The following is a 243,793-nucleotide window of genomic DNA, read 5'->3' as shown; positions in this document are numbered from 1 at the left end:
GGGCCTACAGGAGTGGGGGAGGGCACTGTCTACTTACATGCCACTTGCCACCACCAATGAAAAGAGGCAGTAAGCTGGCAGCGACTTTTTGAGTTCCTCCATATTTGCGACCTGTGCAACCGCACTGCTTACACAGTCTTTGGTGTGGTGCTGCCTGATAAGACCATGTGACCTACATTGGTCACTGCTGGGAAAAAGGGCGGTGGTCTAGATAGACCTTTGCCTCCACCAAGTATGACAAGTCATGTTTTCTCATGTTCTTAAATACACTCTTCTGCAAATGGATATAGTTTGATTCCTGTAGACTTTCCCTCTGGGGTGATTTTATATACAGGTTTCACTCAGTGCATGTTATTTCTGTCTCTGAGGTAGGAATGGTGCACTTTAGGGAGTGGCGTGTCCCTTAGCAGTGCAGATTCTTTCTGTGGGATGGGCACTGCAAGTCATCAGTCACCATGTACCAAGAAAGGATAGACGGGTGCAGCTTTTCAACGCAGTTCTAAAAGTATTTGAACTCCACCTTGTGCGGGTCTCAGTCTGTCCTCTACATCTGCACTTCATCAGTATCAGTTCCAGTATTTCCACATCTAAAGCCTGCTCAGAAGGGGAGGGTCGCTGAGAGTAACATTGCGACGTCTCAATCACTCACTGGAATGGGGAATTTTAGGAAGAAGACACTGGAAACAGTTCTGTTGTTGCCAAAGAGGAGTTGACTCCAAACTGGCAGCATTTGGTACCGGATTAAGAATAAAGCATATTTGCCATTCCGTAACAGAAAACGCCTACCACTGAATCACTCCTACTCAGGATCAGTGAGAGTCCAGATATCAAATACATACGCAAGTAGTACTGTTTAATCTCTTCCAAAGTGTGGGATGGGTGTAGGGAACCAGTGAAGCTATTAAGGGAGCGACCATAAAGGAAACAGTGACCATGACCAGTACAGAAAACAATGCAAAACTATAAGCCAGTTTTTATGTTAAATGCAGAAACTCTGAGCACTGGAAACAGCAGTGTTGGGAAGCTGCCCAGTTTCTACTTAAAGGAAATTAAATCAGACCCTCTCTGACATTTTATTCTAAAGTAGTTCTCATCCCAGAGCCTATGGTGGAATGACCTTCAATTTGCCACCAAGGTTATGGAATCCTTTCCGGGACTAGACACTGGAAGACAGCAGGACATTCACAGGCCTCACATGGATGAACGTCATGTCCAGAGACCTCCTGTTGTATGCAGCTGAGACGGGTCCTCTTGAAGACTCCCCTGAACCACCTGCTAGCTTGAAATCCTCCTCCCCAGTCCCACCAGTAGCCCTACCAAAATAGTGTTTGATTGCCTCAGGGAATATAGGTGGCATACCCTCCTGACCACCCCACTCAGCTGTGATGTACAACATTTGCACATGTGGGAGAGGACATACACGTATCTTTTCATCGCTGTGAAAGCCCAGAGGCATGAAGAGTGTGGTGCAGTGATTAAAGCTGCAGACTCAGCACCCTGACACTGTGAGTTCATAAGACCATAAGAATTGCCAGTGGTCCATCGTGCCCAGCAGTCCGCTCCCATGGCGGCCCTTAGGTCAAAGACCAGTACCCTAACTGAGACTAACCTTACCTGCATACGTTCTGGTTCAGCAGGAACTTGTCTAACTTTGTCTTGAATCCCTGGAGGGTGTTTTCCCCTATAACAGACTCCGGAAGAGCGTTCCAGTTTTCCACCACTCTCTGGGTGAAGAACTTCCTTACATTTGTACGGAATCTATCCCCTTTCAACTTTAGAGAGTGCCCTCTCGTTCTCTCCCCACTGCTCCTTGTGACCCTGGGCAAGTCACTTAATCCCCCCCATTGTCCCAGGTACATTCGATAGATTGTGAGCCCACTGAGACAGACAGGGAAAAATGCTTGAGTACCTGAATAAATTCATGTCAACTGTCCTGAGCTCCCTTGGGAGAACAGCATAGAAAATTGAATAAATAAATGAAGAGAAATATGAAATGGATTCAGGAGACAATTCCTGTAGAGCAGGGGTAGGGAACTCCGGTCCTCGAGAGCCGTATTCCAGTCGGGTTTTCAGGATTTCCCCCAATGAATATGCATTGAAAGCAGTGTATGCAAATAGATCTCATGCGTATTCATTGGGGAAATCCTGAAAACCAGACTGGAAGACCGGAGTTCCCCACCCCTGCGTAGAGTCTGGTCCCAGAAAATACTGGTAACAAATAGAAATAAAACAGAAAAGAAAATAAGATGATTATTGGATTAACAGTACATTTTTTGGATTGGCTTTCAAAGGCAAAACCTTCTTTCAATCAGAAATGAGATATTTGCTTTTTTACAAAACCGTGGCCTGCCCTCAAAACTGCTTTTGTGGTTTTGTAAAAGGGGGAGGGGGAAGTTAGCTTTGCTTTATTTCTATGGATCGCCTTGAAAATGGACTAACACAGCCACCACACCACATTACAGAAAATGCTGAGAAGGAAATTTATGTTGTGAATAAAGGATAAAAAACTAAAAAATGAAAGAACCTCCCTCACCCCAAGAAGTCTACAAAGATTAGGGAAAAGAGATGAAGTCCAACTCCAAACCGAGCAAAAATGAAAAATAATTCTATAATTTAAAGGTATTAACCGGACAAGTCCTCAGTCACACAGCAACCTCTGGAAACTCCAGGGAAAAGCTGTCGCGGATTTACACCCAGAAAGGTGTTAACTGCGAAACATCCCCGGGCTTGCTCCGGATAATATTTATAGTGCTTAACTAGTGCAAAATGTGCACTGTGTGAAAAAACTCAAATGAAAAAAACACACATTATCAAAATAAAGAATACCTTTAAATTATAGAATTATTTTTCATTTTTGCTCGGTTTGGAGTTGGACTTCATCTCTTTTCCCTAATCTTTGTAGACTTCTTGGGGTGAGGGAGGTTCTTTCATTTTTTAGCTTGTTGTTGTACCTCCTCCATTTAGGGTTCTATTTTTTGTCTTGTGAATAAAGGATGACATGACTTTGACTCGGCTGGAGATATGATTTCACACTGCTAGAGTAATCTGTTTCTCCTAGGACAAACAGGATGAGCCAGCCACATATGGGTTGTGTGGCTGACTATCCTGCTGTCCACGGAGAACCTACGTTACAGGTAAGTAACTACACTTTACAGGATCTCGTGTCTAATAGACAGTTTTAAGAGAAGACTGGATAATCTCCTGAACCTCTAGGGAAGTAACTGAGGGAGAGGCTCACACCCTGAATAGTTTTTCCCGTTGTGCGTCACTTTTACAAAACCGCGGAAGCCGTTTTTTAGCACAGGCCAGAGTGCTGAATGCTCTACGTCAGCGTTTCTCATCTTGGTCTTTCATGCATATTCATTGTGGATATATTGAAAACTTGACTGGCAAGGGTGGGTACTCCGGGGCCGAGTTGAAAAACACTGATCCATGCAGCTCCCGACAGCTTCGGGAGCAGAACAGAGCATTCAGCGTGTCAGTCTGCGCTAAAAACTGCTTTCACAGTTTTGTAAAAAAAAAAAAAAAAAAAAGGTGGGGGGTAAGCCATTTCTCCATACTGGCAGACCATTATTCAAACTCAACCACTTTGATTGATTTCCTCCTAATTTTTATCTTTCCGTAGGCTCTCCTAATGTTGCCTTCTCCACTCTCCAAAAACATTCACCTGTAATATTACTCGTTCTCTGTCCGATTGCAGAGGCAGGTAAGGAAGATCTCCCAGGGGCACTGAGGTAGCACCAGTTTAGCAGTTCTGCCCTTGCAGTGGGAGTGTTGAACTCAGTCTCTAGCCAGGGCCATGCCAACCCTCCAGCTAGGGGGGGTGTGGAGGAGGCTGAGCTCCTCCCCAGGGCTATGCAACCTTCTCACTTTCAACAGGTTCTCACTCTACCCTGAGCCCTTAAAGTACTCGCATACTGCTCAGCTCAGAGCCATGGATCTCCCGCTGATTTTTGGACTTTTAATTCCAGGTATCATCTGTGAAACCTATACTACAGGTAAGGACACTGCTCAGGCTGGCTCTTCTCAGTGAGAAAAACTTTCTTGGTCCAGTCTGTTCTCTATACTCTCTCACTCGACACACCTCAAAGTGTTTTAGAAGAAAAAGAAAGACAGAAATCGGAGGGGGTGTAGGGGGACAGTATCTTGAGGAATCATAGCTACAGAATTCGAACAAATTGGTTGGACCAGACTTCTATATTTAAAAAAGAGCTGAAAATATCTTTTGGGGTTAGTGAACAAGCTAGTGTTACTGGAGTGGTTTGGTTTTATGATATTTTAGATTGTGACTGTTTTATAGAAATCTGCCCAGGTATTAGATGAACTAGAAATAGAGAAACAACAAATAAGCAAGAGGGAACATTTGAACACATAGATATATTTATTTAATAATTTATATTCTGCCTAATCCTACAATTCTGTGCGGATTACAACTTATTCAGGTACTCCAGCATTTTTCCATAACTGGCTCCCATTCTATCTAATGTACCTGGGGCAAGGGGGATTAAGTGACTTGCCCAGGGTCCCAAGGATTTGAACCCACAACCTCAGGATGCCGAGGCTGTAGCTCCACACTCTCCCAATAATTACTTCACTATGAATAAAGCTTTGGAACAAAGACTCCAGGAATCTGCCTGGATACCTGATTGTAGGCTAGAGTTACTAAAAATGCACATGCTAATTCCATTAACATACATTATTAATAAACAGGTTCTTTTGCACAAAATGGGACCTATGTCAAATAACAGGTCCAGCACCTCCTTTACCACCCCCACCCCCCTCCATAGTGCGGCTGGTGCTACAAACCACGCTATGGTTTTGTAAAGGGGGGGGGGTAATGCGGAATGCATTGAATCTGGAGGATCTGGCTTTTACCCAGCGTACTCGAGACAAATTCTCTGGATCTCTTGGAAGCTGCAGGTTTGGCAGCATTGGTGTGTGTGTGGGGGGGGGGGGGGGGGAGCGAGCTCATTTAAGTTGGAATGCATCAGATCCAGCTAATCTGGGGGGATACAGAGGATCTAGCTGGAAGTAGCAGCACAGATCAAAGGTAGTTCTTGATGGTTGCATGCTTCGCTGTGGCTACAAGCATTGCATTATGTCCTAAGAATCCCCAGACTCAATGAAGGATCAGTAGGTGCTTTGATCTGCAGGGAGGGAGGAAGGACAGTTTTCAAATAACTTTTGCGACTGCCCTTGCTATGTATGGGCCCAATATTTAAAGGATTTCTGCTTCTTTGAGAGTTACGCTTATAAATTGACCCCTTTGAAAAATTTCTAGGGCTCAGAACATACATTTTTATTCAAAATTTCACTAAACTCTTAAATTTAGTAGCATTAAAAAGTAGATGCCAATGGGTGTGGATTTAGAGCACTACTTTCCATCATTAAGCTCATAAATGTTAGGCAAGCCTAAATTTATAAACACAATTTTTAAACTTTTAAATTAAGGTGACTCAAGCTAAAAAATTGTGCTTCTAAGTTTGGCTGAAAATAGGGCACAAATTTAGGAGCCTAACTTTGGAACATTGGGCCTTATATATAAGGAAAATAAAGTTAATATTTCAAACTATGATGTCTCATTATGCAATTTTACTAGATGATACTGGGAGGCAGTTGCGTAGTAAGAGGGGGCGGGGACTAAGCACCCTGGGCATTTCTCTTCTCTGCTCCCCCTGGCGATGGAGGGGTGTCTCTTAAATGCACTCCCACCTACATACCGCTTCAAGTCATCTAGTCTTCGCCAGCAGTGAGCAAGAACTCCTCCTGATAGATTATCAGCATTATTCTAAGGCACATAACGCCTGGCGTGGTCATTCTCTCTTAGATCAAGAGTGATGGAGCCTAGCAGCGAGTTCTTTCACTCCTCACACTGGCTTCAGCCATTCCTCTGACATCACTTCCTGCTCACAGCACCAGGATGTGAAAGCTCAGCTCGCTGCTGGCAAAGACTAGAAGACATACAGGGGAATGGAGAGGAAGCGTGCATCTAAGAGACCCTCCCACTGCAGGGGACCAGTGTGCACGGTGGAATGATGTTAGGTGCCTCTGCCCCGAGCGCAAACTTCCCTCTCTACAACACTGATGGGAGGGTTGGTCATAATTGTAGAGTTTAATTCTCAGAACCTCAGGGAAAGGGTGAAGGTTAACTCGAAAGAGAGGCAGAAGGCTGAAGGTTTACCTTTGCAATGGTTTTGTCCACCTAAAATCAGAGATGGGACTTCAAAGCAGAACAGCTGACGGAGGAGAAGAAAAGACAAGAATATGAGGTAGTCGTGCCAGCAGCCCTACGCTCTGGTTGTACCTGGGTATTTGACTGGTCTGTGGTATCTAGACGAAAATGTTTCTGGGGATAGTGTGGCGCAGTGGTTAAAAGCTACATCCTTGGCACCTTGAGGCTGTGGGTTCAAACCCACGCTGCTCGTTGAGACCCTGGGCAAGTCACTTGATCCCCCCCCCCCCCCCCCCCATTGTCCCAGGTACATTAGATCGATTGTGAGCCCATTGGGACAGACAGAGAAAAATGCTTGAGTATCTGAATAAATTAACATAAACCATCCTGAGCTCCCTTGGGATAACAGTATAGAAAACTGAATAAATAATAGTGTGAAAAGTTTTCAGTCTCTGACAACCAGAGCTGAGATTGTGACATCATAATGCCTCATTCCACCAATAAGAGCCAACCTCATCAGTGATGTCACAAAGGCTTGATTGTCTCATACTTGGCTCATTTTTACTACGTTCTGATTTCTAGAGTGGCGCAGTGGTTAAAGATTGTGGGTTCGAACTCACACTGCTCCATATGACCCTGGGCAAGTCACTTAACCCCCCCCCTTGTCCCAGGTACATTAGATCAGTGGTTCCCAACCCTGTCCTGGAGGAACACCAGGCCAATTGGGTTTTCAGGCTAGCCCTAATGAATATGCATGAAGCAAATTTGCATGCCTATCACTTCCATCATATGCAAATCTCTCTCATGCATATTCATTAGGGCTAGCCTGAAAACCCGATTGGCCTGGTGTTCCTCCAGGACAGGGTTGGGAATGACTGCATTAGATAGATTGTGAGCCCACCAGGACAGGCAGGGAAAAATGCTCCAGTACATAATGGAATGAATAAATAAATGTACTTTTTCTGCCTATTCTGAGTTAATATACTGAACATTGATTCTTTTCCTGCTGAAAGAGTAATCACTAAATCTGTGTTGTTTTTCTTCCTTCCTTCCTTCCTAGTTGTATCTGGGGTCTTTCAGGTGACCGATGTTAATGCGACCTATGCGAACGCCCCGGAGATATGTGACTGTTACAACGCAACTCTGGCAACCGCAGACCAACTGGAAACGGCTGTAGCTAAAAAGTTCCAAACCTGCAAGTAAGATCAGGGGGAATTATCTGTATTATTTAAACCTAATTTCAGGCCAGTTTAGAAGCAAAATGATTAGGATGGTCGTGCGAGCTGAGTACAGGCAATCGTGTACTTCCCAAATTCTACTACTATCATTTCTATAGCGCTGAAAGGCATAAGCAGTGCTGTACATTTAACATTCAATAGAGGGTCCCTGCTCAGAAGCGCTTACAATCTAATTTGGACAGACAGAACATCTCGGGTATGGGGGAGTTTCTAGCAGAAGGAATTATATGATGGGTGAGTGGGAGTTATGAGTTGGAAGCAGCTTCAAGAAAGGGGGCTTTTAGCTTGGGTTTGAAGACTGCTAGAGACGGAGGTATTGACTCTGGCAGCCTGTTCCAGGCGTATACACAGCAAGAAAGAAGGGACGGAGTCTGGAGTTGGTGATGGAGGAGAAGGGTTTCAGATAAGAGGGACTTACCCGATGAACAGAGTTCACGGGGAGGAGCATAGGGGGAGATAAGTGAAGAGAGATACTGGGGGACTAGAGTGAATGCACTTGGAAGTCAGTAAGAGGAGTTTGAACTGTATTTGGAAACGGACAGGGAGCCAATGAAATGACTTGAGGAGAGGAGTAATGTGAGAATAGCGGCTCTCGCGGAATATGAGTCATGCATGAGATTGAAGGCATGAGAGATGGATGAGCGGGAGACCTGAGAGAAGTACGTTGCAGTAGTCTATATGTGAGGTGATGAGAGCATGGATAAGGATTTTGATAGTGTCCCTGGAGAGGAGAGGTCAGATTTTGGTAATATTATATAGGAGGAAGCGACAGGCTTTAGCAGTCTGTTGGATCTGATTGGAGAAGGAGAGAGAGGAATCAAAGATCACCCCAAGGTTGTGAGCTCACGAGATGGGGAGGAGGAGAGTGTTATCCACTGAAATAGAGAACGGCAGGAGGAGGGAGGTGAGTTTAGGTGGAAAGATAAGGAGTTTGGTTTTAGCTATATTCAGTTTGAGATGGCGGTGAGATATCCAAGTGGCAATGTTGGACAGGCAGTCTGAGATTTGGGCCTGAATTCCTGTACAGATATCTGGTGTGGAGAGGTAGATCTGGGAGTCATCGGCATAGAGGTAATATTGTAAACCATGGGAGGAGATCAGTGTATTGAGAGAGCGGGTATATATGGAAAAGAGGAGAGGGCCCAAGACAGAGCCTTCAGGCAGTGGGATAGCAGCAAAGGAAGATCCACTGTAACATTCACTGAAAGTACGATGGGAAAGATAGGAAGAAAACCAGGAGAGAACAAGAACCCTGGAATCCCAGCGAGGACAGCGTGTCAAGGTGGGGGTGTCAGCACCTCTTCTCCTCTCTGACTCCTTGCCACGCACATGTCTTCCCTTCCCTCTGACACCCCAGACACCAAGCGTCCCCCTCGCCTTCCAATCTCCCCAATCCCTCCCACAAAATTCTGGTGGTCTAGTGGACTGGGAGGGTTCAGATCAGGCCCCCCCCAGCTCGAGAGCCCTCCACCTCCAACACTGGCCCTGTGCCTTTCATTGAAAATCAGGCAAAAGGGATGCCCACTCCCTCCTGCCTTGAAGGGCGGCCTCTTCATAATGGTGGTCCTCCCCTCCCCCCCCCACCTCCTAGTGCATACTGGAAGGGGCCTAAGGTCCTGATTGGCTCAGACACCTAAGGCCCCTCCAGTCAGGACCTTAGGCTCCCCCAGTGCATGCTGGGGAGAGGCCTTAGGCGCCTGAGCCAATCAGGACCTTAGGCCCCTTTTCAGTGCATCCAGGATGCACTGGGAAGGGGAAGGACTGCCATTTTGAAGAGGCGGCCCTTCAAGGCAGGAGGGAGTGGACATCCTTCCTGCCTGATTTTTGACAAAAGGTACAGGGGGGGGACAGTTTTGGGGGTGGAGGGTTCTCGAGTTGGGGGGTTCTGATTCGAACCCCCCCCCCCCAAGCCTACAAGATCTCCAGGATTTTGTGGGCTGGGAGGAGGGGTGATCATAAGGCGGGGGTGCTTGATGTCAGGGGTTTAGGCGGTGGGAGAGGAGGTGCATGCGTGCGGTGGGGAGAGAGTAAAGAAACCCAATTCTGTAGCTGCTCAGCAAATTCCAAGCTGACTCCTATGATTCCTCCCTCAGGCCACTTTTTAACCCTGCTGCCTTGCTGTAGTCCTTTTAACCAGTTTTGTGGTTGGTTTATCCTGTACTGCTGGCTTGTGTATAGATTAACCTTTCTTCTTTTCTGTTAGGTGGGGATGGGTCCAGGAAAAGCAGCTTATGATGGTCCGTGCTTTTGGTGATGAAGCTTGTGCACAGAATACAACAGGGGTTCTGAAAAGGTACATTGAAGCAGAAGGCGTGTTCTGCTACAAACGCAATGGTGAGTTATAGCAATGATGAAAATATTCTATTCATGACTGAGAGAGTGAGAGAAAAAAATCTCACAATAGGAGGGCACAGCTAAAGGTAAACATTCCATGCAAAAGGCTCTTCAGTCAGTATGCTTGCATGCTTTAAATAAAAGCACATCTTTTAACCATGGATTTAATATCTTGCAACATCATGGAAGTCTGCCAACTAACTCAGTTTCAGGATTAGGTCCTGATTTTGCTGTGCTGTGTACAGGGAAATACTTTTAAAACCAATAGGAGGAAGTTTTTTTTTCACTCAGAGAATAGTTAAGCTCTGGAACACGTAACAGCAGATAGCATAGCTGGTTTTAAGAAAGGTTTGGACAAGTTCCTGGAGGAAAAGTCCATAGTCTGTTATTGAGAAAGACATGGGGGAAGCCACTGCTTGCCCTGGATCGGTAGCATGGAATGTTGCTACTCTTTGGGGTTCCGGAATCTTTTGTTACTCGTTGGGATTCCAGAATCTTGCTATTCTTTAGGATTCTGAATGGAATGTTGCTACTCCTTAGGTTTTGGCCAAGTACTAGTGACCTGGATTGGCCACCTTGAGAACCGGCTACTGGGCTTGATGGACCATTGGCCTGACCCAGTAAGGCTATTCTTATGTTCTTATGAAAAGTCAGATTACAAGTGGGAATCAACACAGGGACTGGATGAATGGAGCCTGGAGCCAGCTGGCAGCCGTGACTTCAGAATAAAGAATGACAAGGGAATACATTTTGTCCCTGTCCCTGCCCCACCCCTGCAAGCTCTGTCCTCATTTGCACAAGCCTCAAACACTTTAAAATCATAAGTGTTCGAGGCTTGTGCAGATGAGGGCAGAGCTTGAAGGGGTGAGACAGGGACAGAACTCACAGGGACAGGATAGGGATGGAGAGGAATTTGTCCTGTATCCTGCACCACTCTAGAAATCCAAATGTAGGACAATGAAGCCATTGTGACATCACTGATGAGGTTGGCTCTTATTGGTGGAATGAGGCATTATGACATCACAATCTCAGCTCCGGTTACCAGAGACAGAAACTTTTTCACATTATTTATTTATTCAATTTTCTCTACTGTTCTCCCAAGTAGAGAATGACACAGGGACAGATTTTTTCCTGTCCCCGCGGGAACTCATTTTCCCGTCCCATCTCCAGGAGTTCTTTTCCTGGCCCTGCCCCATTCCTGCAAGCTCTGTCCTTATCTGCACAAGTCTCAAACACTTTAAGTGCTTGAGGCACTGCATAACTTCTTTGGCTCAAGATTAATTGTTTTACTGAGTTTATTTTAGTCACTATAAAACTAAACAGGATGTCAAAGCAAATATACAAACACTACAATAGCAGGAACCTGTGATTAAATGCTGCACAAATCTGCAGCACGATTTAAATGCTATATAAATATGTAGCCTTAAAAAAATAACTTGAAAGCTGTGTCCTGAGGAAGGTCAAATCTTTTTAATCCATTATTTATAGTCACAGGGGGCTGTATGCAAAGTTACTGCAAGTGTGTCCTGAACGCAGCCCGATTCTATAAAATATGCCTGATCTAGGCACCTTAATTTTTTAATTGGTTCATTGAACAGCACCATTACATTACATTAGTGATTTTTATTCCGCTTGTGCCTTGCGGTTCAAAGCGGATTACATAAGAAGAGAGCTGGACATTTCCAGGAGGGTACATGACATTGGAGAATACAGATTGAGGGTATAGACTAATGACAGAGAGAGTGTGTAGACATAATAACAATGGAAGATAAATCAGGTTACATTACTATACATATCAAATATTCTGTTTCCATACGTTGGTAGGCAATCGGTTTCGGTAGGGTGAATTGGTTCCAGGTAAATTTTTTTTTTATTTTTTTTATTTTTATTATTTTTTTTTTTTTTTATATGTGTATTTTTTGTCGATTGATGGTATGGTGCCAGGGAGTGATCAAACCTGGTTGGTGGAAGAGGAGAGGGAGATTAGGTAGATTGTAAATACTTTTTGAAGAGCAGCGTTTTGATTTCTTTACGGAATGCTTTGAAGTCAGATGTTGAGGTTAACAATCTAGTGATGGAGGGTTCGAGTTTTGCTGCATGCGTTGCTATGAGGTTATCATAAAGCTTTTTACGATGAGTGCCATTGAGTGGTGGGTATGAGAATGGTGTCAGTGTTCTTCTTATTAAAAAAACAACTTAAAAAGTTAATTTTTGAACAGGCGCCATGTAGATGTCTACATGGGTGCCTATTCGAGAATTAGGTGTACTTACAGGGTTTGGGCGTGGATTGCATTAGGTGCTAGTATTTTAGGCCAAGAAATATATCGACACCTGTCTTTGATGCCTACTGGTGCGATTCTATAAATGGCATTTAAATGGCCTTTTCCCTGGGCGCCTACCAATTCAGGCACCGTTTATAGAATCAGACCAATAGTGCTTCAGACAAAACAGGTCCATAACATTTTAATCCAAACTTTAAAATAAAAAAAAAAAAACCCCAAGACATGTATGAGAATATCAAGAACATTAGTAAGGTTGTGTAGACCAGTGATTCCCAACCCTGTCCTGGAGGAACACCAGGCCAATCGGGTTTTCAGGCTAGCCCTAATGAATATGCATGAGAGAGATTTGCATAGGATGGAAGTGAGAGGCATGCAAATTTGCTTCATGCATATTCATTAGGGCTAGCCTGAAAACCCAATTGGCCTGGTGTTCCTCCAGGACAGGGTTGGGAACCACTGGTGTAGACAGTCAAGCAAAGAGGATAAAGTTTGGTGATTTTATATTAAAAAAGATATGGTCCTGGTACTGGACAGCAGACAGATATGATCGAGACATTCAAGTACCTCACGGGTCGCATCGAGGTGGAAGAGGATATCTTCTTTTTCAAGGGTCCCGCGGCAACAAGGGGACATCCGTGGAAAATCAGGGGCGGGAAACTGCACGGTGACACTAGGAAGTTCTTCTTCACCGAAAGGGTGATTGATCGCTGGAACAGTCTTCCACTTCAGGTTATTGAGGCCAGCAGCGTGCCAGATTTTAAGGCCAAATGGGACAAACATGTGGGATCTATCCGCAAAGATAGATAGGGAGGGTCATTGGAGTGGGCAGACTTGATGGGCCGTGGCCCTTATCTGCCGTCTATTTCTATGTTTCTATGAGGCTTGTGCAGTTAAGGCAGAGCTTACAGGAATGGGACAACAACAAAACTCATGGGGACAGGATGGGGAAATTGAGTTCCTATAGGGACAGCTCAGTGACATAGGTTGAAGAACAAGCATGTACCGTATATGACTAAGGTACTGAGTCCAACATCTGTACCAGACAGCTGACCTAGGGTTCCTTTTACTAAACAGCGCTAGAGATTTATAGTTCATATGTTAGTCAATTATAGTGCTATATTGTAATTATCATTATAATTCATTTTTAAGCACTTGTTGTTTGATTTGAAAATGAATAAAGATTTTATTTAAAAAAAAAAAAAAAATTTGTCATATGCTTTTCCGCAAGCTCATAAACATTGCACATAAACACCTTTTTTCAGTGCTGAAAGGAGTTTTTCAAGTCAGTATCGCAGAAAAGTACAACCTGATGCTGGAAGACGGGGAAAAAGTATGTCAAGGCCTGAATGCGACATTTGCAACTGAAGTGCAGCTCACCGACGCTTTCGAAGCTGGCTATGAGACCTGCAGGTAAAGGATCGGGGAATGCAATCATGTCTTTGCTTTTCCGAAGGCACTCTCTAAAGTTAAAAGGGGACAGATTCCGTACAAACGTAAGGAAGTTCTTCTTCACCCAGAGAGTGGTGGAAAACTGGAACGCTCTTCCAGAGGCTGTCATAGGGGAAAACACCCTCCAGGGACTCAAGACAAAGTAGATAAAGACAGGTTGTTCACCCTCTCCAAGGTAGAGAGAACGAGAAGGCACTCTCTAAAACTAAAAGGGGATAGATTCTGTACAAACGTAAGGAAGTTCTTCTTCACCCAGAGAGTGGTAGAAAACTGGAACGCTCTTCCGGAGTCTGTCTTAGGGGAAAACACCCTCCAGGGATTCAAGACAAAGTAGATAAAGACAGGTTGTTCACCCTCTCCAAGGTAGGGAGAACGAGAGGGCACTCTCTAAAGTTAAAAGGGGATAGATTTTGTACAAACGTATGAAAGTTCTTCTTCACCCAGAGAGTGGTAGAAAACTGGAACGCTCTTCCGGAGGCTTTCATAGGGGAAAACACTCTCCAGGGATTCAAGACAAAGTTAGATAAGTTCCTGCTGAACCAGAACATACGCAGGTAAGGCTAGTCTCAGTTAGGGCGCTGGTCTTTGACCAGAGGGCTGCCGCGGGAGCGGACTGATGGGCACGATGGACCACTGGTCTGACCCAGCAGTGGTAGTTCTTATGTTCTTAGGTGTCTTATGCGCACTTGTTGAAAGCCAAGGCTTTCACCTCCCCTTCGTCCCCTTCCAATAGCACTGGCACACTTATGATTGACACAACCATCACATGTGCATATATTGCACACCAACCAATTAGGTTCTCTTATTACAGCAATGGAAATACAGTTTATTAACACTGGAAGGAAAATAATCTCAGAAACCCGCTCAGAATCCGACACAAGGTAAAGAGTCTGAGACTTATCGGTTCCAGCTCTCGATCATAGGTCCTGAAAAACCTTCCCGTTTTTTTACTATACCAATACTGTGAAATTCTATAGGAGGTGGGTAATTTTCCAACCTGATAACCTCTACTATGTTCCGAGGGCCTCTAGGGAGGAGGGAGCGGAAGGGGAAACTGATAAATTAGTCTCTCCAGAGAGTTTAGATCTTTCCCAGTTTTTAGAATCATCTAAAGACACAATGACAAAACGTGCTACACTTTTGGTAGTTTTCAAGACAGTGTTGGAGAAACAAACTATTTTGAAACTATATTTTACTGAAAGACAGGCTCTGTTTTGTGGCCAAAGGATTCTTATTTTTCCTGATGTCTCTAAGCAGACTCCAATGAAGAGGAAGCAGTTCCCAACGCTTAGGCTTAAGGCAGCAAGTGATAAGAATGTCTTTTTAGATCCAGTCCAGTTAGAAGGTTTTCTGAAGGATAAACCGGTTCAAACAACAGCCTAGATTTATTTGGTTATTTTTAAATAGGGAGGATAATTGAAGGAATGTATAGAAATAAATGCCACATTCTGCCAACTTAGTTGTCTTTCTTTACTAAATTTATGTTGCTATATAGAAAGTACAGCCGGCAAGTTAATGTGGGCTAGACCGTTGAACGATTTTATTTCCCTTTTTGTAAATGTTTAAGATGATACTTGTAGATTTTCCTGAGTTTGTTATATATATAATTTGTAATAAATGAATAAAAATAATTTAAAAAAAAAAAAACCTTGAACAAATAAACCTGCATCAGGAACATCTCTTTCCATGGTCTCTTTTGTTTTGGCCTCAAATATTTGATCTGTTTCTGGCTATATTTGACCTGCTGATTCTAAAAATGGAATCGGTTTTCTCCTATCAGCTCTAGTTTTTGAGATACAGAATCTGTGCCATATACCATTCTTCACTCTGCTCGCCCATTAAAAAATCAGGATATTTTAATGTAGTGTTTAAATTAATATCTTTTAAGCATGAAGGAAACATATTAAAAACTAAAAGAAAAGTGCACAACATAAAAATCTACTTATTTCATACCAAAAGCACAAGTTTATGATACAAACTTTCCAGTCATTCGACACACAAGAAGCTCCTTTAGTAAGACTTCCGAGAGTGGGATCTGCCAGGACAATCCCGCATAAGATTCCAACAACAGTCTGCCATCATGTGTGCATCCCATCTTCCTTGGTGTCTGGCTTCCATTGTTTTTAGGTCTTGGTGAAATCTTTCACCTTGCTCTTCGCTTAAGTCACCAAGGCTCTCTGGAAAGCGATCTAAGCGACTTCAACACTCATGTTACAGCCAAGGCTGTTGAAATGAAAGAGCAAATCCTCTACTAATTGTGTGTAGTTGTCGGCCTTCTTGTTGCCAAGAAACTTTTTCACAACAAGAACAAATGAAGACCAGGCACATGATTCAATTTCATTCATTGATGCTATGAGTTGTCTGATCTGTGGACCATCGCAATTTCCTGCCTTCAGTTTTTCCATGTTAAGTCCAGGTAACATATGCACGAACCATCTTTATTCAAAGCCTTTCCAAATTGTTTCATAAAGTGGTGGCAGTAGGATTCTATCTTGTGCTACCAAAGGTTCATTGATTACATTTTGTCCTCCAACCAACATATATTCCCTCGGAGGCCAATCTTTTCTTTACCCAATGTTCATGCTTGACTCTAATATCCCAAAGGCATAAAAAAGCAAGGATACTTTGTGTAGCCACCATATCTAAGAAACTAGAGCTGATGCGGTCTATCCAATGCAATTTTCTGAATCAATGCCCCAAATAACCCCAGGAACAGGTCAAAAACCCAAGGCACCATGAAAATATTTTTTATTTGTTGGCCTGTGTAATTTTCTGGGTTTCTTATTGCTGTTCCAGGACTGGCTGGGTGAAAGAAGGGAAGAACCTCCTCCCTCGGCGTACAAGTAATCCCAAATGTGCCAATGGAAAAATTGGAATCGTAGCAGTTAAAGCCATGGATGGTTTCTCTGATGTCTTCTGCTTCAGGAATGAGTGTATGTTTATTTCGTATGATACGGTCTCTGGCTCTTTAGACAATATACAGCACTGCTGGCTGATACCCAGACGTTATGCATGAGTAGATTTCTCTGGACATGTCCAGCAATTAGTCCGGGTTTTGAAAAGCTGGTGAGATCAGGGCTGGGGCCGAGATTGGGGATGGAACAGGGCGGGGCTGGGGGAAGAGCGCGGTAGACCCTGGGGAGCGGAATGGGGCAAGCCTGGGGGCAGAACAGGACATAAAAGCAAATTTGATCATTATATGCCATACAAAATTGAATTTAAAATTCTAACACTTACCCACAAGTCATTATATTCTACGCCTCGAGTAGCCCCTTCCCATTCAGGTTTTCAGGATATCCACAATGAATTTGCATGAAAGAAATTTGCATTTGATGGAGGCAGTGTATGCAAATCAAGTATATGCACATTCATTGTAGATATCCTCAAAACCTGACTGGCAAGGGGGTGCTCTAGGACTGAGTTCAGAAATACTGTTCTACGCAGCCTAGTTATTTGAACTATCTGACTATTCCTTATGGTGTCAGGTCAAAAGCGCGCCGGGACAAAGGCGCGAGCAGACAATTGAGCGCAGCGCGGAGGCGCGCGCCGAAGAAAATTACTGTTTTTAGGGCTCCGACGGGGGGGTCATGGGGGGGGGGAACCCCACCACTTTACTTAATACAAATCGCACCGCGTTGTGGGGGCATTGTGGGGGGTTTGGGGGGTTGTAACCCCCCAATTTTACTGAAAACTTCACTTTTTCCCTGTTTTTAGGGAAAAAGTTAAGTTTACAGTAAAATGTGGGGGGTTACAACCCCCCAAACCCCCCACAACGCCGGCGCGATTTGTAGTAAGTAAACTGGGGGTGCTCCCCAACAAAAACCCCCGTCGGAGCCCCTAAAAACAGTAATTTTCTTCGGCGCGCGCCTCCGTCTTGCGCTCAGTTGTCGGCGCGCACCTTTGTCTTCCGCGTTGTTGTCTCTTAGATCTTTACAAGTAGGGTTACCAGATTTTCCTTCAGGAAAATCCGGACCCATGGCCACGCCCCCCAAGACTGCCTAGTTCCGCCTCTTTCCCGCCATGTTCTGCCCCAGCCCCGCCCCCCAGCCGGCATCCGCGCATACACGGATATGACACAATATGTCACGTGCATGCGTGTGTGTGTGATGTCATTGTGTTGCATCTACGCGCGCGTAGTTGCCTCTTCCCGAGGTGATTGTGTCAGGAAGCTTGTCAAAACTTGGACAAAGTATCGGGTTATGAAAAGCCATCGGGACCCTCGGACATGTCCTCAAAAGGAGGACATGTCATGAGGAAATCCAGACGTTGGGTAACCCTACTTACAAGACAATATTTTGGTATTACCTTCAACTTATAGGACTAAATGAGAATCTACATGATCAGTCCCTTTTTTCTATTTAGTCACATATGTTTGGAGTCTAATTTAACCTAGTAAATGAAAGCAGATAAATACCTGAATGGTCCATCCAGTCTGCCCATTAGTTACATCATGCATTATAAATTCATGATTAAATTAAATTCTCCTTTTTTCTTTGATATTTCTGGGCCATACCCTGTAAAGTCCATCCGGTACTATCCTTCGGCTCCAACTATTGGAGTTGACGTTGAAGCTAGTTCCAGCCCAGCCAACTATCTCATCGTTTGTGGATATCTACCATCCTATATCGAATTGCCATATACGAGACATAGACCGTGCAAGTCTGCCCAGTATCGGCCTTAGTTCTTCAATATATACCATTCACTTTCTAATTAGAGATCTTCTGTGTTTATCCCACACTTTTTTGAATTCTGTCACCGTTTTTCTTTCCTCGGGAGGACATTCCAGGCCTCCATCGCCCTCTACATGTAAAAGAATTCCCTAACATTACTTCTAAGTCTCGAACTCTTCTGAAAACCTACTTTTCCCAATTAACTTTTGGTGAGGGCAAAACCCAAAATGATCCTATCTATTGACATCCAACAGGAGATTACAGTTGATCCTCCTTCCATGTGTGATTGTCTTAGGTCTGTCCTATATTTTTATGAAGTTCCCTTTTTATTTATTTATTAATTGTAAACTGCTGAGAACTGTCATAAGCATATATATAACCGCTAAAGATGCCCATTATATTCTATGGGTGTCTTTAGCTGTCAACGCATGCTTAGCACATTATGTTGACTTAAAATTTTAGGAAGAACAACCGATGTCTTGTGAAATGTACAGAATAATATTTGGGAATAAAACAGGGGAAACAAATCCACAAACTCAAATACATAAAATAAAGAGTGGAATTGTCAGAACAATCAGACTGATGACCACAACCTATTGTAAAAAAATGTCCTTTTACTCATCCAAGGTTCAAATCACTTTAGTCATTGAGATATTGGATGAATAAAGTGATTTGAACCTTGGACGAGTAAAAGGACATTTTTTACAATAGGTTGTGGTCATCAGTCTGATTGTTAGGACAATTGCACTCTTTATTTTATGTTACAGAATAATATTTGAACATACCTTTATGAATGTCTACTTCAACTCTTTTGCAGTGATAAACAGTACTATATATTCAGCTTTTCCTGCACTTAAAACTAAGATCAACTACACAGAAGCCACCGACCTGTGTTCGTCCTTCAGGGATCTTTTAGCCGTCAGGGAACAAATACAAGCAGAAAACATATTTGCCTCAGTACCGAGAGGCAGGTAAGTAACCCAGAGGTTGGCATTAGAGAAGGACACGAGGACAAATATTTCCTGTCCCTGCCCCATTCCTGCATGCTGTCAGTTCCTGTTCAGCTTGTGAAGTGAGAGGTCCTGGTTTGGATTGTTCCCACTGGTGTGTGGCACACATATATATTGTATAATGAATAAGAAGAACTAAGATTCATTACTGAAGTCGAGATCAGCCTGTAGCCCCTCACGACGCCGACAGGCGAAACGCAGATTTGTGGTGGGCATTTCTGCTCAGTTTATGATGAACAGTGGTACAAGGAATATGAAGAGAAAATCCATTGGAATAACATCACTTAAGTTTGCACAATATCAAGAACTTTTTTGGCCAGTACTGCAATTGAGTAGTTTTGAAATGAACTTTTAGTGGGTTGATTGGGTAGGTTGTTAAGGTTTTAGTAAGTTATTTATGTGTATTTTTATATGATATGAAGTATTAACACATGTGTGGGGTGAAAATTTTTTTTTAAAAAAGAAGTGATTAATGAATATGTGGGAATTTTGGTTTATAAATTTGTAAACAAATATAGCTCTTTGTGTTTATAAAATGCGTATTCATTGGGGAAATCCTGAAAACCTGACTGGATTGCGACCCTCGAGAAGGGACTTTGACACCCCTGGTGTAAAGGAAGCATCAGAGATGAAAACAATGACGGGATTCCAAAAAGTGTGGGATAAGAACATAAGACTAGGCTTACTGGGTCAGACCAATGGTCCATCTAGCCCAGTCTCCCAAGTCAAGTCACAACAAGTACCTGGCAAAAACCCAAAGTGTAGCAGCAGTCCATGCCACCGATCCAGGGCTTCCCCCATGTCTGTTTCAACAGCAGTTTATGGACTTTTCCTCCAGGAACTTGTCCAAACTTTTCTGAAAACCAGCTATACGAGCAGCTTATACCACATCCTCTTGCAAACACGTTCCAGAGCTTATTACTCTGTAACCTCATCGAGTGAATCCCCCTAGTCTTTGTAAACCTTGATGCAGTAAAAAAAAATCGATCCACTTGTACCCGTTCTATACCACTCAGAATTTTGTAGATTTCAATCCTATCTCCCCTCAGCCGTCTCTTTTCCAAGCTGAAGAGCCCTAACCTTTTTAGTCTCTCCTCATACAAGAGGAGTTCAATCCCCTTTATCATCTTGGTCACTCTTCTTTGAATCTTTTCTAGTGCCATTATGTCTGTTTTTTGAGATAAGGAGACAATACTCCATTGAGCGATACAGAGGCATTATAACATTCTTAGTCTTGTTTACCATCCGTTTTCTTATAATTCCAAGTATCTTGTTTGCTTTCTTGGCCGTCGCCACACATTGGGCGGAGGGTTTCAGCGTATTGTCCACAATGACACCCAGATCCTTTTCTCGAGCGCTGACTAATATCCTGCAAATTTCCAATGAAATGCTTTGTGACATGGATAGAAGTTGGCTATTGTTGATTCATCTCGTGGTCTGCTTTATAGCATTCTAACTGTTTGACTCCTCATCTTCCTTCTCCAGCACCACTATTTGGTACCAGAACGGCATTGCAGCGATCAAAGACCAGACACTGGATCTGCAACCACGTCTGAATGATGTGAATATCACTGCACCCGTGTACTGTTATGATCCTCTGGGTAAGGAAACATTTTTGGATGCCGAGGCACATTTTTGGATGCTCGAGTCGACCTATCAGTCTGTCTGTTTCCAGATTCCATTTTTTTAAGCTCTTTCCCATTAACAAGTAAATCCCACACAGAGAGTAGCATAGATTTATGTGGATTTGGTCAAGCCTGTGTTTATATTTAAATTACGGTAGTCTTGCTATACCACCTTCATAACGAAATACCAAACTGGTTTACAATGAAAAGTTGAAATAAGGAAGGAAAAGGAAAAAAAAAAACAGAACTTTAATTTGTTAACAGAAAAGCAGGTACGAAAAGTCATGCAAAGCTAGAGGCCCAGCAGATAGATGGCCAAAAGCACACTGGGCTCTGAGAAGACGGCAGGCACGAGAGATTAGATTGTAAGTTCACTTGAGCAGGGACTGTCTCCTTTGTGACTCTGTACAGCGCTGCGTATGTCTGGTAGCGCTCTAGAAATAATTAGGAGTAGTAGACCAGTCCCACCAGACCGCATAGAGATTTTGAGATCCACTCTGAACTGAGGGCTACAGTCTCAAAAATTTGAGTTAAAAACCAATGGGCTGCTGTCGCAGCCGTTATTGTAGCAATTTTAAAAAAGCGAGTCATTTTCAAAAGGACGCTCATGCAAATGAGGTTGGCGGAGCGTAATGAAGGTTCGCTAAATTTGCATGTTCCTATCACTGGTGACAGTGATGGGCACATGCACAGAATAAATGCAACCCCCCCCAACAAAAAACAAATCGAGTTGCTGAAGTCAAGCAACCCCCATCTGACACTCCCCCGGCAATGGGAGAGAAGCCCACGCTCTCCTGCCGTCAAGCAATGCAGCCCCAGACATCCCCCCCCCCCCGCAGCAGGAGAAATGCCCACTCCTTCCCACCGCCGACGTCAAGCGACCCTCCCCATCCGACACCCCCCCAGAAGTGGGAGAGATGCCCACCCCCTTCCGCCACCGCACAACCCCCCTGTGCCTCCGTCGACACCCCCCTGCCCCCTTACCTTGCTTAGGATGGCTGGCCAGAGGGATACCTACTCCCTCCGGCCAGCAGGCCCGCATCTTCAAAATGGTGGGTCTTTCCCTCCCTGGTGCATCCTGGGATGCACCGGGGAGGGACCTAAGCCTCTGATTGGCCCAGGTTGTTTTAATGCCTCTCCTATGGGTGGTGGGGTGGGAGGGGGGTTGTCAGAGACACGGGGGAGTTGTGTGGTGGCGGGACAGAGTGGGCATCTCTCCTGCTGCCAGGGGGGGGGGGGGGGAATTTTGCCTGATGTCAGTGGCTGGAGAGAGTGGGCATCTCTCCCACTGCCAGGGGAGAGGTGTGTCGGGGAGACATTGCTTGGTGCAGCGTAAGGGAGTAGGCTTCTCTCCCATAGCAGTGTTGGGTGATTGTGTGACATGGCAGGAGAGAGTAGTCATCTCTCCTGCCGATCTTCAATTTGGGTTTGTTTTTTTTTTAATTATTTTAATTGGGGGGGGGGGGTGTCTGAGCTGTCAAACCTTACTTTCCTGTCAGTGCCTGAGCCAATCAGCGTTCAGACACTAATCAGAAAATAAGGCAACGACAGCTCAGACCTGTCAGTACATGTGGACCAACGAGGTTACAGAACCATTTGGCGATTATAGAGAATTGCTCGGCGTGCTCATTGCAATATTTATGACCTTGTTGTACTACATTTGCATGGCAGTGTCCGAGACTGCTAGAATACTCAGAAAAGACCGCGGTAAGCCGATTTGATAAGCTGCCGCTAAAATACATGCGTGCTAAACCAACTGGAACCAGTTTAGCGAGCACGTTCAAGGGAGATTTTAGTTTGGAGAATCCGCCCCTATGTGTTTTTTTAAATCACATTCTACATGTGTTTATTTTTCCCACAGCTCGAGATTATATCCCATACATAAAGGAAAAGATAGGTAAGTATCTTCTTGTATTATTGGCGCTCTTTTCATCCTATCAAAGTGTGTGCAGGAAGTCCTTGTCTGTGTTTTGTAAAGGCATCACCACAAAAAAAAAACAAAAAAACAACCCAAGCCAGATGCAATAGGAAGGGGCCGTTGGAAAGTTCTCAGCCCAGCCAACAAAGCTGGGGCAGTCTCCATCGAGGGCTTTACACTTAGGCCCTCTTTAACTCATCGATTTAGCGCATTCTAAACGCCAATGCATGCATGTTAGTCTATGGGTGCGTTAGCGTTTAGAGCATGCTAATCGGTTAACGCACCTTAGTAAAAGAGGGGGTTAGTCCGGCGATTTTTCCACTTTTTTTCATTCCGTATTTTTTCCACCAGAACAAAAAAAAAAAACGGACCGTCGCTGGACTAAGTGTATAGACCTCGATGGACACTATCCCAACTTTGTTGCTTAGGCTGAGAAATTTTCAGCGGCACCTTGTAATTATTAACAGCGCAGGGAGGAAAAGCTTGCAATGTCTTCCTACATAGGGTTACCAGATGTTACTGGCGTACATATCATTTAACAGTAGCACACATCAGTGGAATAGCGAATGAGGTTGGTGCACGGGGCAGGGACGCCAGGCATCACTGTGCCGTGTGCCCCCCCCCCCCACTTTCCCCCGCCACTTGAGCACCCCTGCCCTCGCGCACCTCTTGAAATTTTCGCTGGCGTGAGCAACGTCTTCCATGTACTGCTCACACCGGCCTCGGCTCCCTTCTGACGTCATGCCCCACAACCAGGAAGTGACATAAGAAGGGAGCCAAGGCAGCAACTGGAAGATGCTGCTCGCACCAGCGAGCATTTAAAGAGATACACGGGAATGGAGAGTTAGGGTTGCCAGATTGTCCAATCGGAAAATCCAGACTCCCCCTAGACCCGCCCCCCAGGCCTGTCCAGTTCCGCCCATCCCTGCCTTGTAATGCCCTAATCCCTGCCCGATGTGATTTGAGGCTTTTCAAAACCCGGACAATCAAGCCATTGTGCCAACACTGATGAGATTGACTCTTAGGCATTGGTGGAATGAGGCATTATTACATCAAAATCTCAGCTCTGGAATGTTGCTACTCTTTGGGTTTCTCCCAGGTACTTGGAGACAGGATATTGGGCTAGATGGACCCAGTATGGCTATTCTTATGTTCATAAGATCCTCACCTTAGTGTTCTGTCCAGCATTAAAGATCACTGGCCCAATAAAAAGATTATATAATATAATCTTTAATGCTGGACAGAACAATAAGGCGAGGATCTTATGAACATAAGAATAGCCATACTGGGACAGACCGAAGGTCCATCAAGACAAGTATCTTGTTTCCATCAGTGGTCAATCCAGGTCACAAGTACCTGTCAAAAAACCCAAAGAGTAACACCATTCTTAGCTGTGATACAATTTTGTAATCCATTGGGATCATCAGTAATTAATCTCAGTGGATTTTGTTCCTTCCTAGTTGCTTCCGGCGTGTATCAGGTAGAAGATACTCTTGTGAATTACAGAAATGCAGACGGCATCTGCAGGAGAAGAAATGCAACACTGGCAAACTTGGCACAAGTTAAAGCGGCTTATGATAATAAGTACCAGACCTGCAAGTAAGAGCCTCAGGCTGTCGGACTACCCGACACCTCCACATTGTCCCTAGGGTTCTATTTGACCCATCGGTTTCCTCCTCCTCTTGGACGTCCAGTTCAATCAGAACTAGCTTCCTTTGGGCTGCTGCTGCTGCTATAAACTTTTATTTGCCCCCACCTATTTGTGAATTTGCATCCCAGTTCAGCCACCAGAGACCACGAGACGTAGCTCCTTCAAATGTCCAGCTAATGTAGACCCAAGTTCAGTTCCGAGGTGTCGCCTTTCTATGACGAGCAGGGTTTCTTCTCCTCAGAGTCCAGAAGTAGAGCTTCTGCGGCATCCGGCCCCGGCTAGTCATGGGAATGGAAGCTAATAACAGGAACTCGGGTCCATCAACATGGCAGCTCACAGCCCTGCCACGGAACCACCACATTTTATTCTTTTGAACATTTCTCTTGGCCAAGAGGTCCTTTGAAGTGCACGCGTGACGCGGTTAAACCGCACCTCACAGTCTGAAAATGACTTGTGCATAACATTCTTCTAGAATGAGATCTTGGCATCTGGGAAAGGGGTAGATGGGCCGACTGCTGCCAACAAGACTCGGCAGGGACAAGCGCTTGATGTTGAATGGGCATGAAATATTTAGAGCAAGGGGGGGGGGGGGTCAACACCTTCTGCCAACATTTCAAGAACAAGCCAGGCATGAATATTCTGAGCCAGCATCAGTCGCTGGGGCTATATATGTAACTAACTGTGGGGTGCTGTGAAATGCTAAGGACATTGTTTTCCCTTATATAGTAGAACCTAAGAATAGCCTTACTGGGTCAGACCAATGATCTGATCAAGCCCAGTAGCCCATTCTCAGGGTGGCCAATCCAGGTGGCCATAACCCAAGGAGTAGCAACATTCCAGAATCTCAAAGATTAGCAACATTCCAGAATCTCAAAGATTAACAAGATTTCGGAACCCCATATAGGAGCAACATTCCATGCAGAATCCCCAAAGAGTAGCAAGATTCCGGAATCCCCAGAGTAGCAACATTCCATGCTACTGATCCAGGGCAAGCAGTGGCTTCCACCATGTCTTTCTCAATAACAGACTATGGACTTTTCCTCCAGGAACTTGTCCAAACCTTTCTTAAAACCAGCTACATTATCCGCTCTTACCACATCCTCTGGCAACGCGTTCCAGAGTTTTTATTTGATATACTGCATGTCACAATGCACCTATGTGGTTTACAGAGGATCTATAAAAACCTGATAGTTAAAGAGAGAGCTGGAAGGAAGACCAAACTGCAATGGTTGATAGTAGGGTTACTAGACTTTCCTACGGGAAAGATAGAAAACCCAAAGCAGTCAGACATAAGTTACTGCGAGATCCTGGGGCCCCATAGGTGTGAAGATCATCCTAGATTTGGGGTGAAAAAAGATAATGCTCCCAGTAGGATCAGTGCAATGGATATGTGAATACATCTCATGCATATTAATTGCATTAATCGGATTGGCTAGATGTGCCTATAGGAGAGGGTTGAGAAGCACCGAGTTAAGTCATACTGGCTGGTACTTAAACCAGTGATATTCACTCCCAGTCCTTGAAGGCTGCAAACGGGTCAGGTTTTCAGGATATCCCTAATGAATATGCATAAGAGAATTACACGAATATAGTGGCATAGGAAGGGGGGTGGCGGGGAATATGGACCGACCCAGGCGCTGTCTGGGGAAATCCGGATGTCTGGTAACCCTACCTATTTTTAATTTATCATAGCAGGGTCCTTTCCAGAGTTGCCCCCGGTTAGCTGACCATGCTAAGGAATAACCTCTGTTCTTGTCTGCCAGGTGGAGTTGGGTGCAGAACGAAACCCTTGTGATGGTCCGGTTGTACTCCGATGAACTATGCGGGAATTTCCAATTGGGTGTTTTGCAGCTGCCACCCTGTGACAATTTTAAGGAAACCAGAGCGATATGTATCGACCGCAACGGTGAGGCTGTAATTCTCAAGCCTTGATTTCTTTTATAATAGTTTCTCACCAGAAGGGTGAAAACTATATATATATTTTTTAAGCACTGGCACTGAAATCCGGAGGGAGGATAGGAGCAGGCTGTACTGTTTCATCGGGGGTGTCGGCGTCCCTCCTCGAGGGCCGCAATCCAGTCGGGTTTTCAGGATTTCCCCAATGACTATGCAAGAGATCTATTAGCATACCATGAAAGCAGTGCATGCAAATAGATATTGTGCATAGTCATTGGGGAAATCCTGAAAACCCGACTGGATTGCGGCCCTCGAGGAGGGACTTTGACACCCCTGTGTTTCACAGACCGAACCCACTGGTGAAGCCGGATTGCCAGGCACTGAATTCCCAAGTGTAATTTAGCTGACAGTGGTCAATCTCTAAAGAAAAGCCAATTGCCACTGGTAGAACATTGTTCTTTGTAATTTATGTGATTTGTGATTGTATTGCCAACATCCAGCCTTCACGCTAGTCCAGTGTTCTCAAACTCAAACCCTTTGCAGGGCTACATTTTGGATTTGTAGGTACTTGGAGGGCTACAGAAAAAAATAGTTAATGTCTTATTAAAGAAATGACAACTTTGCATGAGGTAAAACTCGTGCAAAGTTCTCATATAGTTGTAACATGTTGGATATGGATTTAACGAGATAAGGATAGTGGTTTGGTGGCGATTTAAGTGGTATAAGATTTCTGTGGAATGGTGGTTTCAGAACCCAGTTTGGTTAGGGTATAGGGAATTGATTTTATCCAACAGATCCGAGTTAAAAATAATTATATTAATTAGTTTGCTACTTTCTCTTTTGCCTCTGTTGCAGCTAAGAACGTGAACCTTTACATCATTTATCATCCAAATCAAACTGATATCACACATACAGAAGCCAGCGACATCTGCTTAAATCATGGTTACAGCATAGCTAGCAAGGCGGAAATTGAAAGCCATTGGTTGCCACAGGGCACGTAAGTAATACAGTCTCTCTCCTCTATCAAATACGATCACATACTAGTCTTGTATCTCTCTGTGTCTTTACTAGATTGTAAGTTATTTGGCGAAAGGACTTTCTTTTATGCAACTTTATAGAACTGTTGGAACGGTAAAAGCAAAAGTGTTGCACTCATTGCCATTCCATAGAGGTACATAAGAATAGCCTCACTGGGTCAGACCAATGGTCCATCAAGCCCAGAAGCCTGTTCTCATGGTGGCCAATCCAGGTCACGCGTACCTGATCAAAACCCAAGGAGTAGCAATATTCCATGCTACTGATCCAGGGCAAGCAGTGGCTTCCCCCATGTCTTTCTCACTAACAGACTATGGACTTTTCCTCCAGGAACTTGTCCAAACTTTTCTTAAAACCAGCTACTTTATTTGATATCCTGAAAACCCGACTGGCAAGGGGGTACTCCAGGACTGAGGAATAAGCAGTGGATTTCCCCAAGCCATCTCAATAATGGCCTATAGACTTCTCTTTTGGGAAGTTATCCAAACCTTTTTTAAACCCTACTAAGCTAACTGCTTTCACCACATTCTCTGGCAACAAATTCCAGAGTTTAATTACACGTTGTGTGAAGAACTATTTTTTCCAGTTTGTTTTAAATCTACTACTTCATAGCTTCAATACATGCCCCCTGGTCCCATTTTAAGCTGTGGCAAGCACACAGTAATGCCTATTGCAGCTTAGTAAAAGGGTCACTTACTATCTGAGAAAAAATACTGTGGGGGTGGGAAGAGGGGTGACATGTAACAATACCTCCAAGGAAATGTAAGGCAATTGGTCAAGTGCAAAGGCAAAAAAATAAAATGAAACAACAGAGATTTCAACCAAACTTGGTATACATATGACTTACCGTACTTTTTGGACCATAAGACGCACTTTTTCCACCCCCAAAAATGGGGTGGAAAAGGGGGTGCATCTTATGGACCGAATACACTACGCGTCCCCCATACCTTTTTAAAGAAGCGGTGGTCCAGTGCGGTCTCCTGCTGGACAGCTGCCTCTGTAGAGCGACTCGACATACAATGCAGGAGCGCGATCTTTGCACTTCCTGCCTGGTCCCATGCTGCTCTGTGATTGGCTGCAGTCAATTACCAGATACCAGGGGGGCCTTGCTTCGGGGAGGCCATTCTTTGGACGGCTTCGGGGGGGGGACCTTTCTTCGGGTGGCTTTGGGGAGGCCATTTGTCAGGCGGCTTTGGGGAGGCCTTTCTTCGGGCGGCTTCGGGCTGCAGGCTGCTTCTTCGGGCTGTTTCGGGCTTCCCAGCGCCAGACGCACCAGCTCACCAGACACACCTATGTGTAGAGGAGGAAAAATTATCTGGGAACAAAATACTGTGGGGGTGGGAAGGGGGAGACACGATTCCTTTCCTGTCCAATAGAAGATTGGGATAAATAAATATCCGGGCAACACCGGGTGATCAGCTAGTTGATTATAAAAGAATAGCATGAGTCTAATTGCCCCTTTCTTATGAAGAATGGCTGAGCAGATCTGGGTTTTACTAAACTGCGGAAGAGCTTCTTACTTTGGGCTGGCAAGGTACATGCACCTATGCTCATAGGAATTGAATGAGTGTCGGAGCATTTACCTCGCCAGTCTGCAGTAAGAAGCTCTTCTGCGGTTTAGTACATGGAGCCCTTAATTTTATTAATTGGCTTAATAAGCACTGATAAATGAAAGTGCTATTAAAAGACAATTAAAAATGTATTTGCTGATAGGTGCCTACCGGTTTGAGGTAGACGTCTACCAGCAAGTAGGTGTGGTTAAGCTCCAGTAGGCACCTACCAAGAAAACCCTGGCCTAAATGGCAATACGCCTAAGCCTAGTCTAGTCTAATCTTCGGTTTATATACCGGGTCATCTCGTGGTAGAGCTCGACTCGGTTCACAAATAATTAAAATCAGGTAACGCCCACCAGCACCTAAGAATCCTTAGGCATCGCTAGACATTATTCTACAAACGGTGCCTGGCGGTTCATTGACAACTACGTCGAATGCCACCGAGGCGTTAAGACGCCATTTACAGAATCGGGGTCAATATGCTTTTACGTTCCACCGCCAAAGGTTGCAGATATTGTGTCGCCCTGCCAGTTTCAGTCTTAACGCAGCTCCTTGAATTAGGGGAGCATTCCGATTTGGAACTGGGGTTCCTGGGCACCGACTCTCTGTCTTCATTTTTCACAGGAAAGGATGGTGCCAGGAAGGCATTGCGCAGACCAGGAATAAAACGACGGACCTGCTATGTGTTAATTATATGAACTTTACAGCACCTGTTTACTGCTATGATCCTCAGGGTAAGGAATTATTTATTTATTGTATGATATTAAAGTAGAATTTTAACCAACTGAACTGCCACAGACACTTCAAGTGAAAATATATCTCAGAGTCAATATAAAATAATATATCTGGAGGGGCATTTTCAATTGGACGTGTAAGTCAAATTTGGACGTTTTGGGAAAAAAATGTCCAGAAATCCAGTACAGAAAATGTCCATTTCCAAAACAAACACACACAGAACTTCTACTATTATTGAATTAGTAATACATAACAAAACATTTTCAAAACAGCCAGACGCCTATCTTTTATTTTTTTAAGTGATCTATGTAGACGTTTTGGTCCTTAGGACGTCTATCTTTTTTGGTCATTTTTAAATAGAAATATGACCACATCAAAAATGCATAAAAACAAGTTTTGTAGGCATATCCAACTACCTTGTGTTATTGCGGTAGGGGAATCCTGATCAGCTGATCCAGTTTTAGCGAGTCCTGCTGGCTCAGCTGATGGGGGATTCCCCTGCCAGGATCAGCTCAACCGACAGGGAGATCTGATTTCTCTTTCACCTCCCTCACACTCACTGATCCCGCAGCCCCCTACACAGCCCCCTACCCTGTACCCTTCCCCCAACATCCCCCCACCCCCTGCATCTTTCCTCAGCACAATCGGCAAGAGGGATGCCCACTCCTTCCTGCCGCCGGGCCCCATCGATCCCCAATACCCCACTCCAAACCGCAGCACTCCACAATCACCTGATAACCCACCCTGACACTCCATGAACTCTTGGCACCCCACCCCAACACTCCCCCAAACTCTAGTCACCTCACCCTGACATCTATCCCATACCTTGAATGACAATCGGGCGGGAGGGATACCCACTCCCCCCCCACCAGCAGGCCCATCTTCATAATGGCGGCCTTCCCCTTCCCGGTGCATCCCGTACCCCCATCGTAGCTGACATCTTTTGGGGGGCTATGTCCCCCCCCAAATCCCCTCAGAAGAAAGAGCACACCCTGCATCCCCCAAGGTAGGAGCAACCCCCTTGGCCCACATACCTGTAAAAAGGTTTGCTGGCATGAATAGCATTTTCAAATATCTGCTCGCACTGGCCTTGTCTCCCCTCTGACATCACGTCTTGGTCCTGAAACTAGGAAGTGACTTCAGAAGGGAGCCAAGGCTGGCCAAGCAGGGGGTGGAAGATGTGCTGGTGAACCTTAGAAGAGGTATGTGGGAGGGGGGGTTGAGAGAGGAGGAAAGGCACCGGCAGGGGGGTAGGTGCAGAAAAGGAAAGGCCTGGGGAGGAGAAAGGGGGGGGGGGGGTTGAGAGGAGGAGAGGAGAAGAGGCATCAGTGGGGGGTGGGGCAGAGAAGAGGAGAGGCACCGGGGTGATTCAGGGTGATTCATTGGTTCATTACAGAGACGACGATTCATGGCGGCCATGTTGAAACGTCCTGTGATGAAACGGCCGCAATGAATCATCCCATTCCACCAGATGTTGCATTTCAACTTGATGCCTCATCCATATTCAGTGCTCAGTGGTGATTTCCTGCCAGGTCACCGACCTGGACCTTTTGTTGGTGACCCAGTAGCTTCTGGAACTTGCTTCCTTTTGCTCACTGAAGCTGAAGCTAGTCCTGATTCCAAACAGTGGATGGACAGTTGGATGGCTGGAAGGACAGATGGATGGACGAACAGATGGATGGATGAACGGATGGATGGATGGATGGATGGACCTGGTGGTACCTTTCTTTTTTTTTCACAAAATTACCAGTCATTATGGGTGTGCTGAAACACTTGCTTGAGCGGATCGCTAAGATCAGAGTTGAAATGACACTGCACCAATGTTGGTGTTGGTAAACATGAAGTTATATTATGTTCATTTTTGTATTCACAGTTCCAGATCAATTTAGAACAGAGTATAAAGAAGATACAAGTAAGTCTCCCACATCAACTCTTGGCCTGGAATTGTTTCTGCTAGAAACAGAGCAAACTTGTCTTTATTTATCATCATCTAATACTGAGTTAAAGGAGTATAAACTCCCCAAAGTTAGCCAAATACAAAGTTTGTTTTTATTTTTATTTTAATTCTGAGTTTGATTGTCTTAAGTTCTGTAGTGGATAGTTTTATCGATCTTATCTTTATGATTATATTCATTTTTAATTTAAATGTTATATGTTATTAGAGATTCCTAGCCAGAGGATCTCTAATTAGAAAACAAAGGATGTAAATTAAAGAACTAAGGCTGGTATTGGACAGACTTCCACGGTCTGTGTTCCATATGTGGTGATTCAGTGTAGGATGGGCTGGGGAGGGCATCAATGGGAACTCCACTAACTTGGAACATGAGGACGTTACTGTCCAGACTGTACGGTAGATCAAAAATGGGAGGAATCAAAATGTTATAAGGAAGATAGAGAGAGGGAGAAACCTGAAACAAAGAGGCAGAAGAGAGGGGGGCAGATGTTGGACTTAGGAATGTATAGAGGGAAGAGAGAGAGAGAGAGAGAGAGAGACTGCAGAGAGGTGGAAAAATTCTGGACCAGGGAGGGAGGAAGGAAGAGAGAGAGAGGTAGAGAAAGGAGAACAAATGCTAGACATGGGGGGGGGGGGGTTGTAAGCAAAAGAAAGACAGAGAGAGGTAGGCCTGGACCAAAGGGGAAAGACAGGAGGCAGATGCTGGACTATGGGAGGTGAGGACAGAAGAGACAGAGGGAGAGAGACCCTGAGGAAGAACAGAGAGATGCAAGATCATAATAGAGGAGGGAGAGAGACAGGAAGAAAAGTTGGACTCATGGAGGGACAGAGAGAGATGTTGGTTGGGGGAAGGGAATGCACAGTCAGAAGGAATTCCTCCCAGAAACTAATTAAATCACCAGACAACAGAGGTAGGAAAAATGATTTTATTTTCAATTTAGTGATCAAAATGTGTCAGTTTTGAGAATTTATAATCTGCTGTCTATTCTTCTATAGTTGCCTTGACCTCTTTGAAAAATAAAACAAATATAAATGATAATTAACATTTTCTCTGCATACAGTGTGCTTTGTGGGGGGGGGGTTATTTTGTAGTTACCATTATGAATTAGTAAGATTATATTGTGTGTACATGAAAAATTAATGGAAGAAATTGCATTACAAGCACTATTATAATGGGGGTGGAGTCAGAGATGGAGCTTGGGCTGGGGTACTCATTTGGTATTTGTTAGACTTTGGGGGTACTTGGCTTGAAGAAGTTGAGAAACCTTGGTCTCTAGATGACTATGGAGTTCACTCAGTAAGGGCCCCTTTTACAAAGCTATAGTAGCCATTCTCCCATGGCAAATGCACCAAAGTCCATCCAATTCCTATGGGTTTCAGTGCATTTGCTGTGGCAGAATTGCTATCGCAGCTTTGTATAAGGAGCCGTAAGGCAGGAACTACTGTCTCTGTGCATTAGATTCAACATGAGTTTGAAGTTGGTTGAATACCACTCTCAAGTACGGTAGTTTTGAAAGAAATGGAAGGTTTGATACCAGCCAGTAGTTATTTGGAATAAGAGGATCTGCATTACTTTTTTTCAAGGGTGGCTTAAATGCTACTGGGACACTGCCTAAGTGTCAAACCTTAAAGGAAGTCATATTGAGCATTGGAAAATAATAATAATTAATTAATTAAAATAGTGCACATTTCATTTTCCCCACCACCAAATTTCCCCATCCCACCCGGCTACTTTTTCGTGCCACCCGGCTGGAAAAAATTTCTGGGGAGAACACTGTATTTCTATGTTATTTTATTATGCATGTTGGATTGTTACCCGCTTAGAATTGCTGGATATGCTGGCTACACATTTTTAAATAAATAAGTTTACAGAATTTTGCACAATACTTTGCATGGCGATATGTTAATATGATTTTTTTTTCCCTGTATGCAGCATGGAGGAAAATCACCATGTGTTGTATCTTGGCTGGAATATTTGTTATATTGCTGTGTGCTGCTCTTTTTATGAAAGGGTAAGCTACTGAAATACTTTCTTGCTACTCTTTAAAATTGTTTTTCAGTTTTCCACCGAATGTTCCATATTTATTTAGATGTATCTGTACAGCACTTATTAATCACACTTTTTAACTTGCTCTCATTTTGTGCAAATTGTTTCTGTTCTTGTGAGGTTAATCCTTGGTATTGCATACTTAGAGATAATTCCAGCTTTTGAACACAAGGAGGCAGTATAATAGCTTTTTTTAAATTGTTTTAATTTGGCCAGGAAAATTCCTTCATTATATAGTCCTTGATGTCTTAACCTGACAAGTCAGTGATGAAGATTTCCTGACTAGTAATAGTTGCAAAAGGTGGTTCTGAGATTTCAGAATTGTAGGCATTGCATGTTTGCACAGGTTAAAAAAAAAAAAAAATGCACCAGAGCGCATAATTCAGCTGCATGCAATCCATGTTCTCTTTTCAGAGGACTGTCTGGGCGGCTTTCTAAAACCCACCACTTTGTCCCGAGTTTTGAAAAGCTGGTGAGATCAGGGCTGAGTCTGGCGTGCATCTGTGTATGCACGGAGGCGATGCAGTGACATCACACGCACGTGTGTATGCATGCGATGTCGTCGCGTCGCGTCCAGACCCGGCCCGAAGACATGAGGTTTGTGTGGGTCGGGGGTTGGGAGGTGGAATGGGACAGGGCCACGCGTCCTCCTTTGCCAGATGCAAAATCTGTTAACCCTAGCTTTTTATAAAGAACAGACACTTATGTCTTCGTAACCTGCTATAGAAGGTAAAACCGATAAAACCCAGATATGTTCACTTTTCAGAGAACTGGTCCAGGTGCCCAGATGGATTTTCAAAACCCGGTAGTTTGTCTGGATTTTGGAAGGCCCCCGAGCTCGGTGCCGCATCTGAAGGACCTCCGAGCATACGCAGATATGACGTGATGAGATTGCATGCTCAGGAGGCCCTCCAGACGTGGCCTGGACTCAGGGAACAAGAGACGAGGTTTGTGTGTGGGCGGGGCTGGAGTCAAATGGGGCGGGGCCCAGGTGTCCTCTTTTTTCATGAGGAAATCTGGTAACCCTAGGTAAAACTATATATTGACATCTAGTACTTGCTGGCACTGGCGAAGATTGGAAAGAGGAACTAGGGGTGGGGAAGGGAGGGCATGTTTTCAGCACGTCTGTCCCCTCTCTCCTTTCTATGCAGGTTCTTCCCCCTTTCCCCTCCTGCATAAAGCTACCCCCCTCCCACCCGACACCCCAGCCGCCGCTGCTTCTTCTCCAGACTAATGGCAGCGGCAGCGGCAAAATAAAGATAAAACCAGTGTGGGTACGCTCCATCTGTGCTCCTGGCTGCCGGACCCACCTCCCTCTGACATCACATCCAGTTCTGAGGCAGAGCCGGCACCCCCTCCCCCCCCCACGATGGCTTTTACTGCCCTTAGTCTAGAGCAGTGGTTCCCAACCCTGTCCTGGAGGAACACCAGGCCAATTGGGTTTTCAGGCTAGCCCTAATGAATATGCATGAAGCAAATTTGCATGCCTATCACTTCCATCATATGCAAATCTCTCTCATGCATATTCATTAGGGCTAGCCTGAAAACCCGATTGGCCTGGTGTTCCTCCAGGACAGGGTTGGGAATCACTGGTCTAGAGAAAGAGCAGCAGTGGCGGCCGGGTGTGGGTGAACGCAGAAATCTTCATTAGAGTTCCCTGATTTTACGTCAAAACCTGGACAAAAGGAGGAACATCTGATAACCCTAATATTCATGTGCCTGGCTTTGATTTTTTGTGGGTGCCATGGCTCCCCCTCCCAGTTACTTTGTTGAATTACATCCCAAACATCTGTCTGAATAGGTATGTGCAACACACAAATGAAAGATTAGATTAGACAGACTGGATGGACCATTCGGGTCTTTATCTGCCGTCATCTACTATGTTACTTTGCTCTGTTACACACCGCATTAAAAAAAATGAATGGTTCTGTGTCTGTCCAATAGGTGGCGATAGTGAGTGGACACCGGCTGAGCATCATTTTTTATTCTTATATTTTAGGAACCAGTTTAAATGCTGCCACGACGACAAACATTCCACATCTAATGAAACGGTACAAAGTAATACGAGCTACATCCTCCCGACCCCGACATGGAATACGACAGGTTCTTACCAACCTATGAAAGAGGTCCTGGACCCCAAATATCATAACCTTTATCGGAGTTCCATTAAAAATCGACTGCCTGTCATTCAACCAGCAACGCTGGACGACAAATCTCGTGGTTATGACAATTTGAGCTACATCACGGCAGACGAGGAATAAAGACATTTGATTGTTATTTTGTATTTATGGTGGACATTAAGCAGTTCCTATTATCTTCAGTTGACCTTAAAGGTCAACAAAACCTCGTAGGTGGACGCCCGTTTCTACATTTCCAAATGGGCTAACACAGTGGATGGACCGTTCAGGTCTTCATCTGTCATCATTTACTTTGTTACAGTGACTGGCTTTCTTCGGTGTCTTGGTGAACATGAGTAGCTAATAAAGTTTTTCAAGAAACCAGAAGGGGGAAAAGAAGACAGCCCGTTCCGAAAGAGACAATGTAACCGTGCTACAGTAAAACTAGTGATCTGTTTCAGGGCCTGGGACCATGGGGGTGGGGGGTGAGGGGGGGGAGTGGTGGTGAGGGAAAGGGATTGGGACTCGTATACCACCTTTTGTAGTTTTACAACTAGGGATACCAGAAGTCCAGATTTACCCAGACACGTCATGGCGTCCGGATGGCTTTTCAAAACCCGGCACTTTGTCCAGGTTTTAAAAAGTTTCCAGCTGTGGCGCCGAGCCCGAGAACAGGGATGGAGTGGGTGTTGAGGAAGGTAGGGAAATGGAGAGAGAGAGAAAAGGATCCCAGAGATAAAAGAGGAAAAGGAAGGACAGAGTGGAGAATGGGCGAAAGAGACAGAAGGAGGTTTAGAAAAGAGGGGAAGACTTATATTCCAGGAGAGCCTCTATACTCACATTAACCCTCTCCTAAAGTTGCTTCATTGGCTTCCCATCCGTTTCCGAATCCAATCCAAACTCCTCTTATACAAATGCATTCACTCAGCTGCCCCTCACTAGCTCTCTTCATTTATCTCCTCAGCTGGTAATTTCATCCTATCTGTGCCCTTCTCCTCCACTGCCAACTCCATCCCTTATAACTTGCTGCGCTTTATCCTTGGAACAAGCTGCCCGAACCCCTACGGCAGGCTCCGTCTCTGGCAGTGTTCAAGGCCCAGTTAAAAGCCCACCTCTTGGAGAGTGCTTTCGACTCCTAACTCCTTTTGTCTTGGGTTCTGCATCCCCAACCCTATATGTCATGTGTTTCCAAGTTAGATTGTAAGCTCTTCTGAGCAGGGACCGTCTATAAATGTCAGCTCACCTTTTTCGAGAGTGCTTTCGACTCCTAACTCCTCTCACCTTGGGTTCTGCATCCCCACCCTATATGTCATGTGTGTCCAAGTTAAATTGTAAGCTCTTCTGAGCAGGGACTGTCTATAAATGTCAACCCACCTCTTTGAGAGTGCTTTCGACTCCTAACTCCTCTCACCTTGGGTTCTGCATCCCCAACCCTATATGTCATGTCTGTCAGTCCAAGTTAGATTGTAAGCTCTTCCAATTCGAGCAGGGACCGTCTATTAAATGTCAAAATGAACAGTACAGCGTATGCCTTTCAGCGCTATAAAAGTGATAAATAGTAATAGCACAGATGTGTAGACACAGCATATCACTAGGAATGAATAACAACATTGCTTTATAAAAATCACCTAAAAGGGGTCAACTAAAATATAATATAATGCAAACAGAGAAATCAGAAAGCTCATTTTACATAAAATACAACCCCCCCCCCCACCCCAACAACCTTAATATCCAAATACAAATTAAAACAAGGGAAAATGAAATTTAAAGCTCACCAGTGGGCACCAGTGAATGGAACGTGTACACAAACATAAGAACGTTGAACCCTGCAGGGGGCGGGGCCACTGGAGTCTTTGCCCTCTTTCCCCATTCAACTTACTGTGGGAGGCAGCAGGGCGGGGGGGGGGGGGAGGGGGGAGCTAGCTAGAGCATCTTCAGACGGCCCCTCCCATTGGGCGGCCTTGCCAGCTAAATCCATGGTGACCACGCCCTGCTGGGAGTGGCTTTCCCCGGATCCCGCCCCCAGCCCTTCTGTCTGCTTTTCATCCTAACGTGAGACGCAGGAGCTCCGAGAGCAGCCGGGTAAGATGAGGGGGATCCGGGGAGGGGGAGCTCGGGTTCTCCTGCCACCGATCGGCCTTTGGCCTCTGTCTGTCCCGTTCCCCGCAGCCGGCCCTAGTCCCTTCCTGCCGTTCTCCCGTTCGCCGGTGGGGGGTGGGCTGTGGTTCTGTTGCCCCCGACCCTGCATTAGATTTCATGCTGCAGTAACTTGTTGGAATAATAGCAATTCAGTGCATTACTTTTTTTTTTTTTGTGAGGGGGGGGGGTAAAAGCGAGCCCTGGGATCCGCCAGATCCTCGTTTTACACCCCCCCCTCCCCTTCAAATCGAGCCAATCCAGCAATTGGGGATTTTAAACTTTGCTGGATCGATCCTGGCTGTAAAGATTTAGCTGCAGTTACTGGGCTTCATTCACTCTGATGTGGGTTGTTTGGGGGGTTTTTTTGTTTTTTTTTTAACCATATATGTTCTGAGGATTTTTCCTATTCAAGATGAAATTCCATCCTGTGGGATGAGGATCTTACATCTGTCAGGGTTTTGGATTCTTTCTCCAAAGAGACCACATAAATATCGGACAGCTTTATGATTAATAAAGCCACATAGCCACCTGATCCTTCAAAGGCTGCATAAATCTATCCAAATGTAAAGGGAACAGGCTCAGGCTTTGTGATATGTTGCAGCTGATACTCCCTTAATGCCATAGGATGCTCTTGAACCAATAGACCCCACCCAGAAAGGAATGAAGAGATCAGGTGATCATTTGACCGCGAAGCTACCAATTTCTGGAAAACGGAAAGTGCTTACAAAGATACATATTGAATCCAAATTAAATGTGCCTTTGGTTGGGAGTTATTCAGTAAGTTCATTTGTTTTTATTGGGGTTCAAATTAGAGAGTTGCGCGGGGACAGAAATCCCACCCGTCCCCACTCATTCCCACAAGGAATTACCTCCATCCCCGCCCGTCCCCATAAAAAGCAGCAATTACTTCTGACAGGATCATCAATTCCACAGTTTCTTTTGTGTTTGCGCTGCTGTTTTCCTTGTGGAATCTCTTTGGTGGAACCCTCTCTTTTACTAAGGCTGACGTGTCCATCTAATATAATAAAACGCTAGCTGCGCATGCGCACTCCCACTGCGTGCGCCTGTTTTCCGTGAGCTGTAGGGACCCGCAGGTAGGAGTGCGCATGCACGTGAAGCTCTCTCTCTCTCTCCCTCCCCCCCCCCGAGGCGGATGTCGGCCACCGTGGCTGTTGGCGGCCCAAGGCGGATGTCAGCCGCGGCGGCTGTCGGCGGTTGCAGGCTGCGGCGACCGAGCCAGGATGGCATTTTTTTAAAAAACAGGCAAGTTTTTAAAGTCCTGAAAAGCCGTCGGCCGTGAAGTATGCAGGCGGCATACTTCACAGCCGATGGCTTTTCAAACCCCACCACCACCACCGCCGCCGCTGTACCTTTTAAAACCCTCCACCCCCCCCCCAAAGCTTTGTGGTTAAGGCCTGGCTTCTTCAGGCAGCAGCAGCGTTTAAAATTTGCTGCTGTTGCCGGCTTCAGGCCTAACTCTCTAGCGGGTCCTGCCTACTTCATGTTTTCATGAAGACAGGACCCACCAGAGAGGAAGACCTGAAGCCGGAAACAGCAATTAATCCACTCAATGTTTTCCCTCTGTATCTCTTTCCCTAGCCTACCACATGTTCAGTATCTCTTCTTTGTGTCTCTATCTTACTCTGTCCAGCATTCCCCTCTGTGCCACTATTCCTCCCTTTGTGTCCAGTATTGCCTCTTTGTGTCCCTATTTCTATGCTCCCTCCTTCCTGAACCTTCCCAAGTTCACTTTCTCTTCTATCTCTTCCTTTCCTCATGCAACCACCACCCCTGAAACCCCCCCCCCCCTCTATAGTCCAGCATCTCTTTTCTTTCCTTCGCTCCCTTCATGATCCAGGGTCTCTCTCTCTCCCCTTGGTCTAGGATTTCTCTCTTCCTACCTTCTTACTTCAAGGAATCTCTCTGTCCCCCCTCCTTGGTCCAATGTATATGTATCTCTCCCTCCTTGGTCTAGCATCTGTCTGTTTTTCCCTCCCTCCTTCCTTGGTCCAGGATGTCTCTCTCTCCCCCCTCCCCTCCTTTGCTTCCATGGTCCAGGGTGTCTCTTTCTTTTCCCCCTTACCTTCTTAGTCAAAGGGAAGTGGGGTGGGAGGGAAATGCTGCAGTACAGGGAAATGGAGGGGCAGAAAAAGGAACAGAGGCATACTGCTGGGCAGGGGGAGCAGGAAAAAGGGGTTGATGGACAGGGGGTGCAGAAAAATGAAGGCAGGCCTACTGCTGGACAGGGGGAGCAAGAAGGAGGTGATGATGGACAGGGGGAAGGTAAAACAAAGGGAGAAGGGCTGCTGCTGGATAAGGTGAGCAGTGATGGGGTGATGGAGGACACAGGGGAGGTAAAAGGAAGGGAGAATGGACAGGGGGAGCAGGCAAGGGGTGGTGGTGGACAGCCAAGGAAAAAAAAATAAAGAAAGAAAGAAAGACAGAAATACAGAAAGCGGCTAAGAGAGATAAAAAAATAAAGACAGACACATACACAAATATTCTAGACTAGTTATATTATATGGACGAACCCTGCTTCCAAAGCTTTCCATCCCCGTGGGAGTCCCGTGGGCCGGAGGGGGGTCCCCATGGGAGTCCCGTGGCTTAGGGAAGGATTCCCACGGGACCCCCGCAGGACCCGCGGGATTCCCGCGATCCCCATTCCCGTGCAGACCTCTAGTTCAAATTAGGCTCTAATCATGCCTAAACTGTGCTGAAATGCAAACCGTCATTGTCCTTGGTGATGAAACCCGTCCTGAGGGACCCCCAGACAGTCAAAATTTCAGGATATTCCTTTTTTTATTATTATTATTTATTTATTAATTTTTAACTGAAGTACCAAGTGTTACCACTAGTCTGGCCAATAACATAACATCGTACTTCTAAACCGCATAACCGTGAGTTCAACGCGGTTAACAAAAGTTTAAAAATGACATCCTCTATAATAAAACACTTACAAGGGTGCCTCAAGTAAAAGGTGACCCCCCAAAGATATGACCCCTGGTTTTAGAAGAAATTCACGTTGACGCCTTTGCGTCTCTCGTGAAAGGTCAGGAAACATCTGTTTTTCAAGACCTAAATATTCTTTCAACTGATTTTTAAAGAAAAGTCTCAGAATCCAAACTTTGTCTATTGAAAGAGCTACTGTGAGGCGTTAACAACCTCCTTAATCTGACGTCGCCAATAACTTTGAGACATTCAATGCTTCTTGGAACCCAAGCACAGTACCGGGAAAAGCTTTGGATTCTCGCCCAGAAATAGCTAAGAAGAAAAAAAAAAAAAAAAAAAAAAATTTAAATTGAATCAGGTTGGGCAGACTGGATGGACCATTCGGGTCTTTATCTGCCGTCATCTACTATGTTACTATGTTACTATGTTGATCAATAGATTCATGTTGTTGAGTTTGATTTCTATAAGGAAGATAATATATTTGTGAGAATGGAGGTAAATTTTCCTCTGGAACTTCCAATATCTTTTTAACATTTCCCTAGGGGTTACCATGGCAATCCTAGGGAATTTGATCAATCTCAGATTGTTATTACGAGCCTTGTCCTCAAGTAATTCTATTTTCCTTCTGAGATTCATGTTGGCCTTTATCAAAGTCTGTTAGACCTTTTGGAAAAACTTAATTATTGCTCAAGCTTCTGTACTGAAGATTTGGAGACAGTCATGTCCTTTTTTAAATTGTTTAGCTCTTTTGCATGTTCAATCAGTTTCCCCTCTACATATTGGAAGTTAGGACTTATGGACTTCCCTAAGTTAGCCACAAGATCCCAAAAATTTCAGGATATTCCTAACCGGTATGCATGAGCCAGATTTGCATGCCTCCCACCTCTGTTATATGCAAAGCTCTCTCATGCATATTCATGAAGAATATCTTGAAAACCCAACTAGTTGGGGGTCAGGTTTGAAAACCAACATCTTAGGAGGTTCTTGTTTGTGTGTAATTTCATATACAGGCAGACGACTTGTACTTAAGAACGCAGTCAGGGCTTCATTTTGATTTCACTGAGTAGTATTTCCAGTGGCATAGACTCCTATACTTCTACACAGATTCAGGAATGACGCTTGGCCACATTAAGAGCAGTGTGTGGTTGTGCATGCTGTACCTTAGAGGGAACACTGGTAGGGACAGTTGGCCCTTTTGTCAGCTGGGAGCAGAGGGAAGCAGCAAGAATCTGAAAATCTACAAGTTCTGAGTTACATACAAATCCGTTCTTAACCCGGGGACTGCCTGTATTTTATTGGTGACCTTCAGAAGGCTTACTTAAACAGGAAGAACAAGCTGAACATTTTACCATGACAGATAGCTGGGTTTCTGCTTTTTGATGATCAGTTCCTAGACTTGCTTACTGATATCTCAAGACTGCTTAATACTATGTATAACAAGTAAAACAATACTGAAAGTGGAAGTTAAGAACATAAGACTAGTCTTAGTGGGTCAGACCAATGGTCCATCAAGCCCAGAAGCCCGTTCTCACGGTGGCCAATCCAGGTCACTAGTACCTGGCCAAAACCCAAAGAGTAGCAACCGATCCAGGGCAAGCAGTGGCTTCCCCCATGTCTTTCTCAATAACAGACTATAGACTTTTCCTCCAGGAACTTGTCCAAACCTTTCAGAACACCAGCTATGCTATCCGCTCTTACCACAACCTCTGTTCATATGGTACACAGTTCATGACCACATGTGCTACAGATCATAAACCGCTTTGAACTTATGGTATAGCGGTATATAAGAAATAAAATTATTATTATTATTAATAACCTTTACCTCTCTCTGGTGGTTTGGCTTAAAATTGTGACCTTCTTTTGTCAGACTCTTTGAACTTCAGGAGGACAGCTTCCTCTCTTCTTACAGGTTACTACAAATTACGGAGAACAGCTATGTCCTGTCCATGCAAAGGTCTCCCCACCATAACTTCAAGTTTCACAAACCTCCTTTTTCTTTTCTCAAGAGCACTGAACGTTGTCTGTAACCAGGCAAAGAATTACTGCTCTGTTTGTAACAGTGTTTGGGTTTGTGCTTTCTGTATGTGGTTCTTTCCAAAGGTATTTTGCTGGATGTCACAGGACATAGTTCAGCAATATTCTAAACATAGTAGACAGAGTTTCATTCAGCTCCATTTTTTTCTGTAGCCTCGGCTTGGGCCATGGTTCCATGAGTTAAATGCATGTTGCATTATAACCAAGCTCACTGCCTAATCCTTGGAAGCCAGTCACAATTTGGTAATAACTAGAAAAGGTTCTAATACAGCTTTTATTACATCAATTATAACCCGCTTAGTCTGCCCTGAGCATGCATTGAAGAGTAAACAGATCTGTTCCAGATTTATGCTTGTCAATCAAAGGATGACTTAACCAGTTGGGCTGTACACACTTTTGGCAGTAACTACTGGATATGGTACCAATTCATTTTGCCCTTGAACCAAACTCCGACTCCTCTAGTGTTCAGCTGTCTGACTCCATCTCCTTCCTCATATTAGGCTTAAAATTTTTTTTGTTCTGGATCTAAAATACTGGTAAATGTATACCTTACATTTTTTAAAAAATAAATAAATATGCATAAACCCCTGCAAATTCGCAGTTCGCAAATTGCAGACTCAGTAATTTGCGATATTTTCCGACCGCTTCTTCCTGGCACTAAAGTCATGGTTACACCAATCGGGAGCTGCTTTGACACGCTATCTGGCGCATCAAAGCAACTCCTGATTGGTGTAACCATGACTTCAGTACCAGGAAGAGGCGGTCGGAAAATGTGCCCGGCTTCATCAGCTGAAAAACTGTATTCGCGGTTTTTCTAAATTTGTGGGCGTTCCAGGAATGGAACCCCTGCATATTTTGGGGGGGGGATTCTTCAAAAGGTTTCCACACTTTCATATTTGGGTGGGAGCAGTGGTAAGAAGGCGTGTCTTAGCTGTCCTCCTCTCCGGCCCCCTTGCTCCTTCCTCGCCCACCCTCACTACCGTATGCGCGTGCCGCTTCCCTCCCCTCGGATGTCGTGGCGTGAGCAGCAACTCCAAGCTGCTGCTGGTGCTAGCGTCGGCTCTTCCTCCGACATCACTTCCTGGACCAGGAAGTGACTTAAGAGGAAGAGATGCTTTTGAGAGATTTTTTTTATATACAATTAAATAAAGGCCAGAAACATTTTGAAGATCCCTTGTGTGTGAGTGTGTGTGTGTATGTGAGGGTGCAAGCATGGTGTTGGGGGGTGGCAGGGAGGTGCCTGTGCCCCACCAAGATAAAGCTTGACTCCCCCCCCCTCCCCATTACTGGTTATATCACATTTGTTCTGGATTAGTCTGGTATGATGAGGAAGGACAAATTTTGTTATGCCTGATAATTTTCTTTCCTTTAATCCTACCGGAACAGTCCAGATCCCCTCCCTCGTTGGATTTCTTTCGGTAAGGCGGCTTAGAGAATAACAATAAAGTTCTAATAAAGGTAAATAAGTTCCAAGGAATCTTGGAACGTCAGAGGTGACACTCTTTGGACCAGAGTAGGTAGTGAGTGGATTTCCACCATTTCTCTTCACTAGTTCCGTTTCCGTCATTCTTTTTCACTTATTTTTTCCAAAGTGCAGAAAAGTGTTAATAAAGTGCCCAAAAAAATTGCACAATTTCCACCGTAAAGTATGAATTGGAGTTAAAACTTTATATCCCAAAAAGTTTTTGTATCAATGACTTAGCTTTTAGTCGCATCGGGAAGATAATGCTGCCGACACGATCATGAGGCTGATTCAAGGCGCACTCCCCCTATAAATATGCAACAGATTAGTGCAAATGGATATATTTAAATCACTGTATAACTTAATTTTAAGATCCAAACCGTCAGTCAATAGACTCACCAAGTATATATCACAGCTTGTAGAAGGCTATAGGGACAAAGTTGTCCCCATCCTGTCCCTGCCCTATTCCTGTAAGCTCTGCCTGAACTTGTGATTTAAAAGCATTTGAGGCTTGTGCAGATGAGGACAATGTATGAGGATAATTTATAAAATGACAACTTTTAATGTTCTTTATTTTAGAGCTGGAGTTGGTACACTTTTACTAACTCTGACTGCATCCAAAATTGCTGTTGATACCAACTGTGACACCACAGCCTTGCCTTAAACTCTTACATGCCCATACACTGAATACCTTCAGCCCCCCTTCCCTCATAAGTAGAGAATGACATGGGGACAAATCTTTCCCTGTCCCAGCGGGAACTCATTTTTCTGTCCCGTACTTGCAAATTCTTTTCCTGTCCCTGCCCCATCCCTGCAAGCTCCATCCTCTTCCGCACAAGCCTCAAACGCTTTAAAATCCTAAGTGGCAACATTCTAGAGCTCAGATTGTGATGTCATAATGCCTCATTCCACCAATGCCTAAGCTCCGTCCTCAGCTGCATAAGCCTCAAACGCTTTAAAATCCTAAGTGGCAACATTCTAGAGCTCAGACTGTGATGTCATAATGCCTCATTCCACCAGTGCCTAAGCTCCGTCCTCAGCTGCACAAGCCTCAAACGCTTTGAAATCATAAGTGTTCAAGGCTTGTGTGGTTAAGGCAGAGCTTACAGGAATGGGGACGGGGAAATTAGTTCCTGCAGGGAGAGGGACAAATTTGTGCCCGTGTCATTCTCTACTCACAAGTTCAACTACAGTTGGCACTAGGATCAGGTTTGTAAGTATCAGTTTGAAGCTACTAGGATTTCTTGAAAAACAGGCCCTCCAGGGATTCGAGTCATAAACATGCAACCACATAATTAAATTAGACCTGATGGGAATTCTCTGCTACTTTTTGTTTTTCTGTCATGTAGATCGAAAACAAAAACACAGTAGAGAAGATGATGTCCAAGATGCAGGCTTTATTGAAAATACAGTCAATTAATCCACATGACGAGATACCTAGGACCCAAATGATTGGGGACTATGGACCCAACACGGTCCGTGTTTCGACAAACCTGTCTTCCTCAGAGGTCCCTGAAGGTCCTAATGCAAAAACTCATGGATCCAAAGCTAAAAAACAATCCTGGCCAAAAATTCTGCCTTCTGGTTCTGTGGAGTTTCAAGAGTCAATTTTTTTGGCTTGTGCTCTGTCATGTAGATAACAGCAATCAGGTTGGAGTGCTTAAGAGGTTTTTTAAAGGCTAGGTCACCCTTTGGCTTTGCCAGTAATCACAACTGGCCTTTATCTAGCCCGCAGGTGTCAAACTCAAGGCCCGCAGGGCAAATCCGACCCGCCAGAACAAGTTTTCAACTTGGACGAGACAGGCTTGTTTTGGAAGAAGATGCATCATGATGGATGAAGCCAAAGCTCCAGGGTTTAAGGCACAGAAGGACAGAGTGATGCTCATTATGTGTGGCAATGCTGCTGGCTACATGATGAAACCAGGACTCATCTACAAATCAACGAACCCTAGAGCCCTCAAAAAGAAAAATAAAAATCTGCTGCCAGTCCACTAGATGCACACAACCCAAAATCCTAGCTTCAAACTGGTTTCACCAGTGCTTCATCCCTCAAGCCAAGGATTACCTCCACGACTTAGGCATGGACTTCCAAGTGTTGCTCATTATGGATAATGCTGGTGAACACCCTTTGGATTTGTATTATGAGGGAGTTCCTCCCTGCCAACACCACCTCCCTAATCTTGGAACGGAACCCTCGTGAATTTCGGGAGAGTACTGTATATTGTGTGTGTATATATGAAAAATGAATGGAAAAAATGGTGTTATAATTAGTATTATTATGGGGGCGGGGTCTGGGGCAGAGATTGGGCTGAGTCTGGCTCGCGACTTAGTCTGTGTTTTGGATTTTGGCCTCTTAATGTTATTGAGTTTGACACCCCTTAAGACTTCATATTTTCTGTGGTGTTCTAGTAACAACTATGTGTACACCTAAAACTACCATATGTTGCTTGAAAAAAGGAGGATGCATGGCCCCACCCTTTCTGCCCCCTGCCCTGCCCCATTCCGCTGCGCAGATGATGTCAGGGGGCGTGGCCGGGGCGAGCAGAACCGAGGCGGAACTGGGCAGTCTTGGGGGTGTGGCCATGTGTCTGGATTTTCCCGAAGGAAAGTCTTTGAGGACAGGTCTGGGTGCCCAGATGGCTTTTCAAAACCTGACGCTTTGTCCGGGTTTTGAAAAGCGTTCAGCGGGGAGCAGCGTGCATGCATGAGACGTCATCGCATCATACTTGCACCTGCGCAGATGCCCTCCCGACGCCGCTCTGAACAAGTGAACAGGTTAAGGGGGGGGTGGGACTTGGGCAGAATGGGGCATGGCCAGGGGTCCGGATTTTACTTCTGTAAAATCTGGTAACCCCAAGCGAGACCAGGAAAACAGCAATAATCAGGGATGTGGGCGGGTTTTTTCAGGTCAAAAATATGCTAACCCTAACACTACCTTAGGTATTACTTTAATATAGAACAAATACAAAAAAACAACAACAAACCCTTCTTGTTACTATAACAGGCTATAAGAACCATTTAGAAATGCTATTAGTACATTATAGAATTTTTAAAAAGTGCTCATAAGTTCTCCAGAGGCGCCACAACAGCGATATGTCTTCGCTGACCCCAAAACATGTCACCTTTGAAAGGAGTTGATATGGCTATATAAGATGAAAAAAGTGCCACTTATCTGACGAGATGTTTACATGGCTTTCAAAACAGTGTGTGTTTCGCTGTGGCTGCATCAGGAAGCCGGAAGGAGCAATCATTTTGGAGTTTTTCAATGGCTGTGCCTCCGTACTTTGACGAAAGCGCTCCTGGTTGAAAAGACGCCCCGTGCAATGAATGAAAATCCCCTGCTCTTTTGGGATAGGTTTTACTTTGGCAACTTAACTTTATTGGCAAGACCATTTACCTCTGAATCTGTCAGTGTCAGTCTGCTGCAGCTGCTAGGCTACAGCAACTCCCTCCTTCCCTGCAGTCTACTGGACTGACACAAGGGGGAGGCGGGAGCAGTAGCTAGGATACAGAGAGACTTCCTTCTTGCATTTCCTGTATCTCTGCAGCATGGGACTTGCTCCCCTAGATCTACAGACTTAACAGGGGAAATGAAAGCGGTAACTTTCTTTCTTTTCCTGTAGGTCATTCAGGAAGGAAACCATGAGTGGCAGTAAGTGGAACTGTGTCCTGCTGAGTCTCTCCGTCCTTTTGCTGGTGTTTTGCAGCTCTGGTGAGTATCCCGAGGAAGATCCTTGAATTAATATTTCATCTGCTTTGGAAGTTTTAGAAATTAGTCAACTCAAGAGATGCTCATGGGGCTTATATTGGTGTCCAGAAGGAGAGGATATTTTGATTTCATCTTGTAAGTCAACCAGGACTAGGGTTACCAGGTTTTACAATTGTAAAATCCGGACACTCCCAGGTCCAACCATCTCCGCCCCCCCCGCTGCCTGCTTTGGTCGGGCAGGAGGCAATCCGCACACGCGATGACAGTCATGCGCAGATTGCCTCCTGCCCTGACGCGATTGAGAGGAGGCTTTTCAAAACACGGACAAAGTGCCGGGTTTTGAAAAGCCGTCCGGACCCCAGGACACATGTCCGGGGAAATCCGGACGTCTGGTAACCCTAACCATGACCACTTAGCTGCTAGATTTTCAATTTGAATTGGCCAAAGACAATTTGCTCAAATAAGGTGGAATTTCTAAGGGAGATGGTATGGAGGGGTAGACCGGTAGGTCATATGGGACCCCTTATACAAAGCTCTGGTAGTGATTCCCAGCACAGTAATTGCAACAAAGCCCATAGGAAATAAATGGGCTGTGCGGGAATCGCTACCACAGCTTTCTTAAAGGGGCCTATAGTCTATATGTGCCTTCAGTTTTTCTATGTGGTTTTAAAAAAACATAAGTTTATAAATAAACCCAACACGTGAAGGGGCATAATCAAAACAAACGTCTAAGTCCATTTTAGGCCTAGGGTGCTTGTTGCCCCAAGTTGGCGGTGTCCAAAGTCTATTCTCTCAAAATACATCCAAATTTTTTTTGAAAATCTACTTGTATCAAGCCGCTTGATCGTCCAGACCGCTAGTATGTCTATCTATATACTACGTTTTTGTCCAAAAAAATCATTCAAGTCCCAAACGCCTAGAACAGGGGTAGGGAACTCCGGTCCTCGAGAGCCGTATTCCAGTCGGGTTTTCAGGATTTCCCCAATGAATATGCATGAGATCTATTTGCATGCACTGCTTTCAATGCATATTCATTGGGGAAATCCTGAAAACCCGACTGGAGTACGGCTCTTGAGGACCGGAGTTCTCTACCCCTGGCCTAGAACAAGATCTTGTGGATATGGGAGGGGCCAGCAAAGTGATGGACTGGCCACCCAGACATGGCAAGAGTAGTGGAGCACCTTACAAGGCACTGTTGTGAACTTCACAAAAAGGGTGCCACATAAACATCTCACCACAACTCCCTTGCAGGTCATGCCCCCAAACCTACTATACCCATCTGTCTACAACCCCAATAGCCTTCATGGCTGCAGGCGCCACCTATATGGCACTAGAGTAGGGTTTTGGGGGATTTGGTGGATTCACATTTTTCACCATGGTTCGATTAGCTTATGGGCCTGGGTCCTCATCTCTATGGTTCACTAGCCCACCCCCAGACTACTTAAGCTACCTCTGTGCAACTCTGTTAGGCTTTCCTATACCAGGTGCTGATGTTCTGGAGGCAGGAATGTATGTTTTTATTTAGATTTATATGGTGGGGAGGGGGGAGGTCAGTGATCATTGGGGGAGTGTGTTGGGGTCTATACTTTGTGTTTGCAGTGGTTATCTAGTCACTTGGGATACCTTCTGGGCACTTAGACCTGTTTTTAGATCGCCTAAGTCACAACATATAAGTTCCATCTACAACGTATAAGTTCTGTCTAGGCAGTCTCATCAAACTTTAGATTATCCCTGCAGTACGACGAAGTTTAGGTCGGCCCAAATCCCCCCCTAACCACTCCTTCAGAAATGCCCCTTTCAGCTCTGGGTGCACAGCAGGATTCAGAGGCCTAAAAAGTCTTTGGCTACTTCTAAAAACCCGTTTCGATTATCGGCACTTGGGCGATCTGTCTTATAGGTCATCTTAAGTGCCGATTTGGGTGGATTTTTAGACATATATCTGTTTTGATTATGAGCCCCATGGAATTAAGATTCAACAGGTGCAGGTTACTGGAAAGGAAAGTGAGATTTTCAGGTCTCAGTGGAGAAAAAACAAACAAACTAGAAGCTATCCTTACAAAATCATAAAACACAGAGCAAGGAAAGATTATGCTAAACAGATTGTTTGATTGCAACTGTTAACTTGTTTCCTGAAACAAACCTTTATCTTTCTGCTAATATGATTGTTGCTGTTTTCCTGGCCTCGCTGTGTCTGGATAGGTAGAACTGATGTTTCAGCCATCATGCTGTGGCTTTCTTCAGGGTACGCTGTGAGGTCTACTGTTTTGTCTTTCTATAGTGGATTGAGAACAGGGAAACCTGTTGGTCATGGATTTGAACTTTCCTGCTAAAATTCAAATAGCCACGTGCCCTGCCTGGCTCTGCACCCTGTCTCACCTTCTCAATGCCTTGCAGGCCTCCAACGGGCCTGCGGTAAGACCTAGTCGTCCAGTGGTGGGCTGGGACAGGAGGGATCCCTCCCACCCCGTCTGCCTGTGACAACTTTTACCTTCCTCCCGCTTCCCTGCATAGCCTCCAATTCCCTGATGATCAGTGGTGAGCCGGGGCAGGAGCAATCTTCCTGCTCTCCTGCCCCGTGGCAGAGCCACTAGCTGATTGGCTGCTGCGGGTTCTCATGACAGCCAATCAGCTAGCGGCTTGGGGGGGGGGGGAGGGGGAAGAGAGAGAGAGAGAGAGAGAGAGAGAGAGAGAGAGAGTGCTGACCCGAATATAAGCCGAGACACCCCCCCTTTTGTGGCCATTTTTTTATCCCCAAAATCTCTGCATATATTTGAGTACTTATGATAACCAGATCTGGCGGGCTGTGTTGTGGCTGCTGTCGACTAGTATTGCTAGCCAGTAGTAGAGTGTTGTACTTAATCCACAAAGTGAATGCTTTATGGTATTTGGAGCTAGGCTGCCTTAGCTGGGATTTGAACCCGTGTCTTAGAGGCGAAAAGCTTTGTCATGCCTTGACCGCTCTCTGAGCCATCCAGTCTTTGTCTTACACTAGTAAACTGAGACAAGTGAGCTTTATTTTTCATTACATAATGTCTGAGACTTTCACTTGTCCATATAAATACAAGTCGCATGTTTGGGCAGATGGCTCTGGTCTGGGCCATCAGGTGCAGCAGGGTAAAGTTAATCCGTACATTCTCTTTTTCACTATAGGGTATGCACTGAAATGCCTTAACTGTGCTGAAACCAAACAGGTCTGTACTGCCAACCAAACATGCCCACAAGGGGAATACTCTTGCCTCCTGGTCAATGAGGGTACGTATATTTATGTAATCTGAATCAGACCCCACCCTAGGGTTATCCTCCTTTTGAAAAGCTTCCCATCAAAATTGTGCATGAGCTGATGCAACGTGGTGACATTGTGTCGTGTCCATGCATGTGCAGATAATGCTGGGCTGGAGGTGGGGGTGGAACGGGACATGTCACAGGCAGAATAGGGAATTGGGAAAATCTGGCAACCCTACCCCACCCCCTGTGCTCAGTCTTCCTTAGAATATTCTGTTTCAGGTCAGTCTATTTACATTGTCTGCCAGCAACAGAGCATAGAAGCTGACCACTGTTCTACAAAATTATGGGATGGCCTTCAGGTGTTCTACAAGAAGTTGCCAGAAAGAAAATGCTCTAGATCAGTGTTCAACCTTTTGCCACGTATGGACCGGCGGAAATAAAATAACTAATTTGCGGACCGGCAGTTGAAGAACACTGGGCTAAGTCATGCCCATCTCCACCCCCATAATAGTACTAATTGTAACACCATTTTTTCCATTCATTCTTCATATATATATATATATATACATACACACACACACACACAATATAATTGTATTAACAACACATAATGGTTAACCACAAAATTAAAATACACAAAGCACACGGTATGCTTTTCAACATTCATTCCTACCAGAAAACAGATAACCCCATGCAAATGCAGGACCAAAAACTAAAAGTACTAATATTTACAAACAACCCCTAAGATGCAAGACTCTGCAAGCAGAACAACCCCACAGGAAAAGAAACAAATGCATTTCTTCCTGAACAGCCAAATCAATCACTAAATAAAAAATAAAAGCATTCCCCCCTACAGTTGTTGTCTCTCTCCCTCCATGCTGTGCCTTGCCTTCTGGCCTACCCCCCGGTGTTATCTTCGGGTCGGTCCAGGGTGCGATCAATGCGGCGTCTTTGGGCTGGCTCACTGAGTGCTGCAGTGCGCCTCATCTGGAAGCCTTCCCTCTGATGTTGCGACATCAGAGAGAAGGCTTCCGGTTCAGGCACAGGACACGTGTAGGAGCATTTTCCCACGGCTTTGTGCACTGCAGCACTCGGGGAGCCGGCTCGAAAATGCCACGTTGATCGCACCGCGGACTGGCGGTTGAACACTGCTCTAGATTTTCTTCCCGAAAGAGCCCAGAGGGAAAATCAAGAGACCCTCGTGGGCTCTTTTTGTTTCATTAAGGTTAGACATCGCCCTAGTGGGAAGGGTTAGATGTGCTGGTTATCACTCTGATGTTAGTATGAACACACCCTTATCCCTAGTAGAGATTTGTGAAACTGCTAAAGTCCTGCTGCTACTGGATATAAATAAGGTGATGATTCTGTTAATGCTACGACTATAAATTGCTTGTTTTTCTTTTACTCTTCCAATTTAGCTACAACGAAAACTTATCGGTGTGAATTACATAGCAACTGCAAATTGGAAGTACTCCAGAAAAAATTCAAAAGCCCGTTTACTTTCTCCTGCTGCCAAGGCAAAGACCTGTGTAACGTAGCCTCCAGTGTGCCTGTCCACAAGACGCTATTTGGCCTGGTCACCTTGATAGCTGCCCTTTGGTTAGTTTGCTTCTAAGCTGGAGAAATAGAAAGCATTGAAAAAAAGACACATGAATCCGATAGGGGTTGTCTTCAAGCAATTATAGATCTATAGTGTTTCTAATTATCATATTTTATCATGCTATTTTTCCTTTACATGCATGTTTAGTAGAATGAGGCAGGGATACACTATAATTTTGTCCTGGAAAGCTGTATTTTAGTTCTTCATGGCTCTGTGAAAGACTTGATAGTTTGGATATGCCGTCTTGTACACCTTCCAAATACTAGCATGCAATAAGGTTTGGAAGTGCTGAGCATAGAACCTGCCCGCTTGCTCAATTCATAGGCTTGTTAAGGTCGGTTAAATCCTTGTATCTCTTAGCATGACTCAGTGGCTGACATAAGCAGGACATTTAGGTAGTAACGATTATTCTTTTTCTGTTTAACAGTTAAATCAGAATATACTGAAATTGTGTTTCCATGACAAATGTTGCCGGTCAGGAATGCATTTCCTGCTAGTATTTTTGTGTTTGAGCTTCCCACAGCAAAGGGGGCTTCTAGGTTTAATAAATATTTTGAACATTTCAGATCTCCAACATCAATCAAAACCTTGGTGAATCAGCATTTTTCATAAATTTCTGTATTTGGTACCAGTCATAGTTTCCCTTCCACCAGTGGTTCTTACCATGTAGCGAGTTCACAAGAGCCCCCCCCCCCCCCAATGTGGAGAAGACCAGGAAAAATTGAGGCAACTGAAGGTTTCTTGGGGCTTATCCCCTAAAATTGAAGAAATAAGAATTTCAGTTTGTAGGTTCCTAAATGTATTCTGAAAATAATAATTAAAAAAATCATCCAAATTTTACTGAGTTTTCCTTTAGCCTTCATTTGGTTAACTGTATATAGGTGTCCGTTTTCAAAATGTACAGCGCTGTAGTGTAGAGAATGACACGGTGACAAAATTCATCACCGTTCCCGTCCCCGCGGGAAACCATCTTCATGTCATTCTTTAATTAAAGAGGGAAGAATCAGAGTATGAATGGCCACAACCACTGACCCACAAGCTTTGCTTTGAAGAATGCTGGTGTAGAAGGACTGAGGTTGAAACAGACACTACAAAATGACAGTCTCTGGTATCCAGAGCAGATATTGTGATGTCATAATGCCTCATTCCACCAGTGCCTAAGAGCCAATCACATCAGTGATGTCACAATGGCTTCATTATCCTTGGCTCACATAAGAATCAGAGTATGAATGGCCACAACCACTGACCCGCAAGCTTTGCTTTGAAGAATGCTGAGATTGAGCAGCAACATTCCAGAGCAGAGATTGTGATGTCATAATGCCTCATTCCACCAGTGCCTAAGAGCCAATCACATCAGTGATGTCACAATGGCTTCATTATCCTTGGCTCACATAAGAATCAGAGTATGAATGGCCACAACCACTGACCCGCAAGCTTTGCTTTGAAGAATGCTGAGATTGAGCAGCAACATTCCAGAGCCGATATTGTGATGTCATAATGCCTCATTCCACCAGTGCCTAAGAGCCAATCACATCAGTGATGTCACAATGGCTTCATTATCCTTGGCTCACATAAGAATCAGAGTATGAATGGCCACAACCACTGACCCGCAAGCTTTGCTTTGAAGAATGCTGGTGTAGAAGGACCGAGGTTGAAATAGACACTAAAAAATGACATGGGATTATTTCCCGCGGTTATCCGCGGGGATGGGAACGGTGTTGAATTTTGTCACCGTGTCATTCTCTAGTAGTAAGTTCATTGTAAAGGTGGATGGGGGGGGGGGGGCAGGAAGCTTGCCTAGCACAGATTATTTAGCTAGCAGCCCTAAATCTGGCTCCCCATCTCATTAGATATAAACGGCATGGGATAGGAGTCAAACAGCCTCCCACCTTTCGGGAAGAGAGCTTAAAGTGCCCCTCCCTCATCCACCCTATATATTTTTATTTTGTTTGGAGGATGGAGCACATGCTCCATATGCCAGGGATGATATGGGTTTAACAGTTCCTGACATTCTGTCCCTTGGTGCATACTTTGAAACCACAGGGAGAGGATTGCAGATTTGTTTGCCTTTCCAAATACAAGCTCATTAAGTTGGTGATCTATAACCTATTGTTAAAATCATCTTGTAATGCCTGTTTTTAAAAAGGGTTCCAGGGGTGAGCTGGGAAACTATAGACCGGTGAAGCCCGACTTCAGTTCTGAGCAAGATAGTGGAAACTATTGTATTATAAAGAATAAAATTACGGCACACAGACATGGTTTAATGGATTCATTTCTTCGAAGTTGTGGAGAAAGGTGAGCTAGTTGGGAGAGGGGCATTTTTGAAATAAAGTTTGGAACCTCCAAACATCCATTTTCAAAACCCAAACAGCTAGACGTCCAAAGTTATATCCTCAATAATTAACCCTTTATTTTCAGCTTTCTGTTCATCCAAACACTTATCTGATTAACTACATTAAAAGAACTGCTGGAGCTCTGCCTGTCCCTGAAGCAGGAATCAAAACGAGGCTCTCTTGTCGGACGGAACAGAATCCACCCTTCAGATAAAGGTTTGGATGAATTGAAAGCTGAAATGAAGTGTTAAGTGAAGTTCAGTCAAGCAGGCGATTATAGACATCAGTTCTTTCACGTTGGGTGGGACGGGACAATGTACTTTCCACAAACAGAGCCAATGGGATAATATGAAACTGTTTATTAATGTCCAATCATAAAAGGTCAAGATCCGACACAGTACTGTGTTTCGGTGTCAAGATGCGCCTGCATCAGGGGTCACACATACTGTGAGATGAGCATAGATGAATAAAATAGCACTTTAAAAACAGGCATGATATAACTCGAGCAAAATATTCAAGCCTCTGAAGCACATAAGGAGACTGCACAAATGGCTTTGCACCTAAACAGCCTCACAAAAACTGCTTGCACTTAAATTTATGTAAAGCTCGTATTTAGATGCCGATGTGTGCCGGCACTTGGTTTTCTTTTGAACATGGGCACAACTCATGCTTGCTGGCAAACCTCTCTGTAAATCCATCGGGCACGCCCCTACCTCCATTAGCTGCAACTTTTCTGTGTATAAAATTAGAATGCATTTAGGTTTTCTGCATGGCTCAGTATTACGCTCATAGTAGAAGCCAGACCCTCACACCTGTGCATGGCTCTGCTTCAACCTTTTCTGTATCAGCCCCACAGCAGCTTGGATTAGCAGCAGATCCAACTTGTATGTATCAGACCTCTGTGGTCTGCGTTCCGGATATGGCAAAACAGTTTAGGATGGGTTGGAGAGGGTTTCAACACCAACTCCATGAAGACAGAGCCAGGCAGCCTCTTATATCGCATTCATTATTGGTTTAATCATGAATATGACTGTTGGGCAGAGCGGATGGACTGTTTATGTCTTTATTTGCTTTATATTACTATTTATGTGGGAGAAGGTTATATCCCACATCCTTGTATATATCTTTTGTAGTCAAATAAAAATAAATGAAATCTGAACAAACTCATTCACAACCATTTATTAAAGGTCATACACCATAATAAATAAAAAGATAAAATGATGAATTCTATAACTTCCAATTACAGCACAGAGGAGAAAGAGAGGCTTGATAGAAATATTTTAGCTGAAGTAGGAACAGAACATTTTAAAAATTCCAAAAGATTTATGAAACCCCCACCCCCCACAAGTGCAAAGCAGGTTTTAAATCAGCACACTGACCCCAGACGGTGGTCACGTGCAGTCAAAAATTTGTTTCCAATACATTCAAAAAATAAACTCTGCCAGCCTTTAAAGATCAGATCCACCAACATTTAAGACATATTTGAAAAAAATATACTCTGTAAACATTAGCACCGTCAGCAATATGCCAGGATTCCACTCACCCCCACTACCGAGGTGAGTCCGATTAAGTTCCAATTTTACACATGATTTACATTTTTCTGTAACTGTCTGCCAAATCCAGTGCAATGGAAGTTTGAGCCATGTCAGGCGCCTGGTATTGAGTGCAGATGCATCAGGTCACCTCCTAGTACAACGATATAACATATCGCGTGTGGCCATATCCACCTTCTGGAGATAGTCACTTAACTTCTCTTGCAGCTCCTGGTATACCTGGAAGGGAATGTTAACTGTGAGATCTCCTTCACGCTTTACTTGGTTCCCTAAAATTCAAGCCTACAACAAAAGACAATGTTCAACTTACCCCCCACTTCCCACAGGAAGCGAAATAAGAGCGTTTCCCCCCACTCCTCCTCACCTCTCAAAGGGTTCAGTTCAGCGTTAGGTAACTTGCTATGTTTATTATTCCCATTTGGAGTGGCCTAGTGAGAGTTGACAACCAGGTAAAATCAGGGCTGAAATCCTGCTTTTCCCAGTGACCCTGGGCAAACTACGTCATCCTCAGGTACCAGCTTAAGCTGCCTGTTCAGTGGGGCAAGGAAATATCTCCTGTACCTGACTAACTTCTTGAGCTATCAAAGAAAAGGCCTGAGTTTAACCAAAATATCCAAGTCCTCGGCACTTTCTTGTGTTAGCTGGTTAATAGAAACCTACCCATTGCAAGCTGCTGGTTTAACGATAGAAAAAAAAGGCAGACAAAGATGTTTGAAGAACCTGAAGAAATACTTACTGCTGAGTTATGTTGGTTTGCAGGGTTTTCTGCTAATACCCAAAGTAGATGGTCGATGGCAGAGTAAGGGAGCCACACCATAGGAGAGGTAGCAGAAAGTGGACGCTGAAAGAAAAGTTACAGCCAACTATTCAAGATCACATCTACAAATTTAAAACAAGACTGCTCTTTTTTCCAGCATTTGTTCAGTATTAATGTCTTCCATTTCAGTTCTACCTGAAGTTTCAGCATAAAATAGTTAAATAATTGGCACACATTAAAGGAAGCTCATCGGGTACATCAAGAGCATCTGCCAGGAACTTGTGACGGGCCACTGTTGGAAACAAGATACTTATCTTGCTGGACCTTCGGTTTGTCCCAGTATGACAATTCGTATGTTCTTATGTGAGCTGAGTATAGGCCCATTGAGCCATTGTGACATCACAATCTCAGCTCTGGAATTTTGCTTCTCTTTGGGTTTCTGCCAGGTACTTGGGACCTGGGTTGGCCACTGTTGGAAACAGGACTTGGCTGACCTATTATGGCTATTCTTATGACACACTACAATGTCTTTTGCATGATTATGTTTCTGTTAAGGACCTGGAATAATAGGCCATTCACAGTTCTGCCATTCTACATAAAAGGAAAGCTTTCAGGCCCAATGCCACTCAGGTTTTCAGGATATCCACAATCAATTCACATACAAAGGATGCAGTGCATGCAGATCTCTCATATGCATAGTCATTGTGAATATCTGAAAAACCAACTAGGTGTGTCCCAAGCACCCATCGACCTATGCAAGCCTTTAGGTGTGCCATATTCGTCACCCATTCCCTCATCACCTTACCTGAATTGCCTTCAGAACAAAACCTGCATAGAGCAGGAAGGAAACCACAGCAGTGGGCCTTTCAGCATCCATACAGACACCTGCCTTAAAAGGCCAACGCGGTGCTGCACCTTACCTAGTGATGGGTGGCCCACCAAAGCAAGACTCACCTCAATACCAAAATACTGGTGTCCTTTTCCCAGCAACGCATCAACGTACTCTAAAACTAGATCAGATGCTTCTGCCAAAAGGTCATAGTTCAAATAGAGGCGCAAGAGCTCTGCAGCATCCACTGCCTGTAAAGTAAGATGTCTGTTCAGTATCATATGGCCGGGCTATTTTATTATTTGACAGTCTTGTTAGTTAACCATTAAAGAAGAAAGAACAAGGATGATCACACAGGTAATGGACCCAATTTAAAGCTGACTGTGAATTTCATTGAATCAATCTTAATTGATCGCTTGTTCCTGGGTTTTATAACTACCTAGAGTATATTTTAAGTAATCAGTTGGTAACAAGAATATATTAGATCACCGATTAGGAAGGATGGTAATCAGAGAACAAGTGAGTGCAATAATAGTTCTCTATACACTCGCGGTCTAAAAATCTGCAGATGTGACGTGTTATGGGCGCACTGAGCACTTCATAAAATAATTTATGTTTACATTTATAAATATATTTATGAGAAATTACACATCTACACATGGATTTTCATGATAAGTTGTACAATTGCAAGAAAATTTAGCAAACTGAATTAAAAATAAAATAAAAAACTACAAGTCTCCTCTTTTTGCCAGCCAGACTCTTTTAAGTACAGAAATGTGAACATTAAGACAAGAGTTACTATTTCAAACATTTCTAAGTGCCTGCTGGACCATGGTCAGCAGTATGCGGTGGGATTTCCTCCTTGTGCTGACCTTATAACTGTTAACAAGCCAGTTGGGTAAAGGTACACCATGAGAGAGCAGCTGGTTGATGATGCAGCGGTGATACTGATTATTCTGGGACTTGTATTTAGTCAGATACGTGGATAAGAGCCGCCAAGCCTCGTCTGTTGCACTAGATAAAATCAGAAAAAAAAAAGTGAATATCTGATTCAGAGCTAAGGAGGAAATCATGCCAGCACCATCCACATCTGGATTACAGCTGTGCATATTCCAGTACAATTACTCAAACATGTTTACCCTTTGTAATGCTCGTTAAGATAGTTTTGGAAGCATTTCTTCAGGCTTTAGGGTCGACCATTTTGTTTCCTATATACCCAGAAACTCACAATGAGCTCATCAGTTAGGACTTTAAAACTACCTTCCAATAGATATTCGCTCTGAATCATCTCAAGTCCAAAAATCTTCTCAAAAACCTGTTTCACTATGCCTTTCCCATCTCAGCCTCTTAGTCAATTATACTCATATTATTCCTAATGACTATATGGACATTTACACAACACATGTGTCTGCAATTAAAAACGTTATGGTTTGTATTGTTGTGCGCGATACCTTCTCCCCCTCCTCAACTGGACTGTCAATTGTGCTTTATTCGTTGGCCATTTGTAATGTATGTCTAAAGGCAGTACTGCCAGTACTATTTTTATTTGTATGACTGCCATGTTGGTAGTTTCAAGTTTTATTAACATTTGTTATACCACCTATAGTAACTTCTAGGCGGTTTCTAATAATAAAATTATAAAAAAATGGAAAACGAACATCAAGACTTACAGGACGAACAAACAGAGAACGTGTTGTATACATTTGATTACAAGGGGTTAGAGCGTAGAAAACCAATTTGGAATAGGAGAGGAAATACACTAGGGAAGGGAAGGTCACGTTTGTGTTGAAGAGAAGGAGATAGTATGATGCTTAGAAATCGAACGCATCCTTGAATAGAAAGGTCTTCCGATGCAATTTAAATCTGTCCATTGAGCTTTAAATAAATAAGAAAAACAAAACACCCAGTACCAGGTGGCATTTAGTCAAAGCACTTAAACAGCCGACATCTCCATTCATCTACAGGAGTTTGTTGCAGTTTGTTTTGTTGTGAAGATTATGTGATAGATTCTGTGTTTGTTTTATTGTAATCCGCCTAGGTTGTAGGCGGAAAAATAAATCTTCAGAATAAAATAAATAGTGTGGGGTCAGTAGAGGGCCCAATGTTGTGGATTGATTTGCCTGATATGGCATGGAGTATTTCCTCATTGCCTATGTTTAAAGGCCAGTTAAAAGCTTTCCCAGATTTGGTCATGAATTAATTTCTGGGTTATCTAAGAACTGGGAACCAGGCAGGACACAAATTTTCTTTTACTATTTTATTATGGCGTTCTTTGCTATCTTTTAATTTTGTCTTGTACTCTGCTCATATGGATTGTTTATCTTTTAAGCGGTTAAGCAAATTTAATAAAAACCTTAAGTGGAAAATATACCTGGACTCCTTGGTAGTGATGACAGTGGAGAGCTGATTTGCTGCCAGCCAATCCCAGGCTTCGGCCTGCACGGCTTCCCCCCCAGACTGCAGTTTGATACACCTGGAGACAATGTGCAGTTGTCAGATATTGTGTACCTTGCATGAGCACACTGAAAGCTAACTGCAAACTCAGAGCCACTGTGGTAACTTGCAATAATGTGAGACAACGGTTCCAAAGATTAGAGCAAGTGACATGTCTTTAATGACTTTGCACCTGCATTCATTCGTTTGCAAGTAATGCTGTTTCCCTTCATAGTCTTTCAATGTAATAAGTCAGTTTGGGGGCCAAAGGAAGTGACATTGCATTAGTTCACTGTCCTCCTGATACTGTCCACCTTTGAGCTGTGTGCCCGAATTTGTTGCTCATTCGCCCCTTTAATGCACTGCAACTCTTGAGTCTCTCCACACTCAAAATCCATCCAGAAATGACCTGAAGATGCTCCATGTCACATCATAAAGACATCCTCTCAGGTGGTAGGGTTTGCTCCATGACAAACAACAATTAAGGACAGTATCAAAAATAGTACTAGGTTTTTCCGAATCAATGAGCTGAATTGCCCTCAGAGTGGATCGACTTTTCACTCTTGTCAAAAATTACAAAGACTAGGGGACACTCGATGAAGTTACAGGGAAACACTTTTAAAACCAATAGGAGGAAATTTTTTTGCACTCAGAGAACAGTTAAGCTCTGGAAGTGTTGCCAGAGGATGTGGTAAGAGCAGATGGCATAGCTGGTTTTAAGAAAGATTTGGACAATTTTATGGAGGAAAAGTCCATAGTCTGTTATTGAGAAAGTCATGGGGGAAGCCACTGCTTGCCCTGGATCAGTAGCATGGAATGTTGCTACTGTTTGGGGGTTCCGGAATTTTGCTATTCTTTAGGATTCTGAATGGAATATTGCTACTTCTTGGGTTTGGGCCAGGTACTAGGGACCTGGATTGGCCACCATGAAAACAGGCTTGATGGACCATTGGTATGATCCAGTAAGGCTATTCTTATGTTCTTAAGAGTCGGTATTCCTTTCCTCTGCTTGCGACTCAATTCCAAGCCATTTTTGGACGGCTTTGTTGTCATAGTCCTGCTTGTTGTGCTCAGTATCATTGCTAGTTTTTCATAAATTTAGTAGTTTATCATCATAGTTTGCCTTGAAAGTCAGAAAATTCCTCATTTTTTGACTCTTCCCCCAAAAAACATTCTCTTGGGCAAAGGCTCTTTGCATTTTATTACTCAATTTTAAACACCTTGGTTGGTGATTTTTATCCTACCTCTAGCCTGGCTTTTCAATCTGTCTTGAACTTTTCACGTCTGTCAATCAGCTGGCCACTATTTAAAGATAGTCAGTAAGAAAGGCTCTAGTCTTTCCTTCTATGGACATTCCTTATTGTTTCCATCTCATGTTTTCCTGCAGCTTCCCACCACATTGGTCCTCTCCATCTATTTGATTCCACAACCTCAAATCTTTATCAAGTATATTTAGTCAATAAACAATCTCTGAATTCCCAGTGAAAGAGGAAGAATTCAGTCAACCATGTGCATACATAACCCTTGCAAAGTATACAAACTGTAGATTTACAAGTTGGTGATATGTAATCACTGAGGTATTCGATCTCTGGTTTATTTGTAACTATATATATGACAAGAAATCAAAACATCATGCAGTGATTACATACTACAGACTTGTACATATTACCCAATATAGCTTAAATGATAAGTTTTTTCTGCAAAAGAACTAAAATTTGTTTTGTACTTACTTGAAAGCAAGTCCCTCAAAGACTGGTGTGAAAGCAAGTTTAAAAGTCTGACACAGTGAGATGGCAGTGTCAAAAAGGCCAGCTGAGACCAAAAGAGCAACCATTTCTTCTGCTGCAGAGCTACCTACAAAAAAAACAAAAACATAAAAGTTACTGTATACACCCGAATATAAACTGAGATTTTGGGGCCCAAAAATAGCCCAAAAATGAGGTAGGTGTGTGTATCTCGGTTTAAATTTGGGTCAGTGCTGACCCACCCCTTCTCGAACCTGTTAAAGGCCTCTGTCGGGCCTGCCGTGAGACCTGGTGGTTTAGCGGTGGCCAAGACAGTAGGGATCCCTCCTGCCCCAGACGATTCTAAGAATTTATACTTCCATCCCCTGTATGTACCTTTAGTATCCCTGGTGGTCCAGCAGTGAACTGCAGCAGAAGTGACCTTCCTTTGCTCCTGCCGTGCAGAGCTGCTAGCTGATTGGATGCTGTGAACTTGCAACAGCCAAACAGCTAGCAGCTCTGTACAAGTTCTCGCGGCATCCAATCAGCTAGTGGCTCTGGGTAGGCAGGAGCAAAGGAAGATCGCTCCTACCATGGTTCACCATTGGACCACCAGAGATACTAAAGGTAGGCGGGGGAGGCAGGAAGAGGGAAAAATTCTTAGAATTGGCTGTGACAGGAGGGATTATTTCCCACGGTTATCCGCGGGGACGGGAATGGTGATGAATTTTGTCACCGTGTCATTCTCTACTGGCTAGTTTGGAAAAAAATGCAATAGTAATTTTCTGTTACAGCATTAGCCTGTTTTTACAAACCCATGATAGCGGTTTTTTGTGAAGGCCAGCGCACTGGATATGTGCTGCACCCAACACTCAGTTCCTATGAGCGTCGGGAGCAGTGCAGAGTATTCAGTGCACCGGCCTGCGCTAAAAACAGCCATCATGGTTTTGTAAAAAAAAAAAAAAAAAAGAGGGGGGTGTAGATGAATAAAGTCGCACGTGATAATCTCTAGCTAAGAGATAACCCTGCAACTAAAAAGGGGACAGCAACTGGTAGACAATTTTTTTTTTGTAAGGAAAGCTTTTCTGTAGTTTTTCATAGTTCCTTATAACCCACTCCCCCCAATTCCTCTTAGAAAGAGGCAAAAAAAACCAACAACCAACTAGTCAACACTACAGGGCAAGTTCAAACCTCATTTATCTGGTGCAATATGATTTTTGCCATGGGAACTTCACCTGCAATAGCAGCTGTTGATGGATCATGTTGAGCCAGGGTCAGCCGTGTACGAGCAAGAATATATTCCTTCTCCAAATCCTTCAGCTCCAGGATCTCAATCTGCCGACTTGCTATGGGCAAGAGAGAAAAATATAGTCTGGATATCTGTTCACCCTGGAAACAGTGCCAGAGAAAAGAACTTCCCCTCTTAAACCAGCAACAGCAGAGTTCTAGGATTGCAATGTGTGTGTTATTTAAGACTGCAAAGGCCTTTTAGTAGAATTCTTTATACATTGCGATTTATGCAACTTTAAGGACATGATTGTAAGTTACACACACACGATGGACATCTGCACATACATGTCCTTGATTTTTACATACCAAATCTGAAGCAAGACCTAATCAGATACACAAACTAGGCAGTTTTATTTATATATGCTTTTCCTATTTCACCTTGTTCATCTTGGAAAGTCCCCTGGGGAAAGTGGAAATAGGTTTGCTTATAAACAATGTAGCCATTGCTTCCTAGTATAGATTCAGACCCACAGAATGCGTAAACAAGAAAAGGCCTTGCTTACTTGGGATAGTTGTGCATTCTCCATCATGGCTCCGCTTTGGGGATGTACCAGGACGTTCATACTACAAGAAAAATTTAATCTTTTACATAATATTTTTTTAAAAAAGATTTCTTGTATTCTAGTGCACACTAGTGTTGCCCAATTCACCCAATTCACCTCAGTAAATCGATTCGAATTGATTCACTTTTTAAAAAAAATTTTTATTCATTTTTTCATCTTACAAGTGCGTCAGAAAATAAGTTAAACTTATACAATATCACTTGAGCATCTAACAATATTAATTTTACAGTTAAAAAAATATAAATAAATCCATCCTTCCCAACCCTATTATTACACATGTGATTGCATATAAATCTTACTCTCTATTAATCCAACCCATCAAAATATAAATTAAACTTCCTCCCACCCCCCTTCCCCCATCCCTGTACAATTATACCAACTGGGGAAAAATTATATTTTATTCATTACAATATTCTATTAATGGTCTCCAAACCTCCTGAAAATTATTAAAATTTCCTTTCTGCAATACTAACATTCTTTCCATCTTATACATATGACATAGTGAAGTCCACCATAAACTATAATTTAATCTATTCTAGTTTTTTCAGCTATATGTAATCTGCTGAATGGCAACTCCTGTCATAATAAGTAGTAACTTATTATTATTTGCAGAAATTTGATTTTTCTTCCTCATTGACATTCCAAATAAAATAGTATCATAGGTTAAAGTTACAGGATTTTCTAATAAACAATTTATTTGGCCCCAAATCGATCTCCAAAAAGCCAAAATGAATGGACAGTGGAATAATAAATGATCTAAAGTCTTTACTTCAAGATGACAATGCCAACATTTATTTGACTTAAGAGGTATCTAACTTTTGTAAACGAACCAGGGTCCAGAAAGCTCGGTGCAACAAAAAAAAACAAGTTTGTCTCATAGATGCTGACATTGTACAACTCATCCTCCAAGACCAAATTCGTGGCCATTGAGACGCAGTAATCTCAATGCTCCAAATGAGCGTTTGAAAAAACAAAGAAATGCCCTATTGGGGATGATTTTGGGAAGACGTAAAGCACTACAAATGTTCAAAATGCAAGTGCAAGACTTATTTGTGGAGGGAGCAGATTTCATCATGTGATGCCATTATTGAAAAAGCTCCCTTGGCTCCCAGTCAAATACCAGATCATGTATAAAGTTTTGGTGCTGATCTTTAAAAGTCTTACACGATCTGCCTCTTTTACGAAGCCGCGCTAGCAACGGCCCCCGAAGCCCTTTAAATCTCTATGGGCTTCAGGGCCGCTAGCGCGCCTTCATAAAAGAGCCCCTATGCGATACCGGTGCTCAAAGTGTACCAACCGTGTAGATTTTTAAGGTCCGAGGGGACACTAAGACTGGTTAGTGATGCTCTTAGTAATAATAATAATAACAAGTTTATATACCGCAATACCATTAAGTTCTATGCGGTTTACAATAGATTAAGCGAGGTACAAATTGATTGAATTTAAGAGGGGGGAAGAGAAGATTTTAATAGGACCGGAAATACGTTGTTGAGGAGAAAGAGATTAACAGGACAGAGGAAACACTATGGAGGAGAAAGAAGATGAGTGGGTCAGTTGAGTTCACTATGCAAAAATAAGGACTTTGATGATTTCTGTGGCAGGAGTACTTCTTTGGATCGCTTAGAGTACTTTCTGATATTAAGAAATTCAAGAGCGTGTTAAAACAATTTTATTTACAGAAGCTTTTTTATGAAATCTTTTGTATTATACTTTTATTCAAAGATTATTTAGGTGAATGTTAATTATTTCTGTATTATGTGAATTGCTTAGGTTTAAGCTATGTACAAGTTTTTAAATAAAATAAGAAAAGTGAAATTGAAAAGTCAATTTTTCCCCTGAATTGGGCAACACTAGTTTACACCTGCCTAATCTAATTCAACATCTGTGAAAATCCTAAGTTTTATACATGGGTGATTTACATTTCCTTACCACTGCACCCGACGCTGGCTGCACTATCCAGGCATATTCTGGACGGATCAGACGCAAGCAATTGAGAGCAGCAAGATAAGAGTTCACTTGTTTCTGGAGACCACGGAGAGTTCTAACTTCTCTACCAAGACGCATTCCATACTCAAACATCACAGTGCCAGCTAAGGGGGGAGGGGGAGAGAGAGGGGAAAAACACAACCCACACATACTGAATACAACAGACCATGATTTCTATAAAAGGTCAGCCAGAAACCCTATGATCACTTCTTCCAGAGATATTCAAAGTTCTAAGATAAGCTCAAGAGATACTTTTGTGTACTAAAGATAAGATCCTTCCACCCTACAGATCACTAAACAAGATTTTTAAAATTCATTCATTTCACATTACTCCTCTATATGGTACAGCCTGCAAAAGGCAATAAACTCAGAATAATTGCATACTCACAAAGCAATCTTTTTTAAATACACTGATTATACTAGAAGACAAAATCCTTATAGCAATCTAAGCGTCCAATATGATCCTCCAAGTGCATTGAGAAAATAAGCATGCATGCAGAAAAATAGCCTCTTCCCATGACAAATGTAGCCTGCCCCCCCAAAAAAACAAAACAAAACATGTATTGATCCAAAGGACAAGTACCTTTAGAACACAAGCTTGGTTCTTACCTTTTCGATAGTTATGTCTGTAGATATGGAAAGAATACAGCAACTCATAGTAATTGTGCGTCATCAGATCCACAGCTCGAGCACGAGATTCAATAATTCCAACCACCTGAAAAAAATAGGAACAGGCGCTCAAACAGGGTAACTAACCTAGTTCTCATCTTTCATTGTGCCACTCGTAACCAAATTACTGTACCTCATTATGTAGGTTCACATAGGGAAACTCCACCAGATCCTGCAACTGTGAGCGCTCACAAAGAATGACCACCAACTGTCGCAAGCAATCCAGCTGCCTATCAGGAGAATATCGATTAATGCACAAAGCTGACGCTTGTAAAAGGTGACAGACAGACACTAGCAACATAGGACCTCCAATATTAATTTGTAAAACAGGTAGATATTCTTTAGATTGCATCACTATTGCATAATCTCTTCCATATCCCTGCCTCCTTCCTACTAGAAGAGAGACTTGACATCTTATGTAGCCCAACTAGCCAATCTTGGCATGCTCTACCAGTTGCAATAGTGGTAGCCAAAGTACACAGATAAGGGAAAGAGGATGCAATTTGATCTACTACCTTTTTGTGGTTACAATCATGTACTTATTTTGTTCCTGGGCAATGAAAGGTTAGGCGACTCGCCCAGAGTCACAAGGAGCTGCAGTGAGCATCAAATCCAGTCCCCATGGTTCTTAGGACATTGCACGATTAGTCTATTCTTTCACTCACCTGCTAGAATCTGAAATCTGGGTCAAGGCCTCATAAGCTTGGCTGTTATGTCCCAAATCCAAATGGTGTTTGAAGATACGTGTTCGCAATGCAGCCTGAAAACACAAAAACGTATGTGTAAGCAGTCAAAATTATACTGCAGTAAGAATCAGCAATGCAAAAAAAACAAACAGGCATTACCTGGTTTCTCCAGTCATCATCAGCTTCTGTTATTGCCAAAGTAGCCAACTGAATCACCAGCTCAGGTAAGCCTACATCTTCCAGCAAACGCAGAACCTAACGAGAAAAATTATGAGACAAGAATAGCCCTATCAGCAATATGGGGGTTCATTTATTAGTTCCCCTAAGTTAGGGGTTTCAACTCATTTCAACAATGGGATGCAGTGGATACAATAAAAACTGTTAGCAAGTTGACCTAAGTTGAGAGGAAGGAATGAGAAGACAGATCCTCTGATGTTAGTAAACCAGGGGAAGGTCACAGTTGTCCACATATGCACACATTCTCGGATTTCATTTGTATTAGTCTTTTCTCACATTTCTTAAGGGGAGGGCAAATGGTACTAGAGAGAGAAGCAGTATAAGACAAGAATCTACATAGGAGAAAGGGTCTATAAATAGTTGTAAAGAAAATATTATAGTTTTACTCTTCTTGGTGGGTGGGTGTGGTGTGTTACGATACCACCAGCATTGTGTGTATCAGAATGCACAGCAGTGATCCTGAGCAAGAAGCCCACCATTTTTTTTAACAAAAATCTTAGACGCTACAGGGCTGATAGAAGAATCCAACATCAGGGAAGCAGCGAGAGCCATTCTTCATACTTCCTATTGCTATGTGTGGCTGACGTGGTGGTGGTGGACAACAGCTCTATGAATCTGGAAGTGACATTGAGTAGTCATACCAAAATAAGCAATTAGGGAAGGTTGCCTAGCTCTTGCTGCTTTTATTAAGCTCCAAAGGGATTTAAAGACTAGTGGAAAACCTGGAAGTACTAGGCTATAATACCTTCCGTAAGAGCATGTCCCTGGGATATGACACATAGCAAGGGTCAGACAGCTTGCTGGGCTAGAAACAGCCTGCAGGCTATATGTTTGACATCCCCACCTTAAGTATTTTATGGATGTGTTGTAATTTGGGGGGGGGGGGGAGTTCCCCCCTTTGATCCTGTTGGTATATTGCACACACACACACACACACACACACACAGGGGGAGGGAGGGTGGGAGAGAGATATTTATGTCATGGTTTTATTCTCTTGCAAGGTATTGGTTGAGTGGGGTGGGGGGTTATCACGCTATGGGGATTTTGACTGATTATAAATGCATATATGAATGCTGCTGTTTGTGTAAATACTGTACTGCATTTTTGTTAACTTTGAAAAATTAATAAAAGATTTAAACAAAGTATTTGATATGAAGAATCCAATGAGTTACCCATGAGGCAGGGGTAGAGAGAACTTTAATAGTCTTGGTATTTAACAAGTATGACATCCAAACTGATGTTCTAGCAGCAGAATTAAAGTCAGGATGTACCTTATTGTAATACTGCAAACGGGGAGTGGAAGCTGCCTCCCCATCCTCTACTCGGATCAGTCTATCTAAAAAATCCTCCTGTCGAACTTCAGAGGCAGCTTGGGAGAAACATTCCAGAGCCTGCAAGGAAATGAAGGAACAAGAAAAGCTTTGTGTATACGTGGAAAGATGCAACCGCCATCATTGCTTCTGGCAGTCTTGGAGGCAACAGAATAATGAAGTCACAGTGAATGATGACATGCATCAAAGATTGCCAGAAACAGCGATGAAATCAAAATATTTGCCAAGATCTGAAATGCACCAACTTATGAAACCCTAACTGGAATGTGGACTTTTGATCGTTTAGTAAATGAAGGAGAAATTAGCTTCTTACCTGCTAATTTTCTTTTTAGTCCCTCCAGACTGGCACAGAAACTGACGGGGTTACAATGCACCTCGATCAGCAGATGGAGACTGAGACACAAACTTTTGGCTGTAGTATAAGTGGGCTTTGCAATCCCAAATACAATCAAGTCTGACGAACAGGAAAGAAGCGCGAAGGGGGCCCACGTCACACGCGGAACACCACTTGGTGGTAAGGCTTACAGCTGAGTAAAAAAATTCAGAGGAGGTGGGGGAGAGACTTGACCAGTCGAGTGTGGCACCCCCGAGGACAGATGGACCCCCGAAAGGGTCCTTCAAGCTCAATCTGGCACCATAACCAAGGACAAGAAGGCCAAATTAAACATCCACCAGAGAAAGACTACACAGGCTTACCACCTCCACCTGCTGGAGACTGAGAACAGACTGATTGTACTTGGACTGCACAGCCCACTTATACTACAGCCAAAAGTTTGTGTCTCAGTCGAGGTGCATTATAACCCATCAGTTTCTGTGTAGGTCTGGAGGGACGATAAATAATTTAAAAAAATATATTCTTTTTACCTTATGTCCCTCTCCAGTGACAAGGTAGCACTGTCCCAACATAAAGCGGCAGGAACCCACGTTCACCTGACACCAAGACTGCAGCAGACGCACATACTCCTAAGAGGAATGGCAGACACCTCTGATCAGAATCAGGAACAATGGATTAAATCATGAACACAAGATTCTTCCAGCGTGTAAAGACATTTCAAAGACTAAGAGATTTATTAATATTTGTCCCAATGAGTTTGCTTGGAAAACAAAGACAGCTGAGCATTAGTTTTCTTAAGTTACAATAGTCAATTAGAACAAAACTAAACCCAACTCTCACCCTTACATGCTTTGGGTAAATTATTTCATGTATTCATTCATGTCCCCAGATGGTTCATTTTATTTTGACTTGGCAGTTTCTTCTGCTTTGTTCTGGGCTTCCAAATGAAGAACTAGGGCTAGGATTAGACACCATTATCTTCCATTCACATTTTAGATTTTGAAATGCTCAGTTTAGAGCTTAAGTAGATCTTTATACCAATGTTTGCTCAAAATGAAGAACCCCCCAAAGGGAAGAACTATTTCTGAACTCCCCTTTCTTTAGTAATCGTGGTTCAATTATAACCACATATAGCACACATTTCACAGCTGGAACAAATATTTTACACTTCTTTTGTTTAGCTTACCTGTAACTGTATATACTGGCAACTTCCCATCAAGCACTCTGGGAACAGAAAGCCAGGATTATTGGGCCATCCGAGTCAGAAGTTAAGGAACATAGAACAGCCAGGACCTAAGCATCAATATAATTCAATGTAATGGCTTCCTGTCCTTGAAGGATTCGCTCTCAATCAGAGTCTATAGAGGATGTGCCACCAACTTGTGTTTTTTACTAATTACAAATTTTATTAATTAAAAATTTATAGTTGGGTACGGCTCTGGTAGCTTTTAAAGGATACATCTGCTGTATGAGATAGCTGGCAATTGCTGCAACCAGCTGAGGCCAGTTCAGAGCTGTCTGGCTAAGAGGAGTGTCTGGCTGGGAGAAAAGATGAGCAATGATTTGCTTTCTAGACATATCCTGAAAGAATAGCTCAATCACAGTCTGTGGGCTGGACACTGAAAAGATGATACAAATGAGAGGTTGAGTTAGAAGGTGGCAAACCCCCCTTCTGTTCAGGGAGTACATTTTCAGTTAAATAGAGTCAGACATAATATTGTTAGAATTAATGAGAATCAGTATATGCAAGTCACAAAGTTTCAAGTTGATTAAAAATTTGTTGTACACGCAATGTCAGATACTTCAATGCGTATGACAGTTTCAAATTAGGAGACAAACAAGAAAACAAATTTATACAAATAAACATACAGTGTATACGTACAAATATTTACCAGTACAAAAGGGAAGGAGGAAGAACTGCAATCTTTAAAGAAAATTGAGATACATTTAGAGAAAAAAAAACAACTGGAGGGTAATAAAAAAATCTTGAAAGCATGGCTAAGCCTGGAGAAGGTAAAGAAGATTGCGATCTATACGTAAACTCTGATTAAAATTAGGTACTGGAGCATCCTTATACAAGTAACTTTTTAAAGAGCTTTTCAGTTTTTCTAGGAGGATTCACCACGTAAGTAAATTGGTAAGTTGTTCCAAATCTGGGGTGCTATAACTGAAAAAATAGTAGATCTCCTAGTACCTATTACTTGTAAAGAGGGGATAGTCAGCAGATGCTGTTCGGTATTGATTGTATTCATACCCTCAACTCAAGATGACTCCTTACTTTTTGAATATTTAAATTGTAGAGTACTCTGTACAGAGCAGTTCAAAAAGCTTCTTTTATTGCACATTGTAAGTTTTAAAAATGAATAAAGAATTACAAAAAAAAGTTTCTAATTGAATGCATTTTGAATTGTATATTTTTAGACAGCAGAACGTGAAAAATCTGAAACTCTTCACACCCTTTCCCAAGGCACTAAAATACTGCATTTAGTAATATTACATAAAAGGATTTGAGGTTACAATGCAGTAATAAATGGGAAAATATTTCCAAATAAATTTTATAACCGTCTACAAACTAAACTGTTTTAACCTAAAGAGAGAAGAAATACTGTGATGCATTTCCATGGATAATTTCTAGTAAAGTCATAGCACTCTTCTATCATGGCATGATCTGCAGCAATGGGAACAGAAACCAATCCCTGCCCTGATCATAAAGCCCAGGGAGAGAGAAATAGGAAATATCAAGAGACATCTTACCCGACTTGTGTGCTGGTGCTAAGGCTGGGGAATCGGAAAGCTCCAGAACTGATAAATGCTGTAGATTGGATTCCCTGCAGAAAGGAAATAAGCAAGAAATTGCATTAAATAAACAGCTATAAAATGCAAACAAGGCTCTCCACCGCCAAATACACATCTGGACTAGAAACTCACCGACTTCTAACCCCACCCCTTCCACAAAAATGCACAATGTTCAGAGAACCAACTTACAGCATATCAACAGGAACTGCTGAAGCCAAGCACTGGCTACACCATCTTATCACATAATAAGAGGAAAGAAGTTGAGATGTGCGAGGCATTAGATCCTGTTGGGCCTGTAGAAGTTGCCCCCCTCCAAAAACCATCTGCAAGAAAACCCAAAATTAGAGAAAAAGAGAAATTACATTCTGCTAATTTTCATTCTTTTAGTCCCTCCAGACTGGCACAGAAATGGATGGGTTAACGTTCCTCTGCCAGCAGGTGGAGACAGACACTGACTTTTGGTTGTAGTATAAGTGGGCTGTGCAGTTCCAAGTACAATCAGTCTGATGAACAGCCAAGCAGAACTAAGAAATTAATAACTGAACTATAAACAGCAATATCACTCTCAAAAGGTGAATAGCAACTAGCACGCCCCCCCAAAAAGGATAGGAAAAGGGTTGGATATTGATTAGAATAAGAACATTCCATAAATGTCCCCACTGCTTGCCAGCTACACCAGATGAACCAAATGCCGCTGCTCTTATAAACTCCCCTAACAACCCAGACCAAAAAGATACCACAGTAAAAAACAAAACAAAACTGTATTCTTCCACAAAAATTACTGAATAAAAACAACAGGACAGGGTCTGTGCCGGTCTTGGAGGGACTAAAAGAAAGAAAATTAGCAGGCAAGAACCTAATTTCTCCTTATTGTTCCTCCAGGGCAGTATGAACAAAAATCAAGCAAACATCAACAGGCGACGTCACCCCGCAAAACCTGGTGAGGACGGTCCTCAGGTAATCGGGGCACCTTAGAGTCACTCAAGGCCTGAACCAACTTATGCAACTCCTCCCCATACAGGAAGGAGCCCCAAAAAGGAAATTTACTGAGTTTAGCCTTAGACGCCACATCTGCCGACCAACCCTGAAGCCACAGGGTACGATGAGAAGCCACTCCGAGAGCCATGGACTTGGCCGAAGCCTGCAACTGATCATACATGGCATCTGAGAGATAAGAAGTGCCGAGCTCAATCTTAGCCACCGCCTGATTCACCAAGACAGCTACGTGAAAACTCTGCTTAAGAGGAGACTCCAACTTAGGATCTTGAAAATCCCTAAAGGCCGAACTGCCTTCAACTGGAACTGTATGCCTACATACAACAGTCAAGACCACTACATCATGCACAGGAGACTTAAATGGTATCCCTATCCCCATCAGGAATAGAATAAATCCAGGACATGAACCGCGCCAAGCAAAAAGGCACGTCTAGTGTCTTTCCACTGCACGTGCACTACATTCCATTCCAAATATTCTGATGCACAGGAAAAGAAACAGAAAAATTCAGCTGGGGAAAAAGTGTTCTACTTTGAAAAGGCAAAAATTTCCATCCAATGCTCTGCTTTTAATGCTTCCCACCTTCAGTTCCCCTTTTTATACTCACATCTCCCAGTCTAAGCATCTCCTGCTGCAGAACCAACAAGTCTCGGCAAATCAGGAATCGGGTTGAGGCGATATGGTACACTGCCTGGCATACTATGTTGGCTGCAGTGTCACTGCCATAGAGCTGGGACACGTTCATACGCACATTCAATGGCTGACCTAAAATGAGAGTTACAACGGGTGGATACTTTGCAATATGACAGATCGTCATTACAGAAATGCAGACAAATGTACACAATGCCTCTAATACTTACCTGCATCAAATCCTCGCTCCATCTCCATTTCGGTTTCATAGTCCATTTCACGAATAATCCATTTAATAGCCTGAACAGGATTTCTGATATCATGCAATTTACTGTGGATATCATTCATCACATGTTCCCTAGAAGTGTCAGAGAAACGACAGCTTGATAAATCTTAACCAATTGTTAGTGTAGTCCTTATTCACTTCTCTCTAAATCACTAACTATTCTCTGTACTCTTTTTAAATCTCTAATATTGTAAAGCTATATGGTGCGGCCCCATATACACTGTAAAGAGATTATTGGTCTAATACTAACATATACTTCATAATATATGTATATATAAATTAATTCTTTTATTTTTTCATTTGTATGGACCTTCGGATATCAACTGGACCATGAATAATGTCCAGCAATCTCTTGTCTTCATCAGTTCACTTTATTGTTTATTTACTCAAAACTCTAAAATTCATTTTGGTTCATACTTATTCTTAATTCCATAACTATTTCTTCATTGTATTTCATTTTAGTTTCCTTCATTTCCTTACTTAATGTCTTTTTCTTCTAATTTAATCTTATTACTTAGCTACTTAGCTTTGAGGTTAGCTCTCAAATTGAGAGCTAACCTCGAAGCTAAGTAATAAGATTAAATTGGAAGAAAAAGACATTAAGGAAGGAAACTAAAATGAAATACAATGAAGAAATAGTTATGGAATTAAGAATAAGTATGAACCAAAATGAATTTTAGAGTTTTGAGTAAATAAACAATAAAGTGGACTGATGAAGACAAGAGATTGCTGGACATTATTCATGGTCCAGTTGATATCCAAAGGTCCATACAAATGAAAAAATAAAAGAATTAATTTATATATACATATATTATGAAGTATATGTTAGTATTAGACCAATAATCTCTTTACAGTGTATATGGGGCCGCAATATATAAACATATATAGCTTTACAATATTAGAGATTTAAAAAAGAGTACAGAGAATAGTTAGAGAAACAACAGCAGCATCTCGGCTGGGATGGGCAGTACATGTCCAAATATCTAAGAGACAGCATGCAGAATGTCAGGGAGATATTTTGGCCAATTTGGTTTTCTTACATATCGTTCGATATCAGGTCTTGAAGAATCTGTCCTGCAGCCGCTTCTGGCGACTGAAGGTGGAAGCAAGCCATCTCCATGACACATGCCATGTCTACAGAAATGGATTCTCTGATGAGCTTGAGACACTGAAAAAGGCAAGTTACATCATGAGCAGAATCCGGATCTGCAAGAGATAAAACCAGAGAGTTCTGTCATTTTAAGTGAACTGAATTAACAGCCACTTCCTTGTTCTGGACTACTGCAATAGAGCAAATTTGGAATGTACTTAAGTGAACCTGAAGAGACTTGAATAGCAGTATTTTGTAAGGATTAATCTGTGTCACACACGGAGTATCAACCATGTTTCTGCCTTGTTGCAGAAGTACTGCTAACTCCCAGTAGAACAAGTATAATCTTTAAACTTCTTTTTTAGAATAGGTCTTCCCCCATATTTGGAAATGCCTACCATCCCTTATTTACTAAATCTGCCTGCTCTGTTCCATCAACGAGTATCGGTTAGTTCTCCCCGACCTAAAGCCTGCTCAACTTGAATCTAGATACTGTGCCTTGTCTTTAAACAGGTTCTCTCCCTGAGCTAGGACTGCTGCTGCTAAATTTGCCACTGGTTCTTTCCCTGATCTCCCTTTCTTTTTCTCCCTGTTTTCCTCTACCTTCTGTACTTTCTACTGGGTTGTGTGGGTACCAAGACCCCTTTCCTCTGAAGCATAGCTGCCACTACCACTTTCATCAGTGGACAAGTGCAGTGCAATATTTAGCTTAGGGCCCTATACACTATGTAGGATAGCATTGCATAGGGTTATAAACTGCATAGTTTCACAGGTAGACATAGTGAGATGGCCATTGTTTTTGCTAACTCGACTATCTGTAGGTCTGCTGAAACTTTTTCCCGTGCTTGTTAAGAGTTCACGCCTCAGCAAACCCTATCAGTGAGGCTAATACATCTGTTTAGACTGAATTGATTGGCTAGAATTTTTACAAACTGATTTGACCTGTTTTTCCTCTCTCTGAGCAGATGGCTTGTTTTGACTTCACAGTTGTAAAAAAAACATGTATCAGTTTCATATCTTGAGAACATGCACCATCTTGTGCTTTGTGTGTGCATAAAGCAATCCTCTCAACTTGGCTGGCTTGAAGTTCACCTGTGGAGTACGTGCACCACTGCCCAGGAAGCCCTCCCCTGAACTCTTCCAGCCAAACCATTGTTAGAGGGCTTCTTGGTCTTTGTTTTTAGAAGCTAGAAGATGCAGCCAATTTTGTCACGGTGATGAATTGTTTCTTTCCTTTGTAAATACTCTGCTATTTCTTTCTTTTGCCAATCTTTTACTATTTAGTTGCAAGAAATAGCTAGTGTGGATTATTCTCTTTTACCATAAAACGTCAGTGGGCTATAAAACTGTGTTGCCCTGGCCTGTTGCCCCCTATATAGCCAGGTGGAATACCTAGCTTGTTGCCCCCCAGTCTGAATGAAAGAGCTCAAAACTGAAAATAGTGCCTCAGGACTGCAAAAGTGAAGGCATCGTTGGTGCTCTGGCTGATATCTTTCTTGTCAGATTTGGTATTGCTCTCTCTCTTGTACTTACATTGTAAACCGCCTGGATCTGCTATTTAAAATTTACTATACCACCTGGACTAGCAGACTATAAACTATACTGAGGGGTAAAATTTATAACTACATTCATAAAGTAATGCTTGCATACTTTTCTCTGTCTGAGCTTTAGTGAATTTTCAAGAGTATGTGTATACTTCCACTTAAGTTCAAATGATTTAATTGATGATAATACAATCTTAAACAAACCAAACATATCAAAGTCGAGTAAGATACAATGGAACAGCTTCAACAGCAGAGAGAACAGTCCATCAGGTTTTATATACATAATGCAAAATCACCTAACCAACTATTCCCCACTAACAGACCTAGGTCCAGGAGCAAAAACAAAGCACACCAAGGCCCTGGAGCAGACCATCCATCTTCCTCCCCCCCACTCCGACCGGGAAACTGTTATATCAGAGGCATAAGGAATATATATTTAAAAAAAAATAAATAACGTCCCCCCCAAAGTCTCATAGCCAAATGCCAATGGACCATCATCCCCCCAAAACCAACCCCCCACCCCCACCAGGTACTCTCTAAACATCCTCCCATGTATGCTCCACACAGTCAACTGCAAACAGCCCAAATTAGGACAACCACATTAGTATTGCACTACAGCCTCTTGGGTGCAAGGACTGCAAATAGGGTTCCCAGATGCTCAGTAACAAAAGCTTCCGCTTCCGTGACCCCCTGGCATCCCTTGCCTCCCAGGTAGCCAACTGATGCAAGTGGTTCCGCCAATGCCAGAACGTCGGTGGGTCCTGGACCTTCCAATATTGTAGGATACATTGACTGGCTAACAGGCTCATTTTCTTACAAATAGTCAGGTTGCCCCAGGGCAAATGGCCATAATCTTCCACTTAAAAAAAATAAGTTTATCTTAGGGATTATCTGTGCTACATTTTACACGTGCTCTTTGGCATGTAAACCTTTCTCAAAATGTTAGAAACAGGATGGCAGATGGCCCATCCAGTCTGCCCATCCGCAGTAACCATTATCTCTTTCTCTCTCTGAGAGATCCCATGTGCCTATCCCAGGTCCTCTTGAATTCAGACACAGACTGTTTCCACCACCTCTTCCGGGAGACTGTTCCAGGCATCTACCACCCTTTCTGTAAAAAAGTATTTCCTCAGATTATTCCAGAGCCTATCACCTCTTAACTTCATCCTATGCCCTCTCATTGCAGAGTTTCCTTTCAAATGAAAGAGCCTCGACTCATGCGCATTTATATTATGAAGGTATTTAAACATCCGATATCTCCCCTCTCCCAACTTTCATTAACTTTGAAAATTGGAACAAAGTTTGCAGATTAAGAGGGGGGAAAAAAAAACAAAAAACTTGCAGACTTTGCACCTATGCATGCAGAATGAAAAACTGATCTTCAGATTCCTATCCCTTTACACTGACTTGTCACTGCTCAATGGTTTTAAGAGAAAGAATCCTAACTTCATGGGGATAAATACTGGTTATAATTATAGACATGAAAATGTTGGTTTGGTAAGGACTACAAGATGATGTCTGAACCCTAATCTACAAATTATGTGAGCATGACATTATCAGATAGTAGATGACAGCAATGTGAGCGATTGTGATGCACATTAACAGCTAAAATTAATATAGCCCCTCTCCACCTTTCCAATTACCTTCAGATATTGCACTCTCATCCTCTGTCAAGAAATAATCATCAAACAAGAGGTACAGGTGATCCGCCAAAGAGCATGGAACAAGGAAAGATAAAAACCCCTGCAATGGTTAAAAATACAAAAAAAAAAAAGGTCTTGGTCATGTTTCAAAACTCAAATGTGTTTTAAGTAAAATCAAATGACTTTGCAGATTATTTAAATGTCCAAAAGGATAGGTATTCAAAATATGCTGCAGTAATTTGCCAATTTTACACACGGATGGGAGTCTAAACAGCAAGAGACCTGTCGGACGGGAAGGTACTCGCGCATGCGCAATAGCGGGCAGTCTAAAAGCTTTTGACTTCTTAAAGTGCCGGTGCACTTTTCACTGTCCGTACCGGGCTCCGTGGATGACGTCGCCCACATGCGAGAATATGCTGCCTGCTTGTCCTATGATAACTGGGACATAATGATAAGCCAAAGCTAACCACTTTAAACTTGTAACTATGTATTTCTAACTATGATCTAAGTGCATTAATAACTATACTAGCAACTGTGTCAAAACTGTCCATTGTGGCTTCCTGGGTAACTGACCCAACCTCCTGTAATGTAATCTGACCTTGAACTGAATAGGTAAAGGCGGAATAGAAAAAAAAAAAAAAAAAAAAAATTAGCTGCCAGTCAAATTCTTAGGAGCCTGGAGAAAGATTAATTTTCTTGCTCATTTTTTTTCCCCATTTTGCTCCCTTGGTTCTCTTCCACCCAGCATCTCTCTTCCCCCTGCCCCTATCGTCCTTTGTGGTTCAGCAGCTCTGAAAACAAAAACAAAAATTGTGGATACAGATGTTCTGAAGATAATTTATTAAACACCGACATATAAAACCAAGAAAATTCAATTTAAAAAAAACACAATGATAAAAAAATACTGTGATAAAAATCCAACCAGACTCTACACGGTCCGTGTTTTGGCGAACACGCCTTCCTCAGGGGTCCAGTGGTTTGCAAACTCACATATAAAGAATTGGACTGAAAACAGTCTATTGTCTTTAGCACATTTTTTTTGCTACTTCAAAGACAATTATCTCCAGAACATCTGTATCCACAGTTTTTGTTTTCAGTGTGGATCATTGGGTCTCCCCATTTTTCTTTGTTGGTCAGCAGCTCTGAATGGCATTAGCATCGTTCATATGAATACGAGTTGCAAAATAGATCCATCAAACCAGTCACAAGTACATGGCAAGATTCCAAAGAGTAAAACGGATTTCCCCAAGTCCAGGCCCCAAATTTTAGTCACCTGGACCATCCAGCATCATGGTGACAGGTTAGGTTTATGGTATCCTTTACCCATTACTACTTTTTCATGCCTTCAAATGCTCTCACCTTTTTCAGCAAGCACACCATATTAGTATGTGGATTTATGTGCAGGGCAAGAGGGCGTGAAAGTGCTTCTTGGTACTGAAGACAACAAGCATAGAACTTGGACCAAAATTCAACCTGTAGCTGTCGGAACTCCTCCTGGGATAATTCATATTCCGTGATGCTGCTATGGAGCTGTACAGAAAGAAGAATGGAATTCAGGTTACCCAAACAGATCTATAAATCATCACGCTGCTGCAGTACAGCTAAGCCGCAAGATTATGCTGGTATTCATTTCTCTATCTATTCTTTTAAGAACAATTTCTGGAGAACTAAATTATGCTTAACTCTAGTCACCCCAGATACTGAACAAAATTTTACATGTCTTCAAGCTGCATTGCAAAAATAATAGCTAGAGATAGAAAGAGTAAAGGCAGAAACATGTTAATTGAAGATTACTAGGAGACTCTCCTCACTTTTGTCAGATTAGAGATCCCAACCATGAGATTCAGAATGAAAAAGTTTTACCTCAATTTACCTTAAGGGCAAAGATTCAACATTTCCAATTAAGCTGTAGATAACGGTGTTGTTGCTGTGTTTTAAAGCAGACTAGCTTTCGAAGGCTAGAACCTTCTTTCTCAAGTCAATACAGCACAGCATAAGCAAAAGACGACAGTGTCAGAAAACTTCAAAAGCTACTCAAAAATCTGTCACGTTACTATTCAAGTATCTTTTTTTTTTATAAGTTCTTTATTCTTTTTCAAACTTACATCAAATACACAAAAAGAACAACATGAAAAACCATCATACAACACTTGAATATCATACATTATATTATAAGTATATAAATTAGTTACAATCCCTCCCCCCACCCTCCTTTCTATACTTTCATTAAATATATCACATTTCTTTAAAACATTCATTTTTACTTCAACTTTTCATCTGATCCCCCCTCCCCCCTATATATATTACCAGAGAAAAATGATGCCTATTCATTACAAAATTCAACCATCGGCCTCCAAATCTTTAAAAAATTTTTATAACTGCCTTTCTGTAATGCAATTGCTCTTTCCATCTTGTAAATATGACACAAGGACTATTCAAGTATCTTAAGTTTTCTTTTCTTGTTTTCTTCCTATTAAGCCTTACAACTGTATTGAAAATTACAGAGGCAGGGAGCCATTAGATTAAAATTATTTGTCAGATTCTCATCACCACTTATTCCGTTTTTATTGTCCCAAAGGTTTCCTTTAAGCTTTCAGCTCAGTTGAAAATCGATTTTACTGGGCTATTGGTCTATAAGCCTTCATTCATAACTATACAACGCAGTGTAGTGCAGTTTATAGCGCTTGCCGCTCATAGAGTTCCTATGAGCATAGGAGCTGTTATTGCTGCGGCAGGTGCTAAAAATTGTTGCATGATGACCAATTTTTTCCATGGGATATGAACTCAAGTCTCCAGTGCATTCCTAGCACTAGCTGATCTGGTAACTGATCCTCCCCATCACCACCTGGTCTGAACATCTTCTTACAAAGCAAAGACATAACCCCAACACAAATCAACTTTACCTCCGTTTCCACAGCTAAAGTAACCTCCTTCTTCAACTCTTCCCAGGAAAGTTCCAAGATTCTCCCAACTCCTCGACGATAGATCTAATTGGGATGGGAAGAAACCCCTCATACAGTTTAAAGGAAATTCCTTTTGAAAAAAAGCATCATCAAAGATCACAAAGAAACACCAGGGTCTTGCAGGTATATCAAAGGATATTTGATCACTTACAACTTAGAATCTTCTACTTTGTGAGTTCAATTTTCATAACATTATATCCACATAGACAAGATTTGAGGAAGAGAAATTAGGTCTTATCTGCTAATTTTCTTTTTAGTTGAATCAGACCCCTCCAGGAACTTGTGGGTCATATGTCCATTATCAGCAGGTGTAGATAAAGCACAGCACAATTCTATACTCTATTAGGAACCCATATTTAGATGTGAAAACAGTAAAAAAAGAAAGAAAAAAGCCAACTCCTCCCCTCCAAAGAGAACAATAAACTTCCTTTTCTGCCAAATGTAACTCTGAAAAAAATATATATTTGTTTGATATAGAACTCAGAACATTGATTAATGTGTTGGAAAATAAACCATAAAACACAGGGCAAAGATTTTTACATATGGCATATATATGGCGGGAAGCTGATATGATCTAGTGTGACTAAAGGAAAGAAAATCAGCAGTTAACACCAGACCAGTTCAGGAACTGGTGAGATGCAACAAGGCAGTCCCCAAAATGGGAGGGAAACACATGGTCCTCTTCCGATAACTGAAGCTTTCTATTTAGCGGAAACATCTAACGCAGAAATGTTACATAAAAGGTATGGAGAGGACCAAGTTGCTGCCTTATAAATTTCCAAAGGAAAAACTGCACTGCGCTACGCTCCACCTCTCACAGAATTAGCTATCGAGACTTTTAGAAGATGCTTCTCTGTCAAAAGAGAGCAGAATAAATCATTTCTTTCAACCACTACACAATATTGGCTTTAGAAGTTGCTTCTTTTTGGCCTTAGTGAAGACAAACTATCAGATTTCTGGAACTCATCTGCAGCCTTTAGGTACCACATAAGCTCTCTATTTAAAAATTGTAGCCTATACAATCTATAATTGTCAGTAGAGGATATGCAATACATACAGTGTATAAAAACCACAGACATAGCCAAACATCATTTAATCAGATCTTTAAATGCTTGCTGAAACAAAAAAGGTCTTCAAAAGACTTCTTGAAAATGATCCATACTTTTATGCTCATGTAAATGTTCCAAATCACATAAATATCCAAAAAAATCCACTGAACATAGACCAGTGTTACCAACGTCCCATGCATGCAGTTTTTATTATTATCCTATATATACACATCTCATATTTTTTTATCTTTAATTTTTCTATTAACCTAACTAGGTGGGAAAAAAGCCTCAAGACACGGAGCTTAGCACCATCTGGTGTCAGAATGTGATCTAATCAATGGCAAAAAACCACCCACCTCTTCTATAGTTACTAAAATTTCTCTATTTCTTTTTCAATACTTTTTTTTTTTTTTTAAAAGAGGCCCTCCTTTCTTGGGAACCACCAAATAAATTGAATATCTTCCTAGGCTTATCTATTCATTGGGTAGAGTAACTGCTGCTCCTATATTCCTGAGACAGATTCAAAGAAACACATCTGCAACTGGGCGGAAAAATTCCAATTTGCACTCCTTTGTGATGATATCCAGATGCATTGATCTGATATTATCCAGGTCTACTCTAGAAGGAAAGATGACTTCCTATCACAACAACCTTGAAGTGGATGTGGCCCACATCACTGGTTGGACCGAGAGGCATTTTTAAGTCAAGAGGCTTGTAATTCCAACCATTTATGTTCTCAAAAGAAGGACTTCTTCAGTTAGAAGCTGGGATCTTGAATGACCCCGATGTAGAGCACTTGACATCCCCAAACTCTGGCCTGTTGATTTAAGCCTTAGGACTACAAAAACTTTACGAGTCTTTACTTCTTTCAAACCTTTAAATATTTTATCAAGATCCTCTCAAAAGAGAAATTTACAGAGGTGAGATTTAGAAGCCACATCAACTGACCAGTTTCTCAACCAGCAAGCAGTAACAAAAAGGAGCTACGGATCTCAAAAGGACTTCAAATCAGAGAGCATCAGTAAAATATTCCAAACCAATCTCCAAATGAGGAAGAGAATCTTGAGTAGCAGATTCTTGAATTTGGTCATTATCCGACGGTTGCTGATCCCAATAGATAGGCTCACTTCACATAAGGCACTTATGGAACTGTGAAGATCCAGGGATCTATTTCAGGGCACTGTTTCCACTTTCCTGTCTTGTAAATTATTCAGGGAATACCATCTTTCACAGGAATAGTATTCCTTTTAGTGACAGCTGTACCACATTATCCATTTTACATTGTCAAACCTCTCTATCAGATGGAAACAAAAAGATAGGGAAAAGACATCTCTATCCCAACTGAGACCTTAATATGGAAGATCTAATCTAGTATTTCTTCGAGCTATACCTAAACAGGTTCAAAGTGACTTACAATACAAGATCTCAATCAGTATAACCAAGTCCAGAATATTCTCACGAATGGGAAAGGATTTAGATGTGTTACAGACTAAGGTGGAGCAACAGAAATACTAAATACTTCTAAAGACTTTTTAAATATGAAAGCTCTTCTTTCCTTTAGTATGGATGCAATCCTTAGCTCTACTGGAACCAGTTATCAACCAGTCCAAGAGCCCATCTGGATATCTAGAGCTGGAGCTGCTGAGTCAGCCTCTACCAGTAAATTATTAAGAGTTGCAGAGGTTCCTAATAAGGTACAGAACAACTTTATCTCCACCTACTGGTTGATGAACACACAACCCACAAGTTTCTAGACTAGTCTGATGTAGATACCAAGGAAACTACATTTGATGCACCACAAGATTTCAGGAATAAGATTTTCAAGTTTATTTAGGACTTGATATACCGCTTTTATAAGCAAAGCGGTTTCCAATTTATACAAAGTATTAAAAAACGTTAAAAAATATAAAATAGTGGGGAACAAATTCACAGTTACAGTACAGACATAATATGATACATAAGGGCAAATGGGGAAGATACATTGCTTAAAATAACAGAAAGGGGAGGCAAAATACAAGAGGAGTAAAGGGAATCTTTAATGTAAGGCCTGATGTCTGAGATTTTTGAATAAGGAGAGCTAAGTATAGATCTCAAAAACTTCTCTGAAAAGAAATGTTTTGAGATTAGATTTAAAGTTGTTGAGATTCTTTTCTTGTCTCAGGATCAGTAGTAGGACATTCCACAATGTGGGTGTGGTTACTGAAAAGATTGTTTCACGTGTTGTATTGTAAAACAACTGCTGAACTGAAGGAACCACAAGGAGATATTGCTGGGAAGAACATAGTGCCCTATGCAAATCATAAGGGATCAGCAATCTGTCTATGAATGAGGGAATATGATTGGATTGGACTTTGAAGGCAAGAAGCAGTGTTTTAAAAGTAGTCCTATGGGAAACAGGTAACAAGTGAGCTTTTCTGAGGAGAAATCCTCTTCTGTAATCCGCCTTGAACCGCAAAGTAATGGCGGAATAAAAATCACTAATGTAATGTAATGATCAAATTTCTTAGCATTCAAGATGACTTTTATGACAGTATTTTAAATGACTTGTAATCTGATCTCAAGCTGTCTAAATTTTTTTTCAAGACTAAAAACTTACTACGCACCTGTAGGGCTTTGAGTAAAGCAGCACCAGTGAACTGCCCTGGAGTGAACAGAGCTTCCAAATATGTTTCCTGTTAAAAATCCAATTTAAAATTATCAAAATAGAGGGGGGGAGGGGAAAGAAACATTTTATAGAAACATTACTGTTGCAAAAAGCTCTTTTTGCTCCTAAACTGATACCTAACAATTTGGCTTTATCAAATAAGAAGTCCAATGATTCTGAATAGCATTATAAAAAAATCCGTACACAATGAGCATCAAGTGTGTGTATGTGACAAGTAGAATTACTGTGAGATGTATTTTATTATTCTTTCACACAGCACTTTGAAAAGTCTTTTTTGAACTCAATACTCTATAGTGCAAGGTTTTGGTGTGTAGTTTGTAAATTTGGTATAAATGAAAAAAAAAAAGTGTATTATTAATGTAGTTCTTGACAACTAAACACAAGCAGTACAAATTAAAGTACGAATGCACTGTGAAGCAATAAAATAAACACTGGAAAGAAGGACAAATTTATTCCTATTCTGCCTACATACTAGGCAGATCACAATAAAACATCCATAAAAAATATTGTATATAGACTACAATAAAATTTGACATAACAGGCAAGAATGAGCTGATAAGCTGTCCCACCTCACACCTACACTCCAGTTATGCCAAAGGATTGCCAATACAGACCCCCGAGATACCACCTGGGCTGGAAGAAAGCTCCTATAAGTCTAAATCACAGGTTTCAAAGTCGGTCCTCGAGGGCCAGAATCCAGTCGGGTTTTCAGGATTTCCCCAATGAATCTGCATGAGATCTATTTGCATGCACTGCTCTCAATGCATATTCATTGGGGAAATCCTGAAAACCCGACTGGATTCCGGCCCTCGAGGAGGGACTTTGACACCCCTGGTCTAAATGGAGAGGTTCTCATCTTTATCTGCTGGTAATGAGCAAACCCACAGGTTCTGAACTGGAATTTGCTTTATATTCTACATACGAGTTACAATTTTTAGCCCAGCAGATTCCTCTTATTTCTTTGAGCTCTAATTTGACTGACTGGAATGGGACTAAACTAAGGCTATAAATTTCATAGTTTTTTTCATAGTTCCTGGTGAATCCTCATCCCCGAGACATTGCAGAGACAATGCTTAGCACTGAGCCATAGATAGTAACTCTCTTGGGAATCTAGTACAAGGGCAACCTAAATCACATATGAAATCATTGTTATTGTGTGATGGCTATGTTAGGAGCCATGAATGCTGCCTCCACAGCACTCCTCACCTTTCCTAGCCTGAAAAGCACAAGACTCCAGTCTCCTATTTTATATACTAAGTGGCATTCAGCTTTCAGCTACACAGGAAACAGCTAAATACTTACCCTGGGATCTTGGTTACCGTTAATGCTCACGTCTTCTTCTGGCAGTGGCTGTACAAACACTGGGTTCCACTGGGCAGCTAGATTACTTAAAAAAAAAAAAAAATATATATATATATATATATATATAGCAACACAAGTGGATTGATTTCTTACACCATTAAAAATTTCAAAGATTAGGGGACACTCAAGAGTTACAGGGAAATACTTTTAAAGTCAATAGGAGGAAATATTTTGTCAGAGAATAATTACGGTAAGCTCTGGAACGCATTTCCAGAGGATGTGGTAAGAGCGATTAATGTAACTGGTTTAAAAAAAATGTTCAGACAAGTTCCTGGAGGAAAAGTCCATAGTCTGCTGTTTGAGGAAGACCTGGTGGAAGCCACTGCTTGCTCTGGATCGGTAGCATGGAATGTGATTATTTTGGTTTTTCCCAGATATTTATTACCTGGTGATTGGCCACAGTGAAGAAATTCAGAAGTTTAAGAAAATGTTCAAAACTACACTTTTTATAGAAGCATTCCAATGAAAGATGTTTTTCTTACTAATTCTGGTTTCAGGATTAGTGTATTGTGAAGAACTGTGAACATGAAACGATCTGTAATCTTTGATGTTTGTACAAGGCTTGTTTGCTTTATTTTATGTATGTTACCGTTTGTAAAGCCGCCTAGGAATAGGCAGTCGAGACATTTTTTAAATAAATAAGATACTTGTCTAGATGGACCGCTGGTCTGACCCTGTAAGGCTATTCTTATGTTATTATGTTAAAGGGAAAGGGGCCTTGTATACCACCTTTTTGTTGATTTGACAATTCAAAGCAGTGGGTACTGGAGGATTAAGTGACTTGCCCAGGATCACAAGGAGCAGCACTGGGATTTGATCTCACAACCTCTAGCTACAGAGGCGGCAGCTCAACCAGTGAGCCACAGGAAAGTTTTGGTCTTACCTGCAAATGTTCTTTCCTGGATTGGATTGTTGTAATGATTAGCCATTAGAGACCAATAAGCTATGAACTATGTCTATTAAAAGACTGTACAGCTGAAGCTCGTCAGTATTTCAGCATCAGAGTCAATGTGGACCAACAAAATAAAAAATGATCAACCTAAACAAGAGAGAATTTGGGGAAAAATATAAAAGAAAATTTGCAGGGTAGTACCATAGCTTCCGGACAGAGCCATCAGTGAAAAGGGAGAGTCCCTGGAGTGATTCAATTGGATTCAAGAAAAGAAAATTAGCTGGTAAACCAATTTTACTCTTCTGTCTTTCTGGAGTTACAAATTATATACAGGTCCTTATTTTGTACCTGGACTTGCCCAGAGTCACACGCAGCTGCAGTTCCCCTGGTTCTCAGGTCACTGGGTCCATTTAACCCAGTATCCTGTTTCTAGCAGTGGCCAGTCCAGCTCACAAGTACCTGACGAGTCCAAAAAGTGGCAATAGCTTTCCCCAGGTCTACCTTAATAAGAGGCTATTGACTTTTCCTCCAGGAATTTGTCTAAACCCATCCCTTTAACTGCTTTTACTACTTGGTCCGGTGAAGAGTTCCAGAGCTCAACTATACACCAAGTGAAAAAAATATTTCCTCCTATTTGTTTTAAATGTGCCACTATAACTTCATGGATTGTCCCCGAGTTTTGTTACTTTCTGAAAGATTAACCAATTTTTTTAATTTTATTTTTATTACAATTTATATTTCCAGCATAAGCATCATGAACAGAAAACAAAGGAAATGAAGTAGATCAAATCAATTAATGGTAGCAGTTAAGGAAAATATAATACTCTCAAATTAAATAGGAAACTTATCCCCACCCACCTTTTACAAAGCGCAGAAGAGGTTTTTAGCTCCAGATGGCACAAAGAATGCTCTGTGTTGCTCCGATGGTCATTGAGTTCCTATGAGCGTTGAAGCAGTGCAGAGCATTCAGCGCGCTGACCGGTGATAAAAACCTCTTCTGCGCTTTTGTAAAAGGGAGGGTTAGTCAAAACATAACATTAAGCAATGGGCACTCCTGAATAACTATTTACAGCTCTATATGGCATTCATTCTTTCCAGCGAGCTGGTCACAATCCTCCTACTAATGAATGCAGAATTGGGAGGGACTTATTCATTTACGTTTACAAGGGTATTTTAGGGGGGGGGGGAGTCCTCCTAATTGGAGAACCCCAGGTTTAAGCAGCAAAAAATACCCTTTTCCTTCTCTTGTCTCTTGGACTAACTCAGGAAAAATCCTAATTAAAACTACCCATAAAGGAAGTCTCCTTTTTTTTAACAGGAAAAGGCAAAAGAATTTAGTCCCTCTCTCATGGTAATGCTAAAGTTACTATCAAAGTAGGCTGTTCTTCCACCGACTATTAACATCCATTAGGCTTAAAACCTTCCTGTTGCTTGATAAGTTTCTCTTGTTAGGGATGGCAAATAGTATAGCCGAGTTCTCCTCAGGACCTGTAATACTTCAGTTAAATAATGTTTGAACATACCTCTTGGGGTAAACAAAGAACTTTAAGAAAATTTATAACACGGAGATTAGAATGCCTTGCTAAATTTTCCAAATTTCTCCACCTTTCTTCATAAGTCAGTGTTATCCTTTGCAAGAGAAGATTAACCACTTGAAGATTAATTTGACCAGAATGTTCCTGCAAATTCAAATTTCAGCCCTGCTGTGGTAGAGATGGAGGAGTATGCTGAGCCAGAGTCTGACAAGGCACCAGCTGACCCATGTTAACAGGAGGCAGAGGACTCTCCTGAACCACAAAGGAATCCATCAGTCCAAAGGTATCTGTAGATGGTACTTGTGAGGGCCCTGAGAGGCATCCCCTCACTTTCCCTTTCTTTTTCACCATAAGGAAATCGGCAGAGAGAACACACCATCAAAGTGTTGCCGCCCACTTCCCAAAACAGTAAACAATTGACTCATGTTTACACATTTAGTGAGCCCCAAATCTTAAGAGGCATTCTTCAGTTGTTCCACCTGCTGCAAATAAAAAGGTATAACAGAATGCCAATAGAACAACTATATCGACCCAAGCTCAATAAAAATTTGCCATTAGTTGCAAATGGACAGAAAAGCGACTCACTGCTCAAAATTGATGTGTTTCACAATGGTTTGGCTCTCCTCATCTTGCCAAAGTGCCCAAACATCAGTAGATGTCAACGTGAAATCAACAAGCGTTTCCTAGGGGAAAAAAGGGATTTTGTTCAGGAAGCTCAGTTAAAACTCAAGTTCTATACTCAAAGATCAGCTCAATAAGAAAACAATGTCAAAAAATATACTTGCTTACTTGAAGGACACATGGAATGTTCCTATTTGTTGTCCTGCTATACTTGCAATAGTTCTAACCTCTTTTTTATTCCTCTTAGCCTATTCTTAAAGGGAGATCTTATTTCCAGTTTTAAAAAAAAAACAACTTAAGCTACACACCTGGTTTGTGAATAATGATGAAATATGGTCAAGACTGTATCGGTTATTCTCTGTGCTCACCAACTGGAAAACACAGAACTGCAAAAATGGAAACAAAAAACATCAAGAAACAGAAAAAAAATTACTTCTAGAAGTGTAATATAATGAGCAGTTGCTTACATGTATATATGCCCATAAAACTAAAAGACTACAGACAAAATTGGTCTTTGCAAGACAGATGACGACCACTAGCAATGGTTATGGAAAAGTTGTACCTGTCCTCGTCTAGGTGCGTGCATGTATACTCCAAGGTAAAGTCCCAGGGAAGGCGAGAATGCCAGCCGTAATTTGTGCCCAGTTCCAGCTGTCTGTCGCATGTCCTTGTTTACAGGCACAAACTCCAGCATGTCAGCCACCATCAAGCACATCTGGTCCTATCCAAAAACACACAAAATTAATTTCCTGAGAAGTCCTACAAATGATTTACAAGCTGCTCATCAACGATAAATACTTTCCTTTTAAGGTTCATTACCGATGCCTTTTGCCAGAATAGAGATTTATAAAAGTAGGTATCCAGTACTAGAAATCTGGCCTCATCTCACATATTTTACTAATTAAATTCCAGGTTTTTCTTTTCAAATTCTTTGCAGCAGAAAAAGTTTTGTTTCTGTTCCCATGTGTAGTTTACAGCATATCCTTACTGCAGTCTTGCACACTACATACTATGTACTAGGGCCTGGAATGCAATTCCACTACTTAATATATTTTTTTTGACTGCAGAGAAGCAAGGGCATTCTACTCTAGTCCCTCTCTTCCAAGCAGCCTGCTGAAAAGAGGAAGGTAGGTTATGAGCCTGGAGCAAAGCAGTTACTGTAACTCCCAATCTATCCCCTCTTCTCCTGTTGCTCCTGGCCAACCTGAGTTTTTCCCGACTCCACAGTCTCACTTCCTTTTTATTTGCAAATTAAGTTCAGCATACAACCATATATAGTTTACTCATTTGGATCATGTCTTCTACAAGGCAATGTCCCTAGGACCATGACTAGGTCTTAATTTTTTATTTATTTTTAACATTTCTATACCATTTAAAACTAAATTGGTGGTTTACTCTTAACTCTGGGAAGATATGCGGTTTTCTTTCTGGTTAGACCAGGGGTTCCCAAACCTGTTGTCCTGGAGATTCTCCAGCCAGTCAAGTTTTTAGGATAACCCCAATGAATATGTACAAGATAGCATCATCGGTATGCAAATCCAATTCATGCATATTCATTGGGGATATCCTGAAAACTTGACTGGCTGGGATTCCCTCAGGACAGGTTAGATTGATTCAATAGTCTTCCTATATGCTACCAAGTTGCCACTCAACCATATTATTTAACGCAGAAGCGCACTGTATTCCTGAGGAAAAATGAGCACAGAAGACAGTAAATATAACAAAGCACAGTGCTCCTGGTCTTAAAACCCAAATCACCTATGCTCTGCACTCAAATGTTATGAGCTTTTATTTGCAGCAAACAAACTAAAATGAGAAACCAAAGCACACTAAACATAACAAAACTCATGGAGCTACAGGATGCAGCCCACAGGTTTCTTCAGCATGTCATATTTCTATTGTGCTGTAATTCAGCGGAATCAACCTCCTGAGAGTAAGACCAGCTCTTAAGTACTCCTATCCTCTACCAGTGCAAGAAGCAGAATTCATGTCATTGCGCCTACGTACCATTTCCAGGGAACACCTTTTAGCTCTTACCTTGTAGGACCACATTCGAAGCTTATGATCTTGGCACAGTGCAAAGAGAAGGGCATCATTTTCAAGGCAATGAACCAAGAGGCTAATTGGAAGATCAGATGGGCCTTGATCCCCTCTAAAAAAGGACACAATCAACAAATTTTTGTTTTGCTACACACACTATGGATCAGTCCAAAAGCAAGATGTGGCAAACCATAAGAGAACAGTTATGACTATCTATACAGCTATGGTTATTGTTCATTGTCATTGATGATCTTAAGATGGCCAAACAGGTAAAAAAGGCAACGACAAAAGCTAGAAGGATGCTTGGGTGCATAGGGAGAAAGATGGCCAGTAGGAAAAGAGGTATTGATGCCCCTGTATAAGGCTCTGGTAAAACCTCATTTAGAATATTTTATACAATTCTGGAGACTGCACCTTCAAAAAGATATAAACAAGATGAGTCGAACCAGAGGAAGGCTACTAAAATGGTCAGTGGTCTTCATAAAAGTATACGAGGTGAGACAAAGATCTCAAATATGTATATTTAGGAGGAAAGGTGCGATATGATAAAAGACATTTAAATACCTATATAAATGCTCATGAGAAGAGTCTCTTTCAATTGAAAAGAAGTTCTAGAATGAGGGGATATAGCATGAAGATGAACTGGAAAAGACTAAAAAGTAACTTCAGAGGATACTTTTTCATGGAAAGGGTAGTGAATGCGTGGAATGGCCTCCAGGTGGAGGTGGTGGAAATGAAAAATGTATCTGAATTCATGAAAGTTTGGGATAAGTACACTGGATCTCTAAGGGAGAGGAAGGGATAGTAGGCAGACTATAGAAACACAGAAAAATGACAGTAGGTAGACTATATGGTCTATGTTTCTATGTTGAACAAAATCTTTTTACACCATATGCTGCTTAAATTTCAACTAAATCAGAGAATTTATCAAATAATGCTACTCACCTGATGGCAGTTGGCATCCAGCCTGTAAGTATTCGCTGTACCACTGAACTCTGTTTTAACTCCAAAACAGACACAATCCCTTAAAAAAACCAGAAGAGAGGAAGTGATCTACTATTGTCACAGTAGAAGTACAAATACATATTTCAAGGAACGGTATCTTATGACATATTTACAAGGATACCTAAGAAAAAATAAACCCCCTATTTGAGTCACTCCTGGTTTTAACATTAAGAATTCCCTTCTTCTCTTCTGAGTCTCTCTCGAGACATCAGGAAATATCTGGATATGAAAACCCAAAAAGTCCTTGGTCCTATTTTTAAAGAAAAGTTTAAGAATCCAATCCTTGTCTGGGGCCAAAGCCACAGTCAATAAGAGAGTGGCTGGAGTAGCCAGTTCTCTATCTGATTGCTCTAACAAAGTGGAAACGTCCAAGGGTTCTTTCTGTGGTATTCCTTCATCTTCTTTCTTTTGAGGATCCTGATTTCTTATAGGTAAATAGTAAACCTTTGTAAGAGGTGGTAAGGCATTTTCAGGTATTTTAAGAATTTCCAGAAAGTATCGCTTTATCATATCTCGTGGAGAAATTGATAATACTTTAGGAAAGTTAATTAAACGCAAATCCGAATATTGTTATCTAAAGCTTCCAATTTTCTCTTCATAATCGTATTATCTTTAACAAATAAATCTTGGTTACTCTTAATTGATTTAAAAATTCTTCTTTTCTTCTTGGATATCTAATTTCAGTGATACAGTCTCTTCCTTTAAAGTTTTTATCTCTTCTTTCTGGATTTGTATTTCTTTGTCCAAATTTTTTACCTGTAAGTTGAGGGCATTTCCAAAATTGGACACTAAAGTCCCAGAGAGAGTCTAGAGTGACTTCAGAAGGTCTAACAGGAGAAACAAAAATTGCTCGTGTCATTAATAAATGTTCACTCGGCTGTTTTACCTCTCCGGAGCCTTGATCCCCTTTAGCTGGAGTTGTTCCTACCGCCGGTTTTTCTAAAAGGAGTAATTCACTTTCAGCTGTCTTCAATTGCAAGCCCTCCGACATGATGGCCTCTCGAGAAGAAAACACTTCCTCCTCCGGCGTGCTCTCCTCTCGCGGTGAGCTTGCTCCCAGCGGCAACGGCTGCAGGGGCGGTGACCTTACGTCGGGGCTCAGAGAGACTTCTAGCCCAAGGGAGTTCGCCGCGGCACTACTCTCTGCCGGCGCTCCCAGCGGGCGATTCCCCGACGAAACCTGCTCACTCAAAAGACGCCTAAAAATGGCATCCACTGCAGGCAGAGGGGTCTCCGAGCGTCGGGAGGCACCACCGACGCTTCTTCCCCTTCTCTTAGGCATTTTTCCGAAGGTAAGCAAGACACTCGTAAGCGTCCACTCAGCAGCAGCAAGCGGCAGCCATCTTGGATCCCCAGAAAACTCACTGCTTCTTGAGTTCAAAACTCTTAAGACAAAAGTCCCCAATCAAGTAAAAGAAAGGCCACAATACAAAGTAAAACACAAACAAACCCACAAAACTGTACCAGCTGAATGCTGTAGATACAAGATCAGTGAAAACAAGTTGCTTCTTGAGATTTGAGGTATATGAAATTAGGTGCTACCTGCAAGCAGTACCTTCACACCTGACCTAAATCTAACTCTGTGGCCTGGTTACTAAGAGAAAACATAAAAGGTGCAGCTTTCACAGTTGGATTCAAGCTCCATGCTTACCAGACACATCAATTGGAGGCATCTTGAGAATGAGAATTCCCCCCGAGGCAGATGGAAGTGCAAAGACTGTCTCACCATCACTACTTAGCCAAGCTGCAGAGGCAGTAGAACTGGGTGCCAGTCCAGGGATTGAAGGAATCACATAATAGTTTGAGGGGTCCCTAAAGTTATATTTTCCAATATCTGTAAATACTGATTGAATATGACTCTCTGTTATGAGTTCCTACAAAGGAAAAAGTGAAAAAAAGAGAACACGAATTAAGAATATGGAATGCTTCTAATTTTTATAGAGATTTAAAATTAAACATGAACAGCGGTTTTATTTCTAGTAAAAATCCAAACCTAAACAGAAGCATGATGAACCTGAACACTAAAATGTTTGAATGGCTACTTCTTTGGAAAACCCAGTGGCAAACATCCCATTTGATCCTGTGTATGTCAAAACTTTGTAACAGATTTCCATTTGTCCCTATTTTACATTCTATCACTAATTTTATGGCCTTACTGTTCCTTAAGTTCGACGAGGAGAGAAATTTCACCCATTCCCCAAAGGAATCTAATCGATACCCCACCCGTACCTGCTAAGATCCATTCCATCTCCACATGAATCAACGCTATTATTTACTTGCTCGCATCCCTCCATTTTCTCCCATCCCCAACAGCCTCCTGTGGGGCTTTTTGGGATGGTATTCCCTACTCAACCAATGAGTGTTCCGAGCTTGTGTCTGGTGTTCCAGCTGATTTTCTGGGCATTCAAAGCCTCATTTTGGAATCAGAGTTTTTGACAGGATTCCCACAATTCCCATGCAGCTCTTTATACCTTAAGGACAGATCATTAATGGGAGGTGTCTGGGACAGTGGTACCCCCATCCCTTCACTTCCACCATACCTCTTAACTTCTCTGGCGCCCACGCCAACCTCGGCTCTCTCTCTGATATCACTTCCTCTAACCTGATCTCCAAAGGCCCATTCCCAAAAAGTATTTCCCCTCATTTATCGTCTCTCAAAAAGTCACTCTGCATGAATGTCAAGCTCTATGGTGTAAATTTACTTTATTTGGATTTTTTCATTGATGGCATTACACAAGCTACATTTCAGTACAGTAGACTCCCAGATGGTTTGCAGTCTAAAGCCCTCTTTTACTAAGCCAATTACAATGGTGGCCTGCAGTAATTACACTGAAGCCCATTGGAAATTAATGAGCTCTGGCTTTGTAAAGGGGGTGGGAGTAAAAGTTTATATCTGAGGCAATGGAGAATGAACTGACTGCTTAACGTCACAAAGAGTATTGGTGGGATTTGAACTTTGGCTTCCCATAATGCTGCTACTATTCTAACAGGGTGATCAAGGCTTTTGCCATAATAGAATTTTCTTAAAATAATTTTGAAATTGTAAAAATGCTCATAAACCAAACTGATAGCAGCTTAGATCCCAAGATTTGTACGGACAGTTTTCAGACTCCCCAAATTTAAGTCAAGCTGGAATGAAAACACAAATGATACAGCCATGTCATCTGAGTTTATTTAGAATCAAATGCGACACTATTTCAATGTAGAAGAAAAAGATAACAGATAATGAGCAGGTTATAAAAAGTTTTAGCAATGTGTGGTTTTTTTTTTAATTTTGTGGTTTTCAGGGGGAAAAAAAAGTGGTTCCTGCTCTTTGTACTACAGGTACAAGATCCTTTATCTGAAATTCTTGGGACCAGGCATATTTCAGTTTTATTTCAAAATAAGGCAAACATTACACACTTCAAGCATTTCAAACAAAAACAGATTCCAAACTATGGAACTGCTTCTCAATCTGCCGTTTTTCCAAATTTTGGATAAAGGATCTTGCATCTGTACTAACATCACACAAATTGTTATGGTAAAAAAAATAAAAAAATAAATAAAAAAAAAGAAGTGTTGTCTGCTAATGGACTTTGCTTTCTAAATGATATCTGCAAACTCTGCAAGAGCTAGCCTGCAAAGAAAAAGATTGGATTCAATGGTTCTCTGGCTGAATGTTAACCTAATCAACTATACAAACCTCTAATGTTGCTAGCTTCTATAACAGAATTTTGTGGCATTTATAAAACCAAATCTCTTTACAGAAGAGAAAGTCTACCAGATAAATAAATTAAAAGCAAAATAGTTAGGACCATCATTAGGACTGTCACAGAGATGAAGAAAAACCACATCAATTCTCAGTTACTTACACTTCTGTACATACGAGAAGGATGAGGCAGCACAACTCTATGAACCGTCTGATTGGTTAATATCATGATGATCACATGACTTTGGGTTTCACAGACATGAACCCCTCCTGGTAAAATATTACAGTTCACAATTTTAAGGCGAACAGCATTATTTAAGAGATTAATATCCAGAGATTCCTCCACAAGCTCCAAGGTATCACCTGAAGAGATCCTTAAAAAAAACAAACAAGAGAGATAGTTTCAGGGACTTTATTACCATTAGTGCGCAAGCTTATTTTTCTTCCACTGCTGTTTTAGGATAGTACAATATAGTGAATGCTGCAATTATTTCATTTTCATGGCTTTTATTTAAAAAAACTCTACAACTTATTGCTGCACATTCCCATACAAAGGAGGCAATGATTGAGTTTTTCCACAAAGGGCCATGGTGGATTTCATTCTTTGGCTAGACCTAAGCAAGGAAGAGAACCCTTCCAATGTACTATCCAGTTGAAAAGGACAGTGTAGTATAGTTTGTAGGTTCTCTTCCTTGCTTAGGTCTAGCCAAAGAATGAAATCCACCATGGCCCTTTGTGGAAAAACTCAATCATTGCCTCCTTTGTATGGGAATGTGCAGCAATAAGTTGTAGAGTTTTTTTAAATAAAAGAAGATCTTTATTTTCCAGTTATGAGCTTGTTAAAGCTCATTATTGAATCCAATTTACTAATTAAGTTAAGCACCATCGACTCGATGAATTGCGGATCTAAAAAGAAATTGGTTTTGTGCTAGCCTGGAAAGGTCTTCCAGCGTCATCCCCATGGTTGTTTTCAACGTGTTCAACCATCTGATAGCAGGTCCCCCTCTTCGCCTAGTTCCTTCGATCTTTCCAAACATGATCTCCTTTTCCAGTGATCTCTCTTCTGATGCTGCGACCAAAATAAGACAGTCGTAACTTTTGGGCAGTTTGATCTCTTCCAGAATCAATTTATTAGTTCTTCTGGCGGTCCACAGCATGCCTAAAATCCTTCTCCAGCACCAAAGCTTAAATGAGTCAATCTTCTTTCTTTCTTATTTCCGTAGTGTCCAGCTTTTGCATCCATTAACTGACCACTGAGAAAAAGAGTGCATGGACAAGCCTGATCTTCATTTGGAGTATTACCTCCTTGCCTTTGAATATTTTGTCGAGAGCCTTCATTGAAGAGCGACTTTGCTGTTGGCGATGAGCGTTGTATCATCTGCTTAGCGCAGGTTGTTTATATTTCGGCCACCAACTTTGAAACAGACACTCTTCTTCCAAATTTGCTTTTCTGAAGATTGTTTCACCGTACACGTTGAACAGGCAACTTTAGGCACCTATTTATTTGGGTGCCTAAAATAATTTTCCCCTTATTATTTAGGACAGAAGTAACCCAATCAATACATAAGCCAACATATTGCCAACTTACCAATGCATGAATCTGTTTCTAGTAATGGAAAGCAACTTGCTGCTTTCGGCATAATAAAATCCTCCAGCACTCTCACTGTATTTTACACCTCCAGAAACTGGGCTTACACCTGTGGAGGATTAAAGTGAAAGAAAATGTATTACACATACTATGTCTTGCCTTGGACGTAAATTTATCAAAATGTGTTTGAAAATCACCAAGAAATAGGATAGCTTTTAATATGAATAATCTTTTGCTTTTTCTTTTCTCAACATTTATTTTTAACATTATAGACACTACATTTACAAATGACCTATTTTTAGGTTATATTCTCTAAGCTTTTTTGGAGACACATTATATAGCTTCAGACATTTCCTGACTCGTTTTCAATAATTTTTCTGGCATGAGTTTAGACATGCTTGCATCCCCTTTCAGAATGCACAGTTCATTTGAATTCTTGAGTATCTTACTGGATAACTAGTTGCTAAAAACTGGTATTATCTGAATCAATTCAATTTGAATCTTATCTCCCACAATTCATTTCATTACAGTACTTTTATGACTTACTAATACTTAATACTCGCTTCCCAACTTTCACACCCATACTACAGTCATTTATCCAAAACAGGATATTGGTTAGTTCATGAGTGATTTTCATGTGCAACTCTCAGTTTGAAGCCTCTCTGACTAGATGATCATGGACTAATGAACTCATGAATTAACCAAGATCCAGTTTTGGATAAATGACTGTAGTATGGGTGTGAAAGTTGGGAAGTGAGTGCGAGTGATGGGGATTAGGTTCACTGACTAAATTATTCTGATATTTATTAATAAATTAAGTATTGGTAAGTTGTAAAAGTACTGTAATTAAATGTATTGTAATCTGTATACATAAGTTTATTATTTTTTTAATTTAATTATTGTATGTACATTACCAAAAACTTTTATTTACCTGTACATCGCCTTGAATTTTGAATAGGCGATTAATCAAAATATTTAATAAACTTGGAAACTTGGAACTGTGGAAGATAAGATTAAAATTGAATTGATTCAGATAATACTTGTTTGTATTAAATATTTAAGAATTTGAGTTATCCAATAGGCAGCTATTTAACTAACTAGGGAACTCCCCCCCACCCAAGCTTAGGCTTTAGGTTAGTTGCTAAAAATTGGGTATAAGCTTTGACACCAAATATGGCTAGTGCTTTTAAAATCAGTTTAAAACTGGAAGAGAAATAAATCTTAATCTGGTGGAGGGCCATAATTAAAAAAATACATGCAAGTCCAATTTGGACGGAGGGTGCTAGTCATCCAAAGTCAGCAGCGGCAAAATGTCCATTCTCGAAAAGTACGTCTAAAATATGGTTTTTATCGAAAATTGTCTATCTGTACGTCCAGGCGTTTGATCGCCCAGACCGTCATTACATCTATCTTTATACTACCCCATCAACCAAAATTTTGTCCAAGTCCCAAACACCCAGAACAAGGCCATTTGGATGTGGGAGGGGCCAGCATTGTGATGGATTGGCCACCCAGACATGGCAATAGAGCAGTGGGCACCTTACACGACACTGCTATGAACTTTACAAAAAGGGTGCCAGATAAACATCTCACTAGAACTCCCTTATAGGTTACAGTGAGCCCACCAAAACAACCCCAAAACCCACCTGTCTACAACCCCAATAGCCCTTATGGCTGCAGGTGCCACCTATATGCCCGTAGAATGGGGTTTTGGTGGGCTCACATTTTCCACCATAAATTTATTGGTTAGAGTGGCTTATGGGCTTGGGTCCTCCTCTCTATGGTTCACTAGCCCACCCCCCAAATTACTTAAGCCACCTCTCTGCAGCTCTACTAGGCTTTCCTATGCCAGGTGCTGATGTTATGGAGGCAAGCATCTATGTTTTTATTCTGAATTGTGTGTGTGTGGGGGGGGGGGGGATCAGTGAACACAGGAAGAGTGTGTGTGGGTTTTTACTTTGTCTCTGCAGTAGTTATTTGGTCACTTTGGATACCTTTTGACCACTTATCTTTACATCATCCATTCACAACATAAAAGTTTCGTCTAGGCAGTCTCGTCAAACATTCAATTAGCCCGCCCTAACCACTCCTTTCAACTCTGGGCACACAGCGGGATTCAGAGGCCTAAAATATCCCTGGATATGTCCAAAAATCAATTTTGATTATCGGCACTTGGACAACCTGCCTTTTAGGATAAGCAAGTGCCAATTTGGGCAGGTTTATAGACATATTTAAATTTTGATTATGAGCCTCATACTCTTCATTTCTTGCTGCATGCTTTTAAACTTTGCCTTGCATTTTGAATGTCCCATATCATGACCCTTATTTCTAGATACACTTATTCCCTTTGCTCATCACAAATTCCCAAGCAGTCATATAAAAAAAAAACACAGACTCATGTCATTTTGTCCTTATAGTTACATTAGAAAACCAACCAGTAGAATATGATCTTAGCTGGTAGTAAATTGCCATGCATTCGTTGCACATTGTTTTCAATCCATGACAATGCAACATCTTACAACGGTTCATAGACAGTAACGCTGAAGACAAAGGCGCGCGCCGACAACTGAGCGCAAGATGGAGGCGCGCGCCGAAGAAAAAGACTGTTTTTAGGGGCTGTGACGGGGGTTTTTGTTGGGGAGCCCCCCCACTTTACTTAATACAGATCGCGCCGGCATTGTGGGGGGCTTGGGGGGTTGTAACCCCCACATTTTAGTGAAAACATAACTTTTTCCTAAAAACAGGGAAAAAATTTAGTTTTTAGTAAAATGTGGGGGGTTACAACCCCCCAAACCCCCCACAACGCAGCGCGATCTGTATAAAGTAAAGTGGAGGGTTCCCCCCCACCCACCCCCGTCGTAGCCCCTAAAAACAGTCTTTTTCTTTGGCGCGCGCCTCCGCGCTGCGCTCAGTTGTCTGTTCGCGCCTTTGTCCCGGCGCGCTTTTGACCCGACACCTCTTACAACTGTTTGAATGAACAGAGTACATCAAAGTTATGAAACTTTTGTTGATATATGTTTGTTAATGATGGGCCATGTACATATTTTGCATGTGATTTTATGATCCGCCTTGTGCAAAGGCAGACTATAAATAATGAACTATAGAATGAAAAAAGATAGTGTGGAATATAAATTATGTAAATAAACAGCAAACCATCTAACTTTTCCTTTAGTTCCAAGATCAAAGCTTACTTTTAAACACCAAAGGTTGCTACATGCACAAGGTAAACAGCATTGTTAAATTAAGCATTTGCAATACCCAGAAAATGGACAGATCTTCTAAACTTGCAAACAATTCCCCTAGATCAGTGGTCTCAAATCCGCGGCCCTGGCAGGTACTATTTTGAGACCCTCGGTATGTTTATCATAATCACATAAGTCAAATAAAACAGTTTCTTGAACATATGCCTCTTTACCTATAAATGACAATATTATTATTAAGACTTAGCTAAAAAGAAAGATTTATAAAGAGTTTTATCTCATGCAAAATTGTCATTTCTTTAATAAGACATTCACTATTTTTTTCTGAGGCCCTCCAAATGCAAAATGTGGCCCTACCCTAGATGTAGCCAGAAATATTTTAAATGTACAATTCGGTCACTCAGCTTGCTGGAAAGCATCATATTACGAAAGCGCCTATTTCTAAACTGTCCAATGCAACTCAAGGGACCTAACGGTGAGCAACATCTGTGTTTGCAACAATAACTTAACTGCATCGATCTAGGTCCGTAATACGACCTTGAGCCGAATAGGCAAAGGCGGAAATCTAACTACGACTGTTCACGCCGTACGCAGCGCTGTACAGAAGCAGAGCAGAAGAGCTGATGGAGCGAGGCCTCCAACGGCTCGCGACCGGGGCCTCGGGCTACCGCACCTGAGCCGACGCTGAAGTCCCGGAAGCGGCGGCGCGCCTCGCGCTTGCCCGCGTTCAGCTCCACGAAGCTGCGCTCCATCGCCGCGGCCGCCGCGGCCGCCATGCTTTGCCGCCCCCGCAGTGCCTGCTGGGAAGGGAGCGACCCGACCACCCGCGACTCCACCTTCCCGCCAAACCCCGTTCAAAACCCCTCTCCGCGCCCGGCGCTAGGCACGCACGCCCCGGAAGGGGCGGGTCTCCTCAGCGTGCGTTGCGTCACCCTTTGACGTTCTCCTCCAACACCTGACTCAACATGGCCGCCGGCTGAGCCTCCCTCTCCCACCCCGGTGAGGAAAGCAGCCCGAGCCCGGCCGGGGGAGGGGGGAAGGAGCTAGAAACCCCGGCGGCGAAGAAGCGGCGGGAGGGAGGACGGGGGGGCCGCTCAGGTGAGCGCGAGACGGCGCTCGAGGCCGGCCCTGACGGCGTCTCGCGCTCCCTTCCTGGACGAAGGAAAAGCTGTGTTTGAGCTCTCTTATGTCTCTCTCTCTTGTTGCCTGCAAAGAAACCTTAGACATGGCAGGAAGGGCAGCGTTCCAGGTTTCCATTTAGGTGCTGCCCGGCTGAATAATTTGTTCTTGATTTTCGTGACAACCGGGTCGATTTACTGACGTCCCCCGTTCTTTGCTACTGCAGAATAGGGTTCATACGGTCGATCAGACACTGGGTATGTTTATAATAAACTTGTTTATGTTTTGGACGCATCTGAATTCAAGAAAGTCTGAGGCAGATCAAATCTAAGGCAGAAGAAAAGATTGTAGAACTTGGTGGATGGGCAAACTGGATAGACCAGTGGTTCCCAACCCTGTCCTGGAGGAACACCAGGCCAATTGGGTTTTCAGGCTAGCCCTAATGAATATGCATGAAGCAAATTTGCATGCCTATCACTTCCATCCTATGCAAATCTCTCTCATGCATATTCATTAGGGCAGTGGTTCCCAACCCTGTCCTGGAGGAACACCAGGCCAATTGGGTTTTCAGGCTAGCCCGAATGAATATGCATGAAGCAAATTTGCATGCCTATCACTTCCATCCTATGCAAATCTCTCTCATGCATATTCATTAGGGCAGTGGTTCCCAACCCTGTCCGGAGGAACACCAGGCCAATTGGGTTTTCAGGCTAGCCCCAATGAATATGCATGAAGCAAATTTGCATGCCTATCACTTCCATCCTATGCAAATCTCTCTCATGCATATTCATTAGGGCTAGCCTGAAAACTTGATTGGCCTGGTGTTCCTCCAGGACAGGGATGGGAATCACTGGGATAGACTATATGGTCATAATTTCCATTGTCTATATGTCTGTGATTAAAGGTAGTAATTTGCTTAAGTTTTCCCAAGCTATTGTTATTACAAATATTATAGTTTTTCCTAGCCTTCCTCCCCCAGACCTGGTTCACCAACCATTTTTATGTTTTGTTTCTTTATTGATTGATTGCTATACTGCTCTTCAACAAGATATCAGAAGAGTGTACACCCAAACTTTAAACAACAGGAAAAGGATTACAAGTGAGGACTTGCCTCACCCATTTGCTTGACTTCTTTAAAGGTATGAATAAACATGTGGATAAGAGGAGAATGTGGTGTAGTGGTTCAAATCCCATACTGCTTCTTATGACTTAATCCTCCACTGCCCCAGGTATATTAGATAGATCATGAGCTTGCTGGGACAGATAGGGAAAATGCTTGAGTACCTGGTTTGTAATCCATTCTGAGCTCCTTTGGGAGGATGGGCTAAAAAATAAAATATGTAAAGGAGAGCTGGTTGATGTGTACCCCCTTTTATTAAACTTCGCTAGCAGTTTTTAGCACTGAATGCCCTGCACTGCTCCCGACGCTCATAGAGTTCCTATGAGCGTCAGGAGCAGTGCAGGCATTCAGCGCAGCTGCCAGTGCAGTTTAATAAAAGGAGGCTGTAGTGTATCTAGATTTCCAGAAAGCTTTTGACAAGCTTCCTCATGAGAGGCTCCTGAGAAAATTAAAGAGTTGTGGGATAGGATTGGGAATTGGTTATTGGACAGAAAAAAGAGGGTAGGGTTAAATGCCTATTTTTCTCAGTGGAGGAGGATAAATAGTGGCATGGTCATGACAACAGGGTCATGTTGTGACACAGAAGGAAGGGAAGGAGCACAAACTTCGGACAAAGGATGGAAGGAAGAAAAGAGGGAGGGAGCATGAACTTGGGACACAGGATGGAAGAATGGAGAGATTGAGAGAAAGAGATGCCGGGATGAGGGACAGCTACATATTAGCAGGCTTTTGATAAGATATGTGTGAAAATTAGGTAGGAAATTTTTACTTGTCTCAGAACAGTCAGTTTAAAAGGAAAAGTATGCAGATAGTTTCCTTTTAAACATGGTGTAACTTGTGCATACTACTATCTAAAATAGGTGGCCTAGTCAGTTGTTTCTTGGTCCTGGAGTACCCCCTTTCCAGTCAGGTTTTCAGGATATCAACAATGAATACACATAAACTTGATTTAAAATCACTCCCTCTATTATATGCAAAATTATTTCATGCATATTTATGTGACTATCCTGAAAACCTGACTGGCAAGGGGGTACTCCAGGACCAAGTTGAGGAAACTGGCCTAGTCTATCATTGCCCTTAGTCCATTTATGCAACAAATGCAAAATAAATTCAGAAAACTTTTATTTAGAAGAATCTGGCTTAATGTTCAAGCCATTTTACTCAGTCATGATAATAGCACGACATTTTCTCAGTTGTGGCCCTACAACTTTGGAATACCCTACCAGCTCCCGTAAGGGAGGAGACTATCCTTTCAAAGGCCTACTCAAGAGTCATTTATTCAAAGAAGTTTTCAACATTTGATTTAATTGTTTTATAGTATCTTTCTAATTCCCTCAAGGAACTAAGGGCTCCTTTTATCAAGGTGCGCTAGCGGGTTAGCGCGTCAGACATTTAATCACATGCTAACCCCTGCGGCAAGCCAAAAAACTAACGTCTCGTCAATGGAGGCGTTAGCGACTAGCGCGTTAAACTCCTACCACGCCTTGATAAAAGGACCCCTAAGTAGCAATGTTCTCTTTCCCTTTGTTTTTTTTTCCTTATTTGGCTTTCGTTCCTATCCAATTTGTTGTTCTAACCCAATTTCCTCTTGTCTCTCATTTGTCCCCTTTTAATATGCCATGTACTAGTTGATGTTTCTTTTAAATTATACTTCCTCTGTTTATGTTAATGGCATTGGTTTTATTTTTTATTATGTTTTTTTGTTTTCCTTTTTATATTTTACATTGTAAACTCGCTTAGAAATTGGATAAGCGATCAAATCAAATTTTAATAAAAATTTGAAAACTTGCTTGTTCACTCATTTTCTCAGTGGTGGATCTCAAGAATAAAAAATTTCTGACCCATATAATTAACTAAATAACTGTGCACGTTGGTCTGTCCTGCTTTTCACTCATATTGTAACTTGCATCGGTTAGTTAGGAGAATACTTGCTTTCATAAAACCATAGAGTATGATGGCAGATAGGTTTTGAAATCTCTTTCTGCCCATTTTTGATGCATTATCACAGAGCCTAATCAATACCAGGCTTTACTCTTGCATCTAAGGATATTCCAGTCTTACTATTTTGGTTTCTACCACCTCCACTGGGAAGTTAATCTTTGTGAAATATTTTGTTATACCTGAATCATTCTGTTTCCTTTGAGAAACATGCCATGATTTCTAGGAGTTCCTTTCCACGGATGCTTACTTGCTTGTGCTCTGTCTATATTGCCTTTAATGTATTTGATATCCCTCTTTAAGGGTATACATATGTAGGTCCTCCTATATCATTTCATAGGTTTTATGGCAAGGTGCTACACCATATTGGTAGTCCTTGTCTGAACGGCCTCTGATTTCTCTAGATTATTTCAGAGGTGTCTGCCAGATCTAGAATTTTAAATGTATTCAGATTTTGCAGGGACCATAAATAGCCTGGGGCAAGTCTCTTTCATTTGAAAGGAAGCTCCAGAATGAGAGGGCATGAGATAAAGTTAAGAGGTGATAGGCTTAGGAGTAATCTAAGGATGTTCTTTTTCACAGAAAGGGTGGTAGAGACAAAGAATGTCTGAATTCAAGAAAACATGGGACAAGCATGTGTGATCTCTTATGGAGAGGAGGAGATAATGGATGCCAGGGATGGGCAGACTGGATGGGCCATTTGGCCTTTATCTGCTGTATGTTTATATGTATCTTAGAGAACTTCCTTTGATATGTATCTTAGAGAACTTCCTTTGAACAGAAGTCTTGCATTCCTATTGGATTTGCTTAGTTGAAGCCTATAATACATAGAACATTGGGCCATCTACTGAGCTGCAGAGCATTAGAATATTTTAGATCTTATTTTTACATCTATATGCAATATATTTTGGTAAAATGATGGTTGTGGATATGGGAATAAATGAGTTGATGGAGTTGGATTTAATATTGTAAATGTTTGGTTAATTGTAACTTGTTTCAAATATTAATGATGAAGCAATATCAATAAGATATTTTTGGCTCAGTACTATAATTCATAGTTATTTAATTGCATTTTATAGAGTTTATTCTAATTAGAAATCTATTATGAAGTTTATACTAATTAGTTGAAACATCGATATTGGAGGAGAGGGGCTGGTGTGATAAAACATAATCATAGCCTTTTTCATTTTGAATTTTTATTTATTCCCAAAGGGAATGAATCCTTTAAAGTATGTAAAATCTCCTTCTACTGACCCACTCTCATTTGTTTTTGTAAATAAAAATTTAATTTGCTTGATTGGAATTCGGGTTGTTGCTTTACTGAATGTTCTTAAAACATTTGGGAAGCATCATACTGGTAGGTATAAAGGAGAGGCCTTAGAAAAGTGAGCCTTAAAAAATGTTTAAAAATAGAAAACATAGCTTGAGGATTGAGCAACTTCTATTCCTTCAAATAAGAAATACAGGGCATAAAAGAAAGGCGAGCTAGAAAGAACAACATTTAAAGTAATAGAATCAAGAAACTGACAGCCTCTTTTACAAAGCCGAGCAGCAACAGCCCTGAAGCCCTTTAAATCTCTATGGGCTTCGGGGCCGTTAGCACGGCTTTGTAAAAGAGGCCTTGAATGTTGATATTTTGAGCAATGTTTGCTCTAATAATCCAAAAAAAAAAAAAGATGACATCTATCACATTGCATAATAATGGGGGTTTATTTGTTTGTCTTATTCCCTAGTCATTGTACCACCATGTGGAAATGGTATTCTGGTGATGAGTCTTCCTCTGGAGCAGGTGTAAGTACTTACCAGTACTCAATATATTGCACAATGAATCTTGGATGCTTTGTTTTTACATCTTTTTCATATAGAAGAAAGATGATCTATTTTTTTTCTATCGACAATAGGATTGAATCAGGCACATAGGTGGGTGATGTCATCTGACAGCACCAGGATGGAGCTGCTCTTCCAGAGTTCAGAATTTATTGAAAAGTTCTGAGTATGCATGGCCCTTCCTCATCTCTTCAGTTGTGTTTCGTTTTTTTCCACTGTGCCAAACAGATGTAACACAAAGCTTTCCTGTAAAATGTTTGACACTTTTTTCCATGAGCAAAGAAATATGACCACATCACCCCATTACTCCGTGAAGCTTGCTGGTTACCGATATCGCTTTGAACAACATACAAGATACTCCTACTCGTTTTCAAAATCAAACTCACCCACTCCCCAGCCTTCTTAGATAAATATCTTATCCCTTATATAGAATTGCCCTTCATACATATTTATTTTATTTAAAAATTTATATCCTACAACATCCAATAATTCTGTGTGGGTAACAACAGTACATACATAATAAAAATAAACAAATAAAAATAACATATTATGTCATTAAAAAAACCCTCCACAATTCAATGCGAGTCTCAACAGTTCATACAAAATAAAAATAGCAAATGGACCAAATAAAATAACATACACTGTTTCAGTTAAGAGAACACATGCTCAAATATATAAGGCGCCTTTTATCAAGCCGCGCTAGCGGGGTTAGCGCGTCAGACATTTCATCACGCGCTAACCCCTGCGGCCGGCTAAAAAACTAACACCTGCTCAATGCAGGCGTTAGCGGCTAGCACGGCAGGCGGTTTAACACGCGGTATTTTGTGCGTTAAACCCCTAACGCAGCTTGATAAAAGGACCCCATAGTTTTCACCATTTTCCTGAACTGTAAAACACTCGATGCCTTTTTTAAAATCTCAATAGACAGTGCATTCCATAATATAGGCCCTTGTACAGTCAACATGGCTTGATGGAAACCTGAGAGTCTAACCATATTCATGGTCGGTATATATACTAAATAAACTGAGGAGATATTAATATTTTGAAGAATCTAGTTAGCATAGCTACATTAACATGGATGCTCAGACTTTAGAATGTTCTGATTATTTTTAAGCAATTGTTACGTATAATTGGTTGAAACCAGATTTTGGAGATGGTTTTTCTGAAACAATGTAGCACTGTCTGCATTCTTGTTGTTCAGGAGACACTATTTTTAGAATCTAATGTTGTAGGTTCCTGGAACGCAAGATGGAGGAAACACTATGTCAGTGGGTGATATGGTTGAACAGCTGGCACAGACTGAACAGCTGGTGTTGCAACTCAAGGAGCTTATCCGAGAGAAAGATAATGAACTCCGAAATAAAGATCAGAAGTTAAAGGTACAGAAATTTAGGTCTGAATGTCAGAAGAAGAAATTAGTTGTGATCTCAGTCATGTGTTTATTGTTGTATAATCAGTCGTTTGGGATTTAATTTACGTGTTACTTAATGTAGCACATGTGCAATAAGCCACAAGAAAAAAATCCAACCAAATCCGCAGTGAAGACACCAACAGGAAAAACAAAACAAAAACTGCAGACTATGTACAAGATACAGGCAAAATTTATTGTACCAAAGTTAAAATGCAGTAATATGAAACCTTTTTACCAACCAAGGGACTCTCACTACTGAGGTTCTGACATTCTGATACTTTTCTTTTTGTCCAAATAATCTCTGGAACACCATACACTCGCTATCAGAAGTACTTCATGTTTAGGTGCGAATTTAACCTCCACTAGACTTATGACTCTCTTGAGAATTTTAGAAGAACACTATTCTTTGATTGTCCAAAATAAGTAAAATACTATTTTTGAAAGTGGCTTGGGATATATTTATCTTATCTCATTTGCCGTTTGTGCTTTATAGCATTAACATAGTTCACTAATTTTTGTTTGCAACAATAAAAAGCTGGTAGGTGGGCACTTAAATCCTCTTAATCAGAATGGTTGCACAAGCCCCCAATTGATACTTTCCATCTGTATTTAGTTTTTTATAAGGTTATCATGGGTCGCTTGCCTACTGAATTAATGATAGAATATTATTCCTGAGTTGGAAACCAGTCTTTAAAGATCATTACACTAGTTAAGAGATGTCACTTTAACCCTTATTTATAGAACATGTATATTACAGATTCAAGAAGGGACACTAATGGAGATCATCTCTCGTTCTACATTCATGGCATCTAAGCAATACAAATTTTAACGGCCATATGGGTAAGGGTGGAAATGCAAGCTAATCTGACCACTGGCTTTCATTCCTAACTTCACTTATCATCTATTCCCATTAGCTAAATCCGCCTTTATCACTACAGCAAACCAAGGTGGAGCATACGTGTAATTTATAGGATAGTGGATAAGTAAATTCCTAACACTACTACTTCTTTTGTGTCACAGAGAAAACATTATTGGTGCATTCAAAGTCATTATGGATTATGTGCCATGGACAGATTACTAATATTTTTTTATGTGCTTGTTAATGCAAGTGTTAATATTTTTTTTACATACTTGTTATGCAAATGTTAATATTTTTTGACCTGCAGGAAGAAAAGGAAGCTTCGGAAGTCAAAGTTTCAAAAGCTAAACTTCAGAACAAAGCCAAGATTGCATCACTGTCCTCTCAACTAGAAGAACTTAAGAAGCAACTTGCATCTGGACCACGGGAGATAAAAGAGAGCAAAAAGGTGCTTTATTTGAAAGGATGGAATTATGCTGTATTTGTTGCCTAGTGAAACAGTTCATATGTGATTCGACTGTTTGAATAAAAGTGACATGTAACATATTCACTAGCGAAATGTTATATAAAAAAACTATATATTGGCATATGCAAAAGTTATATAAGCTGTCTTTATTTTCTTTCAGACACCTGGTGATGGTGATCAGGAAAATGCTGCTGCAAACCGAGGGAAAATTTTAATGTTGAGAAGAAAAGTGGAAGAATTAGAATCCCAAATTTCCCAGAAGAATGAAGAACTACACAAAAAGGTGTGAGATGAAAGGGTTTGTTTTTTGCCTTGTGTCTATAAGGAGTGCTTAATGCTCCAACACTCATAGAATTCCTATGAGCGTCAGAGCATTGTCCCAGGACAAGCAGGCATCATAGTCTCACAGGGCTAAAGTGTACTGTCACTTTAAGCTTTAGAAAGCTTTGAGACTGCCAGTACCATGCATGTGCAAATGCCTTCCTGCCCGATGCCAGCTCGCAAGGTCATCAGTTTTTTGTTTTCCACAGAGTGAAGAAGATGTATCTGGACTTCGTCCAGTCAAATTTGCCTTCCTGCTTCATTTTTCATTCTTTTCTTCGTCTTAGTTGTTTTATTCTTTTAAACCTTTTTATTCCTAACAATTTATTTATGTTCACTATTGGAGCCTTTAGGCAATTTTAAAGTCTTTGCCCCTACTGATGGTGTCGGCGAGTTTTCGGCCTACTTTTTACTCAGCCAATGGTCTTCTGTGTTTTTTCGTTTCCGACTGGATCTGTTCCCAATCTTCCAGGGCTAAAAAAACCCCCAAACAAACAAAACCTAACAAAACACTCCAACAATCAACAAAATCTTTTGTTTTTGTTCCTTCAGATTTATTTTTCAAACAAGATATTAGGCCTGGTGTTAAGTTACTTGGACTTCTATGTGGTACCAATCCCTATTGGTACTGGTGGACATAGACATCGTCACAGGCATTACCAGCATCGAGTCACTTGATGCATGCTTCTCATTGACGCCATCGTTCATTGACGCAGGCCGTCATTTCTAAAGCATGCTGCCTCTTGGGGTTAACAACACTTCGACTTCTTTTGTAAACCGCATAGAACTTCACGGTATTGCGGTATATAAGCTGTTATTATTATTATACTGTGATATTTAGATTACATGTTTAAAGATAATGTGACTGTTTTCAGTCCATTTCTTTATCTGTTCAATTGAGTTACATTGGACCTCTGAGGAAGGCGTGTTCGCCAAAACACGGACCGTGTAGGGTCCGGTTGTACTTTCACATTTATATTTTTATGTATTTTCATGATTTTAAAGTGTAAGAGTACAATAAATTCATCTCAGAACATCAGAATACAAAGCTTTTTTGCTTTTATCATTGGATTGATTTTTACAGTGGATCATTGGGTCACCATTTCTTTTTGGTGTGATAAATGTGATTTGACATTCATCATTCCTATCAACATACAGTAGTTATTTTAGATATTCTAACAAGGAAAACTCCTTTGTACATAGACTAAGAAGCCTCATGGGAAAAAGAAGCTACTAAAAGAGATTTATTTAAATATCTATCAAAGCATATATAATAGTATGTATTATAGTGCAATAATCATTCTTTGTTTTTATTCCTAGAACACAGAAAATGAGACCTTGTGTCAGCGAGGCTCTGAACTAGATGCTATGCTTGTGGAGAAAGATAAAAAGTTAGCTGAGAAAGAAGCTTATATTATTGACCTGCAGATAGCCACTGGATCAGGCAACACAGCTACAGACTTAGTTGTTCCTATTGAGCATGTGAAGGTATTGTATAGCAGTGTTAGCTGGAGATCGGCTTAAATTGATTCTGTGTTGTTCTGCAAAATTGAGGGCTCAGAAAGTTGCATTTATTTCACAAAGAAAAGAAAAAAAACATTTTTATTGGACTAATTTTTAAAAAATGTTTTACATTTCTGAAAAGAAATCAAGAAATACATGCACACCACATCATGGTGATAATGAAGACATAAAACTTTTAGGAGAAATCAGAATTTAGAAAAAACAATCCAAATTCACTACATTAGCCAGATCACATTAAAAAAATCCTAATATCTACAGGAGTCTTTGCATACAGTTACAGTAGCTCATTTGCAAAACTCACTTGCACATAGGATGTCCCGTGATAGCACACACAAGTCTGCATAGAAATCATGCAAAGCATTCTGCACTTCATTATATTGGCCCAGAAAGTATTAACTTTGCTCACAATGTTTCTTTAATTGATGATTAAGATTCTTTAAAAAAAAAAAAAAAATAAATCTGTTTTCTTCTCTGAACTGTATGGAATCAGCTAAGTGTGAATGAGTCCTCAATGCAGGAGATGCAGAGTCTAATTCAGAGTCTTACTTGGAAAGTGGGGGACAGTGAAGAGAGAAACGGTCTTCTCCAGGAGCAGAATCAAAGCCTTAGAAATCTTTTCAGCAAGGAGAAGCAACATTTCCAGGAAAGAGAGGCCATGTATGTGGAAAATGTAAGTCAGTGTCAACACTTGAAATCATCTATGGCACTTATGTAATCATCATTCTGAGTAGTTTTGATGGTCTTAATGTAACAAATCAGAAGCAGTTTTTACACTTAAAAATTTATCGAATACTACTGCTATTTATCACTTATATAGCACTGAAAGGCATCCTCAGTGCTCTACAAAATATAGGCTAACTTCTTCAAGCTATCATTTTGCCAGTTTCTTCTTTATTGTATTTTTCTCCCCTTTTCTTACACTAATTTTTGGAGTAAGATATGTCTTCCTGTTGTTACAGCTGTGCATTGCGTTTTAAAAAATCTCCTACATTGGCACACCTAAAACTATATCCATTCATGCTTGTTTATGCGATTCCCGCATAGGATTCTGTTAGGGATCAATGCATCAGTACTCTGATTTGCTTAGGTTCATAACAACTGACATGACTGAACAAGCAGTGGTTTTTAGAAGTTTTGATACCAATACTTCTGCAGGAAAAAAATCAAAATAAATCACATAGTTTATTTCCAAAGTGCTGCTGATGTAAGAAATGTCTAAACACAGTATATGAAAAAAGAACCAAGTTTGTTTATTAGTAAGAAATATTATTGTAGTTATGGAATTGTGTTGACTAAGGCATGCTTTCTATCTTTTCTGGCATCTAGATGTGTCATTTTGGAGGATTTCTGTTAGGATAATCTTTTCTAATCCAAAAACCAAAGGTGGGATATAATATCAAGGAGCACTTTGCAAATATTTCAGATATTCAACTTCTTGTTGTTTCAGATACGTATGTTTCAAAACATCATTCAGGAAAAGGAAAAGGATCTTATGTCTCAGGCACAGAAACATGAGCAGGAGCTCTTTAAACTAGCTGCAAAATCTGATGCAAGTGCTGATCTAGAGCAGGTAGGGGAGTTTAGAATCTTTGACCTTCTGATTCTAGCAACCATGGCAATTGAGAAGGGAACAGAAGAATATTCTAGAACTGTTTGAGCTTGTTTTCCCATTCATCTACCAATTGGCCAAGTTTCCACCACTTTTACCCTTTTTATATTTTCTGTGTTTTAGTATTTCCAGAAGTTCTTTTTGTAAAAAATGTCACTACGACTTAAATTTAGTTTAGTTCTTGATGGAAATCTTTCTATTTACATATTTATTTGCTTACTTTTCTTTACTTATTTATATTTATTTTTAATGGTGGTACATATTGAAACTGACCTGTAAAACGTGTTGTTCTAACAGTCAAGCCCATTTCATAGAAAATGATTCATGAGTTTTAACACCATGTTTACAGTGTATCACAAAGATAGGGAAACTATGGCCAGCAGCAGGTTTTGAAAGGGCTGGAAGAGTTATGTAACAGCATGTAATTTTTGTCTGAAAATACATATAGGCAGCAGTGTTTTCCAGCCTCTGCTCTACCACCTTTGAGAGCCTGTGATTCAAGAAGTGATCAGAAAGCTACTTCTGGAATTTGGTGTTTAGAGATGGACACTTGTTTTCATTTGTGAACTAGTCAAGTTGAACATGTTCTTATTTTGAAATCTTATAAATGTTCATTTTCTGATAGTTGTTAAAAGCCTTGAAGCAAAAGCTACATGAAAAGGAGGAAGTCCTGCTTGGTAGAAACCAGGTGATTGACATGTTACAAAAAGAACTGGATAGCAAAGACCAGCAGCTGACGGTAAGAAATAGTGTCAATTTGAATATCATCCTTCAGTTGGTTAAATTAATGCAGACAATACTTTGAGATTTTAGTAGACAGCTAGTTTATGTAGGAGATACAGTCTGGTGCAGTCAGTTAGAATACAGTTTTATTTTGGTTTTTCGTTTATTTTCTTCCTTGTTCAGTGGGAACTGTTGGGGAGGACAAAAACCTTCTATGCAGCATTGCTTCTGGATTACATTCCTTTGCTGCAAAGTTCATCATATAACTAAGTATATACTTGTGACCTGGGTTAGCCACTTGTTGGATCTTTGGTCTGTCCCAGTATGACAACTCGTAATGTTCTTATGATGGGGTTACGTGTAAAGGAATGGAGTAGGTCAAGCTGTGACATGGTGTCATCCACATCATTAAGATCTGTGACCAGTGGAGAGATGATAGCAGAACAAAGGCCATTTCTGTAGTTGGGATGATATCGTGGAACAACTTGCCGGGACAGTTGAGGACGATGGATAATTTAGAGTGTTTTAAGAAGCTTTGAAAAACCACTATTTGTGGAAGCTTTTTATAAACTGTTCAATGGGGAATGATGGCTACTGGATGAATATTTTTTCTATATTATTGTTTTATTTTATGTCATTTGACTATTGCATTTTTTATATGTATTCTGTAACCCGTTTAGGTTTTAAGCAGGATATGAATGTTAAATAAATTAAATAAGTACATGCACACATCCATTCCAAAGGTGTAAGTTGTTAACTTCCTAACCCATTTTTTGGTTTCCTACTTTTTTTTTTTTTTTAGCATTTTCACCAGGTTTTTTTTGTATTGTCATATCTTCCCTCTTTTTGGGTCAATTTTGAACATCACCTACTGTTTTTTATGTTTACCAATCTACAGTTTAGCATGCTATACTATAATATGTATAGTTATTTGGAATATTTTTCTGCTGATCTTGTTGATTTGTCAGTGTTCATAAGAACAGCCTTAATGGATCAGACCAGTGGTCCATCTTGCCCAGTATTCCGTCTTCACAGAGGCCAATCCAAGTCACAAGTACCTGGCAAAAACCCAAATAGTAGCAGCATTCCATGCCACCGATCCAGGGCAAGCAGTGGCTTCCCCCATGTCTGTCTCAACCACTGACTATGGAACTTGTCCAAACCTTTTTTTTTTTTTTTTTTTAACCAGCTACATTAACCGTTTTTACCACAACCTCTGGCAACGCATTCCAGAGCTTAATTATTCTCCAAGTGAAAAAATATTTCCTCCTCTTGGTTTTAAAAGTATTACTCTGTAATTTAGAAACATGATGCCAGATAAAGGCCTAAAGGCCCATCTAGTCTGCCCATCCGCAGTAACCATTATCTCTCCGAGATCCCATGTTCCTATCCCATGCTTTCTTGAATTTAGACAGTCTCTGTTTCCACCACCTCTTCCAGGAGACTGTTCCACACATCTACCACCCTTTCTGTAAAAAAGTATTTCCTTAGATTACTCCTGAGCCTATCGTCTCTTAACTTCATCCTATGCCCTCTCATTCCAGAGCTTCCTTTCCAATGAAAGAGACATAGATATTTAAATGTCTCTATCATATCTCCCCTCTCCTGCTTTTCCTCCAAAGTATACAGATTGAGATCTTTAAGTCTGTCCCCATACGCTTTATGACGAAGACCACACACCATTTTAGTAGCCTTCCTCTGGACCGACTCCATCCTTTTTATATCTTTTTGAAGGTGCAGCTTTCAGAATTGTATACAATATTCTAAATGAGGTCTCGCCAGAATCTTATACAGGGGCATCAATACTTCCTTTTTCCTACTGGCTATACCTTGCCCTATGTACCCTATCATCCTTCTAGCTTTTGCTGTCACCTTTTCAACCTATTTGGCCACCTTAAGATCATCACATACATTCACACCCAAGTTCTGCTCTTCTGTCATGCACATAAGTTCTTCGCCCCCTAAACTGTACCATTCCTTCGGTCTACTCTATTGTAGGCACACCATTGGTAACATCCCTTTCCTCAGAGTGATTTCCTTTGACCACTACCCTCTGTCGTCTTCCACTCAACCAGTCTCTGACTCTGCCCATCCTCAGGGCATTCAGTTTATTAGACTTCTATGTGGAACACTGTCAAAGGCTTTGCTAAAATCTAAATACAACACATCTAGCACACTCCCTCTATCCAATTCTCTGGTCACCCAGTCAAAGAAATTGGATCAGATTTGTCTGACAAGACCTACCTCTAGTGAATCCATGTTGCCTCCAGTCCTGCAATCCACAGGATTCCAGAAACTTCACTATTCTCTGTTTTAAATATATTTCCATTAATTTGCTTATTACTGGCCTGTAATTCCCTACTTCTTCCTTACTTCCACTTTTATGTAGAGGGACCACATCTGCCCTTCTCCAGTTCTCTGGTACCCAACTCGTGAACCATTGAAAAGTTCAGTCAGCAGAGCTACCAGAACTTCCCTTAGTTCTATCAGCACCCTCAGATGTACACCATCTGGCCCCATCGCTTTGTCTACCTTTAATTTAGCTGGCTCCTCATGAACACAATCTCTGAAAATCGGGGTCTACCACTACTCCATTCCTATTTGCATGTCTTCGAGTGTCACCTAGTCGTCGTAAATCTTGATGCAGTAAAAAATCGATCCACTTGTATCCATTCTGCATCACTCAGGATTTTGTAGACTTCAATCATATCCTCTACATCTACAATATTCTTTTTGCATTTAAATGTATGTTACCATTTTCTAGCGTATAATTGAAATGGAAGAGCAACTATTGGAATATGTAATTAAGCATTATTTTCTGTATATCTTGAAATCTTTTGATTTCATAGGAAATAAATGACACATACAAACGTTTACAATTGGAGAAAGAAAATCTGCTGTCGAAGTTGGAGGCTGAGAAGCATGTAATGCGAGCTCAGCTGAGAGACATGAGGGAAAAATATGAGAATGAATTGAAGAAGTTACATGAGGTGACTTCTGCCAAGATGCAAGAAATCCAAGAGAAGCATGAGCTTGAACTTCAGGAGAAGGATCAAGCCCTGATTCAATTTCAGAAACAAGCAGAGAGTGGCGAGAACAACTCTGAGCAAGCCCTGGATGCAGACGCTGTAATGAAACAAAAAGTAGAGACATTGAAAGGTATTGGGTATATTTATTATCCTAAATCTTTGCTCAGTATTAAATTTTTAGCTTTAGATTTTATGTTCTTTGGCTCTGTGCTGAGGCCAGTTAGGGGACTGCTCATAGAACTGAAACAAATTTTTCTTCAACAATCAGGATATGATTAGGGTGATGTCATTACGTGGCATTGGGACTAAACGGGTCTCCAGAGTGTATAACCAGTATAAAAGTTCTGAGCATGAGTGACTCCAGTCCTCAGGGTTTTTTCTGGCATGTTGAATGGATATGGAAAAGTAGCTCCCTTCTGCCATGTTCTGATGCCATTTTCTGCCTAGAGTTTTTCTGACTCCCCTTAAGACACTGAGGTCTTTTCTCCATTTTTTAAGAGTGTGTTTTGGGGAACTTGTCTGTTTGAGACCACTACGTGGTGAGCAGTTATCTTAATGTTTTTGGTTTAAAGTGGTCTGTGTTTAACCATAATGCCCTATGACCTCACAATGCAGGTGTAAAGAGCATTAGCCTGTAGGGAGAGGAGGAGATAGTGGTTGCTGCGGATGGGCAGACTGGATGGGCCATTTGGCCTTTATCTGCTGTCATGTTTCTGTTTTCTAGAATGGCATTGGAAAATTTGGCATTTACTCATGCAGGCTCCGTACGTATTCACATGTGCAGTTTTGCAAGGCTTGGAAAATTACCTCCTATTAAAATAATTGTTACCCAGAAGTAAGAACTCTAGCTCAATTTTGGTAAAAATGTAATGTATTCTAGTATAATTTTTGGATGTACAAATTAAGAACGAGAAATCGGATACATTTTTATAATTATCTTTTTGGCAGATTTTTCAAATAATTGTTTGTTTTTAAGCACAAGTGAAGATAAAAACTGACGAAGCAAGCAAATCCGAAGCTAAGTTCCTTAAAATGAAAGCTTGGTCCAAATCCAGAATCAAACAGTTGGAGGATGAACTAAAAAGTTTACAGGTAACGTTTATCTTATTAAAAAAAAAAAAAAAACAACCCAAAAACCAATCTATCAAGTTTTTATTAAATATTTTATAACTACTAATATACATGCTAAAACTTGGTTTTCTTTGAACTGTAAGAAATCTTTCAATTAAATATCAAATGATTATTACATTGAAAGAAGACAAGTAGTTCATGTTTTAGACAATTCTACTGTCAGACCTCTTATCCCTTTGTTATTCACAGGGTTTAATACAAAGTTTTTCTATGTTATGCTGAAATAAGAGGAATAATGTAAAGTCATTGTTTCAGTTAATGCTTTTTTTATTTAATCACTTTCCTGAAGTCAATATTTTTGCACTCTGTTAATCTATATTTTCTATGAGTATATGGGGGTAATTTTAAGGAGTGTTTACAAAAAGAGCTCTTTTTGGGGTGACACAGTATGGCTAGTCTTATGTCCATGTAGCCTTCTGTGTATTTTACAAAAAGCTTCACTTTCAGTGTAGCCTTTTAAAAAATTTGCTGCAAACTGTGGCTGTCCTTTTTTAGCCTTAATGACCATTCAAAATTGGTTTGCATATGTCCAAATATGTTTTTGTAGTATTGTTTTTGTAGAAGCGGTGGTGGAGTGGTCACATTCTTGAGGCAGGGGTCATAGGTTTGAAAGTTAATTGGGGTGAGCAGGGCACAGGATTGAACGTTCATATTATATCATCCCTGGTATATAGTCTACTAAATATATGCATCTGTTTTGTGTTTTTCCTGCATAATTTAAGCCATATTTTCACTGCATGGGTGAGAGAAAGATCATCCATAGTTCATTTAAGCACATATTTTTCAATTCCTAGTTTAGTTATGGCTCAGTAAACCTGTTCTTTCCTTCTTTTGATGGTCTTTTCTTCAGTCATCGTCAAAGAATAATCATTCTGACTTAACTAGACGAGTCTTTGATCTGGAAAATGAAAAAGAAGAGCTTCAAACAAAACTTGAACTGTTTTCTCAGCTGAAAACTCAGAATGGTAAATGCTTCATCTACTCTCTGAATGATCTGCTTGTTTTTTCTCTCTTCAGAAGGAACACTCCAGATCTATGTTCCCTCTAAGTGGAGCATGTGAGCAGTCACCCATACCTTCTAGGAACATACGTAGTTTATAGATTTTACATGGTTGCTCACAAAAATACTTGCAAATCCCAGGCCCCATATGCCACCCTAACTAGTACACTTGTGGTGGAAAGTGTGAGCCCACCAAAAACCCACTGTACTGCCATATGGGTGACAGCTGTAGGCATAAGGGCTACTGGGATGGTAGACAGGTGGGTACAGTAGGTTTTGGGGGAGTTTTGCAGGGCTCCACTATATAATGTACAGGGGTTATGGTGAGATGTGTTCCTGACACCCTTAATGTGAAGTTCACAGCAGTGCCCCCCTAGGGTTCCCCACTGCTCTGCTGGCAAGTCTGTATGGCCAGAAACAAATGACTTGTCTTGGATGAGTGGTTGGTTTTGTTTTTTGGGTTTGTTTTTTTATAATGACAAAAGAAATTAGACGTCTAGCTGGGCCATTAAAAAAAAAAAACGAATCTTGCAGGTTTGAAAATTGACTTTTTCTCAACCTGATGTTTTTCTTAAAAAGTCGGACTTAATGTCCTATTGAAAATGCCCCTCTGTTCTTTCAGATAATCCTGTTTATACTTTTAAACAGAATATTTCTGTTTTTGTGTGGCTAATTGTAATTAATGATAAAAATGCTTTGGCTATTTCAATTTGTTTTTGCAGAAGAACTGCTGGCCAAACTGGAGACCTATGAAGAGCAACAACGAAAATTACAGGCAGATCTTGAGCAAGTTACAAAGAGGGCAGCCTCACAGGTTTCTTCCTGCTTGGTTTTCATTGGCTATTGCTAGGGAAGGGCACACACTAAGGGCTCCTTTTACAAAGGCATGCTAGCGGTTTAACATGTGTAATAGCGCGTGCTAAACCGCTAGCCGCTACCGCCTCCTCTTGAGCAGGTGGTAGTTTTTCGGCCAGTGCGGGGGTTAGTGCGTGATTAAAAGTCACGTGCGCTAAACCCACTAGCGCGGCTTTGTAAAAGGAGCCCTAAGTAAAGATTTGGTTCAAACCTCCTGATTGTCAGTTAGTGGAGGTTTTTCCCACATTCATTTTAATAAAAATAAAATAATTTTAACACTTGCAAATCAATCGTACCTACATAGGATTTGATTTATTGAATTTTCAGAAGCTGAGAAGTTGTAGCAACGTATTTTACAAATAACAAATATAAATTGATTTTGTGTACACTGAATTTAAGGCACATCCCCCCTGCTCGATATAATTGGTTGTTCCCAAGGCTAGCATTTTGTTTAATGAATCTTACTGCTAAATTGCTACTGAGTTCTGATCTGCTTTGATTACCTTGACATCAATTAGTTCTTACATATGCTTGCTGATCTTCCAGTCTGTCCTAAACATTTTCATTGTTTTTTTTGCTGGTAAACTCCCATTTTCTTTTGATTATATTCCATAGACAAGTGAATCTGGTAGTGTGGATGAGCTACAGAATCGTCTTCTGGAATGGCAGGAGATGGTACCAGAGTCAGAAGATGCACAAGACCAAGTCAGAGAGGAAAAATCGGCCATAGCTCTGAGAATGGCACAGATTGAAGAAGAAAGAGAAGGTCAGCTGATGCTTTTATTAATTTCAAGTGCAATAATTATATTGTTGAGACATTATAGCAGCAATATAAAAAAGACATTAAGATTTATGTGGTTAGGGTACTATCGAATTAAAAACTTCCTCTGCAATAAAGGGTGTTGGCCAAGAATTTTTGTAAGGGTTATTGTAAATGAACACTGATCCCTTACCATACCAGGATGTAATTATACAAACTTAGTTTTAAAATTCAATCATAGGTAAAAATAAAAGTAACATGAAATAGATTGAATAATTAAGGAACTGCACAAGACAGAAGTTGCCAGAAATGTGAGTGAAGGGCTGTTAAGAAAACAGATGTTTTTTTCACAATAGTGTTCTATGGTAAATGAACACACTGTTCATTTTACAGTCATTTTCTCCAAAATCTTTGACATGAAATTTTGAGAGATTCTTTTAAAAATCAGAAACAAGTTCTAAGCTTCAGTGTATGCAAAATCAAATGAGGTTGTGGTATTTTTTTATTGCCAGTTATAACATCCTATAATGGCACAAATTTTGACAAATTAGTCACATGGTTGATCTTTATACCAGCTTCTTGATTTAATGTAAGATCCAACAACACTTACGTTTCCCCACACCTAAGTAGTAGGTGGTTTTGTTAGGCAGAACATTGAACACAGACAAACCGACTTCATTTTTAATTTAATTTGGTTAACTGCCTTTCAGGTTCAGTGTTCGGTATTTTTTGTTTGTTTGTTTTCATCATACAACTCTTATCCTCGCTCATTTGTTATGACTTAGACTGCAAACAATAGCACATTTTCTTACAACGAAGGCCATTACTTAAGTGCTACGGTATTAATTCCAATAATGCAACCAGAGTAATGCAAAATGATCTTGGCTACCATGCTTATATATAGACCATATGGCTTTATGAATACATTCACCAAGCCAGGATTGTAATTTACCTGTCTTATATCTGACACCATTTGGCTTAGGATAGGCAAATAAGAACTTCTTGTATTCCTTGATGGTCTAAATTTGTCAAACAAAGAAAACAACTAATTTTCGAAAAGAACAGTAAGATATGGCTTTATGAATACATTCACCAAGCCAGGATTGTAATTTACCTGTCTTATATCTGACACCATTTGGCTTAGGATAGGCAAATAAGAACTTCTTGTATTCCTTGATCTTACTGTTCTTTTTGAAAATTAGTTGTTTTCTTTGTTTGACAAATTTATTACTTAGTTGGGTATTTTTAAGATTGCAATTCATTTTTAACTTTTTATAATGATTTTATTTTTATGGTATGAATGTATTTCGCTGATTGTTCAGTTTCTTATGGTATAAACTGCCTAGAGCTCTTGGTAATGACGGTATAAAAGAATAAATTTATTATTATTATTATCCTGTATAGCATAATATCTAAGTGCTGTTTGATAGTGGCACTTTATGATACATTGCTTTTCTATAATGTTAGACTTTTATTTTGGAAGCTGTGTGCTTAAATATTTAATGCTCTGCCAGACCTTTTAGGGAGCTTGTCTAGGTGCAATCGACTCAGGAAGGAGTATCTCAAAGGACAAAAACATTTTATTTTATTAGAATGCATTTTTTGTCCTGTGAATGTGGAGGTACTTGGCATAATGCCATAATCATGAGATTTATCTTTTTTTTATTAATTAGGTTATGTCCTTGTGTGTAGCTTTCAAATCAAAAGAGACCCTTTCTCTAAGTTTCAGAGCTCTATTCTTACTCTGTAACTTATGATGGATATTCAAGCTACAATACTTTTTAAACTGTTTCCTTTCAGAGGGAAAATTCTTCTATAAGGAATCTGATTCCAAGCAAAGTTTGATATTTAAAAAATTATTTTAATCATGCATTTTTATAGGATTGTTCTTGAAGATGAGATGTTGAGGTAATCATGATTTTTGAGTTTTCCAAAATATTGGGGGTAATATGTGCAAGGCAGAAGGTTTGCCTAAGGCACCAAAGAGTACCTTTGTAATGGTCCTGATCTCTTCATATATCATTCTGTACTATCAGAAATTCCTTCTTACACTAGCAGAAGATGAAAAAACATCCAGCAACTACATATAATAATAGTTCTTTCATTTTTATTCTTTGTTTTATAACATCTGCTACTACTGTACATATTCTCTTCATTCCCATTTAATTTGCCCCTTTTTAGAAAGGATAACATTCTAGTTTATTGTATACAGGACCTACACAGCAGTGGATTTCCATCACAAATCATTCTGGTCTTTATCCATGCTACTGGACCTCTACAAGAACCCATAGGTTTAGGTTCATAGATTTGCAGATTCTTCCCTATGCACCCGGGATAGTGGCTCCTGATGTAGAAATTCTTAGGTCTGTATCAGATTTTGAAATTGGAAATACATCCCATTATATTTTAGGTTGGTGGTTTTTTGGGGCATCCTTTTCAAGTTGCAGTGATCCTATGATAAGTAATAATATCCTTATTCAAGAAATGAAAATTCAGTTTGTCTTGGCCAAACATTACAAGAGCTCCAAGAAAAGCAAAAAACAAGATCTCCTAATTGTAATAGTAGTTCTGAGAGCCATATTTGCCTTGGGGGCTTTTATATTACCACCATCATTTAAAGGCAACAAGTTCAGCAATTGTACCAGTGATTTGGGCAGCAAAACACATATAATTGGTTTTTCTTTTTTTGTATAGTTTCCAGTATTGCTTGAAAAGAGACTAGAAGGTTCAAAATATATCATGTGCCTGTGGTTTCATCTAGTAAGACTTAATTCTGTGTTCGAGACACCACCATGGAATTCTGGCCTAACACTGCCTTTCCCTCAAGCTCCATCTTAGAGAATGACACAGTGACAAAATTCATCACCGTTCCCGTCCCCGCAGATAACCGCGGGAAACAAACCCATGTCATTTTCTAGTGTCTATTTCAACCTCAGTCCTTCTACACCAGCATTATTCAAAGCAAAGCTTGCGGGTCAGTGGTTGTGGCCATTCATACTCTGATTCTTCCCTCTTTCCTTAAAGAATGACATGAAGATGGTTTGGGAACAGTGATGAATTTTGTCACCGTGTCATTCTCTACTCCATCTTAAATCTTGTCCTGGCTCAAAGTCCAGCTCTTTTCTGTTTCCCCTTTTGGAAGATGAACTCTCTAGAGGGTGTGGTAAAATAAATCTATATTGTATGTGTGTTTTGAGTTCTATGTGTTAGCTGCAGTTGCCCAAAATAATATATGAAGCAGAACCCCCCCACCATCAAAAAAAAGATAATTTATTAGCTATTAATTGGGTTCTGTGAGCTTTCAGATATTGTTCTGGATCAAACAGTCCATCATAGGTAATTAAAACAGGTACTAGAAGCAAGGCTTTATGATGGAGTAGAGCTCATGCGCAGTAGTAGCAGGTGCTAGAGACTCTTTCATTTTAAGAGCTCAAGAAAAATGATGTAAGTAAGAAGGTGTGATGGCCTAGAGTGATAGATGAAGATTTACAAAACCAGTCTTCCTTTCTGCATGGATATACATTGTGTGAGCCATATGTAGGGGACATCAACTGATAGCACTGAGTCCAGACTTGATCTCCTAGAGCCCCAGAATGCCTGAAAGGCTTTCTTAGCTTTTGTAGCTGTTCTCTCTCCTGTGTCAGTAAATCTCCCTCCTTAGCTTTTAATTATCCTAGTGTGAACAGGCTGAGTGGTCATTGCCCTTCACCACTCCACTCCCAGGTCTTCCGAGCACTGTTCTTCATCATACAATTTTCCTGGTCTCTCGGGCCGCCAAAGATCATTCCAGCCATTGCTGGTCCCTTTGATTGCCACTGATCACTCACTCTAGTCATCTGCAGACATTCTGGTAGCCAGTACCTACCAGGGAGGAGTGTGTGGCGCAGTGGTTGGATCTACAGCCTCAGCACCCTGGGGTTGTGGGTTCAAACCCCGCACTGCTCCTTGTGACCCTGGGCAAGTCACTCAGTTCTCCATATCCCCAGGTACGTTAGATAGATTGTGAGCCCACCGGGACAGATAGGGAAAATGCTTGAGTACCTGATTGTAAAAACCGCTTAGATAACCTCGATAGGCGGTATATAAAATCCTAATAAACTTGAAACTTGGTCACTACCGGTCACTCACTCTGGGCCCTACCAGCCACTCTGCTTGCCTCTGTTAGTACAGATAGAAAACAATGATTGTTTTGCTTCAACAAAGAAGACAGAACAGGGTCTTCAGAATCTGGAACATGGAAGTCTTCAGAATCTGGATTCGCGGTATCCATTCAATGCCTCTATTGCCTCATACTTTATTGGCAACCAGAACATAACTAGCAGACAAGCTAAGTTGTCTCCTTTTAGTGACAGACTGAGGAGGATATGTATTCAGTACAGGTACGAGAACAGTCCCGTGCTTAGAAAGCCATCCAGCCTATTTTGGGCTCTGGAAAAGCAAGTCTGGACTTTGTGCTGTTGGATGACATAATTGTTTGGCCACAGTCTACAGAGAATCCCCATAATAGGTAAGCAATGCCACTTTCACTATGGTTGGCTTTCTTTAATATTAATCTGGTTGATTGTAATAAACAAATATATTAGGCAATAGTGCGCTACTTTTCTAAGGTTAATATCGGATATCAAAAATATAAGCAACCTTAGATCATCATCTTTAATGAAATGAGTACTTGATTTAAACTAAACTATAAAGGAATAGAAAAATTATATATATATAAAAAACAGACCGATGAAGATGCTGGTGCTAATAATACTGTGAATGAAATCTACCCACAGTCTGCATCGCTGAGGTCTTAAGTGGAATAGAATTGAAACTATCTAAGGTTGCCTGTATTTTTGATTGTAATAAAGCCATATTGAAGATCTAGGTTTACGAAGCATGTTCTGACCAAGCTGTATGAAGTTCTGAAGACAAAAGGAGCCAGTACCTGACCTTGAAGCTTAAAACACTGACGAGATAGGAAATGGAGTGAAAAATCACAGTCCCTGATCTCAGGCTATTTACAATCTGGCTGGAGGTTATACCTCCTGGATTGTGATGAGAAAGGAACATTCTGAAGACTGCAGTTCTCTAATCCAAATCTATTTTGCAAAAAAAAAAAAAAAAGTTTTGAAAAGAGTGAAACATAGTAGTCTTTAAGTTAGAGCAGTGGATCTCGACCCAATCCTTGTGACAACGCTAGTCAGATGGTTTTTAAGGATGGTCACAATGAATATGCATGAAAGATTTGCAGGCACTGCTTCATCTGTCTTGCATAGTTATTATGGATGTCCTGAAAACAGACCAGTTGAATCTGTTTTAGAAAAGGGTTGAAAGAACCACAGGTTAGAGTTTGCTGTCATAAATGTGCAACCATGGGCTTAGTTATTCTTTAAATCTATGGGTTTTACATCTGGTAGATAAGAATTCCAACCATGTCTACTTAGCGGGCTATGTACTTAGTTTCATTTCTTTTCCACATGAAGCATGACTTTTGTCTTTTTTTTTTTTTTTTTTTTCTTCCTGCCATGTTGTATCTGATGAGCCCTCGGTGTCCCTTCCCCCTCTACTCCTTACCCCTACACTGCGATTTGGTCAGCCACTAAGAACAGTTTCCCATCAGTTTTGTGCATGCAGGTTCACTCTAAGCTGTAACACCTAATACACTGCTGATCATTTCCTTCTGGAAGCTTTGCCTTGTAGGGAAATTGTCAGCAGTGTGTTCAAACGGTTTCTGTATTCATGTTTCTTTTTTCTAACAATACGCACAACACGGAATAATTTTTTTTAAATTTGGATTTGTTTTGTACAGTAACTGCTTTTGCCCTTGTGTCACATTGAGCTTTCTCTGTATGTACCTGGTGACTCCATATTTACTTTGTATATAGTAGGAAATTTTTAAAATATTTGAAATAGGGCAACAGATTGGTCCTGTATTGAGCAGTAAAATAACTTGTTGTCAATTAGAATTTTTTAATTGATTACTAATACCATTATATTTTTTTGCATTAATTGACTCAAGAGCCCTTTTACTAAGCTGCGTTAGTAAATTGGTTTTCCTGCGAGCTATATGTATGGCCATATTTAGTGTTAAAATCACTGTGTGGCCATTAAAAAATAACAACAACAATATGGGAGCCTTTACTGCCATCTATGTAGGCGGCGGTAAGGGCTAACCAGATTCTCAAATTAGTACCTGCCTTCAAAAGCAGCCAATTGTGTATCAGTCACACAAAGGCACTGTTTTGAGAATAGCAAGTCCATGAAAGGTAGGCACTGGAAATATAGGCCAGGGTTTTAAAGGCCTAAATCCTACCTTTCACATGAATCGTGTCTAAGGCCACTTCCAGTGTTAACCCCTCCTAAGTGCTACAAGGCACCTCCTTAGATGGAGCAATGGTGCCTCTGTTTTTTTTTTAACAGCTTTTTAATTGACACAGTCAGTTACTAAACCAATTAAGTTAGGCAGCGATATGGCGCCTACCGCTGCCTAACAGTATTGTTTTGAGAATCCGGGCCTTAGTGTGCACACACTAACTGATTTAAGCTTCCATGCCCCCCCTCTCAGCCCATGCCTTAACATAGAAACATAGAAAATGACGGCAGAAAAGGGCCACGGCCCATCTAGTCTGCCCACACTAATGGCCCACCCCCTAACTACCTCCATGAAGAGATCCCACATGCCAATCCCAATATTTTCTTAAAATCTGACACGCTGCTGGCCTCAACTACCTGTTGTGGAAGATTATTCCAGCGGTCAACTACCCTTTCGGTGAAGAAATATTTTCTGGTGTCGCCATGAAATTTCCCACCCCTGATTTTCAACGGATGCCCTCTTGTTGCCGTGGGTCCTTTAAGGAAAGAGAGATCCTCTTCCACCTCGATACGTCCTGTGACATATTTGAACGTCTCGATCATGTCTCCCCTCTCTCTGCGTTCCTCGAGTGAGTACAGCTGCAACTTGCCCCCAAATAAAAAAAAATGTTAAAAAAATAAATACGGCACTTAGAATGCAAAGGTAGCCTAACACAGCTTAGTAAAAGGACTCCTTTATTTGCTAAAATGTAGGGGTGCTTTTCAAGTATCCATGCTTGTTCAGAGATAGAAGTTTGGTGTCACCTCCGTACTCTGCTTTTCATCTACCTTGCATGAAACATACATTACCACTTTTGTCATTTAATTGTGTTTTTGTCAGATCACAAAACAGATGGGAATGCCCTTATTTACCCCAGCAACACTCTGTTTGGCAAAGTGCAACATATCTACTTGCACAAGTTGATTTTATTTCCAAATGTGTGTTTGTAATGGATCTTCTAAATTTTGCCTGACAAAGTATCAAACCGTTGATGTCTAAAAGGATGGTTTGATGCCAGTTTGCAGTGTATCACGTATTTGTGATTTCCTCAAATTATCTAGTATTGTAAGCTGCTGCTAAAATTAAAGATGCCAGCTGAACCAGTTCCATTTACATAAAAATGCATTTGATTGTTCGGCTGCAAAAAAAAAAAAGGAATTTTAGCCGTTGACTTTTTGTCATAGAAAATAGCTACATTTTTAACTTCTCTGTCTTGAATTGAGCGATAATTTGGCAGTATAATAGACTGCATTTTTTATTGCGTCAAAATAATAAAAACCCTATTTGCTGTTAAGAAAGTGACATTTTATTTTCTTGTAAATTTTTTTTTTTTAACTTTACAGTAGTATCAAAAGCTAATTTTATTTGCTATGTTAAATAGCTGACATTGAGGAAATCACAAAGTGAATGGTATGGAGTCCTCCTGTGAACTTGGGCCTGTGCTTCATAGGAACCTTTTGCCCTTGATCTTGTTTTCCTTCAATTGCATAAATGTAACTGCTTTTCCTGTGGCACAAAACTGATTGAGGATGACTGGTTCTTTCCTGGCTGCTCTGATCCAGCCATAGTCTCAGGGCAGCAGGAGCTGGAGGAGGAACTGACTGCGGCTCAAGGGATTGCTAGGTTGCATCAGGCAAGAAGGAAGAACATCCAGGCCATCACAAAACACCAGGTGGGTTTGTGCATGAAAAGTTCCACTGAAAGAGAAACAACAGATAAGACTTGGTATCGCTGTTTATTTAGTGTTGCCACGTTCAAATGGCCTATTATTTTAATTTTCAGCTTTAAGAATTTAACGCTCATTCAAATAAGTCTTATAAGAGAAATTAAGGTCCACAAATAAGTTAAAACCTACAATGTGTTTATTTTTTATTTCTGTATCGAGAAGTGGGGTCAGTACCTTGAGATCTTGCTACTTATGGGATTCTGCCAGGTTCTTGTGACCTGGATTGGCCTTGTTGGAAGCAGGATTCTGGTCTAGATTAGAGGTCTGCACGGGAACGGGGATCGCGGGAATCCCTTCATAACCCACGGGACTCCCATGGGGACCCCCCTCTAGCCAACGGGACTCCCACGGGGATGGAAGGCTTTGGAAGAAGGGTTCGTCCATATAATATAATGGACACGTCAGCCTTAGTAAAAGAGGGGGTTTATAAGTTAATTACCTAAACAAAAAAAGGGTTCCACCAAAGAGATTCCACAAGGAAAACAGAAGCACAAACTCAAAAGAAACTGTGGAATTGATGATCCTGTCAGAAGTAATTGCTGCTTTTTATGGGGACGGGTGGGGATGGAGGTAATTCCTTGCGGGGATGGGTGGGGACAGAGAGGATCCAGGTGGGGATGGAGAGGATCCTGGCGGGGACGAGTGGGGACGGAGAGGATCCTGGCGGAGACGGGTGGGGATGGGTGGAATTTCTGTCCCCGTGCAACTCTCTAGTCTAGATGGACCATCACTCTAATCCAGAATGGCAATACTTATCTTCTTCTGGACTAAACTTGGCAAGCACATTGCTTTCATTTTTTCTCTTAAATAGCTTCATGATAACACCATGAAAAACCATTGGTGATTCCTAAATCATATATTAAGTATTTGCCCCCCTCCTTACAAAGCCGCACGAGTGGCTGCTGCTCAGCAAAAGCTCTGAAGCCCTTTAAATTCCTATGGACTGGGGTACTTACCACAGTGGCAGTCACTAGCGTGGCTTTAAAAAAAAAAAAAGGGGGGGGGGGGGGAGGCTGCTTTGTAGCTCCATTTAATCAGCCTAATACACGTTAGCTCTCATAACTATTTATGATTTATGCATTTTTAATGGTACAAGATAATAGCAGTTAAAGCCTATATGCTATCTGCTGATCTTTAAAATATAGGTTTTCTGGTTTGTATGACAGATGAGTCCACCTGGCACTTAGTGTGCTAAGATATCTTTTCTCATTCTCTTTCCTAGACTAATGAGATTTTCTCAGTAGGAAATTGAAATGCAATATAGACTAGCAATTTGATCAGAAAAGCCTTTCCAAATTACCTCTGATCTTACAACTGTGGGTATATTTGTAGTCTCCAAACCCTATACCTGGTAGTTTGTTTCAGGTCTTAGATAAGAATTCCAACCATGTCTACTTAGCGGGCTATGTTCTTAGTTTCATTTCTTTTCCACATGAAGCATGACTTTTGTCTTTTTTTTTTTTTTTTTCTTTCTACCATGTTGTATCTGATGAGCCCTCGGTGTCCCTTCCCCCTCTACTCCTTACCCCTTACTTCTGAAACCTATACCTTTCTCACTGTTGCTTTCAAAAATGAATTACATGATACCACAATTCCATTGGAAGTTTCATGCACATCACAACTTATCAAAATAGTAAATGAGGGGAGAGCCTGATCCCTGTGCGTAACGATGTTAACTACTGCACTAGAAAGGGAAATAAATCTTCACCGGCTCTTGATCCCCCCTCCTACCTACAATTGTGTCAAAAAATTTTTTATCTGAATTACTTAGCTGTAGGTGGAGTAGTTGGTTCATGTGTTCTTTAAATGTCTTTAAATCTCTGCCAGTCGTAGCCGACGGACGCTGTCTGGAGCCCTGACGCAGCTTGTCTAGCGAAATGGCAGCTAGCTTCATGTCCGTCGGCTAGGACTGGCAGAGATTTAAAGAACACATTAAACCAACTACTCCACCTACAGCTAAGTAGTTCAGATAAAAATTTTTTTGACATACTCAGAGTCCGATTTCTGCAAATAATAACAAGCTATTATTAATATTGACAGGGGTCGCCATGCAACAAATTACTCAAAATTGGAAAGATTATACTAAATTAAATTATACATTTTGGTGGAATTCAGTTTGCCACATATATAAGATGGAAAAGATGATAGCGTTACAACAAGGGAATCTTCATAATTTTAAAAAATATGGGGACCATTGACTAGTTACTCTAATGATCAGATATCTTAGCACATAGGTACTATATATGGGGAATGTATATCATATGGAAATAGGAATATTGATAAAAAGGGAGGGTATTTATTTTACCTTAAAAGAATAGTTGATTGTAAATACAAGTGATATGTGAAAATTGTATTTATTATGTAATATATTAATTCTTGATGTAAGAATTAATTCTTGATGTAAGAATTAAAAATGAATAAAGAATTCTAAAAATAAAAAAAATAAAAATTTGACACAATTTTGTAATATTCAAAGTGTCCGCTGTAGGTAGGAGGGGGATCAAGAGCCGGTGAAGATTTCTTTCCCTTTCTAGTGCAGTAGCTAACATCGTTACGCACGGGGATCTGAGGCTCTCCCCTCATTTACTATTTTGATAAGTTGTGATGGTCACAAAACTTCCAATGGAATTGTGATATCGTGTAATTCATTTTTGAAAGCAACAGTGAGAAAGGTATAGGGTTTGGATTCAGATTTTCTTTCTCATTCCTGTATATAGGATTTTGTGGTGATACTATATTTGTAGTCTCCCCTTTCTATTTTATGCTGTAGGAAGGATATGATGCTGACGACTCGAACATCATTTTGGAGCGCACCGATTCAGCAGAAGGGGAGAACATGGGAGGTTGGTGGCCAGAGTTCACTTCTCCTAATACAGGTGTGACAACCACTAGACAGTTTATTAAAGCATGCGCATCCCTTACACTTTGTGCCCATTTTTTTGTTGAGACAATTTATTTAACTATTAACCCATTTTGTGGTGTATTCTAAATCTTGTTGCCATTTTTTTGTTTTGCCTTAATTATCATTTTATTTAATTTTGAAGCATGTGCGTGCTGGATGAACTGCCTAGTTTTGGTCAGTACCAAACCATAGTTCCAATTAACCACCAGGGGGCACTCCTGACTGGTATCCAGACTTTAGCATGTTATCCTTTATGGTAAGAGTTTGCTTTTCTTTTGCTTAAATGAATACATCTTTTTCTTGCATTAGGGACCACTGCATTTGCTCTCCAGTCAGCCTTTTTCCATATTAGTGATATTCTTTTGCTCGTGTATTTGTCATGGCAGTTCCTCTGTTGTGATGGGTAGGAGACTTAATTCACTTCAAACTAATGCAAGGATGTAGCTTGTCGCTAGAATTCCATAGTGCAGATGTTAGTTGGGCCTCATTAGTTTTATTAGGTCGAAATGACAATATCCGATTTCATCTCCGTCAGAACTGGCCTCCTTTATGACCTACTGTGCCATGAATCTTCATTTGTAGCTGTCAGAGGAGTTCATCCTAGTCCATATTCTTCTCAAGTTACGTAACCCCTTGCAGTGAGAATCCTCAGCAAGGTTTCACAAACCATGGCTCTCTTTAAAATGCAGGATTGTGGCCCTGAAGTCACCTGCCCATTCAGGGGTAAAAAGTTTTCCAAAAGGCAACATATGTGTTTATATGGCTTTATTTAGCATGTGGTTTATGTTGCAAGAGGATAGTGCAAAGATGCAACAAAAAGTGAGGCGAAATGTCCCAGTTAACCAGTTTTACCCAGTTCAAGATTATGAGGAAACGGTCGCATACAGAGAGACTCGATGTGTAAGAAGGAGCAAGAGAATAGTAACCAACTTTACCATTTCAGGCTTGCTAAATTCATGTGGTTATTCTTATCTCCTTATACCATAGTAGTCTTTCAGGAATCCGAATTACTTATTAGAAATTTTAATTCAGGATCTGTCATAGGTAGACAAGTGCAACTGATGAGGAACACTTTCTAAGAGGATATGTTCTTGGAATGAAGAAAACCTTTTTTAGTCATTTAAAGGATGCACAACCTTTTAAAATCCATTTTGTATTGGGTACTGTTGTTAGCTTTTAGTATAATAAGTCATTTCATTAATATTGTTTCAGAGCCTTGCCAGAGAGATCCTAGCTGATCATCCTCAAATCCAACTATGTTCATCCCCCTACCCTCAACATAAAAAAAAAAAATGGTGGTAAAATGGTAAAAATGACATAAGAATATTAACAATGAGCAGATAAGGGACAGGAGGAATCAAGAAGAAACGGTAGATGGCATTAAATATCATGTGAAAAGAGCTGAAGAGTTCTTTTGGGGAAAGGGCTTTGGGAACTGTTCTTGTCACAATTGCAGTGTGCACAATATCTGTTACATCACATCAATGAGAACAAGATACTTTGTTGCAGGTAGATAAGGTGATGGGAAGAAAAGGTTACATTAGGACAGAAGAGAGGGATAAACAGTAGCAAGAGGATGGCAATTGCAGATTCACAAATGGAATAAGGGCAGTGTAGAGAGAAAGTCAGATAGGATTAAAAAATGTTGACGATTCTTAGCTTGGCAAGTAGGCTGAGTGATTAATTGGAATGTGTCAAAATCAAAAAAATCCTAATACCTTCAATACTTCAAGACCTACACACTGAAACTCCTAAAACTAACAAGCTATTGCTAAAAATAGAAAATAATAATAATATTCTTACTACAGAGACGAAGGATCTCAATCGTCTGCAGTTATTACCGTTACAACTGGTCTTTGTACCTAATCAACATGCAGATGATCCTCTGTCCTATTGTCTCAGAATATTATTATTATTATTTTCTCTTTTTAGCAATAGCTTGTTAGTTTTAGGAGTTTCAGGATAAACTCCTAAACATCATTTGTAACACAAAGCAAGATTAAATGCAGAGTTGATCGCAGCTTCTTTTATAAGGAGGAAACTTTTGCAACCTGTCTCCATGCATTTTGTTTAACCCGGGTATTTGCATGTCATCTAAGTGCATGTGCATCTTTTTTTTTTTTTAATTTTACACTTAAGGATTACGAACAGTAGTGGAAGAATTAGAATTGGAGAGAAATCAACTACAAGAACAAATGCTTTCGCTGGAGGAGCGTTGTCAGGACTTGGAAGATCAGTTACAGCTCCAAGTCCGAATTGAAACTCTGCAGGTATGTTTTCAAGAAGCTGGTGAATACACAAATTACATATTGTGAGATACAGACCATGATGATGCAAATATTTTGTTAGCAAATTTCAGGGATCAGAGGCGGGAGAGGGCTGTTCATTTCTTTTTCTTTCCTTTCCTATTTTTAATGGCGTTCTTTTCATAAATATGATTGAGTTGTGATATAAACTGCTTTGATCCTTTTTGGCTGTATAGGTGGTATAGAAAGATTTTAATAAACATATTTCATGAAGTAAATCTTATTTTTGAAAGAAATTCTACTACCTATGGGGAATAATAAAACATACATTTAAAAGTGGTTCCTGTAAAGTGGAGCTTCTGAGGAAAGTTCCTGGAGGTGGCACAATAATAACAGGTAGTAAAACATAGTAAGCCAGGACAGATGGCCTTGGTCACTTCTGTGATCTGAATCCGACACTTTCCCCAGCCTATGAATATTGCATTGAAGCCAGCTGCCAGGCTTCCTAGTGCTGCTCAGAAAGTTTCCTGATACTACTACTACTTAGCACTGAAAGGTGTACGCTGCGCTGTACGTTTTTTGACATTTATAGATGGGGGTCCCTGCTTGGAAGAGCTTACATTCTGACTTGGACAGACCTGCCCTCTGCCACCTCTTCTCATGTCAGAATGTCCAGAAAACGATCTTTCTTTGGATCGCAGCACCATAGCTCCCAACTTATGGCCTGGCTAAGTGAGCTATAAGTTTTTTGGGGTTGTTTTTTTTTTTTTTTAAATTAATAAATAAACTCACCTTGTCTGTCCTTGCTTCAGGTATGAGGGGGGGGAGGTAAGTTTAAGTTGTTCAGGCGGGGGGGGGGTGCCGGTTGGAGCAAGGGGGCCTTTACGAGTGGGGGGGGGGGGAGCGATGCCGGTTATCGGGGGTGGGGGGTGGGAACGTATCAAAGCGAGTTTCCCTTACTTCCTATGGGGAAACTTGCTTTGATAAACGAGCATTTTGGATTACGAGCATGCTCCTGGAACGGATTATGCTCGTAATCCAAGGTACCACTGTACTAGCATTCTCTACTGGTCCACAGTAGATATAACTTTCCTTTTACTTAGTCTGCATATATTATTTGATATTTTTTTTTTTAGGAGGTGAAGAGAGAGTAATATATTGGTGGCAGTCGTAATTTGACTATGCAAAAGTGCTAATTTTTCAATATTTGATTTTATTGGGGTTGGACACACATGAGTTTTTTATATTTGTGATTTTGTTTTTTTCCATTTCAGAATGAAAATGAGCGAATGCAAGCTCAGCTTACGCAGTTACGCAATCAACATGCTCAGGAGGCAGACAGGCAGCAGATTCTGGTTTCTAGCCTGAATGAGCAGCTCAAGGGGTAAAATCAGTAACATTTTTGTCCTGTCTAGGAGAAGCAGCAAATAAAGGACTCCTTTTGCAAAGGTACGCTAGCGATTTCTGTGCAGCAAATGGACTTCCTCACATTTGCCTTGTGGGAATTGCTAGTGCAATTTTGTAAAAGGAACCCAAAGTGATTAATTTGGTATCTTGCATATAAATGAAACAAGCAGCCTTGCTTAAAGTATAAATTAAAAGTCCCAGTTTTTTTTGTCTTCAGGCCACTGATAAGCACAACATCGATTCTAGACGGTCTCTAAGCTGGCTTTCTAACTTTCCATTCAATTTTATATGAATCAAATATTCACTCAGTGTAGGGTAAATCTAAAAATGAAATTCAAAGTAACCCAGCACAAACCACTCATAATCTACATTCAAAATAGTAAATCCAGTGTTTCAATTAATCACATTTCACAGCATACTGCTATAAAACAAACAGCTCATAGTCACCAATTTCATCATTGGTCTCCTGATTTTTATGATCACTTTTATCAACAACTGCTTTAAACAAAAAAACAGATTTAGCTGTTGTAGCTGTTCCACCGGACCACTTCTGACACTGCATCAGAGTAGTGGGTCTTTATGGAATAAAGAGATTGCTTAAAACAAAGCTTTTTGTCGATGCATATCTGTGAATTGCTCCCTAGGATTTTGTTCTAAATTTAACTGTAGTGACAGTGAAGGATGATATTAAGGAGTCCGCAGGTTGCACTTTTTAAATCCCTTAATAAAGCTTAATACCATGATAAAGCTTAACCCCCCTCTTACCATCCCCTCCCTAACCCCAGATCATACTTTTCCCTCTCTTGGAAACCTTCTCTGATCTAACGTTGTAACCCTTCTTCCATAATTCTTTTTGTAATCCGCTTTGAACCGAAAGGTAATGGCGGAATAGAAATCTGTAATGTTTTGAATTACTGTACAATGTTATGTATGTTTTATTTTTATGTATGTTATCATGGAAACCACTGAGACTCCAGGCAGTATATAATTTTTTTAAATAAATAGAGTTCCGATTTATGCTAACACAATTACATGCTAATTGCTTCTTCAAAAAGGGCCATAAAAAATAGGGAGACCAATGATGCAATTGGTGACTGTTCACCACAGAGGATCCCCGAAGGTAGTATGCTGTGAAATGTGATTAATTGAAATGCTGGATTTACTGTTTTGAATGTAGATTATGAGAGGTTTGTGCTGGGTTACTTTTGAATAACTTTCCATTCAGCATATTTCTTGATTTAACAACCTCTAATGTTGGAAGTAATTGGATCCTCGTTTTCTTTGCATTACTGATGCAGAATAAATGACAGGAAAGTGTTCCTTGAAACTTCACTAATGGAAAAAGAGCAAAAGCTGTTGGGTATGACAGAGAAGATAGAACGTGCTGAAAGTCTGAAGCAGTTACTACAAGAAAAAGACATGTTGAACAAAGAACTGAGTGAAAAACTTGCACAAACTGACCAGCAAGTAAGTTGAAATGCTGATGTATTGTTTTGTTTTTCATCCCATCCGTTTCCTTCTGTTCCTTTTATACTTTCAGCTTGATGAATGCTAGATTCCAGCTCCGGTTCCCTGAGCCGTAATTCACAGCTAGGGATTTTGCACCCATATTCCCATCCAGATTTATTCGAGTAGTCCTTGTAGTGACGGTGATTGGCTTGAGGCCATGGCTCCTGGCACCTTGCAGTCATGGTGCTGCCATTATACAAGGACTATGTCACTTGCTTCCAGTGGTTTTCTGTATTGCCCTAGAAGTATCTCTACACGACTTGAGCATATGATATATTAATCTTTAAATATTTTTCTCTTTTGTATATCGAATGGAAATCTGTTAAAATTAGCCTGCAAATTAAAAAAAAAAATTACCTAAACTGAATTTCGCCGTGTTACATAGAAACATGATAGCAGATAAAGGCCAAATGGCCCATCCAGTCTGCCCATCCGCAGTGACCATTATCTCTTCCTCTCTCTAAGAGATTGCATGTGCCAATCCCAGGCTTTCTTGAATTCAGACACAATCTCTGTCTCCACCACCTCTACCAGGAGACTGTCTAACGTATCTACCACCCTTTCTGTAAAAAAAGTATTTCCTCAGATTACTCCGGACTGGAGCCTATCACCCCTTAACTTCATCCTATTCCCTCTCATTCCAGAGCTTCCTTTCAAATGAAAGAGACTCGACTCGCGCGCACTTATGCCACCCAGGTATTCAACCATCTATCATATCTCCCCTCTCCCGCCTTTCCTCCAAAGTCTACATCTTGAGACCTTTAAGTCTTTCCCCATGTGCCTTATCACGAAGACCACACACCATTTTAGTAGCCTTCCTCTGGACCGACACCATCAATTCCTCCTTTTTCCTACTGGCACCCTAGCATCCTTCTAGCTTTCGCTGTTGCTTTTATTTATTCTTTTATTGTTTGCTGTTGAAATGTTTACCCATTTTATAGCCATTCATTATCTTCTTCTTGATTCAGTGAAGTATCCCTAGATATTCTCTGTAACGTCACAATTTTCTACTATTGAAGTGGTTTATTTATAAGTAATTGCTGCATTCCGTCAACTCTGAAATGAATTTGGATGAGGCAGCTACTAGAAAGAGAAAAAGATGGCTTATACTCAGAAAAATATTTCACTCTGTATCTTGGACAATTTTCTTTGTCATTTTTGTTACAGTTCTTTAAAGTTTTCATGAATCAACTTATCAACAGTGAAGTATGATTTTTTTTTTTGTTTTAATGTTTCCTAAGACCTTTATAGTTTGTATGTATTAAATCATGATTATTTGGAGATTATCTAAATAGTGTCTACTTTATTTGTCTTTTTTCATTATTATCTTAACATTAAGTTGGATGACGCAAAGAAGAAACTTGGTACATATGAAATGGAGTGTAATAAACTGAAATCAAACAGCCGTGATCTAATGGAAAAACTTGCTACACTTAAAGAAAAGGTAATATGGCACAACTGTGTATTCTTAATTTTAATACATTTAAAATGATAATGTTTTCATATATATCCTTTGAATGTAATTCTAAGGCACAATGATGCTTTATTTGGGTATTTGAAAGAATATAGTTCAAAAACAGCATTTATGGCTAAACTTTGCAAAAAAAATGACATTTCCTTTTTTTAATTCAATTTATTTATTAAATTTTTTAAAAGTGTATAACAAGAGAACAAGAATATAGAGCTTCTCATGCATGGAATAAAAGTTATTTTCTCCATTTGGTGCATGGACAACTTAGATATAAAATAAAAACTTAATTAAAACCTGAGAACTAGAGACACCAAGAACAGTTGGAGAATGAAGTTCATTTAAAGGTGGAAATACTATCTGGATCATGTTTTGTAAATGGGGAGGGGGTGGGGGTGGCGATCTGCAATCACCGCAGGGACCAAATGCTTCCTAACAGTATAATTTGTGGTTCTGTTTTACATACAATAGATCATTTTCTTTGTTCATATAAATATGGAAAGTGTGCCAGAGGGAAATAAATGTATAAGTGTAGCTATTATTAAAAATAAATGTGTAGTTTTCCTCTTCCCATATTGTTGAGTGGTGCAAGGAGTACTGTTATTTATTTATTTATTCCATTTTCTATACCGTTCTCCCAGGGGAGCTCAGAATGGTTCAAGGGGGCTCACAATCTATCTAATGTACCTGGGGCAATGGGGGGATTAGGTGACTTGCCTGGGGTCACAAGGAGCAGCGTGGGTTTGAACCCACAACCTCAGGGTGCTGAGGCTGTAGCTTTAACCACTGCGCCACACTCTCCCCTTATAGTCCCCTTATAGTTATAGTCTTTTAACTTGGAATTGGGAACTGGTGGTGATGCAGGAGAAAGATTCACTTCAAATTTTTCAGGTTTCAATTAAAGCCATTCTTTTGTTTTATTTTTTCAAACCTGTAGGTATTAAAACAAGATGAGGCCTTAGAACTGACACGACGAGATCTGGACCAGACAAATGAAGAGCTTGACAGACTCAATACAAGCCATATGGAGGAGAGAACCCAACTTATTCATGACCTTCAAAGACGTGAGCGAGAAATTGATCATCTCAAAGAAATCCTGCTTGAAAAAGACCGTGAAATCTCTGCTTTCTCTAGTAACATAACTGAGTACTCTGAAGAAATTCTAATTTTGAAACAGCAAGTTCAATTCAAAGAAGAAGAGGCGAGAGAAATGGAAAACGCCTTAAACAAGTCTGAGGAAGAAAGCCACGTATTGAGAGAAGCTCAGTCATCTGATATAAAAGATGCAAGTAGTGTGATTTCCACTCTTTCTCAGAAACTTAATATGATGGAATTAGAGCTCAACAAAACGATAGACCAAAAAAACGCTAGCACCAAAGAAGCCGAAGAGCTGATTAGACAAATCAGTGAGAATAATGTGACAATTAAAGAGCTTCGGACTGAAATTCAGGCACACACAGTCACTCACAAGAACCATGTTATAGAATGTGAATCGCAGATTACTCTGCTGAAAGGACAGGTTAATATATTCACGGAGAAACTTAAAGAAGCTGAATCAAAGCACAGGCAAGAGGTTGAGAACCTGCAGCTCCAATTGGATGAAAATAACTCTGCTAAAGAGAGGCTTAACAACTTGATGGAGGAGAGGGAAATCAAAGAACAGACCATTGAAAGAGAATTAAAATCTGCGAAGGATCAATATAACAAGGTAATCGCTGAAGCAGCCAATAAAGATGAAGATTTGGATAAAATATCCAAACAATTAGAGCAACATATGCAAGAGAAAGAAATAATGGAAGCGGCATTACAGGAAAGAAACGAAATTGTTAGATCACTGGAGGAAAAGGTCCAGGTGGCTCAGCAGCAGAATGAAGAAACAAGCCTAAAATTAATGGGAAAACTCAAAGCCAAAGTGAAAGAAAACAAAGAACTCCAAAAACAACTGGATGAAACAGCTGGTAAAGTAGCAGTTGAGAAAGAAGAACTTATTCTAACTAAGAAACATCTTGAAAGTCTCCTTGAAGAGAAAGAAGTTTGCCTTGCAGGGCAAATAAAAGTTGCAGAGGATTTGAGTGAAAGTATATGTAATTTGGGCAACCAGAAGCAGCAGTTAGTTACTGAAAATGAGCATTTGTTAAAACAGCTAAATATAAAAGAGAGTGACATTTTAACCCAAAGCCAAACTGTTTCAGAGCTAGAGAACAAGCTTTCTGTTAATGAGAAACATCTTTTAGACTATCAATCAGTAATTTCTGACCTCACTCTTGACAAAAATGAATTGATGAGCAAAGTTAAAGAAATTTCTATCAATTTAGAGCAGAAAAAAACTTTAGTTACACAGGAATTGCTGGAAAAAACAAAGGAGTCTAATATTTTAAGTCAACAGCTTACTGAAAATACAAAGACAATGCAGCAATTGCATGAGCAAATATGTGCTTTGAAAGTTAAGCTAAAGGAAGCTAATGAAAGATCACTAGAAAAAGAAGATAAACTGAATAACAGACTTGCCGAATATAATACATTGCTTGAACAACTTGGCCAAAATAAAGCTGAAAGGGAAGCCCTACAGCAAAGGATTGAAAAACTAACCTCAGGCCTTGAAGAACAAAATAAATCTTTGGATGAAAAAAGCACGCAGGTGGATGTTTTACATAAACAAATTGAAGAGAATAAAAAGCACATTGCCGAGTTGGAGAAGGAAGGGAATGCTTTGAGAGCTGAGAACGTGAAGCATGAACGATTATTGGGAGAGAAAGAGTCTTGTTTAAAAAGTCAGGGACTAGCGCTTGAGAATCTAAATCATCAGGTTGATCAGAAAACCAAGGATAGCATATTATTAAGTAGTCAATTTGAAGTAATTAGTAAAGAGACAAGTGTGTTGAAATTTGAAAAAGAGGAGGCTTTGGTTGCATTTAATAAAAAGGCAAATGAATCTGACAGCCTTCTGTTGCAGGTTTCACAGTACCAGTCTGAAAATGCATCACTGAAGCAAGAAGCCTGTACATTGAACACACAGATAAAACAGTTGAAAGCAGATGCTGAAATGATTAACTCTTCAGTGACTAAAAAAGAAAATGAAATTTCTGCCTTGAATTCACATTTGACTCAGGAAAGAAATAGCATTTTAGCTCTGAAGGGACAAATTGACACACTAATTACTGAAAAACAAAACCTGCAACGTAGTTTTGCAGAAAATGCCGCTGCTCTCGCTCAGAAGGAAACACTGATTCAGCAAATTAAAGAAAATAAATTGGAAGGAGAAGGAAAGTATATACAAGTAATTTCAGATTTACAGAATCAGTTAAAGGATTTTCTTTCTGAGGCTAGTCAGCTTAAACAAACAATAGAAGATAAAGAAAATGAATTAAAAAATCAAGCTGTAGAATTAAAATTATTCAAAGATAAGAGTGAGGAGTCTATTTTGCTTAAGGTTCAATTATGTGAGAATATGGAAGTAATTTCTGATCTTCACGGTCAGATTAAAGCTTTGAAAGAAAAAACAGATGAACTCAATCAATTAACTAGTGTGAAAGATGAGGCTTTAAAACAGAAGGTAGATGATTATGTTAAATTGAAGGCTCGGTTTTCTGACTTGCAAGAGAATTGTATTATGCAGAAGGAGCAATTAACATCTTTGAGATCAGAATCAGATCAGCTAAAATCCACTGCCCTAGAAAAAGAGTCAGCATTGAAAAATAATCTGATACACAACGAGGAATTGAAATTAATACTGCAAAATAAAGAAACCACATGTGAAGCTCTGAGCCAAAAAGTTCTGAATCTTGAAGAGGTGACATTAACACTAGAAAAAGAGCTAAATGTCCATAAAATAAAACTAAGAGACAAGGAGACATTGGTTCTGGAAAAAACAAACCTTCTTAAGAATCTAAATGATAAAGCAAGTAACGTTGAATTATTTCAGTCCCAGTTAGAAGAGAAGACACTTTTAGTTTCTCAGCTTCAGGGCCAAATGTACAGTATGACCCTTGAATTGCAGAAATCGGATGAACTGAGGCAGGAAAAAGAAAGTATGCTCGTGAACTTGGAAGAAAGCCTTAAAGTGGAGCACGAGAAAATAAACAAATTAACGACCACTGTTCGAGAAAAAGAAGACGATGTCACCAAGCTTCTTCATTCTTTGAAGGAAAAGGAGAGCATTATATACCTAATAGAAAGCAATATTCATACACTCACCAGTGACATTGGACTTGTTGAGGTGATAGATAATAATGTAGCACTGAAAAATATTGCTAATGTAATAAGGGAAGGAAACAAAACCATTGCTGCCAAAGAGATGGCCCTTGGTAGATTTTCAGCTGAGTTGGAGTCTATAAAGACAGAACATCAGAAAGCCTTGGAACAAATGCAAGTGTTGCAACAGAAAGAAATAATGTTACAGGCTCTTCAAGAGAAATTTTCTGACCAGGCTCAAGAAATTGAGAACTTGAAGTTGGAGCAAAATAATACACTGTCTAAGACTTCACAAGATATTCATGAAAAAACTGTTTTGTTAGATGATCTTAAGGTACAATTTAATTCCATCATTCAGGAGAAAATGTATGCGGAAGAAGAGAGAAACAAAGTCATTTTGGAAAAAGAAGAACTTGCAGCTACGTATCGGAGCCAATTAAATAAAAAATCAGCAGAGCTTGAAGACCTTCAAAAAGAACTAGAACATGCCTTAAAAGGTTCAGTGCAACAAGTAGAAACCATCACAATGCAAATGAGACGTGAAAAAGACCAGCTTCAAATCCAGGTTAGTTTGCAAGCTGAAGAAATTGCTGGCTTTAAAGGAAAAATTGAACTGCTAGACAAAAGTCTCCTTGAGTCAGAAAGGAAGCTAAGTAGTGTTTCCCAGGAAAATGCCACACTTATCGAACAGTTAAGCAGATTGGAAAGTGAAATGACATTGAAAATTGGTACAATCCAGGTTTTGCAACAAGATCTGGACCTTCTAGAGAAGCAGTTAACTGAAAATGTATGCTTGTTATTTGGTAATAAACCCTTGAGTGGGAAAGATGCCGATGTTTCCCAGGCTGATAAACAATTGACAGATTGTAAAGATAGGTTAGAGAAACTCTCATTCATTATGTCTGAAATGGTAAATAAGGAAACAGAAGTAGCAGAATTAAGACAGATGCTCTCTAATCGGGAGCAATATATTGATGATATAATGAAAGATAAGATACAAGGTGTGATGATGATTGAGAAAGAAAGAGAGTTGTTGCAAAGTGATACTGAAAAGGTTGAAAAAAAGTACAAATCGGAAGTAGCTTGTTTAGTCGAAGAAACGACATCGGCTAAACAGGCATTTGAGGAGCAGCAGCTTATCTTGAAAGAAAAAGAAGAAATGTTAGAAGACAGAAAAAAACATATTAGCTTTCTGCTGGAGCAATTAGATAAGTTAGAAAAGGAGTTAAAAATCAGTCATGAGAAACTTGATACTGAGGATAAAGACTTGCTTGAAGAAATTAGGAAAAAAGAATGCCTGATAGAGAGCCTGACTTCACAGATAAGTCAACAGAAGGATTTGGTTAGTGTCCTGAGCCATCAAATCAAGGAAAAAGATGTTTCTCTTACCCAGATTATGGAATCCATGTCGAATCAAATGGTAACATTTTCAGATGAGAAAAATGTGTTAATGAGCCATCTTCAATGCTTGGAATCTGCACAAAGCAGCTCTCTAGCTGATATAGCTGCAGTGTCCCAGGAACTGATGGAGTGTAAGAAAGAGTTGGAGCATCATCAAGTCATGTTGGCTGATAAAGACTCAACAATCAATGACTTGGTGAATGAAAAGGATCAGATGCAGTTTCAGGTTGAGAAATTAAACAAAGAGAAGGATAATATGAAAAAGAAACTTCAAGCAGCACTGCTGGTAAGAAAGGACTTAATGAAAAAAGTTGGAAGTGGACAGAATGAGATAGAAAAACAGGATAAAAAAACAGAGGAGTTAACGAAGAGAGTTGATGAATTAAGCTATCAACTAAAATCTGTTGAAACTTGCAACAGAGAACTGAAATCTCATCTTGAACTACTGAAGCAACAGTTACTCGAAAAAGACAGTGATGTGAATAGTCTGAACGAAACTCTCTTAGAAAAAGAATCCCTTTTGGTGCAACTTAAAAAGAATGTTAAAGAGTTAAGGGACAACATTGCCAGTAAAGAATTTGAATTACTTGACTATGTAACATGTGTTCAGGAAAAAGATTCCCTGCTTGACCACATACAAACTATATTAAGTGAAAAAGAAAGGACATTTGGAGACGTACGTTCCCAACTCCTTTTGCATCTTGAAAATCTTAAATCAGGTGGTGGTAAGCAGCAGGATAAGTCTCAATGTCAGTCAATGGAACAACAGTTTACTGCTGGGGACAGCTTTAGTAATTATAACGAAGTCTACAATGAAAGAAATCAATTAAATGTATTGCAGAAAGAGAATGACGTTTTACAAAAGCAGATTGAGGCAACACATTTGGAAAGGAAAGCAACTATTAAGAAAGCTCAGAAAGAAAATGATAAACTTTTAACTAAGCTTTCAGAACAACCCAAAGATCCTGATACCCTGAAGAAGGAGTACAGTGAACTAAAGAATGAGTACAAAGTTAAATGTAAAGAATTAGACCGTAATCAATTGGTGGTATCTTCTTTGCAGAAGGAGTTACAGACTTATGAAGTGGATTTGCTTGAAAAAGAAAAAGTTATGAACAAGTATAGGTTGGAAGTAGAGGAACAAAAAGGCAGAATTAAAGCCATTCAACAGGAATTTGAAAAGGACAAAGCCTATGAAATAATAATGAAAAATACTGAACTGGAAAAATTAAATGGTGACTATCTAAAGCTCATAGAGAAAGCAAAAACACAGGAGGATGACTTGCGCAATCTGTCTATTGGCCTTGCTGAGAAAACAGAAGAAACCATTAAGCTGAAAAATTCCTTTAATGAACTTGAACAGAATTATAAAAAAGATAAAGATGTTATGTTGACTGAAATATGTCAACTGCAGAAAAAAGCTGAAGTATCCGAAATGGAAATTGCAGACCTAAACGAAAAATTGCAGCTAGGAAACATGCAGACTTCAGAAAATAATGATGAGATTACAGCACTACTTTCTTCTCTTCATGAGCAACAAAAGAAATTGATGGACTCCCAGGAAGAAGTAAAACTTTTCAAAACAATCTGTGAAGATCTCAAAAGAGAAAAAGAAGAAAATGCTAGTACTTTGATGAGGTTAAATGCAGAGATGCTTAATTTAAAAGCACATATAAATAACTGCAAAGAGGAAACAGAACTGTTAACAAAGCTAAATCCTACAGAGACAGAAAATGATATCGCAGAACCCTTGACATTGTGTCAGATAACGAAGGAAAATTGTAGTGATAATCTTGAAGAATCGCATTTAATTTCCGAAAGCAAACTGCTCCAAGAGATTCCACTTGAAAAAGACAGTCATATGAAATCATTAGAAAATGAATTTTTCAGAGGAGAAGAGAACGCAGACAATCTGGAACATCAGATAAAGCAGCAGACAAAAATGGCTTATAAATCAGTAGAGAAGAACATGGAAGCAAATAACACTCAACAGCAAGATATGAAGAATGCAGGGGTGAAATCTAAAGAACCCCTCCAAAGAAAACTTCAGGCTGCTCTAATATCACGTAGGGAAGTTCTAAAAGAAAACAAGTTGATAAAAGAGAAAATTGATTGCCTCCTTTTGGAAAATGGCGAATTGGCAAACAAAGCTTCCACCCTTGCGGGCAAAGAATGCATTCTAAACCAAGAGAAGGAGCATCTTGCCTCAGAAAATGAGAGACTTTTAACTGACAATGAAAACTTATCTGCAGCATGTGAGAGTCTCAAGTCTACCATGGAGACCATAGTCCAAGAGAAAGAAGCCTTTTGTTTTCAGTTGAATTCTCTAAAAGATTCTCAGACAGTTGAATTGTCAGGATGGAAAGCTAAACACAGTGAATTAAATAAAGAGTACGAATCACTTTTGCAGGCCTATGAAAACATCAGTAATGAAATAGGTAAAATGAGTCAAATTATTGAACTAACCAGAAGAGAGAAACAAGATATAACTCATCAGTTCCATGAAATGGAGTTAGAAAAGCAGGAGTCTGAAAAGCAAACTCAAGAAATGAATAACGAGAATGAAAACTTAAAGAGCAAGCTAAAACAATTAGCAGAATCTAAACAAGAAGAAATTAAGGAGTTAAATGCCGAAGTAGAAAGACTAACCAGTGTATTAAAGTCAACTACTGAAGGACAGAGTTTGGTTAGTCGGTTATCTCAACAGAATAGTGAGTTAGTTGAAGAAAATAACAAGTTAAAAGAAACTTCTGAATCCCTACAAAGTTCTTCACAGCAGTATCAGAATGAAAATGAGATACTTCAAAATGATATCCATGTAATGAAATACTCTTTAGGAGAACTTCAGGTCCAGATGGATTCATATCAGACTGATATGCAGGCAAGATGCAATGAAGTAGTTAGTGAAAAAGAAACATTAACATATCAAGTTAATTTGTTGAACAGTGAGATTGCAGAAAAAGTGAAAAACTTAACTGCAGTGGAGCAGGAACAAAATGAAACTTTGAAAAAACTCAAAGAAAGTAAAGAGTCATTGGATCATCAAAATGGCTTGATATCTAAATTGGAAATTGAAGTAAGCAGTGCTAAGCAAGATATTATTGGCCTCGATGAAAAAGTTAAAATTTTAGAAGATGACAAATGCCTCTTGCAAGAAGAACTTGAAAATGTTCAAGAAATGTCTTGTAAAATAAAGTATGAAAGAGAACTTTTACAGACAGAACTGCTTAATAATAAAAAGATGACTGATCATTTAACAGGTCAATTGAAGGTGGCCCAGACGCAACACAGCTTGCTGGCACAGCAGATTGAAAACTTAAAGGCAGAAAAATATTCTGTTGTTAGAGAAAAGGAAGAGCAACATTTGCAGCTTGTCAGAGAATTTGAGGAGAAAGTGAAATCTGCTCACAGAGGCAACCATGGGGCAAAGAACAATTCCAAAGAGTTGCAAGATCTTCTGAAGGAAAAGCAGCAAGAAATTAGTCAGTTGCAAAAAGATTCTATAAAATTCCAAGAACTGATTCTAGACTTAGAAAGATCTTTGAAGGTATCACACTCAAAAAGCAAAGAAGTTGAAAAGGATATGAGTAGTACAACAGACAAACTTGCTAAGGCAAATGGAGAAGTACGTCTACTTGATGAGAAACTTTATTCGCATAATATTTTGATGGAAGAGATGAAACATGAAATTTCTGCTCTTAAAGCAGAAAATTTAAACTTAAAAAGAGTCATTCGGAAGAAAGAAGACGATCTGAAAATACAAGCGAGAAACCGAGAAAAAGATTTAGAGAATAGCCTTCAAGATCTAAAAATAAATAATCAGAAAGAACTGATGAACCTTCAGGATAGGCATGATATCCTGCAAAGAGAAAAAGAGAAAATAGTTGAAGAACTTCATCAAATCCAAAATCAAATGGTTATTAAAGACTTGCAAAACAAAACCCTGCAGGGAGATTTAAATACAAGTTTGGCCAGGTTAGGTGCTTTTACTCAGTGTATGTCATCTCTTCAAAATGATAGGGACAGAGTTGTTGATGAAATGAAAAAGTGGGAAATTCAGTTTAAAAATGCTATTGACAGTAAAGAAAAACAGGTAGAAGAAAGTCATCAGAAAATAATATCCTTACAAAAAGAGATCAAGAGCAAAGTCAGTCAGTTTCAGGAACTAGAAATTAAGTGTTCGATGTTAGAAGGCAGTAATAAAGAAATGAGTTTGCAGAAAAACCATCAAGATTCGGAGTATTCAAATGAACTAACTAGTGTCAAAGAAACTAATTTAATGCTTTTAAGCAGATTAGAAGAGCTGGAAATGGATCTTCGGTCTAAAGAGGACATGCTGCAAACTCTATACTCTGAAAATGATTTTCTTAAAGTTCATGTTGCTAGTAAGACCGATGTAAGAAAACAGATTGAAATACTAGAAAGCACCGTTGCCCAAAAAGAAGCAGCATTCCATCAGGTTGTTACAGAAAAGGAAAAGCTTTGTGCAGATTTAGAAAATCTAGTTAGCATTTCACAGCAAATGAAAGTAATGTTGACCAACAAAGATACTGAGATCTCAGTGCTGCTTTCATCTAAGGATGGAGAAATTTCTGGATATCTGGAACAGATCCAGAGTCAGCAGAGGAAGCAGACACAGGAGTATGAAAAGAAGATGAGTGTTCTGCAAACTGAAAAGGAGCAGTTAAGAGAAGCTTGTCGAAATATGGAAAATGTATTAAAAGTCTTCCAGGCCAAAGCTGACAAAGCAGTAAAAGACAAGACAGAAACTCTAAATGGAAGTGATGCTTTCAGAAAATCAGTGTCTTCTCTTCAAGCTGACAGAGATCATAGTTCTGATTTTAAAGATCTGGAACCTTGCCACCAAATAGTTTTAAGTGAAAAAGGCAACCTAATAGCGGACAGTGCTGGTGAAAACACTGCATTAAAACAAGAAATAAGAGATCTTTTAAACCAGATAGATGACCTTCATGCAGAAACAGCCATGCTAAGAGCACAGCTCATAAGATACAGAGAAGACTTAAATCAAGTGTTGTCTCTGAAAGACCACCAGTTGAAAGAACTACTGAAACGACAGTTAGATCACATTAAGAATCTTGAGCAAGAAAAATGTGATTTCCAAAAACAAGAGAGAAAAATTCAAAAGATTAATGCATCGCACAAGAAAACCATGGACTATTTAGAGCGGGAGAATGAAAACTTAAAATCAAAGATCAATGATTTGGAAGTGCTAATTGCAGATCTAAATAAAATAAAATTAATTTCTGAATCTAAAGCAGTGTTTCAAGGAGCTATGGCTTACCATAATCAGAAAAAAGAATTACTTTTCCAACTGCAGGACTCTGAAGCCCTTGAAAGCAAGCTTCCACAAGACAAAAAAGTATTTGAAAAGATCAAAGAAGTGGATGGGATGCTTAATAAAGAGATACTGACTTTAGAACAACTGGAAAATGAAAGGATCAGAGCTGAGGACCAGGCTGAGAAAGGGCTATTAGATCTTCAGCTTCAGAATAAAACACTAATATTTCAAATTGAGTCTTTTGGCAAAGCAATGGCTGCTTTACAAGACGATAGAGACAGACTAATAGAGGACTTCAAGATTCTACAGAGCAGATATGCCTCAGAACTTAGGTCTGAAAAAATTCGAGGGGATGATCTTGAAACTGAGCTGAAAACATTTAAATCAAGACTCTTAAATCTACTGACCAAAATATCTCTTTTGAATCAGACATTTATTGGTCCTGGTAATGAAGCCACAGTAGATGAGCTTGTTGGTCATACTGAAAGCTTGTGCAAGGCACTTGCTGAGAGGGATCTTGAGATAACCAGGTTATCATCTGAGTATGGGGACCAGGCTCGGCAGATCGATGCTTTTTCGAAAGCTATGGCAAGTCTTCAAGATGACAGAGAAAGGTTACTGCAGCATTTAAGCAAACTAAAGATAGTTCATGAAACAAAACAAGGGATATCTTCCGTTACTGTAGTATCTGATAGTGAATTCAGCTTTCTTAAGAGTAATTTGGAAGAGCTTCAAAATGATGAAAAGAAACAGGTAAGTAAATCATGTTGTATTTCAGGTGGGTCATATTGTACTGACACAGCATTAAAGAAAATCTATTTTGTTGTGAATTCAGTAAATTTCATTTTGTACTCAGATAAAATAAAAATAAATGGTAAAGCTAGTTGTTTGTTAAATTTATTTTTGCTTTAGGGAAAAGATGCTTCCAACCTCATGTCTACTGAAATATTAGAACTGAAGACCAAGGTAAACACTTTGGAAAAGGCACTTCAGCAGACAAAAACTTCCCGAGACCAAACTGCACAAGAGATCATTTCGTACCAGAGTGAAGTGGCAGAATTAAGGTAATTGTAAGAAAAATCTGAATTCTGGCCTATCCTTTAACATAGTGAAGTAGTGCAAAATCTCACACTCTCCTGAATCGGTCTTTTTTTTTTTTGGTTTTCTTAATGTATTGCTTGCTGTACAGATCCTCCCTTTGTGAGAAAGTAGGTTGCTGTTGCTAGACTAGATTTATGGGGAATAATACAAGTAGCAGCTGAGAAATAGAGCACAGTTCATTATAAGGTTCTCGGGCTGGTATAGAAATCAAGAATTCACACGAGACAGAAACTGTTTTCATATGGTAATTTATAACAGTAGAATCTTTAAAGATACTAATCTTTGCACTTAGAATGGAGAAGAACTTACTTGTGATGGATTCTCGAGCACTGCGTGATCAGTTCAATATGACTGTGGCAGAAAAGGACCAACTGACAGCAGATCTGCAGAAACTACAACAAGGAATGGTAACCCAAGAGACCTCATTCATTAATAATAATAATGATGACAAGGTAAATAAAATGACGAAAAAACCTGCCTAATAAACTTTAAACTTTATTTATTTGCTTATTTATTTAGTCGATCCTCCCAGAAGAGCCCAGAATGAGTTACAAGTTTACATACATAATAATAATGCTGGCGAGGAGAAAGTCGGAAAGTGTTTGCTGGAAGCATTGGGTAGAGAGAGTTAGCGTAAAGACTTCTAATAGTGATGATAGAGTAAGCACAGCATTCTTATAGTGAAAGGAATGATTCCATATTCAGGACAAATCTGACATAGGTAAAGGATAATTATTTGCAGTATGACAGTTCCGACAATTACAATTCTACATAGGTGAAGGGACTATTTACAATAACAAGGCAGTTTTGGTAAACTCACAAGTCTGGTCAGCATTGGTTTAAAGCTAGCAGTGGTCTTTGAGGACAGTAATAAAAGTCAATATCATTTCAGGTAAGGCGCTTAGCAGAAGAAAACAGTGTGCTTGCCTCTCAGTTAAAGACTTTGTCCCAGACGCTAAGAGAAACCCAAATACGCTACAATGAAATGCAAAATCATTACTACAGACTCGAGAGAGATTACCAGACTGGGAGAGTTTCTTTCCAGGAAACCGTTCAGGTAAGCAGACCTGAAAACATGTAATCTTAAACTAAATTATAATCTGCTGTAAATAAACCCTAATTTAGAATTTCAGAAAACTAGGGAAATTGTTCTCTTAGCCTCTGCATCTTCTAAATTTAGTTAAAAACTTTACTTGTAGAATTGTTCTCATTTTATTTTTAATAGATTATATGATATAACCTGATTTTAAAGCTGGAGCTAATGATTCATTTTTAGGATGAGCAAAGAGCAGAGGTTCCTCCAGGAGCTCCACAAGAAAAAGCCATTGCTGTTGGGGAAATGCATGACATGGAGCTGGGTGATCAATGGAAGAGGTTGGTATATGTTGCTGTTAGGAGAGGACTAGAAATTGCGCAGATCTGGCTAATGTGATAAGCTAAGAAAAGTATGATTTGGGAAATGCTATCCTGAAATCTTATCCAAAGCAAAAAATCCTTGACGGCTGCTATTGGTACTTAAAAGTCACTAGAAAAGCAGCAGTTGCCAAAAAAGAGTACTGCACTGACACGATCACAGAAAACTAGGCAATACTCCAAAGCATAAGAATAAATAATTTGTGAATAAAGTGTACCCTCAGCTGAGTTGGCTCCTCTAATATGAGTATAAGCTCACCATTTGGCCGCACACCATCGTAGTGTCCACTGGTATGCTCATGTTTCTTAAAAGTGATAACACACCCAAAAATATTAGTGTAGCACTCTTCCCTGTTCCAAGCCTCCCCAAACAAATTCCTTAGCTTTCATGAAAAGCTTAGCATAAACAAAGAGGGAACCGTGTTGCTTGACTGTGGCCCCTGTCTTTGTGGTTCGACCAGGCTTGCTTTAGGGACAAAGAGCTCCTTCAGGAGCCCAATAGAAGTTGAGATTACATCTGGGTTATAAGAAGAACGTCGTGTTAAGCATATTTGACTTTGAAGTAAAAGATGTTGTACATTCATTATACAATATCATAGCTAAATTATGGGCTCCTTTTACTAAGGTGCGTTAGGGCCTTAGCGTGCGCTAAATTGCCACACGCACTAGACCTTAACGCCAGCATTGAGCTGGCGTTATTCTAGAAGCGTACCGCGCGGTTTAGTAAAAGGAGCCCTATGCCTCCTACAAGCAACCTAATCAATTTGACTTGGAAATAAATGTTTGAACAGCAGGAATTCTGTATGAAATGCACATACTTGTGACTGTATTTCCCTTTAACTGGAGGTAACTGGCAATCCTTTGTGTTTACCATAGGCTTTTAGACACTGAGCAAAAGCATGACCTGGCTCAACAAGAGATAAACCAATTGACAGAAAGACTGTCTGAGGAAAGAGGTAGGAGAGAGACTGCAGAAGAGAATCTAAGGCTGGCTGAAGAACAAAACAAAAGGTAGCCATGTTCTCCTTTAAGGTCTGTAACAATCTGTTTTCTCTAAATGTTTATCAGACACAGTAGAGTGATTATTCTGATGCACCTACTTGAATGTCTTTGGTAGCATGTCTGTCTCTGTGTGTCATAATTTCTTTAAAAAGCAGAAAATGGAAATGTAAAAAACTAATAATCTAATCAATCATTCTCTAATCTTTTGCTCCTTTGTTTTCTTGATTTGATGCAAGTAGCTACCGATCTATTCCTCGAGATCATGAATATGCTGTACAGGTGGAGTCAGATGAGGAAAGGGAGGCTTTGATCATAAATCCCAGTGAACATCTTGTCAAGCGCAAGGTAACCCTCCGTACTCGGCACCATCTTTTTCTTTTACGGTCCACTGTCATTTTTCTTGCTTTTGCTTTTTAATTGCATTTTATTAAATATTGTTGGGGTAATTTTCATAACTTGGTGCCTGTATGAGAAGTGTAGAAAGGAGCCTGTTTATAAAGGCAGTAGCAGCCCTGTCGATTCAGAAATGCCTGTGTACAAATTTAGACCTGCTACAAAAAAGTGTAAATGTGTGTACCCATATATGTTATAAAACAGTGTTTCCTAAGTTGGTCCTGGAGTACTCTCTTGCCAGTCAGATTTTCAGGAAATCTACAATACACTGCCTTCATTATATGCAAATTGTCTCCATTGAATGCAAATCTCTTTCATGTATATTCATTGTGGTTATCCTGAAAACCTGACTGACAACAGAGAGAGGTAGAAAACTGGAGTCTGTCCTAGGGGAAAACACCTTCCAGGGATTCAAGACAAAGTTAGACAAGTTCCTGCTGAACCAGAATGTACGCAGGTAGGGCTAGTCTCAGTTAGAGCGTTAGTCTTTGACCAGAGGGCCACCGCGTGAGCGGACTGCTGGGCACGATGGACCACCGGTCTGACTCAGCAGCGGCAATTCATATGTTCTTATGACTGACTTAGGCACCCACCATTGTGATATAGCCTTCAATCCATAATCCTACTCCCCACTGCCCTCCAATCCTGCCAGCTGATTAACCGTTTCCCTTAATTGTTTCCATGACATCCTATTTGTGTGTCTTGTCTGTTTAAGCTCTTTGAGCAGGGACTGTCTTTGTGACTCTGTACAACGCTGTGTACATCTGGTAGCGCTATATAAATATTTAGTAAAGTAGTGCATTATAGCTTCACCCAGGGCCCATTCAAGGGGTTGTGATGCCTCCATCTGTGCATGAATCTTGCAGTATGAGCCATGGAGATAGGGGTGAATTTTCACCCAGAACAGTCACTGGCTTAAGTTAAATACCAGCATTTAACGTAACCCATTTAATAATAATAATAAATAACACCAGTATGTAACTCCTTGTAAACCGTTTTGGATAAAAAGGGTATAGAAATTTTTTAAATAAATAGAATGATGCTGAATCTATGGATCATACAGTGACTTTTCATAGCCTGCATGTCTTTAATAAATAGAAACACAAATTCTGCATATTGTTTCTTTGAAGCTTTTATACCGCTACTAATGACTGGGGAGTCGATTCAGAGCGATTTACATGAGCTTCTTTAAAGGTGTTACGATACAGAGTTAGCGTTTTCTTAGATGGTTTATACCATAATCCGTCATCCTAGGTATATACACATATAATACTAGTATTGTGTACTCTATTCATACTAAATCCTACTTATTTGCACACATAATACCTATATGAATTAATTGTGGCTGCTACATAGTAGATGATGGCAGATAAAGACCCAAATGGTCCATCCAGTCTGCCCAACCTGATTCAATTTAAATTTTTTTATTTTTTCTTCTTAGCTATTTCTGGGCAAGAATCTAAAGCTTTTCACTGTACTGTGCTTGGGTTCCAACTGCCGAAATCTCTGTTAAGACTTACTCCAGCCCATCTACACCCTCCCAGCCATTGAAGCCCTCCCCAGCCCATCCTCCACCAAACGGCCATATACAGACACAGACCGTGCAAGTCTGCCCAGTAACTGGCCTAGTTCAATATTTAATATTATTTTCTGATTCTAAATCCTCTGTGTTCATCCCACGCTTCTTTGAACTCAGTCACACTTTTACTGCTCTTGTTCTTTCTGACTTGCAGATGAAAGGAGGAGCCCTCTCCCTGAGAAGATGGCTGCGAGGTCGAAGCCTTTACTTTTCCAAGCTGCTAACTTCCAGAGCTAAATCCCGCTATGTATTCCTAATCTACCTGGTGATGTTACATATCATTGTGATTATGTGCCTGTCGGGCATTCTGTAGGTGCACTGCCTTCACAGGGTGAATTTTGTTGTTATTGTATGTGCCACACAACCCTACCCTTCATAAGCTGCTGCTGAGCTCTTCCCTGGATACAGTTGTACATATTCTGCAAACATGTGATTGTACATGCTGATATATATATATCACAGGGGTCTCGGAGCTGACTTGATTGAAAACAAGAGGAATATTATATTTGCTACAAAAAGATATTCCTAATAAACACTGTAAAGAAAATTGCTGCTTTTAAGATGGGTAATATTGTGGTCTTGTGATGATAGACTACTGTTATTACATCTGAATGGGATGTAAATTGATTTTTTTTCTATAGAAAATTTTATTTTAAAAGTTTAAACTATATAAAACTTAAAAGAATATTCATTAGTTACTGTTTCACTTTTTCGATTGTAGCAGAAAGCTATAAAGAGTGCAATAAAGGTTTAAAAAAAAAAAAAAAGAAGATTTGAGAAGTTGTCGATTTTTATTTCCCTAACAGGTTTATTTTTTTATTTAGTTTCTTCTGACACCAGCAGCAGAAAACCAGTTTGTGTTTTCAGGCACTTCACAGTACTCACAAGGTCCCCAAAGGGTTAATCAATTGAGGAAAAAAAAAAACATCTAATAAGATGATTTGAATGTAATAGTCAAAAATGAAGGAAAAGATCTCAGAATTGCCACTCCAAGGATCATAATAATATAATCCATAAAAGGAATTGTGGCGTGGGTATCTTTCATTGATCAAAAAACCTTCATAGATTTAAATGTAACTTAACCCTTTCAGGACCAAGGGACATATTTGTCCCATAACTTTAAAATCCTATAAATTTTGATTGGGATCGTCTACAGTTCTAAATTTGATATGTACGGATTCCATATGATACTGCCTTTATGTAAACAAACTGGTTCCGACATTCATTCATTAGCGTCGTTGCCAGATTGACGAGAAGATTCACTTGCCACACTGTCCATAAGCCAGAAGTGTGATTTTTAAAAAAAAAAATAATGATATTTCACAAAACAAATCAATTTTTTGGCATCTGCAAGCCCTTTTTACCATAAAAATGTCTTCAAAACCACAAAAATTGGCCTACGATCCTTATGGTCCTGAAAGGGTTAATTCGTCACAATTCTATATGTCTCTTAACTACTCAATAAATATTGATTTTAGTAGTTTTCTTTTTTTCTTAAATCTATGAAGGTTTTTTGATCAATGAAAGATACCCACGCCACAATTCCTTTTATGGATTATATTATTATGATCCTTGGAGTGGCAATTCTGAGATCTTTTCCTTCATTTTTGATTATTACATTCAAATCATCTTATTAAATGGTTTTTTTTCTCAATTGATTAACCTTTTGGGGACCATCTTAACAACAACAACAAGCAAAAAATAGTCAGATGGCGCAAGATCTGATGAGTAGTGGATGGTCTATGCGCTGAAACCCCAATTGCGCCAAAACATCCATCATTTTGCCAGCTTTGCAAAAACAGAACTTCTTTCCGCAGCTTCCCTCTCCTTTTTTCCTTCAATGCCTCCTTTAATCAGCACAGCAAGTTAAGAGTGGCATTCTGCATTAACTGTCAAGTTTAATAAATTTTGATATACTGCTTATAAATTTTCTGTGCGGTGTACATAATTAGAAAAAACAAAAAAATATAAAATTTCACGAGGAATCAAAATGACAAAGACAGACAAACATGTTCGTAGAGGAGAGGGGGAAAGAAATACAATATTCGATAGGAGAGAAGACAATAAATGGAAAACAAATGGAAGATAGTCATTACATTTACCTTCCTGTGGCCATGACCTTTCCTATTCATTTTTGGGTCTTGAATTTCCTTGGCCTTGGAAAACCCGAGTGCCGCCATTGCATGGACTGTTTTGTTTCTGGATCATAGTGGTGTAACCATGTTTCATCAAGTAACTAGTCGTTCTGAAAAGTTGGCACCAGATCACTGAAAATGCTGCAAAATCAACTTGGAAGTGTCCACTCAACATCATTTCTCGTTAGCATTCAAACATTTGGGCACCTACTTGGTTGACAGCTTCTGCATACCCAGCTGCTCGTGGATTATACACCTAGCACGTTCCCTGGATATCTGTAGTGTCTCAGCAATTGTTTTAGCTGGTATTTGTCAATCTGCCAAAATCAGGCCATGGACATGGTCAACAATTTCAGGAGCTGATACCGTTTGAGGCCTCCCACACCCTGGTGCATCTTCACTTTCAAAATCTCCATGCTGAAAGTTTGCTTATCACTTCTTCACTGTGGAGTATGATAGGCATTTGTCACTCAATGTTTACATCAGACATTCATAGATTTCCTTTGGCGTTTTCTTCTGCATGAATAGGAACTTCATGATGGCATGGGGGTTCCACACTTGAAAATTCCACACTTTTCATTGACACGGTTCAATCAATGATCTGAAACAGTATCGAAACATAGCATTTACAATTCTGTAAATTTGCAAAACAAAATAACACTTTCCAGCTACAGTGGCAAAATAACAAGAATTTAGGAAGTTGGTTGGGCCGAGAACTGACATGGGGACAAATTTGTCCCCAACCCCGTGGGCTATGTCTCCATTCCTGTCTTGTCCCCATTTGTTCTGTCCCTGCCCCATCCCTTCAAACTGTTCTCATCTGCACAAGCCTCGAACACTTTACAATCATAAGTGTTAGAAGCTTGAGCAGATGAGGACAGAGCTTTCAGGGATGGGACAAGGACAGAGATTGCAGGGATGGAAATAGATCCCGTGGGGACGGAGACAAATTCTCCACTTTTCAGCACCCTCTCGTAAGTCCAACCTGTATTTGCAGTGGCTGAGGCATCCTTCCCCAGGGGCTCTTGAATGTAGCAACCCCAACCTCAGCAGACCTGGGAGGTTAGTTTGGCCTGGCAGTGCAGAACACTTTTGCTCAGCTGGCCCCATTTGGAAAGATATTTTGAAAATATGTCAAGAAATATTTTAGCTGGGGTTACCAAGGTCTCTACAGGGATAATTCCTGTATATGATGCATGCTAAGCACACATGCCATAAGGGCAGTTCCGCATAAAACTTTTTATATAATACTAGCTTAAGTCATTTCTGCATCTTACATTTAGGCGTAAACGATGCCTGCCAAAGGCTGGTGCAAATGGTTGTGCCTAGCTACTGTCAGATGCAGAAGTGGAAGTATTCTACACTCTGCACCTAAATCCTAGGAATACCTATGACCTGAATAGACGTGACACTGTCTGCTGAGCCAAGAGTATAACTTACCAGATAACAACTTAATATTGCAATTATCCAGAGTGTACCACTAGTGGTCACTGGCAAAAATGAGTGAAATCATACTTGCGTCTGAAATTTTTGTATTGGATTTTTTTAGTGATGATTATATTGTATTGTAATTCCAGGTTATTGTACCAGTGATTCTTTCTGTTATCCTACTTTAAACCCTACTAAGGGATTAGACAAGTAATTAGTTCCGAAAGAGAAGACCTGTCCAGGCCCCTCCCTTGACCACACCCCTTTTTGAGTTGCCCACGAGATGAATTAGGGCTGCAGAGCAAATACACGCATAGCCAGTAATTGTGACAAATAGCACTTAAGTCCAATTAGTGATTTTTATTACCTATTTAGTCAATTACTTTATGTGCATATCTGCGATCTGTACCCAGAATTGTGTATATATGATACTTCACCTAAGAATGGAAAGTGCATCCTGTGTGTAACATTTCTTTTCACATCACTTTGGATTCTCCCTTTGTGATATCGGAGAAACCGTTTTAGTCCAGCGATGGCTTCATCCTTCTGAGACAACTATTCTATGAAAGTAGCTGGCAAACTTTAAAACTTCAGCACACGGTACATTCCTTCGGTGATAATCTTCATGTTCTTGTATTGCATCTCTATTCGGTGCTTCCTTTAATTACTATAGAACAGACTGCCTTGTTAGCCACAAGAGACACATGTTTTTGTCATTTTGTCACCCGTACTCGGCCATGCGTAGAGGAAGGTTGTTTTTTTTTTTGCTGCAAATGACAGCAAAAAGCCCGGTAGCAGCTCTTATGGTTGGCAAGCATCCAGGGTTCTATCCTAATTTATCCTGCCCTCTAAGCTGTCTCTTTGATTAGCAGCAGCTGAAAACCAATGTTGCCTATAATGGTTTGACAGACGCAGGAATTCTCTGAGCTCCATTCCAGCAGATGATATAAATGTGGTGGAAGATATCATTTTAGGTTTCCAAGGGAGGCTTTGCAAATTCCTTCCATCTTCTGGCTTTTTTGGTAAGTATTTCCCAGGGAAGTTTTCTTGACATGATACATTTAGAAATCTGCTACTGCTCTGTTATGCCTGTCTTAAAAATGGATGTCATACCTGTGCTGGGAGCTTAAGCATTTGCTTTCTCATCAACCATAATTAGTGCTAAAATTTTGTAATATGGCAAACCTTTGTAAAAATAATTACGGTAATCAAAATACATAGTTACATGAAGAGCAATATCAAATAGTCTTTCAAATTCAACTAGATAGATTTAGATATGGAGCACTTCTAAAATGTGATTGTCAAGAACTGTACAAGTGACATATTTGGTCTGTTTTATTTATCTTTTTATCAGCGTTTAAAAGTGAACCGAGATCTAGTTTCATCTTTGGTTTGAAATTTTAATATAGTTTTTTTTGGGGGGGGGTTTCCCCAGAAAATTTTCTTCCCCCCTTTTTACAAAAACATAACGTGGTTTTTACCATTGGCCGCAACACGAACAGCTCCTATGCTCATGGGAATTCTATGGTTTCCAGGTCTCACTACATCTTGTTAGGTAGAAACCGACATTTCAGCCATGCTGACTTTCCCGCCACAATTCAAATTGGGGGACTGCCCTTTTCCCAATCAGGTCAGTGTACCCACTATTTACAAAGTGAAACTACAAATTTCAGAGCATGCCCTGATGAAAGCCACAACATGGTGGCTAAAACATCGGTTTCTACCTGACAAGATGCCTCGAGACCCAGAAACCTGCAATGAGCAGAATGCCGGCTGCGGAAACCCTGAGAGAAAAATTTCCATCGGAAATGGACATTACATACATGAGCGTTTTGCTAGTTAGTATAATGTTTTGGGCAATTGTAATTAGTATATCAAAAAGAAGGGGTTGGTTTTTTTTTTGAGTCGGTTAAATTCATTTAATAAAAGTGTTACACTGGGACAAACCAAAGCCCAGTAACCTGTTTCCAATGGTGGCAAACCCAGGTCCTAAGTACCAGATTTTATGCTGCTTATTATCCTAGGAATAAGCAGTGGATTTCCCCAAGTCATCTCAATAATGGCTTATGGACTTCTCTTTTAGGAAATTATTCAAACCATTTTTAAACCCCCACTAAACTGATTTCACCAAATTCTCTGGCATTGTGTGAAGAAATATTTTCTCCGGTTTGTTTTAAATCTACTACTTTGTGGCTTCATTGCCTTCCCCCTAGTCCTAGTATTTTTGGAAAGAGTAAATAAGTGATTCACATCTTCCCTTTCCACTCCATTCAGTATTTTATAGATCTCTATCATATCATCCTTGAGACATCTCTTCTCCAAGCTGAAGAGCCCTAGCTGCTTTAGCCATTCCTCATAGGCAGGGGTAGGCAATTCTGGTCCTCGAGAGCTGGAGCCAGGTCAGGTTTTCAAGATATCCACAATAAATATGCATGAGATAGGCAGTGCATGCAAATCCATCTCATACATATTCATTGTGGATATCCTGAAAACCTGAACTGGCTCCGGCTCTCGAGGACTGGAATTGCCTACCCCTGACCTATGGAATATAAAATACATTGATTGGATTATGCTTTCTGAAGGATGACTCTGGTATGAGAATGTGATTAACTATGGGGATGAGGACAGAGCCTGTGGGAACGATGATAAACTTTGTCCTTACAATGCCATGTAGTGGAAAAGTGTTGGTAGCAGTGGAGGCCTGCATGGTATTTTATGGCTTTGTGTGAGGTTTTTGTTTGTAGCTTTTGCAGATTCCTTCATTTTCCACTCAATTCATATAATTGGTCACACCAGGCTTGGATACCATTCAGATCATAGAACAGTACAACAGAACTGATAATCCTAACAAAGAGAAAAGAACTGAGAAATGGCATGGTATTTAAAGAGAGAGAGAGAAAGACAATGAGGCAATTTGCATTCTGTAGGTCAGCTTATGGAGCTGTACTATTCAATTCAGTTCTCCTCTCAAATAGTTGCCCTTTTAAAAATAACTCTTGAAAAATTAGGAGGAAAAAATAAATTTGTGGTTTAAGTGGTGCTGCTTTTCTACAAGCATCATTTTGTGTTGCTGTGTTCAAAATCTCTGCCTTTCTATAGAGTTTAATGGTAGTGATGGGACAGAAAGACAGCTATGTGGGAGATGAAGCCCTGAGTAAAAGAGGCATCTTGACACTGAAATGCCCCATTGAGTATGGAATTATCACCAACTAGGATGACATGGAGAAGATGAGCCTTTATGATTTTTAGTCTGGTTATTTACTGGTTTGCCTATTAGTCCCAGTATGGTTGGGTGTTTTGCTTTTTTGCATCTTGAAGCGGGTCTAGGACGATTTATTACAGCTAATTCATCATGACCGATTCAGCATGGCTGTTTCATCACAGCCATTTTATCGCTGAATTGGGCATGATGAATCGTCTACAGCAGTACCTGATCTATTGTGGGTGGCCTGTGCCCCCTGAACATTGAATGCCTACACTTGCGTTGACCCTCTTTATCCCCCAGCCCTTTTATCCTGGATAAAAGTATGAGTATAGCACAAATATTTGATCCACAGGGGCGAGGTGGATGGGAAATAAAACACCTTCCTGCAGGAGTAGACCTATGCCTATGGAGAGTAATTCCATAATGGTATTATAAAAAGGTAAGCAGGCACCCATTGAAAGCTTATTTTATTTTTTTAAAATATTAAAAAGTAGGTACCTATGTTTCTTCATAAAGTATTAGAACAAGTGGCAAAAAATGTTTGAGTGATCACTTACACCAGGGGTGTCCAACCTTTTGGCTTCCCTGGGCCGCATTGGCTGAAAAAAATGTTTCTGGGGCCGCACAAATGCTGCAGCAAGATAGAGGAGGGAACCGGCAAGATGGTAAACACCTGGGGGCAGCAGAGGAAAACACTGCATCGCCCTCGACCAGGGCCACACAAAATCCTTCACGGGGCCGCATGCGGCCCTCGGGCCACAGGTTGGACACCCCTGACTTACACCAAACTGACACTATAATTCATGTTGTATTTGCACGCTTTGCCCAGACTCCACCCACTTTTCTCCTACTTGGTTTATGCATGTAAGTGGCCTCTTGTGAGCATAAATGACTGGAATAATGACATTTACAGGCATTTCACCTAAATCTAGGCAGCTTCTTATAGAATTATTCCCATCGTGCTATTTTCTAAATGTGTTTAAATCTAAAAAATACCATTTCTTTTTTTTCCTTCCTATCTTCCTTTCTAACTCCCCCCCCCCCTTTCAGTTAAGCTCCCTATGATGATATATAATAATTCCAGCTTTCAAACTACAAATGTTTTCTGTAAACTAAAACCAAAGTGGTGGTGTGACTCAGTTTCAGACAAGGCTGTGTTTGTCCAAAAAAATGTATTTGATATCCAAATAGCAAAATATACTTTCTGTCCTCTAGATGGAAGCATGGCATTTTAGATGCCATCCTCAGCAAAGCATGTATGTGTCACATCACGAGACTCGAGGCTGAGGGATGGGATTTGAATTTTGGCTCGCCCCTTTTCTGTAGCAGTTTTTAAGGTGAGTTACAGTCCGGTACACCAGGTATTTCTCTGTCTCTGAGAGCTGACAATCTGCTCCTCCCTTTTACAAAACTGTAGCCTGATTTTTAGCGCTGGCCACAGCGGTAACAACTCTGACACTCATAGAATTCCTATAAACGGAGCTGTTACCACCACAGCTGGCATTAAAAAGTGCACTATGGTTTTGTAAAAAAAGAGGGGGGGAGGGGATAAGTTTGTATCTGAAGCAGTGGAGGGTTAAGTGACTTGCCCAAGGTGAACTCTTCTGGCTGAAGAATACCAAAAGCAAAAAGTGTGACTGTTGGGGCATATTCTTACCATTTTGCAATTTTTCCAAATTTGGCATCATTCCTTGTATAATGAACTTTGAGTTGCTCCAGAAGAACATCCTGTTTTGCTGACTGAGGCACCCCTAAATCCCAAAACTAACAGGGAGAAAATGACTTGGATAATATTACATAACACCAAGAGGGGAAATCTAAAAGCCATTTTTATATGTGTAGCAGTGCATGCTGATTACCTTTAAAATATTATTTCTTACATTCAAACTCAAGTCAGAATATTCCCCGGCATTTATAGACAGATTATTACTTCCTTACACTACTACAAACTCAAACTATCTTTCCCCTCGTTAAAAGGCTTCATATATGCAGGTAAATTAGGAAAATCCCTTTTCTTCAAATTCACTGAGCTTTGGAACAACCTCCCTGCCCCGCTGCGGAACCTAGGCTCATTCCAATGATTCCGAAAGCATCTGAAAACCTGTCTTTTCTCCAAAACGTAAAGCTATCTATTGAAAATGTAAAGCTAGCTCTCCTCTTCATAACCTCGAATTTCTTTTTATGTCCTTCCCTCATTTATTGAATTACCTGTAAACCGTGCCGAGCTCTATTTTTATGGAGATGATGCGGTATACAAACTCAAGGTTTAGTTTAGTTTCTCTTCCTCTCTCTATTTTTTTCTCTCTCTCTTCCTTTCTTTTCTCTCTCTCTTCTCTTTTTCTCATTCTCATTAAAAGGCGTCATGTATGCAGGTAAATTAGGGAAATCCCTTTTCTTCAAATTCACTGAGCTTTGGAACAACATCCCTGCCCCGCTGTGGAACCTAGGCTCATTCCAATTATTCCGAAAGCATCTGAAAACCTGTCTTTTCTCCAAAACGTAAAGCTATCTATTGAAAATGTAAAGCTAGCTCTCCTCTTCATAACCTCGAATTTCTTATTATGTCCTTCCCTCATTTATTGAATTACCTGTAAACCGTGCCAAGCTCTATCTTTATGGAGAGGATGCGGTATACAAACTCAAGGTTTAGTTTAGTTGAGTTCAAGATCTCTTCGCTCCACTCAACAAGACCTTCTTTTGATTCCATCCATCCACCAAATAGTCTATGATACTACCCGTAAAAACTATCTTTTCGGGTGTGGCACCCACTCTATGTAATGCCCTTCCTAACAATCTTAGGGGTCCTTTTATTAAGGCGCGCTAACCAATTTACTGTGCGCTAAAGATTAGCGTGCGCTAAATGCTAAGGCATCCATTATATTCTATGGGCATCTTAGCACGCGCTAAATCGGTTAGCACACCTGTACACATGTAACTTGAAACTGAATGGAGGCATTGCCAGAGGCAAGACGGGAGAGGTTTACAGTTTATTTACATAAGAACATAAGAATTGCCGCTGCTGGGTCAGACCCGTGGTCCATCGTGCCCAGCAGTCCGCTCACGTGGCGTCCCTCTAGTCAAAGACCAGCGCCCTAACTGAGACTAGCCCTACCTGCGTACGTTCTGATTCAGCAGAAACTTGTCGAACTTTGTCTTGAATCCCTGAAGGGTGTTTTCCCCTATAACAGTGTTCCAAGTTCAAGTTTCAAGTTTATTATCACATTTGATTAATCGCTTAATCCGAATTCTAAGCGATGTACAAATTAATAAAAATTACAGAGTAAAGGAAGACAGACTTAAATGACAGGTACCTAAACGACTAAAATATAATATAAAATTAAATTACACATACAAGTAGAAACATAAGGAAACTTGGGAATGAATTACAATTTGATTATAAAGTAGTACAATTAGGGTTAAGAACAATGGGGAAGGGAATAACAAAAGTCAAAATGGTCTAGGTTAAAATCAGAGCCATAAGCAATTCAATTAATCGTTGAATGCATCTTTAAAAAGAAGACTCTTTAATTTGCTCTTAAATTTTTCAAGATTCTTTTCCTCTCTTAAATAAATTGGAAGGGCATTCCAAGATTGTGGAGCCGTTACAGAAAAAATAGACTGCCGTCGCGTATTGATAATTTTAAGAGAGGGAATGACCAATAAATGTTGGTCGTTTGAACGCAAAAGTTTTCTACCACCCTCTGGGTGAAGAAGAATTCCTTACGTTCATATGGAATCTATCCCCTTTTAACTTTAGAGAGTGCCCTCTTGTTCTCCCTACCTTGGAGAGGGTGAACAACCTGTCCTTATCTACCAAGTCTGTTCCCTTCAGTACCATTTATTAACTGCCTTTACGAAGAGATTGACCCAAGGCATTGTACAGCAGGTACAGTTAAATGTAAAACCTACAGTTTTAATAGAATAATGATAGTAAAATGACAAAATATATACATAAATACAATCAATGAATAAACTTGGAAATAATAAATTGAAACCTAATAGGACTAACATAAAACAGTATCAAAAACATACACATTTAACAGCACTGCAGAACGATCATGCAAGGGAACATAGGATATGATATGGTATTTATGTCTTTTTAGTCCCTTTGTTTTTATGGATTTCTTACACATTTGGTTTTATTAATTTATTTATATGCTTTCGAGCTCAGTTTGGTTAATATTTGATTTATGCACTCTTGACCTTTTTTCATGTGCAATGTATTTATTTTACACCTATAAACCACACCCCTGTGACAGGCCTCCATCTGGAGGCCGAAACACGGACCATGTCAGGTCATTGATTGCATTACTCCCAACACAGGATGTTCTACACTTTGGACTTTTTTGATGTGGTTTTATATGTACCCCTTAGTCCTTTTGTTTTTTCCCATATATGTTTTCTTTTCTCTATTTATTGTAGTTCTCACCCTATCCTTTTGTTCTTATTACATTTATTTTGTGTCTTGTTCATCTGAGTATATTTTGTCTGTTTAATACTGTTGTTTTTAAATCTGCTTTTATTTCTGTTCTTACCTCTATTTTATTGCTGTAATACACTTAGTATTTTGATAAGTGTTTAATCAAATTTACAATAAACTTGGAAGATTGTCTACCCCAAGGTTGATGTGGTCTATCCTACTCCCCACTTCTTCTTTTCTTGTTTGATTTTACATGGGGTTTCTGTTCCCTCTCTTTTGTTCTGCTTAAGAAAGAACCCAGAACATATAAGGACACATTCTCTGGGATAAATTTTAAAATAAGAGTGTGCATACTTTTGTTTTGCAAATTCGTTATAGGGGAAAAGTGTGTGTGTATAATTCTTGCATGCTCAGTTGCAAAGTTACCCCATCTGGGCACGATCATATGTGATGTGCCACTATACTATACTATTCCATTTGGTAGATCTCTGTGCTGCAACAGCAAATCTGGAGAACCTCTGAATGGCATTTACCATTTTGTCTAGTGACAATGCAAATGAGCTAATTAGACTGTAACACATCACAAAAATAAGGGACATTGCAAAGATAAGAGAAGCCTGAGAGCTGCTGTTGAATATTAAATGAGTTTGGGAGCTTTCAGCATCCAGATGAAAACATTTAAAACCTGTAAGTGGTGGGGTTGTTTTTTTGGTTTGTTTGTTTTTTTTTTTGTTTTTTTTTTTGCAATCATGGTAATAGTAATAAATTTAGAAGTCAAAATACATAAGAAAAGATTGGATTGAAATGCCATATAGAAAATAAATGTCCAATTGCTAAAGAATCATTTACTAGTACCGATGTAGATATTACAGTTCATTAGTTCAGGCATAGGAGGATTGCCAAAAAGTTGTAAAGGTTTCTAGATCTGTGCTCAAGCCTTGGGTTCAGTGTTAGGCTACCTGCAATAGAGGAGGTTTGGGGATCACGAGACATATATGTGTGGCGCAGGGGTTAGAGCTACAGCCACAGCACCCTGAGGGTGTGGGTTCAAATCCCTCGCTGCTCCTTGTGACCCTGGGCAAGTCACTTAATCCCCTCATTGCCCCAGGTACACCAGATAGAGTTTGAGCCCGCCGGGACAGATGGGGGAAATATGATAAAGTACCTGAATGTAAAACCACTTAGGATCTAAGTGGTATATAAATAATAAAATAAATAAAAAATAGATATATTCCAAATGGGTTTGGATGCATCTTAGTGCTGTGTCCCTTCCTGAGTTTTTCAGTGTGGTCATCCCTGACCTCTGCATTGCAGGTCATGTTTGAGACCTTCAACGTACCCTCTATGTTTGCAGCGATCCAACCGGTCCTGTCTCTGTATACCTCTGGACGTAGCACTGTTAGATGTCTCAGTCTGTACGTTTTACTTTTAAAGTTCTCTGAGTCGGTGCAGTTTAGTGCATTTCTTCTTGGGCTTTAGAGTTTGGCACAGTCTGGAAAATACAAGCAAGGCATAAGCCCAGATTCTAGGGCTGGCATTGAAGGAGGCCAAGAGAACAACATTAGGAGAGAAATTTTATAGCAGGGCACCTAGGCCGGAAAGGCATAGAGATGCACATTTATTTGTTAGCATATATGGTACCTGTTTCAAATGTTAACTTGTTTAGAAGAAGCACTACATGAAAGTAAAACTGTTGGCAAATTGTGTTTGAACACGTCAGCAAATATATTTGAAAAATTTCACAGCACGTACAGTTGGTAAATTGACTGAGTGTGTCTAAGAAGCTTAAGAACTTAAGAAGTTGCCACCACTGGGTCAGACCATTGGTCCATCACGCCCAGCGGTCCGCTCCCGAGGCGGCCAGTCAGGTCCATGACCTGTGATGTGGTTCATGTCCATTTCTGTAACCTACCTCTTCTTTTATCTGTAACCCTCAATCCCCTTATCTTTTGAGGGTTACAGATAAAAGAAGAGGTAGGTTACAGAAATTCAAAAGATTCATTCAAAAAAGTTCTTTAAAGACAATTTTTTTTTTGTTTAAAGGATTGAGATTTATTTTGAAAATTTTGAGCACCGGTGGGTAGGTTTTTATGCCAGTGACTGAGAAAAGGGAACTTGCTGGGATTTTCCCCTCTACTGGTCTCCCGATGGAAATCTGAGGCTTTACCTACCCACTGGGTTTTGCTAGCATTTAAATGCCCGTCTTCAATGGCTGTAAGTGAAGCGGTAGAATTGTTACCGATTGATACCTATCACCCTCCTTTACAAAGACGATGCGGTCGTGAGGAGCACATTGACGTTGTTGGTTGTGACGGTGAACAACTAGAGATGTGGGGGAAGGGAAGGGGGGGACGCGTATGATGAGGGGAGGATTGGGAAGAGGTGAGGTGGGGTGGAGAGGAGGAGGAAGAGGGGTGCAGGGGCCCCCACCAACATGGCCCCCCCCCTTCTATGCCACTGGCTACCTGTGTTTATTGTCATCAGCTCAGGGAGCTGCTGCCAACTGCTGAGGTGAGCAGCATTCTCAATGCCATTGAGGGGAGGTATGTCGGGGCTTGGGGATCAGAAAAATATCACAAAAAGAAGCCTGGAAAAATAGCGTTTTACTGTGACGAACTTGTAGTGCATTTCGGAGATTCACTGGTGTGCTACCAAACGCTATTTTTCCAGGCTTCTTTTTGTGATATTTTTCTTTTTACCTTTATTACCATGGACCCCTGATGAAGGTTGTCCGAAACACGGACCGTGTTGGGTCCCCCGTCTGGTAAAAGGTTTTTAGTTAAGATTTATTTGTCAAAATAAAATTTGCCTGCACCGTGTACAAGTCTGCAGTTTTGGTTTGTTTGCTCTGGTCTGTTTTTTCACTGCAGACGAAGTTGGACCTCTGGTTCTTTTGTTGTTTTGGGGCTTGGGGATCCCCACCAGAAACCACAAAGGGTATACTTTTTCCTGGGTAGGCCCCAACCCACCTGCAGCTATGCTACTGCTCTTTACAAGCATTTTCTTGTAGATATTTTTGATGCCTGGGTCAAAAAAAGTTCCAAAGAAGAGAAAAGACAGTGTGATTTAATATGCAGTGAACACCAGCTTGACTTCAGTTTTATGTCAAGTACATTACTGTCCTCTCTTATTTTTCAGGGATTGTGCTGGACTCTGGAGATGGTGCGACTCGGAATGTCCCAATCTAAGAATGAAATGCCCTGCCCCATGCCATTATGCAGCCAGACCTGGCGGGGAGAGGCCTGACCGATTACCTCATGGAAATTCTCCCAGAGAGGGGCTATTCTTTCGTTACCAGTGGTAACAGGCTCTTGTCTGCTCAGTAACTTCTTGGATTAAAAGGCGATGCATTAAATACCTTCACGTCTGCTCCCTCCTGATGCCCCTTGCTGTTCTTTTCTTCCTCTCAGAAGTCGTAATGAAATAGAAGTAATCTTTGTAAGTGCGTTAATTGTTTTGGAAATATTTATACACTTTTTTATTTTTTTTTTAAACCTGATAGTGTCCATCTGCTCTTTGGGCTTCTAGCTAGGTCTGTTTTCCCCACTGGAAAATCTAGGCAGCTGCCACTTCCCCCACCTGGGTGGTGATGGTCTATTTGACCTCTCATTAAAGAGTGGGTATTGTGTTGGGACAGCAGCTCTTAAATGGAATTGCTGCTGGCCTAGGGTTAGCAGACATCCAGATATACCCGGACATGGGTCCGGGCGTCGGAACAGCTTTTCAAAACCCGGAACTTTGGGACCGTGTCGGTAGGGCATCTTCACATGCGCAAATACAACGCAGTGACATCACATGCATGCGCAGATGCCCTCCCGATGTCCTGAGGACGAGAACAGGTTGAGGGGAGCGAGACTGGGGCGTGGCTTGGTGGAACTAGCCATGTCTGGGGGCGTGGCTATGGGTCCAGATTTTACAGGAGTAAAATCTGGTAATCCTATGCAGGCCTGTCCCCGCATCTTTTAGGGGGTGCGAAAACGATGCCACTGATTAGAAAACCACCATAAAGATGGAAGAGGAGGTAGTAGTGTTGTCCCTTTCAAACTACAACATCTTTAGAAAGCAGCTGTCTTGTATTCCCTCCCCCTACCACTTATTTTCCACTTCCTTGTAGGGCAGGGGTGTCAAAGTCCCTCCTCGAGGGCCGCGATCCAATCGGGTTTTCAGGATTTCCCCAATGAATATGCATGAGATCTATTAGCATACAATGAAAGCAGTGTATGCAAATAGATCTCATGCATATTCATTGAGGAAATCCTGAAAACCCGGCTGGATTGCGGCTCTCGAGGAGGAACTTTGACACCTGTGTTGTAGGGGAAACCCATATTCAGTGTTGTTTAAAGTGGTAGGTCAAAGTACTTAAGTAGAAGTAAAAAGTATAATGAAAAAGAAATTAAAAATTTACTCAAGTGAGAGTAAAATAGTAAGGCCCAGATTCACAGAAAAGTCGCCTTATGTTAGACGGCAACAGGCACCTAGATCACGCCTAGTGGTGCCTAACAAGTGGTTTAATTGGGTTTAAGTGGCATGATAATTCATCATGCCATTAAAATCCAATTAAACCCTAATATAAAAAAATAGCTGACGTGGTGCGGCTTCCAGGATGAGGTGTATGGTGACACCACAGCCCGCAAGTGGGTGTGTTTACATAGAAACATGATGGTAAAGGCCAAATGGCCCATCCAGTCTGCCCATCCGCAGTAACCATTGTCTCTTCCTCTCTCTAAGAGATCCCACGTGACTATCCCAGGCTTTCTTGAATTCAGACACAGTCTCTGTTTGCACCACTTCTTCCGGGAGACTGTTCCACGCATCTAAGTTTCAAGTTTCAAGTTTATTAGGTTTTAATATACCGACCATCAAATAAATATCTGGCCGGTTTACATTACAATAAAAAAAAATATAGGTAAGAAAGAAAAAAATTAATATAATAAATATTTAGAAGTACATATAGTGTATATTAAAACATAAACAAGACAAACTTGATAGTGAGGAGAGAGGTTTGTGGGAGGGTAAAGTTACATTGTAGAGAGAAAAGGGAGAAAGAGGGAATGGGAATAAACATTTGGGTGGGGAAAAGTCTTTTTAAATATAATTTTTGAAGGTAAATGATTGAAAATATCAGGAAAAGTGGAGACTAAACTGAAGTGAATGCGTCGCGAAATAGAAAAGTCTTTAGGCCTATCTTAAATTTATCCAGTTGTTGCTCGTCGCGAAGAGGTTGTGGTAAAGAGTTCCACCATGTTGGAGCAGAGACAGAAAAATTTATTTTCCGTGTGTAGTAAAAGTGTTTTATAGAGGGGATCAAAAGGAGATTTTGATTTGTAGATCTTAAAGTACGAGATGAACATTGGGGAATAAGGAGTTTATGTAGAAATGAAGGTAGATGGGAGGATTTTATTTTAAAGGTCAAAAGGATAATTTTTTATGTGATTCGGTGTGCCACAGGAAGCCAGTGAGCATCTTTCACTGGCTTTCTGTAAAAAAAATTTTAAAAAAGTATTTCTTTAGTTTATACTCCTGAACCTCTTAACCTCATCCTTTGCCCTCTCATTCCAGAGCTTCCTTTCCAATGAAAGAGACTCGACTCGGGCGCATTTACATCACGAAGGTATTTAAACGTCTCTATCCTATCTCCCCTCTCCCGCTTTTCCTCCAAAGTCTGCAGATTGATGGACTTTGGCATCACTATGTGCCGCTGGCCACGATTCTGACCTACATTTGTAGTTCCTAGGGTCCCTGCTCACCGCGATTCTGGAAACAGCGCCTGTCCGTGACTGGCACAAGGCAGGCACCGCTCCCAGAATCAGCCCCTTAAGTGCCTAAAATACTACTTTTTGAGTAAAAAGTGAAAGTCTGTCCGACAAGAATAGCTACCGGCTTCAGCTTCATCTCCACTTTAAGGTGACCCAACTCGACTAACCAGTTCAAACAGAGGCAACTCCACTGTTCTTACAAGCTAAGAGGTACATAATAATTTTTTAAAAACATCTAAAAACCCACCTAAATTGGCACTCGGATGATCAAAAAGACAGGTCGTCCAAGTACCAATAATCAAACAGGGTTTTAGACGTATCTAAAATCAGCTTAGGCCTTTTCAGTGCCTCTGAGCGCCCAGAGTGTAAAGGAACATTTTTGGAGGGGTGGGTAGGGCGGGAGGTGGGGTGGGATGTGAGCTGACCTAGACTTAGTCGTTCAGCAGCCATAATCAAAAACGTTTGACAGGTTGCTTAGATGGAACTTGTACGTTTTGACTTAGACCGAGTTGCCTTGAGCTTGTATAGGTTTGTGCGACTCACAAATGATTAGATTATAATATAGATATAAGTTCCAGATCGGGCAACTGAGCTAATCGCGGCTGTCGCAATCAGTTCAGCAACCTGCTCCCCCCCCCCCCTCCTTGATCGTGGCAGGAGAGATGCCCAATCTCTCCTGCTGATACCCGTCACGACCCCCCTCCCCCGAATGAACGTGGCAAGAGAGATGCCCAGTCCCTCCCCCACACACAAGTTCACCGGTAGGAGGGATGCCCAGTCCTTCCTGCCAACACTCCCCACCCAACCCCAAACATTGCCCATCTGGACCCCCCACTCTGACACGAGTGTGTTTTGGAAAGAAAGAAGTATTTTTTTTTCATTTATAATTATAGGAAGAAGTTAAAGGGACTTCTGTATCCAGATCACATGAGGTAACTGCACAGCTTCATTACAAATAAGGAGCAGGTTTCAAGCCTTGGTCAGAAGTAAAGCAAAAGAATGGCAAAGAGCCACAAATCTGCTGGTTGGTATAATTTTGAAGCCGTGCATAGTTTTCCCCAGGCACGCAGCTCCCTATATGCTTAAGAAGATGGTCCACGGATAAAGTTGTGCAAAGATGTGTGTCTGAATGGGGTCAATTTAAGAATCTCACACATGTGTTTAGCTCAAATTTGGATAGCACACTTTTTTTTCATTTGTGCCTCATTTTTCACCTCCAAAGGCTGGAGAAAGTTAAATCCCTGGGCACAAGGAAGCACTGTGAGCTTTATGCACTTTTTTTTGTTTGGCTTTTATATCTATTTCAGTGATTGCTAAGCCTCCCTGAGTTGCATGGACGAGGCTCCATTTACTGTGTAATCAGGTTGAAAAGCTGAGAACTTAGAACACGGTTTCCTAGGCATTTTAGATGCCTCACCAGGAGGACCATTTTAAAAGCCATTTATTTCTGTGGGTTAAGCAGTGCTTTACACACAGATATAGGATTGTACAAAACTGCCTTTTCGGTATGCAGGTAAACTTACTTGTGCACATCCTGTATGTTCAGAAGCTGATCGGACTGAGTGGAGGCATTCCAGGAGCGAGGTTAAGCGCTAGTTAATGTTTACTTGCAAAATGCAGAAAATGTGCATATATATTAATGCAACAAATTTGTGCCTAGTCATGAACAGGTGCAAATGCGAGTGCATAAATCCCCCAAGGGTTAATTTTCAAAGTGGAAGTTAGTGCATACTTTTATTTTGAAAATGTGTCAGCATTCACACAGGGGACAGTATTTACATCTGCATCCTAAACCTACCCACTTATTTATTTATTTCAAGTATTTATATAGTATTTATGACCTAAGTGGTTTCCATTCAGATACTCAAGCACTTTTTCCTGTCTGTCCCAGCGGGCTCATACTCTATCTAATGTACCTGGAGCAATGGGGGATTAAGTGACTTGTCCAGGGTCACATGGAGCAACATGTAGGAAAACTCATGATACTTCATCGGGGCAGTTCTATAAACCAGGCACTAACTACATGTGAATTATGTATATACAGATATACTACCATCACAATGGTATCAGCCAAAGACGTGTTCTCAATCTCATGTTCATAACATGTAATACTTATCACAAACTGCGCTCAGAGAAAATGATATATATTGAAGATCACATAAAGTGGGTCAGTATCTCGTGTTCTCCATCATTGCACTTTTGAGACACCCAGAGTTTGAGGGAATTGCTGAATTGGTCTATTGTTAAAGATAAGTAAAAACTTTGTGAATTATTGAATCCTGGTACATAGATTGGATTTTTTCCCCCCAGCATAAAAGTATCTCAAAAGTGCAATGATTGAGATGGATCCCCAAGCCCTGCCAGTTGAAGACTCCAGACATCTCTTCCTGCTGGCAATCTGATATCTCTCCTGGTCTTTTAACCCCTCCTCCCTCCCCCCCCCCCATGTACCTTTTAAAAATGTCACTTCATTTTTGGAGATTGCCAGCAGTGATACACATTCTATTCACGCCAGCCTAAGAGTTTTTCTTTTGATGCAGTTCTGCCTATGCATAAACGGCTCTGGGTTGGAACAGCGTGTGTGAGTCACTGCCTGCAACCTCCAAGAGCAAGTTTTTAAAAGGTGCATCTTGCGGGGATGGAGAGACCTGGAGAAATGTTCACTCGCCAGCAATGCAGGGGAAAGAGAGAGGCTGGACTGTGGGTGAGAGAGAGAAAATTTCACACCCCACTCATTTTGGGCTCAGACCTACCCAAAATTGGCCATCTGGATTGTGGTCACTGAACCTCTCCCCCTTCCCAAAATGTGAATTTATATTTCTAGTGTTCAGTTTTCCTAGAGTATTGAACCATTCTGTGGTGTTTAAGGCTAGTTTCATTTTTTTTTTTTCAGCATCTTTACCTCCATTTTATTCATCTTCTCATACAACATTAAGCAAGATGATATTCACCAGGTTGGTGGCAGGTGAGGTGATGCCACAACCCAACTCGCCGCTTCTTGAGAGGGAGAGGGAGCCAGGAGAGAACTGGCAGCTCCTGTCGTCCCCAAGAGAAAATCAAAATTAAAGCATGGATGAAGGTAAGAAAGGAAATAGGATAGTTTCTAATGAACCCCAATAGCTTTCATCTTTACGTGAAAAGTAAGGCTGTGATTCTCTCCTTCTTGCCATCATTTTCAAAGGCCAAGTGTCTCTACTTTATTTCAATTATGTAATGACTAGCTGAAAGCTTAGTGTGAAAGTGATATCAGCAGAACTCTGTGTCTCTAAACAAATTCTCAATTTTTAATGTAATGTACAAGGAGTAACCATAAATTAATTGAGAGCAAATTCCATTTCCCACTTTGCTTTCTCATCAGTTTCTGAGGGTAAGTTTCTGTCATGAGAGGCCAGTTGGTGTAATGAATATTTCTATACTGTGAGACAGTTTACTGGTCTACATTCAGAAGCTTTTATGAGGTCAGCATTAGGGGTTAGCCATATAAGTGCTTTGTTTCAAATTCTTGACCTGCTAAATTTTGATTGGATAACTCGATGTCTGGTCATACTTGAAACTAGGGGTGCCCACTTTTTGGGCTTGCGAGCTACTTTTAAAATGACCAAGTCAAAATGATCTACCAACAATAAAATTTTTTAAAAACACAAAGCACACTGTACGCAGAGAAAATGTGAATTATCATTTATATTCCGGGGGGGGGGGGGGGGGGGGGAGGGTTCAAAGAGGTCAAGGCAGATGACTTTATGCAATGTCACCTCAGTAACAACTATACAAAAATAGACAAATATACCCCCTCCCTTTTTACTAAACTGCAATAGCGGTTTTTAGCGCAGGGAGCTGCGCTGAATGCCCCGCACTGCTCTCGATGCTCATAGGCTCCCTGCGCTAAAAATCACTATTGTGGTTTAGTAAAAGGGGGCCATAGTGCAAAATATAGACAGTAGAAATAAATTCTCAAAACGGACACATTTTGATCACTAAATTGAAAATAAAATAATTTTTCCTATCTTTGTTGTCTGGTGATTTCATGAGTCTTTGGTTGCACTTTCTTCTTCTGACTGTGTATCCAATATTTCTTCCCTTCTTTTAGCCTGCTGTATGCTTCCAGACCTCATTCCCTCCGCTAGCTTTTTCTTCCTTTCTCCCTGCCCCCCTCCCCTTTCTTTCTCCCTGCCCCCTTCTTTCTTTCTGTCTGTATTTCTCTCTCCATGCCTCCTTTCTTTCTTTTTTTCTATCTCCCTGTCCCCCCCTTTCTTTCTCTTCTCTCGATATATTTTCAGTACTCCTCTTACTGGGTTTCTTTGCTGCTAAATAGTTTGGAAGAAAAGCAGGAGAAGGGAGATATGATAGAGATGTTTAAATACCTCCATGCCATAAACGCCCAGGAGGCGGGCCTCTTTCATCTGAAAGGAAACTTTGAGTCAAGGAGACCTAGGTTGAATATTAAAGGGGATAGATTCAGGAACAATCTAAAGAAATACTTCTTTACTGAAAGGGTGGTGGAAATGTGGAATGGCCTGCCAGTGGAAGTGATGGAGATGAGAACTATTTCTGATTTCAAGAAAGCCTTAAGCCCATAGGGATGTATAAGGGAGAGGAAAAGACAGCAGAGATTAGGAGATGATATAGAAGGACCTTGTGATCTTTATTTGCCATCATTTTGTATGTTTCTGTGAGACAGCAGTGATGACGGACCCTTCTCCTAATTACTTTCCATTGCTCTACTCATTTGTATAGAGAGGAGATTAAGCATCTCTGTGCTATCTTCCCTTCTAGATGGTTGCACCACCAGAGCGTAAATATTCAGTGTAGATCGGTGGCTCCGTCTTGGCCTCTTTGTCCACCTTTCATCAAATGTGGATCAGCAGGGATGAATATGAAGAAGCCGTGCCCTCTATTGTGCATCGTAAATGCTTTTGATTACACAGCTGGTCTACAATACGTACAATGATTTGACTCAGATTTCCGCAGGCATCCTCGTGCACATTCAGAGGATAACAGAGGGTTTTCTACTACAGCTCCCATTTTTTGGAACACAATAAATGGCTGATTTGCTGATTGATATATTGTCCATCTTTTCTGTGAAGGTGACACACAGGGTCCTGAGATGCTCACATTCATGGAATTCTTTTCAATGCATTCAAAATATACATGATTGTATACCATACTATACTATTAATATTTTGTTCTTTTTTTAACCTTGCAGGCTCTTCTGCTTCTGTGATTTTTTTTTTTTTAGCTCTTCCTCTGACGTCACTTCCTGGGTGCGGGTCTAGGAAGTGACATCAAAGAGCTGACGCTGCCACGAGCAGCAGGTTGGGGTAGCTGCTGACACCAGCAAAGTTAAAGAGGTGCGGGGGAAGGGAAGAGGCACGTGTGCATGGCAGTGGAGGCAGAGAGGATGATGGTGCCTGCAGCCCCATCAAGATGGCGCCCAGGGCGGACTGCCCCCCCTCCCGCTCCCCCCTCCTTACTATGCTACTGCATGGTAGGGAACCTCTTATTCTCCCATATGCCTGCTGTTATTGCAATCCAGTGGTCTACTACACTCCTAATTGTGTGATAGGCCACTAACAGCAAACCAATTATCCACGAGCAGAATATTGGATTTCTTCAGTGCTCTCACTAGTCCTTTGTGGATGGTTAATTACCTTCAGCTGTTTCGGCAGTTATCGATCTGTCTTCCCCTTGCAATAATGGCTCTTGGTTTAAGCAATAACATTTCAAAAGCCTCTTATTTTTAAATGGGTCGGGTTTTGCCCAGTATAGTCTCTTGTGCTAACAATGTTTAACTAATTATGTTAAATGTAGTGGACGTTTTAATAATTCAGAGAGCTAAAGAAGATATTGGTCTCGATTTTTCTGAGAGGTTTACGTCATGGACTGAACTTGAGCTCGGTGCTGCTAATCGCTCAAGCTATATAGGGCTCCTTTTACGAAGGTGCGCTAGCGTTTTTAGTGCACGCACAAGATTAGCGCGCGCTAGCCGGAAAACTGCCGCCTGCTTAAAAGGAGGCAGTAGCGGCTAGAGCACCTTTGTAAAAGGAGCCTCTAGTTTATGTCAGTGAACTGAGTAAGCAAGGATGCTTTATGGGTCGCTTCTTCCTATCTTGTTAGGCTGGGTTCTGGGCGCCATGCATTGGGTGCAATTGTCAAACCCCTGGCGTTGTTGCATGCACAATCTAATCTAATCTAATCTAATCCTAAGCTTTCTATACTGAATCATCCCTGCAAAAGAGAGCTCGATGTGATTTACATTAAGACGTTGCACAATATATTAATTAAAAAAAAAAAAAATCTGAAATAGCAGAAAACAAGAAAGTCTTTCATCTTTTTTGGGAAGATTTGATAGGTAGTGCATGACGGCAGACTAATGGGTAATTCATTCCATATTGTAGTAAACAGAAAAGAGCATTAACAGAAGACTTGACTCCTTGACTGAACATATTTAAATGAAGGAGAAAACAGCTTAAAAGCAGAAGGAGATCTTCGGCCACTTTGTCGTGTCAGAGCTAAAGGAAATGGTACAACCGAGTCACCTAATTGCCACAAAATATTTTAAAAAACTAGACGGGCATATTTGAACTTGACTCTTCACTGAATAGGAAGCCAATGTCGTGTTGCATTATTCTGCATCATAAGAACATAAAGAACATAAGTAGTGCCTCTGCCGGGTCAGACCAGAGGTCCATCCCGCCCAGCAGTCCGCCCCCGCGGCGGCCCAACAGGTCATGACCTGCCTTAATCACCAGAAGGGGCCCCCTTGCCCCCCAGGTTTCTCATCGAAGTCCTATCTTCCCATCAATGTCCTAACCCTCCGGCCTTGCACCTGCACGACCTGGTGAGCTGTCTATACTTATGCAACACCCCAGCACCTCCCTCAGTACCCCACGATCCCCTTTTCCCTCAGGAATCTGTCCAATCCCTGTTTGAATCCCTGTACTGTACTCTGCCGGATCACTTCCTCCGGGAGCGCATTCCATTTGTCCACGACCCTTTGGGTGAAGAAAAACTTCCTTGCATTTGATTTGAACCTATCTCCCTTCAGTTTCTCTGAGTGCCCCCTCGTACCTGTCGTCCCTTTTAGTTGTAGATGTTTTAAATTACCTTCATCGATACTATAGTAAACTGAGTTACAATAGTCCAAATGAGCTAATAAAGACGACTGAAGAATCATGATAAAATGATGTTAGAAACATAGAAAGATGACGGCAGAAAAGGGCCACAGCCCATCAAGTCTGCCCACTCCACTGACCCACCTCATTAAGTCTAAGTGCTAATGACCCAGTTCCTTAACTCGACCCTCGTAGGGATCCCACGTGGTTGTCCCACTTATTCTTAAAGTCGAGCACGCTGGTGGCCTTGACCACCTGCACCGGAAGTCCGTTCCAGTGATCCACCTCCCTTTCCGTGAAGAAATACTTCCTGGTGTCGCCACTAAATTTCCCTCCTTTGAGTTTGAGCGGGTGCCCCCTTGTGGCCGAGGGTCCCCTGGGAAAGAAGATGTCGTTTTCCACCTCGACACGACCTGTTGATAGAATAGGGTTCGTACCATGTTAGGCTTTTTATCGCCAGCCACAGCGGTATTAGCGCCGACATTCATATGAGCGTTGGAGCTTTTACTGCTGCGGCCAATGTGTTGATACGTATATACTTGTGATTTATTTTCATTTTCTTATAGGTTTTGACAGTGTCCTCTTTCTTCGCAATGCACTCACAACGCCTTCATACATTCCCACTTTTTTATCATGGAGTCCTGCTACATGAAAAAAATCATCATCTCAAAGTCTGATGAGATTTACTTATGCAACCACACACAAAACAAAACCAAAGACAGCATTGGGTTCGTGGAGCCACTAACCATTTGCCAGGAAGCAAATTACTGAAATGCTGATACTATGAATATATAGTATTTGTACACATTCTAAAGTTTGCTTTTGTAGATCCTTCATAAATTATTGCTTTGGCTGACATTTTTATCTTTGATCTGTTTTCTTCAGCAGAATGGGGGCATAGATGGTTGTCATGGAAACACATCTTGTGGCCATCGTGGGAGCTTTGTTCATTGAAGAAATCCCTTGTCTGAGTCTTTCCCTATGTGTCAGGAAGATGGGATCTGAGGTTGCACTGTGGAATATATTGTTTCTGAAACATTATACTAGTAAGTAGGATGGAAAATAATGACAGGAATGGAGTCAAGCCTGACTTTGGGGTTCATTCCCCTCATGGTTTGTTAAATTAGATCGTGAAATAGTTGCATCACTAAAACTTTTGATGAACTTGGCTTTTGTTGCTGTTTTTCTCTTCCTTGTTCTGTTTTATCGTGGTTATTATATCCCATGATGCACTTTGAATATCTTGTAAGCAAATTAAATAAATAACAAAACACTGGATTTACAGGTCACCTTTTTCTAAATTCTCGCCCATTATCTTTAAACTGATCTAGAAAAAGGGAGAAAAATTACCTCAGCTAATTAAATTAAAAAGCCATCCTTTGTTTCTACTGGAATGTTCTTTCAGTCAGTTAGGTGACTCGAAAGAAACGGTTGTATTTTGGGTGTTTTTTTTGCAGAAAACTGGCATGACAAAATTCCTTGTTCTGCGGCTAAACCAGTGGTGTTGTGTGTGCCAATGGATTGCTGAAGGCATCCAGCATAATTGGGACTAAAAGGGGTTTAGACAAGTTCCTGGAGAAAAAAAATCTTTAAAGTAGTATTAGGGAAAGTCAGTCTGTATCAGTAAGTGTGAACAACAAGAAATGATGTTTTGGGATCTTGATAGGTACGTGTGACGTGGATTGGTTAGTGCCAGACTCAGGATGCTGGGCTTAAGGGACCTTTGATCTGTTCCAGTAGAGCACATAAAAATCATAGGGATCAGAAATAATTTTTCAGACACTATAACGGACCTTTCCACCATTGCAAACATCACAATCTCGAAATGTTCTAATTTTGCAACCTTTACTCTATCTGATTTACAAAGATTATTTCTCACACTGAACACAAAAGGTAATGTTTCTGAGTTACTTCCAAGATACATCCTGAAAATATTCTTCAATATCTTTGGAAAATACATTCAAAAAATGATCTCTACATCATTAGAGTCTGGAATCATTCCCAAAAAAAATGGAAACATTCAATTATTCACCCTATTCCTAAAGACCCTAAAGGAAATCTGAACGACCCCACAAATTTCTGACACATTGCAAAATTGCCTTTTTTGACCAAAATGATGGAAAAAATTGTCTTTAATCAAGTGTCAGAATTTTTTGAGAAAACCGGGGCAATTCATCCTCATCAAACAGGCTTTCGCCACCATCACTCAACAGAACATTCTCTAATTGGTTTAACTTCATCTGTCCTTTATCATTGGGATCATCATCAATCTGTTCTCCTTATTTCCTTAGACTTATCCTCAGCTTTTGATACTATAGACCATCATCTTCTTTTAAATAGACTAGAATCATTGGGAATAACCGATGCTGTCCCCCATAGGGGGATTTTTAATGGCCCATCCACCCTCACCCTAAACTAAATTAAACTAAACCTTAAGTTTGTATACCACATCATCTCCATCAAGATGGAGCTCGGCACGGTTTACAGGTAAATTCAATAACTGAGGGAAGGACATAATAAGAAACTAGAGGTTAAGAAGAGGATAACTAGCTTTACATTTTAAATAGATAGCTTGACGTTTGGAGAAAAGCCAGGTTTTCAGATGCTTTTGGAATAATTGGAATGAGCCTAGGTTCCGCAGCGAGGCAGGGAGGTTGTTCCAAAGCTCAGTGAATTTGAAGAAAAGGGATTTCCCTAATTTACCTGCATACATGACGCCTTTTAACGAGGGGAAAGATAGTTTGAGTTTGTGGGCGGATCTGGTAGTGTCAGGTCTCGAAGAATTCCAGGATAGTGGAATTAGGGAAGGAAGAATGCCATGTAGGATCTTGAAAATTAGGCAGGTACATTTAAAGTGAATCCTAGAAATCACCGGAAGCCAGTGAAGTTTTGACAGACGCGGGGAAACATGATTGAATTTCCTAACCCTGCCTAACAGTCTACCTTTGCTAAAGTTTCTTTGATATCAGACCCCAGCTCTCCCCGTTAGCCTTTTGATTTTAACCATATAAACCTCCAGGGCTGGCTTAACCATCAGGCAAACCGGCTCATTGCCTAGGGTGGCAGCTTCTGAAGGGCAACAAAGACTAGCCGCAGTGAAAGGAAAACACGAGGCCCCGACGGCCACAAAAAAATGAAAGAACCATGAATGCATACTTTTACCCAAAATTAAAACAAAGTTTAATATTTAAAAGCACGATGTCCGTTGTGGTGCTTTTACAAAAGCATTCTGGGATAACTGGTGTTGACATGATCATGATGGTTGAACTTCATTATTAAGATCCTCTTTCAGTTATAAAGAATTTAAGAAAAAGCTTAAAGCGTATCCATTCAATAAGTGTTTTATTAGGTTCTAGATCACATTAGTCCAAAAAATGTCAGAACTAATGTAACATCCGTGCTGTACTTCATTCACCACGGTGTACCCTGTCTTATTGATCCTCAGGGGGCCTCCAGGCACTCAAACTTCTCTCATAGTGCTGGGCTTTATGCTCCCAATCATCATCGGATCATCAAATTTCATTTAATTATTTAAATATTAGTAAATTTGTAAATATTTGTAAATAATTAAATGAAATTTACACTGTGGTGAATGAAGTACAGCACGGATGTTAGATTAGTTCAGACATTTTTTTGGACTAATAACCATTGGATAGTTCTTCATTTTTGGGGGGACTAATAACCATTGGATAGTTCTTCATTTTTGGGGGGACTAATAACCATTGGATAGTTCTTCATTTTTTTTGGACTAATAACCATTGGATAGTTCTTCATTTTTGGGGGGACTAATAACCATTGGATAGTTCTTCATTTTTGGGGGGACTAATAACCATTGGATAGTTCTTCATTTTTTGGGGGACTAATAACCATTGGATAGTTCTTCATTTTTTTTGGACTAATAACCATTGGATAGTTCTTCATTTTTTTGGGATTAATAATCATTGGATATCGATGATAAATCATACCAATGATAAATAGATAGTATCCAGATCTATCTCTATCAGTATAAAAATGTCGTCTGCATAAGTGAATAAGGTTTCGCAAGTAGACAACTTGAAAGTATTAAGGGTAGTCATGTAAAGATTAAATAATATTGAGGAATATTGGGGAAAGTAAAAAATTTTATTTTTTTATTGCTTTTTTTAGCACTGCTGAGACTTGTAAACAGCAATAAAAGCATGTCCGAGGCTAAGTTTGGTCTATGACATTTGGAGGTTTCCTGAATGCATTAGGACGATGTTGACCATCGCAAAACAGTTTCTTCTTTAGAATGTTGGAGTTTAGAATTCTGGAATTGTCTCAGTTGATCATTCATCTAACCTGGAATGCAAGGATCAGTGTTCAAAGCTGAGAATGTAAATCCAGGAGGGAGATTCCAGATAAAGCCAAGACAAAGGCCCTCCTGTGTGTGAGCCTGGTGTCCTGGGAAACAGATGATATGCTTGCTGTTTTAGTTAGTGCGAATGGAGAGAGAGAAAAGCTGAAAGAAGCTGCAGAGGATCTCTTTTCATTGGACGGCCTTCATATGCATGTGACCCACTTTTGAGAAGAGCTGAAAAATTTAAGATTAATGATCAATTTGAAACACAATGCAGGTAATTTTACCCAGTATACACTGTTATAAAATCGCATGCAAGTGTATACACAGAAAAAGTGGGAACAAGGCAAGATTGGGTCAAGAGGGTCCAGAGAAGAGCGATTAAGATGGTCAAGGGGTTGAAGGGGTTGGAGGAGCTGTCGTACAGCAAAATATTAGAGAAACTGGGCCTCTTCTCCCTCGAGCAGAGGAGATTGAGAGGGGACATGATTGAAACATTCAAGGTATTGAAGAGAATAGACTTAGTAGATAAGGACAGGTTGTTCACCCTCTCCAAGGTAGGGAGAACAAGAGGGCAATCTCTAAAATTGAAAGGGGATCGATTCCGTACAAACGTAAGGAAGTTCTTCTTCACCCAGAGAGTGGTAGAAAACTGGAACACTCTTCCAGAGTCTATCATAGGGGAAAACACCCTCCAGGGAATCAAGACAAAGTTAGACAAGTTCCTGCTGAACCAGAACGTATGCAGGTAGGGCTAGTCTCAGTTAGGGCGCTGGTCTTTGACCAAAAGGGCCGCCGCATGAGCGAACTGCTGGGCATGATGGACCGCTGGTCTGACCCAGAAGCGGCAACTCTTATGTTCTCTCAGTAGCGTAGCGAGGGTGAGAGGTGCCCCTCCTCTGCTCCTTCCCCCATCCCACCTGTCGTGCACACTCCTCTTCCCTTCCCCCATACCTCCAGTTGAAGTTGCTGCTCGCAGCGGTCAACAATGTGCTCCTCGTGACCCCGTCGGCTCTTCCTCTGACATCACTCCCTATGCACAGCACCCGGAAGTGACATCAGCGGGAGAGCCAATGGGGTCGCAAAGATCACCGCAAACAACTTCTTCAAAAAGAGGTATGGGGGGAGGGGGGCGCATGAAGGGGAGGAATAGAAAGAGGCTGGGGTGGAAAGGGGAAGGGGTATCGATGCCCCTTCCAACATGGCTATGAGTTACGCCAAAAGCAAGCAGGAAATTGGCAAGGGTTGGGAATCTACTCTTCTGGACATCATGCACAGTCTTACTCTCTTGACCCACTCTCCGGTGCCAGACCCAGCTAGTGCTTGTCTGACCCTAGCGTAGGTTTCCTGGAGCAACAGGACTGCTGGGGCAGAGCTTTACCATAGGGTAACTCTTTCTGCTGAGCTCCCGCTTGGTGTATTATTTACACAAGTTCAGTTATAATAAAGATGCTGGTGTTTAGTAACAGTAGGAAAAGGCCGGGCACGTCCTATTATTTCACCTGAGACCGAAAATGTCAATCTGCAAATGAGCAGCAGTTGCGCCAGAATCTCTGACCAATTCATCTAATTTAGCTTAATGAAAAAGCTAACCAGCCATAGATGCTTCGTGCCTTTAACCCCGTCTGCTGAATCTCATCAGCTGCTGTACGAATGGCATATTAGTCATACCATATGGTCAAAGTCCATTCCGGCCCTTTCTCCCGCCTCTGCTGCAAGGACTCGTTCAATAATGGCATCTGTAATAAGCAGCAGAGTGGAGGGGGGGGGGCTCTCCCTACCTCATGATAACATAAAACAGAAGTGAAGCACCCTCAAGAGAAATGAAGCTCTCGGTATCAATTACACATGATAGCATTTTTCTAATAGACTGGGGGTGGGGGTGGTGGAAGCTTAGTATGAAAAGGTAAGATGAACTGAGGTTTGACTCTTCTGAAGAGGGGCTTGGCCATTTTCTCTTTTGCTCCGACCTAGAATGACTGTTTGGAGTTCTTGATAACAGTGACCCAGGACATAGGTGTGCCAATTCCTCCCCAACATTTGCATGCAGGACAAATGCGCACTGCCCTATGCCTTCCTGTTTGCGCCATGAGGGGGGTTTGGGGGGGGATACACTCATGCTCTCTTTGAGTGGGTGTAGGCACTGTTCCCTCTAAGCTGAGCAGGAGTCCTCCACCCACAGTCTCACCAATAGAGGGTGCTGTTTTACTGTCACATTTTTCAATTGTGAGGGACAGGCAAGTTCTGCAGGACTCCAGGGAACATACCTGTCCTTAGCGACTGAAAATATTCCACCCCCTAGTGGTAGCAATGCAGCTGGAGGACACCTGCTCAGCTTAGAGGGAACAGCCGCTGTGAGTACTTATAATTTGAAGCCTTCCCGTTTCTGCTCTGAGGGTGTGTGTGGGTGAACCCCCTCCCCCACTACACTCGTGCTCTCGTTCGAGGGGGGGGTTGCAATGCTTTGCCGACGCGCTATGAGGGGGGGGGTGACGCACTCTGAGGGGAATTGCACCCTGAAAATCCCACTCCCTTCAGACGCGCACTTGTCGGTGCACACATTTGACGGAGCACAATTGTCAAGGCGCAATTGTCCTGCGCGCTATTGACGGTGTACCATAATAACACAACACACCTCATCGATAGAAGTTTGAATTGTGGTAGAAAAAGATTCTGCGAGCATTAAAACCAAACTCCGACCCTTCCACCTCCTCACCCCCCACTGACAATTCAAGTTTCAAGTTTAATAAATATTTGATTGATCGCCTATCTTAATTCTAGGTGATTGTACAAAATAGTGATAAAATAAGAGGGGATTACATGTTTTAAAAAAAAATCTACAAAAAATAACTTTATTACAGGGACAAAGCATACAAACATGATACATAAGGGAGATGGGAAAGGGTAAAACGCGGACCTCATGGACATCACGGACCTCACGGATCTTAACTGCATGTCCTTAAAAATCTGAGGTCCGTGCCGCTTTTAGTCTTAGCATAGGTTATGGCTCCGAGAGACCTCCATGACACTTTAGCTCTGATGGACCCTAATGCTTTTCCCTCCTTGTGCTGAGACTAAAAGTGACACAGACCTCAGGGCAAAAGTGGTGTGGCATGATGGTGTGATATTGTGCCATAAGGCTTTTACCCTAAGCAGTGGCTTAGGGATAAATCATTGGATATCGATTTAGCAGTGAAGTTAACCTTTGTGTCTCGAAACTCCAATTATGGGCCCAAGCCGTTCAGATGAAACTGAACGCATCTAAGACGAAATTATTATGGCTAGGCCCAAAATTGGATTATTTGCCTAGTTCTGTAACACTGGCTTCTGGTTCCTCCTTACAAATCGAGTTTTCCGCTCAGATTCTGGGAGTCTTTCTTGACTCCTTGCTTACTTTCAAGGATCAGATTAACTCTGTCATCAGGAAATGCTTTTTCAATTTGCAAATGTTGAGGAAGGTAAAACACCTCTATCATCAATACCACTTCTCTATTTTAGTTCAGTCAATTAATTTATCTCATCTTGACTAGTGTAATGTCATTTATCTTTGCATTACAAAAACCTGGCTTTCTAGACTGCAACTGGTCCAGAATACAGCTGCCAGATTGATTTTCGGGAAGCATAAGTTTGATCATGCGACACCACTGCTTCATAGTCTTCATTGGCTTCCTGTGTATTTCAGAATCCAGTTTAAATGTGCTTATGTTATTTTCAAAATTCTTCATGGCATTTTCACTCCTTTAGTTCTGCTATCCTGGAATCTTTATAGATTCTCTTTTGCAAGGAGTGACCAACAACTCAAATTATCCTGTCCTTCTAGCAAAGGTATCAAAGGAACCAAGATCTTTGGCCATTCTTTGACCTTCAAGTTTCCTCAACTTTGGAACAATCTTCCACTCTTTTTAAGAAGTTCTGTCTCTCATCCTTGTTTTCGTAAGTCTTTGAAAACTATTCTGTTCACTAAGCACTTTGGTAATGAATTTCCTCTCGGGTTTTTTTTTTTTGTTTTTTTCTTTCTCCTCAGTTCTTATTGGCCTAAACTAACTACTGTAAACCGAGACGAGCTTTCCTGGATTGAAGTCGTCTCAGTATATAAAGCCAAACATTAGATTTGACCATAACACCACTGTTAGAAAGAGCACACTGGCTTACTCACAGAATCTCATCTAAGATCCCACCGCTTTCATTTAAAACAATATATTTGAAAGAGCCACAATTCATCAATAAATTACTTATCCCTGACACACCATCACATTCACTACGATCCTTTGACCAAAATGTATTGACTGTTTCGTTGTGGAAAATAGGAACGCAACTTAAAGACATTTTCTCTGTAATCGCCCTGCAGATCTGGAATGCAATGCCTTCATATTTAAGAGAAGAAAAAAACTTAGTACGTTTTGAAAGCACCCTGAAATGCTTTCTATTCAAGGACGCCTATAATCTTTAACCCTTTCAGGACCAAGGGACATATTTGTCCCATAACTTTAAAATCCTATACATTTTGATTGGGATAGTCTACAGTTCTAAATTTGATATGTACGGATTCCATATGATACTGCCTTTATGTAAACAAACTGGTTCCGACATTCATTCATCAGCGTCGTTGCCAGATTGACGAAAAGATTCACTTGCCACACTGTCCATAAGCCAGAAGTGTGATTTTTTTAAATAAAAATAATGATATTTCACCAAAAAAAAATCAATTTTTTGGCATCTGCAAGCCCTTTTTTACCATAAAAATGTCATCAAAACCACAAAAATTGGCCTACGATCCTTATGGTCCTGAAAGGGTTAACGATCCTTAGTCGAGCTTTTCCTTATTTTTCATTCAGCCCCCTCCATACTGTTTTTTTCCCTTATATGTTCCTTCTCTATCCTTTAAAAAATTGTAGTTCTTTCCCTGCTTTCCTCTCGTGCCAGTCAGTAAGTAGTTCAGTCTTTTGTTTATTTCGTTCATGTATTGGAATCTGTATGATGCCCATGTTTTTGCTTTCTTTCCTTTTCTTTAATTGTACCTCGCTTAGTAAACCAGATAAGCAAACAAATCAAAATTTTTAATAAACTCGAAACTGTGTTTGCATGGGGTGTAGTAATGGGTTGTTCTTGTTCTCTGAAATAGTTGAAATTACGTTGGCACCCTGCATCTATCGGGTTTTCACTCTCTCTTATCCTAACACCAGCTGATGAATGAAACTCTGCAAATAAAACTCCAGCATGCAGGATTTTTCTGTATAACGAATGTCGTCATTTTCTCTTCTCACCCATCTGGTGGTAGGATTAAGGAGGACAGACGAGATATGTTCTGTAAAGCTGTGAGACAGGCAGCCACATTCTGCCTCTTCCTAAATTGACAAGGGTAACATTGTCATGGCGAAGTCGGTGGCAGAAATTCAAATTAAGGAAAAAGCAGGGGAGCCTGCATTTCAGAAGATTGGGGGGAGTGGCTATACACCCCCTTCTCCCCAGTCGGCAGGGGCTACTTGAGTGAAATTTACATGGTGAAATTTATTCCTGTCTAGGGTTGGTTCAATATTTTAGGGGTCTTTATATTAAGGCACGCTAAAGATTAGCGTCTGCTAAATGCTAAGGCATCCATTATATTCTATGGGCATTTAGCGTACACTAAATCAGTTAGCGCACCTTAATAAAAGGACCCCTTAGTTTATATATCATTAGTATTTTATATGTTAAAGGTAACATTTTTACGTAAGTAAACTCCTTGAGTACCTGAATGTAAACCACTTAGGTTATAAGTAATATATAATATCGAAATAAATACATACATATTGCAAAGCAAGAACCATCACCTGTACATCATGGGAGTGAACATACTGGCAGGAAATCCTTAATACCTGATTCTGTTCTGCCAGGAGACCTTTCCATCACCAGTGCTGACTGGGACATTGCGCCAATACTGGAGTTACTGCTGGGAGCACTGGATTCTGTATACCAGTGAAGGTGAGGTAGGAGAGGGCACATGGGCAAGAAGGACATGATCGAAACATTCAAAGTACTGAAGGGAATAGACTTAGTAGATAAGGACAGGTTGTTCACCCTGTAGGTAGGGAGAACGAGAGGGCACTCTCTAAAATTGAAAGGGGATAGATTCCGTATGAATGTAAGGAAGTTCTTCTTCACTCGGAGAGTGGCAGAAAACTGGAACGCTCTTCCGGAGTCTGTCGTGGGGGAAAACACCCTCTAGGGATTCAAGACAAAGTTAGACAAGTTCCTGCTGAACCAGAACGTACGCAGGTAGGACTAGTCTCAGTTAGGGCGCTGGTCTTTGACCAGAGGGCTGCCGTGTGAGTGGACTGCTGGGCACGATGGACCACTGGCAATTCTTATTACATTACATTACATTAGTGATTTCTATTCCGCTTGTGCCTTGCGGTTCTAAGCGGATTACAAGTTAGAAGACTGGACATTTCCAGTAGCATTGCAGTACATATAATCAAGAATGCGTTAAGTTACAATTGTTGTTCTGGACTTTTCCAGGATAAATTGGTAGTAGATAGTAGATAGTGATAGGTTGTTTAGACGAATAGATAATATTGTCCGGATTCTGTTGTTTAGACGAGTAGAGATAATACTGTCCGGATTCGGGTGTTGTTGGTGGTGGTGTTTGGGTAGTCATGAGAGCATTTTCTAATACTTTTGTGAGGTTATGATGATGGGAAGTGTTTTTTGAAGAGATGAGTTTTGATTTCTTTTCGGAATACTTTAATGTCTATTGATTTGGTCAGTAGATTGTTGATGGTAGTATCGATCTTTGCTGCCTGTGTCGCTAAAAGGCTGTCATATAGTTTCTTTCGTCGTGTTCCTTTGAGAGGGGGGTGAGTGAATAGGCTCTGGGTTCTCCTTAATCTGTGTGAGAGGTTACGGTGTAGTCTGTTGTTTAGGTAGCTGGGTGCTGTTCCATGTATTACTTTGTATAGTAGACAGTAGAATTTGAACTGGGATCTTGCTTTTATTGGTAGCCAGTGTGAGTCTAAGTATGCTTTGGTGAGACTCACACTGGCTACCAATAAAAGCAAGATCCCAGTTCAAATTCTACTGTCTACTATACAAAGTAATACATGGAACAGCACCCAGCTACCTAAACAACAGACTACACCGTAACCTCTCACACAGAGGTTCTTAAGGATGGATAAATTCATTAGACAAATTTAAATCCAGCTTAAAAACCATGCTTTTTGACGATGTGTTTTCAGTACAACCGTCCTTTTAAGGATGTCCTCTTCATAGTTTCATAGTTTATTAAAAATTTGATGGAACGCTTCTCCTGGGATACAAAGCGTTGTACATTAAAAATATTTAGTATAAATAGTGAACAAACAACAATTATGGACATAGACTTTCCAAGACTGACATACGAGGTTGAAGTTGCGACTTGTAAACAATAGGATAGAAGGGAGGAGCTACAATTTATTTAAAAAAAGCACATAAATGGGAAGAACAACAATGTTTAGTCAAACATTATAATTTTCCTTTTTTTTTTTTCTTTTTTTCTCTCTTTTCTGATCAGTCTTTCTGTTCAGGAAAATGCAGCGTCCTCCCAACCTTCTGTCCTTTCCTATCAAATCATTGTAGTTCTCCCCCTTCCTTTCGTTCCAGTCTATACGTCTGTCTTAAAGTTTTGTTTGCTATACGTCTATCTAAAAGTTTAGGGGTTGGGGGAGTTTGTAGTTCTGTTGTTTCATTTTTGTTTTTAATTTTTGATGCTAATTTGTTATTTAGACGTCTTTGTTTTTTAGCCTTACTTGATGTATTATGAATGGAAGCCGCCTTGAAATTTGATAAGGCGGGATAACAAAACTTTAATAAACTTGAAACTTGATAAAGGAAGGATGGATAAAGTGGACACTGTGAGGGGAATGGAGGAGACAGTAGCAGGGGATGCATGGCCAATGGTGAGAAGGAAACAACTCAGAAGTGACAGGCAGGTGAGTACAGACTGTAGTGAGAAAGCAATATAAGAAAGGAGGGGGGAAAAAATCCCCACAAACGGCCAAATGACGTTCTTACTCCCACTCCCACTGTAATCGACTGCCTCCGTAGATCAGATCCCTTGAAGGACTCCAGCATTAGGAAAACAATAAAAACATACCTCTTCACCTAACTCTCCTGCCACGACTGAAAGATCTAAAAGAAATTGGTGGTAGATCCTCGGTATATGTCACGTCGGAGTAAAACTTGCAATTCCCCCACCTAAGCACTGTGTATAGATGCACCTTCTTGTCCAGTTTGTCTGTCTTGACTACACTGTAAGCTCTTTGGAGTAGGGACAGTCCCTTCTATGTTTTCATATGTTTTCATATGTTAGATCCTGCTTCCATCAAAAACATTTTACCCTCCTTGTCCAATCCATCATCCTCTCCAGATTGGACTATTGCAACTCTATCTACCTAACTAAGCCTAACTAAGAAAAACCTCCACAGACTCCAACGGATTCAGAATGCCGCAGCCCAGCTCATCTACGCTAAAAGTAAATTTGACCATGTCTCCCCGCTCCTGGCCAAGCTCCACTGGCTTCCGATAATTGCCAGGGTCCACTAAAAATGCGCCTGTTTAACTTTCAAAATCCTATATGGTATCCTCCCTCCCTTTATCCCTCTTTCTTGGAATTCCTCAAACCCTAATACCACCAGATCCTCCCACAAATTAAAACTATCCTTCCCCTCGCTAAAAGGCATTTCCCACACAGGAAAGCTAGGGACCTCCCTCCACTTCAAAATCACTGAGCTCTGGAACAACTTTACCTCCCCTCTTCGGAACTTGAGCTCTCTCCAAGTTTTCTGCAAACATCTGAAAACCTGGCTTTTCTCAAAAAATGTAAGTCTCCCTCCAACTTAGGAATCAAGGAAACTCTTATATCTTGGCATCCCAAGTCCTCTAAATTTTCTTCACACTTCTACCTCTAACCTTCTGCTGTAGTTCCTTCCTATTTCTCCTACTGTAAACTGCGTCGAGCTCTACGAACGTGGAGATGATGTGGTATACAAACCTAAGGATTAGATTAGATTAGATATACGGCGCTGCGTACGTCTATTATCGATACAGAAATGATTAGTAGTAATCGCAATGTTATTAAAATGAGAGAAAAGCGGTCAACAATGTGGTCAGAGTTGCTGCATTTAAAAAGTAGAAAGGCCAGTAGGTGTCATGAAATGAACTGCTCTAGACAAGGTTCCTGATCTCTTGCAGCAAGGACAGGGCACTCGTTGGACAAACTTTTCATTTATATTAAAATGGCATTGATATTTAGCTGTATGCATCTCATTTCTTTTTTTGCCTTGAGAAACAATCGCCTAATAATGAAACGGGAGTCCTGAGATGGAGTGATAAGAGAGCCCCCACCCCAGTGGCATAGTCCAGGTGAGTGGCACCCCTCTCCCACCCTCTCCCCTACCCCCCCTGCCGTGCACGCTCACTCCTTCCCTGTACCTTTTTATCTTTAGCGCGAGCAGCCATGAATTCGCTGCTTACGTCAGCTTCGGCGCTATCTTTGATGTCACTTCCTAGGCGAGGGTCCCGGAGGTGACATCGGAGAGCGCCGAAGCCGACGTGAGCGGCAAGTTCGTGGCTGCTCGTGCTGAGGTTAAAAAGGTACAGGGGGGGGGAAGAGAAGGGCGGAGAGCAGGAAGGGTGCCAGCGCTCCGAGGAAGACCGCGCCTGCGTTGGACCGCACCCCACCCTTACTACACCACTGCCCCACCCCTTCTGGCTGTGTCACAGTTCTTTCCAATCAATGTAATGGTCTGGACTGTTGCTGTAGGGAAACCAAGTCTTGAAACATAGGCAGGAAAAGCAGCTTCCAGGAGATGCAATGACCTACTTTCATCTCCTTGAAAGACACAAAGGTCAGATCACCAGAAAGAGAGAGAGAGGAGCAATGATTAATTGGTGTGGTCTACCTGGCCCAGATCTGCGGAATGAAATAAGGACACTTTCTTCCCAAAGCTAAAATCCCAGAAAGCATATGAGTTTGTTTTAATAAGCTTTCATGTCCTACAGTTGCTAAGGTACATCTGAAAGGAATTTTTTTTTTTTTTTTTTGTACACAAACAGGAATTGGAATGAATGAGCAAAGGATCCTCTCGATGAAATATTTAAGTCAGGGGTTGCTTGTTAGTTTTCATGCTTTTTTTTCCTATTCTCTGCTCCCTCTAAGCCTCTTTTTAGGCCAGCCTCCCCCTGCCAGCAGCTTCAGACTGCAGTCGCCCAAAGTAAGGTCAAAGACCATTAAAAGCTCATAACCCTCTTTCCCTCCCCAGGAGAGAGTCCCCCCTACTTACAAAAATAAAAACAACCAACAGCAATTCTTGTTGGTCTTCCTAAGTCCTGAGAGTAGAGCAAGGTCTCTCAAACTCTTTTTTTGGCTCAGGCGCACTAAACGGAGCAAAGTATTTTACAGCACATTATAACTGAAATGAAATTGCAAAACCAACAAAAAACTACATTTGAGAGTAATTTATTTAAAGTTCTTTAAGGTATATATGGGCAATTGTAACAACGGTGAAACTAAAGTAGATAGAATAGAATTGATAATCAATGCGATGGATGTGCTTGTTCTTGAGTGCAAATTAACTCAAAACACGGCTCGATATTTGACAAGCAAACCCCCATTTTATCATCCACTGTCTGCAGTCATTCTCTTTCTTTCAATTTAATTTCTGTCAGAGCTGAAAATCCAAATTCACAAAATTAAGAAAATCCAAACGGTAACAAAGCCCTGATTGTTTTGTTGCTCAAGTTATGATATCCACTGCATAAAAAATAAAATTACATGCCGTTAGTTTTCAAGGACCAATCACATCAAAGAATGGTGCTTCCCTGGGCGTTGCACCCTTACGCACGCAGACGCTCTTAACATTGATAGACGCTTGCGGACATGACGTACATGTCATCGATTCTAGTGTATACTGACGAAGTGAATTTTTAAAAATAAAGAAAAATTCTGGAATTTCTTGGGAGCACCCCCGGAATCTCTTCGGGGCACACCACAGTTTGAGAGACACTGGAGTAGAGTCTCTATCCCTCATTCATATAATATCATGGTGAGCTGTTTCTTTATTAAAGCCCAGCACAATTTGCGGGGGAAGGGGGAGAGACATGTACTCATGCGAAATCTTTTCTTGGGAGATCCCTAATCAAAAGTAAGGAACTCTGAGCTCCTTTTAGTAAGGCGTGCTAGCGTTTTTAGTGCATGCACAAAATTACCGCGCGGTATGCTTCTAGAATAATGCCAACTTAATGCTGGCGTTAAGGTCTAGCGTGCGCTATTCCGCTCGTTAAGGCCCTAACGCACCTTACTAAAAGGATTTTGGATTTAGAATGGGATGAATATTGCATGTGTTAGGAAAACATATTTGATGGCCCAACGCTGCATCCCACTTCAATGAATAAAGTAACGTGGAAAGATCGAACACCCCATTGACTTCATATGGCAAGAATGTCAGTCCAGGGAAAAGGGGGGGGGGGGGGGTCAGAAAATCCACAGATTTACATGCGTATGAACTCCATTCTTGAATTCTCTGCAGAAAGAACTAAGAAGCGACGCTTTTAAACTCCCTGCGAATACAGAATTGTGTGGATTGTGGATAATTTGCTGTTTTATAATCTATATTACTCTATATTATTCCTTTTTTATCTTTTTATTCCCCCAATATCTACCCTACCTGTTGTTTTTATCATTTATGTTGTCTTTTATATATACGATTGTAGTTCTACCCTTTCTTCCCCCGTGTATCTGTTAGTTTGTATGACATTATTTATTATTTTGTATGATAGTGTGTCAAACCTATGTATCCTTTTATAATTAATCTGATGTACTCATCTTTTTTTAATCTGTAAATCGCTTAGCAAATTTAAATTAAGCGATTCAATAAGTCAAAAATAAACTTGAACTTGAAAATGAAACTTGTTGAAGATATGACAGAGGTTTTGCCATTCCTTCTCGGGGAGGGAGGGGAGTTTTAAAACGCTAGCATCGTATCTATCCTCTTCCTTTACTAACGCGTAGTGCGGATTTTAGCACCGGCAGCGGCGGTCACTGCTTCGATGTTCTGCGGTTGCCACCCCTGAAGGGGAAATGCCAGTTTCAGCTTTCACTTTGGGTACCGGTTAGCTTACAGCTGGTGTAACTTTTAGTTTCTTTCTTTATTCCCCCCCCTCCCACATAAGTCTCCCCCATCTTTCTGTAAACAAGGGAAGCAGAGTTAACTTTTTAGGGAAGTGCCCTCCTGGGATCCAGAGACTTCACTTAGAAGTCTAGGCCCCTTCGTTTTATTTCGGAAAGCTCCGAAAACTTTCTTGTTTACTAAACATTTTGGAAACTCAGCCATTCTAGATTACATTCTTCTTCCATATTTATGTACTATATTTACATTATTGGAAACTGAGTCGAGCACCTTTTGGTTGAAGACCCAGTCTATAAAATTGAGTTTTAGTTTAGTTTATAGGCTGACTCGGGTCTTGGTCAACCCCTTGGACATGCAAAAGTAGAGATTTAAGGATGATTTAAATAAGAAACCCTCCCTGGCAGCATTAGGCCTGCTTTTGCTTAACCGTTGTTCCCTGCCCTTCAAGAGGGGTGTTTTATTTAGCAAAGGGACTCTGAGGCGCACCAGGACAGACAGATCAGCATCAAATGGAGCAGTGGTACATTTGTAAAGAATTCCACCACTCCCATCAAGAAGTCAGTCATAAGGGGCCAAAGAGAGCTCAACGGAGCAGGGCTGAGAGATGGCATGAGGTCCTGCAAACCTGGAAGGACATGGTCTGCTGTCTGTTGGCATTTATTTTCTGGTCAGGCAGCCAAAAGGTTCAGGTTGGTGACCTGGCACAAAGTCACTAGTCTCTTAAGCCAATAATGATCTGAGCTGGATTTCATCGGGTAATCTAGAGATGAAAAGTGAGGTGGCTACATTGCTTCTCTCTCATTTTGATGCGACGTGCCATACTGGGACAGACCGAAGGTCCATGAAGCCCAGTCCAACAGTGGGCAAACCAGGTCCCAAGTACCTGCCAGAAACCCATAGAGTAGCAAAATTCCAGAGCTGAGATTGTGATGTCATAATGCCTCATTCCACCAATGCCCAAGAGTTAACCTCCAGTGATGTCACAATGGCAGAAACCCAAAGAGTAGCAACATTCCAGAGCTGAGATTGTGATGTCATAATGCCTCATTCCACCAATGCCCAAGAGTTAACCTCCAGTGATGTCACAATGGCTTGATTGTCTTATACTTGGCTCACATAAAAACATAAGAACTGCCATATTGGGACAGACTGATGGTCCATCAAGCCCAGTATCCTGTTTCCAACAGTGGTCAACCCAGGTCACTATTACCTGGCAAGATCCCAAGTAATAAAACAGGTTTTATGCTGCTTATCTTAATAAGCAGTGGATTTCCCCAAGCCATCTCAATATAGACTTCCTTTTTAGGAAATTATCCAAGCCTTTTTTAAACCCCGCTAAGCTAACTGATTTCACCACATTCTCCAGCAACGAATTCCAGAGTTTAATTATACATTGTGTGAAGAAATATTTTCTCTGGTTTATTTTAAATCTCCTACTCAGTAGCTTCATCACATGCCCCCTAGTCCTAGTATTTTTGGAAAGAGTGAACAAGAAATTCACATCCACACAATGGGCTTAGCCCTCTTCCCTAAGGAAGATGCAAACAGGGAAACAGGTGATAAGCAGTTGCTATGGTAACTTTTTTTTTTCCTATGGCCAGAATGTGGCTGTCAAGATTGCATTTTATGCTGGAGGGGGCTGTAAATAGCTGTGACCCCCTCCTGTTTTATTACAGACCCAAGGCTGAATATGTACATTTTCCATGAGGATGCCGCAGTTTGGCCTGATGGTTGGATTTCTTTCAGATTTCCTGAATACTTAAGATTTCCCCGAGAAAATAGAAAAAAGTGGCCACACACCCCAGATTTGTAGGTCTTTTGGAGATAGAAAGAGCTGACAGAAATAGATGGTTTTAATAAGCGTGTTATTGAGATTAGTAAATTAGTCCGATATTTCAGAATGGACCTTCTGTTCTGACATTTACAGTATCTTTAGCAGAACATATCAGCCTTGTACATTGCTTAACCTTTTACTAGCACAAAGAATAGAATTAAAGTTGACCTATTTCACTTTGTCATATAGGGGTTAAGTAAGTTGGGGAGAATTCATCAAGGCGTGCTAACCAATTTAACGCGCTCTAAGACCCAGATTCTGTAACCGGCTGCTGGGGGAGAGCAGTGGCATAGTGAGGATAGGAGGCGCCAGGGGTAGTTGCAACCCCCCCGCCCTCCTCTCTGCCCCCCCCTGCTCCTTCCACACACCCTGCCCTCCCCATGCCACATTCGCGCCCTCCCTTCCTCCCATACCTCATTAAATCTTTGCTAGCACGAGCAGCTTCTCCGGCCTGCTGCTCATGCCAGCATTGGCTTTCCCTCTGACATCACTTCCTGGTCCTGCGATCCGGAAATGATTTCAGAGGGGAGCCAGTCAGCGCAAAGTATGGGGATGGGGGAAGGGAGCGTGGCATGAGGGGGCAGGGAGGTGCCGGTGCCCCCACCAAGACATTGCCTGGGGCAGTCTTCTCCCCCCCACCATGTCAATGGTAGGGAGGGGGACAAGGAACATGGATGTCTGATGGCAGTTTAGGAACGTCCATCTTATATAATGGTCAGCCTAATGATTAGTTCAGTGAACTGAGCATCAGGGGCCCCAGGTTCAAATCCCACTTTATCTGTTTGTGAATTTTTTATTTTTTTTTTCTAAATTTGAGCCCTCCAAGAAAAGGAAAACATGTTACTGTACATGAATTTATATCACTTCAATAGCCTTCAAATGCTGGTGTCTGTTCTATAATGTTTAATGCCCTTCTCTGAAAATCTGTGAATTTTTTTAAAACATAAGCTGGGTGAGATAGTATTAATATTTCTCTATTTAAAAAACTTATTTTGTGAGGTTATGCTATTAAAGTATGAAAAAAATAAAAGAATATTTGGAAAGCATAAAGAACAATAAAAAAATTACAGAGTGACTTTTGGAGTGTCTGTCGGGGGAGACTTTTTGCTTCTGCTGATTTACAGTCTTCCCCATTTTGGGTTTTTGTATTGTGTCATTATAAAATGACATGAATAAATCAATGATATTTATTATACTTTTTTTCATTAAACTATAGCCCCCTCTCTTCCCACAGAAAAAAATCATGAAGAGACCCCCCCCAGGAGAAATATGTTTGTATTTATTATAATGGGAAGGTTTCCAGAGAAAGGCATTCCTGCTATGTGATGTGTGTTTGAGTAGTGTGTGTGTGTGTGTATGTGGGGGGGGGGGTGTGAGAGCAGAATATAGAAAGTGACCAAGTCACAGAGTTGAGAAATGGCAGTTTGACTCCTACCAGTACTACTGTGAGAATATTGTTGGGGAGTCAGAGCTGTCATTTTGAACCCAGGCATCTGACAGAGCAGGAGTAACGTTGCATCACTTCTGCTCCCCACTAGACTACCATGGAGAGCCCCCCAGTAAGAACTGTAGAGGTCTGGGGGTGAGGGGAAGAGAGTCTAGGGGATCCAGGGAGTGATGGGTAAAGGTTTTCCTGTGAGGTTCTGTCAGTTGCACATGGAAAAATTATTGCCTTTGTAATATGGAGGATACATGTCTGTATTTCAGCCCACCCACAGTGGCATTCGAAGAATCACTATGTTCACATGTAAATTGACCTACATGGATAAATGCCTCTATTTACACATGGAGATGCTCCTAAAGCAACCCCATAATTAGAATTCAATAACTGCACAGTAAAAAAAAAAAAGAAGCTTAAAAGAGATCTACTTTAAAAATATTTTGCGATAAGATCTACATAACAGTATCTTGTATTTGGACGGGTGCAATGTAAAGTTAAATAAATACATTTATGCTTCTTCCCCTGGTAAGTGAGGGTGTTTTTGGGGGGGTTGGTTTCCATAGTTCCTTGTTACCTTGGTGATGGGATTGCTAAAAAAACATGTGGCCACTGAAGGCATAGGCAAGAGGCATAAAGATTGGGCAGATTTTTAATATACAGTATATATATATTTTTTTTTGGGGGGGGAGAAAAACTCCGAGAAGAAATGAAAACTTGACAGCTGAGAATTTCTTTGGGAGGATTAGCCAGCAGCAAAGTTACCAGGCTGAGTGCACAGAAACCATGTGCTACAAGTCAAAGAAGATACGGAAAATGGGAACTATTTTGAAGTTAGGGTGGACTGAAACCTATCTCATAAGCATAGGATTACCAGATTTTCCATTCGGGCCTGTCTAGTACCTGGATGGGAGAACGCGTCTCCCCGCTTCTGTCTAAGCTTCACTGGCTCCCAGTTATCCTCAGGGTTCACTACAAATGCGCCTGTCTAGCCTTCAAATCTCTACATGGCATCCTTCCCCCCCTTTTCCCACTATCTTGGCTCTCCCCGAATCCTAACTCCACCAGATCCACCCAAAAATTCAAACTATCCTTCCCCTCTTTAAAAGGCATATCCCAAACATGAAAACTTGGGACATCCCTCCTCTTCAGGATCACTGAGCTGTGGAACAGCTTTACTGCCCCTCTTTGGAGTTCGACCTCCCTCCAACGCTTCCGAAAACATTTGAAAACTTGGCTTTTCTCTAAAATGTAACTACTCCCTCCCTCTCCATTATACTAAGTCCCCTTCTTCTTTCCATTGGAGTTCCTTTCTATATTAATTCCTGTAAACCGTGTCGAGCTCCACTTCTGTGGAGATGATGCGGTATACAAACTTAAGGTTTAGTTTAGTTTAGTTTAGTTTAGAACATCTGGGAATGCTGAGGAGCCTTTGGTTGGGCAGCAGTGACGTAGTGGAGCCACACACTGCACAGGAGAAGGCAATGGCAAACCACTCCTGTTCTCTGCCAGAAAACACCACAGGGTGGACTCTTCCCTGTGTGTGTTGCCATGAGTCGCTGGTGTGATCCACCCAATGGTTCAAGAGGCTGGGGAGCTTCTTCACACTAAGAGCAACTCCTGGTTCCTTGGACCATGTTGAGTGGGAAGGGGAGGAGAGAGGTTAAGTGCTCAAGGCCCTTCCTCTGTGGGAGCAGTGTTCCTCCTCTGGCTATACCAGTCACATCACCCCACAGGCAGTTCACAAAGTCCACTGTCTAGTTTTGGGTTTTTTTTTTATTATAAATCTTTATTCATTTTAAATATTTCAATAAGTGTACAATAAAATCATCATTTAATATACAACATCACTTGAAACTCTACATTTTTCTCAAGAAAAAGATTATATCCCACCCCACCCTCCCAAAAATTATATTGAAATATAATATATATCATATAATAATTTAGATCATTTGTTTTACAATTTGATAATGAAAACCACAAAACCCACCCCCACCCACAAAACAATATATATTAAGTAAGTAGGGAAAAATGCTGATTATTCATTAAAATACCTTATTCATGGCCCCCACACATCCTTAAATTTATTAAAATATCCATTTTGAACTGCAAGCGCTCTTTCCATCCTATACATGTGACACACCGAGTTCCACCAAAAACAATAATTTAATCTTGTGCAATCTTTCCAGTTATTTGTTATTTGCTGAATGGCAACTTCTGCCATTGTCTAGTTTAAAAAAAAAAAAAAAAAGACAATTAATTGAAATGTACCAGTATTCCTCAGGCAAAAAGACCAAAAACTTAGGTTTAAATTCAAAACAAAATCTTCTAATTAAAATAATAAAAGACACAGCATTTTAACTCACCAGGCTCAAGCTCCAGGGATTCAAGACAAAGTTAGACAAAGTTCCTGCTGAATCGGAACGCACGCAAGTAAGGCTAGACTCAGGCCACGGCTGGGCACAATGGACCATTGATCTGACCCAGCAGCGGCAGTTCTTATGTCCTCATGAACCCCTAACCACCTATCAAAAGTAATTAAACTATGTGGAAACTGAGGAGAGTTGGTCTCCTACTGCAATGGGCCCTTTTGCCCCAGTGGTCAGTCTGCTCCTGCTTCAAGTATATTCCAAAGGAAAGAGGAAGTGGGGAGAGAGAGGGGAAGGCTGATGGGTGATTTGATTAGTGCATGAGAGAGCCCAGTTTTAAACGTAAAGACGCTGAAAACAGCTATTAAATGTCATAGCTTATTCTTTAATGTAACTCCTCAGTACATTTCTGAAGAGCCCCGTGGTTTTCTTTTTTTGCCGCCAACGGAATTGGCTGAAGATGATGTTGCTTCTTTGACGTTCCTCTGTTGCACCTTTGAACACATTTCTTTTAGATGAGTTTTGAACCTGATAGCGTGGCGGGAAGCCGACAATTTAATCCCACGAGATTCATTCATGTCAGCTCTCGAAAGCCCAGAAAACTCAATTCAATTCCCATATGGTTTGCAGTGTCTACCTTAATTGTGGCTGAAGCACGGGTGACATTATACGATAAAGCAGGACAAATCCATATCACTTTCTAGCCAGTCTGTGGATATTTTTTTGATGAATGAGCTTGTATGAACTGAGAAATTGTCTTTTCTCTTTTCAACATATGTCTTATTTTAATTCAACATATACATGTTGTAGTGGGAGAAACTGCATGCAGATCAGTGGTCCCAAACTCGCGGCCCGCCAGGTACTATTTTGAGGCCCTCGGTATGTTTATCATAATCACTAAAAGTTTCTTGATCACATGTCTCTTTAGCTATAAATTACAATATTATTATTAATATTTAGCCAAAAGGAAAGATTTATAAACTACAAAGAGTTTTACCTCATGCAAAATTGTCATTTCTTTAATAAGACAAACTATTTTTTTCTGAGGCCCTCCAAGTACCGTCAAATCCAAAATGTGGCCCTGCAAAGGGTTTGAGTTTGAGACCACTGATGCAGATGGTAGTTCTAGGACATAGAAACATGATGGCAGATAAAGGCCAAATGGCCCATCTAGTCTGCCCATCCATAGTAACCATTGTCTCTCTGAGAGATCCCACGTACCTATCCCAGGCCCTCTTGAATTCAGATACAGTCTGTTTCCACCACCTCTTCTGGGAGACTGTTCCACGCATCTACCACCCTTTCCATTAAAAAGTATTTCCTCAGATGACTCCTGAGCTTATCACCTCTTAACTTCATTCTATGCCCTCTCTTTCCAGAGCTTCCTTTCAAATGAAAGAGACTCGACTCATGCACATTTATATTACGTAGGTATTTAAACGTCTCTATCAAATCTCCCCTCTCCTACCTATCCTCCAAATTCTACAGATTGAGATCTTTAAGTCTGTCCCCATACAGACAGATATTAATTGTTACCAATTAACGATTGTTGATGCCTGTCTTTTTTTAAAAAAATTTCAAATAACTACACAAAGAAATCTTTGCAAGAAATAAAGTGATCATGAAACATAATTTTCAACAAGAAAAATGTTGGTATACCTTTAAGACCTCATACACATTAATCTAATACATGTCACCAAACTAGACCACATTGTGAGGGATAAACAATTACAAATTGCCTAGAGAAATTGGCTAAAGTAGAAAACTAATTATAAAGAAAAGCAAGACTTTTAAACAATCCTTAAAAACTTCCAATACCGGTCAAAATATTAAGTAGACAATGTGGGCTCTGCAGCTGCTCCACTTGAACCACCCTTACCATCTAAAAAAAATTGTAGATGAGGAGCAAAATAGCACATTTGCAAGGATATCTTAATTGACACTTTGCCCCTAAGGCAGAGGTATCAAAGACCCTCCTTGAAGGCCGCAATCCAGTTGGTTTTTCAGGATTTCCCCAATGAATATGTATGAGATCTATTAGCATACAATAAAAGCAGTGCATGCAGATAGATCTCATGCATATTCATTGGGGGAATCTTGAAAACCCAACTGGATTGCGGCCCTCGAGAAGGGACTTCTCCCTCCCCTCCCCAAATAGTTTTCTTGCAGCAGCGGAGGAGGGGTGATGCAGTGGAAGTTGCCAAGGATCCTTTGTCTAGGGTTGTGTGATATGAAAATCTGTTTCTGTGTGCAGAATAGGCTCACTTAGACCAGACATACTAGAGCAGTGGTTTCCAACTCCAACCCTTTGCAGGGACACATTTTAGATTTGTAGGTACTGTACTTGGAGGGCCTCAGAAAAAATAGTTAATGTCTTATTAAAGAAATGACAACTTTGCACGAGGTAAAACTCTTTATAGTTTAAAAATATTTCCTTTTGGCTAAGTCTTAATAATAATATTGTCATTTATAGCTAAAGAGATATATGATCAAGAAACTTTTATGATTATGATAAACATACTGAGGGCCTCAAAATAGTACCTGGCGGGCCACAAGTGGCCTCTGAGTTTGAGACCACTGCCCTAGAGGATTTGTCTCACCTTCTGTCTATAGGAAAAAAAACCCTGGAGCATCAATTCTGCAGAATGTTTTCTGCCCGAGTTAGAATAAATTAACATATGAAAGACCAGCACAGACCTTTCCAAAGAGCAATGGTTAACTTTTTCAAGTCTTATGTACTCATGCCATTTATCTCCTCATTTAAAGCATATCATTTTCATTTAATTATCCACTCAAAGCAGAGACTGTAATAAAACATTTCCCTTCAAATGCCATGCAGGCTACATTAATGAACACCATGGAGAAGTTAAAACTGAAATCAACTTTTGTTACAGTTAAAAAAAAAAAGTGTTAATACCTATGTAAAGGTGTAAATAGGGAAAATACCATTCTCCATGGACAAGCAGTATAAGTCAGCCCCACTTTTGGTGACATCATCTACGTTCCCAATTCGGAATTGCTCTCCCAGAGCTCAGGTGAGGCTTTAGGAGCCTTGTACAGTGTCTTTACTAGCCTGACAAAAAAGGAAACACATTTCCCCCGGATTCTCTAACTCAGTGTCCCGCAAACATTCTCGCGCCGTGGCTACGACTCGAGGCATCCGGAAATGCACAGGTGTGGGTTTTTTTTGCTGACTTAAGCTGTAAGCTGAGTCCTTTACATGCTGCCTTAGGCTGGCTTTGAAAACAACTTGGGATTGTTCAGACTTTGAAGTTGTTGACAAAGGACGAAGAAAAGAAGTCTGTAAATCTAAGCCCACCGTAAGACTTAACATAATGCCACTGGCGTTCCTTGAAGCTTTTAAAAATATCGGTGTTCAGGATCCCATGAGAGACCTCCCACAAGACTCTTCTGCACTCCTGTCGGAAAATGAATAGCAGGTGTCCCGTCTGGCCGCGTTTTGAAATCTGATGGAACGCGGTGCACTGTGATACGTAGATGTTAAAAAAAGAGAAACCCCAGTTGCCTTTCATATGGGCAGTGCCACAGAGAAAAGCCTCTCCCATGGCAATCGATATAGGGGGGGGGGGGGGGGTCTCCAAGTTATTTTGTTTTCAGATGCATCCAAAATAAATTTAACAAAAGTACTGTAAACAAGAAAAAAAAAAAAAAAAAGAGAGAGAGAAACATACTTACTTGTTTAGCACAGGCAAGAAACAAAATTTTTCTGAGACTACAAGAACTCAACAAAAGTGAACCTGGATAAGGAGAGAGTATGACCTCAGAGGAGAAAAGTTGAACTGGGAAACGGTGGTGCCAGGGAAGAATAAGCGGATAACGTAACAATGTATCGGAGCCAGAGACCCAGAGAATGTTCTGGAAAGGATTTTATATCCAGTTCAGATGACCCGTCCAGGTTTTTACCACGCTTCAGATATGATCAGCAACTCCGCCTTCATCGTCCAGAAATCACCATGCGCTGGGAATTTTCCATCAGGTCATGCCAGGACACAGGCCTGGAGCCTTTAGTCTGTGGCTTGTTTCCTATTCCCTAGTACAGCTGAAGAAGGTAGAGGCCACTACTGACCCTAACTTAATAATTTTTATTTTCAATTTCCCCTCCGCATCCAAATTTACAGCAACCAGCTCGACACACACACACACACACACACACACACACACACACACACACACACACACACACCACTCCCTACCACTGCCTCCAATGATCCCCCCCCATGCTTCTGATGACCTCCTGACCCCACTACCTTGTTCACAAAGGCTGACCAAAGAGATGCCTATACCCTCTGGCCAGCAGGCCCGCTTCTTCAAAATGGTAGGTCTTCACCTCCCTGGCGCATCCTGGGATACACCAGGAAGGGCCTAAGGCTCTGATTGGCTCAGATATCTAATGCCTGTCCCATAGGAGAGGTCTTAAGCAACCTGGGCCCCTCCCATTGCAGGGTTTCAAAAGAACCTCTTGTCCATGGCGTCTGCCTCTACAATGACCAGACTAGATATGCTGGTGAAAAGGAGATTTTAGGTGGGGCTTGGGGGTCTCTGGTTTGTTTGTCCTATACTTGGCTCGCTTTTATTACATACGAGGGGGTGCTGAAAAGTTCTCAGCCCAACCAACCAACTTCCTAAAAATTCTGAGCAATATTTTTGCCGCTGTAGCTGAAAAGTGTTCTCTTATTTCGTCAAGTGCCAATGTGCAGAAACATTTTTCGACATTGTGCGAGATCATTGATTGAACCATATCCACGTCATTCTCTTCTTGGTTGGGCTGAGAACTTTTCAGCACCCCCTCGTAAAGCCCACTGCCTGCCATATATTCAAACAAATGATGTCTTTTGTGTGGCACACATGAACATTTTTGGGGGGACCTGTGATACCCATTGGCTTTGTTTTAGAATATAAGATATAATGGCAATGAAATCAGCATCAGTTTAGCCAAAAGGGGTCTTTTATTCAAGTGCAGTAAAGTTTTTGTACCTAGCCCATTGAATATCCAAGAATAACACTGGTGGCAGTTAAAACAAATGTTCACCATCGCTGGCTGAATATCGACCCCCTGAATTTTTTACAGCACTCGCCTACAGGCATCAAATCAGCTCTGAGCATATAGTATATTGAAAGCTTAGATAGAGCTGTAATATTCTATTTAGTAAATTTTAAAAAAGTGTTCTATTTACTCTCCTAGCAAATAAGAAAATTTATTGGAATGCTAAGTACTTTCAGCTATGGTATTCTTTTACACCTGATTTATTTTCAAGAAACGGTATTGAATGTATTTGTTAATTAGCAAACATATTATTTTACTCTTTAGCGAGAAAGAATGTTCCAGAATATTCCTGCACTGTTTAAAGCCTTCTGTCAACGCTTTTGCTCTATCTGGGAGCACTTTTGGATGGACCTTACTCCGCGTGCCCACAGTAGACTCTTAAATCTATGATTATCTTTTTTTTTTTCCCTCTCTCTCACACCTGCTCTTGATTTGATGCTGTAATGTGGGTTTGTGGGGGTGGGGGTGGGTGGGAGGGGGGAGGTTTGGGGCAATGGTGTGTTTTGTGCACATACTTGAGAATTTTGTCGTTCGCTTTGTATTATTTGCTGGCACTTTATTGCAAACTTTTAATAAAAATATTTAAACATAAAGCCTTCTGTCAAAACTTTCATAAGTCACTCATGCAAGTTAATAATTATCAAGAGTTTGAATAGCATGTCAATGAGATAATTTTCTAAAGTACATTGTAAATATTGGCTATGAGCAATCATTTGATATTACGATTAAACACCACTAGGTCTAATAACTGTTTGCCCTTGAGAGTCTCATAAAATGAATGCTAACATGGAATATTGAGAAGTAGAACGCTAAAGTGACTTCGGATTAATAAGGCAAGTTCAGCTAATTTGTTCTTTTAGTTCTAGCTTTTTTTTTTTTTTTTTTAAGACTCAAAAGTCTTCGTAATGACTCTTTATACTTCCAGCTTAATGAAAACAGAGCTGAGGATGTAGCTTTAACCACTGCGCCACACTTTCCCATCAAAAAATGTTCCAGATTTGAACCCTTTCCATAGGAGAAACTCAACACATTTGCAACTGGTTTTCAAAAGCTCTGCTTGCCTGCTGCCTCTGTCAGATCACTGATGAAACACATCAAAAAAGCAACTTTTAACCCACCCAGTAATGCAGGCTGGAATATGGGCTTTGATCACCATATTCCTTTTCTCTCTCTCACTCCCTATCCAGCAGGGGAACATAAATCCAGCACATGGTACGCCTGCTTTGGTCTGAGTTACTGTTAACAGTGAAGCTCTTTTTATTTTGTAGAGCATGACGGAATGAAAAAAAAAAAAAAAATATGGGTCATTAAACTATCCTTGTGCTATCAGCAAGTCATAAAGGTCTGTCATAAAACTACAGCTATGAATTGTGATTTTTTTTTTTCTCTCCTCCTATTTGCTTTTGGCTGCCTGACTCTGCTGGCTGCAGTACTAAAGGAAGATATCTTACTCCTCGGCACCCTGATAACAGAGAGATGTCACCAGCACATGCACAGCTGGACATCTGCAATGATGGTGCAGTGGCACCAAAAATGCATCACTGTAGACTGTCTCCTGTCCTGCCAACAGTTGCCAAGGGTATAGGAAAAAATATTATATGCCCGACTGCTGAACCAACGATGATTCGTTGGCCAAGATGCAATTAAATTTTCTACAAACTGGTAATGCGGAACTGAAATGCCAGCACTGGAAAAGAAAGATGAAATAGGCAGCAGTATACTGACTGTAGTGTGTTAATTGGTCTGAGATTGGGTTTCTTTAAAAAAATCTATTCTAATTTTGTTTTCCAAATTGTTGATGTTGCATCATCGGTATAATGTAATATCTCGTAAGTTAGCTTAAAAATACAACATAGTAAAACTAAGTACAATATCCTTAAGAAAACTAAAAGACACAAGTATTTATTTATTAATTTTATTTTTAAAATTTCTATACCGTTTAAAACTAAACGGTATACATAATTTTACATACATAAAATTGTAAACAACATAATCAGACAAGCAAATAATCCTCAGAGAACCATCTATAAAATAAAACGAAAAGCTTTTACAAAGGCCCTCTATTACTAAGGTGTGCCGGCGCTAAAAACCACGCTATGGTTCTGTAAAAAGGGGGAGGAGGGTTAAGGGCTCCTTTTACAAAGGTGCGCTAGCATTTTTAACGCACGCACTGGATTAGCGCAGCCAAAAATCTACCGCCTGCTCAAAAGGAGGCGGTAGCGGCTAACGCATGGCAATTTAGCGCATTAAGGCCCTAGCGTGGCTTTGTAAAAGGAGCCCTAAGTGTAACCTTGGTTTGGGGTTTTGTTTTGTTGGGGTTTTTTTTTTTCCATCTGCAGTTTTGTCTGTAATCTTGGTATCGCTGAGGGTTGGCTGTACATACACCCACACACATACACTCTCATTTTCTCTAAATGAAAGTTTATGAAACATTTATTTGGAACTGCAGGATAATGACACCTGGCCAAGGAATTTACAGAATTATAACCATATTATGTATTTGTGAGTGACTGTGTAATCAGGCTTCAGCGAAAGAGATATGGCTTACGTTTCTTTGCACACTTGCCAACACTGATCGGATGGGATTTCAGTGCAAAGTAGTTTGAATATCGATTGTTGTTTTCAAATCAAACTACTTTGCACTGAAATCCCATCCGATCAGTCGTTGGAGAAAGTGACTGACATATGCACATAATAGTCCACAGAAAGAGGCTTGAGTGTGCGCATGAGCATCAATCATAGGTGTGCCTTACAGGAGCGCCTCATAGGCGCACGTCATAAGGGGAGAGGAGGGAAGGGTAAGGGCAAAATGTGAAAACGTCTTTTTTTACACTGCTTCAGCGGGACAAGTGCTCCCCTCATGCAATCAGAAGCCCCCTTCCAAATATGATGCACTTCTACCTCGCATGCAATGGGCAACCTAAGTTTGGATGCATGCAACTCAGATGCGCCTTCAACACACGCAACTGAGCTGCATTTTTAACACTGCCAGTACCGCCGGATCGGTTGATAATTTTGGAGCGTTAAAAGTAGGCGCTTCATTTTTTTACATCAACAGGCAATGTCAGAGCATTGCTCGCAGCTCTCATTTTAATATTAATGACCTCATACTACATTTGCATGGCAGAGTTGGAGGCTGCTAGGAAGCACGGAAAAGACAGCGGTGAGCCATTATGTGCATCGTTAGGTAAAATATTTCGACCCTAAACCAGTATGATGTGGTTTAGCGTCGACCGTTATATGCATGGTAGAATTAGAACAGTGAGGCCTCAGTACTCGGCAGACTGAAAGAGAAAATCTTGTAAAATCTCAGCCCTGAAAACAGTGATGGAAAAGCAAGTAGCCTGCAACCGGGTCCTCCTTATGGGCTTAAAGCGACACCGGCTGTTGTGAGCCCAGTAATTCCATTTCCAAGGGAATACACAAAGGAAAAGTTGGTCGCTGTTCCTTTTGCTAGATGAGAACGGAAATCACTTCTGTTTCAGAACAATATATCAAGGAAATCACAGACCCAGAAACTATAAAGCTGATTCAAATTATAGGTCTCTTTAGATTTGATATGGAGACTACTTATAAATCTTTTCTGACGTCCATAAATCATTGCCGCTCATAAAGAGAAAAGAGCAAAGGAAGGTAGATGATTTTAATTTTGCAAACTCATTTTATGATTCCCCCTTTGGCTGTGGGTGTCATAGCAATATACTATTCAATGGTTGGAAATAAAAGTTAACAAATGAACCCCCCCCCTTTTTTTTTTTAGGAAGCCGCATTAGCATTTTTTAACACTGACCGTGGCGGTAAAAGTTATGATGCTCAAAGGAATTCTATGAGCATCAGACCTTTTACTGCAGTGGATGGTGATAAAAATCCCTAATGTGGCTTGTTAAAAGGGGACCTTAATTGGCAAAATACCCATAATAGGTTCAATAATTGAAAAAAAAAATAAAAAATATTAATTGTGCAATAGGCACCTATTGCATGGTGCATAGCAATGCCTAATACCTAAGTGGGCATTTTTGTGGGCGGAGCATGATATAGGCACTGGTAAGCACAAGTCTCCAAAAATTTAGGTGCCTGAAATGTAGGCCTTTTAAACCCTCCTCTACATTTCAGGCACCTAAGTTTTTACTTAGGTGCTGCTAGTCCCGATTCTGTAAACGGGAAATTCTGTAAAGGGCGCCTAACTTACTCCCACCCCCCCCCTTTTACAAAACCGCACTGGCCGCAGCGATAACAGCACCGATGTTCATAGAATTCTATGAGCATTGGAGCTGTAACCGCTGTGGCCGGTGCTAAAAACCACGCTAAGATTTTGTAAAGGGAGGGGGGGTTGTTAATTGGTAAAATGTCCTTAATAGCCACAATAATTGGTTAAAAAAATTAATTGGGCGATAGACTCTAGGTCCATCCAGTCCGGCGACCCGCACCCGCGGAGGCCAAGCCAGGTGTTCCCTGCTGAGAAACCTTGTTTACTCATATCCCCCAATGTGATTTGCAAGAAGGTGTGCATCCAACTTGCTCTTGAATCCCAGAATGCTGGTCTCCATCACGACCTCCTCAGGGAGAGCGTTCCAAGCGTCCACCACTCGTTGTGCGAAACAGAACTTCCTAATATTTGTCCTGGGCCTGGTGCCCCTCAGTTTCAGTCCATGACCTCTTTGTCCGAGTCACATTTGACAATGTGAATAACGATGTTTCTTGCTCTATTTTGTGAAATCCTTTTAGTATTTTAAAAGTCTCTATCATGTCTCCTCGCAGTCTTCTCTTCTCGAGGGTGAACAATCCCAGTTTTCCGAGGCGTCCTTTGTAGCTCAAATTCTCGATACTTTTAACTAGCTTCGTGGCTCGCCTTTGCACCCTCTCCAGTAGGGTTATATCCTTCTTTAGGTAGGGAGACCAGTGTTGAACACAGAACTCCAAGTGTGGTCTGACCATTGCTCTGTAAAGCGGCATTATGATGTCCGCCGATCTACTTGTGATTCCCTTCTTTCAATAAAAATATTAATAAAAAAAAATAATAATAGTAATAAAAAAATCATTCCTGACCTGGTGTGCAGATATTGCTGATGGCAAGTCCACAGGCCTGAGATAGTTTTGATCCATTAATATCCCTGTTTATCCCCTGTTGTGAAACACACCTGAGAGATATGAGAAAAAGAACACCGTTGCTGTGATTTCTTGTATTATGAAAGTCAGGCTATCGTTTATCCACAACTGATAATTACAGGATAGCTTGATAGGATGTCAAAGAGAAGATTTTTCCAACTAGAAATTAGGCTGTCACTGTGGAAACCTTCCTTACCACGAAGAGAGAGCTGAGTGACATAATCTCTGCATTTCCACTCCACACGGAGAGGCTGATAAAGATCATTTCTCTTTCTATTATGTTATGCACATGAAAGAAATAGTGCAGTAGGGACATTCCTGCAAATAAATCCACAGATGGGAGGTCTGCTTTTTAGTTTTACGTTGTTTTATAAGCAAACATGATTTTGCCATTACTGCACTACCTCCTGTATATAATGGAGCAAAGAGATGCACAGATGTGGTTATACAGCCTGACAAACTTGTCCCATTATTATTCTCAAACATTAAATTGCTGATCTGTTGTTAACGATCTGTAACCTATCGTTGAAGTCGTCTGTAGGACCTGAAGATTGGATGGTGGCCAGTGTTACGCTGATTTTTAAAAAGGGTTCCAGGGGAGATCCGGGGAATTACAGACCGGTAAGCCTGACCTCAGGGCTGAGGAAAATAGTGGAAACAATTATAAAAAAATAAAATTGTGGAACATGTAGCTCTGGAAAATAAGGAACTACTTTTCTGAATCTGACTTCACCCAATTACTCCCGCTTGGACTACTGCAAAGCCTTATTCAATGGTCTCACAGCGAAGAACGTACGACGCCAATTAGACTACGCAAATACCTCCATGCCCACAATCCTGTCTCCCAGGCTTTATCATCGGTTCACCGGCTGCCCGTTGCCAAATGGGTCTTCAAGGGCCTGATGCTAGTGCTCAAGTCCTTGCAAATGCATGACATGACACTGCTCCCTGTGATTCACAATACAACGTAACACATAGGAAACTACATTCTCGACACCCTTCACAAGGAAGTGATGTTATTTTTGAGCTACTGCGTAATCTCTGCTAAAATGAGAGTCCAAGGAGTAGGAATTGCCTAGTGCTTAGAATATTGTCATAGAAACATAGAAATTGACGGCAGATAAGGGCCACGGCCCATCCAGTCTGCCCACCCTAATGACGCTCCCCTGCCTTTACTTTGCGAATAGATCCCACGTGTCGATCCCATTTGGCCTTAAAATCAGGCATGCTGCTGGCCTCAATCTCCTGAAGTGGAAGACCATTTCAGAGATCAACCACCCTTTCGGTGAAAAAGAATTTCCTGGTGTCACCGCGCAGTTTCCCGCCTCTGATTTTCCACGGATGTTCCTCTTGTTGCCGTGGGACCCTTGAAAAAGAAGATATCCTCCTCTGCATCGATGCGGCCCATGAGATACTTGAACGTCTCGATCATGTCTCCCCTCTCTCTGCGTTCCTCGAGCGAGTATAGCTGTAATTTATCTAACCGTTCTTCGTACGGGAGATCCTTCAGTCCCGAGACCATCCGGGTGGCCATTCTCTGGACCGATTCCAGCCTCAGCACATCCTTACGGTAATGCGGCCTCCAGAATTGCACACAGTATTCCAGGTGGGGCCTCACCATGGATCTATACAAAGGCATAATGACTTCAGGCTTAAGGCTGACGAAGCCCCTGCGTATGCAACCTATGATTTGTCTTGCCTTGGAAGAAGCTTGCGCCACTTGATTGTCTCGCAAACTTTCCAGCCAGCGGCACACTAAATCCAGTGCCCCGGCCGGAAGGCACCCAGAAGTGGACGGAGGCCCATCTGTGAAGAACTAAGGCCAGTACTGGGCAGACTTGCACGGTCTGTGTCTGTATATGGCCCTTTGGTTGATGAAGGGCTGGCGAAGGCGTCAATGGCTGCTACGGTGTAGATGGGCTGGAGTGTGCTTTGACAGAGACTTCAGTAGTTGGAGCCTAAGCACAATACCGGGCAGAGCTTTGGATTCTTGCCCAGAAATAGCAAAGAAGAAGAAAAAATAAATTTTAGGTTGCATCAGGTTGGGCAGACTGGATGGACCATTCGAGTTTTTGTCTGCCGTCATCTACTATGTTACTAAGTTATCTCGATAAGTTATGTGGGCAGAGGCCGCCACCCTGCACTGCTCCGACATATCATTGGCTTAACTCCTGCTTCTGATAGGTACACTCCTGTTGCTTAAAGTCTATTTAATTTCACATAGGGGATTCAAAGCACAACTTTTATTGCTAAAATTATTGGGCTAATGATTAGAAGAGTTTAAAGTTTTCAACATGCTAAGGAGATACTCCCTAAAACATCCTTTGACTTGACTCACATTTAAAACATTTTTTTCCTTGCTACAAGATTTAATACAGATAAAATGTGGATATCATTAGCGTATTGACAGATGAGGAGACTGGTGATAGAGCCTGCTGCTTAAATTAATAAATAGACATGTTGGGTTATTATAATTATTGGATCTCCCACTTTTTTAAAAAAAATATGAAGGAACTGTAAATTGATGGTGGCTGCAAAGATATTCAGTGGTACTATCTGGGCAGTGCCAAAGCAGTCTGAAAGTGTTCAACAATGTTATGATAGTGCCACGGCAGTCTCGGTACAGACATTCCGTGGTACAACACTGTGGGTGTATTTATATTTTTTAAGCAGTCTAGAATTCCTACTTCAAAATAATTAAACACAAACAATCTTCTCAGACCTCAACGATACCATCCACCTCGGCTCCAAAGACTTCATTGCTGACAGGGATTTACGTTATCGTAGTCGTCATCGGTCTCTTTATAAATTTTAATCTTCAAAATAATTTTCTATACGCTAACTAGAAAATCTTTTAAGATTTTTTTTTTAATCATATTTTTACTTATCTTAAAAGATGTAAACTCTGTTCTGTAAGAATTTGATCACAGACTATTTCTTAAAACACACACACAATTAGTGACCACCTCGTTGTTAAACCAACAGTTCTATCTGGATAGAAAGTAACACCGCAGAAAACATTTCAACTTCCCCAGATCCTACAACCTTCTAACTAAACTATCTATCTTGTAATGACCCTGATACATTGTCCAGATCCCCCCGAAGTAACCCATGCAACTTTGTAGCTCTCCTGGAAATGTCCAGATAACCTCTTGCGTAATCCGCCTTGAACCGCAGGGTCATGGCGGAATAAGCCACTAATGGAATGTAACAGTGCCACGACAGTCTGTAAAGATGTCCAGTGATGCCATCTGATAGTAGACTGCCATGGCACGATCTGGACTGTACATGACGGTCAGTAAAGATGTTCAGATATCGTTCTCAGCTGTGTTTATCCAGGTTGCAGGCACAGCTATGTGCTTTTGAATATTAACCTCTACGTGTATGTGTACTCTTGGGGGTACATGGACCACCTGTTGGGGGTATACGGCCTGGCCGCCGCTGGGATCCCTGCCTGCCTCTCGCTGAAGCAGCCATCGCCACCCCCAAAGCCGACACTGGGGGGGCAGCAGCAACTCCCTGCAGGGGATGGGCCATGGTGCGTGCAGCGGCCAGCCCACAAGCCTTGCCCCCAACGTCAATTCTGACATCGGCGAGAAAGTCAGGGGTGGAGCTTGGGCGGGACTGGGGCGGAGCTTGGGTGAGGGTACTCAGTTGGTATTTGTTAGGCTTAGGGGGCACTTGGCATGAAGAAGTTGAGAAATACTGTACTAGTATGTATTAACAAAGCAGGAAAGGATGAAACGGTTCAGAGAGGCACTGGATTTATTCACATTTGCAAAATGATTGTGCCTTAATATTCAGTAGACCCTGAGCTTCCCCAAATGAATATCCAGTGCTTTATGGCACTGATGTATCTGATCACATTTTATATCGTTATATGCAAATCTGTGTGCTCTATACTTTCCAGTAATGCTGAACATATAACATAGATAACATAGATGTGGCACATTGCAATTAAGTCCCTGCTCTGTTTCTTTCCAGTCCATTTCTTCCTCTTGCCAGGGGTGGCCTATGGCGGGTGCCGAGGGATATGGAGCCAAGTACAGAGACTCATTGCTCATGTAGATAAGTCAACAGGAGTTGAAAAACAGGCAAGCGGGGGCCTTTGCTGAAGTGGGATGGCCCTGCCTCCTGCACAGAAAGCGAGTCCTGATCCGTGAACCCTGTTTATTTGCATGGCTCATTTTTCTAGGAAAGTTCCTTTCACAAAGTTACCAAGAAAACACAAGCAACATTTATTTGGTGATTTGTTACCGACGGGGAAAGGGTTGGAATTAGCACCCTTTCAAAACCTGTGGGCAGTTAGCTTCACTTTCTTAAAGCTCCAGGTCCGATTGCTTTCTATCCCAGCCCCTCCTTCTCGGAGTAGAGGAATGACCTACGGGTTAGGAGCAGCTGCCCCAGCAGTAGAGAAAAGCCAGGCTCGTAAATAACAAAGGCATCATACTATAAGACCTTGCGGATAAAAACTGGGACATATTCCCGACTACTACAATGAGCGTCGGGAGCAGCACGGGCCATTCAGCGCGGCTCTCTGTGCTAAAAAAAACTGCTAATGCGGTTTCGTAGAAGAGGGGGGTAAAAGTGGCGCAGACATCAGGGCAACAGTTTTGCCACTTTTAGTCTCAGTATAGAGAGGGAGAAGCATTAGGGTCCGTCGGAGCTCAAGTGTCATGGAGGTCTGTCAAGAGCCATCACCTATGCTGAGACTAAGGGCTCCTTTTACGAAGCCACGGTAGCGGCTTTAACACGTGTGACTTTTAATCACGCGCTACCCGAAAAACTACTGCCTCCTAAAAAAGAAGGCGGTAGCGGCTAGCGCGTCTTGGCAGTTTAGCACGCATTAAACCGCTATTGCGGCTTCGTAAAAGGAGCCCTAAAGGTGGCACGGAGCTCGGACTTTTAAGGACGGGCAGTTGAGATCCGCGAGCTCCGCGCTTTAACCTATGCCGAGCCTAAGGCCTCCTTTTACGAAGGTGCGCTAGTGTTTTTAGCGCGCGCTAACCCCCGCGTTACACGGAAAATACTAACGCACGCTCTATGGAGGCGTTAACGCGTAGCGCGCGCTAAAACCGCTAGCTCACCTTTGTAAAAGGAGCCCTAAAAGTGGTGGGGTGCTGGTTAGTCTATTTTGCATTCTGGTTCTACTTTGTTGTCGTTATTCCACGGTTGCCTGGACTTTGCAGGTTGCTTTTCCGTTTGAAAATAAAAATTGATTGAAACATACAAAAAAGGGCCTAACCCCCCCCCTTTTTTTATTTTTTTTTTTTAAAAAAAGACGTGGGGGTTTAGATCCGCGTTTTACCCTTTCCCTTTTTTTTTTTTTTTTGTTTGTTTTATTTTCTTTATAACCCGCTTTTTTCCCTAAGCGGCTCACACGTGTAAACATACATAATAACATGCATTGTTCTGCTGAGCGCTAACTCTCGCTCGCGCTCGTCCCCCCCCCCCTCCCACCTCAACCTCGCTGCAGTGAGCGCGCGCCACCCGCAGGTGCGACCAGTGTGGGATTTGGTGGCTGAGCGCGCGCGCGCCGGCTTCACCCGCAATTTGCGCGCGCGCTTGCCGCCAGAAGCCAGCGGCTCGCGCCGTCCGCCGCCGCTGTTGTGGCTTCCGCCGCTTCTCTTTCCTCCAGAAGTTTGCTTTGGTTTTATCCGCGCCCGCTTTGGGGAAAGTTCGTCCAGACCGACCGGAAGAGCTTTTTTTTTTTTTTTTTTTTTTCTTTCTCCTCTTCGCTAACGGACTCGGTGCCCTGCCGGCTGGTCGCGCGCGAAGGCGTCTCCTCCGTGGCAGGAATGTGTGAAGTGGTCGGGGCGCTGCGAGCTGGAAACAGGTGAGAGCCGTCGAGCAAGTTTCCCTGGGGGGGAAGTTAAAGGGTTTAAGAGGTTTCGGGGGCGGGGGCGCTATGTTCACGCCCTGCTCCTGCTTTTAGCGCTGGGACCCAAAAAGTGGCGCCTTGCCTCTTGATTTGGAGCATGTGGAGCTTTCTCACACCTGCTCTGGATCAGCAGCCTCGTCTTCTCACATGTCCCCTAGTCCTACTATTTCCTGAAATGCTAGGGCAAGGGGGCATGCCATGAAGCTACTAAACAAACCTTGGGTCATTAAAGAATGTGGTAAAAATCAGCTTAGCAGGGTTTAAAAAAGGTTTGGAGAATTCCCTAAAAGAGAAGTCCATATTGCTTATTCCTAGGATCTGTTTTGGGACTTGGGACCCGGATTGGCCACTGTTGCAAAGGGAATATAGTAGGCTTTATGGACCTTTGGTCTGTCCCAGTATGGCAAGGTTGCATTAAGAATTGCTTGTTAAGGTCTTTTATTTCTTAGGGCATTCTTGCCATTCATAAGAGCCAACTTTTCACAATGATTGGGGGATGCTAAACTGGCATAGAAATGACCTATCCCTAGACACGCTCAAGGAGTTTGCTCGGTATTGGGGGGTGCTTAAGCCCGGCACAGAGCTGGCTCTTCAGATCTTTTCCTGTGGATAAAATCTCTGGAAGTTGGAACTCCGGTGTCAAAGTTGCTTTGAGCATACCTTAGCTTTAAAAGCCTGATGGTGAAAGAGATGTGAGCTTGCCTGTAGGTGCTTTGGGTTTTAAACACCCAATTTAGCAAACTCTTGAGCTAAAAAGTTCTCTGGTGCAGGAAGAAGTTGCAGGTATTCCAGCGATTATGATGTCACTGAACATTGTGGTAATGATGGATGACTGTCCCTTACTCCAAGCTTATAAATACCCTCATGGAGTTCTTCATGTTTGTAGCAAGTGTAAGTTTCTGTTTATTTGTACTTGGTTCCAGAGTTAAGCAAGATTGCTAATGACAAAGTAAATATTGCTTGTGGGCTGAAGTCCATCACTGCGCTTATTTGCTTTAACTGGATTCTCTAACAAGGGTTGCGTCCCTTTGAAACGAGTTAGGGTCGAGCCGTGCTATGAAAAATGACCGCAGCCAGTCAAATCCTTGGTGTGTGCTAGAAAAAGCCATCTGTTAACTTTAGTGGCTCTGTTACGAAAGAGAGGTACGATTTTGCAATTATTGAGTGTTTAACTGCATTTCTAGGGACTAGCACCTTGCGGTATATACGGGAGGTGCACCCTACGTTTTAGGCACCGGGCAGACGCCCCACAAAGGACAGGATCACTTGTAGTGTGAGTTCTTTATACCAATTTTCAAGACGTGTTTATTATAAGTATATATGCACATCGGGATAATGCAGGGGCAGGCCATTCCGGTCCTCGAGAGCCACGGGCAGGTCAGGTTTTCAGGATATCCACAATGAATGTGCATGAGATAGATTTGCATCTCCTGGAGACAGTGCGTGCGAATCCATCTCGTACATATTCATTGCGGTTATCCTGAAAACCTGACCTGCCCGTGGCTCTCGAGGACCGGAATTGCCTGCCCCTGGGATCATGCATAGAAGTGCAAATCTTACAGAGTAGACCAGAACATTCACAGTAACAAAAAAGTGAAAGAAAGGACCATCTGCCCTCTTTCTTCACACATTGAGAGGTTTCTCATTGAAAATATACTTGAAAGCATGCCTGCTAAAAATGTTGTTACCTATTATTCTACTCTTATTTTGTTTTCATAAGAATAAGATATTCTGTTGCCGTTCCATCTTTGACCCATAAGATCTCAGATGTTACAGAAACAGACTTCCAAGGAACACAGATGGCAGAGAGCACAGCAAATAGAACTGATGCCAGTCTTTCCCTGACAATGCTCTAGCAGGGAATACATTTGTATTGTATCACTGGCAGTTCTGCATTCGGATAAGATCGTATTACCTTGTGAACATTACACAGGTAATCTCCCAAGGTAAATCGCCTTGGGAGATTACAGGAAACCTAAACATTTTGATGATTGTATATAAAAAAAAACCCCCACCAATCACACTGACTCTAAGAGTTGAATAATTTCTTGTCATAAATATTTTTGTGGCATTTGAGTCTGAGATAGATGTGGGGGAAGCCACTGCTTGCCCTGTGATCAATAGCATGGAATGCTGCTACTCTTTGGGATTCTATATGGGATGCTGCTACTCTGGCATTCTATATGGAATGCTGCTACTCTTTGGGATTCTATATGGAATGCTGCTACTCTTTGGGATTCTATATGGGATGCTGCTACTCTGGGATTCTATATGGGATGCTGCTACTCTTTGGGATTCTATATGGGATGCTGCTACTCTTTGGGATTCTATATGGGATGCTGCTACTCTTTGGGATTCTATATGGAATCTTGTTACTCTTTGGGATTCTGGAACCTTGCTACTATTTGGGTTTCTGTCAGGTACTTGTGACCTGGATTGGCCATTGTAGGAAACAGGATGCCGGGCTAGATGGACCCTTGGTTTGACCCAAGTATGGCTATTCTTTTGTTTTTATTTATGGTTTGGGGTTTGCTTGTTTTTCACTCCATGGGCAAGCAGGATAAGTCAGCCACACACTAGCGATATCTGATGGTGCTTTGAATGAGTTACGGTAATTCTCTTAAAACTCATAAAAGCCTGGAAGACCTTTCTGACCATGTGCATGCGCGTTTCTGCTCCAGTCTATTCCATCCACCCCTGCCTAACTGGTGGATCCTCATGCTCGCCTTCTCTTACTTTGTTCCTACCATCCCTTCTTCTAATATCTATATATCAACTTGTTTTATTTTATTGAAATCACTTATAAGTCTTCTGTCAAAAACAACATGCATTAAGCTTTCCCAAGAGAATGCAAAAACTCTTTTTCTTCAGCAAATGTGGTCTTTTCTTGCTCATGGCTCCCCGCATTTTGAAGTCTCTCTCTCTAGCTTTTGCAATGTTGACATTCTGCAACCGCAGTGGAAGGCCTCCTAGAATGCGATTCGTCAGTCACTCGCATGTTGCCCTCTTTGAAGTGCTTCCACCACTGAAATACTGCAGCACGACTAATTGTTTCGTCGCTGTATGCTTGCTGTAACATTTCAAGAGTTGCATTACTGCTCTTTATCTAAGAACTTTCAATCAACGCGTCTTCATCGGGGGGTCCGTATAATGGTGGGGAAGAAAATATACGCAACAATTTTGCCTGGTCTGTGAGCTGCAGTCTTTAATTAGGCTTGTGTTGATCAACACGAAGATGTGTTGATCGAAACACAGGCCGTGTTGGGTCCTTTTATCTACCTTAGGTGGTCTTTTTGTGTGCAACATATCGTTTATTGTAATAAACATTGCCTACATCTTGTACAGTGCTCTGCAGTCTTATCTTGTTTTGGGATCCCCAGAGTAGCAACATTCCATTCAGAATCCTAAAGGATAGCAAGATTCTGGAACCCCCAAAGAGTGCAACATTCCATGCAGAATTCCCAAAGAGTAGCAACATTCCATGCTACCGATCCAGGGCAAGCAATGGCTTCCCCCATGTCTCTCTCAATAACAGACTATGGACGTTTCCTCCGGAACAAGATGGGTGGTACGTGGTCATTGATATTTGAAAGCCTCATTGCTCTAATGAATGACTTGATAAAATTAAAATATTGGCATGCTTTCTTTTCCTAAGTTCAATGGCTGCCAGCTCCACTTCTCTGTGGAGCTTTCCATAGTCAATTCACACTTTTGATATACCAAGCCATTCCTTATTTCATTTCCTTTTTTTGCTTGCAAATGTGTTTTCCTGAAAAACCTAAGTGGATCATGCTGACGTAAAAAGAAAATAATTTTCTAAAAATGGAAATATGGCCTTCTTTTTGTTTTTATAAAATATAATCTAACCCAGTGATTCCCAACCCTGTCCTGGAGGAACACCAGGCCAATCGGGTTTTCAGGGTAGCCCTAATGAATATGCATGAGAGAGATTTGCATATGATAGAAGTGATAGGCATGCAAATTTGCTTCATTCATATTCATTAGGGCTAGCCTGAAAACCCAATTGGCCTGGTGTTCCTCCAGGACAGGGTTGGGAACCACTGATCTAACCTTCACTAAATCTTTAAATGTCTTTAACGCAAGCTGCCTGTAGGAGGTACTACAGACACATGTAGGCTCTTATTACCTATCACACCCAAAACAAGTATAAGATTGGTTACAAGGACATACCTCTCATCCTGAATTTTCACAGATGTTGGTTAAAGAGAACGACATCAGGGCAGGCTTATTGTTTATACAGCTAAATTGCTGAGTTAATTAAAGGCTATTGAAGTATATTTTCCCTCGGAACCATTGATGCCTGGTGGTTGCAGCATCATACTTGGGATATAAAGAACTCTTGGTAATAGTTTTTGAGGTTTCTGTGTTTTGCAAATAAAAGGCTTTTTAATTAAGGTTATACAATCATTGTAAGCATCATTACAGGACGAGAGCTCTTGGAAAACAATTAGGTACTGTTGTGTGTGAAACCGAAATGACATCCATTGAGATACAAATTGATTAAAGGCCCGTCAAGGTTTTGCCAAACCTGCTTTGCTTATCTTGTAGACTGCACTTACATGCCAGGGAAACATTCTTTTCAGAAGATTTCTTTTAATTAGACGTAGGTCATGTGCTACCATAGCTTAGAGGGAAGTCTATATCCTAGCAGAGAAGCATGTGTGGCACAGTGGCTAAAGTTACAGCCTCAGCACCCTGAGGTTGTGGGTTCATATCCCATGCTGCTCCTTGTGACCCTGGGCAAGCCATTTCATCCCCCATTGCCCCAAGTACATTAGATAGAGCTCCCCTGGGAGAACAGTATAGAAAATTGAATAAATAAATAGTGTAAAAAGTGTCTGTCTCTGGTAACCAGAGCTGGTATTGTGATGTCATAATGCTTCATTCCACCAGTGCCTGAGAGCCAACCTCATCAGTGATGTCACAGTGGCTTCATTGTCTGTACTTGGCTCACTTTTGCTACATTTTGATTTCTAGAGTGGTGCAGTTGTGAAGTCAAACCCACGCTGCTTCTTGTGACCCCATTGCCCCAGGTACATTAGATAGATTGTGAGCCAACCGGGACAGACAGGGGAAATGCTTGAGTACCTGAATGTAAACCACTTAGGCTATAGAAGTGGTATAGAAATACTGTAATAAATAAATAAGCCACATTAATACTCGTATAAGGCTTCGAGTGATTCTGGACACTATTGTAAATGTTTTTGATTAATTCAATGAATTTGAAGGCAGTAACATAACTGCTTACAAAAAAGTGCTATTATGTATTAGCTGGTGCTCTTCCTTGAGTGCTAACCCAAAAAGGAATGATTTTTCACTCATAATACACCTTATTATGCACCCTCTACTCGATTCAGGCCTCTTTGCTCCAGGTGCCAGCGGTAAAAGAGGCTCATCTGCAGTGGCATAGCAAGGATGAGTGGCGCCCGGGGCAGCGGTGCCCCTCCTCCCGCCCTCTTCTCTGCCTCCCGCTCCCTCCTTCCCTTCCGTACCTTTTTCATTTTTTAGGAACAAGCAACCTCACGTACTTGCTTCCGGCGTTATGTCGGCTATCCCTCCGATGTCACTTCTAGGCGCGGGACCTGGGAGTGATGTCGGAGAGAAGCAACGCCAAGGTGGGCAGCAAGTTCACAATGGGAAAAATTGAAAGAAGTATGAGGGAAGGGAAAGGGCGTTCACATGCGACAGGGTCGAGAAGGAGCAGGGGGAGCGGACAGGAGAACGTGTGCCGGGAGCGTGGAAAAGCTCCGGTCCTGGTCCCGGTAGTTTGATACGGCACAGAGTAAATGGAATTTATGAGCAAAAACAGAATACGTGAAAAAAACTAAAAATACTAAAGATAAGTAATTTCCTGTTAGCTCTTTTCAAACCTCTGAAGTGGTCTTTATTCAGATGTGGGGTTGGAATGAAGGCTGAAAAATTATCTAGGGTACTTGACCTGATATAAGGTGTATAAATTGCTTGTGTGAATTTTATTTATTTATTTATTTATTTTTGCCTGTTTTCGGCCCCAACAGCAAAAAGGAAATTGTTTTCAAAATTGTGCTAGGCCAGCGTTATCCTGGGAAGATGGGATACAAAGCTAATTATTAATTTGTTTCATTTCATGTAGCACAACTAACTTGGAATACGCTCCAGCTCTGTTACTTACATGAGAGTTTTTAATTTTTAAAATTGTGATATTACTGCAGATGGCATACCGGGAGTAATTGGTCCCCATGGTGCATTTAAGTTTAATACAAAACCAAAATCAATAATCATTGACCCATTTCTTGATTGTTACTATAGCTGCTTCTGTGTGATCTGCCGAGAAAGGAAATTTCCCACAATTACAAAAAGCAATTGTAAAAAACAAACCGTAGACTTATTTTTGCAGTACTTTTTGTATATAACCTGAAAAACAGTGTGGTTCTAGTGTCTCCAGTAGAATATTTTTGTTACAGAAAGCTAAAATTCAGCAAATCTGCAATAACTCTGTTTTTCCTTAGGTTTTTCCTTCCTGTTTTACTATGATTTGTGCAGCACAGACAATTTGTTTGCAAAACTGTACGAAGGAGAAGTTCCTGCTCTTTGGGACTTAATCTTGTTAAACCATGTAGAAAAGATCTGTAATAAAAAAAAAAAAAGAAGTAATTAAAAGAAGAAAGACCAAATTAAAATACGGAGGCCATGATAAATTGGGAAGAACTAAAACAGGTGGGTTAAGAAGGAATAATTTTCCTTATTATCTTTTGGACTGCACTTACATGCCAGGGAACATTCTTTTCAGAAGATTTCTTTTAATTAGATGTAGGTCGTGGGGAGGGGGTGAGGTGGGGGAGGCAGGGGTGGTATGGGCGGAAATGGGGGAAGGGGGGATGGGGGTGCCACTGCCTCAGTCGCCTCTCACCCTCACTATGCCAATGATTCTACCCAATGTTTACACTCATTATAAATTCATAATTGTCTTTTTCTTAGTTATTTCTGGTCCATTAAGCATAAACTCTGCCCAATAGTGTCTTTAGGTTTCAGCTACTGGATTCGCCATCGAAGCTCACTTCAGCCCAGCCAAACCATCTCATTTGTGGAATACAGACTGCAGAATCTGCCCAGCACCATCTTCGTGTTCCAAATTACTGTAATTCCCATTGAAGCCCTCCCCAGCCCATTCTAAACCAAGTTGCTTATGTGGATCACAGACTGTGCAGGTTTACCCAAATACCAGCCTTGGTGCATCAGTTTATACCATAAGAACATAAGAATAGACTTACTGGGTCAGACCAATGGTCCATCAAGCTCAGTAGACCGTTTTCACGGTGGCCAATCCAGGTCACTAGTACCTGGCCAAAATCCAAGGTGTAGCACTATTCCATGCTACACTTTTTTGAATTTCGTCACTGTTTTCCTCTCTACCACTTCCTCAGGAGGACATTCCAGGCATCCACCACCCTCTCTGTGAAAAATAATTTCCTAACCATTACTCCTTGGTCTCTACCCACCCTGCAAACTCAATTTATGTCCTCTAGCTTTACCATTTACCCTTCTCTGGAAAATATTTGGTTCTATGTTAATACCTTTCAAGTGTTTACATGTCTGTATCATATCTCCTCTGTCCTTTGTCTCCTCAAGAGTATACATATTCAGGTCTTTCAGTGTCTTATGGCTTAAAACCCCCTACCATTTTTGCCACCTTCCTCTGGACCACTTCGTTGTCTTATATCCTTTTTACAGATAGGGCCTTCAAAACTGAAAACAATACTCCAACCTGTACAAGGGGTATTAATACCTTCTTTCTTCTGCTGGTTGTGCCTCTCTCTATGCAGCCCAACATCGTTCAAGCTACAACCACCACCTTGTTGCACTGTTTTGTCGCCTTCAGGTCTCAGACACTTATCACCCCAAGGTCCCTCTCCCTAAGGTTCAGCTCCCTAAGGTTCTTACTCTCCAAATGCATCACTCTGCACTTCCTACATGCCTCCAGACAGTCCATAACATAGTAACATAGTAGATGACGGCAGATAAAGACCCGAATGGTCCATCCATTCTGCCCAACCGGATTCAATTTAAATTTTTTCTTCTTGGCTATTTCTGGGCAAGAATCCAAAGCTCTACCCGGTACTGTGCTTGGGTTCCAACTGCCGAAATCTCTGTTAAGACTTACTCCAGCCCATCTACACCCTCCCAGCCATTGAAGCCCTCCCCAGCCCATCCTCCACCAAACGGCCAGACACAGACACAGACCGTACAAGTCTGCCCAGTAACTGGCCTTAGTTCAATCTTTAATATTATTTTCTGATTCTAAATCTTCTGTGTTCATTCCACACTTCTTTGAACAGTTTTACTCTCCACCACCTCTCTCGGGAGCGCATTTGCAACAGTCCATTCAGAATCCTAAAGAATAGCAAGATTCCGGAATCCCAAAGAGTACCAAAAGATTCCGGAATCCCAAAGAGTACCAAAAGATTCCGGAACCCCAAGGAGTAGCATAGTAACATAACATAGTAGATGACGGCAGATAAAGACCCGAATGGTCCATCCAGTCTGCCCAACCTGATTCAATTTAAATTTTTTCTTCTTAACTATTTCTGGACGAGAATCCAAAGCTTTACCCGGTACTGTGCTTGGGTTCCAACTGCCGAAATCTCTGTTAAGACTTACTCCAGCCCATCTACAACCTCCCAGCCATTGAAGCCCTCCCCTGCCCATCCTCCTCCAAACGGCCATACACAGACGCAGACCGTACAAGTCTGCCCAGTAACTGGCCTTAGTTCAATCTTTAATATTATTTTCTGATTCTAAATCTTCTGTGTTCATCCCACGCTTCTTTGAACTCAGTCACAGTTTTACTCTCCACCACCTCTCTCGGGTCCAGAATACGGCCATATGACTGCTTATAACAGCACATCGATCAGATCATATTTCTCCTCTCCTACCCCAACAATCATTGCCTTCCTGTTTCTTTTTGGGATCAATTCAAGGCTCTTGTCTTGGCTTACAAGGTCCTTCACACGGGCGTTCCATCGATATCTTTCTGCGTTGATTTTGTTTCACGCGTTCAGCCACTTCTTCTTGCCTTTATCCGTCTTTTTTTTTGTTTGTGCCTTGAGTCCACGCGTCGTCCCACAGTGTTCTTCTGTATTGTCTCCTACTTATGGAATGCTCTTCCGTCCGACTGTCTCTCTGAGCGGTCGTGTTTCTGTTTTGAAATATTGCTGAAAAGACATCTTTTCAGATTGGCCTTTCCAAATTTTTATTCGTAATTTTCCTGACACTATGGGCTCCTTTTACTAAGGTGCGCTAGTGTTTTTAGCACACGCTACATTGCCATGTGTGCTAACCCCGCGCTATGTGCCAAAATACTAATGCCAGCTCAATGGAGGCATTAGCGTCTATCGTGCATGCTAAAACCACTAGCACAGCTTAGTAAAAGGAGCCCCATAGAGTCTAATGCACTGATATTTTTTCCCCTCCTTTATTATGCATGGCATTCCTTTTTTAACTCTTGAGTTTTATTTTAAAATTTTGGTGTACAGTGCTGTGATTATACCTGAAGGGCAGCATATCAGGTTTTAATAAATTAAACTAAAACAGAAGTATTTCAGTTTTAGAATTTTTCTGACATCAATGTACATTTAAACCTTGTTTGTACTTCTGAATTGAGTGAATTTGCGCTCTATCCCTATTATAACAGGGACGATTAACGATGTTGTTTTGACCTGTCTAATGTTATATAATAATCGAAGGGAAATAAGATTTTATGTATGTGATATGGAAACTGCATAGTTGTATGCGGTATATAAATTTTTTAATAAATAAATTGCCTCAGTTTGTGGGGAAACCCACAGGCTAAAAATAGTGCAAGCCACCTTTTAGCCCAGCTTACACCCTCTCCCACCCTTTCACAAAACCGTAGCACGGTTTTTAGTGCCAGACGTGGCGGTAACGTCTCGAGTGCCCTTAGAATTCCTATGAACACTGGAGCTGTTATTGCTGCGGCCGGCGTTAAAAACTGCGCTACAGTTTTGTAAAAGGGGGGGACCAGTTAAAGGGCCCCATGAAGCCCACATCAAAGTAAATACAATGAAATACAACGAAGCACAGTATACAGAGAACCACAAAAATATACACACCTGACAAATTACAGGCATTAAAAAAAGGAAATAATTTTAACAACTTTGCAGAGGTACAATATAACTGCTACATATTTTGCAAATTTCATTGAATTTAATGGTAATATAATGGTCGAGGTCCCGCGTCATACTGTCGGGCAATGTGCTTTTGCAACATAGTAGGCAAAAGCACATTGCCTGACAGTATGACGCGGGACCTACTCTTACTGGAACGTTGGTCCTCGACTTGGCAACTAAGCTTCAATGTCAAAAAGTGTAAAGTCATACACCTTGGCAGTAGAAATCTGTGCAGAACTTGCACCCTAAATGGTGAGACCTTAGCTAGGACTGCAGCAGAACGAGACTTAGGAGTGATCATTAGTGAAGACATGAAAACTGCCAATCAAGTAGAGAAAGCTTCATCCAAGGCTAGTCAAATGATGGGTTGTATCTGTAGAAGTTTCGGCAGCCGGAAGCCCGAAGCCATAATGCCGTTGTACAGATCCCATGGTGAGACCTCATCTGGAATATTGTGTACAATTCTGGAGGCCACATTACCAAAAAAGATGTGCTGAGAGCTGAATCGGTTCAGCGAATGGCCACTAGGATGGTCTCGGGACTCAAGGATCTCCCGTATGAGGAAAGGCTGAGTAAATTGCAGCTACACTCACTCGAGGAACATAGAGAGAGGGGAGACATGATTGAGACTCAAATATATCAAGGGCTGTATCGAGGTGGAAGATGATATCTTCTTTCTTAACCCTTTCAGGACCATAAGGATCGTAGGCCAATTTTTGTGGTTTTGACGACATTTTTATGGTAAAAAGGGCTTGCAGATGCCAAAAAATTGATTTTTTTTTGTGAAATATCATTATTTTTTTTAAAAAAAAATCACACTTCTGGCTTATGGACAGTGTGGCAAGTGAATCTTCTCGTCAATCTGGCAACGACGCTAATGAATGAATGTCGGAACCAGTTTGTTTACATAAAGGCAGTATCCTATGGAATCCGTACATATCAAATTTAGAACTGTAGACTATCCCAATCAAAATTTATAGGATTTTAAAGTTATGGGACAAATATGTCCCTTGGTCCTGAAAGGGTTAAAGGACCCACGGCCACAAGAGGGCATCTGCTGAAAATCGGGGGCGGGAAATTTCATGGCGACACCAGGAAGTATTTCTTCACCGAAAGAGTGGTTGATCATTGGAATGATCTTCCACTGCAGGTAATTGAGGCCAGCAGCGTGCCAGACTTTAAGAAAAAAATGGGATAGGCATGTCGGATCTCTTAGGGGAAGAAGTTAGGGGGGTGGGTCATTAGAGTGGGCAGACTTAGTGGGCCGTGGCCCTTTTCTGCTGTCATTTTCTATGTTTCTATAATCAAACATAGGGCTTCTTTTACGAAGGTGCTCTAGGGCTTTAACGCACGGAATAGCACGTACTACATTGCCCTGCGCACTAGACCTTAACGCCGGCATTGAGTTCTAGAAGCGTAGTGCGCGGTAATTTCCTGTGTGCACTAAAAACGCTAGCTCACCTTAGTAAAAGGAGCCCTTAGCAAGTGTCAAGTTTGAAAAAAAACACCTATCCCTTTCAGGGATAAAATTTGTGAATATTTAGGACCTGATTCTCTCAGTTTTTCTTCTATTCAGTGTCGATGGATGAGGACCTTGATGATCGCTTTACGTATATGCAAATCCTATTGCTGGGATATAGGGTTAAACTGCGGGCAAAACAACTTTACGTAGCCCGGAATTTCTGATTTTACTTCTTCGGTCCCTTCCAGTACAACAGCAAAATATAGTATCATGTTTGTTAGGCTGGCACCAAAGAAATGTCATTGCATGTTTGTGCTAGATTAATCTTGGGGAGAGCATGAAGGTGGATGGTAATATAATATTCATGACAAATTTGGACCGGTGGCAGCACAATGTACTTGTCTTGTGGGAGCCTTGAGGCTAATTTCCAAGCTGGACTCTTGCTTCTGACTGGAACTGAGGATTGCAGAGACAGCTTTTGCAGGGGGGTGGGGGGGAGAGAATCTTTGCCATTGGTCTTCCTCTAGAGCCACTGGCTGACTCAAGTGTGCTAGCGCTGGGTTCCAGAAAGAACCATGAGTTTTTGCACCTCAGCCAGAGAACTGTAAATGCAAGAGATGGACTGGTCAGGACGGGGAGAGGACATTTCGAAATATATGAAAAGGGCAAAAGCCTGGGCACTGATGAAGATCTGTGCTTCCATAGCCCCATTGGGGCAAGCTCGGATTAGCTGGGAAGCTCAATGATTATGAGCAACCTGTTGACTGAAAGCATCAAATAATAAAATCAGAAATGATATGAGTTTTGCATGGTCTTCACGAAGGGGAGGACATTGAGCACCAGTGCAGAGTATTAGATAGGGAAAGGTTTGCTTTGTTTAATGCTTTCTTTAGCAGCCGCTGAACATTACAGACAGGAGCATTTAATGATATAGACCCCATGCCTTGACAAAGATAGGCGAAACGCGTCGGCAGGGGAGCGATAATTGCTGATCGCTAGAGAAAGCAATGCAGTATATTCAATAGAATTAGAAAAAAAGAAAGAAAAAAATGAAAAAATGAAAAAAAGAAGTGAAAAAGAAACAAAGGAAAAAGCTAAGTGATTATCATACATATATAATTATCAATTTAAATGACAATTCATTAAGTCACAGGGGTTGAATGAAGATTTTAAGAATCTTTTGAAGTTTGTCTTCAAAGGTCTTACTGACACCCCATGAAATAATATATTTGCTTACCACTGAAAAATAGTGCATGCAAATTGATTTGTCTTGTGTTCACTATCAGATTAGTCGATATTTGCACAGACATCTTTAGCTAATGCATTCATTATGAATAAGCTAAACAGAGCTAAACGGAGCACCCTATCAGCTGAATGATGGATAATTATGTAATGAGGCAGTAATGAGAGCTGATACACCGCAAGCTTGTTGCTGAGTCGATTGGGGAAAATACAGCATTTCGCCCAGAAAATGAATGTTTTCCCTTTTTTTAATTGGGTTTTCTTTTACACTGTCATGCACACTGCAAGTGTGATATACAAGATTCGGTGCAGGCACAAGAACGAGAGGGCATTCGGAAAAATTAAAAGGGGACAGATTCAGAACCAATGCTAGGAAGTTCTTCTTCACCCAGAAGGTGGTGGACACCTGGAATGCGCTTCCAGAGTGCGTGGTAGGACAGAGTACGGTTTGGGGGTTCAAGAAGGGATTGGATGATTTCCTGAAGGAAAAGGGGATAGAAGGATATAGATAGAAGATTACTATACAGGTCCTGGTCTTGATGGGACGCCCCGTGAGCGTACTGCTGGGCGTGATGGACCTCTGGTCTGACCCAGCAGAGGCATTACTTATGTTCTTATGACATCCTTGGTCATCTTTACTCATTTTCTGTTATTACATTGAGCTGGAAAGTGCACTGAGCCGAGAAGCATCGATCCAGGTGACCATTGTCTATTCTAGTTTACATTTTGCATGGTGTGTCTGACAAAAAAACAGTGTTCTCAATACTGCATTAGCCACCATTTACAACACCCCCCCCCCCCCTACTAGCAGCAATAATCCATACAAAAGACATTCTTCAGCTTAACTCTGACACCGGCAGTGTAACTGACCTCCTTTTCTACAAAACTGTGCCAGTAGTTTCTAGCGTGGGGAGCCGCGCTGAATGGCCTGCGCTGCTCCCGACGCTCATAGGAACTCAATGAGCGTCGGGAGCAGCGCGGGCCATTCAGCGTGGCTCCCCACGCTAGAAATTGCTAGCACAGTTAACGTAGAAGCGGGGGGGAGGGGAGGGGAGGGGAGGGGGTCAGTCTATAGTCCAGTAGTGGTACATTGGGAGCATGATGTTGACTTACTCCCTCTTTTACTAATATGCGCTAATTGAATTAGTATGCGTTAAATGCTAACGCGTCCTTAGACTAACATGCACGCAGTAGCGTTTAGTGCACGCTAAATCGATTAGCTCGCGCTAATCGGTTAGCGCACCTTAGTAAAAGAGGGCCTTAGTTAAGGAAACTTCAGACATATTTCCTTCCAAGTTTGTTTTCCCGTTCAGTACATGTGGCACAGTTTGTTTTTTAGCAACTGGGTTAGTCCTGGAGAAAACTGGGGAGGGCTATGAATTTCTAATGGCAGCAATGGGGTAGCTTAGGTCCCAATATGAAGTCTGAAACTTACTTGAGCCCTCTATCCCAGCCTCTGCTTTAGAGAGTTGCACGGGGAGAGAAATCCAATCCATCCCCGCAAGTAATCTCTTCCATCCCCACCTACTTCAAAAGTAGTTATTTCATTTAATTATACTACTGGATTAGAGGCACTAGTAGAGACCAATTTACAAATAAGCAAAGACACGTTATTAATTTGGAACTATTAAATGGGAAGAATATATACTTTGTATGTGGGTCCCTGCCACAGTCTCTAATGTAAGTATAAAATATAAATACTCCAGCTGATAAGGACCTTCGAGCTATGTCAGCTGAAGACTTCCTCTGAAGGTGCCCAAAAATCCCTTTTACCAAGCTTGGCAGGCAGCAGTAACGACCCTAAGCCACAGATGCTGGCATCCCAGTGGCTCAAGGATGCCACCAGACCTTGTGGAATGAGAATAACCAGTAGGATACTATATAATTCCAGAGTACAAACTCTTATCAAAATAGCAGATCAAACTGGCGGAGGAATGATGCAGTGGAAGCAATTCTATAACTGGGTGGGCTTATTCTATAATGGCAATTATCTATGTAATTTCTGTTTATAGAATACTAGCAGTTTACACGTCTTTATTTAGGCGTTCCCACTTAATGCCATGTGCACAAGTGGGAGACGTGCCTGTGACCCGTCCATGTTCCTCCCTTTGTGGACGCCCTGTTGCATTTACACACTTAGCACTTGCGCACAATTGACATCTAACTTTAGATGACTTGTTAGAGAATGGGAGGTATATTTATTTATTTTAGTTATTTATATATCGCCTATTAATTATGCCTACATATACCCCCTGGACACACCCTCCAGCTCCAAACAGCTCAGAAACAATCCCACAACCTACCTCTGCACATCAGATCCCTAGAGGGTCTTCTAAACTTCAGGGAAGCCATAAAAGCTATATATTTTCCTAACTCCTCCTCGTGACCCTAACGGCCTCTTTTACAAAGCCGCGCTAGTGGCCCCGAAGCCCATAGAGATTTAAAGGGCTTCGGGCTCTTGCTGTGCGGCTTTGCAAAAGGGGCCGTAAGTCTTGAATGTGCTCGATCATCTGCTAGGCTCCGGAATCTCCAACAGATCTTATACTGTGACTCTGTGAATTTGTATAGTCCTACCACCATGCAAGCTAATATTGTAACCCTGTAATGTTGTATAGTCGTATCGCCAATTAAGATAAGATACCAACACATGCTTTGATCTAAAAGTATCCTTAGGTGATGGTGCTTTGTAATGCTATGACTGTTAATCGCTAACCCGTTCTGAGCTCTTTGGGGAGGACTAAGGACACCGATCGGGTCCCGACCAATTTGCAACCTGATTGTTCCCCGACCCGATTCACTAACCTTGGTGCCGATCAACCTCCGATCCGATGCACGCATGCAAATGAGGGAAAAATGCATGCAAATGTAGGAAGGCAGCGATTCACTATACAATTTAAGGAACACCAACTGGGCTGGCCAACCAAAAAAAAAACAAGCGACTGCTGAGGATCAGTCGCTCACGTCTTTTCCTGCTCTCTGCGCCCTAAAATCCCCGCCCTGCAGCAAAAAACCCTGCTCTCTGCCGCCCTGACTGCATCTCCGCCGCTTCTGTTCTTTGCCCCGAAAGGAATCGGCGCCCCGACTCTCCTGCTCTCTGCCACCCTTCCCCGCAGTGCGTGCCCATGGTTTTAACCCGCGGGTTTAAAGCAGGGTTGCACTGCGGGGAAAGGCAGAAGAGAGCAGGAGAGTTGGGGCGGCATGGGCTTCATTTCGGTCTCCACTTTCGACCTGGTCGACGCTCTCCTCCCGGCGGAGCTCGCTATGGATTGACTGCGGCTTGCTGTAACAGCCTGGGCGCCTGAGTCATTGCCCACGTCCCCGCTCCGTGTAAAATGCCTGGACCCAGATGGGCATTAAAAAAAGGGTAAAAGCATACAAAAGAAAAGTTGCATGTGCAGACCATCTGCAGGCAAAGAAGATGGTCTGCGCGTGCGTCGGGATCACTATTCAGCAATCCCTGCGGTCGGTTGGGGGTGTGATTCCGATCGCCCTCATTTGCATGAGGTCGCTTCGAGAATCAGCTCCCCAGCCACAGAGTGGATCAGATCCGTGGGCTTAGTGAATCTGTCCCCATGTGGTTTACATACAGGCATTCAGTCATATGTCCCTATCCCAGTGGGCTCACAATCTATCTAACGTACCTGGGGCAATGAAGGATGGAGTGACTTGCCCGGGGTTAAAGATGGCTGAGTCACTTAGGATAAAATTCCTGCAGGAACAACAAAGGGACCCTTTTACTAAAGCTTAGCGTAGAGTGTGACGTAATGGTTAGAGGTACAGCCTCAGCACCCTGAGGTTGTGGGTTCAAATCCCTACTGGCCAAGTCACTAAATCCTCCACTGCCCCAGGTACATTAAAGATTGTGAGCCCACCGGGACAGAGAGGGAAACTGCTGTATGTAAACTGCTTTCCCTGATGTCATAATGCCTCATTCCACCAATAAGAGCCAACCTCATCGGTGATGTCACAATGGCTTCATTGTCCTATACTTGGCTCACTTCTGACATTGGAGGAGAGTATGGCGTAGAGGTTAGAGCTACAGTCTTGGCACCCTGAGATTGTGGATTCAAAACCCTGCACTGTTCCTTGTGTCCTTGGGCAAGTCACTTAATCCTCCACTGCCTTGGTTATATTAGATAGGTTGGGAAAATGCTTGAATGCCTCTATGTAAGCCGCTTTGAGTGTGGTTGTATAACTACAAAAAGGCAGTATAGAAGTCCCATTCCCTTAAATATCAAATGGGCTGATTAGAATTTAGTGCAGGCTAAGCTTTAGTAAAACAAACAAATCCCCAAATAAACCCCAGGCAATTAAATTGGGTCTGATTTAATATATGCATCACAATGTTACCCCCTCCACCTCTGTCTGATGGCATGGTGTGTTATGCTAGAGATGCCACTGCACCTGGTCAATGTTTAATGTGGGAGGGTGTAGATAGTTGAATTTTCCATAGTGACCTGGATTGGCCACCGTGAGGACAGGCTACCGGGGTCAGTAGCATGGAATGCTGCTACTTTTTTTGGGGTTTTGCCAGGTACTAACTAGTAAGAAATAAAATAATAATTAAAAACAAATAAAAATGCATATCTTTTCAAAAGAATGGAAAGGAGACTAGAAGACCGGATGACCAAGTTACGACTAAATTAGTATGGGTTTTCGAGATCTTCAAACCAAGACATGGATAGTAGGAGGAGAGGAGTCGGATTTGTTTGCTGTTGATTTTGCCCTTACTGGTTTTGTTTATTATTGTCTCCGAAGCTAGTTATCTTATGATTCATTTTGTTTTCAAGCATTATTCCGCTGATACTTACGGCCTGTTTTACAAGGCCGTGCAGCAACAGCCCCGAAGCCCTTTAAATCTCTGTGGGCTTCGGGGCCGTTACTGCACCGCAGCCGCTAGCGTGGCTTTCTAAAACAGGCCCTTAGTAGATGAGGGAAAACAAGCCATTTTTAAAAATTTTTCTAAATTGTTTGTCACAATAATTTGAATAATACAGAGCATCAGCTTATTAGATGGATTGATATGTGGAAAAGAAGCATTCCAGGTATTACAACATAGAAAGGACTGGTTTTGGGTTTAAAAAAAAAAAAAAAAAAAAGCAATGATGCATCTGTTTGAGCAGAAAGTTTAAATGAGCTGATGCTAGTTATTATGCTTTTTTTTTTTTTGGTTTCAACTTTTTATGGCCTGGATTAGAAGCATGCAAAAATCTGTTTGTGCCTTTATAATCACTTTCTGAATTGCCTTTTCTCTGCGGACGAGACATCATGCTGTTTGATAGAAAGCTGTGCTAGGCAAGCCATGGAATTAATGACAAATTATGGAGTCCTCTATGGTTTATTACCTTTTATTAAATTCACAGTAAAGTGCATGTCTCTTGGAAAATATAAGCGTGTTGGCATAGCAAAACAATGCAGTAAGACTGGATTTTACAGTATTTATCTATTTCATTTTTTTATCCAGTCCTCTTGGAAGCTCAGAAAAGATTACAATAGGACATTAGATAGAAACATAGAAACATCCATAACAGACCTGGAAATTAAAGCAACTAAATACCCAATACAGTCCTCACTCAAAATCCTGAGAGTGCTAATAGACAGATGCTGCACAGTGCAGACTCAAATCAACAAAACTACCCAAAAAGCATTTTTCACAATGCGTAACCTAAGAAAAATAAAAAAATACTTTGACAAAGAACAATATAGAATCATAGTTCAATCCCTTGTACTAGGACTTGTAGACTACTGCAATATCCTCTATCTACCATGCCCTGCAAACATGATCAAACAACTACAGACCGTTCAGAGCACAGCCCTCAGGCTAATCTATTCCCTTGGAAAATTTGACCACATCACCAATGCCTACCTAGACTCACATTGGCTACCGATTCGAGCTAGAATTCAATTCAGACTATACAGTCTACTCTTCAGAGTAATTTACTGTACTGCACCTGCCTATCTAAACAATCGCCTAAATCGTAACCTTCCACCCAGAACAAGGAGAACATAGACCCCATTCTCCTACCCACCACTCAAAGGCACTCACCGCAAAAAGCTATATGATAACCTCCTACAACGCAAGCAGCAAAACTAGAACCCTCCATCTCCAAATTGTTAACCACAACATCTGACCTCAAAGCTTTCCGTAAAGAAATCAGAACACTTCTATTCAAAAAGTATATTCAACCTACTTAATCTCCCCCTCCTCCTATTCCCTCTATAATTTTCCCAAGTATAGCCCACTCCCTGGTACCATATCTTCAACGCCCCAAATAAGTAACCGGAAACCTGATATAATTTCCAATGTAATGTAATCTGAATCCTCAATTTGTCACCTGTATCAGAAATTTTCCAATGTAATGCATCCTCCTGGAAATGTCCAGCTCTCTTCCAATGTAATTCGCTTTGAACCGCAAGGTACAAGCAGAATAGAAATCACTAATGTAATAAAGGCCAAATGGCCCATCCACAGTAACCACCATCTCTTTCTCTTTCACAGAGAAGTTTTAGGACATGACTGATTACAAACAAGGAGCATCTAGAAGTAAGCTTAACGAAGTAGTGTGTCTGCTGGTGGTAGATTTAGCTGCTTTTCGGAAGGTCATCCTTGATTCCATTGACCTTATCTGTGCGGGCAACTGCTTCCATAGCCGATGGAGAAAATGGCTATAGGAGCATTTTGCGTCCAGTCTCCATACGCAGAGATCTCTCTGGTGGAATGCTGAGTCATCTTTCCGTTTCAGAGTGGAGGGAGCGGCTGGGGGGGGGGGGGTGTACGGGTGCAGCTTGTGTGGGGGGAGGGGGGTTGTGGTGGAATCTTTTTGTGAGCCATTGCAAGGGTCCTTGAAGGTGCATCATTTGTTGACAGGTAGCCGGTGGGCTGTTCAAAATTTGGTATATCACTTCGCCAAAAGGATCACAGTGCTGTGTGATAAAATTAACATCCAGTAACATGAAGAAAAAATGAACTCCGGTATTCAATAAGAAACAAATAAACATCAGTGCAATAAAATGTCTGTGTTGAGACCATGGTGTAGGTCATCTGTAAGTGAAGGAATTTGAAAAAAAGTTGTGCTATGCTCGGGGACTTGAGTGTTTGCTTCTCACTGATATGCATGAAAAGTGTAGGTGTGCATCATTTAATTTTAAATTAATAATACAAAGAAATATGTTTTGGTTTTGACTTATTTAGCAAGCTTGACTTCCTGCTCTGTGGAGACCTTTCTCATCCTTGCGTACTGCTAGGATTAAAAGGACAACACACGCAGCCTAGGAATACTCCTCGGTAACCTATCGCTTCCCGACCATATCTCTCAGGTGGTATCTTCCTCATTTTACTACCTGCGACAACTCCGAAAAATAAGAAATCGCTTTTCAGAGTCCGACGTCGCCCAACTGCTCTATGTCTTAGTATTCTCCCACATGGATTACTGCAATGCACTATTCAGTGGTTTCAAGGCAAAGAACCAACGTCTCCAACGTGTTAAAAATGCGGTGATCAGGCTTCTAAGAAACCTCTGTGCCCGCAACCCTGTCTCCCAGGCTCTAGCGTTGGCTCACTGGCTGCCTTTAGCCAAACGCTGTGTCTTCAAGGGCCTGATGCTAGCGTCCAAATCTTCGCATGACATGGCGCCGGACTATGTGATGGCTACGCTTCCTCCGTATGTGCTGAACCAGACCCTCCACTCTAATTTTTTTTTTTTTTTTTTTAATAATATTTTGCCTGGCATTGTTTTTTCATGAATATTTTCCTCTCCCTTTTCCATTATTGCAGCAAAATTCATTTGGCCCCAGGATCCTTTAAAGTCCAATAAACATCACTCTGGATAGGAGATGTCCATGTCATACCATACTAGCATCTCTCTCCTTTGCTAAGTTGTCATTTCCAACCTAGGCTGAAGAAGCCACAGTTGTTTGGTTTCAGTGCTCAGGAAAGCCAGTATTTAAAATGCTTAACCAGGATATTTTGGTATCAAAGGAATATAATGCCTTTTGCTTTTATTATTTGTGGGAGTGTGTGGTGCAGTGGTTAGAGCTAAGCCCTAGCACCCTGCGGTGGTGAGTTTAAATCCCGCACTGTTCCTTGTGACCCTGGGCAAGTCATTTAGGTCCTCTTTTACTAAGGTGCGCTAATTGATTAGTGCTCGCTAAGCGCTAACGTGTGCATGTTAGTCTATGTACGCATTATTGGTTAGCGTACCTTAGTAAAACAGGGGGGTTAATCCCCCAGTGTCTCAGGTAAATTAGATAGAGTGTTAGTTAGCCCACCGGGACAGATAGGGAGAAATGCTTGAGTACCTGAATAATTTGTAATCCACGTCGAATTGTAGGATATGCATAATATAAATAAATAATGCAAGAGAAAAAGAACTGGGACCAGACTGCATCCAACTGCAGACTGAGGAAAGCTTTAGTCTGATACAGTCTAATTTCAAGTTTGAGACAAACAATTTCAAACAAGAGAATTGAATGACAGAAAACCAAAAAGACCCTTGAGGCAGGCCAAGAGCCGAAACACTAGCAGTGTCGGGCCTATTACTTAAATAAAGAATTACTGGTCCCAGTTCTGTAGGCGTGTTCTTTGTGGGTGGTATTGTCTTCTGCTGTGCATTTTGATCCCCTTCTGTCTGTTGTATTTAAAAGATTGGTCAATTTGTGGAAGCATTTTAATTAAAATGGCTATCCCACTAGTAAGATTGTTGGATACCGAGAGTAATAACTAAGCAACATATTCTCCTCGATTAAAGCGGGATTCTTTTTGGTTGCAAAGCCTTGCAACAACATGAGAACAATCCCAAGAAGTTCTACATGAGCTTTCAACATCCCTATGTCCCTGTTACAATATTCCTACAACAATCGAATCAGCTATTATTTGTTACTAAAACACTTTTTCTTTTAATTATTTTAATAGCATTCTAAACCACCCAATATCATAAATCAATTATAAATAGTACATAAATTTTCACAAGTTATAAATATTTCTCAATTGGTGAACCTTTCTCCCATCAACCGACTCATACACGGACAGTTGAGAAGAAAGAGGGGAACAGCGGTTGGTGATCGAAAAGTTGTTACACATTTGTCAGACTGTTTTGCAACCTTCAGTCTGATTCCTCTCCAATGGCATTCATGTTTATTGAACTAAAATCCATTATTGGATAATTACGATCACATTGAGTGCAGCCATATTTATGAGTACACAGTTTGCTTTTATTGGTGTTTGAGTGATTGTATGTATGTTGTGTGCGAATGGTGTATGAGTCAGTTGATGGGAGAAAAGTTCACCAATTGAAAATTATTTATTAATAATATTTATAACTTGTGAAAATTTATGTACTATTTATAATTGATTTAAGATATTAGATGGTTTATAATGCTTAATTACGTTAGATAGATTGTGAGCCCACCGGGACAGAGAGGGAAAAATGCTTGAGTACCTGATTGTAAAAACCGCTTAGATAACCTTGATAGGCGGTATATAAAATTCTAATAAACTTGAAACTTAATTAAATAATTAAAAAGAGAAAGTGTTATAGTAATTTAATAAGCAGCTGTTTAATTAAATAGAATATCTCTAAGCCTTAAGTAATTTCTTATAATGTTCCAGTACAAGGAAACAAAGCAAAAGCAAAACCTAATTGGTAGGTCATATTTGTCAATTTTTCTGTGTCTTCCATTTCAACTCCTAAACTGGTTAACTGTATGTCCACTCAAGTGCTGCCTATCCCACTGTTGATTATGGCAGGTTTGGGGATCCTTAATGCACCGAGTAGAATAGTGGCTAGATCTAAGAAGGCATCAGGAGCGTGAGCCCCACACCTTCTTCCACCTAGGGGGAATGTTCACATCTCCTATGGGAAAGGAGGGACAGGAGAGATATGATTCAAATGTTCAAATACTTGAAAGGTATTAATGTAAAACAAAATATTTTCCAGAGAAAGGGAAATGGTGAAACCAGAGGGCATAATTTGAGGTTGAGGAGTGGTAGACTGAAGAGTAATGTTAGGAAATTCTTCTTTATGGAGAGGGTGGTTGATGCCTGGAATTCTCTCCTAAGGGAGGTGGTGGAGAGGAAAATGGTGATAAGAGTTCAAAAACGCATGGGATGAACACAGAGGATCTCTAATCAGAAAGTAATGGTATATATTGAAGGAACTAAGGCCAGTACTGGGCAGATTTGCACGGTCTGTGTCCCATATATGGACATTCAGTTGAGGACAAGATGGGGAGGACTTCGATGGCTGGGATGGTTTAGATGAGCTGCAGTGAGCCTTGACGGAGACTTAGTAGATGGAACCTAAGCATAGTACCGGGCAGAGCTCTGGGATTCTGGCCCAGAAATATCTAAGAAAAAGGTCAATTTAAATTAAACCATTAATTTATAAAGAGTGCACAGTTGGGCAGACTGAATGGACCATTCGGGTCTTTACCTTCCGTTATTTACTATGGGGTCCTTCTTATAATGAGCGCTAAATCAGTTTGCACATGCTAAATCAGATAGCCTGCCTTAGTAAAAGGACCCCTATGTTACTATGTATTTGATGGAAAAAATAATGTATCTGTATAAAATTTTCTCACAGATGCATTGTTGTGGGTCTTCTAATGCAGTGATTCCCAACCCTGTCCTGGAGGAACACCAGGCCAATCGGGTTTTCAGGCTAGCCCTAATGAATATGCATGAGAGAGATTTGCATAGGATGGAAGTGATAGGCATGCAAATTTGCTTCATGCATATTCATTAGGGCTAGCCTGAAAACCCAATTGGCCTGGTGTTCCTCCAGGACAGGGTTGGGAACCACTGTTCTAATGTACTATAATGAGGCTATATATATATATATATTTTTTTTTTTTTTTTTTTCTATGAGCAATGATACTGTAGATGAAAATTGTGATTCCAGTATAATTTAGATCTTTATTGATATTTTCATGCTGCTTTTTTTTTTTTTTTTCCAAAATACTTGTCAGGGATTAAGAAATGCTGCCTTTGGAAGCGCCCTGCACTGCTCTTATGAACAGCAGAACTGTGACAGTGAACTGGGAGATGCTGTTATTAGAAAGAGCTAGGTCTTAACCTAATGAAGCCACCAGGGACTCTGTGATGCATTTGTGCGGGCACAGAGCAGAATTTATTTGGCTCACAATTCCTGGACCAAGGACAGTGAAAAGAAGCTCATCTACAAATGACCAATTTTAGCTTTGTCATGTATGAAAAACTTTAGGGGTTGGCATTTTTGTTGTTGTGTTAAGTGTCGGTGGTCTTATATTTTTATAAAATCTTTAAATCTTCTTTTTTTTAAATATTTGATTACAAAGCAACAGTAGTATCAGTTTGGAATTCCTCCTCACTGCAATATTTTATTCTTTCTGAAATATCTGAAACACTCCATCTTAAGGAATTATAGTGCCCTAAGCCAACAAGCTTCAGTCCTCCTCACACACACCTTCTGTCCCTGGTATTCCCATGGGTCCAAATATATATGGGGAAAACCAAAAAACTGGTACTCTTCTAAGAAGAGTGATTAAAGGGAAACATACAGAAGCCAAAAAATCACTCAATAGGTGTAATAGTGAAATTAATACTTCTAGAACACACTTAGAATTTAAAAATATGCTCAGAGACACGAAGGCAACAACAGGGAGCTGCAGCCCTAAGATAAAATTGCTTCACCACCCAATCATTGCATATTGTAAATTCCAGTGGAAAACAAGATTCTTTGCTGCAAACGAGCATAGAAAAAGTTCTTATACTTTGAACAGGCACAAGCAATCACTTAGCTTGATGAAAGGTTCCGACGGGGCCCGTTTCGATCTTGCATCAGGGAACCAAATGGAGCACTCGGCAAAACTCTCAAAAAGTGGTGGTGTCTCAAAAATTCAAGTTTCATTCATATATACGAGCCTCCTCCACTGATTTCTCCGTATATATGAATGAAACTTGAATTTTTGAGACACCACCACTTTTTGAGAGTTTTGGTTCCCTGACGCAGGATCGAAATAGCCCCGTCACATCAAGCTAAGTGATTGCTTGTGACTGTTCAAAGTATAAGAACTTTTTCTATGCTAGTTTGCAGCAAATAATTTTGTTTTCCACTGGAATTTACAATTTGCAATGATTGGTGAGGCAATTTTCTCTTGTGGCTGTGGCTCCATGTTGTTGCCTTCGTATTTCAGCATATTTTTGAATTCTAAGTGTGTTCTAGAAGTATTAATTTCACTATTTTACCTACTGAGTGATTTTTTGGCTTCTGTATGTTTCCCTTTAATCACTCTTCTTAGTAGAGTACCAGTTTTTTTGGTTTTCCCCATATATATTTGGACCCATGGGAATGCCAGGGACAGAAGGTGTGTGTGAGGAGGACTGAAGCATGTTGACTTAGGGCACTATAATTCCTTAAGATGGAGTGTTTTAGATATTTTAAATTACTTTCTGATCAAGCACAATTAAATTCATAGGAAAATCTTTGCACAGTTTTTCCAACTTTAGGCTTTGCTGGGCAACTCTTATTATACTTTAGCAAAAGGGCCCCAGATAGATTGCTCAATGAACCAATTTTGTTGAGAGGTTTGGCAACTCCAGGAAACACATTCTAAGACTTCACCTGTAGAACAAATGGGTAACTTTTTTCCGTGGACAAGCAGAAGCAGCCCTTGGGGATCTAATGAGCTCCTGCATGATATCAAGTTATCCTGTCTGCCTCAGAGCAGATTTCACTGCATCTCTGCTTCTCCACTCGCTCAAAAGTGTGGGTGTGGCAGAGAAAGGAAAAGGGAAGAAAAGATCTGTCTATTTAAAACTGCTGAAATTAGTGAGTAGAGTGTTCGATTATAAAAATGTAGAACATCTATTTATTGATCTAACCACAGGTGTTCAGTGATGTAAATGAATCATTTTTAATAGTTAGTTTGGATGCCTGAGGCTTTAGTTCTATCTGGATCTAGTGGCAGGTGTTTGCTTCACTAGATTTGGGAGAAAGAACCTTTGTTAGCTCTGAACACAGCAGTACCTTGTTAAAAGTCCTAAGAGCTCAATTTTGGTGTTTTGGGTTCTCATAGGCCCCCGTTTATTAAGGGTTTTTTAAGGGTTTAAAAAAAAAAAAAATCGTCTGCTGTGGGTAAAGGCTCTGACGCTCATAGGAATTCTATGGCTGTATCACAGAAAGGCAATATATCAGATCCCTGGTCCTTTTACCCTATGCGGAAAAGAAAATGGAGTGACTAAGACCCTTAATACCAGCAAATGCTAGAAACCTTTTCCCAACAAAAGGCTAGTTCACAGGCATTTTGCAGTTGGATCAGTTCTAAAATAAAGTCCTTTGTGAAAATAAAAAATAAAAATCTAAATAGAAAACTTGAACTCTGTCCAGTAAGCATTAAGCTCGGGAGACTTTCTTATTTCAATAGATCTCACTAGATCCGGATAAAACTAAAGCCTCAGGCATCCAAACTAACTGCTGAACTAACTAGGTGAAAAATCTCCCTTCATTCTTCAAGCCATGGATTTCTCAGGTTTAAGAAGGGATTGGATGATTTCCTGAAGGAAAAGGGGATAGAAGGGTATAAATAGAGGATTACTATACAGGTCTTGGACCTGATGGGCCACCACGTGAGCGGAGTGCTGGGCGCGATGGACCTCTGGTCGGACACAGCAGAGGCACTGCTTATGTTCTTATGTTCTTGTATAAGATGAGACTTGTGCTTAAAGTAGAACAATTTAATGGTGAACTAACACATCTTAACGGTAGCCTATGTTGATAGTTCTGCTCTTAAACCCTACCCGCCTTTACAAAAAGAAGACTGGAATGTAGGGCTCTGAATAACAGGGCACTGTTGCCTTAGAACAGACATGGGCAACTCTGGTCCTCAAGGGCCAGAATCCAATCGGGTTTTCAGGATTTCCCCAATGAATATA

At 41.1% G+C, this 243,793-nt stretch overlaps 4 protein-coding genes and 1 long non-coding RNA gene across 7 annotated transcripts in view; 4 read left to right on the top strand and 1 right to left on the bottom strand.

Annotated features, from left to right (window-relative positions):
* Positions 1–365: 365 nt before the first annotated feature.
* On the top strand, positions 366–36,183 carry LOC117352159. Of its 2 annotated transcripts, none has more exons than XM_033928379.1 (15): positions 366–1,505; positions 7,233–7,371; positions 9,614–9,744; positions 13,289–13,436; positions 16,272–16,408; positions 18,963–19,116; positions 20,641–20,756; positions 22,642–22,677; positions 24,159–24,297; positions 26,113–26,255; positions 27,101–27,242; positions 29,458–29,567; positions 31,442–31,480; positions 33,456–33,534; positions 35,569–36,183. In XM_033928379.1, exons 3-15 carry the CDS (start codon positions 9,642–9,644, stop codon positions 35,828–35,830), a joined length of 1,608 nt encoding a protein of 535 aa, XP_033784270.1. In that variant the 5' UTR covers positions 366–1,505; positions 7,233–7,371; positions 9,614–9,641; the 3' UTR covers positions 35,831–36,183. The 2 variants fall into 2 exon arrangements, with proteins under 2 accessions (XP_033784270.1, XP_033784269.1); XM_033928378.1 differs by lacking the exon at positions 366–1,505 and adding an exon at positions 3,842–3,998.
* A 962-nt stretch (positions 36,184–37,145) lies between these two features.
* Positions 37,146–53,718, top strand: LOC117352160. Its single transcript, XR_004537598.1, has 4 exons — positions 37,146–37,768; positions 47,894–47,982; positions 51,130–51,231; positions 52,623–53,718. It is a non-coding gene; the product is annotated as an uncharacterized LOC117352160 (long non-coding RNA).
* A 2,582-nt stretch (positions 53,719–56,300) lies between these two features.
* NUP160 (nucleoporin 160) lies at positions 56,301–101,994 on the bottom strand. Its single transcript, XM_033928479.1, has 36 exons — positions 101,794–101,994; positions 97,921–98,029; positions 96,496–96,706; positions 94,296–94,518; positions 92,585–92,663; positions 91,637–91,751; positions 90,162–90,320; positions 89,908–89,985; positions 89,564–89,661; positions 86,492–86,576; positions 85,128–85,196; positions 81,416–81,499; positions 79,872–80,042; positions 78,513–78,612; positions 75,276–75,441; positions 74,180–74,307; positions 73,927–74,084; positions 72,515–72,648; positions 72,284–72,357; positions 70,989–71,148; positions 70,716–70,785; positions 70,060–70,158; positions 69,136–69,255; positions 67,787–67,882; positions 67,607–67,701; positions 67,075–67,171; positions 66,882–66,987; positions 66,216–66,376; positions 64,227–64,287; positions 63,669–63,779; positions 62,440–62,563; positions 60,648–60,749; positions 59,149–59,290; positions 58,402–58,527; positions 57,427–57,531; positions 56,301–56,909 (listed from the first exon to the last, which is right to left on the bottom strand). Exons 1-36 carry the CDS (start codon positions 101,894–101,896, stop codon positions 56,817–56,819), a joined length of 4,212 nt encoding a protein of 1,403 aa, XP_033784370.1. The 5' UTR covers positions 101,897–101,994; the 3' UTR covers positions 56,301–56,816.
* Positions 101,995–102,199: 205 nt separating this feature from the next.
* LOC117352202 (golgin subfamily B member 1-like) lies at positions 102,200–155,510 on the top strand. The gene is made up of 29 exons (XM_033928480.1): positions 102,200–102,496; positions 103,288–103,378; positions 107,031–107,088; positions 108,357–108,503; positions 109,702–109,842; positions 110,021–110,143; positions 111,502–111,669; positions 112,196–112,375; positions 113,153–113,275; positions 113,940–114,053; positions 116,887–117,196; positions 118,043–118,158; positions 119,048–119,162; positions 119,920–120,011; positions 120,668–120,818; positions 128,709–128,818; positions 131,643–131,748; positions 133,914–134,044; positions 135,295–135,404; positions 136,726–136,894; positions 138,276–138,380; positions 139,342–150,048; positions 150,208–150,359; positions 150,689–150,848; positions 151,289–151,453; positions 151,673–151,770; positions 152,686–152,820; positions 153,051–153,156; positions 154,938–155,510. The coding sequence occupies exons 3-29, from the start codon at positions 107,044–107,046 to the stop codon at positions 155,094–155,096; spliced, it is 14,238 nt and encodes a 4,745-aa protein (XP_033784371.1). The 5' UTR covers positions 102,200–102,496; positions 103,288–103,378; positions 107,031–107,043; the 3' UTR covers positions 155,097–155,510.
* Positions 155,511–216,592: 61,082 nt separating this feature from the next.
* Positions 216,593–243,793, top strand: part of SHANK2 (SH3 and multiple ankyrin repeat domains 2) — a 349,291-nt gene continuing 322,090 nt past the window's right edge. For both annotated transcript variants that reach the window (XM_033928600.1, XM_033928599.1), the window contains exon 1: positions 216,593–216,948. The gene's annotated coding sequence lies outside the window, so the exon portion shown is untranslated. The remainder of the gene's footprint in view (positions 216,949–243,793) is intronic.

The sequence above is a fragment of the Geotrypetes seraphini genome, chromosome 19, assembly GCF_902459505.1.
Source record: "Geotrypetes seraphini chromosome 19, aGeoSer1.1, whole genome shotgun sequence".
NCBI lineage: Eukaryota > Metazoa > Chordata > Amphibia > Gymnophiona > Dermophiidae > Geotrypetes > Geotrypetes seraphini.
This window is presented reverse-complemented; position numbering and strand designations above follow the sequence as displayed.

Excerpts from the sequence above, each read along its gene's own strand:
- LOC117352202 (XM_033928480.1), top strand. The coding sequence starts at position 107,044 with ATGTGGAAATGGTATTCTGGTGATGAGTCTTCCTCTGGAGCAGGT. Across the intron at positions 118,159-119,047 it reads ATGAACTAAAAAGTTTACAG|TCATCGTCAAAGAATAATCA; the intron begins GTAACGTTTATC and ends TCTTTTCTTCAG. Across the intron at positions 153,157-154,937 it reads AACATCTTGTCAAGCGCAAG|ATGAAAGGAGGAGCCCTCTC; the intron begins GTAACCCTCCGT and ends TCTGACTTGCAG.
- NUP160 (XM_033928479.1), bottom strand. The coding sequence starts at position 101,896 with ATGGCGGCCGCGGCGGCCGCGGCGATGGAGCGCAGCTTCGTGGAGCTG. Across the intron at positions 80,043-81,415 it reads CTTTAGCTGTGGAAACGGAG|CTCCATAGCAGCATCACGGA; the intron begins GTAAAGTTGATT and ends CTTTCTGTACAG. Across the intron at positions 72,358-72,514 it reads GCAGTTCCTGTTGATATGCT|GGAATCCAATCTACAGCATT; the intron begins GTAAGTTGGTTC and ends TCCTTTCTGCAG.
- LOC117352159 (XM_033928378.1), top strand. The coding sequence starts at position 3,935 with ATGGATCTCCCGCTGATTTTTGGACTTTTAATTCCAGGTATCATCTGT. Across the intron at positions 9,745-13,288 it reads GTTCTGCTACAAACGCAATG|TGCTGAAAGGAGTTTTTCAA; the intron begins GTGAGTTATAGC and ends ACCTTTTTTCAG. Across the intron at positions 16,409-18,962 it reads CTTCTGCTTCAGGAATGAGT|TGATAAACAGTACTATATAT; the intron begins GTATGTTTATTT and ends ACTCTTTTGCAG.